The sequence below is a fragment of the Silurus meridionalis genome, chromosome 4 (assembly GCF_014805685.1).
Source record: "Silurus meridionalis isolate SWU-2019-XX chromosome 4, ASM1480568v1, whole genome shotgun sequence".
Taxonomy (NCBI): domain Eukaryota; kingdom Metazoa; phylum Chordata; class Actinopteri; order Siluriformes; family Siluridae; genus Silurus; species Silurus meridionalis.
The window spans coordinates 23013955-23302312 of record NC_060887.1 but is presented as its reverse complement, the minus strand read 5'-3'; the positions used below and the strand labels follow the sequence as shown (position 1 = coordinate 23302312).

Genomic DNA, 288358 nt, shown 5'->3' with positions numbered 1-288358 from the left:
ATTCTTACAACAAAAAGACAAGGAATTCTGTAAAAATGAGATGTTTTTTGTTTTAAAATATTGAATGCTTTAGAATATAGAATGCAGAGTAAAGTTTATAATATGTGCTTTAAATTGTACCTGCCACTAAAATAAGTGCTGCTTCATTCAAAAATGCATGTTAACAGAATGGAAATAATGCAACTCCACTACAATATGATTTTATTTTGGTATTTAAATGTGGCATTTGATGATAAAGACATTATTTACCTAGTGCCTCTGACTGATATCAAGGAATTTCCTGAAAATAAAGATTCTTGTCAGACTCTTTTCAAAGTAACAGAGTATTAATTTCATCATTATACTGTATTGTAATGATACAGAGACAAGGACATCTCCTGAAATAAAATCAATTCTGGTCCTAATTAATTTCTCATGGACACTAACGGGCTGCACAATGATAACGTATTGATATGTGCTGTGAGCTATAATGTGAAGGACTGTTGAAAAAGCCTGTGGCGAGGCCACTGAAGCACCTACTAGAGAGTCCACTTAATGGATTAGGGAGTGCCTTAAAACTGATGGAGTCGACTGTGTCAACATGGCAAGTGCCTCGCGAGACGTTGACTAAATCAATGCACTCGCACTCACTGAAATGCTTTAGAGGTTATGCAAATGAACAAGGCTGGTATGTGACATTTTGAAAGCTCAGAATAGATAACCCCCATTAGCAGAGCCTTTGTCAAATCATAAAAGGTACTTTCCCCTCCCGTGATAAAGGTTTACTTTGCACCTCTTTTTTTTACGCAGTGATTTGTAGAGGACTGGGTCAGTGAGCCTGTGAATAAAACAAAAGGGCCTCTCTCTTTTTCTGTGCAGAATAAAAGGACAGCATAGCGAACACATTTACTCTTCTGGCACCACAGCCAGCCACAGCCAGTACAATAGAGCCAGTAATTATCAGAGTTGACTTAACCTGATGTATGCCAGACAGCATACAAGCACAATTTAGCTGGATTTGTTGGTACTCTAAATTTCATCAGATAATTGGATACATGCAAATACTTAAAAATATGTCACTGACTCTCTAACTGTCACAGGTCTGAGGAATGAGATACGGCAGGAAAATACAATCCTGTATAAAATTGAACATTGAACAAACAGAAAAATTTATATAAAACCTGTCTTGAGTACATGCCTCGAATTGACTACAGGCTTGTGTCTAGCAGGTTTTTTTCTGTAGTGTTGATCAATAAGATAAATGGACCAAATAATAAATACATAATTCATTAATATAAAAAACTATGCATTTGACATCTCAAATATCTAGATGAATACATCACAATGGATTATTTGTTTCCTTTGGCAGATATTATTATTACCATAGTACTCTGGACTAGCATACACCTTAATTGGCTAATAATTCTAGCAAGCTAACACTAGATTTGAAATTAATAATTGTCTACATTTATGTCTTTTGTGATGGACTGCCACATTATTATACTATCATGATATATATCATGATTTTTAGTTAACTAAATTGTGTATTTAGTTCATATACAGTATACACCAAATATGTGGTGCTTAGAAAAAAAAGAAGTCATTTTGAATGAACATTTCAGTAAGAAGTGACAGTTTTAGAACTTCATATTCACCAGTGTCTAAACTGAATATTTGTGTATTATTTATACAGTGACATTGGTCAGTCTTTTGGGCTTAAGTTTCATCTTAAAACATCCATAATCCTTATAGACCAAAGGCAGACCAAATGCAAAACATCAGAGCCAAGCACAAAGTATCTGACATTCAAATAAATGCTTTTCTGCAACAGTCAGTTATCAAATAATGCAGTGATTTTCCTAATCCTAAAATGTATTATCTGATACAATGATAATGCAGGCAAAGAAAGCCTGCATAACAGCTGATTTCTGAAAATATATATATAATTACTGAAATCAACTGGGGGCCTGGGGCTGACAAATGTCCATCTCCTGATAAATGTCTTAGCAGCAGTCTTTCAATAACTGACAGCCTCACACTTTACAGCAAAGGGGACATTATGTCTGAATAGCTAAATAATCTCACACAATGAATAGGCTTCAAAAGAACAACAAGCTATTTAAATCGTACAGCTGTCATGTACAATTATGTTTTCATTAATGATGAGCTCTAGATGTAATTCATGCACATCCATCATACAACCTGATTTAAATGATTAATACTAAGGGATATTTTAAGTGAAGCAATTGCAGGCTAAGTGGTATGCTTCTGGGCTGGAGAAAAGACATTCCTCTGTGGTAATAGAAACAGCTAGCCATTGGCAACTTTCTTTTTCTGCCACAGGCAAAATTCTCCAGTTATTTATAATCTATGCAAAGGATTCCTGGGTCAAACAACAAAAGGGTCAATTTGCAGTATTTAGCTTTCTTGCACACATGAAATATTTTTCAATTGTTTTATCTGTGGCATTCCACAGAGCAAATGTTTAAAAATACTTACCAATTTCTGTGAAATATAGTCTCCTTGTGTAGACAGGATATATTTTGTGCCATAACAGATTAATGCACTAATGCATGAATTCATATTACATATTCATATTAATAGCTTACACAGGGACTTGTATAGTGGAAACAAATAACAAAAACATATTTAAGTAATCGGTTTAATTGTCGATTTCATGTGTTATTTCTATAATGAGATTTATGTATTACTGAAAGGAGAATTGTTAGCACAATCTTCATTACAGATTACCTTGTGCTTGCATCTTATTAACTAAATAGACAGAAAAAAGAGGGGATATATATTGGTTTGCATAATAACTATCAGGTGTTTGACTTAAATCTGTAACTTTTCAGTAAGACATGCACGTTTAAAATTGCTCCACAAATGGAATTCCTACTCAGAATCTCAGGAAGGTCTCCTTAACCAAGATTAGATAGTGATGTGAAATCAACATGGATGCTCACAGCATCAACAAACAATGTAGCCCTTCTTCACTTTAAAATGAGTTATGCTGTAAATAAATTTATTTTCTTCATACTGTTTATCATGCAGTCATTTTCATTATTAAATCTGTAGCTCTGAATATACAATTCACTGTTTTCAGTAAAAAAAAATCAAAAACACTCAATACAGTAACAGTGGGGGAAATAATTATTGCAAAAAATTTAACCGTATAGAATTTTTATGGTAGGTTTTTTTAACAGAAAGAGAAAAAATCCAGAAGACAAAAATTATGAATTAATATTATATATAAATTATTTTGTATTTGATCGAGTGAAATAATTATTTGATCCCCTACCAACCAGCAAGAATTCTGACTCCCACACACCCGAATTTAAGAAAGAACTCCTTATATCAACTCATTATGTGTATGAAATACACCCGTCACAGAATCAACCTCTTCTATTCAAACCTCTCCATCACAATAGGCAAATCAAAGAGCTGTCAAAGGATGTCAGGGACAAGATTATAAACCAGCACTAGGCTGGAATGGGCTATACAAGGCCATCAGCATGGTAAAAAACAAGACCATCAGCTTAGTGAAAAAGAGTCCACTGTTGGCACAATATTTCGAAAATGGAAGAAATACAAGATAAGTCAAACGCCCTTGCTCTGGAGCTCCATGCAAAATCTCAGCTCATGGGGTAAGGATGATTCTGAGAAAGGTGAAGGATCAGCCCAGAATTACATGGGAGAAGCTTGTTAATGATCTTAAGAGAGCCGGGTCCACAGTCACCAAGAAAACAATTGGTAACACATCAAGGTTTCTCTACTCAAAAATGTGCATTAACAGGCCCGTCTGAAGTTTGCCAGTGAACACCTAAATGATTCAGAGAAGGCTTGGGAGAATTTGTGTGGTCAAATGAGAATAAAATTGAGCTCTTTGACATCAGCTTGACTCACCGTATTTGGAAGCAGAGAAATGCAGAATATGACCCCAAGAACACCATCCCCACTGTCAAACATGGATAAGGAAACATTCTGCTTTGGGGCTTTTTCTTTGCTAAGGGTACTGGAATACTTAAACAGGGCCATCCAGAATCTTGGATAAAAACCTTCTGGCCTCAGCAAGAACACTGAAGACGGGTCGTGGATGGGTCTTCCAGCATGACACTGACCAAAAACATAAAGGCATGGTAAAAATCTGATGGACTTGTAACCCATTCAGGCCTTGTGCAGGTCTACAATCTTGTCCCTGACATCCTTTGACAGCTCTTTGGTATTGCCCATGGTAGTGGAGAGGTTTGAATAAAAGTAGTTGATTCTGTGACTGGTGTTTTTTATACAGAAGTTGATATTAGGAGGACTTTCCTAAAGGGACAGGACTAATTTGGGTCTGTGGGAGTCAGAAATCTTGCTAATTTCAAATGCTTATTTTACTTGATCAATTTCAAATTAATTTATAACCTTTCTTCAATGTTTTTTTCTAATGGATTTTTTCAAATTCTTTCTCTTTTTGTAAAAATATTATCTTAAAAATTGTAGACTGTTTATATCTATGTAAGGATCAGCTGGGGATCAAATAATTATTTCCCTTTCAGGAATTTGAGCTCCGGCGCAACGCTTTGGGAACATGTCAGCGTTGTCCACGCTCTGAATCACATGTATAATCTGTCCAATGGAAGGAGTCACCGGCGGGGTGATGTCACGACCAGGAAGCTATAAATATTCGAACATCATGGGACTCAGGGGACACAGTTATGGAGCCATGCCTCAGGTTGAAGAGATGCTTGCGAGCTATCTCTCCCGGGGCGTTGCCTCCTAACTTAAGGCCCTGACACTACCCACCAAGCCCTGCGTACTACGTCAGAGCTGTTGGGTAAGGCTTACACCTCGGCAGGTCAGGTCGCTGGATGCCTGCACACCAAGCCGACTGCTGTGAGAGCTTGATGTGGGAGACATCATGGGCAGCCAGGTGCAAGAGCTCCGCTATACAGAAGACCTGTCTCTTTGAGCCACCAAAGAGACTGCTAAGGCCATCGGCCGGTCCATAGTCACCCTAACCTCCACCGAGAGGCATCTGTGGCTCACCCTGTCAGAAATCTCTGAATGGGACAAGGCCGTGCTGCTCCCCTTTCCTTCTGGCCTATTCGGCGACTCCATTTACTTGGTAGTTGAAAGGTTTCAGGAGTCAAAGAAACAATAGGCCCTATCTCCCATGCCGCTCTCCGAGGGCTGCACCCAGAAAGAGAGTGTCTCCTTCTGTCAAGGATCCGGTGCGCTGCTCGGGTTCAAAGCCCCGAGAGGTCACAGATCTGAGGACTGTCCTCTTTAACAAGACGGGACATTCTGGGGTGGCACGGAGGGCTTGTAGCACTGCTTTCCTCAGTGCCCACCCCACTATGGCCCACTCAGGGACCTGGTCTGTTAACCCTGCCACTGAATGTTTGTTGCGGACCAGGAGAACTTGCCGCCTTTTTCAAGGCCACTAGAGCTGCACCACGGCGTTGCCCCGAGGGGAATCCCCTCTGTATATCAAGGTCACGCAGCGATGCCTACTATGGCTACTATGGCACATCAATTGCCTGAAGATGCTGGCTGTGCTTCTGGCTCTGAAGTATGTCCGGGAGGAAATGGAGCCAGTTAAATTAAGCAGCAGACACCTTTTTGTAACAGAGGTTGAGACCTGCGGAATGGCGGCTTCACCCTTATGTGGTGGAGCAAATCTGGGAGAGATTTGGCAAAAGCCCAGGTGGACCTGTTCGCATCTTGAGAGACAATGCACTGTCCTCTATGGTTCTCCCTGACCCCCCAGCCCTTCTAGGGCTGGATGCCATGGCACAGGCGATGCTGTGCTTGTACGCCTTTCCCCCCATTCTGCCGGAGTCTGTCTCCTCCTGGTGGCACCAAGGTGGCCGGGCAGACCATAGTTTGCAGACCTGCTCTCTCAGGCAGGAGGCGCAATTGTCCATCCCCGCCCAGAGTTATGGAGGTTGTGGCTGTGGTCCCTGAGGGGGTACAGCTCCGAAGGTCAGCCTCTTCTCCAAAGTGGTAGAGACCGTTCTCCATTCCAGAGCTCCCTCCACAAGGAGGTCATATGCTGCGAGTGTCGTCTGTTTACTGTGTTTTGCAATCAGCATAAATTTAATCCAGTCCCTTCGAGCCCCTGGCTCTGGCTTTATGGAGACATTTCACAGTCAAGACTGTGCTTCTGCTGGCTATCTGCTCTCTAGGAGAGCAGGTTTTTTGCATGCCCTCTCTGTGGCTCCCACTTTTCTGGAGTTTACTCCAGGCATGGCCAGTGCTTTTCTGCATCCTAGAGCGGGTTACGTGCCCAAGATGCCCTCGGTCGTCCCACACTTGTTGGGTTCCAGGCATTCTATTTCCAGGCCCCAGACCAGGAGAATCTGAACCAGCTCTGTCCGGTGTGAGTCCTTGGAGGAAGTCGGAACAATTGTTAATCTTTTACAGCCCTCCGAGGAAAGGCCACCCTGCTAATAAGCAGACTCTCAGCAGAACAATTGTTGACACTATCGTGTCCTCCTACAAGTCCTCTAGTCTCCCCGCTCCTTTCTGGGGCAGCTTCTAAGGCTTGGTCCTCTGGAGTGTCCCTCCAAGACCTTTCCAACGCTGTGGGCTGGTCCACCTCGCTTTATCAGGTTGTATACCTTTATCAGTTTTTATAACCTTGACCTCTGTGCCACTCCTGGCTCCTCTGTCCTTCGACATAGCTGTGCTTTTACACACTAGACTGGGACTAGTCAGTCTGGCGGTATTGGACTCTCGAGTTCCTGAAAGGGAACATCTCTTGTTTACGTATGTAACCCTTGTTCCCTGAGGGAAGGAGACGCTGCGTCTCCCTGCCACACTGTATTCGCAAAGCATTGAGACGCAGCATCTCCTTCCCGCAGAAAACAAGGGATAGATACATATGTTCCCACACTGTAGTAATCATTTTCTTAGACAAATAAAGAAGTTTTCTCTAAGAAAATAATTACTACAGTGCAGAGGTGGGAAGTAACGGAGTACAAATACTTCGTTACTGTACTTAAGTAGATTTTTCTGCTATCAGTACTTTACTCCACTATTTATTTTTCAGACAACTTTTTACTTTTACTCATTACATTGTTACACAAATATCTGTACTTGTTACTTCTTACATTTTCAAAACCGGCTCGTTACTATAGTTTTAATCCATTGATTTGGTGAAATATATTTTTTTTATTTTCACTGCGCACTGATTTCAGCCGAACAACCGATTTCCTGTTACTGCACGAGATTAAAACCTTCGGAAAAAAATACATTTATCCACGATGTCCTTTCTTTACTTAGATATAAAATAAATAAATAAACTCCAGATAAAAATATTTTTAATCAGTAAACTTTTGTTTTATTTATGCACCAAGTCTCAAATCAAACACAATTTTACACAATTAACCCTCTAGGTGGCGTTTTGTGGGTTTTTTCCCTCATAATGGCAACACAAACTACTTTTTACTTAAGTACGTCAGAACGAGTATCTGTACTTCTACTTAAGTAAAGGATGTGTGTACTTTTGCCACCTCTGCTACAGTGTGGGAATGTAGGTATGTAAACCTAGCTTTTTCCAATTATTTTGCTGCATGTAAACATTTTTTTTTTTTTGTTGCATGTAAACATTTTGTCTACAACTTAACTGAAAAATACAAGCCTGGTGGTTGCTGTATAAACCTGTTTATAAGTGCACTATGATCCATAAAAATACTATAATGAAAAAAGTCTTCGTTTTAACAATCTTTATAGTGTTCTTAGGGTGTTTTCACACCTAGTTCGTTTGTGCCCTCCAAACGCTCTCGGAGCGGTTCAGTGTGTATATGTGAACAAACCAAGTGATCTCAGACCCCTTAAAAGGACCCAGAAGCGAACCGTACTCAGACCACCTCCGGAGGTGGTCTGAGTACGGTTCGTTTGTGGGTCCGTTTGTGGTTCGATTTGTTTGTGACATGTGAAAGCAATGTGGTCCCGGTCCGCTTTGCATTTCGTTTCGCCAAATGTCCCTGGAGGCTTGCCATACCTGCAGCCGTGTTCCGTCACTGCTGAAACACAAAACTTTTTGACATGGCAGGTCGGAGTCGTGTGGTCTTATGAAGAGAGCTGTGCACTTATTAATATTTGTAAAGAGGATGGCATTAAATGCCAACTATTCACAATACATAAAAACATAAAAGTATTTCTTCTGTTTTCTCAAAAACTGAAGGAAAGGGGCTACAACAGAACAGCACCACAATGTCACGTACAAGTGAAAAAACTACGACAGAAGTACATAAACACACGTGATAAAATTTCACACAATTCTGGGTTCTGAGTTCTTATGAGGTTGAGGTGTGAACACGAAAGGGTCTGAGATCACTTCAATACTGAAGAGGACCAAAAAGAGAACTGGGTTCTCTTTTGAGTCTTTTTTATTGTGAACACGAAAGGGACTGAGTTCACATTTGCTTAGATCACTTTCTGGTTCACTTTAAGTGAACTGGGTTTGGTTCTTTTAAAACGAACTAGGTGTGAAAACACCCTAAGTGAACTGGGTTTGGTTCTTTTAAAACGAACTAGGTGTGAAAACACCCTTAAATACACCTCATACATTACCCATCATTCTAATCTATATAAAATTTATAAATAATGAATAAATTACTTGCCAGCAGACATTTAATTTTAGCAACAGGAAATAAGTGTGTCAGCTCCCTTAATAATATGAGTTTTGTTATTCTGTTTGTTTTGAATGAAGTCATGTAAAATAAGCCTCTAAATAAGCCCCCAATTCAATACACAGACATTTTCATCCGTATTTCCCATCCAGCAGATCATTACCTGTTGTCTGCTTTTAGTGTTTTCACCTCTGAGTCAATCTGTCATTTGAATTGCAAGTGACAAAGTCCCACTCGAGGCTGTCAGGAGGATCCTCCAGTGTTTATTAACATACTAGATGGAATAATTATCTGAGGTCACCACATAATTGAGTTGACCTTATAAAATAACAAGAAGGACTACTCTAATATGCCACCATGGACCATGAACACTTATTCAAGGGATCTACGATCCCTCTCCACCTTTGCCTTACTGTGGCTCAATAAGTCCAGGTTTATTAGGAAACGGCATGTCACTGTGTGTCTAAGGCCAGTTCTTATTAAATTTGTCATTTATAATTAAATAAATAACACAGAGCATCACAGCTAGCTGCATACCAGTCAGTGTGCCCATGCTGACCTCTTTCCACTGCCCAAACTGTGAAAAATGGGCATTCAAGACATCACATCTGACCATGGGGCAATAGAAGAAGGTTCTTTGATTGATCATGTGTTCCCTTTCAGGAACTCGAGCTGCACCAACAACACTCTGGGAATGCTTCCGCATTTTTCGCGGTCTGAATCACGTGTGTAATTGGTCTAACAGAAAAGTGTGAGGAAGCTATAAAAGCACATGCTCTGGAGACAAGGCTAGCTTCTGTTTGTTTAGGAAGCGCTCTGTGTGTATGTGTCTTTGGTAATCGGTAAAAGCAAAAATAAATAAAAAATGGGAAAGAAATATAAAGGCAAGCAGGGGGGAGCATGCTTGGTCAGCTCTCAAGGGAGCCAGCTGCACACATTGCGAGCGTATCCATGTCCATCTTCTAAGCAATATGGACGAATGTTTCCTGCAACAGACGTCACTGCCTCCACACCGGGGTCTATCATTTTTCCCACACCTCCACACTAATGTGATCAGGTTCTGGATGAATCCTTATTTTATCAGCCAAATTAGGAGTGCGGTTATTAAAATATATATCTTTATCCGAGTGCTGCATTGCCCTTTAAAGCCCCGGCACTGCCCACCAAGCCTCTGAGGACTACCTTGGCTTTGGTGGGCAAGGCTATACAGCAGCAGGTCAGGGCCATTGGCGGGTCTATGTCTGCCCTGGTCTCTACACAAAGACAGCTCTGGCTTTCAAAGCTATCGCCGTCTCCACGGCTGTCAGCCAGTGGCGCGCGCACTTCCGTTTCTTCCGCTCCCGCAGCTCCTGCAGCTCCCGCTCCTGGACTACTCAACCTGTTGTTTTCTCTGGGTTTTGCCTGAATTTGTTTTTTGTTAATAAAGACATTAATTATATACCTCGCTGCTGTCCTGCATTTGGGTCCAACTACCCGCTCCCTGACAACGGCATGTGATTTTATAGCTTCCTTCCATGCTTTTCCGGCTTGGCCGTAAAAATTCCCCAGCCCTCTGTATATGGCGTCTTCATCTATTTACTGAAATCAGAATGCTTTCATTAAGAGAACAAGTTTTCCCATCTTTTATAAACCAGAGAAAGACTTCTTCTTTCGGCTACTCCCATTAGGGGCTACCACAGTGAATCACCTGTCTCCATACTATCTGCCTCTTTTAAAACAACTACCTGCATGTAGTCCAAACCATCTTAGTTTAGTCTCCCTTACTTTCAATATGTCTCCAAAATATCCTACACGACTCTACCTCTAATAAACTCATTTCTAATCCTGTCCATACTCGTCACCCCAATGAAATCCTCAGCATCTTCAGCTCTGCCACATCAAGCTCCACCTCCTGTATTTTTTGTCTCTAAACCATACAACATAGCAGGTCTCACCACAGTCCTATAAACTTTGCCTTTCATACATTTGCAGTACAATACCACAACTCCTCTCTTGGCACCTTGTTGAACACTTTTTCTAAATCCACAAACACACAATCTCTATACCTCTCTATCAACATTCTCAAAGAAAATATTGCATCCATAGTGTTTTTGGCATAAAACCATACTGTTGCTCACAGATGGTCACCGCTTCTCTCAGCCTGGCTTCCACTACTCTTTCCCATAACTTTATGGTGTGGCTGGTCAACTTTATTCCCCTATAGTTACTGCATGTCTGCACATTTCCCTTATTCTTATAAATTGGTCCCAGCACACTCCTCCATTCCTTAGGCATCCTCTTACCTTCCAAAATCTTGTTAAACAATCTTGTTAAAATCTCCACTACCATCTATCCTAAACATCTCCATGTTTCTATTGGTATGTCATCTAGTCCAACCACTAATCTTATCCACTTCCTGCTTCAACTCCACATCATTCAACCTTCTCTCTCTGTCTTGTTTTCCTCATTCATCAGCTGCTCAAAATATTCAATCCATCTTTTCAACCTCCTCACTAGTCAACACATTTCCATCTGCATAAGGTTTTTACTCAAACTTGCAGCTCATTCTACCCAGCTCGGTCGCTTTGCCTCGCCAATTGGTATACATTTTTTTCCTCTTACTTAGTGTCCATCTTTTCATATATAAGCCTTTTCCATTGCTTTTGCCACATCCCTCTTCACCTATTGTCGCTCCTTGTACTCCTGACTACTTTTCTTATCTCTCTGTCGATCCCAATTCTGTTTCCCCAACCTCTTTTTTCCTTATGCTGTCCTGCACTTCCACATTCCACCACCACATCTCTTTGTCTTATTTTTTCTTTACAGATGTCACACCAAGTACTTTCCTAGCTTTCTCCCTTATCACTTCTGCAGTAGTTGCCCCTGTCTGACCTCTTGCCTCTATCTCACACTACAGTCTTCCTCCTTCAGTTTCCCCCATCTTATTCTTTTTTTCAGTCCTTACTCTCCTCCTCTTTTTTTTCACATCCAAATCCATCCTTTAGACCACCATCCGAATCTGTCTAGCTACACTGTCCCCTGTCAACACCTGACAGTCTCCAATCTCCTTCAGGTTGCATCTCCTACATAGAATATAGTCCACCTGTGTGCACCTTCCTCCCCTCTTATATGTAACCCTATGCTCCTCCTTTTTCTAAAAAAAAAAAGTATACACTCCTGCCATTTCCATACATTTTGCAAAATCTACCACCATATTCCCTTTCACATTGCTCTCTTTATGGCCATACCTACCCATCACCTCCTATTTCTCTTTCCATCCACACCATGGTAGAACAGTTTAAATCCCCTTTCAAAGTTCCTGGCTTTACTTCCTTTCCACTTGGTTTCTTAAACACATGTCTACCTTTCTCCACTCCATCATATCAGCTAACTCTCTCCCTTTACCAGTCATAGTGCTCACCCTTATGTCCACTCTCCTACACTTCTCCTCTCCCTGCTGTCTCTGTAGATGTCTTCCTCCTCTCCTTTTCCTTCTTCGGCCCACAGTAGCCTAATTTCCACCGGTCCCCTGTTAGGATGGGGTATAAACCAAAGAAAGACAGCTGACCAACAAAATCACCATGCAGCAAATAATTGCAGTTAGTTCCTAATTTAATCACATCTTGTCATAATTTGGGGTCAAACACCAGCTAGGACCCACCATGCCAAAATTAACTGTCGGAAAGAAAAAAATGTAGGTGAACACAGGTAGCTCAAACGCATTTTTTTAAATGGGCAGGATTTTTCCTTTTATTTCTGTCTGTTTCCTTTCATCTTCAATGTGAGATATTTTTTTCACTGTTATATTTTTTCTTTCTGGATAATTTAAGGCCTTTAGAGTGTCAGAAGCAAAGGTGGAGCATGGGAGCAAAACCTGTCATTTCAGAAACTAGCCAGGCTATAGTGGTATTACAGAGACTCTGCAAACCCGACCTCCAAACCTTACTGAGTGGCCAATAACTCCTAAACGCAAAAAGTTACAGGGAGTACCTGCAGCTGTCCATCTGGCTTTTGTAAAAGGGCTCTCTCTCTCTCTCTCTCTCTCTCTCTCTCTCTCTCTCCCTTCCTCCCTCCCTCTCTCTCTCAGTTGAGTTAAACATGCTCCTTCGGTACCAGTGGCCACTGTTCCTGCCCCTTTCCTCTCCTCGGATCTGCCTGCTTTGTCCCAGCCTGCCGCTGGACGGTGTTCTCTTCGATTGGAGGCAACACTGTGCAGCTGGGGAAGGATTCACATCAACGGCCTGGGATCCATAAAATTACAGAGTAAGAACAGGAGCTTTGAGGTTGGATTTGGACTGTTCTTAATGTCATCAGTCTGCTACACTGACACAGGACTACAGTTTTCATTTGATCACCATTACTGCACACCTCAACAAAGTTTAACTGTAATAAATGGACATTTGGTGCCACCCAGATGAGGATGGGTTCCCTCTTGAGTCTGGTTCATCTCAAGGTTTCTTACTTATGCCATATGCAAGTTTTTCCTTGCCACAGTCACCACCAGCTTGCTTATTAGGGACAAACACTAATAAAGAATCATTTTGTTCGTTTTTTATCAATACATTATCTGTGTAAAGCTGCTTTTAAACAATGTCCATTGATAAAAGTGCTATACAACTAAAAATTAATTGAATTTAATTTTTAAGAGACGGCACATATTTTAAATGCTTGACGTACAAGTAAAAAAAAAAGAAAAAGAAATGAACATAAAAAACGTATTAGTCATTTTATGCTGTCCTTCATATCACATCTCATCAAGCCTAATTCATAAGGGATCTGTTTGATATAACATAGCCTACTCACTTAGAAAGCTCTGTTTCCTGTTCAAGTGCTTCTTTCAATTACACTTTGGTTCATTTTGAGGCCTCTCCCTGGAGAATTTGGGTTGCACTGTCAATTCCACAGGTAATGAGGGCTGAGCCATTCCTGAAGAAATGCCTCTACAGGTGTCACAGTCAATGTCCTCTCACGTCTCCCTTTCCTGCTATAAATAATCAGTGTGGGAGAGACAGTTTGCAGTGTATGAGTGGAGCCGTCACTCTTAGGCACCAGAGAGCGGCAATTTCTCTAATCATATTTTCACAAACAGCACAGAGCTGTGGACTCAGAGCCCTGGGCAGGGCCATGCACACCCGACAGCATCATGGCAATGCCCTGACATGTCCCAAAACAATCAGGTGTAAACATGATTCTCTACTAAAACCTTACTTTCACTATTACAATATTTTATTAAATTGTATTAAGATGACAAAGAGAAAAGAGAGACAGATAAATGATGGGAAATGATCCATCTGTGATGCACATATGGATTATAAACATTCGTCATATTGTAAACATTAGGACCACATGCAGCTAGAAGTAAACTTTCCGATTACGTAGCATCTCTGGATGGTGTTTCTGTTTCAGCATGTACGGCTGTCAAAGACCTTGGTGTGATTATTGACCCGAGTCTTTCCTTTGAGTCTCACGTGAATAATATCACCAGAATCGCCTTCTTTCACCTTAGAAATATTGCTAAGATTAGAAATATGATGTCGTTACAGGATGCAGAAAAACTGGTTCATGCTTTTGTTACTTCTAGATTAGACTACTGTAACGCTTTACTGTCTGGGTGTGCGGTAAGTGCATCAATAAGCTTCAGTTAGTCCAGAATGCAGCAGCAAGGGTCCTCACTAGATCTAGGAAATATGACCACATCACCCCTGTTTTAATCAGTCTACACTGGCTCCCAATCAAATCTCGCATTGACTATAAAATATTACTACTGACGTATAAAGCACTCAATGGTCTCGCACCGCAGTATCTGAGTGAACTTCTGTACCAGTATGATCCTCCACGCCTACTTAGATCAAAAGGTGCTGGCTATCTGTTGGTTCCTCAAATAATGAAGACTACAGCAGGGGGCAGATCTTTCTCTTATAAAGCCCCACAGTTATGGAACAGCCTTCCAATCAGTGTTCGGGACTCAGACACAGTCTCAGTGTTCAAGTCGAGGTTGAAAACGTATTTATTTAGTCAAGCCTTTTATCAGTAGATTTCTCTTAGGTAAAGGCACAGATCTGGAGGGAACATGGATATAGAGTGTTTGGTGAACTGGTATATTTGTATGCTGTCGTCCCTCACATTCACACGTTCACTCAGGTTTGTTGACGGTGGTGTGGTGGGTCGTCTCTTATCCCAGAGATCCCTCATGTCTGTGTTACCTTCTGGTTCTCCCTTTTAGTTATGCTGCCATAGCGAGTCTTGCGAGTCCAAACTGCACAGTGACATTAACTTTCGTACACCAATAGTTACACTTAATAATCCATATCCTTCTCTTCCCGTCACCCTCTCTCTCTCTCTCTCTCTCTCTCTCTCTCTTTCGGTCGAGTTAAACATGCTCCTGAGGCTCCAGTGACCAGTGTTCCTGCCCCTCTCCCTCCTTGGATCTTCACACTTCTGTGCAGCTCGGGACGGTCTCTTAATTCGGAGTAGAGCGGGTGCTTTGAGGACGGATTGGACTGTAGTTGGTGTCGGCGGTCTGCTGCACTGACTCGGGAGTGCAGTTTGCTTCTGATCATCATCACTGTACCCCACAACATTGTATATCTGCTTCAAATGGACATTTGGTGCAACCCAGATGAGGATGGGTTCCCTCTTGAGTCTGGTTCCTCTCAAGGTTTCTTCCTTATGCCATCTCGGGGAGTTTTTCCTTGCCACAGTTGCTCATCAGGGACAAACATACTTACAAAGAACATATTTATGTTTAATCACCACATTATCTGTGTAAAGCTGCTTTGAGACAATGTTCATTGTTAAAAGCGCTATACAAATAAAAATGAATTGAATTGAATTGAATTCCTTTAAAAAATATTTTAAGATATGATGTGAGGATGCTCTAATTTATATAATAATAATATAATGAAATACATTATATAAAAATATAATTAGTAACAGTTTAATTATATTTATATACAGTATATATATCTTTATTATATACATAACAAAAAGTGAACTGAAAATATGTCATATTGTAGGTTCTTCAAAGTAGGCATTGTAGCAGCCCGGTTGAAATAAAGTTGACTCTTGCACTGATGTTGGCGTTTGACTCTTCCTGTTTTATTTTTCTTATAATGCACCGTATTACACTTTAAAACACCTTAGTTGCATCCACAATTCCCTTTTTATTTGAGTCCACAACAACACCGTAAGAGCTAGAACAAACAACAACATTCACAAATAATTCAGATACATGCAAAATGAAATAAAATAATATACTATAAAACAGCAAAACTATCAAATTTTAAAGATAACATCTAATATAAACAAGATAAAATTACTTGTATAACAAGCAAATACTTATAAGCTAGCACATAAACTATATTAACTACCTAAAAGTGCACAAATACACTTGACTGACCTTTGTGCCTCCTTCAACCAGGTACTAAAATAAAAGAAGGCCAAAAACACAAAAATAACCAAAATAAACCATATGCTACACTAATCAGGCAAATATAACTACTCTAAATTACTTTTTGCTGCTTTAACTTTATATTTAAACATTTTGACTCCGTAACCGTGTTGCTTCTTCTCTCCGTGCATGAGCGATCTCCACATGTGCCCGATTTTTCATGTATGCGTGATCTTCGCGGCAGTCCGTCTAGCGTCATTTCAAAATAAAAGTCTCTATAGGCTTAATAACTTTAATTGCCGATATTAAATTTGCAAACCAGAATAAACACATAATATTTAAAAAACTTAAACTTATGTTCAGTATAGTGCATGTAGAGAATATAGAGCGTATTTAAAACTACTCAAATAATTGTGGGTTATTTACACTCCCACCAAAATCACGAGTGACTATAATCTCAAACTTGAATCACGAGTGATTTTCAAATAAATTAACCATTACTTAGCCTAGATGAAAGTAAAACAAAGAACTAATCATCTATTATGAACTGCTTAGCTTAAAGGATACATGAAGTTGTTTAAGCTGCCTCTAGCAGCAGGACTAACTTCTGCACTGGGCGCTCGACTACTGATGGTTTGCTCAGACGTTTTCCATCCTTTCCCAGCCTTCTGTCTCCAAAGCGTATTTTTACTCTTCTCACTAGATTATCCTTGCTAACCACAGTCTCAATAACTTTTGCCATACGCCACACATTTCTAGGCAAGTCTTCTGCTTTCTCCAACACTATATCTCCAACTTGCATGTTCCTCTTGGGGGTTAGCCAGCATTGTCTGGTTGCGATGTTAGACAAGTACTCCTTTCTCCAACGGCTCCAGAACTGTTCCGCTAAGTACTGGATATAGCGCCATCTCTTGCGAGCATACAGGTCTTCTCTGACAAATTTGCCAGGGGGTGGTAAAGCTTGGGCAGATTTCAAAGTGAGCAGATGGTTTGGGGTTAGGGGTTCAGGACTTTTAGGATCATTTAGATTGTCTATTGTCAGCGGTCTGCTATTTACAATTGCCATAGCTTCGTAGAAGAAGGTCCGTAGACAGGAATCATCCAGTCTTCCAGAAGATAAGGACAGAGTAGAATGAAGGACGCTTCTTACGGTCCTAATCTGTCTCTCCCTATTTCCTATGGTGTGACTTGCATGAGGTGCGTTAAAGACAAAGTCACACTGCCTTTCTGCCAAGAATGCCACCAGACGGTTGTTGTCAATCTCCCTTAAAGCCTTTGCAAACTCGTTCTTGGCTCCAATAAAGTTACTTCCTTGGTCACACTTTATCTGACAAACCGCTCCTCTGATGGCGATGAAACATCTCAGACTATTAATAAAGGAGTCCGTGGACATATCATCCAGCATCTCAATGTGGATGGCTCTGCAACAGAAACAGGTGAGGAGAAGTCCGTACCTCTTGCATGATCTACGCCCTTGTTTTGTGAAGAACGGGCCAAAACAGTCCATTCCACAGTACGTGAATGGCGGGGATGGATCTATGCGCTCTGAGGGCAGATCTGCCATTTTTTGATGTTCTGTGGGTCTGCGGTGTTTACGACATTTTATACAATGTTGCACAAAAGAAGCTACAGTCCTGTTTACTCCTGGAATCCAGAATCCTCTTGATCTGATCTCATTGATAGTTAAGCCTTTACCTTGATGTCCAGTTTTTTTATGACAATCAGCAATTAGGAGTTTTGTTAGGTAATGTTCCTTTGGAAGGATCACCGGATGTTTGACAGAGTGTGAAACAGAAGCATTGCCGAGTCTTCCTCCCACCTTAAGCAATCCATCATGATCCACAAAGGCATCAAGATAGTGTAGCCTGTTACTGCAAGGTAGTGTCTTGCCCTTACTCAACAATGCTATCTCCTCTGGATATGTCTGACTCTGCAAGTCTTTGATAACAGTGCGCTTAGCATCCTCACGCTCCGCTACTGTACTGTGATCACTTGACTTGTCCTTTCTCACTCTACGAAGTAGGCGTGCCACTGCTTGGGTGACTTTGGACCATGAAGATAACCTTGTGAGTCGGTCAGATAAACAGGTGTCCCCTACTGTATAGGTATTCAGTGATGTAGCCTTTTTGACCTCTGGATCTCCAATTTGAAGTTGAGGGTTAACATCCACAGGAGGAGGTATATGTCTTTGCCATAAGATGTTGGGTCCAGTGAACCAGCAGGAAGTGACAAGATCATCAATACTTAGGCCTCGTGATGCATAATCGGCTGGATTCTCATCCGAGGGAATATACCGCCACTGTTGAGGAGCGGAACTGTGATGAATTCTCTGAACTCGATTCGCAACAAATGTGTGAAAGCGACGAGCTTCGTTACTGATGTAACCCAGTACCACTTGGGAGTCAGTCCAGAAATATACCTCTGCATCAGTAAGATTCATTTCTTCTTTCAGCACATCATTTACTGCAACTGACACAACTGCAGCAGTCAACTCTAACCGAGGAATTGTTGTGACTTTGAGTGGAGCTACCCTAGATTTAGCCATCAGCAAAGTACAATGAACATCACCTTGTTCGTTTTCGATTCGGAGGTATGAGCACTGGCCATACCCATTCGTACTGGCGTCCGAAAAGTTATGAATCTCTTTCCTTGTGATTTTTCCAAATCTAGCAGGTACAACACAACGAGGAACCTTGACCTTCACCAAGTTAGTGAGATCTGTCTTCCAGTGCTCCCACCTGGGCCGCAACACATCAGGTAAGGGATCGTCCCAGCCCATGTCATTTCTGCAGGTTTCTTGAAGAATAGCCTTTCCCTTCAGTACAAACGGCGAAAGAAACCCTAAGGGATCAAACAAGGAGGCCACAGTTGACAGTATACCTCTTCGAGTTGCTGGTTGGTCCTTAAAGTTAACACGAAATATGAAGTTGTCATCATCCGGATGCCAGTAAAGGCCTAAAGCTCTTTCCAAAGGCTCATTGGGGAGGGAAAGATCAACAGTCTTAACATCTGTTGCATGTTCAGAGGATGGTATGCTCTCTAAAACTGCCTTATTGTTAGAGACAAACTTATGCAGCCTCAAACCTCCCAGACTACAAAGATGACGTGCTTCTTGTGCCAACTGAATTCCTTTCTCTGCATTTTCAACACTGGAAACTCCATCATCCATGTAAAATCTCGCATAATGAATTGTGAGCCTAGGGAATGTGAATGCTCACCCTCCTTTGCCAGATGCTTCAATCCAAAGTTGGCACACCCAGGGATGACGAGGCACCAAAAGATGTACTCTCATTCAAAGGTTTGAGGTGGTAAGTTGACATCTCCATTTCTCCACCAAAGGAATCGTAAGTAGTCTCGATCTGCTTTGTTGACATGGAACTGGTGAAACATTCTTTCGATATCACACATCAAGGCAACTGGATGATGTCTGAACCTTAAAAGAATTCCAACCAGGCTATTCATCAGGTCAGGGCCTGTGAGCAAATGGTCATTTAGGCTGGCTCCCTTGTATTTGGCAGAACAGTCGAAGACTATGCGAATTTTCCCGGGCTTCTTTGAGTGATACACCCCGTGATGGGGGATGTACCATTTTTCTCCCTCCTTTCCTTCATCCAGGTCTCCTTCAGCATCTCCGTTTTCTATGATCTCCTCCATGAACTTCACATAATGTTCTTTATACACTTTATCCTTCTCTAATCTCCTTTTGAGATGTTGAAGTCTTACCACTGCAAGGGGTTTGTTATCTGGAAGGAAGGGTCTCTGCCTGAAAGGAAGTGGCATTTCTAAGTGATTGTCTTTGTTCATTTTGACGTTTTCTTCTAGTCTGTTCAGGAACACAATGTCCTCCTGAGACACTGCCTTTGTGTTTTCATTAGTGTCCTTGAAATCTGACTCTAGTAATTTAATAAGATCTGCTGGTGTAACAGAAGGAATTTCCTTGATAGATACTTTGTGACATATGTTAACACCACTTATTGACTCATGATTCTTCAACGAAGGGCCCACAATGCTCCATCCAAGATCCGTGCGAACAGCATATGGCTCGTTGTCTGCTCCAATGATCACTTCTCTGGGTGCTAGAGCTCTAGAACAGTTATATCCTATTAAGAGTCCAACCTCACAATCTTGAAGTGGGGGAATTTTATCTGTGAGAGCAGTGAGATGTTTCCAGTGTCTGGCAGTCTCATTGGTCGGGATGTGCGCACGGTCCACAGGGATACATTGCCTTGTGTATGCAGGAGGAAGGTCTAGAACGATTGTAGAATTAAAGCCTCTGACTCTGAGACCAGACACCATTTCACTTGATGTTAATGAATCTCTTCCAACCATAGTAGTGAGCCTAAGAGTAACTGGAAATGAGTTTACCTTTAGAGTTTGACTTACTGCCTCTTCAATGAAGACCGAGTCACTTTGTGTGTCTAGAAGAGCATAGACAAGTTTCTCAGAGACCGGGTCTCTTTGTGAAGACAACCACACAGGTACAATCATTGAGGTGATGGTGGATGTACAACCAGATTCTACACTCAAAGACGTTGTTACAACTCTCTCAGGTGCATTTTCTGAGGCATGACTAGGGGAAGACTTCGACCTCATAACAAAGGTGTCATCATGCAGGCATGTAGGATGTCGTCTTCTGCATGTATCACATGTATGTCTGTAGCGACACTCTCTGGCACTATGACCAGGCTTCAGACATCCGTAGCACAGCTTATTGTCCTTAATGAACTGCCTTCGCTCTTCAAGAGATCTTACAGAGAATTTAGAACAATCATGAATTTGATGCTCTTCGCTTTGACAGAATAGACATGGTTTAATGACCTTACTAGACAACCTTGGATTCTCATGCTGTGTAACCATCTTTGTATGGAAGACATTGGCCTTATTCTTGCCAAGCTTAGGGTCGTGTCTCTCCTTGTTAGCTTCAGAGGTATGGAGGGCAGAGTAGGAAGTAATAGGGTTGCAGGCTACTTCAGCCTCTACTGAAACAAATCGGGCAAAGTCGTGAAAGGTTGGGAAATTTTGAGTCTCACTCAACGTTTGTGTGGCTTGACGATTCCAACGGGCAGCCGCCCAATCTGGAAGTTTGCTGATGAGTTTTCTGTTCTCTTCACAATCATGCAATATATCCAGTCCCTTTACATAAGGCATAGCATCTGTACAAGCATTTAAGAAATCCGAGAAATTTCGGAGTCCTTCAGCATCCTTGCTTTGTATCCTGGGCCAGCTTGAGAGTTTTTCTCTGAATGCTCTTTGTATGATGAATGGCTGTCCATAACGATCTTGCAGTCTTTTCCATGCATCTCGGTAGGCTTCCTCATCGTTTCTGTAAAGGATGCCTTCTAAAGTCTTACGAGCAGGACCAGCGACATACCTTTTCAAGTAATACAATTTATCTGCTGAAGGGATGTGCCTTTTGTCAATGAGTGATTGGAATGAAGTTTTCCACTCAATGAAATGAATGGGGTCACCACTGAAGATAGTAGGCTATCACGAAGACGCCCCTTCACTGCTTCACTGTCAAAGTCTCCATCAACACCTGAGATCCTCTCATAAGCAATCTTTACAATGTCCCTTGTCACCGCATCGCAAGCATCAATCCGTCTTCTCATATCTGTGGAAGGAGTGACATCACTGCGGACCTTTATGTATGCATCCATTACATTGTCTCTTTCACTTTCCATTGTATCTACGAGCATTGCTAATTCACTCTCAGAGATGTCTGTTTTCATCTGCTCCCTTGCCTTTCGAGCCTCAGTCTTCCACTGCTCATATGTGCGGATAAGCCTGCTTTCTGCTTTTTGGGACTTCTCCATCTGATATGCAAGCATTTTTTCTGTTGGAATACGTTTGCGAACAGAACGGCGTATTTCATTTCCTTCTCCCTCTGAATGATCTTCTATCTCATCATCTACATCTTTACCTTGAGAAGGTTGCATTTTAACTGCTTTCATTTCCTTCACTGGAAAACATGGCTCTGATCCTTGGCTAGTCATCGTTTAAATCAGCATATAGAATCAATGAGGTAAAGCTCTTACTGTAGCAGCCCGGTTGAAATAAAGTTGACTCTTGCACTGATGTTGGCGTTTGACTCTTCCTGTTTTATTTTTCTTATAATGCACCGTATTACACTTTAAAACACCTTAGTTGCATCCACAATTCCCTTTTTATTTGAGTCCACAACAACACCGTAAGAGCTAGAACAAACAACAACATTCACAAATAATTCAGATACATGCAAAATGAAATAAAATAATATACTATAAAACAGCAAAACTATCAAATTTTAAAGATAACATCTAATATAAACAAGATAAAATTACTTGTATAACAAGCAAATACTTATAAGCTAGCACATAAACTATATTAACTACCTAAAAGTGCACAAATACACTTGACTGACCTTTGTGCCTCCTTCAACCAGGTACTAAAATAAAAGAAGGCCAAAAACACAAAAATAACCAAAATAAACCATATGCTACACTAATCAGGCAAATATAACTACTCTAAATTACTTTTTGCTGCTTTAACTTTATATTTAAACATTTTGACTCCATAACCGTGTTGCTTCTTCTCTCCGTGCATGAGCGATCTCCACATGTGCCCGATTTTTCATGTATGCGTGATCTTCGCGGCAGTCCGTCTAGCGTCATTTCAAAATAAAAGTCTCTATAGGCTTAATAACTTTAATTGCCGATATTAAATTTGCAAACTAGAATAAACACATAATATTTAAAAAACTTAAACTTATGTTCAGTATAGTGCATGTAGAGAATATAGAGCGTATTTAAAACTACTCAAATAATTGTGGGTTATTTACAGGCATCAAGAGAATGCCAAGAGTGTGCAAAGCAGTAATCTAAGCAAAAGGTGGCTACTTTGAAGAACCTACAATATGACATATTTTCAGTTGTTTCACACTTTTTTGTTATGTATATAATTCCACATGTGTTAATTCATAGTTTTGATGCCTTTAGTGTGACTCTACAATTTTCATAGTCATGAAAATAAAGAAAACTCTTTGAATGAGAAGGTGTGTCCAAACTTTTGGTCTGTACTGTATATATATATATATATATATATATATATATATATATATATATATATATATATATATATATATATATATATATATATATATATATATATATATATATATATATATATATATATATATATATATATATATATAATTGAACTGAGCTATAGTGACACATTTTACAATGTGAGTGAAGTTTTTTTGAAGCAAACTAAAAGGCAAAACAGACTGTTCTGGATGCTAAATTTATTAAAAGCTGTTTTCTTTAAAACCAGTAACACCCAAGCTGCCTTATTTGATCTTCAATCTGAGAAGCAGGTTAGTCAGTTCTTCCACTGTTGCTGGTAGTTTGGCCCATTCCTCCATGCAGATCTCCTCTAGAGCAGTGATGTTTTGGGGCTGTTGTGGGCAACACGGATTTTCAACTCCATTTAAAGATTGTCTATGGGGTTGAGATCTGGAGACTGGCTAGGCCACTACAGGACCTTGAAATGCTTCTTATGAAGCCACTTCTTCGTTGCCCGGGTGGTGTGTTTGGGATCATTGTCATGCTGAAAGACCCAGCCACGTTTCATCTTCAATGACCTTGCTGATGGAAAGAGGTTTTCACTAAAAATCTCACGATACATGGCCCCATTCATTCTTTCCTTTACACAGATCAGTCGTCCTGGTCCCTTTGCAGAAAAACAGCCCCAAAGCATGATGTTTCCACAGCCATGCTTTACAGTAGGTATGGTGTTCTTTGGATACAACTCAGCATTTATTCGCCTCCAAACACGACAAGTTGAGTTTTTACCAAGAGGTTCTATTTTGGTTTCATCTGACCATATGACATTCTCCCAATCCTCTTCTGGATCATCCAAATGCTCTCTAGCAAACTTCAGACGGGCCCGGACATGTACTGGCTTAAGCAGGGGGACACGTCTGGCACCGCAGGATTTGAGTCCCTGGCAGTGTAGTGTGTTACTGATTGTAGCCTTTGTTACTTTGATCCCAGCTCTCTGCAGGTCATTCACTAGGTCCCTCCATGTGGTTCTGGGATTTTTGCTCACCGTTCTTGTGATAATTTTGACCCCACGAGGTGAGATCTTGCATGGAGCCCCAGATCAAGGGAGATAATCAGTGGTCTTGTATGTCTTCCATTTTCTAATAATTGCTCCCACAGTTGATTTCTTCACCCCAAGCTGCTTACCTATTGCAGATTCAGTCTTCCCAGCCAGGTGCAGGTCTACAATTTTGTTTCTGGTGTTCTTTGACAGCTCTTTGGTCTTGGCCATAGTGGAGTTTGGTGTCTGACTGTTTGAGGTTGTGGACAGGTGTCTTTTATACTGATAACGAGTTCAAACAGGTGCAATTAATACAGATAACAAGTGGAGGACAGAGAAGCGTCTTAAAGAAGTTGTTACAGGTCTGTGAGAGCCAGAAATCTTGCTTTTTTGTAGGTCACCAAATACTTGTTTTCCACCATAATTTGCAAATAAATTCTTTAAATATCAGACCATGTGATTTTTGGGATTTTTCTCATTTTGTCTCTCATAGTTGAAGTGTACCTATGATGAAAATGATATGCCTCTCTCATCTTTTTAAGTGGGAGAACTTGCACAATTGGTGGCTGACTAAATACTTTTTTGCCCCACTGTCTGTGTTTTTTTCTTTTTAAATGTTGTCAGAACATATGCAAATCATTACTTACCATTCACATTTATCATACTTGCTATATGTTTGGTAACATGTTAATGGTTAATTGACCAACTCGTGCTTTTCCCATTTGGCACATGATTACAGCTTTTCCTGGCACCATGTGTTCAGAATCTCCAGACAATCATAAATCTGTTGGGTCTGAAGGTCAAAGGACAGACGAATGCCAGCATGAGATGTCACACCAAGAAATAACGTGGCAGCCATGCACAAAATTGCCTACACAGATCACAGACGTCCACCCATCTGTTGGAGGACAGGAAGGAGAGAGCCCAGTGTTATAGTAAATAGGTTTCAATGAACACACACCAGTCGCTTTGTAGTTTTAGCCAATTTGTAAATGAAACATTTACTCACCAATCTCTCTCAAATGATTTTCATGGTAGGGAGCAGTTCTAATCCTTATGTGATTAAATGTCATTAGAAAAGACAATATGGAATCAGTTGTTATGTGATTAAAGTCTTATAACTAGTTTAAAACTAGACAGTAAATATAGATAATGTTAAATATATTATATTTGCCATATTGTTATAGTGTTGTCTGAATTATCAGTAAAAAATTCAACTTACAAGTCAACAAGTACTTAAATTGCATTGTAAATCCATTGTACAACCAGTGTGCTAGTCAAGTCAAGTCAATCAAGTCAAGTCAAGTTTATTTCTTTAGCGCTTTTCACAACAGACATTGTCTCAAAGCAACTTTACAGAAATTAACAGTTAAGGTAAATGGTGTGCATTTATCCCTGATGAGCAGCCGTGGCAACTGTGGCAAGGAAAAACTCCCTTAGATGCTATGAAGAAGAAACCTTGAGAGGAACCAGACTCAAAAGGGGAACCCATCCTCTTTGGGTGACATCAAGAGTGTGATTATAGTCTTTAAACAATACAGAACACTGAGAGAGTGAGAACTAACATGAGCACTGGAGTGTAAGATTATGAGTAATGAAATAAAATAGCTCAACATTCATCACAGATCCAACACCAACTAATCCATGTCTGAGCTTTTAAACACTCAAGGAGGTCCAATGTCAAAAGTCCACATTAAGTGGGATCCAATTGTCACTGGTACGTCTCTAGATGTTTCGGATGTTTGCGGGGTCGGCGAGAAATTGAGATAAATCAGGCAGGTTATTTATGAATCTGTCCTTAGTGGTTAGAACAATAGTCCTACCAAGTTGATAACGTGGTAAAACACGGCTAATATGCTCTATTGGTAGTGTGTCAATATGAGGTAATGGTCTGTGATGTCATCATTTTGAGGTAAATTATCTATATCAGTGATGTCTGCTCCATGGGATATTATTAATTCAAGTGTGTGGTTAAAACGATGAGTTGGTCTGGTGATGTTTTGTTTAACCCCAAAAGAGTTTAATAAATCCACAAATGATAGTCCTAGGGCATTGTTTGCATCATCTACATGAATATTAAAATCTCCTACAAGCAGCAGGTTATCAAAATTGATCAAGAGGTCGGAAAAAAAAACGAGCAAACTCTTAGAGAAAATCAGAGTAGGGCTCTGGGGGTCTGTACACGGTGGCCAGAGCGAGAGACAGTAGGGGTTTCCTATGTATGTCTGAAAGTACAACTTCAAATGATTTAAACCTGAATCCTAATCTCTGACTAACATTTAGAAGGGCACTGTAAATGGTTGCTACACCACCCCCACGACCAGTCTGATGAGGCTAATGCTTATAAAAATATCCCAACGGTGTAGACTCGTTTAGACCCATATAATTATTAGGTTTAATCCAGGTCTCAGTGAGACAGAGTGCATCGAGATTAGTGCTACAATTCTAAAGCCAACTTGGATATTATCTGTTGAGTTTTAAGGGCAGCAGATAGATGTATTTAATACAGAAATGTACTATTATTATTATTATTTACTATGATTTTGGTTTGCAGCAAATAATCATAAATATGGGTAAGTACAAATGTATATTATTGTACAGTTGATATAATATAATGTACATTTAAAAATGTCATAACATTCACAACAGACGAGGTTGGGATGTTATCGCCAAACATTCTAATTTATCACTTATAGGCTTAACTACTGAGCCACCACTACCCTCAACTCACTTGCACTGATTAATTGATTTAACGTCTACTGTAGAAGATGCACAACAAAAAGAATACAAACCAAAATCATATTCACTTAAACTCAAACAAGGTTTATGTTCAACTGAAATAGTCCCTCCAAATGCAGGTCCACACAAGCAATCCAATAATGTTTCAGACAGTGAGAAATATTACGATTCTCACTTGTACCTAAAATACAAATAATATCCCAATATTGTTTAGATGCCCAATTGATTACATTGTCATCCTATAAAATAAATATAATAATAGGGCTGTAAAATAAATTTTACCTGCATGTGTCTGCTGAGCTTACTAGTTCATTATGTGGTGGTGGTAGCTCAGTGGTTAAGGCATTGGCCTTTTGATTGCAAGGTCACAGGTTCAAATCCTACTACTACCAAGCTGCTGGTCCCTTGAGCAAGGCCTTCTGGATAAGGGTGTCTGTCAAATGCCGTAAATAGTTTATAAATGATAGAGGTAACAATTTTAAGCATTAAATATGTTAATAAGAAAAATTTTTCCATGTTTTAAAGTGCCATCATTAAATTGTTACTATTTATAGGTTAGGAATTAGTGGCAGTAAGCAGTGAGGCAGTGAAGTATTTCTAATGCTTTGTAGTTCAGTTTCAGCTTCTCACACCTGATGTGTCGTCTCTCAAAGAAGTCAATCTTCTTCTCAAAGGAGAACCCTGAATTCCCCAGAGACATTGTTTATTCATGTAACAGATTTATTTTTGGCACTGCAGCCTCCCTGGAATCACCCTGCATTTATTACCGAGGGTAATGAAAATTGAATTTATATACAGCAGGCCTGTGTGTAAAGCTTGACTGGGGTAAACTGTAAACCAAACATCCCCACATGCTTATTCCTTTCACAGACCCTACACCTGCAATATATCCATGTATACACAGAACAGACAAATGCTCATGACTTGCAGAATATATATATATACTGTATATATATACAGTATATTTTAATCGATTTTGGGGTTTAAATACTTCTGGGAAGTATCATTGCATTCAAAATCACATATGAAATCGAATGTTGCTTTTAAATAAAAGTTAGTAAAACATTGCTGTGAAAGTTTTCACAGTGTAAGATTTTTTTCTTTATCAACAAAACATTTGCAGAACATAAGAAGAAATAACTATATGTAAATGCAAAATGTATACTTGTGAAGAGTTTTCTATATTTTAAACACTGTGTACTAAACATAAGATGTCACTAGGTTACGTATTGAACCCTAGTTTCCTGAGGGAACGAGAGCTGCGTTAAAACGCTTTGGGAACGCTGCCGCATTGTTCATACTCTGAATCATGATTAAAATCTACCCATTAGGCAGTCATTGGCGGGTGACGTCACGCAAACCAGGAAGCTACAAAATGGGAGCGCAATGGGAGCGACATCAGCTTGTTCCCCCTCAGGGAACTAGGGTTACATACATAACCTAATGACTTTCCCTTTCAGGAACTTGAGCTACGTCAAAACGCTTTTGGAACGAATGTCCAATCAGACACAAATTAGGGGGTAGTGGTAGGTCCAGTCTTTAAGGTGCTGGCTTACTGATTGGAAGGTCAGGGGTTCAAGCCCCCAGTATCACCAAGCTGCCACTCTTGGGCTCTTGAGCGAGGCCCTTAACCCTCTGTGCTCCAGGGGCGCCGTATCATGGCTGACCCTGCGCTCTGACCCCAGCTTCTGAGCAAGCTGGGATATGCAAAGAACAAATTTCACTGTGCTGTAATGTGTATGTGACAAATAAAGGCTATACTATTGTATTCTATGCCATACTGACCACTGTCTGTCTGAGCACACCCTGCATGCAGGACAGAGGAACCAGGAGTGACTCTGATGTTGAGGAACCTGACAAAGGTCAGCGGGGTGGACCAACCTGCAGCATTGCAGATGTTCTGGAGGGACACTCCAGCAGAACAGGCCGTAAAGGCCACCATACCCCGGGTGGAATCAGCCTTAACTCCAAAAGCAGTGGGAAGACCTGAGGACTCATAACACAGACAAATGGCATCCACAATCCATCTACTGAGTGGCTGCTTAGTGGCCAAGAAACCTTTCCTGTGAGGGCCATAGCAGACGAACAGCTGCTCCGACTTCCTCCACTGACTCGTCCTATTTGTCCAGTTTCCTGGTTAGGGGCTAGGAAAGGAGGAGGGCAGAATGCCTGTAAAACGACAGGTTGTGAGGGGGTCGCAGGCACCTTAGGCACATACCCCGGTCTGGGGTACAAGATAGCACTGGTCATGCCAGGGTCAAATTCCAGGAGAAATGGGGCCACAGAAAGAGCCTGTACGCTCGTCCAGCTTGCTGGGAATGTAATGCTTCCGCTTCTCACCAAGCCAAGCTATCTCTAGCTTAGTGATGGCCCGTGTCACTACCTTCAGGAGCTCCTTGAACAGCGCAGGCTGTGAGGAGTTGGTGGGCCTGCTAGCATCTAAAAGTTTTTTCATTCTTGGAGGAAGAGATGCAGTGCTCCGCCTCACGCGCAAATTAATAAAGGCCGGCCTCAGCAGGAGCGGGACCTGAGCCGCGAAAGTGATCACTCTCTTCAAAGAAGGAGCGGAGCGTGCGAATAGCCATGCAGCAACAGCACGGACGAGCACTGCTATGACTGCTCCACTCCCAAGCAAACTACACACAGTTCATGCTTGTCTCCCCCCGTAATGTAACAGGGACAAGGAGGAACACACATGCGGAAGCTTGCCTTAGCCATGTTGCACAGAATCACACACAAATCACTTACCTAAAAAACATAAGCTGATGTCACTCCCATCACACTCCCATTTTGTAGCTTCCTGGTTTGATGTCACTACTTCCGATTGGCCAGATTTTACACATGATTCACGTGTCGACGCTGCTCGAGTTCCTGAAAGGAAGTTTATTATAACTATAGCTCAAACTTGCAAGTATACCTGGAATAACGCAAAATGTTTTTCAATATTTCTAATGGAATTATTGTGTAATAAACATAAAAATAAAATAAAATAAAATAATTTTCGAGACATTTCATGCTTATAATTATCCTACTCAGCAGGCAGATATTTTGGAAAGCATTATATTGCCAAATTATTATACTAATTATATTCTAAAATCAAGCCAAAAATGAGTGAAAATGACTACACATATGCTTAACAATAATAAAAAAATGTAAAATTGTATTTTCAAATTCTGCTTCCTGAGCCTAGTAAACAGTCTACACAACACCACTGTGTTCATGCCATTGTCATTTTCTGCTAAGGTGAAGGTTATCATATGAATTCAGTTATTGGCTTCTATTTTGGTTTACATAGCTTGCTAAATTCCACTTAAGGTTCTTTTGATAAGTGAGCCCTATTGAATTTTAGATTGTTTCAGAAGACTTTACCTTGAACTGCTGCCTCATTTATGACCAGTGAACTCTGAGGAATCTGTCAGTGATGAACACTCAATACCGAAAAGTTGTAGTGAATGACAGTCATTTAAATCATGTAAATATATTTCTAGTTACAGTATGGCTTTATTCATTACTTTAACCTTTTCCTTTCACTCCTGTTCTTCCTTTTTTTCTTTTACTTCTTCTTCTTCTTTTCACTCCACCACCTGTCTATGTTTACTCTTTCCACTTTTCCTGAGGCAGATCTTTAATTTATCACTCTCCACAGCCTCTCACTCTCCGTCTTCTTGATGGACTTAGCTGCTCCAAACTAGAATTTATCATTTAAGTGTGGAAGACTGCTCTGTTACTTGAAGACTTTATGCCCAGTGATGGGGAAAAGAATAAGGCTAAATAAAGATATACTGTAACATAGAGAGAGAGAGAGAGAGAGAGAGAGAGAGAGAGAGAGAGAGAGAGAGAGAGAGAGAGAGAAAGAGAGACTATTAATAATTGTAAGCACTTAGGTAATGTGTTATTTATTATGTCATTATTTATGTACAGGACCATTTGTGGTTTTTTTTTTGATTAGTTATTATTAAATGTATTAATATAGACATATCTGAATAAAATCTGAATAGGATGTATAAGCAGCTGCATTTTTGTTAAGTCAGCACTAGGAAAATCTGATACTGGCAGCAAAAGTTATTGCACCTGTAAAATTCATTATGAAAAGTAACACAAATCACTGAAGTGTTTCTTAGTTACAACCAGTCCTATTACGTATGGCCTAATAAATACAGATGAGCAATATATTGGGTTAGTTAAAGAGCTGTAAACACATTAAGCATTAGACTATATGCTGCAGTTTCAGCATGACAGGGCCTCAACCTCACTCACTCCATAGATGTGTGCTAGATGATTATTTGAGCTTCATGTCTGACATCTAGCTTACACATATGTGTTCATATCTGAATGCTATAATTATATCTGTAATTGTTCAGGAAATATACTCTGCTTGTCACCATCAAATAGCCTGTACAAACTGAAAACTGGAAAAAAAAAATCATTCTGTTGTGAAATAGTAATACAATTGCAGGACAGTTTTGTACAGTGTAAGTTCTTGTTGGCCCAAGGGTGAATTTTTATATTACTAGTTCCACACTCATTTACTTACATAGATTTCATGTTAGATTTGCTGGTAATGAATGGTGCAGTAGTTGCATAGTAATATTATTTTCAGAATTTAAGTGACTGAATAATAAGCTTGCACTCAACGGACTAATATTTTATTGTAAAAGCATTTGCTCCACTGTACTTTTTTCAGTCTCCTCCCAATACTGTCAGTACCAATTTATTAGTGCCACACAGCATAAGCCCAAACTTATAATGTCAAGAGACATTATTTCCCATCTTCCCCAGTACTTACTGTATTTTCCCAAAGGTTATGGCTCTAGACACAATTAATGAGTTCTCCTTTCTTTACAAACCACTGAGACCTCGTGTAATTTTATCAACTGTCAAACTGATATGATGCATATTCATTTATTTCATCTAGCTACTCTGTTACTGAGTAAAATAACTACAACACATAATGGAGACTTCTTTGTGACTTTTTCAGTTAAACCAGATTTAATTTAGATTGTATTATATTTTAAATAAATACTTACTACACTCACATTGTCTATTTGCTGATGAGAGCTACTACTAATGAAACTTTGCTACTAATAGAAATCAAACAAGAAAGGTCACAAATAACCAAGGAGCTGTAAGAATTTAGTATCTTAAAAACTGTCTGGTTAAATTAGAATTGATTTTAGAATTATTCTACTAGTTTTATAAACCAAAAGTCCATCAAAACTACTGTTGAATAATTAAACTGGCTGATGTTCCAGTAAAGAAAACGTAACATAACGTAACAAACATAACATAACGTAAAGAAAAAAGGGGTTTATGTGTATGTTTGTTGTTGTTGCTTTTTGTTAAGTTCTCATTACAAAAATCAGGGTTGCACTTTTCTATGTAATTTGATGTAATTTGTAAGTGATGTAAGTTTAATTATTTTGAATACCATTTTAATGTTTTAAATGTAGTTACATTTACACAATTAGCCCACTTCATATAGCATATTGCAGATTAATTGAAACGTATTGTCAATTTTCATGCTTTGTTTTTGAATTGCACCAAACACTGCTGATCACTGTGACTAAAGTGATGTAATCAAAGCTGTTCCCCTTCAATTTACTCTCAACTGCCTGGCTTCATGCTTCTTTTTAGCATGATAATTAAATCAGATATGCTTCCTAATTACTCTAATTCATCAATTATAACTTGATTATGTCACATTACAACCAATAGATACAAAACCTCCATTTAGTTTACAAATGTAATGTATTATGTATATTTAAGTCAAAGCAGAATAAGAATGGAGAATGTGCCAATTTAATGGCATATACATGCATTATTTGTTTGTTTCAATCACTATAAATCCTGTCAAATACAGATCTAAACAAGAACCAGAGATTTCAGAGGATCCAGACTTATTTATTGATAAATTCTGTAGTCTAGTTTATACCCACACATAAACTACACTTCACAAAATGTGTAAAGCCAAACAGAATGTGCTTAATCTATTTATATGGTCAAGCCTCTAGCCCAAAAACATACACCTGATCACTCCTTTTGACTTCATTTGAACAAGCTGTATGAAACCTTCTGGATTATTTTGGTTGAATACCCTAAAGCTCTCTTAAATGAACCAGGAAAGCTCTATTTACTCTTCCAACAATGTTTATGAAAATTAATTTTCTCATGGCATTAAATTTAAATGCACTTCTGGGCATTTCCTGCTGCTGGCATTGCATGCTTTTTTCCACATTACACATAAAAACTCAATTACAAAGAAAAACAATAAACCTTTGCGTCAAACTGGCAAACAATAATTTAGTACCAGCAATTTGCAGGACTGTGTTAATATTTGAAAAAAAGTAACATGCTTACTTAACAAATATTAAAAAGCTTCCTTTTCCAACTAACACAGTGCAATCAGAACCTTAAATCAAATGCTCATTTGTTAAATAAGACGTGGTCAGTATTAATAATTTCACTGATGCTCATAGAAACATTCTGTGCCTACTTGATGTATGTCACCTATAACCTTTGAGCATTTTTAGACATAACACTTGACTTACAGTCTTGTTTATAAGTGTGTAGGCAGCTACGCTGAGAAGCTGCACAAATAAGACATAGAGATTAACCATGCCTTTATATGTTTTAGAGCAAAAAAAGGACAGTAGAGCAGAATCTCTACTGAGCTCTAATCTAATGGGGGGGGGGGGTCAGTGTCCATATGTTTAAGACGGTATAGAAGGCTAAGGGGACCTCATTATGTGGTAAATCGATGCTATGTGTTGTAGCAGTTCCTCTCTGGTGGAGCAGAGGAACCGGATGAGAGGTCATGCTGCAGTAGGATAAGGGTACAGGGTTAAGAGTGCATAGTGACCAACCTGGTAGTCTACTGCTAAAGTTCTTTCACCCAGACTCTTCTCCACAACCCACATGCATATAGAGATGACCAGACATCATCAGTGAGTGAGTGAGTGAGTGAGTGAGTGAGTGAGTGAGTGAGTGAGTGAGTAAGTGAGGTCACTCAATGAGGTCACAAATGGATAAAAGAGGAAAAAACAGCATGCCATAGGCTTTATGCACAGATTGTAAAAGCATTGTAAAAGCAGAATACAATAATTAATCATATTCTTGTACCTGACAATATCATTAGTAAGGTAAAATGTGAGTTGTTTAACTCTTGCTAATTTTCTAACCAATGATTTTGTGTTAATCCATTACGAGCTTACTATTTGCCATTTGGGCTTAACGTTTTTGCCCAAGAGTGTACATTTAAAAAACTCCCAAATATGCTCTGCTCCTGACTATAATATTACATTTCAATTCAATTTAATTCATTTTTATTTGTATAGCGCTTTTAACAATGAACATTGTCTCAAAGCAGCTTTATACAGATAATGTGGTGATAAAAATTAAAATGTTATTTATAAGTGTAAATTTGTAGCTGATGAGCAAGCCGGTGGCGACTGTGGCAAGGAGAAACTCCCTGAGATGGCATAAGGAAGAAACCTTGAGAGGAACCAGACTCAAGAGGGAACCCATCCTCATCTGGGTTGCACCGAATGTCCATTTATTACAGATATACGATGTTGCGGGGTGCAGTGATGGTGATCAGAAGCAAAGTGTAGTCCTGAGTCAATGTATCAGGCTGTTGACATCAACTACAGTCCAAATCCATCCTCAAAGCTCCCGTTCTTACTCTGGAATTTCATGGAACCACCCAAGGCGTTGATGAGAAACTATCCCCAGCTGCACAGAGTGGCCTCTAAATGAAGAGAACATTATCCAGAGGCAGGCCTGGATGAAGTGGGAAGATCCGCGGAGGGAAGAGGGGAGGGAACAGTGGTCACTGGAACCTCAGGAGCATGTTTAATGTTTATGCACAATTCACCAAGGATAAAGCACTCAGTTCTTTTTTATCTCTAATGAGTGTTAGATTTCAGTTCACTGAAGCGCATATTATTTTAAAACTGTATCTAAAATCAATGCACAATCACTGTAAGGGAAGAAAAATTAATACTGGAAGAATACTCTTGAATAGAAAACATTCGATTTGACTTACAGTGTGAAGTGTACCTGAAAACAAAGAATTGCCAGGAGCTATATTTAACAGGAGAAATGCTATAAAAGTGCTTAAGGTATAATTTTGTTTATAATTTATATATATATATATATATATATATATATATATATATATATATATATATATACTGGCGATCAAAATTAGAGAACAATTTATAAACAATTGAACAATTCTGAAATAATGTCATCTTCACTGCTCAACAGTTGAAGGAGTTTTTGTCCTGTCTATACCATGCTACCAGAACACCTTTTCCACAAATTAACTAAGGCATTTAAAAAAAAACATTCTTTTGCAGAAAACACACTGATCAAAATTAGAGAACACTTTCAGATACCTCCCAGTTATTGGTGTTAATCTGGTACCTGGTGCTAATTTCCTTGAATATCTGTCAACCCCTATTTAACTGGCAGCCTAACTTGCAGTTTTACTGACTCTACTGACCCTATCAGCCATAGCAAGACAAGTTGGTCGTTCCAAATCTGTGATTTCAAGAATATTGAATCTTTACAACATCACAAACTCATTCAAGTCCACCAAGAAGGCTGGTCGTCCACGGAAGACAAATACAAGAGAGGACAGGATACTGCAGAAGATCTCAATGGGCAATCGTTTCCACACTGCAGCTGGAATTGCTGACCAGTTTAGTGCTGAACAGGGTAAGGATCTGTCTCATCATACAGTGTCTCGACGTTTAAGAGCATTTGGACTGAAAGCCCACTTTGAAGTGACCAAACCTCTCATTAGCAGAAAGAATCAAAAGGCTAGACTAAGCATGTTGTGTGGACAGAGGAGAACTGGTCCAAAGTTCACTTCAGTGATGAAAGCAAGTTTAATTTATTTGGGTCCGATGGGAAACATTATGTTCGGCGACCAACTGGAGAAAGACTGAACCCAAAGTGTGTAAAGAAGTCAGTGAAAAGTGGAAGTGTTATGGTTTGGGGCATGTTTTCTGCAGCAGGAGTTGGGCCTCTTATACAGCTACATGGCAGAGTGAATGCAAATGTTTATCAGAACCTTCTTCAACAACATTTGGGTCCTTCCATGCGTTCATCACCCAATCAGCCCGCAGTGTTCATGCAGGACAACGCTCCATGTCACACAGCAAAACGGGTAAAGCAGTTCCTTGAAACTGAAAACATTGAAATAATGACATGGCCTGCCCAGAGTCCTGATCTCAACCCAATAGAGAACCTCTGGAAAATCCTTGGCGACAAAGTTATGGCCAAGAAACCCACTACAGTCACCGAACTGTGGAGGAGACTGGAAGAAGAGTGGACCAAAATCACACCAGAGCAGTGTGAGAGACTAGTGCTGTCCTGTGGCTGCAGATGTGCTGAAGTCATTCAGAGCAGAGGCCTGTACACTTCCTACTAATTGCTGACTGTTGTAACCTTCAGAAAATTTTGTTGTAATCTTTTTCCATGCTACAGTCATTGTTGTTCTCTAATTTTGATCAGTGTGTTTTCTGCAAAATAATGTTTTTTTTTTTTTTTATGTTTTTAAAAAGTTATTTTGTGGAAAAGGTGTTCTGGTAGCATGGTATAGACAGGACAAAAACTCCTTCAACTGTTGAGCAGTGAAGATGACATTATTTCAGAATTGTTCAATTGTTTATAAATTGTTCTCTAATTTTGATCGCCAGTGTACATATATATATATATATGTATGTATATATCCCTGTTACTAAAATAGTTAAATGATTAAAACATTTAAGTAATACATTTTTTTTTTTTTTTAAGAACAAAACAACAAGTGGAAGGTCTCCAGGTTACATATGTGTTCATGGTTCTCAGAGAAAATGAGACAACACTTTGGGAACCAGAATCCAATACCCCTATGCTGACCTAGTATAGAAGAGCACAGCTAGGTCAAAGGACAGAGGGGCCAGGAGTGGCACTAATGTCAAGGCAATAAAACATGACAAAGGTCGGTGGTATGGAACAGCCCGCAGCATTGCAGATGTCTTGAAGGGAACTCCAGAGGACAAAGCCTTAGAGGCTGCCACACTCCAAGTAGAGTGATCTCTGACCCCGAAAAAATTGGGGCGACCAGAAGACTTATAAGAGGAAGAAATAGCATCCACAATCCATCTGCTGAGCTTCTGCTTATTCGCAGGGAGATCTCTCCTGTGAGGGCCATAGCGGACTTCCTCCACAGCACTGGCCATGCCTGGAGTAAATTCCAGAAATAAGGGGGTGGCACAGAGAGGCGCTGGAACGTCAGCGACTTTTTGGCCTCCTGAAACGTGTCAAAGACTGTATTGACAGCGTCAGCACCAGAGAGGCGTCCAGCAGCAGGGCTCTATGCCTGTCGGAAAGGTCTGACAGGGTGAGCCACAGGTGCCTTTCAGTGGACACCACAGTGGACATAGACTGGCAAATGGCCCTAGCAGTCTCCTTTGTTGCTTTGAGAGCCAGGTCTGTAGCATGACGAAGAAATAGCCAGCCAGCGTCTCTTCAATTTGGGGCATCGTTCCAAAACCACACTCTCCTTTCAATCCCACTATATTGCAATAGGTAAGAAAGGCAGATCCCAGGATGGAGGCGGTGACACAAGTCTCTCAAGAACCAACCTAATGTACTCCACATGAAAGCCAAAAGAGTGTTTACTCTCTTCTTATTTTATATTTTTTTGGACATTAACACTTCCCGTATAGACAAACACACATAGAGTGCTTCCTGAACAAACAAAAGCTAGTGCACTCCATGTGCTTTTATAGCTTCCTGGTTGTTAACTCACCCCGCCGGTGATGCCATGCTATGCATGGGACTGATTACACACGTGATTCCTAAAGCGTTGTTGACGCTGCTTGAGTTCCTGAAGAGGAACCGAGTCTTCTCCCACACAAACACAGTGAACTTTGGAGCCCAGTTATACATTTTCAAGAAATTACAAAAATTGCCTTATTAAAAGCATAATATATTCCATGAAACCAGATGCTTTGAGATAATAGGGTTTAATAGACTGCTGAGAGAAGGTGATGAAAAAGCAGATGAAAAAGTGCATCCTGTTCAGAATTAAAAAGACTCAAATTCAGCAAAAGCATTTGTAAGAATCAAAATGCATAACAGCAAACATAAAAACAAATTCATGCAAATGTGAAGAGGAAACTATTTTTGTTTTTTTATTATAAAAAAGAAAAAAAAGAATATAGATTAATAAATGAAACTTAAAAGATATCATACAGCTGTATGTAGTTTAGTGATAGAAAAGTAACCACTTGGATCAATTTGTGTTATTTTGCATAGTGCATACACAGAAAAATAAACATATAGAAAAGAATAGAAAACCATCATTGAGTTTATAAATAGATGGCTCTACAGGCTAACTGGCGTGCAGGATAATGTAAGGTTGGCTGACACATTAAGCTGGTAAGGACACACTGAATTGGAAAGGTAAGGCGCATCAAGCCTGGGACCATAATAAGGGTGCTGAACTTCAAAGACAACGCAGTCTTTCTGTGAGAGAGATGGATGTGCTTGTGAACCATGACAAAGGCTCAATCTGGTCCTACCCAGATTTCTCTAGAGACATGGTAAAAAGAGGGAAATAATTCCACCCACTCCTCCATGTAGCTCTTATATTTCTCCTATATATGTCTCCTTTCCTGGGCAGGTAAGAGGAATTTATCTCTGACAGTCTGAAAGATATTGTTGAAATTGTGTCGAGACAGTCTAAGTTGGTGATGTAAAATTGTGATACTGTCAGTGGTGAGTGTTATTAGCCAATATGGTACAGTTTTCGGAGGGGGGTTCTTAAACACACACACACACACACACACACACACACACACACACACACACACACACACACACACACATACATACATATATATATCCTGTGAGATCCTGTGTGGACAAAGTTCCAGAAGGACAACCATCACTGCAGCCCTCCACTGATTTGGGCATTATGGCAGAGTTGCTAAAGGACTCTTGTGAAAGATTTCCAAAATGCCCAAAATCATCTCAACAGTTAAGCTTGATGGTGACAGCATCATAATTTCGAGGTGTTTTTCTGAAGCAGGGAGTGGGCAACTGGTCAAGATTGTGGGTGATTCAAGGAAAGTACATAGATGTCCTCAGACTGGGCCAAATGTTTACCTGACAACGACCCTAAGCACACAGCCAAGACAACACAGGAGTGCCTTAAGGCAACTCTGTGAATGTTCTAGAGTTCCCCAGTCAGAGCCCTGATTTGAACCCTATTAAACATCTCTGGAGAGACATGAAAGTGCCTGTCCACTGGCTTTCCCTTATCCAACCTGACCCATCTTGAACGGATTTGCCATGAAAAATGGAAGAAAATCTTCCAATCCAGGTTTGTAAAGCTTGTTGCACCATACCCAAAAAGACTCAAGGCTGTAATTGCTGTCAAAGGTGCTTCAACTAAGTACTGAGTAAAGGGTCTGAATAATTATGTACATGTGATATTTCAGTTGTTTTTTTTTTTTTATTTTACATTTTACACTTTAACCCAGCCATTATGGATGCACAAGCCAGTGCACTCTTAGTGCCGGTCCCAAGCACGGGTAAATGGGGATGGTTGCATTAGGAAGGGCATCCAGTGTAAAACATGTGCCAAATCAAATATGCGGATCACAAATGAGAATTTCATACCGGATCGGTCGAGGCCCGGGTTAACAACGACCGCCACAGGTATCGTTAGCCGACAGGGTACCGGAAATTGGAAAGTGGAAATTAGGCTACTGTTGGCCAAAGGAGGAGAAGGAGAGGAGGAAGACGTCTACAGAGACGGCAGGGAAAGGAGCAGTGTAGGAGAGTGGAGGTTCGGGTTGGTACTTCAAATGTTGGTACTATGACAGGGAAAGGGAGAGAGATAGCTGATATGATGGAAAGGAGAAAGGTAGATATGTTGTGTGTTCAGGAGACCAAGTGGAAAGGGAGTAAGGCCAGGAACATTGGAGGTGGGTTTAAACTGTTTTATCATGGTGTGGATGGAAAGAGAAATGGTGTAGGGGTGATTCTGAAGGAAGAGTACAGTAAGAGTGTAGTGGAGGTGAAGAGAGTTTCTGATAGAGTGATGATCGTGAAGGTGGAAGTTGAAGGGATGATGATAAATGTCATCAGTGCCTATGCTCCACAAGTTGGCTGTGAGATGGAGGAGAAGGAAAGATTCTGGAGTGAATTAGATGAAGTGGTAGATGGTGAATCTAGGAAAGAACGATTGGTGATTGGGGCAGACTTTAATGGGCATGTAGGTGAAGGGAACAGGGGTGATGAGGAGGTGATGGGTAGGTATGGTTGTAAGGGGAGGAATGTGAATGGGCAGATGGTGGTAGATTTTGCTAAAAGGATGGAAATGGCAGTGATGAACACTTATTTTAAGAAGAAGGAGGATCATAGGGTGACGTATAAGAGTGGAGGAAGGTGCACACAGGTGGACTATTTGCTATGCAGGAGATGCAACCTGAAGGAGATTTGAGACTGTAAGGTGTTGGCAGGGGACAGTGTAGCTAGACAGCATCGGATGGTGGTCTGTAGGATGGTTTTGGAGGCGAAGAAGAATAGGAGGAGAGTAAAGACTGAAAGAAGAATAAGATGGTGGAAACTGAAGGAGGAAGATTGTAGTGTGAGGTTCAGGGAAGAGGTCAGACAGGGGCTCAGTGGTGGTGAAGAGGTGCTGGATGATTGGGCAACTACTGCAGGAGTGATGAGGGAGGCAGCTAGAAAAGTACTTGGTGTGACTTCTGGAAATAGAAAGCAAGACAAGGAGACGTGGTGGTGGAATGAGGAAGTGCAGGAGAGCATAAGGAGAAAGAGGTTGGCAAAACAGAAGTGGGATAGACACATTGATGAGAAAAGTAGGCAGGAGTACAAGGAGATGCAGCGGCAGGTAAAGATGGATGTGGCAAAAGCCAAGGAAAAGGCATATGAGGAGCTGTATGAGAGGTTGGACACTAAGGAAGGAGAAAAGGATTTATACCGATTGGCCAGGCAGAGGGACTGAGCTGGGAAGGATGTGCTGCAAGTTAGAGCAATAAAGGGTGGAGAGGGAAATGTGTTGACTAGTGAGGAGAGTGTGTTGAGAAGGTGGAGGGAGTATTTTGAGCATCTGTGAGCAACAGTATGGTTTCATGCCGAGGAAGAGCACCACAGATGCCTTATTTGCTTTGAGGATGTTGATGGAGAAGTATAGAGAAGGACAGAAGGAATTGCATTGTGTATTTGTGGATTTAGAGAAAGCGTACAACAGGGTGCCCGAGAGAGGAGCTGTGGTACTGTATGAGGAAGTCACGTGTGTCAGAGAAGTATGTGAGGGTGGTGCAGGACATGTATGAGGACAGTGTGACAGCAGTGAAGTGTGCAGTAGGAACGACAGACTGGTTTAGGGTGCGGATTGGACTAGATCAAGGATCGGCCCTGAGCCCTTTCCTGTTTGCAGTGGTGATGGACAGGTTGACGGACGAGGTCAGGCAGGAGTCTCCCTGGACTATAATGTTTGCGGATGATATTGTGATTTGTGGTGAGAGTGGTGAGCAGGTTGAGAAGAGCCTGGAGAGGTGGAGATATGCGCTGGAGAGAAGGGGAATGAAAGTCAGTAGGAGTAAGACAGAGTACATGTGTGTGAATGAGAGGAAGGGCAGTGGAGTGGTGCGGTTGCAGGAAGAAGAGGTGGAGAAGGTGGAGGAGTTCAGGTACCTGGGGTCAACAGTGCAAAGTAATGGAGAGTGTGTTAGAGAAGTAAAGAAAAGAGTGCAGGCAGGGTGGAGTGGGTGGAGAAGAGTGACAGGAGTGATTTGTGATAGTAGGGTATCTGCAAGAATGAAAGGGAAAGTTTATAGGACTGTGGTGAGACCTGCAATGTTGTATGGATTAGAGACAGTGGCATTGAGTAGAAGACAGGAGGTGGAGCTGGATTTAGGAGAGCTGAAGATGTTAAGGTTTTCGTTGGGAGTGACGAGAATGGACAGGATTAGAAATGAGTTTATTAGAGGGACAGCGCATGTAGGATGTTTTGGTGACAAGGTGAGGAGGCGAGATTGAGATGGTTTGGAAATGTGCAGAGGAGGGACATGAATTATATTGGTAGAAGAATGCTGAGGATGGAGCCACCAGGTAGGAGGAAAAGAGGAAGGCCAAGGAGGAGGTTCATGGATGTGGTGAGGAAGACAATGCAGGTAGTTGGTGTAAAAGAGGCAGATGTAGAGGACAGGGTGGTATGGAGATGAAGAAGAAGATTTGCAATTTTACACTTTATATTTTAATTTACAGACATTTCTAGATTTCTGTTTTTTACTTTATCAATATGAGGTACTGCATAGATTAATGAGGTAAAAAACATCAATTTGAAAAATTGTAGTACCAGGCTGCATTGAAAAGGGTCTAAATACTTTCTGAATCAACTATCTGTCTGTCTATCTATCTATCTATCTATCTATCTATCTATCTATCTATCTATCTATCTATCTATCTATCTATATATATATATATATATATATATATATATAGACTTTGATACATAATATTTTTTATGACGTTATATGACATGCCTATCACAACACAGGGTCAAGATTTCACATTTTCTGAATGTTTTTTTTTAACAGGACATCCCATGACAAACAATTTCAATGCCAATCAACAATTAAGAATACAAAAAAAGATAGGCTTTCTAGCATTCTGTGTCATTAATTATGCTACATACAAACAGATTTTTTCATTTGACTGTTTACACAAAAATTATTAAAGAGCCTGTAAATTAAAAAATAAGTTGCATCATACTCCTGCTTCTAAGTGTATGTGTAAATATATCTATCAGACAACAATCATTTATATTCAGTCATGTGGCAGCAGTACAGTGCTTAAAATCATCAAAATTTAGGTCAAGATTTTTACTTAATGTTCACATCAAACATCAGAAAATGAAAAAATCTTTTAGAGTTAAATCATGCCATGGTTGTTGGTGCCAGACAGGCTGGTTTGAGAATTTCAGCAACTGTGATGGGCATGTGCTCACAGAAACTGGGCAGCTGAAGATTAGAAACAAAAATTCATTTGGCCTTTTCCCAATCTTCAATCATCCAGTTTCGGTGAGTCTGTGCCCAAGGTAGCTTCAAATTCTTGTTCTTGGCTGACATGAGTGGAACCAAATATGTCTGTGTTGTAGCCCATCCACCTCAATATGGAAAGTGTTTTGTGTTCTGGGATGCTTTTCTGTTTACCATTGTTGTAAAAACACTTATTTAATTACTATAGACTTTTTTGTTCAATTAAAAAAAATAAAAATAAGTTGTTTAATATGGATGACATGCCAGCATATTAAAAGGAAGCTGGTTATGGTGGTTGCTGTAATTGTCATTACTGGAAGAATTAACACATGATGCCTGTAGGAGGCAAAAAAATATTTAGAGACCAGTATGACTTTTGTTTTTTGTTTGTTTTGTTTTGTTTTCTAAGAGCATGAAATCTGACTTATAAGTCAATTCCATTTTACATAGCATCTTGTCCATTTTCTTTATTTCAAAGCTTTTTCATGGCCTACTCAGAAATAGCAAAGAAACTCGATTAGCAGTAATACTTTTTTACTCAATTTTTAGGTCAGACCATTTTCTTTTGACCTCACTTACATTGCACTGGATGGACTACACCAAATTCACCTTTGTTTTTTCTCTCCATGGTTTGACCTTTCCAGGAGCTGCAACCTTGCCATCTTACATGAACATACAACAATGCAAACACAAGCTTAACAAGCTTAATGAATTAGGTCTATTGTTATTTTGTTGTTTTTAGCACTATTTGCTAAAAGCTTTACCTGCTTATTAAATTCAATTATTATTACAGATGTTATATTATATAAACATATTTTATTGTGAAATTATTATATCTTGTGCAGTACCACCCACCTGCATTAGGGTTTTAGAAATTGGTTTTAAGATACAGTGAAAATATCCTGTGATGTGTCTGCCATAATTTCTCTGCTACTCCTCTAGGCTGCAATATGTGTGTTTCTCCTGTCTGTCTCAGACAAGTCGTTTGGCCTTGGGTGCTAGTCATACATGGTGTAATCCTTGAGGATTAAGAGAGAGCCTCTTCAGTGTGTGATTGCATGGTATTAAAAATAGAATACTTTGCTGAACACAGGCCATAAACAAAGCCCTCCTGTCCCCTCTTCAGTAAAGCAAACATGGATACCCTCCTGCTTCAGGCTACCTATGCCTTGGAATGATCAAACTGCTAAATAGAGACATGTTTTGGTAAGAGATGGTGATGCATGACTTCATATTGAGCCTATTGCATGCATCTTATAGTTTTAAATTAAGATCTATATTTTAGTATGTTAATTTGCATTAAACTGTCAATTCTGCATGCCAATGACCTTGATTATATGCATCAACACTGAAGTGGTAGCAATTTTCATAAAGTGCTGTATATTCTCTCATCTTCATCTACAAATTGTAATAATCTCTGATTTGTCACAGCAAATTCCTTTGGCTCACATATTAATGAGAAACAAACTGTATAGGTTACAAATGACTAGTCTGTGTTATGTTTTTTGTTTAGTTTTTTCTATATGTGTTAAACATTTCAGAGCTTAAAATGTGCCTCTGGCCTATTTAATTGTACATCCCTTTTCTAAATAACATAATTTAAATCTGCAAATAATAAATATTGATAAACCCAGCAGTTGGTCCCACTACTATATATATATATATATATATATATATATATATATATATATATATATATATATATATATATATATATATATATTTTTTTTTTTTTTTTTTTTAAATACATTTTGATAAAGGCTTGCAGTTCAAAACAGACAAAAAGAAACATTTTAAGTGAATGTAACTTACTTGTAAGTGGGTAAATTTGATATTTCCTCCACACAATTAGTTTTAATTTAGAATGCAGCCAGTGTGTTCTCCTATGGGACGTTCTATCATGAAAATGGTTGAGAAAATGCCAATAGTGTGCAAAGCTTCATTTGGAATATTATTTAGAACATATACACATGAAACTGTTTTTATTTCTTTAATGCTTTTTGCACAGTTTGCACAGTTTTCTTTTGCACCGGGTGTGGAGTCCAAACCTTTGACTGGTGTAGGTGTAGCATAATCTAAAGATTCTATATTAAAAAATTAAATAATGTATTTTGTACTTGAATGATTGGATATCTTTTTGAAAAACGGATTTAATTCTAATTATTTTCTACAATGAATTGATTTTATTCCGAAGGGACATGAACCTATGCATTTTGTTTATGTTGCTGGAAGATACTTTATCCAACACCCTCAAACATGTCAAGTAGATTTCTAGAGCAGAGAGAAAAAAGAGCCTAACCCCCTCTATCCCCAACCCAACAAACCCCCACATACCAGCTACGCAGGAATCCGTAAGTAGATTGATTAGGTTCCCAAAAGAGCAGCAAAACAAGTGGGTTTCAAAAGAAATAAAGAATCTGCTCTGAGGCAAGTCAGCTCTTTCAGATCCCACCTCGCCAGGCATCAGCACAAACTGAAGACGATGTCAAGGTCAGCAGAGATATTTTGACTTAAATTAATCATGAGAGGAGTCATCACTGGACAATCTCGAATGCGTTTCTGCATCATTGGGCAGCAGAACTTGAAGCACTTGCTTTTTTTTTTTTTTTTCATTTTTACGTATGCAGCTCACACAGGCATGCAGGCCTTTCTTTCTTCCTTGAATTCTTGATTATTATGATCAATTCAGTCATTCAGATTTGTGATTTCTGGTGTTTAGGGTACATTTGCTAAAAATTTTCACACATCCTTGGTTTTATTTATTAATGGTTTAGCAGCACCAGCACCAGTTTTAAAGAAAATTCTAAAATGAGTTGTTGTGTTATATATGTTATAATACGTTATGTGGTGATTTTGTTAATATTTTCATGTGATCTTTTTGCATGATTCCTTCATTTTCACATATATTTTTATATAATTCATTCTATTTATAACATCATTTACATGATGTCAAGTGAAAATGAATGCAGCTTCAAGGCCTAACATGTTAAAATGCATTTTCACATTTATATGAAAATCTAACTTATATGAAATATTACTCACATAATCACACGTGATGATAGATAGATAGATAGATAGATAGATAGATAGATAGATAGATAGAGAGATAGATAGATAGATAGATAGATAGATAGATAGATAGATAGATAGATAGATAGATAGATAGATAGATAGATAGATAGATAGATGTAACACATAGTTTTCCTTACATGCCATTTGTTTTATACATTACAGAAATTACAGATGTGGTGTTGAACCACCAAGAGAGCTACAGCAATGTAAGATATCACTGTTGTTCTTCTCATTAAATTGAGTGTCATCCTCTCAACTTTTCTCTCTAAAGGGAGACACTTAGAAAAGCAGGTACTCTTTGGTTAGCTCGATGTTGTTAAAGAATTCGAACTCATTGTGCAAGAAAGAGTCACTGGCAGGCATTGTGCAGCTGGGAAATGCTCTCCTGCAGTTTGTGCTGCCTTAACTGTGACTATACTCCTCATTAAATACAACTCGCACCCACGCAAACCTCTCTCCACCATCAAGCTTTCAGCAGCCTTTAATGGGTTATTGCCACTCACCAAGTCAGTTCCCTCCTCCATGGGATAATGGCAGTGTCAAATATTTTGGAAGATCATGTGAGTAATTATGATGAAAAACATTAATAAGACTGATGTATTCCTTGTGGAGGTTATTCTATCGTTAAAACTGGTAAATATGTTCAATGTGTCTAAACTGCATTTTTGTTCATTCGCCACAGCACAAATTGAACTGATTGCTGTGGACTTCCCACTGACAATTTCCAATGTGAGTGACCTAATTATATAGTCTAAGCTTTTTGGGTTGCTGAAAATTTGTTTGTTATTGATCCATCTCCCACCTCCCCTATTGCGATCTAAAATGCAGCTCTTTATTGATCCCAGTTTGGCATGCACAGTCTAGCAGCACTGTATTCTTTTACCCCAGTCATTAGGCATTGATCTAGCTAAACTTTTCATTTTCCAGTCAGATGAATTCAGTAGGCTGGATACCAACTTTCATTCCTACAGTCAAGAGGGAGTTGACTTTTTCAGATACAGCGCTACAAGCCATGAATTTAGACGCAATTAAACGATTCAGCCCTTGTAATCGTAAAATCAATAAGTCATATGCTGCAAACCAAGCGTGCATTTTCTTTGTTTGATTGTATATTTTCTGTGAAAGAGTTAAACAACTCCTTATTCGGTGTTCGCCTTCTAAATGTCATTAACAAGCTAACTTATGATCCATTCTTGTCAGAAGGCCGTAAAAAAATAACAGACTTCCAATTTTCAAAATGTGGAATAAACATCAAGGTAGAGCTTTTGTAGGTTTGATTTGCAAACCTTTTGTTGCTGCACTGAAGAAAATCAGAGATCAATAAAACAGGGTCTATTTTTGTATAACGAAAACACTCTGCAGTCTTGCTGTAAGATGTTAAATTTACAAGGCAAAGCCAGGCTGCACTGTGAAGGCTTGCTGAGATTCTCCTGACAGATGGGTGAGAAATGAAGGATGGCAAGTCAATAAGGAAAACACAAAGACCCCATAAGTTGAGTTAACACTTTGGGCAAGCTGCCTGCCATGAAAGTTAAATAACATTCTGTAATTTGTTGTTTTGTTGTTTTTATTAAGGTTGTCTGTATTTTTTAGTTACAATATCACATTTAAAAACATTGCATTGACCAAAATGACATGATAAGAGCTAAACAGGGCTAATATAATTTTTAAAATTTCAATTAAATATATGATTGAAAAGCCAGCATTGTGTCTAGTCTCACTATTCTTTCTCTTAATGTGTATACATTAGCTAAAGGGTTAAATTGTTTATTATTCTTTAAGGAAATTTTGCTAATATTTTGCAGACACGTGAAGATGAGGTGACTACCAAACAGCAAGAAAGTTTATTGTCGTCAATGTAGATTTTTTTTTTTTCAGTTCCAGCATTATTAGATGATAGTCTATCTCCTTTATGCTCATTGTAGTTGAAGTATAAATGTGATATTGCACTGATTCCAATGAGAACCATGATACTACAACAGAGTTAATACTGCTCTGAGATATGTATCTTCCCCAATGTCTGGTTTATTCAGAGACGTCCCTGAGTGTGAATAAATAATGCTATTCTCTCTCACTTTCACAGCTTACATAAATATTTTCAAAACTTGCTGTAAGTTAAGACTTCTGAATTCATTTCCGAATGATGCAATAGCTTGTGCAATTGATCTACAAAACTATCAATTCGATCGTCTATACAAATTTATGTGTGCAAGGACTTTCATGCCCTGAAGAGAGGCAATGAAGGTTCCCACAAACGTCTTTTTGTATATACATGCAAGTATATACATGCATTGTTAAATATGTCATTCTGAAGGGTTGAGAACATTTTTGTCATTGATAAAATGAGATCCTTATTAAAAAGATAATTTTCCTCATCCACATACAAAGTTTTTTTTGCAATGGCATAGCTATTATGGGCGATGGAGTGAAGGTTAATACACATCCATCTCTGGTTCCCAGGGGTAGAGGAGAGACCGGCATGTGGCTGCAACTCAAATGCAGGCCTCCATACTAGTGTGCCCATTGCTGCCTGAGCCTAATTAAAGCCTTTTTTATCAGCACTGCTGGCACTCTCAATGTGGGTGAGAGAACCTCTAGCATGGCAAATTAGAAAGATTTCTCTCCTTCTGTTAGCATGATGTTGGAGCAATGGAACAGCTTCCACTCTCACCCACCATGCAAACTGAGACAATTTTGCATGGCTGAGACAGAATCAATAGCCACATTCTCAGTTTGTCTCTATTCATATCTGGTTCAGTGTTTCAGTGATATAAACATACAATTTATTATCATACTCTAACCACAATTAATGAGCAAATACTATATAACCAATTTACATAATTATTAAATTAGTTTGGTATAGGCATAATCAAAAAGCTGGTATTGTAACTATAGAAAAAGGACAAGGATCATTTCAGCAGTTTAGTATAGTGTCATTTTGCATAATCAAGGTCATTCTAGTACTTCAAGATCACTGTAAAACACTGTTACAAAATAAGAGCAGGCAAAACTGTAAACATTTACAAACTTAAAAATATAATTTTAAATAAAACATGAAACAATATAAATTCTTCAGTATAAACCTTTGGTTTGTGTTCTTACTGAAAAAAAAATAAGTTGGTGTAAACTAAAGGAGGAAGACAGTAGAGTGAGATTCAGGGAAGAGGTCAGACAGGGGCTCGGTGGTGGTGAAGAGGTGCTGGATGATTGGGCAACTACTGCAAAAGCTAGAAAGGTACTTGATGTGACATCTGGAAAGAGAAAGGAAGACAAAGAGACATGGTGTTGGAATGAGGAAGTGCAGGAAAGCATAAAGAGAAAGAGGTTGGTGAAACAGAATTGGGATCGACAGAGAGATAAGAAAAGTAGGTAGAGGTACAAGGAGATGCGGAAGCAGGTGAAGAGAGATGTGGCAAAAGCCAAGGAAGATTGCATATGAGGAGCTGTATGTGAAGCTGAACACTAGGGAAGAAGAAAAAGGATTTATGCTGATTGGCGAGGCAGCAATAAACGATGCACATGGAAATGTGTTGTCTAGTGAGGAGAGTGTGCTGAGAAGGTGGAGGGAGAATTTTGAGCAGCTGATGAATAAGGAAAATGAGAGAGAGAGAGAGGGTTAGATGATGTGGAGATGGTGAAGCAGGAAGTGGATAGGATTAGTATGGAGGAAGTGAGAGCAGCTATTAAGACAATGAAGAGTGGAAAGTCGGTTGGACCAGATGACATACCAGTAGAAGAGTGGAGATGTTTAAGAAAGATGGCAGTGGCGTTTGTAACCAGATTGTTTAACAAGATTCTGGAAGGTGAGAGGATGCCTGAGGAATAGAGAAGGCATGTGCTGGTACCAATTTTTAAGAATAAAGGAGATGTGCAGACCTGCAGTAACTACAGGGGAATAAAGTTGATCATTTACACCATGATGTTGTGGGACAGAGTAGTTGAAGCCAGGCTGAGGGAAGAGGTGACCATCTGTGAGCAACAGTATGGTTTCATGATGAGGAAGAGCACCACAGACACATTATTTGCTTTGAGAATGTTGATGGAGAAGTATAGAGAAGGTCAGAAGGAGATGCATTGTGTTTGTGGATTTAGAGAAAGCGTACGACAGTGTGCCACAAGAAGAGTTGTGGTATTGTATGAGGAAGTCTGGTGTGGCAGAGAAGTATGTTAGCGTAGTGCAGGACATGTATGAGGACAGTGTGACAGCAGTGAAGTGTGCAGTAAGAACGACAGACTGGTTTAGGGTGGAGGTGGGATTGCAGCAAGGATCAGCTCTGAGCCCTTTCCTGTTTTTGGGGTTGATGGACAGGTTGACGGATGAGGTCAGACAGGAGTCTACATGGACTATCATGTTTGTGGGTGATATTGTTATTTGTTGTGAGAGTAGGGAACAGGTGGAAAAGAACCTGGAGAGGTGAAAGTACATGATGGAGAGAAGGAAAATGAAAGTCAGTAGTCTTCTTGCTATGTTGTATGTTTCAGAGACAGTGGCATTGACTAAAAGACAGAAGATGGAGCTGGAGGTAGCAGAGCTGAGGATGCTGAGATTTTCATTGGGCTTGATGAAGATGGACAGGTTTATAAATGAGTTTATTAGAGGGACCCAGATGTAGCCCTTTGGGGACGAGGTGAGGGAGGCTAGATTGAGATGGTTTGGAAATGTGCAGAGGTGGGACAAAGGGTATATTGGTAGGAGAATGCTGAGGATGGAGCCACCAGGAAGGAGGAAAAGAGGAAGGCCAAATAGGAGGTTTATGGATGTAGTGAGGGAAGACATGCAGGTAGTTGGTTTGAAGGAGGCAGATGTAGAGGAGAGGGTAGTATGGAGACGGATGAGCTGCTGTGGTGACCCCTAATGGGAGCAGCTGAAAGAAGAAGAAGATTTCGGTCTGTGTCCTTGCTGCTAAGGATGTATTAGTTTCTAATCAATCTAACCTTAACCAATATATCTTTGAGATATCACACTGAAATTCTTTCAGTCCACTATTGAGAATAACCTCAATAAGTTTGTGTTAGGTGAGTTAGGAAGGTGAGTCATCCGCATCACATGGACTATAGTAGAAGCGTATGAGTGCTGGAAGATATGAGAAAAGCCTGTCAGGGAAGCGCATTGCCTATGATTAGCTGGGAGTTCTGCAAGCTGATGCTGCATTGGGTTCTTAATCTGATTACTTTTGCCATGGGCAAAGGGGTCAGTCTTTTAGTCTGCAAGGAGAATCAGCTGAAGTGTTGAAATCAGAGATCTTTTTCAAATGTGCTAGATGACAGCATGTTCTTATTATACTTGATATACCAAGGGAGTACTTGACTTACTGATTATTAACTGCATCTAATCAATTTATTTAATAATAAATCCATTAAAAACACAAATTCCATATGAAAATATGCACAGTGTGCATAAAACCTCAATAAATACTTATTGATTATTATTCTTTAGCAATTATTTGCATGTCATCTGTATACTGAAATAGCAGTATAAAAATATATTATTTCTGTTCATTAGCATTTTTATCTTGCAAATAAATTTCCTGTAACTAATTTAATGGATAATAAATCCATAAAATTTCCAAGAAATCATGTGAAATGAAAAATTTGGTCTCAAGGGGAAAACCAGCAAAGAGATTAATTATTTATTTGTTCACCATGTAATAAAGCATGCATATATTTATCAAGCAGAAACTTTTGTCTGTCACTATTTTAACACATTTTAACAGTCACCATGTTGACCAAATCATATAGTGGATGTTTTCCTTGTTGCATTCTGCAAACTACTCAATAAAAGAATACTGAGATATGTCATTCAAAACAATAATAATTTCCAACTCACACACAATGTGACCTCAGACTTTTTAGAATTACTTTAGAATCACTAAAAATAATTTGTATAGTTTATAGTGAATTTTGTAAAGATTATTAATTTGTGTAAAAATGTATCTTTGAATAAAATAAAAATTCAATCTTGTGCTTATTTATATAAATATATCTCATTGCACAGCAAAATCTCCCATAGTCTTTCTCTCTCTCTCTCTCTCTCTCTCTCTCTCTCTCTCTCTCTCTCTCTCTCTCTCTTTCTTTCTTTCTTTTACTCTTTTTCTCTCTATTTAAATATGACCGCTACCATGCCGAGGTGATGAATTGGCAAGAGTGGATAAAGTACACAGCAATAACCTCCAGGCAACCCTCTGTATAACAAGGCTTGGGACCACAAATTTATCATTCAATTGTCAGAGGATTTTATCAACTATGCCTTCCATTGCATCTTTTGATTTATTTCACAATTTATTACTGTTATTCTGAGTCAGTGTTCACCAGCATTATGGATTGTCACTGGAGAATAGAATACATTAAATAACCCAACACAGTACATTTCAATGCACTGAGTAGTTTGAATGTTTTCCACAAAACAAATACAGCTCATCAAAAGCTGGTTTATACTGAAAAGCTCTTTGTGAATGTCATTTCAAATAAAACGTGCAAAGATCTTAAACACTGCTAGTCAGTACTCTATTTAAGCAAATAGACACAGGTTCTCTGATTGCATTAAAGCCCATGTGGTAGACAAACCAAATGCACATGCATTTATTTATTTATTGAAGTATTCAATGATTATTTTTGTTTTGAGCATATGTTTCACATAATCTCCTCACTAACTTGTTACTTTAAAGAGATCACACAGATGTGTAAGTGATTTTACAGTGTGAATATAAAAAGAACACTGCTTTTTTTTTGTTTGAGGGGTCATTAGTGCTATAAGAGCTATAAGTGTTTTTCCCTAGTGCTACGTTCTTCAAATTGGTGCTGGATTCACTTCTGGAAAAGTGTGATATAATTGTTTTTGTATGGTACTACATCAGTGTGGATAACTGCACTAAAACGTAGCAAATACAGTAGTTCCTTCTTAGGACTACTTTTGATAGATTCTGACCACTGCAGAACGGGAAGAGCCACAAGCTGCAGTTTTGGAGATGCTCTGACCCAATCGTCTAGCCATCACAATTTGGCCTTTGTCAAACTTGTTCAAATCCTTACACTTGCCCATTTTTCCTGCTTCTAACACATCAACTTTGAAGACAAAATGTTCACTTGTTTCATAATATATATCACGCACTAACAGGTGCCATGATGAAGAGATAATTATTGTTATTATTGTGTTATTCACTTCACTGGTCAGTGTTCCTAATGTTATTTTTGATATTTATTTATACTATTTAGAAAAGACGGTCTAATAAATGAGCCCTAAAACAATTATATATTTTTAAATGTATTCTTTAAAAAGGTATACATACTTCCTACTTCCGCAATACATGTATTTCATGGTTTAAGAAGGGTTTTGTGCATGATTAGTTAAGTAATGACAGCTAGTTTATTATGTATTAACAATGATAACCAATGTAAGCACTGCATGTCTACTGACTGGATGCTAGTGCTCTTCTCCCTGCCTGGTATTTAGAAGTGGGTGGTCATGAGTGGGAGGTAGAAATCATAGGAGAAAAAAATCCTGTAGGCTACAAGTATATCTGTAGCCCATTGAGTATGCTCTTCACATGCTTCACACTCTTAATAGAGGCAAACCACAACTAAGTTCCCGTATTTTCAATAATTACACATGAGGGGGTGATGCAAAAGTACAAGGGTTTTTTTTGTAATTTTTTTAATTCTTCGCTGTTTACAGTTTAAATGCACTGGCAGCAATTGTTTTGCGGCCAGTTTTAAGGGCTCTTTGTGTTTTTCAATTTTTATTCAATTATTTTGTTTTTTTGTTTTGCACAGCCAGTATTTGAAAGACCCATTTTACATTAAATGAAAGCTATTACATGAACTGAACAAATCATGTTCATATTATTATTATTAATAATATAATAATAATAATAATAATAATAATAATAATAATAATAATAATAATAAAAGAAGTATTAAAGTTAATTAAAAAAAGATAAATAAGTTAATATTAATATTTAAAGTTGGTTCCAAGAAAAACTTAATTGTTTATGGCAAGTCCAGATCCAAATACAACAGAACTAGGTGAAGGCCTCTGTTTAATGCAAAATATTTAATATGTTGAAGAAAATTAAGACTAAGGCTTGACTAGGCTTAATATACAAATGTAATCAGAAATACAAATTCATTGTATTTATTTCTGTAGACTGATAAGCAATAGTGAGGATGCAGCTGATGTCATTAGTCCTCATGTACCACTTGATGTCCCGAAAGCAGTCTAAGAATGACTTCTGTTTTAGTAAACAAATCACACAGACTTTCCATTCATCACAAAAGGCCATATTCTAAGTTAATTCAATACTGAAATTGTGCAAATTGATTATCAAACCTCAAACAATAGACTTAATTGCTATTTTGAAGTTACACATGAAATGTGCCACTGTTGCCAATGTGTGCCAATGTGATTCACAACCTTTTCTAACATATTAATGACTCAAAAATAAAAAATTGTCTATATCCCACACATTATAATTTCATAACTTCAGACTGGGTGTGCGCAAAATGACATATCTGTGATGATATAAAGTGCAATGTAATCGGAAATGCTGTTAATAATAAAGGAGAAAGTCATAAAAAAGATTTACCTTAATTTGCACTAAGTAATATAATAAATACAATTAGTATTATTCATGCAGCAATATATTGTATTTTTATTTCAATGCTTGCAACTTTTTCATTTATATATCACTAGATTGGTCTTTTTCATTAATTTGGTTTTAAACAGCATCTCGCTTAACACCAATTGAATTATATAGTAGATTGTAAAACAAAAGACAAGAACAAGAATAAAAAAGAGGTGTCAAGAACGACACAAAAATCAGAGGTGTGTTTGCAGTTTAAAATACAACCGAGACATTAATAAAAGAAGGTACAAAAAAATCCTGACATCCAGTGAAAAAAGGCAAAACATAAACTCAGGCACAGCGTTAAAACCAGTCATACAAAGTCAAAAAACAGTGATCAAAACCACAAACCAAAGATCACAAAAAAAGTATAAAATGCCTGAGCCTGAAAGTAAACGTTAAAGTAAACAGTGGTTAAACGAGAAAAGAAAAGGCTTCTAGCAAGTAAAGAAGACTTAGCAATGAATGATACAACCTAAAAGGTCTAGAAAAAAGTCTGATTAAACTGAATGAGATGTGTGGATAGATGTTTTTGCTGATAAATATTTAGATCTGATGACAGAGTCGATCAAATGTCTCCATTTTCTTAGTTAATCCTTCTTATCATTTTTTGTGACCTCACAGCATTTTTAAAGTTATTTAAAAATAAAGACATTATACTGTTAGACATAAGTTATCACACTCTGTGTGGTATCATGCATCATCAAAATTGGCAGAATGTACATGTTGATGCTGATATCATAAACCATAAATGGTTCAGATGTAAGGAGAGAATCTTTCTTCATGACCTCATTTGTATAAAATACAAAGGAAAATAGATTTATTTTGCGATACAGTTGGATAAACCATGAATCATTTAAATAATTGTAATTGGGGGACCCTGAGAGTGTTTATACAGTTACCCTGCCTGTTTGTGTGTGGGAGGATATCTGACAGTCGTGTGCTGTTCACTCTCACATTAAGTCTGGAGACATAGCCATTGAGCACAGCAGGAAAGAGATACCCTGCACCCCTGTACGGAACTCTTCTCTTGGGGCTGACATATTCATGCTGCTCCTCCTCCAAAACAAGGTTCCTGTCCTCCCTCCTCTGGATCTGCCATGGCTCCACACTTATGCCAGCACCCGTGTGTGAGGGAGGAAGGAGGGTGTTGATGGATGACAGGTCTGTGTTCTCCATGCTCTAGAAGCACAGCAGCAAGCATGGACCAGAGCAGCTGCATCGGCTGAGACAAAGAGTATTGCCACATAGACATGCCAGCTGAGCTTTTCAGCAATTCCTGAAATGTGAAATAAACATAAGACTCAAATATGTGTCAGTGTTGAACAGTGTTCCTCTTTTCCCACACTATTGATGTAGAACATTGATGATGTTCGTGAGGATGTCACATCTTTTTCTACTTTTTTCTTAACAGCATAATATGATCATTTTGGAAGCCATTTTATCATACAGCAGGCAGAATGATGTACAGCATTGTAGCTTCAAGCTGTGACCAATGGTGCATTATAGTGCAATGAGGTTTGTGGAGTTCCCCAATAGCTCAGGCTCAGTTGTGCCAGTTTAACGCAAACCTGGCAATTTACTCCATTTTAGAACATAAATGTGATTTTATAAGACAGTATGCAAGTGTCAGAATGATTGACTTAAATGTGTCAAAATACTTTTGATGTTGCAGGAAATGTGTGAGCAGAGAAAGTTCTTCAACGCACCGATGAAGTGGGAGGAAGTATCATCTAATTGGATTTTGATTCTTCCTGTTGTCATGGCAGCCAGATTCTGTCTTTTCATGTATATATTTTTTATTTATTTTTTGTAAGGGGGGGGGGGGGATTGCTTGGAAAGGGGTGATGTTTTTTTGGTGAAGCAGGCAGGAAATAAATAAGCTAGAAATGTTGAGGGAAATTATCGTTGTTGGATTCAGCATAACGAGTTCAGAAGTGACTAGATCATTTCTAGTCAATGAATCCGATTTTGTCACATTTTAAAATATCATGCCAGTGAAATCTGTCAACTCTGAACTTCTGATGCTGCTTAAATTAAAAGAGGTATACTGACCTTGCCATGTTTTTAATAATGTCAGTTCAAATCACAATGAGTCATGGATGACTTTCTAGAAATCAAAATCTACTGAGATCAAACTGAAGTTTAAGGAAGTGTAATGTTATACTGTTTTTTATGTCACAGTGTCTAACTTAACATTGATTTGCAACCAGATTCTGTCCAGGAGTCGCTTACTAATAGCACAGCTAGCAAGCAGTTAAGACAGGTTGAGAATAAAGGAAGAAACTGTGTCATGATTGTCTTCAGCTCGACTCTGGGTAATATGATATGATTCTAACTCATTCTGTCACAAAAAGGTCTTATTAAGCATTATACAGTACTACTGAGTGTTGAATGATGATCTTTGTCATGTGCTCTGGAGTGTAAAATGTCTTTGCTGGTACATGGTTTTGTTTCACCAGTTCACCTCTTCAGAGAGCTCAGCTGTCATTCCTGATTCAGTTATACCCCAGGGATGAGCAAGAGCAGGTATCAGCAAGCGTCTGGGATTAATTCCCATTCACACAAACTAATCCTAAAAATCCCTTGCTGAAGCAAAGGCTATTAGCAAATCATTTTCATTATTAATACATGTTGAAGTCATCTAATGTAGCAGTTTGTCAATAAGGCTGGCAGTATTCAGGAATATTAAGAAGGATACACAGCAGGATTAACAGTCAATCCTCTCAGCGAATAAACAAATTGAGTTATTGGCTGTGTATGTGTGCAAACTCTAATACTGTCACAGGCAGGACAGAATGCACAGCTGTCCACTTCCAGCTAAACTCTCTATTTATGAGATATGAGCTTGTCTATGCTGCCAAGAAAACACTAAAACACTGCCTTCCCTGTTTTATATATTGGGGTAGGCATCAAGGGCATAGGGTCAAGCTGAAGATATGGGATGTGATGGGTCAGAATTAAAAAAAAAAATTGTTATAGTTTAGTTTTTATATTATTTTATGGATGTATAATCATATTATACAAACTCTAAATTTCAATAGTTACACAAACCAGCGCTTAAACTGTGTGGTCTCTCTGGGAGGTCAAGATCTCCTAGTTCCAGAATTCATTATCTTGGGTTGCTGTGGGTCTAGAGCTCTTGGGGATGCTGGACTCACATGCACCCTGGAGGAGACACCACTTCATTACAGTGAACCATACTCACACATTAACAACTAGGAGCATTATCGTTGCATAGCTAAACAACCTACTGGTGTTTTTGGGAGGTGTCAAGAAACTAACAAACTCCAAGGAAACCTATGCAGACACATGGAGACAATAAAGAATACTCCAAATAGACAATAATTTTAAGCTCAGGATTAAACTGGATACCCAGAGCTATGAGGAGGCAACAATATGTGCTGCACAACTGTGCCCTCCATGTACAGTTCTAATATTTATTCCTTACACATCTTTTTTGTTTCTTGAAAATAAACAATTTAGTAACTACATTATGTTTTCAAGGCCACTATGTGTACACACATAGTCACACATTGAAATTATATTACATATAAAATGTCAACTGGTGGTGATTATACACACATACATACTTTGTTGTTGTTGTTGTTGTGTGTATGTTTTGTTTTGTTATTTTTTTATGAGTTATATAGCCACTATGCAGACTAAGATTTATGTGTAAGCTAAATAGATTTAAATTAATTATTAGTTCACCAATTCAGTCAACGTGTAACTTAATTGTAATGAGTATCTCTTTCGTGTAATAAAAAAATCAGGAAAACTAAGATTGTTAATTAAAAAAAAATAGAAACAAAAATAATTAACTATACAAACTATTTAGTTCAAACCAACTTTACTGTGAGCAAGCTTAGGAAAGAAAAGCAAGAAATTCCAAGATGAATTTCTGTAGGAATTGCATCTTTGTTGCCATGTTCATTGACCCAATGACTATTTTCTATGCATTTACCTATTAATATTAATAAGGACTATTGGTTTACAATCTCTCGGCTGGATTCCCTTCTCATTATGTGAGTTCATTGATGTTTGTCTTCATTTTATTAAGTACTATAGTACGTCTGCTTCTATTTGCATTGCATGATTCTTATTTTGGTTATAATCCAGCGATAAAGTATTCTGTATAACAAGTGTATCCCAATTACTAATAATGTAGTGAATCTGTTATAAAACATGGTGTAATTATATCTCTAACATAGTTCTAACAGAAGCTGTTGTGTCAGGTCAACTTAGACTGCAAAAAACACTAGGGAAAAAACACTCTATGGGACCCCATATAAGTTTAATCATTATTTATCACTAATTTTCCCTTATAGTAAAATATTCATCTAAAACTGACAACTTTAAAATATATAAAAATTGTATGCCTGTAAAGACAGAGAAATAAAAATGTGTTCTTTACTTGATGCTGTGATGATTTTTTTCTTTATGAGAACAAAGACACTAAAGAAAAAACTAGTTAAAGCCAAATCAGCATCTAAATTTAGCAGCAACACTCTGGAGTTAATTACATACCAGGACAGTCACACACAGGAAATGTTTGTCTAAAGAGAGAGTCAGTTAGAGCTTAAAACATGACAGGAATATGTTATTGAAAAAATTATGATCCCAGTCATTTTATATAAATTGTGGCTATGATAAGATCTTTTATATATGAATTAATAAATTGCATGTTAATTAATAAATTCATACTTACCGGTCTCATGATTCACTTATACTACAGAAAATTACAATGTGCTTTTTTCATATATCATTTAGAAATCAGAGTAACTGTTTTAGCATAGAAACAGCATTGATCATCGGAGCTGAATTTCATCACCAAGTATCCAGACACACTGAATCCGTGAGATCAAAATGCCTTTGTGGTCTTTGGGGATATTTGAGACCGAGATTATCTCTAACGTCTTTGGGTGAACCGAGAAGATGAGTATCTCCTAAAAGATAGAGATGGAAGTTTAGACTGTGTACACACTTCAAATGTCTAAACGTGCCTGCTGTACTGATTATCATGACTCACTCAGAAGTTTAGAAAGTCAAGATGAAATATTAACAGACGTTTAGGGGTTCTTCTGAAATTTAAATTTTATGTGAAGTCAATCAAGTAACTGATGGTAAAGGAAGAATGTTCTCTGGAGGCTGAAACTCAAGCATATTTGACTCCAAATTGTCTGCTATCTGAGCATCCATTCAAAAAGTTTGAAAAAACTTGACATAAGCTGACATTGGGTGGTAAATTGGCCTTTATCTTTAACACATTGCAATCTTTTACCAGGGATGGAAAGAATTATTGAAAAAACAATTATACTGTAAAAAGTGAAAGTATAGAGAATGTGTCAAAAAGTGGAGTCATGAAGACTCAAATAGTTATGAAGAATTGCTACTTTTAAATGTTTTTAACTGTATTAAAGTGTTTTTTTATTTTATTTTGAAGCATTGTTTTACTGATCAAATTATTTTAATGGTCTGTTTTCGTGTGAAACATTAGCACAGACATCAGGCTAAATTACTTGAATATAGCTAACATTAGAAACAGTTAACATTAGAAAATTGGCAAAATAAAAAGTGAATGAGTTAAGTTAAGTTTGTGTTGCCTTTTCATGTGATACTTAGCATTTACCATGCCAACATTTAAATATTACCAGTTAATATTAGAAATTTACCCAAACTGACCTCAATGTGTTTTTTTAAACAGAGTTAATGCCTTTTAAAAAAAATGTATATGAGCCTTTGCTTACCCCAGAATACTTAATCATTTATATCGAGGTAGGGCAAGGGGTGCTCTTCAAATGCAAAAGTGAATCCAATTGGCTGATCCATTTTCAAGTGAACACAGATAGCAATAGCACAAACCACATTGTGGTGCATGAGAAGGTCACAGCACATAATGAATAATTGGCATAATTTTTGATAGATTTTTCCACATTGATGAACCTAATTGGATGGTAAATTGAAATAATTGGATTACAAACTGAGCCCATTCTTTTGATATATAATACACAGTCATTGGCTGGATGAAAGAAGAGACCTTCATGATTTTTAAGAACTGCTGTAACGGTCTAAATAAAAATTTAATGAACAATTTTTTTCTTGAAAATTGCAATTAAATTGGAGTACAAGTATTACATTTTAACAATACAAGTAAAGTATAAATACAACAGAATAAATCTTTAGCATATTAATGAAGTACTATGACTCAAGGACTTCCACCCTGTCATTCACTGACTGGTTGTGAACAGAACAGAAAAGAAAAGAGTTCAGGTTTGAACAGTACTGAGAGGAGAAGGGCATCAACTGCCAGGGGCATATGGGGGTATTCTGAAAGATTGATGATGAGAAGATGTGGATGGCGAGATTGCCAGTGTAGATAATGGGACTAATCTATCCAGTTTTGCCTAATGGATCATTGCTGCCTCTTCCAAGTTGCTCAAGGTTTTATACCCTCTCATTAACCTGTTACACTAAATGACACAATGCCTCTGTAGATTTGCATATGCAGACAGTGGTCATTCCCACTGTCTCAGGACACTTCATCTTACTTCTCTTCTTGGGTAGTTTGAAGGGGACCTTTAGAAGAACCCATCGTGCATTTCACCGTTGTTTCTTTTCTATCTTCCTCTACCCCTTTTTTTAGGAGAACACATTTAAATACATAAAAATATGCTTTTTTCCCCTCACCCTATATTTCCTGTGTGATAAATACAAGCATTTTTAGGACTCAGAGTGCCCCCTGCTGGATCATAGCACCGAATCAAGTAACACGCATCACTGCTGTGTGTGAAACCAGCCATGAAATCAGTCTGGCACTGGTCTTGGTACACAGAGCCAACGGGCTTCTTATTTCCCACAAGTTCCATCTGAAGCCTCCAGGGAGTCGAGCACTGGACAGCAGGCCCAAATGGGCTGCATTTCCATCAGCAGAGCCCTGATCCATTGGGAGAGGACACAACAACTCCTGAAAGACTTCACATGATGCACCTCACGATCTCCTGTCTGCATTCGCGCAGACAGAGAGAGATGTTTGTCATGCTCCAACAACCTTGATCACCTTTATTTTTTACATCTAACATTGGATGACACATTTTGATTAAATGTAATTGTTGTGTTTTTTTTCTTGCCGTTTCATTAAAAATCTGTTTCTGCTTCTTGCATCATCTCATGTGCTATATGCTATCCTTGTGTTTTCCAATGTTTTGGAAAATTTGGGGAAATCTGTCAATTTTAGTCTATTGTTTTAGTCTCTTTAATACAAGCATGTCATCATTTCTGTTTGGATAACTGACATGGCTTCTAAATTCTTGCTAGCAAAAAGAAGTTAACTAACCAACTAAAAACTAAAAGTTAAATAAACATTTTACTAAAAATAAATTATTTAGTTATACTAAATTGCATACATCATGGTTTATATGAAACAATGAAAATAGTGTGTGTGTGTGTGTGTGTGTGTGTGTGTGTGTGTGTGTGTGTGTGTGTGTGTGTGTGAGAGAAAAGAGAGAGAGAGAGAGAGAGAGAGAGAGAGAGAATGTATACATGCATGTGCCCATTTTTGTGTTTATATATGATATTTGTATTAATTTAAATCTAAAAAAAGAATTAGACAATATTTCTCAAAGTGTGTTTACACATTCGATTTCTGTTTGTTTACAATTTTTATATAGCCGCACATTTATGAAACAGCCTTCTGTAATCTGTAATATATGTTCAGATCTCAGACCCAGACTCAGTGTTTGTGGTTGAAAAGGTCTAGGTTGAAAACCTATTTGTTTGGTCAAGCCTTTTGTTAATAGTGTTTTTTTTTTTTTTTTCAGGTGAAGGTACAGATCTGCTGTGTTCACCAGCATAGGGTGTTTGGTAACCTGGGATGCTGTCACTCCTCCACTTTCACATTTTGATAACAGGGATTGCTTGGCCTCTTTATGTTCTAGAGCACCAACATGTTTGTGTTACCTTCTGGCACTCCATTTTTGTTTTGCTGTTATAGCTGATCTTATCAGAGCCCCTGCTAGCACTGGCATAACTAATAATATGTATTAATTATTTCTTCCATCTTCCTTTTGCTCTCTCTCTCTCTCTCTCTCTCTCTCTCTCTCTCTCTCCAAGATAGCAATCAATTTATGATTTTGGAAGGTGGGAGGAAACTAGAGAACGCAAAAAAGCCGCACACAGACAGTGTGAGAATGTACAGAGACAGTAAACCAAACCAGTGACCCTTTTAAAGCAATAAAAAGCATTGAAAACATAACGTGACTAACAGTCAGTTTGTCAAACATTCTGCTATGAGGTAAAAAAATATTTAGATTCAGAATATTATATTCAACACATTAAAGATATTACAGTTATTATTATTATTATTATTATTATTATTATTATTATTATTATTTGTTATTATTAGTTGTTGTTAATATTATTATTTGTTCATGTCTGAAGGTCACTAATATTAATATGCAATATGAGTAAGGGAGAATAATTTTGTTCACATTTGCACTCGAAACCTGATGATATAAATACATGCAAAATTGTAAAACCCCATTTCCAAAATGTGTACACACAAGTGTATTCTACACATGCAGACACCCACGCAAAGAAAGAGAAACAGAGAGAGAGAGCTCTGAAAATCCTCATGTTAGTCAAGCACTCATGAATATAGTTCCACCCTGAGTAATTAGGTCCACACTAACTATTGCGGAAAAAGTGGGTGGTGGGTGGTGATTCAATCAGTATGCATGTTTGACATATAGTTAAGCTCTTGAGGCCTTTCAGCAGCAGTTTTGGAATAGGTTAAATGAAATGACGGCTGTTTTTTATTTGTTACTGCACATTTTTATTTCCATTGATTTGTCAGTTAGGTCAGAGAGTCCTTCATTTGTATTAATGTATTCTGCCATTGCTGTCTGTTTTGAGAAGTCTCTGGTGGAGGAGAGGGTGCTCACCTACCACAAAGATTTAACTGGGTCATGGCAATGCACCCCCCCAGGCCATGTTTTATATAACTCTTCATTTAGACGCAGTTTCAAAGCAGCAGTGATAGCAAAGTTCAATTTCACACCAGCCTATAAAAAGCATGTTGTTCCTTGCAGTAATACAGGCTCAGACTCCCACAGTCATTTGAATACTAGTTTGGAATCCAAATGTGGAAAAATTGCATAATGCTATAGAGCAAGGAGTACAAAATGGTAATGCATAGAAACATATGTATTTCTCCTCACACTCTGTTGAACTTTTTTATTTTTGTGTGTAGCGTGGATGTGAAATTATGGCACCTTATCATAACAAAAGGAATTCTGATAGGTGCTAATATGGCAATTTTGTATTCTCACATTTGGAGATAAAAGTGTATTTGCTAAACAAATGTATTCACACCACAGGGAAATATGACTGATATATGTGCTGTACTCATTTCACGCCTGATGAACTTCCACCTTTGATGAGGGTGGGGCTCGTGTTCTCCACTGTTTTCAGGTGCTACTATTCCAATAAAGCAATAATAGAGGTGTTCACTTTTTAATTGGACATTGTTAGACTGGCAAATCAATCTCTCTGCTGGAATGCATCTATCATGTAAATTGTAATTGAAACAGCCTTGGTTGCCATATGGGACAATAAGACTGCTTATGAATGGCACACACATCTGCATTACAGCCCAACATGCTTGTTGTAATATCAGTGTTTATTTCAAAAATAATTTAAATCAGTTCTTTTTAGTTTCTGACAATAATAAATGAGAGAGGTAGGCATGATTGCAGAGCAGTGAACAATGACACTTTAGGACCCCAGGGACCCCATTTTGATCCTGAGATCAGGCAACTGTCTGTGTGGAGGCCTGTGCAAGTTCTCTTAGTGTCCATGTAGGTTTCCTGTGGGTTTCAAATTCCCTTTGAAATTTACCTTCCATTTCCAAAAGCAGGCTAGTGGATTGGCTATGTGTCCCTGTTACTGTGACCAAGTACACTTTTTTGGTACTTGACAATGCTAATACAATACAAAAATAATGATCTTATTTATATAAAGTACAAGAGCTATTAAATTTTGAATGTTAACCTGTTTTATAAGGTTAATTGTATGTACACAGTTTCCAGTTTACTTTGCTTTTATTAAAATCATTTACTTTATAATATGTCCGGATTTATGTTTCTTCTTACAGTGTATCTTGAGTGATAATGGTCTTACATCATATATGAGTATGATCATAAGTAAATGATCACTGTATTGATCTAGTAGCAGTATTGGTATTGATGAATCCTTGTTAAAAATCATGTACAAATGTTGCAAGGCTAAGGCATATTGATTCAGTTTGACAAAACACTTAGTACATGCTATACCTCATGCTTAACTGATGATTAACTGTTAATCCTCAATAATGATATTTTATTAAAAATGACATTCAACCATGCCTTGTCCCATAGAGACAAAAAAAAATCTATTTACCAAGGAAGAATAAAGGCATCACAAATGTCATGTGGCAGATGAGAGATACGTACTACATTTCAACTGCACGTTTGCAGTAAGGCGATAAACGAGAGCCGTTTGCTTCTGTAGATTTCATATCAACAGTGAGGAAAGCGCACCCTAGAGCAATGTGGAGACCAGTAAATCAGGAGAATTGACAGGAAAATGGAACAACATCAGTCCCCTAGTGACTAGTGCCAAATTTTAGCTGAGAACTGTTTAGTACTAATAAATGATTTAGTGTAGAACATAGTGCTGTTACCTAAAACTAGCTAAACCCACATACTTCATGTAGGCATTTAACAGTTTATAATGCCTGAGAGGGGATATTATTTCTAACAAATGGCTTTAATCAAAAGGGTTGTCTGTCTTTCTCAAGAAAAGAGGGCACACATCCACATTTTTCTCTGTGGGGAGCTGTAATAGTAATGTCATGTTCACCTGTTCCAGTGATGTGTGATCTGAGAACAGGAGAGATTTTCAGAAATTTCTCATCACTCAAATCTGTATCCAGTATAGCAGCACTGGCTTCTTCATCAATGACAATACTCTTTGTAAGATTGTTAATTAGCATATTTTGTCAATATGACAAAAGCTAGAATAAAACTTTCTTTCGGCTTCTCCCATTAGGGGTCACTACAGCGGATCATCCGCATGTTTGATTTGGCACATGTTTTTACGCTGGATGCCCTTCCTAATGCAACCCTCCCCATTTATCCGGGCTTGGGACCGGCACTAAGAGTGGCTGGGGTTGGTTCCCTGACCGGGGATCGAACCAAGGTGAGAGCACCGCATCCTAACCACTAAACTACCAGGGACCCTTGTCAATATGGGGTAGAATAGAGGGTCATATGGAGCCAGGTGCTACTATTTAAGTAAAGTAGTGGCCCCCCACACACTGAAGTCAGTAAAACATCAAGAAATTACTCAAATCAATAACTCTTAAGCAGAGAAGTGAACTGAATGTTGGAGTGCTGATACTGGAAACACAAATCCCCTCCTTTGACTCGGATGAGAAAGAGCAGAAATTCTGCTGCAGGCTTACAAGTAGAAAAGCAGAGAGTCCAAGGTCTAATGGTTAAGTGCTGCAGTGAGGTTGTCCAGGCTAGAGGACTCTTAGACCCACTGCTCCTCTGGCATCTGGCACCAGAGATACTGTTTATATGTGTCTGGCACTCATTCATCTGAGAAAATATTCTTGCTGAGTGCTGGCAGAATAAGGCAGAGGTCAAGGGAAACAACACATGCCAACATACAGTCAAACCTACACAGTTCATTGCAGTAATTTATCATGTTTAGGCTTAGCTGCAATCTATCTGGTGTAAATTATTTTTATTATTATTATTATTATGTTGCTGTTGTTCTTGTTAGACATTACATAAAAACCTTCCTTTCTGATTACATTAAATGATTTATAATGGAGAATATTTGATGATTTTGTGCTTACAGATTACACCGTGAGATTTTATGGGTATTTTCAGCATTTGACACCAAATGTTATCACATCAAAATCTAACTACACAAACAACACCTTTACCATTTCAGGGAATACCATTTTGCTTCTCTGAACATATGAATCAATTCACGGGTTTGAGTATTATGCACACTACAACCCTATGACTGATATAGTACATATTGATTTTTTATTCAAGTGTAAGCAAGAAAATACAAAAAATAATAATGTCATGACAATTCTAATATGCCATTCTGATGATTTCATGTTGAAAGCTGAATGAGAAAATTCCCACCTTTTCATTTTATTTCAACCCTAGACCTGTTCATCCAGGTGCTTCTTTATTCTGTTATGTGTGATATTTGCATATTTAGTGACTAAGCTATGAGCAATCTGCTTTCATGCTGTTTTCATCATCGTCTGCAGATGAAGCATGGTGCCAAATTCTTGTGAAATATCAGAGCTCAGTGCTCCTACTGTGCTCCTCTCTCTCTCTCTCTCTCTCTCTCTCTCTCTCTCTCGCTCTCTCTTACACTTTCTCTTTTACTCTCAATAATCTCAATTGATGAGAGAATGTGAATCACTACATAGCCTACATCTTAAGGAGTAAAAATATCAGCTGCCACTCTCTTGCTGGGTGATAAAGTGCAGACAGTAGTGGAGGTTCAGTCAGGTGTACGCTCTGATATCAGCTTTAATGAACAACCTGGAGTGGTGCCACTGCCACAGAACACGGGCCACCGTCAGAGAGAATGTCTGTCTGTGTGTGTGTGTGTGTGTGTGTGTGTGTGTGTGTGTGTGTGTGTGTGTGTGTGTGTGAGTGCGTGCGTGCGTGTGCTGTTGTTGTTGGCCACCATGCTTATGTGACATGCAGAGAATCCAGGTAGGCCATTATGACCCATGGTCCACACAGACAGGCTTGATTAATTAGAATTCAACCAAGAGTCCTCACTGGCCTGTTTGCATGCTGTGCCATGCACCTGCTGTGGCTTAGGAAACATCTGCAAGGCTTCTTACTTGGCTTAGAACTCACCAAAAACCAACTGTAAGCAGTCTGTCATTCAGCCTGGCCAATACGATAGTGTGTGCATGTGTGTGTGTGTGTGTGTGTGTGTGTGTGTGTGTGTGTGTGTGTGTGTGCATGTGTGTGTGTGTGTGTGTGTGTGTGTGTGTGTGTGTGTGTGTGTGTGTGTGTATTTATGAATCACATTCTAAAACAACTACATTTATCCAAAGTGATATACCTAGTTTTAATATAGCATAAAACTGTGCATGTTTCTGGACAATACATTATTATGGCTTAAAATTACATTTTTATTGACCAAAATCGAAAAGTCATTTCAGGTGCCTCTTTTTAAATAAATAAGCCTATAATCAAAATTGTCTACTGGTTGAGTACTGCATTGAGCTTAGACCTATTGCTCTTTTGACATCTGGCACCAAGATACTGTTTATATGTGGCTGACACACAGTCAGGTTTTGTGCTGGCAGATTCAGGCATATTATGAACAATGATAATTACAAAATACATTTGATACATAAGCACATCTACTTGAGTGTTTTTTTTTTTCATGTCATGTGCTTTAAAACTGAAAGCTAAATGAAAAGCTCTTTGGATCATTTGAGCTCCATTCCAGACCTGTTACTCCAGGTGCTTCTTTATTCTGTTAAGTGTGATATTTGCATATTAGTGGTTACACTATAAGCAATCTTTTTTCATGCTGTTCTCAATGCAGTCTGCAGATGAAGCATGGTTTCCTTGTAAAACAACGGAGCTCAGTGCTCGTAGAGTAATAAAGCATAGTGTTTTGAAAGTGGAATTAAGAGGCATTGTTTGAGAGGAAACCACTTCACATAACTAGTAGTGTTTATTTTATTAAATAGATTGAGTTAATCAAACAAAAGCAAAATGCCTAGATTTTGCAAATGCAATTTCATTATACAAAAATTGCAGATGTGGATCCATTGGTGATTTTTTTTCATTGTTTTTCTGACATATTCACACAGACAAAAACACACACATGCAATTGTTTCCCTTTACTCTAAAATGAATTTATTTTAAATTAAATTTCCTAATCGGTGCTGTGAGGTTTTGCTGACTGGTTGCAGTCTGTCCTGCATGTTGTGCTTCTCCTGATTGGAACAGGTTCACTTTTCTGGTTTGTTTGTGGAGGAAAGATACCTTGAAGGTTAATAACAAAGCAAAGTGAATTGTGGTATGCAGGGTGCAACAGAAGTATACTTCAACATGTAAAATATTAATTAAATATTTTCTTAGGCCTTTTTAGAATTTATGTCCTTATTTGTTACTGTTTAAAAAAGGATAGTTATTTCACAATTAGAGGCTAACACTTTGAAATTTGTATCCACTCAATCAGATGTGGAAAGGTTCAGTCACTCTGTGTGATTTATTGCTCTTCTCTATGGTGTGAATAACATAAGTGTTGAAGTCTGCCAAGAGAACATGGCAGACCCAGGTTGAGCTGAAAGCTGAGTGGTTTTATAGGTTAATGGTGCCCTTTGGCATGTATAGAGCTCTCTATACAAAACAATGGGAAAATACTAAAATACGAACACATAGCGACTTCTTTTCACAGTGCCTTTGTCACCTTAGCATGGCAGCTTCTCAGCATTGGAGCACATCTATATACAGTATATACACACACACACACACACACACACACACACACACACACACACACACACACACACACACACACCAGTCACTACCAAGAAAAAGAAGGTAGCTCTAATGGCAAAGTCAGGAATTAATTTTGTTGAGGAAATAAGGAAATTTGTATTAGAGCAGATATGAATGATCTGTATTTACTGATTATTATATAGATAAGTGTGCACATACATATTGGGTGGATGCCAGATAGTAGTAGAAGTGGTTATAGCACAAATTTGTTATTTAAGCACTTAAGGCATGATCTACCATCAGCCATTCTTTTTCATTTTTATAGCGTTGCAGTTAATTACTCTTATGGGAATTCCACTGAAAGTGATTAAAATAACATGTCAGTAATAAGCAAAACTGGTATTTTATCTTACAAAACCATATCTACTCTCCTTTTACCTCCTCCTGCAGTAAACCTTCACACTCCATTGCTTCAATATTTCAGAGTGTAACTATCTGGTTAAAAATGCATAAAAATGCTCATTCTTCTATTTTAAGTAAATGTTTTAGACTAATCAGAGTCATGGGGGATCTGTAGCCCATCTCAGGAACACTGGATGCTGGCAGGAATAAACTGTGGAAAGAAGGCACCATGTGCATACACATTTATACACATTCACAAAAAGGGGTAATTTAGAGCTACCAGTTTAAGAAACAGAATGTTTTCAGGGGATTGGTGAAAATTGGAAAGAAAATTGTAGAAAATCAAATGACTATTTTTTTCCTTTAAATTTGCATCATAATTTTGGCTTTTGTGAAAGATAATCCATCCAGTATACACACACTTCCTCCAAATAGGAACATCACTGCAGAACAATGTTTCTGTCAGATTGATTAAAATACAAGGCACAGGTTTGGCAATAGGATTGACAGGCAGTCATAGAGGAGGAAACCTGTAGTAACAAATTGTTGAAGACCCATTGTAGCAATTTAAAAATAAAGAGCCATCCAATTTGGTCTGGTGAGCTGCAGTTATGCTGAAACAGAATTGAGAATAAATTGGAACATTTGAGGATAATCTTAAACAGGTTCCAAAAGGAATAGAAAAAGTGGAAACAATGTTTCATATGGGCATAAGGTGTCATATTCTGTGATAAGACATTAGTAAGGCAAATCATAAACAAAAAAATTTGTAGTATAGAATACCAACCTAAGTGATTATTCGTTCATTCATTATTCTTCAGTAGGCACAAATCTCATGATGTTTCCAATCTGGAACATATTCCACAGTGAAACATCAATAATTAGACATTATGCATTATACATATTATTTATTTATTTAAACAGACTATTATGAATGAATGAATGAATGAATGAGTTTATTTATACTTAATCAGGGACAATGCACAAAAAACATTAATCTAAAAAAAAAAGAGATGTCATGTGCCAGGTTATAGCAAAAAAATGCTAATTTCCACCTGCAGTCCCTAGACAGATGTTACATTTACAATAGGTCATAAAATACATACAGTATCATGCATGAAAGCATTTTTTCACTCACATCATTAAAAACATTCTCCACTTCATGAATCTTGTACTCACTCACTCACAGTCTACATTGTTCATATCACTGTTATTCAGTGCTTACAACTTTGCTTTGTTAATAGCCACTGTTTGTCATGTGTGTAAATGTGCTATAGTTTGTTAATAAAATAATTTCATTTGGAAGAGTGTTCCAAAGGCTCCCTGCTTTATAAAAGAATGAATGTTGACCATAAGTGGTTCAGCATCTTGGAACGCTGGACTCTCCTCTGTACTTCATAGACTAAAGTATGTAGATACCTGACTAACACGATAACATGTGGGCTTTCCCTAAACAGTATCCACAAAATTGGAAACACACAATTTTATAGGATGTCCTTGTAGGCTGTAGCATTGCATTGGTTTTTTTTAGCAGTGGAACTAAGAGGCCAAGTCCAAATGTGTTTCAGCATGTGCACAAAGAGAGGTCCATTAAGACATGGTTTGCTAAGATGTTGTAGAAAATTTCAAATGGCCTGCACAGAGCGCTGATTCCAAACATTTAGGTATTGTACAAGTGTGTAAAATGTATTTTAAATTCAATTTGGATAATGATTGAGAGAATATTGGATTAGGTTTTAATATGATTTAAAAAGCAAATGCTGAGTTGGTGAGTCATTTTTTATATGGATCTCATTCTATTATATACTGTACTCAATATACTGTATTACTCTGCACACCGATTATTTTCAAAAGCTTCCCGCAAAGTCTGTCTCAGATTTTCATGCAGTGTGTCTAATCTCCTCAGAAACATTTTTATGTCACATTCATTTACTGTCCTTCTGCAAACAAGGTATCTTTTATAAAAGAAATCGCTTGCAGCACCAAAATTGGTTCTTTCTAAAGACTTATCACATATGAACAGTGCAGGGACGCTTAGGAGAAACTGTTTGAGTTTGACAAACAGTGATGACAAACAGGTTGTGTCATCATTGTCAGAATCCATTACTATCAATTCTTTGTATTGCAGTGCCACCAAAATTGAACTATATCCACAACACTAGTAGAAAAAAAAACATTTAGATTTTAGTCTATACTGGTCTGTTATCAAATGGAGTGAGGAATCCCTTATTGAAATACAATAAATACTGAAAGATGAAAGTCATTTTGAGACAATAGAAAAAGAAGAGAAGACTCTATGCTAGGAGAGTAATTCAGCACATGTTGGTGTTTTTTTTTTTACCTTGCTTACAAGATATTGATAGTAATAAACTTAGAAAGTCTGTTAAATGACCAAGATTAATGTCATGTTTTCAATTAAAAGCTCAGACAATGTGTGTGAAAGAATCAGGAATCATTGTGGGAGCTTGGTGTAAAAACTCTTGTTTTCCATATTTTTCTTTTTTTGTTACATTTTTTGTTGGTCATCAGATAATTATTTTCTCAATAGCATAATAGCCATGAATAAAAGGAACTGCACATTTGATTCCATGTTGTACTTATGGAATCAAGAACATCAGTCCCCTCACATCATCACATGCTGTGTTTAATGCGCGATTGTGTGCATCTCCATTTGAATTCTTAAACAATTCGATTATTTGGAGCACAATTATTTTATTACTGTATCACCTGTCTTTACACTGTCCAGCTGGTGTGTTAGCCAGATGTAAGGATAATTAAAGATCTTAAGTATGAAATAAGAAATGGAACTGTGGAATAAATGGCAACTGTGAGAAAAACTACTGTGGCAAGTTAAGTAGCGCAGGTCACACCGAACTTCTGCTTGGAAGAAAATGGTTTCTTCACATCCGGCTCCCCTCTGTAAATTCTTAGAGCCTCAAGGAGGGTTTCCATGGTAGCTAAATGTAGGAAAGATGGAAGGAGGCAGAGAGGGGAAGTCAGAGAAAGGAACTCATCGTTGTTTGCTCTAGCTCATTGCCCTGCAGCAATATCAGCGCAGCAGACACCTGGGACCATGGACACCAGAGCTCAGAGGGTGCAGTGGACTGGCAACCTTTGCTGATTAGTTTCTTCAGGATCTGGAACTTCACTCTGTACACACCATTAACCTGCAGCCCAGTGAGCAGGACATATTAGTGATCTCACCCATACTCACCTGTGCAGAACTACGCAAAAATTGCACATGCCCATTACTGCATACACGCTGATTTTAACATTAACCTACTGTGTGGATTAAAAGTTTCATACTGAGATTTTGATATCAGGTTCAAATTGCCTGACAGTCTATCCATATACTCAGACAGCTAATGAAACAAAAGAATGGCTGTGAACAGCGGGAGTGGGTCTGATCTCATTTAGAAAACACAGACAAGATTGGGGTAATGCAACTCTAATGGTAGCTATTTTCCGCTTTCCCTTTGACCAGAACTTTTTGCAATAGTACGACAGACCAAAACAAAAAAGAGCATCTTCGTACATGAGCTACTAGGCCTCAGTGGAACCATACAGACACAGCTGGACGCAGCGACCTCTTGTGTCTGGTGAGAGGAAGCACGCACGCTCCTCGCTCATGCATTATTTATCAAATCTATAGTAAATCGTTGTTTTTTATGTTTTACGTCGGATAATGAAATTATCGTATTAATATGTAAAATACATGAATTAACTAATTTAAAAAAAATACATAAGAATGAAAAATAACAATCCGTGATAATGGGTGGGATTTGTTTAGCCCACACCGTCGCGTCAGGTCACACAGGTAGGCCATCCTGAGCTTCCGGGAGGAGGTGTAGGTTATATAGAGAGCAATGTCTTTACCAGGAAGGGAATGCGAAGAAATGTCTTGTTGAGCGACTCTTGCTGTTGAGACTGCCTTACATTCAGCGTTTCTCACTGGTTTTACTTGGTGTATACTAATACACTGTCGAAGACACGATTAAAAATGGGCGGTTTATGAAATCAGCAACACGGTAGGTGTACAGAATTACTGCCTTCGGTGTTTGTGTACTGTATTTCTGTTTGCCTAACGCATAGGACAGATAAAGTCACACTCCGTTTTTCTACATACTTCCTTTCTAACTAAGCGTTTAGTCACGTAAAGTTAACGTAAAACCCATAAATATTTGTATATGTTTATTTAGTTCTCACGAGTTGTCTTCTTGTAATACAGTTATCACTGACATGTATTTCCTGTCGGGAATTCATGACCCTGGTCTTCATGAAAGCTCTCATGTTTTCCTCTTGGCTTTTAGACATGAACTAAGAACGTAAGAACTTAATAAGAAATGTGTTATAGTATGTACTTATGGTAACTTTTTTAGTACAGAAGAAGATTTTAGGGGAAATCTGATCGTTTCAATGTGACTTCAAACATTCCACAATTTTTTGACCCTTGTGCCCTGCTGGTTTCCGTCACAGACGCTGATACAAACGAGATCTACTCGTATACAATGAGGCTGACCTTGCAGTTTTCTTGACGTGCTGCTCTTGCTGAAGTCCTTTTAAAGAATGCAGCCTGCTTGCCATCATGGCATCTCGGAGCTCCAGCTGAAGGTGGACTTTTTCCGTAAGCTGGGATATTCACCGCAGGAGGTACAAGCAGCCCTGCTGAAACTAGGCTTGGACACTGATACGAATGCCGTACTTGGAGAACTGGTGCGCTCCGGAGCCAGAGACTCACCGACAGCAAACCAGGAGAGTGAAGATGGAAGCTCTGGATTTAGCCACCGTGGAGGAGGTGGATCCAGCAGTAAAGATCTCTTCAGGGATATTCAGAGATCCCCAGCATTAGAAGAGTTTGACAGCAATCTCAAACCCATTGTGATTGATGGAAGCAATGTGGCTATGAGGTAGTGTGGAAAAAGTTGGTTTAGTCCATTTTACTGAATTAGTTTATTCAATCAAAGGACAATTGTTGTATTGATTTATTTTTAAAATAAGTAACAAACATTTGTAATTAAGCTTCATGCTGAATCAATAAGCAATAATGTTTAATAAGAATAAAAAAAAAAGAGATGTCTTAAAGTTCCCACTATGGATCATATTCATAATATCATATCAATATGAATCATAATATAAAACTTAATGGCGTCAGTCAGGTTATTGAACATTTCTCAGTATGTATAAATGTTGTGCAACTTTTTTTTCCATCCTTCTTTACTGAGGCAAGTTTTTACTGTGATCTCACCTTTATTCACCTAGTATTCAAATCATGTGGCAAGTAATCATATATATGACAAGCCATGAAACATAACTACACTGAAGTCCAAAGTTTGATATTTTAGAAATGTATTTTTGTTTCCAGAGTTATTTCAAATGTATGGCCCACAAAAACCCAGGAGTGTCATGTAGGCCATTGAGAGTTGTGCAAGTCATTTTAGCCGGCTTTCAAGAAACATTGTGCTTCAACAGATAAATGACTGTATTTGGCAGTACAGTGCAGTTAATTAGCTTTTATGATATTTTGCATATATGTAAATAAGTCCCGTGAATGTATTTCTGCTTTCAAATCCTATCTCTCTTTCTCTTTCTGGTTTCTCTGTAAGTCATGGGAACAAGGAAGTTTTTTCATGTCATGGAATTGAGCTGGCAGTTAACTACTTCCTTGAGAGAGGACACAGGAACATTACTGTTTTTGTGCCCTCATGGCGAAAAGAGCAACCCAGACCAGATGTCCCAATTTCAGGTAAGGACACTCCCTTCTCAGAAAAATGAGTCATCGAAGAATGATGCATGTAAACATCTAATCTTAACCATTTGCTGCATAAATTCATGCCACATTTTCTACCAAATGCAAATGCTGACGTATTGAATGGTCTGATTTTGCATGATAAAGACTTGCATTTAAAGAATGCATTGAGCAGTCTCTGAATTATGCATGTAAATGTGTTTTAGTATGTTGTATTGTTCTTTATGAAGACTGACATTCACAGAGTGATTGAGAAATGTTTTAAATATCTGTTTGTCATACTGGCTTGGTTTTAAATAGAATAATATATTATGCCTTTGTTATTAAGCCAAAGGTGATTAAATAATTGAGTCACAGTATGCTTCTCTAATCCATTCCAAGTCTGTTGTTCTCGCTACTTAAGTACTTTGTAATAATTGGATTTATTATTATGCTGCATTATAAAAATGGCAATTCATATTTTAGCCAAAGAATTTTTAAATGAACTCCTCCTATGAATTCACATTAAAACACCAGTAGTGTTTTAATAATTCAAACACTAAGTATTGTAAGCACTGCAATTTTGTTTTGTAAAAGTAATGAGTCCAGCTATCATTTAGATCTTTGGGTACAAAGAAAATGAATTTCATTCCGAGAACAAAATATTTACTTCCTTATAGAAGTCAATTTGTTCTATCAGGAAGAATAAACCTCCCTTAAGGCTGCTTCGGGAATTCCCCAAACCAGGAAGTTCAACAATATTTTTGTACTTCCTTCTGTCATTCTGCTCGTCCCATTCATTAATTTTCCTTCAGTCATTTACTAGGTGTGGCTTCTTGTTGTTGTAGAGAATGTCATATCACCTCAAATATATTTTTGCTGGTCTCTAATTATTGTTGTATTCTATATAAATAGATTAGTATTACTAATGTTTGTGTTTATTCTGTTAGATGAAATAATAACCTTGTTTGGCAAAGGTTCAGAATGAGAAGCTTTATAAATACAAACAAACAGAAATACATTAGGGTAAGAATGAGAATAATATCGGAACTGCATTTTGGTAATGTAGTTGGTCATACGATAAAATGAATTAATCATAATATGGGATACAGATATTAGAGGGTGATAATTGTATCCTCTAAATCTTGAGCTATTTTTCATATTGTGCAATTTGTTCTCTTTCTGGTGATTTGTGGTTATTACACAATAAATATAATAACATTTCATATTTTATTCATGCCAAAATAACTTATTTGTCAATTCTTCCTCATTAAGACTGTATTGAGACATTATTGAGAGTTTATTGAGACATTTTATATAAGGCAGCACTTTATATAAAGCAGTGTTTTGGTTTTGTAATGGATAACCAATTAGTTGTCTCCTGCTGTTTTTGTTTTGCCACCTGTTAAGGTGTCTGGATTTATGATGTACAAAAAAAGTCTACATACCACTGTTAAAAGTGCTTCGTTTCTTTGACATCAAAATCATAAAACCAGGATTAATTGTCACATTAACATTCTTAATGCTTTTTTTTACCTTTTTTATAATAACAAAATAAAGTGGAAAAACAAATAAAGGAAGAAAAAACGTTTTAATTATAAACCTGTACATTAATATGCCCAGAGGAAACAAACACAGAAACAGTGATCATTGGCCATTAAAGAGGATGAAGAAAACATAATTGATTTAAATATTTTGATTGTTGAATTATTGACCTGTTTGATTCTGGTTTCAGATCAGCACATTCTTGCAGAGCTCGAAAAGAGAAAGATAGTTGTATTCACTCCATCCAGGCGGGTAGGAGGAAAGCGAGTGGTCTGCTATGATGATCGATTCATCGTTAAACTTGCTTATGAACTGGATGGCATTATTGTATCTAACGACACATACCGTGACCTTCAGAGTGAACGGCCTGAATGGAAGCACTGCATTGAGGAGGGGCTACTCATGTACTCCTTTGTCAATGACAAGTATGTGATCAAATGTTGTGTTTGTACATAGACCTAAATGTAATTTGTATTTATAAATATTACATGTATTCAGGTTTGCTAAAAAAAAATTGCTTATACATTATTGTTGTTGTTAATGTCTTATTTACAATTAAAATGTGCCTAATTATCTTTGTTCTCTCGCAACTATGCACAGGTTTATGCCACCAGATGACCCTCTTGGTCGCCATGGCCCATACCTGGATAATTTCCTTAGAAAGAAACCTCTGCTACCAGACACCAAGCGCCAGCTTTGTCCTTATGGTAAACATCTCCTTTTTGACAGTATAAATTTTTCTTATTACAGTTATGTTACTGTACGTTGAAATCAATAACTTAGTGAATTGTGTGATAACTAACATTGGCTTCATGCTTAGAAATACATTAATGGGGAGATTTATAATGTTGTCCATGATGACTGAGTTTATGACTTTTTGTTTTTTCTTTGTTTTTTTTTTTGTTTTTTTGTCTCTCTCAGGAAAGAAATGCACATACGGAATCAAATGCAAGTTTTATCACCCTGAACGTACAAGCCAGTCACAACGTTCTCTTGCAGATGAACTAAGGGACAATGCCCGTCTGTCCAGTTCTGTCCACTACTGTTCAGAAGAGAGACGAAGATCAGGAGTTTCCCAGAGAGGGTCCAGCCACACAGAGTCTGGCTTCAGTTCATACTTTCCCTCATTAGAGCGAGAGCTGGAGTACAAGCTAACTTTGGAACCTTCTGTTCGTATACCAAGAGACCAACTCACTGAAAGCCTGCACCACTACTGGGATGATGTCCCTACCAAGTACCCAGCCTGTAACACTCCTCTGGACTGGCAAAGTCTGTACAACCCATACCTCACTAATCCTTTATCTAGCTCAGATTCTGGCCTTGGCTCCTATGAGAGTCAGTTTTCAGATGCATCTCGAGGACATGATGATTCCTACAAGATTAGTTCTAGGCATAATAATAGGTTTTATGAGCAGCCAGATGTGCCTTTTGCTTGCACTTGCTCTTCTGAGCCAGTTGTCCAACCAAGCATCCATCAGTACCCTCTTTCCCAGCACCCTCACAACTGCTTTGATTATGGTGCACTCCAGTTCCGTAGGCCCTCTAGCAATCAACCCTACAGCCTTCCTAATTACGCACAGCCTAATGGGCTTCATCACAGCCAACCAAAAGCATGTTCTGACACAGTGTGGCTCCCTCAGACTCGCACAGCTGTTAGTTTACCCAACCCTCTCCATTCTGTTGGACCCCACAGATCTAATGATGGTTATGGGGGCAGCCAGGGAGGGGTCCATCCAAGCACTGTCCCATTTGAAGTAGAGCGAGAAGAGACAAGGAAGAAACTCCATGCAATTTTTAATCCCTATCATGTGGATAAGGTTATGGGAATGTTCCCAAAGCTGAAAGATGCCCAAAAACTTGCAGCAGAGATTCTCAAACTCAAGTCCAAAGGAGAGTTGTTCTAATTCTTCTATGCTATATAGTGATAAAGACATAGTTTCATACGAGCAAAGGATTTTTTTTCTCGTGAAAAAGTACACAGGTAAATGAGTTCGAATTTTAGAACATGCATTATTATTACTGCTATATTTCTTGACAATGTTTGTATTCTTTTGTTGTTTTGGCTTTGGCCAGAATTATGATGATATCTGAATGTCACATCACATAGTAAATGTGATGAATTTGTATGACAAGAAAGTCAAGTTATATCTACAGAGTGTCTAAACAAATTTCCATTCCATGGAAAAAATTTTATTATTTTTGTGTCTTTCCAAAATTTGTTTATATTAATTATTAATGGGAGAAGTTTGTGTATTTAAAATTTAAATGGCAACCATGTATTGTAAATAAAGTTACATATTGCAAAGAATAAAATTAAATAAATTCTACATATGGAGACTTTTGGGACACCAGTACAAAAGTTGTTCATATTTGAGTAAAGCATGTATATCATGCTGTATTGATAAAGATTTGTGTAATTATTGTTAAATGTCTGTCATTGATGCACATTGCATCTTTATCATATTATTAATTTGGTATGTTAAGATGCAGTATTGTGGCCTACACGTGTTTTAATATTGCTTGCTGTGTCTGGCACTTGTTCAGATGACTTTTAAAAATATGAAATTACAATGACTGTATTAAACCAGCCTTTTTTTCTTTCACATTAATATTTCAGTTTGATTACTAGTAGCTGGTGCTGCATTGTTGTTTAACCAGTGTAAGAAAAAACTATTTACTAAGGTATCATTTCACTGTTAGTTATGATACTTGTATTAGTAATTTTAGTTCTTTCATTTTGCATTGTGTATTTGACATTTTGCACTATTACTTATATCAAATGTATACAGGAACACACTGGCATTAGTTTGCATATTATGGATGTTTGTTCTTATGTCAGTTCCACTGTACTATTTTCTAAGCTGTCTGCTTTATAGAATTATTACACTTCATAAAAAAATAAGAAAATGATTGAAATGATTTTTTGTTTGTTTGTTCAACAAAATATACATATTATTGATACCCATTCCTCCTCCCCATTTACTCTCATTTCTTAGGAATTTTATTGTCATTAATCTTGTTATGATGTTTCCCTCAGGTGTAAAAATAAGGGAGCACACTAGTAAAATTCATTTCTCATACAATGAATACAATGACTAAACAGTAATCAACAGTCATATTTGTTAGCATGTACAGATCAGGTAAAGGATATAAAACATGTCTAGTGTTGGGCTCCAGATCGAAATAAGAGGAACACCACATATGGCCAAGTACATGGCAAGACATGGCAAATTTAGATGTTTGTTTTATTGTAGTGGTATTATTCTGGGAATTTTATAAAGTTATCAGTTAACTATGTTTTATTATTTTGTACTTGCACATCTAGGATAAAACCTATTCTTCTAGCAAGTGCATATTTTACATCACTGGATTGGGGTAAGGGAGAATGTGTGTGATAAATAAAATGGGTTTTCCATAAACTAAAACAAATTCAAAATTTTTAAGAAATGCAATAACGTGTAAACATTTGCAAATCAAAGCCCATTTCCTTAAATTTAAGTACAGAGCTAGTAGATGAAATGCAATTAAAAACTAATCAGCATTACAAGTACTTGTGGTATGATAAAGTTAGGGGAAATGGCTGTGGGAAAATGTTCATTACAAATAGTGCTTTACACTTTAATTTGACATTGCTGAAATGTCTCAGCATGTATGTGTATCCCCACAAAAAGATGTTCCTTAACAGCCTTGACAGTTTGATGGGGTTAAAAAAAGAATTTATGTGTCTACTCCCAGGCCAGTAGTAGCTTGTTGAATGCCACAAATGCACCATGTCCAGGCTTGCTAGCGAGAAAGAGAAAGACAGGGTCATGTTATAAATAATAAATACTTGTAAGTATTTTTGTTCATTCTCTAATCATTTGTATGTCCAAGAGATATTTTTTTTGCAGCAAGGCCTATTACCAGTCAAAGTAGCACTGTCCCTCATAGGTGCCTGCTTGCTGTGTATTCTCAGACAGCTCCAGCTCCACACCCAAACAGAAATCAGCTGAGCCATGTGGTTGTCCCAGATAGCGCAGGGTTCCAGTGCTGATTCGTCCTGTAGGCAGCAAAATCCGAACCCTGTGGCCAATCTGCAAGTCCATTGGGGAATGTGGCACAAAGGCTCTTTGGTGACATGTGGCACTTCTTTGTAAGCCCACACTGAATAAAGAAAAAATCAATTGAGTTTGAGAAAATCATTGTATGAGATTATGTGACTGTACACACTTCACTAAATAACAAACATACATCTTACAATCAAACCACATTTTTTTTTATCTTGTGAGTGTATAATGAGAAGTGAGATTAAGAGAGCTTCCTTGTACCTTGTGCTGACAGACATGGCAGATGTAGATCTGGAGTCAGGAGTAGTACAAAAGGAGCCCTGTTTGAAACTGTTTGAGTAAGCCACATCGTGCAGAATTTTCACATCCAGTTGGTGTATTTTTTTCAAGCCACCTTACAGAAACCAGCAAATAACAGTAATCAAGAGCTTCCTGCTAAGAGTATTGCCAAATGTAGCTAATCTACTACTTCTCGAAGAAAAACTTACTGGTCCAGCCATGTTTCTTTTTCTCAAAACTGTGTCTTTTCTCCATTTCAGATTCTCTGAACCTTTCATTCATTTCTGTGAAATCACTTGTTTTGTGTAAAGCCAATGACCTTGTGACAATCTCAAAGTTCAGCTGAAAAGGATGCATTTACAAAAATGTCATTTCCAATGTGAGTTCATCACTTGTCAATTTTAACAAATGGATATGGTAACTACAACATAAATCTGCGCATACCCGATCCCTTAGATCATGCTGTTTCGTCTGCAGCTCCGAGAGCCTCGTTTCCCTCGATGCCCTTTGATAGGCAATCTGAGCTTTCAGATCCTGAATCTCTCCCTCAGCTTTCAATAGCCTCTTGTGTAAGGTACAGCTGTGCTCATGGTGATGTGACTTCTCCCAGGTGTCTTTTCTCTCAGATTCTTTAAGAAATTATTTGTTTTAATTTGTAATGTGCAATGTGTTGTTTTTCATGCAAGAAGCATTTGTAATGTAGTCATCCTGCCACCTCATGTTGAGGTTGAAGCATTGCATACAGTTACATATTTATATTTCTAACTACATTTATGTAAACACAGTAAATGTGCATTGCCTGTTTGGTTAAAAAAACAATATTATATATGTATACATACAGTATATATATCAATCAAGAAAACCTGTTAAGTGTTTTTCATGGGTACAACAATGATGTTCAGGTTCATGCGATATCCATGGCGTAGAGTTTATGGCACAGTATGGGTTTACCTATAATGCAACCAAATTAGCATATTATGTAAGCAATATATATATATATATATATATATATATATATATATATATATATATATATATATATATATATACACACACACACACACAATATGGACAAAAGTATTGGAACACCTCACCCTACATCTGTACTTCACTTTACTAATGTCCTTTTGGGTGAATGAGCACAAATATCTACAGCCACAATCCAAAAACTAGTAATAAATCTTTGCAGAAGAGTAAAGTTTATTATACCAGCAAATGGGTATTAAATGTGGAATGGGGTGCCCAAAAACACATAAGAATCATATGATCAGTTTTCACAACATTTATTTCCATATAGTCTATATTTAATAAGTACAAGTAGCAATATCAGACTTACAAGTATTATAGTAAAAATGTATCAAGCAAGACAAGCCATGCTCACCCAGAAAAACCTCCAACAGCTCAACAGGCCTTTCAGAGTCCAGACGACTGCTGACCACATGACACATGTCACCATATTGAGGTACTTTTACAGGCACATGGTTGCCAGTTGTCTGTAAAAAACGTTGCCAAACAGAGCTGACCTAGTGAATGTTCACTACAAGGAATAATGTTAGATGTATGAATGTGATACATGAATTCTCCACATATCACCTTACAATTAAAGATGACAGCACTTAAAACATAACACAATTACCAGGTTAATCACAAGAATAAATACAACAAATAGAAAAAATTATTCAAACCTTGCTGTTGTAAATCCTAATGTTGTAAGCTGTTAAGAATTCCTACAGATTGAAAACTGCTTGTTCGTTTATCAAACGCATAATGGTCATTTGCACAGGATAATGTGCTGCTCCGACTGAGACTGTTAATGCCAAAACGACCATGCCTGTAAATCCTGTATAATCTTCTTAGGCACTGAGCTGCATGGTGGAGTTGTGTCCCTCATATGCTAATTTTGGTCTCTGATCCTATTTACACAAATCCAAATAATTGTCCATTGTGGAGAAGTGAAAGGGAGCACATCTAAACATTTTTTAAATTAATCTATTTAAAATACATTGATAACATTTTCTTTGACTGACAGTTTGCCCAAAATTGTCTTCTTGATAAAAGGCTCTTGTTGTTCAACAGGACTGCCACAAGAGGGCAAAATATCACTTTCTGACCTGGAAAACAATAATAAAATAAACTATTTTGTAGGCAGCTTAATCATCCATTAGTGGACTCATGGGAATTCAATAATTGATTTTCCAAATAAGCTCACATTTTATCTCTTTTAGTGAAATGCTGCTGCTCGGATTGTTTATGTATAATCTAATAATCTCGAGTGAATTAATAGAATCATTTTTGGAGGCTTCTCAGCCAGTATTGGCTGTTTAGTAATCATTATTAGTATGTCAAACAACAAGCACTGTTTACCTTAGTGGCCAACCAATTGTAATGCTCTCACATTACCCTATAGCAAATATCTTATTATCTACTGTTAGGAAATTTAGCATGGAAAGTTGATTATTATTATTAGTAGTAGTATTATCATCATCATGGACATCCTCAGGCAATAATATTTGCTTTGATTATACTGTTTGCACAGCATTGTGCTGTTTGCCATGAGAATATCATCAGCGAGGCAGGCAAATAATGTTGGACTTCATATTAAATAAACCCTTAACACAAAGGAGTAGCCTGGCATTTAGTGATTACATTAATCAGACACAACACTAAAACAAGCTGCATAATATTGTGTACGTCTCTCTTGTGTTGTGGAAACAGCTCTGACCTGGACAATGAGGCATGGACTCCACAAGACCTTTACATGTGTGCTGTGGTATCTGGCACTAGGACATTATTAGCAGTTCTGTATGTTGAATAGTGGGTCCTCAATAAACACTTATTTGTTCAGCACATACCATATTCATATTAAGATCTGAATTTGAAGGTCAGGTGAAACAGGCCACTGCCATTAGGGAATATTTGAAATAAAGGAGTGTACCTTTCTGCAACAATATTTAGGTGGGTGGTATGTGTCAAAGTAACATTCACATAAATGCCAAGTCCCTAAGGTTTTAAAAAAGAACAGTGTCCAAAGCATCACTCTGCCTCTGCTGGCTTGGTTTCTTCCTATAGTGCATCCTGGTTCTATCTCTTCCCCAGGTAAGAAACACACATGTACCTGGCCAAACAAATGATGTAAAAGGAAACATGATAAATCACACCAGGGCACCTTTTCCACTGCTCCAAGGTTCAGTTCTCATCCATCCATGTCCATTGTAGAGTCTTTCAGCATGGGCACTCTGCATTAACATTCTCAGCATGAACTTTGTGTTACAACAGCTTTTTTGTGTTTGAACCAGACAGGCTAGCTGTTTTATCAGTTGTCCTTACTTGGACATATAAAAAAATAAAAAATAAAATAAGACACCGTGTAAAATGTAAATAAATACACGAATGCAGTGATTTGCAAATCTCATTAATCCATACGTAGTTTACAATATTAAAAACACATAAAATGTTTTAAACATTGTACCAAATGAGGAAATGTACCATTTTAAGAAAGAGTAGGTCATTTTCAATTTGATGGCTGCAACAAATTAGGATAGTGGAACAAAAAAAGAATAAAGTAAATGTTATTAAAATTAATAGTTGAGAAAACGTATTTGCAACTAATTAGGTAAATTGACAACAGGTAAGTAAGATAAAAAGGTTTATCTGCCTTTTTAGGTGTCTCTTTGAGAAGTAAAGATAGTAAAGAAAGGCAGAGATTCACCAATCTGTGAAAGACTGTCAAGTCAAGTCAAGTTTATTTGTATAGCGCTTTTCACAACAGACATTGTCTCAAAGCAGCTTTACAGAAATCAACAGTGAAGGTGAATGGTGTGCATTTGTCCCTGATGAGCAGCCGTGGCGACTGTGGCAAGGAAAAACTCCCTTAGATGTTATGAGGAAGAAACCTTGAGAGGAACCAGACTCAAAAGGGGAACCCATCCTCATTTGGGTGACATCAAGTGTGTGATCATAAATCTTTCAACAATACAGAACACTGGAGAGAGAGAACTAACATGAGTACTGGAGTATAAGATTATAAGTGATGTTCTTTCTGCAGTCTTATACAGTCTATATGGTTAGTAGCTCTGACTGTCTACAAATTGTGGAAATTTAGAATAATTTAATTTCAGGATAATAATAATTCCTCAACATAAAATTGCAAAACAGTCGAATATCTCTTTATTTACAGGAAATTATATTATCAAAATGTTTGAAGAATCTGGAGGAATCTCTGTGCACAAAGGACACGTGCGAAAATCACTATTGGATGCCCTTGATCTTCGGGCCCTCAGGTGACACTACATTTAAAACAGTCATGATTCTGTAATGGAAATCACTGCATGGGCTCATTAACATCTCCGGATATCATTGTCTGTGAATACCCTTTGTCATGTAATCCACAAATGCAAATCTCTTAAATCTCTATCATGCAACGAAGAAAACATGAGTGAACATGATCCAGAAACACTGCCATTCTCTCTGGGCCAAAGCTCATTTAAACTGTAATGAGTGAAAGTGGAAAACTGTTCTGTTGTAAGATGAATCAAAATGTTAATATCTATTTGGAAACCATGAACACCATGTCCTCTGGACTAAAGAGGAGAGGAATCATCTGGCTTGTTATCAGCACTCAATTCATTATAGTGCCTGTGGAATGGCAGCTTGCACATTTGGAAAGGCTCCATCAATGCTAAACAGTATATAGAGGTTTTAGAGAAACAAATGCGACCATCCAGAAAACATCTTTTTTTAGAGAAGGCATATTTGAGCAAGACAATGCTAACTGCATACTGCATCTATTACAATAGTATGACTTCAGTGTAGAGGAGTGCAGGTGCTGAATTGGCCTGCCTGCAGTCTAGACCTTTCACTATTTGGCTCATCATTAAAATTAAAATTAAAAATAAAAACACCCAGTACTGTTGAGCAGATCAGAACCTGTATCAGACACATTTAAGGCAACATTCCTCTCCCAAAACTTCAGCAACTTATCTCCTCAGTTCCCAGATGTATAGGGACAGAAGAGGTGATGCCACACAGTGGTAAACATGGCCCTGTCCCAACTTTTTTGAGACCTGTTGCAGTCATCAATTTCAAAATAAAATTTTATTCCATGTGCTATCAAGTATCAAGCCACAATATAAGTGTAGCATGCAATGCATTACAAGATTTTAGCTGAATAATGTTAATAATTAGCTTAATAAATTAGGTGATGGACACTACAAATACATTTCCGTATGTTTCAGTGAGACAGGGTGCCTGATAACTGCTCCAAATGCGGTGCGGATAAATGAGCTTATATGAGTCTAAAAGCTTATGAATAAATAAATAACCACAATGCTTGTTACTGTGCTGTTTAGAAAAACCAACGTCATCTTCTGAACAAGAGTGTAAATACACTCTTCTGCAGCACCTTTCTCAGGGGCTTCATTAGTCTCCACCAGCCACGTAGAGGTACAGTAGATGCCGTTGCCTGTTTGCGCTGCTTCTCCTGGGAAAAAGGCAAGAGAAAGCCACTGTCTCACCCCCTCTCTATAATGTATGCCTTTGGGATATAGCCATCATATTCCATTCATTGTATTCACACAATAGAAACAAAGATTAATATTTGTTATGTCCTGCCACCTGCTCCAAGCTGCTATTTTTATAGAGGCCGAGCTGGTATGTGTTAAGCCTGTGATTTTTTTGCCTCTTAACCACGTACATGCTCAAATTATTTAGATCTCCATAGAGTGGCATTTGCTTTGTCATTCTAAACTCTTTCAGTGTACCTTCACTCAGATTTACATGAAAAGTAAGCAGCTGTCAGGTTAGCACAGATAGCAGCAACCAAGCTTGACTACAGCAGACATCAGCACCTGCACTTCATGTTCATATTGTGCACAAGATCAAACCTAAAGCAGACTTATGTACTCTGAGCACCATTATTTTTGTGTAGTGTAAACAGTGTTCGTGTACTGTCTATTCCAGTACTGATTTTGCTTGTATTTGTCACATAGTCCGAGTCATTGTTCTTCGTGTTTTGCTCTTATAATAAAATGTCCCACCTGTATCCATCTCCAAATCAAACCTTCCAACAACATCACTACATTTGCTTATAGCCAGCATTGCTTATGGAAATGAGAGAAATGGAGCAGAATAGCATGAAAATTACAACCAAATATTATGAAAGCAAATTTTACCCAACAGATGTTATTGTTTTTGACGTGTGATTTTCTCCTGATATTTTTGCTTTCAATGCCGTGCAATCACAATAGTTTTTATAAGCATTTTATACAGTTCAAGCTTTTGTAATTTCAGCCACAAATAAAAAAAAAAAATACAGATTAGCTGAATGTGATCTGTAATGTGGGATTTTTATTACCTGAGCCACTTGTATTCTTTCTATCTGAGAGAGGGTTCATTCTTTGCATTCCATAACCCATAATTACAAAGGAATGACTGTACTTATGAGGTACACATATGGAACATTTAAAGAAACTGATTTTTAATTTTTAATTGTTATGGTTAGCTTTATGATCTAAACAAAACATTTATATTCCCTTGACTTTTTTAAAGATTTTTATTAATTCCTCTTAATATTTATTAATAGGAATAAATATACATTTTGAGTAAGTAGGAGTGTATACATATATATACTTTCACACTTTCATATATATAATATCATATATATATATATATATATATATATATATATATATATATATATATATATATATATATACAGTACAGACCAAAAGTTTATATATATTATATATACAGTACAGACCAAAAGTTTGGACACACCTGCTCATTCAAAGAGTTTTCTTTATTTTCATGACTATGAAAATTGTAGAGTCACACTGAAGGCATCAAAACTATGAATTAACACATGTGGAATTATATACATAACAAAAAGTGAACTGAAAATATGTCATATTGTAGGTTTTTCAAAGTAGGCATCAAGAGAATGCCAAGAGTGTGGAAAGCAGTAATCTAAGCAAAAGGTGGCTACTTTGAAGAACCTAGAATATGACATTTTTCAGTTGTTTCACACTTTTTTGTTATGTATATAATTCCACGTGTTAATTCATAGTTTTGATGCCTTCACTGTGACTCTACAATTTTCATAGTCATAAAAATAAAGAGCACTCTTTGAATAAGAAGGTGTGTCCAAACTTTTGGTCTGTACTGTATATATATATATATATATATATATATATATATATATATATATATATGAAAGTGTGAAAGTGAATATTTCATGTAAGATCATTGGGTGATCACCAGTGATCAGTGGCCATATTATATATATATATATATATATATATATATATATATATATATATATATATATATATATATATATATATATATATATATATATATATGTGTGTGTTTGCAACTAAAGCAGGCCTCAAAAAAATAGTAAAGGTATGCTTCTTAAATTGATCTTATTGGCTTACAGAGAGAAATCAAGAGATTGCATTAAAATTATAGAGTGTAGTATGGTGATTAACTGTTTCATTACATTTAAAATTCTCATTTTTGTTTCAGGTGCAAAAGATAACAACACAAAAAATAGTATGTTTTCAAAAGTCACTGCTGTTTTCATTGTGGCATGAGTGTATGCAAATGGAAGGTGTGATGAGGTGTAATCAACTAGTTTCAATTAAAGCCTTTAGGTTCACTTAAAGCCTTTAGGTTCTATTATCATTTGAGTTTTACTAGCAAAAGGAGACATTTCTAAATTATTGGATAAGCTTAGGATGGGTCAAATATAAACCTGTAATAAGCAACGTAATAAGTGCATGTGAATGAGCGCATTTATACGATTTTAGCATTTAATTGGGATATATCACTGATCCATGCTAATGTGTGTTATTCCAGAGTACAGCCTGCTGTTTCATTAACATTGTCCTTATTTTAGTCAATAAAATAGTTAATGTTTAAGAGTGCCTTCTTTTCCACTGAATGGACTGATTCTTCTGGCACATCTGTCCAAATTCTGTCCCTCCCCTCCTGTTTGGAAATGCAATTAGGACACCAGGCCGCAAAAACAGTTTCCACTCATTAGGCTACCTCTCGTGTGATGTCAGCAGAAAGGTAGCAACCGAAGTGGGGAGAGGGAGGGAGAAAGGAGGGCAACGAGAAAGAGAACGGTAGAGCGTAGGCACTTGACTTCAACCACAGCTGCCATCCCCAGGCAAAACATTACTATCCTTCCTTCTCAACAAAAGTAAGTACAATTTTACCCTAGCTTTTGACTTTCTAAAGATTACTTTGCGAAATGTTGGATGCCTTCCGATTTCCAGGGATTCCCCTGAAGATGCCAAAATGCCAACTGCACTATGTTGCTATGGTTGCAGACTGGTGCTAGTGCAGGCACAGGAATAACACAGAGCCAGGAATATTTTGATGTGCTTGCTGTAGACTTAAAATAATGTAAACCCAGATTGTTTATATAATTATATATTACTTTTTCAAAAACTGTTTCAAAGTAAATGTTTAACAGAATGGAATAATGAAATATATTTAAATATATATATATTTTTTTTTATTATTGCAAGGAATGCTTATTCAGAACTTTTCCATCAGCCATGTAGTTGTGGTAGTTTGTGAGATAAAAAGAAGAAAATGTTTCATTAGCCATCCTGTTTATATTGTAATCAGTAATAAATATTTATAATTTATTGATTGCATATAATGGAATTTGTGATGCACTATCGCAGTGTAAGTACATCCATCTTGTACATTTGCATGTTAGGCAAATTAAATCGCATGCAGACTAAATGAACATTGAACAAAATCTAAAGGTTTTGCATTTTTTCCTACCCACACTTTGGTAGTGTATTATATGTTTTTCTTTCTTTCTGATGCAAATCCCCACAATTAATTGGTTTATTCCAAAAAAGTTTTCTTATTTTCTTTGCTGAAGTAAAGTCAAATTATCCCCTACTCCCTTACAAAACAGTGATATGAAAAGAAAGAAAGAGTTCAATTTTGGAGAACCTGTTGACATATAGAGTGGTTTCCAAAGCGGTTTCCTGAAGGAGATTATGCAATTTCATCTGGGGATGAATAACAAGCTGTGCTCATGTACCCATGGGATTTTCAATGAACAAACAAGTTGTTAATTGTGTGTGAGCAACAGGTCCCAATGAAAGTGAGTGATTTTGTAACTAAGGACTATGAGGTATCTTCCAGTACATTTCCATGTACAAACTGATGAGTGACTTCTTATTAGAGTTACTGAGTAATAAAAGAGCATTATTATTAATAATTAAAAATCAAGCAGCATGATGTTTCCAGATCAATTGCATTCATAATAGCATAGCTATAGCTCTACAAAAGGTTAACCTGCATGAAGAATGAGAAAACTTTGGTAGAATGATTAGAGTTGCACAACACAGAGTTTATTCATTGGACGTTTCTGCAACTAAAAAGCTTTAATTAATTGATTGGTCTGTCATTTTCCAAGTACCAGATTGTACTGGCTAAAAATAATCGTGTAATAGGTGAAAACATTTGTGAAAACAAATTAGAGATGTGGTTAAGTTGTGAATAAACTACCATGTCATTGCATCAACAGGTGAAACCAGGTCACAGCTAAAAAAAATGAAGAGCTCTGTAGTAATACCCTATACCCTGTCTAAAGGTAAATATTTAATACATATTCTGTACTAAAAATAAACCAAAATAAAATAAAGGATGGCATAAAATATTCCTTTAATTTTTTACATGACATACTTTATCTCAGCACTCACTAGAATTAGTTTTCAAACCTTAGCTCAACTGGTCTGTGTAAATAGATTGCATAGTGCTTAGTGGACTTTGACTCTGTCTTTCTATTTCTTGCAGTTTTCCTTGTTTATGTTTTCCTACAAACAAGTTTGTTTTTGCGTGGAAGTGCAGGCCAAAATTCCACAGACAACTCAACAACCATACCTATCACTGTAAGCCCACTTAATGGGACTTTAAATTCTACAATGGCTCCCTCAGGTAACAGTGTGAACACTACTGGTAAGTAATCACTGAAAGATAATATTGTAGTTATATTATGTGTTGTCTATCTTACAGACAAAGTGCTAACGAAACGTATTGATTAAAGCTCCTGTTTTGCTGTATTTTCTTGTAGGCACAAATAGCACAAACACTACACTGGTGAGTAATATAAGGAACAAGTTAGCTTTAGATGTAATAAACAGACTGGAGTGTTATCTGAGATTTGTTTTTTATTCAGTTCTTGTCCGATTTTCAATAGGTGTCCTGTCAGATGTTCTCTTGTAATTACTCTGCATGCTACAATACGTTCTTAAGCACCAACATCACCACCTGCTCAGCGACTGAAAATTATTGTGAGGTATAACAGCTCACTGCATGTACTAAACATATTTTTGATGGTCTGTCAAATGTTGCAGATTTAATATAAATCTAATATATAATATATAATATAATATTCTCAACACCATACCGCACAATGGATAGTGTGTGCTTTTCAAATGAGATGTTTTGCAATCCCAATGAACAATCTGATTGATATTCTGTGTTGTATTAGCTGAGAAGAGATGGAGATATGTTGTATTCAGTGAGGTGCACAAGCTCGTGCCTCAGTGCCTGTACAAACACTTCTCAGAACAACTGCTCCATTAGTTGTTGCACTGACAATTGTCTCAACACCACTCTCAACAACCTACTCAACTCTTCCCTCATAAGTACTCTTACTTCTTTTTTATCTTTTTGTAATCTTAATAGATTTGCATAAGGTGCAAAGTTACATAAACACTGAGTAGTTGGATAGACGTGGTACTATTTTGTTTTCTAATCACAGTGACGACAACAACTGCCCCCACCACCACTGCCACCACTGCTAAGGTTTCTACTGTTGCCACCACCACCACCATGGCAACCAATGTAAGAATGTAGAGAAACTTCATTGGTTCACAGAAGATAAATAATTTAATTTGTTCAATTTTTTTTACACTCCATTGTTTTTATCACTGTCAACAGGGCAAGAAGTGCCATAAGTTAAGCTGTAATGGAGACACCTGTTATCAAGGCAATACCAATGTTGTACTATGTTCTCCTGGTCAGAACTTTTGTATGGTAAAAACTCTTCCCATATCTTTCTATGCACTTTCTTATAGATTAAACTAAAACTGTTTAAGTAAAATTATAAAATGTGTGAAAAAAGGATAGTTATTTTAGTTATATCATCTTATTAAACATTGACACTGGCTCTAGTCAACCACTTGTGACTGAGAAATTATTAATAACTCTATTTTCCTTCCTTATAGCTGAAAAAGACGCCAACTGTAACCTGGACAGCAAGCTGTATAGAGGACTGCAGCAAGGAAATAGTGTGCACCTCCAGCAATAACAACTGCATCCTAGAGTGTTGTAATGCTACGACCACAGCTTCCTGCCTCAAGCTAAACGGCCAAGTAAACGTTGTTGGTTCTGGTGCTATGACTCCATGCTTTTACATGCCACTTGTGGTGTCTTCATTTTTCCTCTGGTTGCTCATGATGGGCAAAACTGCAGGTTAGATTACTGGTGTGCATTGAAATTGAGCACTAGGTGTTGATTACTGATCGGTGTGTGTGTGTGTGTGTGTGTGTGTGCATGAGGAATTGTATGCTATTTATTTAACTGCATGTCAACTAAATCTTATGAGCGAAGTTATGTTCTATAAAGAGAGACATTATGAATTATGAAGAATTTCTATAATTTAACAATGTATAATCTATACATCATGATACAAGCAGCATAGTGAGAGCAATTGCATTTAGTTCTAGCATACATATTAATTGTCTATTTTAGTTTAGCCTGTTTTCTTTACCGTTTGCATATGACAGCATGACTTGTTTTGAGGCAAACAGTCCAATCATTTAGGGCCTTTTGGATTGGTGTCTATTATTTTAAGATGTTTGTGTAACGTGAATCATATTACCTGTTAAGCATTCATTCTTTCTCCTGCCAAAGCAGATAATCCAAACCTAACATTTAAACAAAATGTTTAAAGGCCTTCCAACTAAGGCTGTTTCACAGAATATTGAGCATGTCATTAAAGTAAAGAAATGACAACCAAACAAAAAGAAAAATATTTATGCACTTTATACTTATACTAGTCTAAATATCAGTAGTCATAAGATTAGTCAACATTTGCATATGAGAACTATCTGTATGGCAGGTGAGTTTTAGCTAAAACTCAAAACCTGAATGGTTTATTTTTAAACACACATCTATTGCACTATAAGATTGTATAAACCTGTCTAAATTTTATTGTACAAATTAAATCATTACTAATAACATCTGGTTTTGCATGTTTGATTTTTAAGGATGCTTGTATAATTAGAATTAAACTAAGAGAAGAACAACAAAATGACCTTGTCAGACTTATTCGGATGATTTTCAGAGATATTTTAAGAAAGAGAAAAAGACAAAAATGAAAACAAAATGAAATAAAACTAACTTAAAACTGTCCCACACAGGGTGTTTTTGTGCTAAGCTTCAGATTAATGCAACCCTGAGCAGAATAAAGCAGCTGCTAAAGATGAATGAATAATTAAACATGAATAATTTACTACGTACCACACCTTCAACTTGTTTGTACAGCTTTTCTGAGGTCTCCTGTGTCCCTTGTTCCTCTCTATTAGTTAAAGGAATTCTAATAACCCTCTAAAGCTCACAAACACTCCATTTCATTGCTCATGATCTAATTGAACATAACAGAGGTTTGAAATTGAAAATTAAAAGGTTATATATTATATGATCACTGATCATTAGTGATCTCCCAATCTTACAAAAAATTTTCACTTTTACACTTAATTAAAGTTTATCGATTCTAAATGAATATATAATATCTATCTATCTATCTATCTATCTATCTATCTATCTATCTATCTATCTATCTATCTATCTATCTATATATATATATATATATATATATATATATAGTGTGTGTGTGTGTGTGTGTGTGTGTGTGTGTGTGTATAATTTATAAAATAAAAAAGGAGAAAAAAGGTAAAGCAGGAACACAGTCTACGGCTGTATCCCACTGCTTATATAAGTGCACCAATTGGCGCAGGGAAATTAGAGGACACTATACCCTATGTAGTGCATTCTGTTAGTAACGGTGAGCCGTTTGGGATACGACTAAGGCACTGTGGAGGCGTGACGTCATCGCCAGCTTGTACAGCCTCTGCGTGGCAGAACAGCGCGCGAGAGAGAGAGAGAGAGAGAGAGACGGGCAACAGCTGGATTAAGAAAAATCAGAGACATGTCTAAGTGTGGAGTGAGATAGTATTTGAAAGGCTTCAGCGTTATCAAGCCGTATAAAGACTGATAGAGTTTGCTCATGCTGCGTCTTACGTGCTCTCCTAAGTTTCTGCGCTGTGCGCGTGCTAGCCGCGGTGAGCTAACGGTCCAAAATTAATGTCGGCTGAGCGAAATGGATCAGTCCGTGGCGATTCAGGAGACTCTGGAGGTCGGGGAGAACTGCCTTATTGTATCCTAGATTTGTTTTATTTTAACTTGTATTTGCTGTACGAATTGATAATACTACGATTTTTTTAAAGTTACATTTTTGTAAAGAAAATCAACTAGTTACAACTTCTATTAATAGTTCCGCAGTAATGGTACACGGGAGCGCTTCATCGGCATGCAGGCCGAGGCTTCAACTCGTTTACTCATAACACATGTCCCATACATGTACATTTGTGCGTAGGAATACTTTACTCTATAATACGTTGCATACTGCATACGGTTGGCGAGGCGCGTGATGTAACATATTTGAAGAGAACAAGTTGCAACACTTTGGTATTTTTCAACCACAGCTGGATGAATAGCTGTCAAATAGCTGATGTTTTACTGCAATCAACCTCACGGGGGCGCTCGTGTTAATGATTGATCATTTATGTATATCAGTGGCGGGCCTTTTCTGCTGGCCTAAAAGTTAGTCACTGTTTTTGTACATTAATATGCTTCAAATGTGCAGTCTATTTTCTTAAATTCATATTTTTTTATCGGTTTTACTTGTGTATATTTATGTTGGAGTTTATGTCTATCAGATAACTAATTTATCAGATTTCAGCCATCACATTACTTGTTGCCAGGGTCAATGGAATCTGCTTTTAGGCCTTCAGAAAAAATACAGGTTTCTAGAAGCTGTTGCCTCAACCAGCCAAATTTTAAATTGATGGTACTGGGGCCTTCTAGCAGGCATACAATGATGTGGGCATTTTAATGGCCTTTGATTGGATGGTCAGAGAACGCACTAGTCAGAGCTCACAAACTGCATCTGCGCAAACTGCACAAGCTCAAATATATGCGTGTGGATCAATAGCTGCTTTTTTATTCCACAATGTCTGACAGTGGAGAAGAAATTGATTTTAGAGATACTTACAATGAAAATGTTCATGGTGGACTTTTCAAGAAAAGCTGGACATCTTGAGGAAAGGTCAGCCAAAAGAGTTCAAAACAGTAGTTAAGTTTTTCATGAAACATTTATACTTTTGTGCTTTCTTTCCTGTTGAATTTCAACAAAAACACAACTTGCCTTCATTTCAAATCTCATGCAGCATGCAGCAAAAGGAGACTTTTTAAATTGTGTTAATTGACTTTCCTGCTTTAGTAATTGCATTCGTTCTTGCTGCATGAGATCATGCTCTTTGTGATGCAACTCTCTGTTACACTGGGTTTCTATATAATATTGATGGTTTCCATAGATGTGGTGTAATAATGATGGTATTAAGAGGTGGATTCATTTAGGTAGAACACCACAGAAGGCCTAGGTGTGAAATGTATGGCTTGCCACTGATGTAAATATAGGGCTGTAAATAACTATTATTTTGATAATTCAGACGATAATGTTTCCAAATAATTTGTATTTTTTATTTTTTATAAAGCCACATATTGAGTTTAACTATCTTTAATTTTGACATTTTATAAAGCTTATAGTGGCTGCTTGTTGGAGTGCATGGGGGATTTCTCCTTAAACAAATGTACTGATGCTGTGTTTTTTCTTTCTGTTAAAAAACAAAACAAAAAAAACAGCATTTGAGTATGCAAAGTGAAGCAATTTCCGTAAATCAACATTTGTATTCTTTTTAATGATAATTGCATACGGCAAGTTCACAACCATGCTTAAAAAAATCTATGTAAAATATAATACAACATGGTTTTGTTCATTTTTGTATAAAGATATAAGATATAAGCATCTAGAATATATAATAAATAAAATTGTGTATAATAATTAAATGGTATCTGCATAAATTAAATATACAAACATTAAAAACAAGCATTTAAATGTAGTCAGGCGGTAAAGCACGTTTAAAAACAGATAAGGTACTGTTGTAGTAGACAAACGCTATAAAAAGAGAACGGAACAGAGAAACGCAGCGAGCTAACAGGCCTGATTAAAGAAAGGAAAAATGCATTGGTGTACAAATGCATTACCATTTGCTGAAAACCACAACAGTAAATACTGCTGCTGTTATTGACTGTTTTTAGATTTAGTGTTTGTTCGTAGCGTCTGAATCGAATCCATCACTATGTCGCGAGTTAGCTGAGTCACGACAGAACAGATCCTGTGCGACTGTCCTGAAGTTACCAAACAAAAGTTTACACAATAGCACTTCATTAAACTACACCAATTTCACATGATGAGGATTATACAGTGTTTACTTACCGTACTGATGTTTCATTTTCATCCGTGACAACAGTGTGTTTCCTTTTCCTGCTGCTGGTTTACCCTGAACTTTCCGCCATTTCGCAGCGGCTGTGCTATTTTACCATCACGCTAAACCGTAACCTAAGCAGCCCAACTAATCAATAACGCCATTCGTTGACAATAAATCTCATTATCGATTATTATCGAGTTAGTTGTTGCAGCCCTATATATATATATATATATATATATATATATATATATATATATATATATATATATATATATATATTTTAGAGTAGTCAATGTGCAGCTTGTATAGTAGTACAGATTTAATGTCCTCTGAGAATAACTCACCATACAGCTATTATTCTCAAAATAGCTGGCAACAAAGTTTAAGTATTATGTGGCTCCTCATGGCAAAGAAACTAAGTTATAGTACAGTGATCAGGGTCATACAGAGGTTTTCCATGACGGGTTCCACTCCAAACAAGCTTCACATGGGTAGATCAAAAAAGTTGAGTTTTGTGCATCAGATGCAGAAGCTGGCTCCAAAAAAAAGACGCATGAGTGTGAGACCATACGCCGCACACTGCAATAAGTCAGTTTGCATGGTCGTCATTATAGAAGGAAGCCTCTCCTGAAGCTGGCTCACAAGAACGCCCGCAAACAGTTTGCTGAAGACCACCAATTTTTTTGGCTTAGAGGGTGTCCAGCATGTGTGGTGACCTCCTGTTGAGGAGTACCAAGAAAACTGTGTTTTGCTTACAGTCAAACATGATGGTGGTGGCATCATGGTCTGGGGCTGCATGAGTGCTGCTGGTACTGGGGAACTGCAGTTCATTGAGAGAAACATGGATTCCAAAATGTACTGTGATATTCTGAAGCAGAACATGATGCTCTCCTGTCAGAAACTGAACCGAACAGCAGTTCTGATGACAGCTGCCTGAAAAAGTATATCTCCAGACCTGAAGTAAGTCTGTACTGCTATACTAGCTGCACATTGACTACTCTAAAGTTTATGCAATTTTCATTACTATAGAATATGGTTGCTGAAATGTAGGAGGTGTACTCACTTTATATATATATATATATATATATATATATATATATATATATATATATATATATATATATATACAGCAGGTAAAATAAGTATTGAACTCCACCATTTTCTTCAGTAAATATATTTCTAAAGGTGCTATTGACATTAAATCTTTACCAGATGTTGGTAACAACCCATGCAATCCAGACATACAAAGCCATAGATGTCTATAAATGAAGTTATGTGTAATAATGTGAACTGACACAGGGGAAAAAGTATTGAACACTTGAAGAAAGGGAAGTAAAAAAAAAAAAAAGCCATGAAAAGCCAAGACACCAGCTGAAATCAATCAGAAATTAAAAAGCAATCATGCCCCTCGTCACTGCAAATTAATATCAGCTGCTTCAGTCTCAACTAATGGCCTAAATAAAGGTGTTCCATTATCAAGGTGTTATGCAAGAAACATCTCATGATGGGTAAAAGCAAAGAGCTCCCCTGAGCCCTTCGCAACCTTATTGCTGCAAAATATACTAATGCCATTGGTTCCAGAAGGAGTTCTAAACTTCTGAATGTTCCAGTGAGCACTGTTGGGGCCATGATCCAGAAGTGGAAAGAACATTTCACCATAAACCGGCCATGACCAGGTGCTCCTCACAAGATTTCTGACAGAGGAGTGAAAAGAATATCAGAAAAGTTGTCCAAGAACCAAGGACCACTTGTGGAGAGCTTCAGAAAGACCTGGAATAAGCAGGTACAATTGTTTCAAAGAAAATTAGAATATTATTTAAGACCAATAAAAAAAATAAAGATTTTTTTTTACTGAAAAGTATGAACATGTAAAGAACTTAATACACGGTCGGGGGAATTCCTTTGCATTAATTGCTGCAGTAGCATGTGAGGCGAACAGTCTGTGACTCTGCTGACGTGTTATGGAAGCCCAGGTTGCTCTGATAACGGCCTTCATCTCTTCTACATTGTTGGGTCTGGTGTCTCATATCTTCCTCTTTACAATACCCCATAGATTCTCCATGGGGTTTAGGTCAGGCGAGTTTGCTGGCAATCAAGCACATGAATACAATGGTCCTTGAACCAGGTATTAGTACTTTTGGCAGTGTGGGCAGGTGCCAAGTCCTGTTGGAAATTGAAATCAGCATCTGCATAAAGCTGGTCAGCAGAGGGAAGCATTAAGTGCTCTAAAACTTCCTGGTAGATGGATGTGCTGACCCTGGACTTGATAAAACACAGAGGACCAACAACAGCAGATGACATGTCTTCCCAAACCACCACTGACTGTGCAAACTTTACACTGGACTTAAAAAAAAAACTTGGATTCTGTGCCTTTCTCTTTCTCCAGACTCTGGGACCTTGATTTCTAAATGAAGTGACAACATTTTCCTTCATCTGAAAAGACGATTTTGGCCCACAGAGCAACAGTCCAGTCCTTTTTGTCCCTTGCCCAGGTAAGACACCTCTGACGGTGTCTCTGTATTATGAGTGGCTTGACACAAGGAATGCGTCAGTTGTAGCCCATGGATACGTCTGTGTGTGGTGGCTCTTGAAACACTGAGTTCAGCTGCAGTCCACATTTTGTGAAACCACATTTTTTCCCTTCTATTCAACTTTCCATTAATGTGCTTGGATACAGCACTCTGTGAACAGCAGCTTCTTTAGTGATGACCTTTTGTGTCTTACACAGTCGCCAAAGCTTGCTCATCAGGGATAAAAGCACACCATTCACCCTGACTGTTGATTAATGTAAAGCTACTTTGAGACAATGTCTGTTGTGAAACACGCTATAGAAATAAACTTGACTTGACTTGACCCTTCATGTGCAGGGTGTCAGTGATCATCTTCTGGACAAGTGTCAGGTCAGAGGTCTTCCCCATGATTGTGTAGCCTGAACCAGACACCATTTAAAGGCTCAGGAAACCTTTAATGGTGTTTTGATTTACTGTAATTAGCTGGTGAGATTGTGACACCACGAGTCTCCAATATTGAACTTTTTCACAATAATCACATTTTCTGAGGTTATTAGCTGTAAGCCATAATTTTTAGAATTAAAAGAAATAAACACTTGTTCATAATCTAATTTATTGAGATGCACCTGTAGTCTGGTCAGATGAGACCAAAATTTAACTCTTTGGATGCCATAATCACACCATGTTTGGAAGACAAATGGCACTGCACTTCACCCCAAAAACACCATACCAACAGTAAAGTTTGGAGGTGGGAACGTCATGTTGTGGGGCTGTTTTTCAGCATACAGTATTGGCAAACTTCATATAATTAAAGGAACGATGAATAAAAAAAAATGTACAGAGACATTCTTAAAAAAAATCTGCTGCCATTGACCAGGATGATGAAGATGAAACGAGGGTGGACATTTCAGCAAGATAATGATCCCAAACACACTGGTTTCAGAGAAAGAAAATAAAGCTGCTAGAATGGTTCAGCCAATCACCTGACTTGAATCCAATAAAAAAATCTATGGAAAGGACTAAAGATTTCAGAATTCAAGAGGCCACAGAACTTTCGAGAGTTGATGAATGTTTGTGTAGAAGAATCCGCCAAAATCACACCTGAGCAATGCGTGCAACTAGTTTCTCCATACAGGAGACGTTTTGAAGCCGTCATTACCAACAAGGCTTTTGTACGATGTATTAAATACATCATGTTCAATACTTTTTTTCAGTGTCATTTCACATTATTACACATAACTTCATGTATGGACATACAGTATATGGTTTGATTTCTGAATCGCATGGGTTGTAACCAACGTCTGGTAAAAATTTCATGCAATAGCACCTCAAATATATTTACTAAGAAAAATGTTGCTGTTCAAAAATAGGATAAATAAATAGGTCTCTGTTAAATAGGGAAATAAGTATTTTGAATGTAATTTAGGGATTATTGGCCCAAGATTTATTTTAAATTCTGTTGTACTTAACTTTTAAATACAGATTAGTAAAGAATGTTCACAATTCATTGCTTAAGCTGTGTTGACGAGAATGAATCAATGCATTTTCAATAAGCTTCAGTGACCAGATGTGGGTGTGTCCGGGGATGTAACAGAGTGTAACTTTATGCAAATATGGAGCGGCTTTGGTGCAGCATTAACCAATGGGTATGAAGACAGTAGAGCACACATGACCCATCTCCTGATATTAAGTGGATTGCTGTCTAATAATAGTTACTATAGGAACCAGTAGTAGGAACGCCCCTGCGGATTCATAGTACAGCAGCTGGTGTTTTGCACTGATGCAATCACTGCATGTCTGAACATAACATCAGGGTTTGTTATAATCTAAAGTGATAATCCAATATGTCCACATAAAGTAGCTCAACTGAAATTACTGTCTTCTTTAATTATGTAGAAAATGTAGAACTCTGGGTGTAAATATTAGTGGAGTTTTATTATTATTTTTTTTATTAATTTTGTCATTTTGTTCACTAATTCTATGAACACTGGTCTCGACTGTTCTTTTATTTTTTCTTATACTGCTGGAGCCAGTTTTAAATTCTCCTGTGTTGTATGACTGATGACCTTAACCAGCTATTTATTCAGGCTGTTCAGTGTCTGTTACTGCTGAAAGATTGTACAGAAAGCCGACTCCTGGGGCTCGTGGAGCACAGCAAAGAGCATGCGTAAGACTCTACATCACATTTAGAACACATTCCTACACTTACTAACATAACTTTCACTGAGGACGTGTCCCTATAACTTTTTTAATATCAAGTAAAGTTTTTATGTAATAGGTTGTTGTAGAAACTTACAAATCCAAATGCTTTTTGACATTATTTGTATTAGGAACCCTAACCCTAACCCCATATATATATATAGATTTTTGTTGCCTGTTAAGACTTTTGAAAAATAGGAAGATTATATTTTCTGTGAAATGGATGACTCAACTGAATTATTTCATGTCCATTTTTACTTTCAACATTTTTGTCTCTATTTTAAAAACCTAAAGTTATACCCATGCAAACACTGTTACAGACAGTAATTTATAACCATTTTTAGAAGTACGTGTATTAAGTCCACATTTATTCCACATTTATTTTGAGACTAAAGAACCAGTGGTTATAGAAAATTATCTTGTGATATCATCTTATGATGATCTGATCTTATCTTATCTCCTGCATATAAGCAATCCACACTGAGATCTAATGTACACTGCTCTGTCCAGTGTATCTTTTTTGCACTATAGTATTATATTTGCAGTGCTAGCCGAGCTAAGTATATATGTTGTATATATTTGTTTTTATGCAGTTTATAACAGAGGTGTCACATCTTATCAGCAAAGGGCCAGTGTGTGTGGGTGCGTGTGTGTGTGTGTGTGTGTGTGTGTGGCGTGTGTGTGTGCAGGTTTTCATTTTAATCAAGCAGGAGCTATGCTGGATTGCACTTGTTTAATCAGTTGTTCTTGCCTTTCAATAACCAGGTGTGGCTTCTGCTTGGTCAGAATGAAATTCTACACGCATACTGGCTCATTGTCAATAATATTGGGTGTCCTTGTTTTTTCCCTATTCTTTTTCAGATTATTTATATTCACCCATAGAAGAATGGCAATCACTGGCAATGATGTAACACTGCAGAAAATCCTTCCAATTTCATATGACTTTTCAGTTGTTGAGGGTAAGCCTCCTCTCAGTCTTAACACATTTTCTCTCATTTCTGATGTTTGTCATTTTGGCATTTCTGGCACTACATTTCTGACAGTTTATTCAGTTTTTCAGTTTAAATAAAAATGCTGATGCTTTTATATACATTTAATTCTTCACATTTCAAGCAGTGCAATTGAAATCTAATGCAAATACTGATTTCTAATAAGAAAACAACATTTATCTCTTGTTCACTGCATGAGTTAAGGATATAAGCGCTCATATTTGACCAACATTTTTGCACTTCTGGCACCTGCTGGTGAGTGCTAGCATCAGCACTGACAAAGATATTCTACAATAAATTTTTTCTTTAAGACAATCATTAACATTTATTATTAGTGCCACTGTAACAAGTTAGGTGGTGCTGTCTGTGGTTTATGATTGCAGGATTGTTTCACTGCAAGCTGTAGCATCTTTCCTTTATCTGTTTTTTTTTTTTTCCAGTTTCGTCTCCTGATGAACTTTCTGTAGTTGGTAAGTACTCGGGTTCGTTGTATATTACACTCAAAAACATTTCATCTGTCACTTTAAATCAAGTCCAGCCCAGTCAGATCATACTTGAAGAATGTACTTTGTCATTCTATTTCCTCGTACTCTGTAAGGTGCCGATACTCGAGTTAGAGTAACATTCCTAAATGAAGAGATGGAGCTCAAGCTGCCTTTCGGTTCCCACACACGTCTCTTCCTCACTGAAGTCAACAGAGCCTGGTGTGGTAAGACATCCTATTTTCATCAGACATCTCTGGATAGATGGGACAGTCTTTTAGCTTAGTCACTTACCAGCTCTTTGATAAAAATCAGCCCTAGCATTTTTTTCAGAATGCATATTTTATTATTATAATAAATGTTCGGCTGTTACAGCATGTAGCTTTGCCATTGCATGATTACTGTCATTGGAGCGTTTAATTCAGGTTTTCTGGTGTATTGCCTGGTCTAAATTATACTTGATGTGAATGAGTGTACAGCTGTGTGTGCACTGATGTCTGATCCAGAGTTTATTTTCAGCCGGGCTTCAAGAACTACCACCTTCTGACTAAGTGGCTACTGACGAATTGTGTTGCTGAAGGCCAAAGAAGTTCAAACTGGATTTTTACAGGGTTTAGCAATTAGTGTGTAATATCAAGGTCTTAAAGTAACCACTGTTCCTGTAATTGTTGTTTCCTGGTACTGAAGACATAATGCACTATCCTACTATACAAGTGGTTTGGAACTGTACAAAAAAGTTGAATTGATTTAACTTTACATGTACAGTTTGTTTTTAAACTCACCAGACTATAAAAGTGTATTTAGTATTCCTTGTTCAGTGTGACGTCGGCAATAAAATTGTAGTTTAAATATATTAATATTGACATTATTTATTTAACATTTCCTATCTTAATACAGTATGGAGGATTCTGCTGCTTAAAGCTTTTAGTAAATGAATGTATGAATTCAATGTGAGTTCAGTTCTTTTTTGTTGAATTGCACATGAACATATATAAGTTGAGGAAATGTTATATTTCCTTTGAGAAAGGACTTGGCACAATGGCACTTGGTCTGTTTTTTTTCATCATGGTTAAACAGTTTTTAGTAAAGTGAGGCATGAGATTTATCTGATACTTTTTTCTGAGTAGTTAATGGTACAAGCCAGTTTGTTTATAAATGTGGTCAGGAAACGCTTACTCTCAGCCAGCAGCTGAATGTAGCACACACACATCAAGACGGATGTGTCAGAGAGTTGAGGCGGGGTAAAACACAGAGTGAAACTAAACAAGGGTGAGGAGTTTTTCTTTTAGTTTGATGGTTTATATCTGCTGCATGTGAGTACAGAAGTGAAATGTTTATTTCCTGTTAAGAACATAAAGCTGCTTGTTGTTTATCTCTTTGGTTTTTTTTCTATTTGCATTTGCAGCAGCCCGGATTAAATGATTGCTTAATATATAGGAAGTTATTTGTAGTTAAAGAGAAACTAATTTTTTCCTGATATTAATTAGAAAAGGCTGGGATATAAATACTTATATAGTCACTGAGCTATCACTAATGTCCACAGAAGATATTTTTGTTGCCAATTAGATCATGAGAAAAATGCTAATTAAGAATGTGTGGTGTTTTAGATGTTTGTGGTTGAACTGAAACACCAGGAAGGTTTTCTAGAAACGGAAGTACATGTCTTCTGTGCATGAGAGAATGAAAAGAAATAAGAGAATGTTAAGTTCCTAAATTCTTTACTGGACTGAGTTACTTAATTTGTTTAAAATACACATGTTGCTTTGTCTTCATGTTTGAAGCACATAAAAGGCTGATGCACAGCGCTACCACATTTTGACAGATTTTGAAATTTCAGAGCCTTCCCTTATAGCATCACATCACAGCATCACATTTTCCAAGACAATTTTAGTGTTAAATTGTTTAGATGAGAACGATGCTTGATCTTTTAACTGGTTTGCTTACAGTAATTAAGAACGATTAGATCAACTTAACACATTTTTAGAGTGGCCCTTTTCTGCAAGAGCTTTAATGATTGCACACTGACTGCAAAAACGTGTAATCGTGTGTGGTAATGTTGAGTATTTCTAAATCATTTGTTTAATGGTGAAAGAAATGGGAATTAGCAATGTGTAGCTGCATCTAAATAACTGGTAGGGTAAAAGATAGCCAGGCTGCACTTTTGGGTTAATTAACTAATTTTAAATACTCATTGTAAATGCTTGGACAGAAGTCACTTTCTGACTGTGCTCTTTTTATGAAATAATCTCATGAAGTTATAAGAAAAATGCAACAAAATTAATCTGATCTTGTAACGTTTCATCACCAAAACTTATTACCCAAATAATAAATAAGGGGGTTCAGTCTAGCTAAAGAAATGATAGTGATATATTTGTTGTTGTTTTAGGACTCCTTTAACCTCAAACGCTTTCACAATTGGGCGTATTTGCCGTTTCCTTAGCAGTTTGCCGTTTTGTAGCTAGTCCAACGTCCACTCTCCTTCTTTCATAACCGGGCTTGGGACCATTCATGGTAGAGTATTTTATCCCCCTTTGCACCACTGAGCACCCATGGCGGATTAAGGGCCTTTCACAGGGGCCCAAGAATGGCAGCATGCTTTTTTGGCCTGGACTTGAACCCACAACCACCGGATCTACTAGGTTGCTACCCCAATTACTGTTCATAGTTTAATGTTACAGAATGTCTGCGAGACTTGAGAGGAATTAGCACTTTCTGGTTTCTTTGTAACATGACAAGCAGTCATTTTTGCCTTATTCGCTTCAAGAAGTAGAACCAAGAGGCTGGTTGTAAATAGCTCCTATAATATAACCGTAAGCGGGAACTAACATGCCTACATTTATAGCAATGATATTTTGTCCATACTGTCTGCTGATAGAAGAAGATGAATTAACACATGTGGAATTATATACATAACATAAAAGTGTGAAACAACTGAAAATATGTCATATTGTAGGTTCTTCAAAGTAGCCACCTTTTGCTTAGATTACTGCTTTGCACACTCTTGGCATTCTCTTGATGCCTACTTTGAAGAACCTACAATATGACATATTTTCAGTTCACTTTTTTGTTATGTATATAATTCCACATGTGTTAATTCATAGTTTTGATGCCTTCAGTGTGAATCTACAATTTTCATAGTCATGAAAATAAAGAAAACTCTTTGAATGATTAGGTGTGTCCAAACTTTTGGTCTGTACTGTATATATATATATATATATATATATATATATATATATATATATATATATATATATATATATATATCTCAATCACATTATTTTTATTAATTTATTATTCGGCTTAGATTACGTGGATGAGGTGTTACAGTGTAAATATTCTACGCTCTACGTCCCCATTACATTTGTATAGATCTGTTGAGGAGGTCACACTTACTCCAGCTTTTGCAGCAGCCTCATGCTTCTTAACGTTTCTGTGTTTTTGACTCTTTACCGAGCAGTCTTCGGACTCATCAGTTGCAGCAGCATAGATCTATTTTGCCAAACCCGCTATCTTCATCTCAAGAGTTGTCATGATTGAAATATTGTAATCAACAATCATAATGTAGTTTAAAATGAAAGTTATTCCACTATTCATTCAGGTGTGTCATAGTTCACTTCACATGTATGCTGCTTAACAATCAGCACCCCTAAATATAAAACACCTTCCCACATCCATGTTCTCTCATACTGTGCTGTCATAGCAGTACATTGTCACACAGCTGAAAGTTAATTGTGTATAGATGTTTGTTTCATTTCCTGTTTTCTATCTTTTTATTTTTAGATGTCTGTGAGCAATACCCAGCAAGTCCAAAATTTACCTGGCTTACTAAATACCAGAAAACCTCTAAAGAGCCTGGTTTATTGACACCCAGTGCAACACGGAAGCTTAAAAAAAAAGGCAAGTAATACTGTCCATTTGTTTTACTTATTCTGTTTGATTTAGTCTTTATATTGCACAAAAATAAAACATTTTACTGTATTTCTCTTCATGTGTAAAAAAATATGTACATACATATTGATGTTTGTTTATATAGATTTATATTTTGAGGGAGATTACATTTATTGTAATGTTTCATTATTATATTAACATCAGTCCTTTTAACCACAGTCATGCTGAATTTAGAAAAGAAATTAATTTAAAGCTTTAGCTGCATTGATATTTCTCATTTTAGGGATTATTTGGGATTTTTTTGCAAAGCTTGTTTGTACTAAAATTAGGATGTTTAAAATAGCCAAAAACTCTGCACTGGGAAATGAGTAGTTTTAAGTCGTGTTTTGGAAGCCAACAGTTGTTGCCAATTGTTAAAATAATAAATTCATTTGACCAAATTCAAAATGCTGTAGAAAGCCTGTCAAGAGAACCACCTTCAAGAAATACAATACCTCAAATTTTAAGGTAGGGCAAGAACATTAGCAACATCACGTAAGCATCATGTGATGGCAATATTATTACCAAGCTGATTATTGTCAAGCTTCACTCCACAATTTCAGGCATACACAGACAAGGCTGTGTGTTTTAAGAAAGCTGTGTGAGTGACATCATTCTGTGAAGTCAGACTTGTGGTATGTCTCCTGACTATGCTAACTGTGCATAGTATACCTTGAGGCTGTTACTAAACCAAAAATAGTTGCAAGAATAGTCATGTTTGTTTTTAATTGACAGTAGGCTCAGGCGTTTAGCAATTCTTGTTAACTTCACCTGGCCAGCAGAGGATTTCTTTAGAAAGACTATGCTAGTTCTTTGACCAATTGGCAAACTTCTCATTAAAAAACAAAACAAAACAAAAAAAAAACATACCAGTCTGTCTGCATACCACATTACACAGTCGTGTGTCTTTTCACTCTGAATGAACAATGGCCTTCACATGGTGTCTCTGGCATCAGTGTGATCTGAGTGACCTTGGTACAAGTAAATTCATATTTGAGAGATCTGAACAAAGCTGGTTGGTCTAACAAAAAAAGAAAACAAATCAACAAAAAGATCGTAGTAGTATAAAGCTAATTATCTTGTGTGTTTAAAGATTGTAGTAGATAATCACAGATCACAGTCCTTTTTTTCATTTCACATCAACATATGCTATAACTTTTTGTTAAATTTATGTCACCTCATAAAAGAATGATTTGGTTGTGATTCAAGGTCAGCAGTTTTAGAACACATAATGGGTTGTGCTCAACCACAGCTGATTTAAGTGCCGTTACAGCCAATGGAAAACACAAGGTTCTGTTTCAGTGTAAGAATTTTTTTAAATAATCTTGTGACAGCTACTGTGATATTCTCTGTGATATTCACAAAAGAGCATTGATACTTATAAGACATCTACTGTAATGGTAATAGGGAATTAAAAAAAATTTCATATTTTTCTGTCCATAATACCAGTGTTCGAATTGAGTGGACCCCCATGACAAGTAAAAAATAGACTGAATTACACCACAACTCTGGACCCTCCATAAGACTTGACTCAATTCGAGCACTGCTTAATACCCAAAGCACACTGAAGAATGAGCACCTTTAAGTGTAAACCTTATCGCAGGTTTAGTTTCATATTATTGTAATTTATAGTATCGCACAGTCAAGGATGTGGAGTGGATTATCTGGTATAAATGATGATTATAAAATACGGCGGTAATCGTACACTGAAAATCCCTGGTTTTAACTTAATCTGGCAGCGGAAGTTGTAGTTTGTGAGCTCGGACGCTCTGAAGATCGATTGCTCGCGTCTGGATGTGCTGAGCGCGCACTCATGCCTGCGGCTGCAGCTCTGTAGCAGTGCGTGCTGAGGTTTCTGTTCTACTCTATGGCTGAAGCAGGTCTTGTGTTTTTGGTCTTCACCGTCCACAGGATGCCCGCGGAAATAGAAGAACATGTCTAGTGCTGGCGGATACTTTGGTGAGGAAAGAGTCTTAATGTTGTACTCTTTAACGAACTACATAACCTAAAGAGCACTTGTGTTACATAATCCTGTTCTCTAGATAATCTGTTTTTGCTTTAAGACCATTGTCGTCGCCGGTCTATCGATGCTTTTACATAAACGGGTTAGCAATGTCGAGAACTAGCTTCTCATCTAGTGTCCTAATGCGACGAGTTGAATGCTAGGTTACTGTTGAGATTTACTGTAAACTAGGTTACCTTTGAGATTATTAATAGTGCCAGTCTGATCTTATTTAGTGCTAGTGAATGAGAGAGATAGTTAATCACACTTGACCTAACACGCATACGCAGCGCTTCATACTCAAAGTGCATAGTGGTGGTGGTGGTGGTGTTTTTTCTGCGCATCTCATTCTAGCACCTAAACAAAGTGTTTGCAGAACAAGTAGGTTTGAAACTGGGTTATAAATAACAATGCCTTTGTGCGCTAGTTTCACATGTCACTCGTATCACGTCAAGTGGCGCGGATGGCGGAGTGAGCGCGAGAGTACAGTAATTAGTGCAGCAGAGTTTATGTGCACTTTGTCTTGTAGATAAATCTCTCTAATCTCCTCCATGGTGTTGGGTTTTTATTTTCTTTGCCCCTGGAATTCCAGGGAGTGAGAGTGCATAGGATGAGATGCAAAAAAATGTAAATTAAAACAAGAATTTCCCCTTTTTTTCTTTTCTTGACATTATTCAAGAGCATGCACTACAATTTCAAGTGAGGATTTGTTTCATTGTATGAACGAATAATAAACATTCGGTTGTGTGTTTTGTTAGGATTTGTGTGTCCTATCTGTTGTGTATGTATTTGATCTAGCTCATGATAAATATCACTGCTGGTGGTGTACTAGACTGTAGACTGTTGCTCTGTATTTGTGTAACCAGTTAACCAGTGTTTGTGAAGCAGGAGTGTATGTGAGCAGATTTTGTTTCTTATTAGGTTATTGGTCTGTTTCATTTCAATTGCATTTGATTTTTATACCACTCTTGAGTATGGACATTATTACAAAGCAGCTACATAGAAAGACATAGATAAGGGATATTCACTTTTAAGTGACTTAAACATCCCTATTTTTCTCTATCCCTATTTATTTGATTATTATTTGAATGAAATGGGTTTTATTGCGCACTTTATTAAAGTTAAAGCGCATTGGCTTATACTTAATGACAGTGTGGATTTACAAATATAAAGTGACTAAAAAATGTGATTAAACTGTATTGTGCACATTAGCAGAATGAGCCTGATATTTAAAAAGTTAAATTAATATAGAAGACTGTACTGTTTATTGTTTAATAACTTTTTGTTAACTTTGTTTTATCTAAAGTGGTTTGTGGCTGCAAAAAACAAGAAACCCTACTGTACATTGTTTGACTGATGCTTTCCTTAGACTCAATAATGTGTCTGATCAGTGATAATTCCCCGTCCTTCTTGCAGACAGATCCCACACAACCCACACAGACAACAAACACACAAGTACCAGCACTGAGACAACCAAAGGAAACAGACTTAATGAGAGGTGAGCAATTTAAAATAATAAGTAATTAATTACACATGCAGTGATTAATAAATGACTTGCACATATAATTGTGTATTTCATGCATATATTTACGGTTGGTTTATGGTCTGTTCTATTTTTTCTTATGCCACGACAATCTGCCAGTTATCATTTTTTTAATAAATAAAGAGGGACATTTGTATTTTTGTCTGGTTATAGTTATTTAATATATAGTAGTTGAACAACTATAGAACAACTTTGCACCTTTTAAGAAATATAAACAATTATTGCGTAACTAAAGACTAAAACAAAAATATATATTTTACACAGAAACCTAAACCTGATTTTCCTTAAGCTCTGACACTGGAGCAGTATGTATTTTTATTTGCAAAATAAGAACCCTTTTTTTTTAAGTCTGTGTATAGTTAATAACAGTAATAATCTAGCTGTGCTGTTTAGAAATCATAATATTAACTTCACAATTAACCACAAAGGTGATAAATGTTAACAGTAATACATTGTGGGTAGCAACATTGCCTATGACTGAAATAAAAGATATTCATAAAAATTTTAAATATTGGCCAATAATACATGTACCTGATCTAAAAAGAGAGCTACTTTTTGGTCAATGTTTTTTAGAATAGGACTGGTCTGGTGCTTAGGCACTACATGAGCTGAGCCCATTAGTACAGGAAGTACTACCCCACCCTGAAGCATACCAACATAATACGTCATCATATTGCCCAACCCTCGTTCCAATGTTTGTGTTTGCCAAGCATTGAAGTACCTGTAGGCTGAAGGCCATGTGTGTAGACTGATTGTATAGATGAGTTTTACTGCTGAAATATGATCCCTTTCCAGTGTTTCAGTATATAATTAAGTTTAGATTTATTTTACATTTGACAGTAAAGATGGTTGATAGTAAGAGTGTAACGACAAATTGCAGCCACATTACAATTCTTAAATCAGGTTGCAGTTTAAATCTCAGGATATTTTTTAACAAAATGTAACTAAATACTAATAATGAGTGAAAATCTTTTTTTTTCCTGTATTTAAAACAATGCAGAACTGCATTTTTGTCTGTATAGAAATAGAAGTAAAACACAAAATAACAGGTTTCAGAGTGTGACGCCTGTGTTGAACAAATACAATTTCTGAAAAAAAGATTGGATGAGCAGAATTGTGAAGTTGAAAATTGAAAAGTAATTGCTTAACTAGGAATGAAATGAGTCGTCGAGTAACTCTAGTAATTCAAATACAAAAATACGGGGAATAAACAGTGAGAGGAGTAAGATTCAAGCCAAAGAACACAACAGAAAGTTTCCTAAGTTTGGGATCATGTCAAACTAAAACATCTAGAAAAGCACAAACAGTGTGTTTAACTTTTAAAAATATTTTTTAATTAATTTTAATATTTATATTTATGATTTTTTTATTTATATATTTGTATTTGCATTTTTATGTAATATAGCAATTAAATGCACTAAATGGGTTTAGTTTTCACAGATTGCATTTTCAGCAATAGAAATAGACATTTTTCTGTAAAGGAAACAAATCACTTAAATTTAAGAATGATTGTATATCGTTATGAGGTGGGACACAACTACTGTATATTTAGTATTGTACTTTTTGTCAATTTTGTGGACTATTCAAAGGAGCAGGACAGAAAAACCCTTGTAGATATTAAGGTCCATATTCATACTGGACATGGATACTGGCTTTGATGTAAGCTTGACCTTTGACAATAAATGTAAAAGTATGTGTAGTTTTCAGAGTTTCTCTTTTTTACATTTAAAAAGTATATATATATTTTTTTGAAGATTTAATATATTGATTTAATAATAGTTTAATAGAAACAATTTTTTCTTAGGGGAAAAACATTTATAATGCAGAGTTGTGACTTTCCACGATTATTTTCAGTTGTAAAATCTGAATTTATTGTTAAAAAATTGAAAAGTAAAAGATGTTCTAAATGCTGCAGTAAATTTACTGCCTCTAACACAAACGAATTATCTGTCCTACAAAACGTATTACTAAAATATAAAATAAAAACATTTTAGCATCTTTGATTCTGACTGCATTGCTCACATTTGTTCTACATTTATGTGCAGTTTTACCATGTGAAACGAGCTAAATATTTCAATATACATGCTTTCACAGGATTTGTTTTCATTTCTGTCTGTTTTTTTATTTTTGTCTTATACCTACTTAGTCTGGCAAGTTGCACCAGGGAAATTAATAAACTGTGAATTCTGCTTGAATTTTAGGTCACTTTGGATAAAAATGTCTGGCAGATAAATAGATAAATAAATGTACATTTCTATTTATGGTTCAGGCCCTGTTATGTTTAGGGTCATTATTGATGAATGCATATTTCTGAATATTTCAGCAGCCACGGGAGAGAGAAGGTGGAAGTGAGGAATGAGCTGGTTCGCTCATCTCAACACACTGTATCCAACAAAGCCCAGATGCTCACCATGCCCCAGTTTGGTCTACGTGATAACCTCGTCAAGTGTGAACTCCTGAAGAAAGAGGAAACCTATACCTACATTGAAAACTTCACGTAGGGGCTTGATTTGCTTCACAATTTCCCATTTAAAAATATTTTAAGTGTATATGTAAATATAAATATACTTAAGCAGTTATTTATATGCTTACTTGCTTGTTTGCTATTTCTTCAGCTTCTTCCTGGGTACGTACAACGTAAATGGGCAGACACCGAAGGAGTCCTTGCAAACATGGTTGGCTTCCACTTCTCAGCCTCCGGATCTCTACTGTGTAGGGTAGGCATTCTGTTGAATTGTTTGCCTGTTTGCATGTTTCCATGTACCATGCTGAAATTTTAATGCAGGCAAAACAAAGAACAAGTTCTACATAAGATAAGGCTTTGGCATATTTGCAATAAAATCAAAAGTGCTTATTTTACTGGGTTTTCTCACTAGGTTCCAAGAGCTTGATCTAAGTAAGGAAGCATTTATCTTCAATGACACACCCAAAGAGCAAGAATGGATGAAGGCTGTGTTGGATGGCCTTCACCCCGATGCCAAGTACGCCTTAGTAAGGACTTTAGAATCTTCATGACAAATATCTGACTTTTTTCCAGTGAATTTTGCTCTTTTTGAATTCCTCGCAAAGCATCACATACATATGTACTATTTTGTTTACAAAATACACAGCGTGGAAAAAAAAATACTATTTTAAGTGAGTACAGTTTAGTGAATCCAGATTAAATGTTTTGTGTTTTTATTGCAGCTTTTGTGAGAGGATAGCTGTTAAGTATCTGCTCTGTCTTACAGATTAAACTGGTACGGCTAGTGGGGATCATGCTGCTGTTTTATGTAAAGAAGGAACATGCTGAGTTCATCTCTGATGTGGAGGCAGAGACTGTGGGCACAGGCATCATGGGAAGAATGGTGAGGTTACCCAAACTGTTTTTCAGAGTTTGCCTGCTTGCCTATGAACCAGCTATAAGCTATTGCAGTGTCTAAACTTCCTGTGAATTTTATTTATTATCCATTTGATGGTCTGGTGTTTAGGAAGTTAGAACATTCATATAATTGATATTACTAATTTATTTTCATATGTATTTACAACCCCAATTTCAAAAAAATTTTGGACACTGTAAAATGTAAATAAATGCAATGATTTGCAAATCTCATAATCCTATTTTTATTCACAATAGAACCTATCAAATGTTTAAACTAAGAAAATGTACAATTTCAAGGAAATAAATAGTCATTTATTAGCCCCAATAAAATGGTATATTTTCTGTTTAAATATTTGATATGTTTTTTGTTTTATTGTGAATTGAATGTGGATTTATGAGATTCGCAAATCATTGCATTCTGTTTTTATTTACGTTTGGCACAGTGTCCCAAGTGTTTTTGGAATTGCTTTTGTAATTTAAGCATAATAGGAATTTGCATGTATAAACACAACAGAATAGCATAACTCTAAATTACATTTGTTTATTGTTTGTTTTGTTGTAATTAGTTTGTATTTATCTCTGCTTTAAGGGAAATAAAGGGGCTGTAGCAGTTAGCTTCAAATTCCACAATTCCGACATTTGCATGGTGAACTCCCATCTAGCAGCCCATATAGAGGAGTATGAGAGAAGAAATCAGGACTACAGGGACATCTGCAGCAGGATGCTGTTCAAACAGCTTGATCCGACACTTCCTCCACTCACCATCATGAAGCACAAGTAACTTTCACTGGAACCAAGTAGGGATGCACCGAAATGAAAATTCCGGGCTGAAACTGAAAACCGAAAAAGAGGAAAGCAAGACCGAAAACCGAAACACCGAAAGAAATTATGCCAATTATTATTACCATCGCATTTATGGCTATGACTGTGCACTAACCTTACTAAAATCAAGGCATTTCAATTGCATAAATTAATATTAAAGTTTTAATGAATAAATCAATTACAAATTATGAAAATATTTATTTAATAGCACATTGCAACAATGCACAGGATCAAATAAATTAAAATTCAAACTTAAATGTTTAACTTAAATGCACTCATGTGTACATTAAATAATAATGTACAGGCCCTCTGGCCTGCTGAAAGGTTGTAAAATTAAATATGTTCTTTCATAAAAACAAAGTGCATTCAGAACAAGTGCAACTGCTTAAAGATACAACACTACAACAATATCACTGGGAAACTTCCTGCCTTTTCAAAAACGTCCGCCACAGATGGAGTGCGCATGCTCGGAGGGGTTTTGCTTTTCTGTGCCGCGTTCCTCTCGTATTCAGCATAGCGATCGGGATGTTTGGATTTCAGGTGATAAATTAAACCCGACGTGGAGAAAGTCTTTGCAGACGAAATTTCGGCATTACATGTTTTGCAAATCGCTATCCGTGGGTCTTTCTCAGATATACTGAAATACGTCCACACCGCAGACGTTTCAGACATGCACGTGCAGGCCGCGGTTTCTGTTTGCGTCATCACAACAAACTGTTTCGGCCGTGTTTTTTCGGTGATCAAAGTCTTTCGGCCGAAAACCGAAAATGCACTTTTGGGCCATTTTCGGCCGAAAATTGTCGGTGGCCGAATATTCGGTGCATCCCTAGAACCAAGTTTCAGCATAGTTCTATAGATTGAATACAGACTAAGGTTTCCTTAAGCACATCTGAATCTAAATCCAATTTTATTTCTGCAGTGTTGTCCTTTGGATTGGTGATTTAAATTATCGAATAAGTGACCTCGAGGTCGACCATGTGAAAAATCTGATATTGAAAGAGGATTTTGAAACACTCTACAATCATGATCAGGTAGACCTTAATGAATAAAACGTATTTTGTGCATACAACAATTTCAGTGTTTACAGTCTGTTTGTGTGCTGTAGCTGAAGAGGCAAATGGAAGAAGAAGCAGTGTTTGTTGGCTTTGTGGAAGGTGAGATCAATTTCCAGCCAACATACAAGTATGACACTGGCTCAGATGAATGGGACTCCAGGTAAGACTACACTTGTTTCAGATTTGATCAGATGCTGTTTTTTTGTTGTTGTTGTCTTTGTAATAACATTTGTCAAGAGTAACAGTTTTGGGTGCACATGTCTGTGTCTGTCGGTGTACAATCAGCGAGAAGTGTCGAGTTCCAGCCTGGTGTGATCGTATTCTGTGGCGAGGGAAGAACATAACCCAGCTGAGTTATCAGAGTCACATGACTGTGAGAAACAGTGACCACAAGCCTGTCAGCTCCCTGCTGGAAATAGGGGTGAGAGAGACAGCTTTAGCCTTTACTTTAGCCTGTCTTCTATGGACATGAATGGTTTTGCATGATATTTCCTATTGCTTTTTACAGATCAAAGTGGTGAATGAGGCGATCTATAAAAAGACATTTGAGGATATAGTGCGGACTCTGGACAAACTGGAGAATGAGTGCATTCCATCAGTTTCTCTGTCAGAGCGAGAGGTGAGAGTACTGCATGTAAACTAGAGCATGAAAATTAATTAGGTTTATGCCTGTATTCCCATTTTTTTTCTTTTTCTAATGTTTCCTTTAGTTCCACTTTAACAATGTGAAGTTCATGCAGCATCAAGCACACACTCTGACCCTTTACAATGATGGGCAGGTACCATGTCAGTTTGAGTTCATACAGAAGCTGGATGAACCAGCCTATTGCAAGCCCTGGCTCACAGCCAATCCATCCAAGGGCTTTGTGGCCCAAGGTAGGCACGCTCCTCTGATGTGGTTCGTAATTCATACGAGCAAATTCAGAATTTGCAATGATGATGATTTAAAATGTAATGATGGCAAATTTTGTTGTTGCTTAACACGACACCTCTCTCTGTTTAACACTGATGAGCATTTCTGTCAAGACTCTAGCTTAAACAACTTTTTTTTTTTTTTACTATTTTTCAAGCAAATTAAGAGTGAAGCACTCAACCACCTGGCTACATGAATTGCACTGGGTGCACTTACATACACTAACAGAACATACTGCCAATTATAAGTTTTTTTTTTTTGTTATTATTTATTTTTTATTTTTTCGATTTTGAATTCATCTTTTTAAAACTTTGATGTTAAATATATTAACCTTCAATAGAAACACAAAAAAAAATGGTTTGTTTTGATTTGTCATCTTTACCAAAGTCCTGCCCAAAATGTTCTGTGCAGAAGAAACAAAGTTAAATAAAAACACATATGAAAACAGCAAAGAACTAACATGAACAGGGCTATAATGTTTTAATATATAATTCATTGCATCTGATTGTGACTTTTTTTCTTCTACAGCAGTAGTCTGCTAAAGTAGGCGAGCTGAATTTCTGGCTTGTACATAACATAAGTTGTGACTTCAAGAATTTTAGAGCTTCTTTTCTTAATGCAGGGGCCAGTGTGGACATTGAACTGGAGGTGTTTGTGAATCGCTCCACTGCTCCAGAGTTGAACTCGGGCCAACAGCAGCTTGAGGACATTCTGGTGCTGCATCTGGAAAGGGGCAAAGATTACTTTGTTTCCATCACAGGCTCCTACTTGCCCAGCTGTTTCGGCTCATCCATTCACATGCTCTGCCAGCTTAGGGAGCCAATCCAGGAAATGCCTCTGGAGACCATCCACAAACTAGTGAGTTACACTGGACACATAATAAGTTATGAAAATCCTAAACTAAACTGTTAACTATTAAATTGAGTAAAAAAAAAAAATTATATATATATAGAAATTATGAAAGAAGAGCTGGTGGTGCTTGTAAAAGCACTCCTGCCCTTGCCATTCTGCAATATGTGAACAGTGATAGTGTTTTATTGTGTGTGACTATCGATTGCTAATTTTCTGTTTTCTATGAAAGAGCTTGTTACCCAGTGAACCAAACAACACAGACACTGAAAAGGCTTTAGACATTCCGAAAGAAATATGGATGATGGTCGACCATCTCTACCGTAATGGCTGCAAGCAGGTCAGGATGCCACCCTTATTGTCTGCATGTGTTTGTATGTGCATTTTTGAGGGACAGAGAGAGTGAGGGAGACAGAGCTTGTATGTCTGTCCTTTAAGAATATCAGAGACATTTTTTCAAACTGTAAAGAAACAAATTTCCAACTTTTTTATATATATATATATATATATATATATATATATATATATATATATATATATATATATATAAAATTACCACTTCTCCGGTTGTTTTTTAGCTGTGCCACAACTAAAAGAAGGCATTTGCATAGAATATTATTAAGCCTTTAGCTAACAGAGCCACATAGACAAGGGGGGGAAGAGACATTTTTTGCCAGTGAATCAAACTAAAGTCAGCCTTTTTATGATTTGAGTAGATTTTAACTTGTTGCTATTTCTTTTCACAAAAGGAAGACCTCTTTCAGCAGCCAGGACTACGCAGTGAATTTGAGGAGATCAGGGACTGCTTGGACACAGGCTCACTTGACACTCTCCGTATCCTTTATACACTTGTATTCTTGTATTATTCTTTTATCATATTCTGTGTAAATGCTACTAGTTCTATTTGGTACATACCCTTGACTAAATGTCCAGCTGGAAATAACCACTCTGTGGCTGAAGCTCTGCTTCTGTTCCTTGATGCCCTTCCTGAACCAGTGGTTCCTTTCTCTCTGTACCAACAATGCCTGGACTACAGCTACAACAGCAGCCAGTGTAAACAGGTTAGTGTTTCTGTACTTATTTAAAGGTTTGAAAACACCTAGTCTTTTATTGTTTTTGAGAGACACCTGCATTTTTACTTTGTTTACATTCTTAAGATATATTTTTTCTACAAATGTTAAACTTTATTTTGATTGAAAAATCCTTCCTTAACATGAAAACAGCCTTACACACTCTTAGCATCTTGACAGTTAGTTTCTCTAATCATTCAGCTGAAATATTTTGCAACGGCCTGCCAGAGGTGTCCATGAGAATTTTTCTTCCTGACATTTTAGTGCAGTACACTGGAATTTAGGTGCAGTGAATGGGGAGGTCCGTTCATGATAGATATTGTTCCAGCTCAGTGTTTGCTTCTAACTAAAGAGTTCTAAATAACTCTTAAAGAGCTTGAATGCTTCATCTCATTGTTTTGTTGTTTGTTGAAGTTGATTCCAATTAGATGCAGATAGAAATGCATGGCATTGAAGTATGGAATTGTAGCCATGTTGGTTCAGTATTTGGTTTTACCAGGAATAAGTGTCCAACTTTCCATGTTCCAAAACAACCCCAAACAATGAAACCTCTACCTCCATGTTTGACCTGTGGGTGTGGGGCAGTTTGGTTACATCTTTCCTGTTTGCCATCTTACATAGATTTTTCAGTTTGAGCCAAAAATTGTCAGATTTGTTTATAGAACTTTCTTCCAGTTACTTACTGTCCTATTCCTTTTTTTTTTTTTTGGCTTTTTACATATTTTGTTGCATATAAGCGAAAGTAAAAACATGCATGTGTCTCAAAAACAATAAACGGCACAGGCACTTATGTGTATTTGTTACTACTATGATTTTTATTGATTTTGTTTTTTTATATTTCTGTTTCTAGATCATTTCTTTGTTACCTCATTGGCATAAAAACATTTTTAACTATTTAACGGCATTTCTACGGGAACTGTTGAAGAATTCTGATCACAATCGGCTAGACGTCAACATTTTAGGTAAAAAGATGCTTTCACTTCCAGTTTTCTGCATATTTTTAAATATTTGGATTTTGTGAACGTGGGCATTTTGAAGAAAAGCAGAACTTAAATATTATTTCCACTACACATGATTTCATTTTAAGTATATTGCTTAGTGTTCCTTTTTTTTTTTTTTTTTTTTTTTTTAAAACATATATACAGCTATTTGTAGTTTTTAAAACTAGACTTTTAAAGTCTAAACCTAGTTTAGGTTTTGTCTGTTGTGTGTGTATATACTGTACAATATATGTAATCGTTTACCTACAAATGGTTGAATTCAAAACTCTGTTCTAACCAACTGAGAGTAACATTAACTAACTTTTCACTGTTTAGTTTAATGCAGAATGCTAATTTAAAAGTATATTATAATGGTTTCTAAATTATTTACAGTCAAGTGTTTTAACAATGATTAGCGTGAGGCTACTCAGTTATGGGTCTCATTGAGCTTATGATTAATGATCACACATTTGGCAAATTATAATGCTACTAAGAAGCAATGCACCAAAACTAGAGAATAATCTGGTTATCTAGCTACGTTAAGTATCAGGCCGTTCTGTAAATATTAATGAATTATGTTGATTGAGCAGAGTTTCTATAGACAGTATTTGCTTATTCACACCATGTACACTGTGTATTACAAATTCGGAAATTTTGGAATATTTTGAGCAGTTTTGATTTTCATAGTTTCAGTCTGATGTTTTTAGATCATGTGAAAATGCATGAGCTGTATTCATTGTTAACTCTGTTTTGTTCACAGCCACAATATTTTCTGCCTTAATGCTAAGGCCCCCCACAAAGCAAGACATTTTGGAGAAAAGAAAAGCAAAGGAGTTCTTTCAGCATTTCTTGGTCCAAGAATCCCACTGATCATCACATCACTGTCTTCCTATTTTGCTGCACAGTATTTGACAATTTTTGTAGCTATAATTTGTGCCTAACTTGTTTATCATTTATTTTATCATTTTGTCTTAAACTGCTACCAGTTGAAGTCAATAATTTTAAAGTAGCTTATTAAAGAACAGCATTGTTTTATAATAAAAGGAATGATTTGGGGGAAATAGATTTTATGCACATTTTCCAATTAAGTCAAAATTACATGATCAGCCAAGAGATGTTTTGGGGTCCAGATTTTGGTGCTTAAAGTGTGACGCTAAAATATCTAGTGATGACATCTTTTACTGGTGTACAAAGCGTTCATATACTTCGAGATCACGTCAAATTTGTAGTAATTGAAAGTGACGGACGGTTCATCAATGTAAATATATTTTTCTACTCATCAACTCATCAATAAAATTGTAACTGAACTCATGTACTAAATAGACCAATATCCCTTACCTGCTATAATTGGAAATTGACTTTAAACAATTTACCAAATTTGTTGCATTAAGTCAAATTAACTATTGTTTCCTACATATTCTTCAGCCACTACAAAACACTATATAACAGCATTGTGATAGCTGCACTGCAATATTGCCAAACATTTTGGCTGACCTGCTAAATTTGAGTGGAAAACTTGTGCAGATTTCATCCTTGTAAGGCAGCTGGATCATATAGAGGTTTATTATTTAAAGAGCAAATGTGTTTGTATTTTGATGTAAATACAAAACATTTTTATATTAAAAAAAAAAGGAAGTACTGAATTACAGGTGTCTTACTCTTTTTTGAAATAATTATATTTTGTAAGTTGAACACTTGATCAGTGCACTTGCGAAGGTTTTAGAGTTATATTTTGGTAGATTTATTTATTTACTTGGACACAAAATGTATCAATCCTGCAGAAGAAGAGAGACTTTGTGCAAACACCGGGCTGTGGATCATTTGGTACCGCACAGAAAGGCTAAAAATTTGAATGATTATTTTATTTCCTTTTTATTGACAATTGCGGTCTGAGGCATTTTATTTTATTTTTTTAAGGAATCCATTTAAGACGAGGCTAATTTTTTGTGATAGATTGTCACAGTTTTTTTTTTTTTTTTTTAAATAAATAAATAAATGAAATTTGCAATGATGATGGATAACTATATAGACACATAGATACTGACCACTGCAAACTGGGGAAACCCCACAAGAGCTGCAGTTTTGGAGACACTCTAACCAGTCGTCTATCCATCACAATTTGTTCCTTGTCAAACTCATTTAGATCTTTATGCTTGTGCATTTTTCCTGCTTCTAACACATCAACTTTGAGGACAAAATGTTCACTAGTTGCCTATTATATCCTACATACTAAAAGGCGACATGAGTAGATCATCAGTGACATCTGTGTGTGTGTGTGTGTGTGTATATATATATATATATATATATATATATATATATATATATTTATTGTGTGTGTGTGTGTGTTTTCTTCTGCACAGAACATTTTGGGCAGGACTTTGGTAAAAATGACGAATCAAAACAAACCAGTTTTGCATATATCTATGATGGTTATATAAAATACGTTATTGTGTTTAGTTATTCCCGCCTGGTCCGTGGGAAAAAAAAACATGTCTTGCGTAAACCTGGTCCGTGGCAGTGTGGATGTCCTGTGTGAGTTTTGAGACTGCGCTAAGGAAACTGAGCAGTGAACCGAACGCCCACATACACGCCCCCCCTCACACACACACACACACACACACACACACTTCCCAAGATGCTTCAGGATGAGGAACTGGAATTTGACGTTCAATCATGGTGGGGAGGGGAAGCCAAGAAAGTGCCAGTGATCACAATTATACAAGCATCTGGCGTCTACTTATAACAAGTAAGCGTGTGTAGCTCTTCGTGCTGTGTGTGTGTTGTGTATGTAATGGCTGCAAGTGTGTGTTGTGTGTGCTGATGGTCTGGTTCTCGTGGACTTTACCGTGTTGACCAGTCGCTAGCCGCTCACCCAGCTGCCTACATTCTAACTAGCGTTAGCCGCTTAGCTAGCCTTTAATAATAATTCATGTTAGGACTGCTCACATCTTTTTAGCTCGTTTTATTAGATTGTTTGTTTGTTTCTTCCCCCAAATTGTAGCCAGGGTAATTTGGATGGGTAGCGGTCCTAATGCTCACACCCACTGTCAAAACAAGCTAGCTGGCTATCTCATTCTGAATGAGCCTAAGAGTTAGCAAACAGCTAGCTTGCTAATATTTCACCAGAGGTTTTCGCGTAATACGTAAAATATTTCAGTTTGTCACTCGTATGCGTCGTGTCTAAATACTGTGTGTGTTATGATTTTTTTTATTATTTAATTGTACTATTATGTAACTAGACAACATTGCTATTCAAGATAGCTTAGCTACCAGGTTAGCTAGGGCTAAACCACTGGCTATAGCGCCGACCTAGAACGTAATTGGGTGACAGTAAAGTCCCAGTCAGTCCTGTTTTTTCATGATTGTGTAGCACTAAATATTAAGATTGAAAATTTTTGAACAGAAATGTTTCAGTGGTTCAGCCTTTCATTGCAGCGTTGTGCTGGAGCTGTCACCGACCTGAGGATCTCAGAAAGTTCCAGAAACCACTGAACCTGTTAGAAAAGTGTGTGAAATTTCAGTTTCAAAAATATATTTGTACGGATTAAATACTAATCAACTATGAAATAAATTGTTATACAACCTAGAGCACTTCTACATAGAGTAGAGCAGAATGAGGAAAATGACCTGAAGCATAAACATGCTTATGTTGTACTGTGTTGCTCTTTAGCTGTCAGTCTCCTGCAGGTGAAACATGAGGGGATGTCCAATGTCATGTCCATGTCCCTGGTTTCTTATTTCGCTGATACATTCACCCTGTTTGTTTCAGAGGAATTTGTGGCTGCTTAGTAACAACAGTGCAAATGTTATAATCTTTCTGGCTGATCAGATTTTATAAAACGCTGACAAGTGGCTATGGTGTCTGTGTTTTCTGAAAAAAGCCCAGTTGCCTAGTTTAATAAATCACGGATTAATTTACGAGCTTTTCCCATAAAGTATGTATTAAAGGGTCCAGATCTGTGTTGTGTTACACTGAACCCTGTTTCTTTTGATTATTTATTCATCTGTGAACTTCTCTATGGTTCATAGGCAACATAAACACTTGGACGGGTGTGTAGGACAAAGCGGCCTTTTTGGGATCATGGGCGAGAATGGCCCTCAAACTGATACAGCTATGTTTTTTGAAGAGGACGAGGAGGAATATGACGAATGCAAAGTGGCCGGTTTGGATAAAGAGGACATGTTGATTTCCAAACCCTCGTCGTCGTCGGGACGGGTGTACGACCGCACCACAGTACTCATCGAACAGGATCCTATTCATCTGGACGAGGAAGGAGAAGAGGATGGTCACTGTGGGCCAGATGATGATGGCGTGGCATTTTTGGCTAGCAGCGATGGAGACGAGGAAGGGACGCTTACCTTTATGGCGGACCCGGACAGCATGGCACATGGTTATGTCCATCACACCATCTCGCCTGATCAGATCCAGTTCATCATTAATCCCGGGTCCACCCCCATGCCCCGCAACATAGAAGGAGCTACTCTTACACTGCACTCCGAGTGCCCAGAGACCAAGCAGAGAGAGGTTTGAATCTTTTTATTTTTTTTTTTTTTTTATTTATTATTATTATTTTGGAAATTATATTAGTGTGCTTAGTAGAGCTGCAGCTATAGATTATTTTAGTAATCGCGTATTCTACCGATTATTCCATTGATAACTTGTACTTTTTCTTTATTAAAAAGCAATAATAAATATACAAGAGAAGATAAGACAGGTCTCTTAAAATGACCAAGTTATTTGTTTCATATAAAAATATCTATGAAAAATAAACCTGTTCAGTGCAATTAATTGCCATGTTACATAAAAAATTTAAATACATATTTAAATTAAAAAAATCATAAATAAAAAATAAAACAAAATTTTACATTACTTTAAAAAAAAAAAGGTAACTCTACTGTACTTTTTTATTAACTTTTTATTTATTTTTTATTTTTTAATGATTTGAAATGATCCCGAACCTTTTGGAAACTTTCTGTCGTTTACTTTGGCCTGAATCTTCTCCTCGCCCCTCGCTGTTTTCTCCCCGTTCCTCCATTTTTTTATTCTGCAGCGTCTTCTGTGTTACCTGTCCCGAGCGCTTCAGAGTTTAGCGGGAGGCACGTCAGTAATAATGGTCCATGGAAAAACACAGTGCTCCGTGTGTAGTTAAATGGACTAAACGAAGCATCGAGGTAAATAGTTTGCCTCAATGCATTTTTGTTTTTGAATTAATCGAGTTACTCGAGGAATCGTTTTAGCCCTAATGCATTGCATTCACATTAATCATCAGAAATTGTTGTATTATAGGCTGAGCATAGCTATGTGTTAAGCGTGCCCATCTGCCTGGCCATTCCAGAAATGATCATCTTTAGCAGTACTAGTGTCAGTATCCTAAATCATGCCATATGATGTGAAAGTGAAAGACGAGTAAATCTCACTGCTTTATTTAGGAACTCTTACAACTACAAGTTTGAGAGGAACAAGCAAGTTTATCTAGCTAACACAGATGTTTATTCTGCTTCATATTGCCACCCCAATATTCACTGCCTCTAACATAGCCATCCCAGTTCTAAGGGTCTGACTACACCCTTGATTATATTAATGGCAAAAGCACCCTAGAAAATTTGCTCTTGGGTCTTCAGAGACATCCGAGGGACAGATTTCTGTGCTGGGAGCCATAACAGCATCATAACAGGAAGTAGATGGCAAAGGGAATATAAGATTATTCACATATGTAAGTACAGCTTTAATAGCCATTCTGAAACATGGTTAGGAAACTAACCCTGAATGCAATCTACACATCTGTTACTGCCCCTCAATACATAATTTAGACTAGTGTGAATTCTTTGCTAAACAAATCAAGCTTAAGGCAGTGCCCTGAGTTGTCCTGGGTTTTGCAACATAGAGTTAACTGTTAACTGTTATTGATTACCCTGTTATAATTAATTGGCCTGTTTGGTAACATGTGCAGAGAAAGTTAAGAATGAGGGATTCGTTCACACATGGTCTCTCTTCCCTGTGGCTGCATGTGACAGATTGTTTTCCTAACATCTCTTGCTCCCACAGCTGGTGCCTCCATATAAACCCTCTTGTCTCTCAGAGTCAGCTAAAATCTATTCGAGCGAGATTGCAGCACTGTACAAAGCAATTAATTCAAAAGCACCCACCAGCCAAAAACTGGACAAAGCCATAATATAAAGCACGTGTAAAGGTTAAGTGCACTGATTTTTAACAAATACCTTAAATGGCCTAGAGGTGCAAATTCATAAGGTTAAACATATATTTTTATTTCGAGACGTTTTTCTAGTTTTTGTCCTTTAAAAAAATACCGGATATAAAGTTCTATATACTGTTGAACTTTTCTGAAGTAAAATTGTTATTTAAATGGGTAACTGGCAACCATATTCTTTACTTGCACCATGTCTTTATTAGTCATTTCACATATATACATTATCCATTTTATATACAGTTGCCAAGTTGGCTAAAAATTTTATATTACACTAAAAATCTATTTAAAGAATAAAAAAACTAATTATCTGGATCAGATTGTATAAAGGTGTAGTTGCATTTCCAGGTAGGCCATATTTTTGGTTTAATTAATAATATTGTTTAAGAAAATGTTGATGGTAGTGTGTGATTTGGATTTATTTATTTATTTATTTATTTATTTTTTAACATTTATATTAACACCCTCTTACCGAAAGCAATTTACAATATTTTCTTTATACAACTAAGTAGTTGAGAGTTAATGGCTTTGCTCAAACTTGATGGTGCTCAGATTTAAACTCGCAACCTTTTAATCAAAACTCCAATGTCTTATACTCTAAGCTACCACTTTCGTAGAGTTACCTAGAACCTTTATTTTAAAGAACTTTAACAACTTCTCTGAAGCTTGTGGCATATGCAGGATTTTTTTTTATCTGTAGCTGTTGAAGATGTTGATTATACCTACCATGTTTGAGTATTTTTAGCATTATCTGATTCCGTGTTGATGTCGTCAGCACCTACCTTTATTTGCATCATAGGGACATGCAAATTGTCTGTTGCATTGTGCTCCTAACCCATGGCACATTTGTGTTACAAACAGACCGCTCTGCTCAGTCTGCTAATGCGTAGGCCGAGAGGAGCTGCACCTCACCACCTATTTAGAAATCATACAAAGCCTGATCCAGACAAAATCAGATTCTGTGTGCTGAAGCTTTCGATTTGGTATCAGGATCTGATTACTTAAGCAGAAATGTTGTTACAGTGTAGAAAGTTTTTTTCTTTTTAAACAGTTGTAAATGAAAACTCTAGATAGATTAACCAGTGATCAATGATGAAAAGAAGTTCAGGTTAATCCCATTACAGTTTGTGTTTAGTGCAGATAGCAGGCTATGAATATGGAGGGAAATTTGCATGTAGTCATAGTTATAAACATTTAGCAGTTTTAATTTTGATTTGCCAAGCATGCTCACCTTGTTCTTTAAGCTCTTAACTGTTTTTTGGTTTTATGGTTTGTTTTTGTTTTTTTAATTATGCATTTTTGTTTGTAGAAATTGCGAGTTTATATAAAACAACTGCAACACGCAAAATTATGGGAATTGGATTTCTGATTGTCTCTTTTTCTGGGATCATAAATCCCTCTGCCAGTCCACACAAACGTGACTATTGTGAAGTTTACGTATCCATTGCAGGTAACTAAATTCCAGCAATACAACCCAGCTGTTGCTTGATTAAGAGCAACAATTTACATGCAAATAGCATGCATATGAAATATTGGAACTCCATGTTGACAAGACAGAACATACGCTAATGTGCACATGCCTCAAAGTCATTTTGATTGAAAGCACTGGCACATGTAAACACAATATCAGATTAAATAACTACTTCTACTTCTTTTTTTCAGCTGCTCCCATTAGTGGTTGCCACAGCGGATTATCCATCTCCATACTACTCTGTCCTCTACATCTGCCTCTTTCACACCAACTACCCGCATGTCTTCCCTCACCAACCTCCTCCTTGGCCTTCCTCTTTTCCTGCCACACTGCCTGCACTCTTTTCTTCATTTCTCTAACACACTCTATTACTTTGCACTGTTGACCCCAGTACTTACTCCTACTGACTTTCATTCCCTTTCACTCCAGCACAAACCTCCACCCCACAATATCACAATATCATCCGCAAACATCATAGTCCATGGAGACTCCTGTATGACCTCGTCGGTCAACCAGTCCATCACCACTGCAAACAGGAAAGGGCTCAGAGCCGATCCTTGATGCAGTTCCACCTCCACCTTGAACCAGTCTGTCATTCCTACTGCACACTTCACTGCTGTCACACTGCCCACATACATGTCCTGCACCACCACACCTGACTTCCACATACAATACCACAGCTCCTCTCTCGGCACCCTGTCGTTCGCTTTCTCTAAATCTACAAACACACAATGCAACTCCTTCTGACCTTCTCTATACTTCTCCATCATTCTCAAAGCAAATAAGGTGTCTGTGGTGCTCTTTCTCATCATGAAAGCATACTGTTGCTTACAGATGGTCACCTCTTCTCTCAGCTTGGCCTCCACTACTCTTTCCCATAACTTCATGGTGTGACTGATCTACTTTAATCCCCTGTAGTTACTGCAAGTCTGCACATCTCCTTTATTCTTAAAGATCGGCACCAGCACACTCCTTCTTCATTCCTCAGGCATCCTCTCACCTTCCAAAATCTTGTTAAAAACTTTACTGCCGTCTCTCCTAAACATCTCCATGCTTCTACTGGTGTCAGCTGGTCCGATTAAATAACGTCTTGTGTAAACAGTCCACTGAATTTTCAGTCGGAATGACAAAAAAGTGTACATGTAAACGTGGTTAGTGTAGCTTGGCATTATTTTAAGTGAGTGAGAAGCTTTTTTTTTTCCCCCGCTCGAGCATTTACTTTGTTTCAGCAATGTATGCTGAGCATTGCTGGACACTCAGTATGGCAGTTAAAAGGGGAGGTTGGTAACCATATACTTGGTGTGCATTCTGTTCTCTTGTACTGACTAGGTTTGTTTCCCAGCCTAATTTTAGGTAGTTGAAAGAGTGTTATGTATTCCATTCATCATTCCATTATATTAATGATAGTGTCACTTCTTATTTTTAGATAACCACTGAGTTATTGCACTATGAAATAAAACACACCTCATTTAGCCCATCAGATCAGTAGTTTAGTTCTTTAATACACTGAAAAAATCACCAGTGTAAATCCTGAGCTTATAATGAGTGCAGACTAGGGGTGTTTGACATTTTCACAAGGTAATAACATCAGTTAGAAATATTAAGCAACCATTTAAAAACACTCTTAATTTAACATATCAGCATTCTGTTTGAACAATAGGCTTGTCTGCTTTATTCAATCATTTTTTTTTTAGCTATTAAGAAACATAATCTTACTGCCTTTGCCTAGTAATCATATTATACACAAATGACGATATGAAGTTTAAGTAAAGTCTCTGCTACATAGGCAATATATAACATGAACACAGGCAAAAGGAAGGCCAGGCAGGATGTGTTGGTTAAATATGTGTGAGCGTAATTATTTTTAGATCTGGTGACACATTGCAAATAACAATTAATGTTTTTTTTATTTTGTTGTTGTTGTTGTTTTTCTTTAAATGTTACGTGTGCTCACATATCCACATTAGTAGTCGTGATAACAGTGGATGCCTCCACTATCACCATAACCACGAGTGCACACTTATTACTGTAGAATTGTGTCCAACATGGAGATTCTGCTGTGGCTAGAGCTGGCAAAAGCCTTAAGAAATGTTAATTTTATTTCGTGAAATGTTTAGTGGAAACAGTCATAGTGAGTCATTGGAGTAGTGTTACACTATACACACTTACCTACTATATATTATATTTTTTATATATAACATTTACCACATTTGCAAACTGTGTTTATCCATTGAGAGACAAAATGGAGGAATTGTTATATAGTTTATTTATATAGTATAAGTTTACGTATTCAGCTGGATTTTACATCGACATGATATATTAACTTTTAGTAGGTGACTTAAAATCTTTGAATCCCAAAAAATAAAAAATGTCTAACAGTGTGTTTACGTTTCGTGTTTTTTAATATATTAATATATGAACATTTGAGTCGCATTGGAACATTGACATTTTCTCACAGCCCTATTGTGGATCATGACATCAATGTGGTGTAATCATTTGTTTGCATTAAGCAAATTCATTGACTAAAGTGGTTTGTATAGGCCATGTTGCTGCTGTTACTGCAAGCGCTTGGCATGCTTTCATCTGATTTATGGCAGTAGGGGAGTTCTTTCCAATGAACGGAAGGAAGTTTCAGGGAGTTCCATAAAGAGGAAATCTGATTTATATTAAGATAAATATTTAGCTTTTAGTCACCGAGAGGTTCAAATGAGTTTACTTGTTATAGTTTCTGTCTAATAAATATTTTATTTACTTATTTTATCGGATGAACTTTATTGAAAACATGATTACAGCGAGTGCTGTTCTCATCCACTTCTTTTGAAAGCATGAACTGCCAGTGCTTTATCACTCACAGTTTTCATCCCGGTGTCTGTGCAGGTAAAGAGGTACCAGTGCACTTTTGAGGGCTGCACTCGCACATACAGCACGGCAGGAAACCTGCGCACACACCAGAAAACGCACCGTGGTGAATACACCTTTGTTTGCAACCAGCAGGGTTGTGGCAAAGCCTTCCTGACCTCCTACAGCCTAAAGATCCATGTTCGAGTGCATACAAAAGAAAAACCATTTGAGTGTGATGTACAAGGTTGTGAAAAAGCCTTCAACACACTGTACAGGTGAGGATAATTTTAGGAGAAAGATCCTGGTCTTTTGAGTTAAATGCACTACTTGACATACAGCTACAGAGAAGTGTGATTTAAACAGTGCTTTTAATTATATTTAATTAACTGCATTGATTATACATATAAAAATTTGCTCACATTTTCTCGGACCTCTTTCTCGGATCCATAAAGAAATTACCTATAATCACATTGTGGCACCCTAAATCAAATTCAGATCTTATTGCCCTTTATAATTGTTTTGCCCTGAGCATTGTTCCTTGTGTCCTTGCCCTATTCTGTAGATAGGATGTTTGCTGTAGGACAGCTGCAGGTCATAACTCTTGTAGTACACTTAGACATGGGAGGTGTCATGGCTCTGGTGGCCTCATAGTGTCAGAGAGAATACTTATGTAACACCAAGTCCAAGGTCATAAAAGAGGATGTAGACAGCTGTGGCTAAAGAAGTGTTGTTAAGCGGTCTTCACACCAGCAAGTTACAGGAATTGGGCCAGTTACGGTTATAGTGACTAGCCCACTGTGTAAAAATGACACGGCTCTTCAGAAAAAGCCTAGACGATTTTGATTTTGTTTTTATATTTATATAATCCAAAGTAGTTCTCCAAACTCACCGGCTAATGTGAAAAGGAGTCCAATTTCTTTAATCGAGTATTTAATATCTGAACTCTTTTCACGTTATTTGAAACTGTGTCTAATATTTACGTTTCATTTTGGTGAACATCTTATGTCTCCTCTCGCCAGGCTGAAAGCACATCAGCGTCTACACACAGGAAAAACATTTAACTGTGAATCAGAAGGATGCACAAAGTACTTTACCACTCTCAGTGACCTGAGGAAGCACATTCGTACTCACACAGGAGAGAAGCCGTTTCGGTGGGTGACTCCTGCCTCCTCGTTTCTCTTTTGCAAATAAATGTCTATCAGATTTCTCTGCAAAATCCTTTCAGATTAAATGTCTGTGTGAATTGCTTTCTAAGAAAATCAGTATTTGAATTCTTAATTTAATGATAATGTTGCTTAAAAAGAATGTGGAAATAAACAATGCTCATGCAACTATGCATCATTTAGACAAGAGATTTGCATGTTTATATTTAGTCATTTTGGTGTTACTATAGGTGTGACCATGATGGCTGTGGTAAAGCTTTCGCTGCTAGTCACCACCTGAAAACACACGTGCGGACACACACTGGTAAGATACACTGTTTCCTTATTTGACTATGAATAAGGGAACTGGGCTGCCACTCATCAAACCACTAACTATTTTATGTTTTTGTGGTCCTTTGGCCAGTCGGTCACAGTCATAATATAAGGATACATATTCTTATAACACTAATTTAGCATAAAATGCACATGTTGTGTAGTTAATACTTTGTATTAATCTCTGTCTCTTATTCCCAATCAGGAGAAAAGCCTTTTTTCTGCCCTAGTGATGGCTGTGAGAAGACTTTTAGTTCACAGTACAGCCTAAAGAGTCACATTCGGGGCCATGATAAGGGCACTTCATACCCAATTAGCTTCAGCCATCCTCTGTCAGAGGTGGGTCACTTTATTATGTTGCACAGTCAGCAAATTTCCAGTTTCCTTCTTAACCAAAATATCTTGATTAGTATTGATGTTTTAGTAACTTTAGTAACTAGAAGGCACACTGGACAAAATGATAATGTTTATCAGATTATCAGTTTATTCATATCGCACGCTGTGTTGCCTGAATGCATGCGCTAAAAATACTTATGTTGCAGAAATGCAGAATTGGATATCAATTGTATATCTCTTTATTCACTAACAATTGATCCTTCGGCCATTGCTGGACAAAAAGAGAATAAAAGTCAAAAACATTTGTATAAGTGTTTTGGGTTGTTATACATAATAATCTCACCAAGGTGCAGGAGGTTTCTTTATTGATTAAAAATACAAATATAAAAAGTACAAATTTAGTCAGCAATCTATTTTATCATAAGAATTCTGTTGACAGGGTCAGTGTTTATCACTGCTTAATAAGCTTAATGAACACTCTTTTACAGGATGCAAATCATTCTCTGTGCCTCAGTGATTTGAGCCTCATTTCCACAGATTCTGAGCTTCGAGAACATATCAACAATGTGAGTTCTGTTCAGTTCTATTAAAGTAAATCTTTTATTTTCTTCTATTAATGACAATTAACACAATTGTAAATTATACTTCAAAGAATGATAGCAAGTGGAATTATCTTTGAATATTAGTCATTTTAGACACTTTCTTATTATAAGTAAAAAATATAAATCAAGTATAACAGTATACAGCTTGTCTGTACTCTTTATTTTATGCATTTCTTATTCTTTCTGCATATAAATGCTTAAAATTTTAAGAATATCTCAAAATTGACAAGTGCTTTCTATGACTGTTTTGTTACATAAACCTAAAAGGGTAAAAAAAAAAAAAAAAAAAGAATAAAACCAGACTAGAGGAATAAAATAGAATCTACAATATAATAGCTCAGAATTAAATTCATTAAATAGAATATCTGCCAGTAGAACAGTATGTTAAAGCTCGAATATCCAGCCTGCATGCAGTAATTCCAGCATAGGTTTTGGATCCACTGTTACCTTGACCAGCAAAAAGTAGTTACTAAAAACTTCCCTTTACAGTTTTTGTCCACTGGTTGCCACTGCAATCAGTATGAATTTAGAAATACAGTAAATCAGTGTTTCTGAGCAGCTTAATCATTTTTTAAATCTTGTTTGTGTCAGTATTTATCATGTTCTATAAATAATATTTGTAAAACATATTACACCTAATAATCAATATCTAAAAGCTGAATCTGTAATAATGTCCTATTATATCTAACTTTGTATTTTAGTGTTTTGTGGTTGTCACTCACTCCACTTTATGTACATGTTGCAGTCTCAAAACTTGGATCTGAATAATATCACTCCTGTGAAGATATTTGAGTTGATGTTACAGAGCCCTGATAACAATGCTAGTCAAGATGACCCACATCTGGCTGGCAAGTATTTCTCAAAATGAATTAGACTGTATATTATACACGGGTATTAAGCATTGCAACACAGTCTTACTTCATGTTTCTGCTCTTTTAGACAACCTAGTGGAGGCTTTCGGCTTGGAGACTCCACCACGGGCAGCAGGGACTGATTCATCCACTCTTCTCCCTTTCTCTCAGATGCCTTCATCCTCCTCTTCTTCTAGCTCTCTTAACACCCCTGTCCTAGAGAACTCCACACAGCCTGGATCTTCCTGCTGCCAGGCATCATCCACCAATAGCTCCACACACACCTCTCCACAGTGTGCCACTTTTCCTTCTTTCCTTCATACCTCACTACAAACACCAGAAGTGCCCACCCTAGCTGCGCCCGCTGCCACCCAACACTACACACCAGTGGTGCCTACAGCACCTGCCAGCCCCCTACCAGTCTCTGTCCCTACAGTGGCCAGCGTCTCAAGTCCTGCATCAGCTTTAAGCACAGGAGCAGCTGCAGTAGTAACGCACACAGTGCCTTTAGCAGGCAGTGCCGGTATGGCGCACACACCCACCATCACCATCGCTCCCACGCAGAGCCTCTTGCAGCCCAGCCTTGTCATGTCTGACCAGAATCTGCAGTGGATACTCAGCAGTGCTGCCAATGCACAACACAATCCTGAACAGCAGGTGAGAATCAAATCAAATCTGTGAATAATTACATTTTCCTGTACTGAAAGAAGGGAACATATTTACATGTAACACAATTTGGAATTACCGTGCATTTAAAATACATGACTGTGTGACAGTTCACAACCTGAAAATAAGGATTTTGAAATGGGAAGGACATATCCAATGATATATCCAATTTTCTACACTGGAGCAATTAAAAAAAACCTAATCAGATTACTTGGACTTTCCAAGCTTTTGTGGTTTCCATGCACATACAACCAAGGTGTGCACTGATGCAGTTTAGGTAACAGGTGTCACATACTTTAAAGCCCTGTAGGTGTACAAGGGAGAAAAGTGCAATAATAAGATCTGACTGAAACTCTACCTACCCCAGGACAAAATAATAAAATGTACAAAAAAAAACCTACTGCTTTTCTATTATTTCCTATTTAAAGAATTTTTTTTGCCTTCTGTTATTCAGGGTCCAAAAGTGGAAAAGGTCTTCTTCACAACAGCCATACCTGTAGGAGGACATTCAGGTATGATTCATTGTGCATCCAAAGTTGATATTTCATTTGTGCATGGCAGTGTTATCCAAAACACACTTTATTTTTTTTATTTATTTATTTATTTTTTTGTAAGGTTGAAAATGCATTCTTGCAGAAGAGCAGTAGGCTCCCTGTGTGTATGTGATGAGTCAGTTGTTTGTTCTGCCTCAGGGAACCCTGTGCAGCAGATTGGCCTTAGTCTCCCTGTCATCATCATTAAGCAGGAGGAGGCATGCCAGTGTCAATGTGCCTGCAGGGATTCAGCTAAAGAAAGGAGCTCCAGTCAGAGTGCTGCCTCTTCACAGCAGGAGCCTAAAGACATTTCTCCACCACCTCCAGCTCCTTTAGCCACAGACACTGTTCCAGAGTGCTGTTCCCCCAAGGTGAGCAGTCCTCTTTCCTCTGGCTCCATTCAGACTTTCCATAGCGAGGCACTGGTTTCCAGCACGCCCTCAGATGGCTTGACCAACGTGGATGTAGTGGACCTACTCAGCCCTGAAACCACCGCCAACATTGAGGCACTGTTGATGGTCGCTGATGAGTTCTCCCTGGGTGACAGCAACAGCAACACCACCACCTAGGGGAAGTTGAGGGTCGAACCCCCTCGAGTCATTTCTTTGCATTTCATTTCTTTTAATGGGCACCATTATTTCTAATGTTATGCAGTTTCATTCTGATTCATAAGGGTATCTTGTGTAAACCATGGCTCATGTGTTTGAGTTCCCAATGTAAGAAGGCTATTGTCAGCTTTAGTCTTTCCTATTCTATAAAACATGATCTTCCAGACATGGGCTGCTTAATACATGTGAATCTTTAGCTAGGATTTTACTCACAGTGCCCTCTGATTCATTCAGATCTGTGCTATTTGTGCACTTTCAGACTGTAGAAATGTTCCCACTGATATGAGGTTTGTAAGTAGCCATTTGTTTGAAGTTGCTTCACCTTTTTGCACTGCATTATAATAATAGTCCTTCCAGAAGTTCTCTTGATGTGCTATGGTCTGTTCAGACTACCCTAACTCCTGTAGCATATCTGAGAAATTGATGACAAAAAACAAAATAATTTGGGGGCTGGGATAAAAGGCAATGAACTATAATCTCACTGTCTACTAACACAGATTTTACAAAATTCAAGCAATATTAGAAATATTAATAATTCAGATGGCAACGTATTGTTTGTATGAATTGAGTTACTTAGTCTAGTTTGGAGTAGAATAGGAAATTCTATAAAGTACAGGGCAGGTGGGGGATAAGAACTTAATTCACTGAGAACTACGTATACATCAAGACAAAGTTTGGCCAGTCACTGAAATTAACATCATGAATTGTTCACATGTGATTCATCAGAATCTACTGCATGTTTGGCATATTGGAAAACCTGAAAGTATAATAAAGCCCTTTCAGATTGTGGTCATCCAAATCCAGAACATGCCGTGTGATACGAAAAGTATTTTACATGTAAATTATTAAGGAAGACTATAGTAGCCCAAGAAATGTGATTCTAATATTGTCTTGAAGCAGTTTCTGTCAACAGAAATTATTTCTTATAAGTGTAAATGATGATTATTTGTGGTTGGCTGCCTGTAACATTTATTTAATTTTTAGATGTTAATTTATTAAAATAATTTCTATCATTAGGTAAATGCAGTACATATTTTCCAAAAAAAAAAAAAAGGCCTTTTTTTTTTTTTTTTTAAACTTGGTGGACCAAGTTATCTTCTCCTTCTTTATTTTTTGTGGAGTCAGCCACTAAAGGTAAAGATTTTTTTCTTCTTTTTGCCTTAGGGTTGCAGGTAAGGGTAATGCAGCTGGAGTTGCTCAGCCTTGTTGCTGCTTTGTTGTTACTGAATCGATTTCAGCCTCTGGCCTTCCTTCCTTTATTTAGACCCATTTAAGTCTCACTGTTGTGGCCTGCTCAGGGATGTATAAAAAAAATCAAAGCAGAGGTAAACAGTGTGTATCTGAAAGTACATACAAATGGCAGCAGAACTGTAAAAACTCGAGCTGGTGTGTAATGCATGCTTGTTGTGCATTACCAAGTCAAGGTTGAGATAATCAAGAGAATGTCTAGTTAACTTCCCTGCACCAGTAAGCCAGTTTTTACACCACTGCTGTAGAGGTTTTAATGAGTTTATTATAATGTAAATGTTGTGTATTTGAAATGACAAATGTTTAAGCCCTTAGATTGTATTTGTATTTTTGTATAGAACTATGTGGGATATCACACTTTGGGTTTGACATGGAGGACATGACACTGCACTGCCCATTTTTTTTGCAACTCACCCACCACCACTTCACAATGTAGTAGATTTTGGAATGTAATGTTTTTTTTTTGTTGTTGTTTTCTTTTTTTTTTTTTTATTAAGGCAGGAAGGGGCACCTGGTTTAGTACAGGAAATACACAAACATGTGCACTGTGGCATGGAATGGCTTCTGTATTTCTATTTCCCATGTTCAGGAAACTGCCTTACAGTTTTGATACTGAGTAGCTTTTGAGCTACTAAATCATTAAATGTGAAATACTTGCTTCCCATGAAACTTAAGTCCTCGCAAATTGTGACAAAATATTTTCTTTACATGACATTGAGGAGGAGAAATTTGGCTAGATGCCAGTTAATTTGATTTATATAAGGACATTTTGTCGGGCAGTGATTTAGTCGCAATTTTAGTCCGCTTGAGATGGTCGAGATGGTTCCTTTTATAAATTTATTAAGAGTATACAGCAATTGATGCAAATTAAAATCTTTGCATGTCAGTGTGCCGGTCTATTAAACAGTCTTTAGTGTATTGTATTTGGAACAATCAAAACGGTCAGTATCATAAAAGGCTGCTTTTGACACTATTCACTGGCACTCATCTAAAAAAAAAAAAAGGGTCCAATAACAAACAGATGAAATCATTAGTTTTTGTGTTGTAAATATTATAAATAATTTTGTTTACATTGATGTCAAGCCAGATTGAGCACTTATTTTGGCCAAACCATTGTAGAATCTATGCAACAAAAAAAAACAACAAAAAAAAGTGTTTGTGTATTTTATGAACCCAGATCCCTCAACAGAGCCTCAGCTCCCTTTGTAAATACTGAGTGAAATAAGACCTTGCTTCAGTATTTAGTTTTTATGCAAGTTACCACTAGCGCAAATCAACTCTGTCAAATTGCAATTTCACATGTAAATATACTACACAAGCCTTGCTACTGGGAGCTGTTATATCTGGTCTCTAAAGGAGACGATATGGTAGTCAACAGCTATGTTCAGTTAAAATCTTTTATTTAATATATGTGTATGGGCATTGTAATCTTTTAATAGTTGTCCTTCCACTAAAAGTTAAAGTGCCCCAACATTAATGCATGTTATCAAAGGGGAAATGTCAATTTCCAGAGTAATACAATTCTGTTGTAGGAATTGTAATGGTCTAGATTTCCTCCTTTTTTTTCCTACATTTTGTTTAGTGTTTGAACAGGTTTCTTCCTCCACACTGGAATCCAGTGAGTCAACAAATCTTGCTCACTCTACTCCATTTATACTAAATTATTTAACTGTGAAATCAGTTATTAAACACAAACAGGTCAGTTATAATAAACTGCCAAGTTCATCTTTCATTTCACACAGTAGTTAATTCGGACTGCTGTTTATTTTTGCAGACACATTTTCTCCCCGAATCTCAATTCGCTCCGATTGAGAGATTTGTTTTCCAGTCTAAAGCAGAACATTGTAGCATGCAGTGGTTTGTAAATAAAAATCAGACCAAAATTGCAAGGGTGACAAAGTTGGGGAGACAAATGCTTCCAAACACACTGCTTTTGATACCCAAAGTGTGAGGACATACTATAAAAGGATCTGTATTTTTAAGGAATGTATAATGTGAAAAATGCTCTCATATGCGTGTTTTGTATAAAGTATTATGGCAAAAGTACTAACTTTTTGAACTAAATTAAGCAATATATCAGTGAAATCTTCACAGGCTCATGTCTTATTTTTTTATTATTTATTTATTTATACATACACAAGTCTCAGGTTTAAAAAAAAAAAAAAAAAAACCCAACATGATTATTCTGTAGAATCAGCTTGATTGGTTTGTTTCTGGAAAAGTGCATCACACAGTCTTTTTTCCTGCAAATAGAAACAATACTCAGGCTGGACAATTACATGGTATACTTATAGATTCGGGAATGATTTACCTTTATAATTCTCTGAACTGATAACAGATCTTGAAGTACCCTCTCACACAGAGCCATCTTCTCGTCTAGGGACTCCATCATCTCACTTAGAGCTTCAGCATTGTCCTCAAATTGAAGCATAGATTTAATTAGATTAAGACAAGTCCAGAGGAAAAGGTCTGAGCTCTTGATAGGAACTCACCTGCACTTCAGGAGAGTGCGTCAGTTCCCTGGATTCATCTGTAATAATTCGTTAGCAGTCGATACATATACATTTTGTAAATGCTTTTCTTTAAGTAACACATCATTTCTCACCTGCACCAGACTCCATCAGTACTTCTGAGTGATCTGTTACTCTTGACTTACTTTCATTTGGCTTCTCTAAGTAGTTTAGTTGATCGGCTACAGGTGTGCGTCTCTCACTGATTGCCTTTTCCCCGTAGTTCCTAAAACCTGAACTTGTCTACCAGCAGCCTGAGCAGGACTGCTGATCTCTTCAAAAGGTTTAATGTAATTTCCCTGGTCTGAAAGAGAAAATGCTCTAATGTAATTATATAATAAACACCAATAGTAACGATTTATTAAAGAAATACATACAGATATATGGTGGTGAACAGAATCAAACCATTTTTCAAGAATCTATACTTTATCAGAATATTTTCATCTTGAGCAAACTTTACTGATATATATATATATATATATATATATATATATATATATATATATATATATATATATATATATATATATATATATATATATATATATATATATATATATATATATATATGATTGATATATATATATATATATATATATATATATATATATATATATATTTTATATATGATTGATATATATATATATATATATATATATATATATATATATATATATATATATATATTTTATATATGATTGATATATATATATATATATATATATATATATATATATATATATATATATATATAAATTGCGCACCTATCAGACTACAGCCAGAACTCCACATGTCTCGCGAGAGTTTCCGCGAAGTGACAGGTCCAAACGAAGCAGCAGTAAAACACTGAGTAGCGTCATTTATTAAAACTCTTCGATCAGTAAGCAAAAGTAAAAACGTTGTACAGTATTTTTTAGTCTGGTTGCCTACTACCTATTTGTTATTATTTCTGCTTCTCCCGTTAGGGGTCGCCACAGTGAATCTTATGTCTCCATATCACTCTGTTCTCTACATCTGTCTCTTCCAAAAGCTTTACTTCCCACATTCATAAAGCAAAGCTCCTCCTTGGCCTTCCTCTTTCCCTCTGATCTATCTCTCTATCTCTCCAGCTATCTATCTATCTATCTATCTATCTATCTATCTATCTATCTATCTATCTATCTATCTATCTATCTATGTATATAATAGATCTATCTATCTATCTATCTATCTAGATAATAGATCTATCTATCTATCTATCTATCTATCTATCTATCTATCTATCTATCTATCTATCTATCTATCTATGTATATAATAGATCTATCTATCTATCTATCTATCTATCTATCTATCTATCTATCTATCTATCTAGATAATAGATCTATCTATCTATCTATCTATCTATCTATCTATCTATCTATCTATCTATCTATGTATATAATAGATCTATCTATCTATCTATCTATCTATCTATCTATCTATCTATCTATCTATCTATCTATCTATCTATCTATCTATCTATGTATATAATAGATCTATCTATCTATGTATATAATAGATCTATCTATCTATCTATCTATCTATCTATCTATCTATCTATCTATCAAGAATCTATACTTTATCAGAATATTTTCATCTTGAGGAAACTTAACTAATGTTTTTATTTATTTTTTATTGCGCACCTGTCAGACTACAGCCAGAACGAAAGAGAGAGAAATAGAGAGAGAGAGGGAGAGAGATGTGTTCTTCCAGTGCACATGTCCAAACCATCTCAATCTAGCCTCCCTCACCTTGCTTTCAACACGCAATGCCTGCAGAGTTCCTCTAATAAACTCATTTCTAATCTTGTCCATCATCACTCCTAATGAAAATCGCAGCATTTCCAGCTCCGCTTCCTGTCTGTTTTGTCAAACCTGCACTGTTTCTTTAGCAAAAAAAAAAAAGTTTAGATTAGGTAATGCTATTTAATGTTTTATAATCAGCACTCGGCTCTCGCACACCCCCAAGCGGCAGAAGTGATGGCTGCTTCTCATGCTAGTTTTTTTTTATTATTAGTTTTATCGACAGCAACAAACCTCTGCAAATCCGCCATTTGGACAACAAAAACGTTCAAAATAAAGAGGAAAATGCACTTAAAACACAAATCCGAGAGAAGGGCTTTGTTAAAAACAAATTTATTTTTTTACATTTCATTATGTGTATATATATTTTTTTAACTGTCTCATCACTGCATGGGTGTAAATTTCATTTAACAGTAGGGGGGACAATAAATATAAAAATTTCTCATGAGCTATTTCTGAAGGGGACACAAATAATACAGTCAAATTGTACTTATAAAGATATGGTTTAGATGCACTGAAAAATGATCTTATGTCCATTTTCCTTTTCTCCGTCATTTTATCTAGTCTATGACACTGCAAGACAAGTTTATTTATACTGTAGCACATTTCATACACAATGGTAATTCAAAGTGCTTTACTAAAAGAAAGTAAAACTATCATAAAAAACAATCACAACAATAAAAACAAGGAATTCAAAAAAATGTTTAAAATTGTATTTAAAATTAATGAAGACACAAGAACAGAATAGAAATTGATTATACAAAATAATACAGTGGGGTCAGTTCAGTAGCACGGTGCTCATTTAGTAAATGCACAGATAAACAATATGCTCATTGTGTGTTAATGTTAAGTTAGCATAATGCCAAGTCGTCCCAAATAAAACACTGCATGTGAAACGGCTTTGGCGTGTTAGTGTCAGTGCACTATGCTACAAGCTATTGTACACAAGCTAACGTTCACTAGATAAGTGATATTTTAATCGCTAATAGAGCAGATTCATGGAAAATTACATCCGTAATCAGCATTTTTGCCGCAACTAATTTATGAATAAGTCTGCATCAACTACATTAAAGAGAATCGCTTTATTTAAAGTGAATAAAATCCCCTAGTTAAAGGAGTTGAACATTAATTGAGCCGCAGACACACACCTGACTCGTGTGTGTAGAGAAGGTGAGATGAACTGGGAAAGCAGGCAGTGGGTCAAACCACTGTGAGGAAGGGGAGGGGGGAACTCAACTGTTTCTAAATGCATTTTTTGCGTTTGTTTTTTTTTCTACTTACACAATTATTTAGGTATACATAGATATATTTTTACAATAGAGAGTGCAATATTTAAAAAAAAATTTGGGGGGGGACAATCCTCGGATGGGGGGGACATGTCCCCTCCGTCCCCTCCCTTTACGCCCATGCATCACTGCTCATCACTGCCTCACCTGACAGCATGTCTGTTATTTTTGCCGAAGATTTTATAATATAGCTAATTTTATTTATGACCTTCATTTTAGAGGAAGAAATTAAAACCTTGTTAAACTCGTTAAAAATATTTTTGTTAATAATTGATAAAATACATGTTTACAAATATTTCCCATACATATATTTACATACGACATTTTGTATCTTAAAATAGTTTATACGTGTATGTACGATAACGCTGAGGAGGTTTTTTCAAAAACCTTTCGTTAAAGTTACAACTTTTAATTTGTCTAGGACATTTGTTTTGAAATGTCAGCTCTAGTTCACGCTTCCGGGTTGGGCTGCGCACGGGGACCATGTGAGCCACTGTGAGGTTTAAAGCAGTGTGTGTGTATGAGTGTGTGGTCACTTGCTCGTGGTTTGATCTTGTCCAGGCAGCGCTCTCCTCATTCCCCGGTGAGAATCAGAGCCATGTGTAAAGAGATGAAGACATCAGTGCTGCGCTTATTTCCGCCCGACAAAAACGGACCTCTGAACAGAGACTCCCCAGGTGAGTTCCGCTGCTGTCGGGTAGCATGATGCAACTTACTTACTGTATAACCAGGAGACTATCGATACATCTATAGGAGTAAAACTTGTTCTTTTATATCCTAGCTTAAAATGTGAGTGTTAAGTATATAATGAAACTCATCATGTAAACGGTAAGTTGTTCAGGCAGCTCTAGAACATAATGAAAGGTCTGCGCTGTGTTCACTCACCTTCAGGTTAGTGTTTCTTTGTCGTTATTACTTGGAGAAAGAAGTGGAGATAATAGGAGAAAGATGGGCAAGTCAAACACAAGTCATGAGCTCATTTCCTCACATACTGTTTTCAAATACATAACACTGTCAGCCTATTTTCCCTAAAGCAAACGATGACGCAAACGTAGGACTCCAAGTTCCAGAATGCAGTGCTACAAGGCTTAATGATGACACTGAGATACAGAAAAGACGAGGTTTAGCTTCACTTTACTGATCAGCCAGGACATTTACAACCAGTGTTTAAATGAAAGGGGTCCTTCCATAAGCATAATGTGTGTGTGGGGGTCTAGGGTGACCCCTCAAGAGCTTTGGAACAATTCAAACACTGATTACAATCTCTGAAGGGTGAAATGAATAAGGTTGATTATCTTATGACATCTGTCGTGGTTTGGGATATTTTAGGCGGCAAGTGAACATACGGTTTTCAATGGTGATTTATCAGAAGCAGGAAAAATGGGCAAGTGTCAGGATCTAAGTGAATTTGACAAATTTAATCGTGATGGTGAGAAAATTGGCTCCGAGCTCTCAGAGAAGGCAGGTTTTGTGGAGTCCATGCCTCAACTATTCAAGGAAACAAGTGGGAACAATATTTTTCAATTGTATGGGATGTCTTTGTACAATATATTGTACTGTATATTTAATCCAGAAACTATTTCAATGAAACTTACGAAGTTGGAATGAGGTCATTGAAGAGGTGGTTTGCCAAGTTTGGAAACATTTCAAAGTTTTGACCTTAACCTCATGGAACACCTTACTTTATGCCACTTATTATTATTATTATTATTATTATTATTATTATTATTATTTTATTATTCCTTGGTAATAAGCTGTTTAAAATGTTGTTCGTGGCCAAATAGTGTAATTAGTGAACTGCAACGTGCAGAGTAATTTGTAGCCGTTTGAACCATGTCTATGGTACAGAGGTGTATAGAGGTGAGAGCGAAACAAAGAAAAGAGTTAAAGCCGATAATTATAACATGGAATTGAATCATACAATTAAGCTTTAAAACCTTATGTAGATTTCCAATACCGATTTAAAAATATTTGGGATGTTCAAGGTGCATGTCTTCCTTAATATTGTTTGCAAGTCACATTGTTTTATAGTAGATTCAGATTATGTCAGAATACTAAACAAAATGGCATGTTTTGCATTACACAACTAGGTTATCAGATGACCACCGAACACCTCATTTATAATGTCAGATGCATGTGAGAAAAAGAGTGATCTTTCTGACAATCATAAATTATATGACTGTTATGGGCTGTTCATTTTTGTGAAAAACAACACACATTGTGAAAGCTTTTTTTGTTCTGGAATCAATAATTATATATATTTTTTTAATTTTTATTTTGTTCTTGTAACACAGATGGAGCTCAAATCCTCCACTCTACACTAAAGGCTCTAAAAGACGGTCAGGTCATCGCTGTTCCCACTGACACGATCTATGGCCTGGCTTGCTTGGCTCAGAATTCAGAAGCTATCAAGAGGGTGTATAATATCAAGGGCAGAAATGGCAACAAGCCTTTAGCTATTTGTGTTGGAGAAGTACAAGACATATACAAGTATGTTTTCTGTGATTAATTTATTTGTTTATTTTTTGTTATAACCCTTATGTTAGTCAGTGCAACATTCTAAGTTTGTTTCATTTTAAGGTATTGTAAAGTGACTGTTAAAGAAGATCTTCTGAAAGATCTCCTTCCTGGACCAGTCACTCTGGTTCTTGAAAGGTCTGAAACTCTGAATGCAGACCTCAATCCGTTCACTAGGGTGAGTCTGCCAGTAGAGTTATGGGTATAATAAACATTAGCAAGTATATGTGGTGATGTTTTTGTTTCTGATGTGTCCCTTCGTGTATTGGTGACTGACCTGTAGCTTGTTGGTGTCCGCATCCCAGACCATCCCTTCATGAGACGTTTGTGTCAGTTATGTGATGAGCCCCTTGCTTTGACTAGTGCTAACATCAGTACACAGTCCAGCACTCTTGCAGTTCACGTGAGTACAGCTGTATTTAGTTTTGCTCTCAAAGAGTATCACACATGGGTATACCTTTTGATGATTTTGCTTTATAGGAGTTTGAGGAGCTGTGGCCAAGAGTAGCTGTGGTCGTGGACGGTGGTCCGATAGCAGATCAAAGTCGACTGGGCTCAACAGTTGTGGATCTCTCCGTGCCTGGTAGATATCGCATCATAAGGCCTGGCTGGTAAGCATTCTGCTGTAAAACATCTAGTGAAACTTTTACTGTTAACAAAAACAGGGTCAGGATTGGAGTTTCTGTCTGGCCTATTATTTTGTACCTTTATTTATAGTTGCCTGGTGGAGATTCAACTCTGAGACAAAACAAACTTTTTATTGTTGTGTTCAACTTGAAACAAACCGTACTTTGTTACTCTAACTTTACTGACACTACTCAGAATTCAGCCTGCTGCACTGCACACATCATAAGAGATGCGAACTGCTTGACCACAGAATGATTTTACTAAACAGATTAAATACACAGATGTGAGACATTTGATTTAGAATCATAAACACAAATACATGTGGAAACCCTGATAAAACTAAGCACAAACAATATTCTCAGCTCAGTGCTGATATTAATCTGTTTACTGCTCAAGAATTACCTCATAATTTAATGTACTGAGGAAGTAAAGGAAGACAGCAGACAGTCTACCAAAACTCATAGCTGAAATCATGAATACTTTTCTGTTAATGAGATTTAGAGAATGAGAATTTAATACACATCCAAGTAGTTCATGAAACATTATTACATTTCACTCGCTACAACTTGATCAATTCGATTGTTGAGAAATTAAAAATACAAATACATAATTTGTCCTTCCTACTTGTAACTTTTGTTATTTATACTCTCTTAGTACACATCACTTCATTTAAAAAGATTGCTTTTGTTTATTTATGAACTTTCTCCTTAAATCTTTTTCTTACAGTGCCTGTTCAGCCACAGTTGCTATACTTGAGAAGAAATACACATTATTGGAGGATTCTTCCAGTTAATGAAGGTTTGGCTTTCTACTGTAATCCCGCTGAAGTGCACAAACGAAGAACTGTTCGCCAGCCATTTGGACCCTAAATTATTGGACTGATATTTCACTACAATGTAGCTGTGAATGGGTCAGGAAATTAGAAAAGTCTTATCCATGGCAATCTTTGTTTGGAATTTTCTATTGCCTGATTTTATGGTTTATTAACAAGATCTTTTTATGCCACTTTTTCTAAATAATTAACATTGGCATCACTCTTCATTGGTCCGAAATAGTGATGTAGCAGAGCATGATGTATACGTCTTTTTATTTATTTTTAAGACAGAGTTTTGGGTTTTGCTTGGATTTTTAGGATTATTCTCTCGGACATCAAATATAGGCCATCGAACACTCCGGGGGAAAAAACGTATCAGTAATGGGCTAACTTTAAATTGCTTTACATATGTTATTTGTATATTTGACTTATTGATCATTTTATTTATTATCATCAAGAGCTACTCATTGGATTTATATTTTGGATACAAATGCAAGTTCATTATAAGGTCAATGGTGCAGTAAATATTGCACTGAGGGTACATTAGGGACCAAAGTTGATCATAATAATAATATGCATTAATAAACAAATACTATGCATATTTTTGTGCTCTTTCACCCAACACTATAAATAAAAATGAATACAATATCACTTTTTTTTTTATTCTTCTATGAATGAGGTTATATAAAAAAAAATTTAAAAAGTTGCACCATTGGTTCCATTCCAAATCGCTCTCCCTTTTTATTATTGGTCTAAGCTGTGCTCTGTGAAAACCGATGGTTAAACACCTAACAGAGGTACAAAGACTAAGTAGACAAAGTAGTAACCTCATGACCTTAATGGCATATGGGTAATTGTAAAGCTCCCATTAGCACACAAATTCAATGGAATAGATTTAAAAGATAATTGAATATATTAATACTCCATGCAAAAGAGTAGAATAATGTATCTGGTCTTCTTTGAAATTCCACTTCCAGCTTTTGGAATTTATTTTCTTAATTTCTGATAAACTATGAGTGTTTTAGGGCACAATGAAGAAAATCCTATACATCATCTATACTAAACAGTCCTTACTGAACCATTTCAAAAGATCTTTATTTTAGTTTGATGTAAGAAGGTTTGGATTGAATGTCACTTTCGCAAGAATATTGTTTTCTCATTTTGTTTGTTGATTTTGAATGTAAACCAGCTGTGATACTTAAACAGCGCTACTATGTAAAAAAAAAAAAAAAAAGGAACTGTTTGGCTTGTTTTTGAGTGTTTATTTTCTGGCTTGCATGGTGGGATCAGTTCAGACAAAAAGATATCTAGCTATAATATTCTTAAGAAAACACCAATTTAGTCAGGGCTGTATATAACGGGTACTTTGGGAATTTCCCATAGGGCCACTCCAGTTTTCTCTGTGTCAGCAGTCTTTTTTTCTTTTTTTTTACTCAATGCACAATGGGACACTCAGAGACCTTAATTGTTATTGTTTCAGTCCAGTCTTCCCACAAGCAGAAAGCTATGGAGAGAAAGTGTATGGGGGGGGCTTTATTGGTAGATCCAACAAAGTATTCAAAATAAATGTGAGGTTTGAGAAAGAGGTGCTGTCGCCTAAATATCTTTAGTTCTTTCCTAATGTGTTTTTTTTTTTTCTTTTTTCCCCTCTAATGGTTTTCGTGGCTCACAAATGTTGTTCAGTTGGCAAAATAAGTCCGGATGACCCTATGATACTCCAGTGTTTTTAATGCAGAGCAAGATATTTATTAAATAACACATTTAAATGAAAGAACAAGGAGTTGCTGGAAGAATATTTTTATATAAGCCATGTTTAGGATGTGCAGTGTTAATATATGCAACATTCTGGGAAAATACTATTTATCATTTACGATGTAAGATCTCTGAGCTGTAACATACTTTTTTTTAAACTTTGCCATTCTTTTAATCAAGACATTGACATTCTAGTCAAGCAGAAGAATGGCTTTTTTTTTTTAATCTGTTGCAGATACATATGAGTAAGTGATTTTTTTTTTTTAACCAAACAACGAGTTCAAGTCTCCCATATACCATGCCTATATACAGCCTCCTGTAAATGCACACAAAGAGAACAGGTCTGCTCCCGACTTGAAAAACAACTCCACGTCAAACAAGCCATTGCTCTTTCTCTTTACGATACTGATCAATCCATGTCCTGGTTAGTTCTAAATAGAGCTCGGGTTCGTGTGGCTGGTAGTCCAGGTATACTCGCCTGATTGTCTTTTTAGGTACTGCTCTCTCAATCTGTGTGCCCTCATGCCACTCGTTGAAGGACGTGATGGAAACGATCTCAGGCTGTACGTTCAGTGCCGCTTGCAGACCAGTTTCATAATATCTGCCGTTCACTCTGTTGCGAGTATTGTGGTTGTTCCAGGGCCGTATACTGGTGTCAATATATCCAGGGCCCACACTCGGCACAAAGAGCAGGCTGTTGCCATCACAAAAGGACTTAAGGCCCTTCCAGTTCTGATGAGAGGAGCCATAGGAGAATCCGTTGGATGCAAAATACGTATACATCCCATCAAATCCTCCAGCAAGGATATCATGCTTGTGTTTCTCATCCACAATGAGTGCAATGAAGACACTGTCATATGAGGTTCCACGCAGACTGTGAGAGCCTGTGGAGGTTAGCAACTCTGCCCAAGCTTCAGTAGGAGTCAGGTAGGAGTCATAGATATAAAAAAGAGGCAGCACTTTCCCATTCCTGATGCTGATGCGGTAAAATGCCCCATGATCTCCATACCTAAATGCATATACTACACTTAATATATCCCAGTGACCAATAAGAGTGTAACATTTCATATCATATATTTGTATAATACATTCACTGAGCTGCATCAGTTAAACAAAATGAGGGCAAAATAGGCAAAAATGTGTGCAAGGATTTTAAATGGCAAAATATAAAACCAACCTGTCGATGATGTATTTGATGTTGTTATGTAAGCTATGATCAGTCCTTCCTTTATAGGCCTGGATATGAAACGCCACCTGAAAAGTACACAGTGGCAAGCTAGTTCCTTTTGTAATGTACTGCAAGACCTCCTTAATCATCTGAATTACTCTCCCTTTTCAGTTAATAAGCAACAAAGAGCAAATGGAATATGCTTAGATTTGCAACAGGCTACATGTCCTTGATGAATGCAGTAACATTCAAAAAGGCATTCACAAATCACCAAGGTAACCAAACCATAAAAAGGTAAAATACCTTACATCTGACATGTTCATGACTAGCTGTACAAAATGATCAGAATTAACAAAGATTTGTCTTTTTGTCTTGACTGTGGCAGCCTTAATCTCTTTACATTTTGATTACAAGCAGAGGCTTTTCTACACAATTTGCTGTTTGAGAATATCATGCATTGTATGAGCTGTTATAGTTTAACAAGAACTATTCTGGATTAAATGATAGTCAGTGATGTGTTAGACAGACACACACGCAGATATGAATATGAGGTGTCCTACTGCTGCTGTTTTTGTTTTTAGAAGGTTTACCAAAAAGGTTAAGCAGGTCTAGAGGTGTGTATAAGGATGTGTGATCCCACAGACAACAACAAAAAATCGCTTTATTCAACAATTAAATTAAGATCAAATTAGCATGAGAATTGCAACAGTCTTTAGTAACTATGTGGTCACCAAGTTGAATAGAAAAGGAACATATTCATTGGAAACTATTGTAGCCAGTTACACAAAAATATATTAAGCTATGAGCAGGTTTTCAGTCATGCACATGTTTGCTGAGTGATGTAGCTGAGGCTGAGGTACTGCTTGGATTTCCCATAACCTTGCACATGCAAATGTCCTGTTCTGACACATTCTAAAGGTTTTCTACTGAATTCAGATTCTATAAATGGGAATGTAACTGTATAGACTGAAACAATAGTCTCATAGGCATAAAGATGATTGGTATTAACTGGCCCAAGACAACATTGTGTTCTAGGACAACATTCCCCACACCATTACACCAGATCCACCAGCTAGGACTGTTGACACAAGGCAGGTTAGGCCTATGGATTCATGCTGTTGGTTTTGAATTCTGGCCCTACATTCGGTGTGCATCAGTGAGATCTATCACACAGGTCAATAAATTAGATGAGGAATGAGCATAGATTCAGACCAAGGTTTCTGATATTATCTTAAAAGGACCAGTGTTGCTGCAGAAGCCACCAGTGATTCCACCTGACTAACCTATTCATGTTTGCCTACAATCACTCTCAGGTGTGCTACAATTTTGTATGGAGTAAGTCCTGCAACTTTATGAAGATATCCATTAGCATAATGAACATTTCACAACATCAGTTTGACTTTTCCTTCTCACAGTCTCAAAGATTAATTATTCTCACAATTCATCCTGACTGATTTTACTTTCTGCCAAATGTTTCCATCTAAAATTGCCATGATATTTATTAGCTGTTAAAAGTATTTCATTGCAGATAACAGATTAACCAAAAGAATATTCCACAATAAAGTGTCTATTTTAATGCTTCATTTTCTATGCAGCCAGTGAATAGGTGATACTGAAATATTAGTTTTAATGCAGGTAATAGATGTTCTGTGGCTGTGCAGACATGAGGAATGGATTATGATCTACAGTCCCTGTAGTATTACAGATTAGACATAAAGTCCCTTATGTCATCATAAAACTGCATCAGAAAGGTACTAATGGATTAAGGTGATGCAGGCCACAACAATTTTCAGTATGACGCTTTCAATAAATGAGCGTGCCGCTTTGGAGGGGTGGAACTCCACTTACCTTGGGATGAATCATTAGATAATGGCAAATGATAACATCCATAATAAGTTTTAAAGACATTGTTACGTATATTCAGACATTCTACATTTATTAGCATGTCTTTGTGCTGTGGCAATATTCTCAGCTAAATTCAATGAGTGCTCAAATCTTGTTGAAATCTCAAAGCAGAAAATAGTCCAAGCAGAGTAAAAACACTGTCGAAAGTAATGAAAGTATTGTGTACATAGATTTGTTTTTCAGGTATAAGAGAACTGTGGAAGGCAGCGGAGGTATAGCTTTTCAATCAAAATGGAATGTTCTATTTTTTTTTTGCATGCTTTATGCTGAGAGTGGTCTCTGTTACATGTCTAAAAGAAAGAGCCAGTATAATTTCTTCTCATATGGCTGAACCTAGCGAATGAGCAATTTTATATTCTAATAAAAAGCTAATGGGTGATCAGTGAAAGGTGAATCACATGTAACATTTTATATAATATAATAGCAAAGCCTGTTCTTTTATTTTTGCTTTATATTTGAAGCATTTTGGTTATAAAACTATAGACATTAGACAATAGTCTGAATTTTAGCTTCTTCTAACAATAGTAATAAAAAAATCATGCTTTATGAAACAAGGCCTTGATTCTCTTAATTGCAGCAAATGTTTTGATCTGTTAGAACAGACTGTGTTGAGTGAACAAAAACTGCACAATTTCGTGCACAAAAAGAGCCACACATTATACTATATGTTAGAATAAGAGTAGACTACAAAACAATTGAACATCTAACATAGCATTTTATTTTATATTTTATTAGCTATTTTTTTTACCTTATGATTCTATCACAATACTTCACACTGGACTATTGGCATGCGCACAGCCTTTTACAGGAATTAGATCAATTTACTTTTTAATGAAAGACCAAACACATCTTAACAAGTTATTGGAAAGTGCTGAAATGAGCACTGAGCAAACACACATATTGCGTATTATTGATGTGGCTTGGTTGGAGAGCACTGGCCTTTACACACATCTCACTAATTACATACTCCTGTGTAACTGTCCTGTGTAACTCTTACTCTATGTAATTAAGCACATAATTACATTGATGTTTTATATACATGCAGTACACCTTTGCTGTTTAAGAAGTGAATGCGCCCAGACTACAACTGCTAACTAAAATGCACATGAATCATCTTTTCATCTAGGCTTAGACAAATTAGATATGAAATAACCTATCACATACCTGTTTTTGCCCAATTTGTAATATTTTAGTGAACTTTTGGACATTATATCTGATGAAGGACCAAAAATACTACAGCTATACATCATCTACTCTTTCTAAAAGCCTCTCCTTCAGCCACTCTTAATTAGCAGGAGAATTCTTAAGTTACATGGGTTGGATTACAAAGGAGCGTAATCCAACCCACAGACCACACAAGGTTAAAGTTTGATGACGGGCTTTATATAATATCAGGGGAAAATGGAGAACATCCGCTCTCTTAAAACTGCTGCTATGAGAGTCAACTGCAGCAGTTTCTCATTTTCTATACAACTCATGATGCCACTAATGCGAATACACAATACACAGAACATTTAGTAACTTTCTGCAGTATTTTCTAATGTGTACAGTATTAAGGAGTGAACAAATCAGTTATATTCAAAATGGCATGCTTACCTTTAAATTGTGCCTAAGTGCAGCATCCAGGAGCGATGGTACCAAATCTTCAGAGGGCTCCCCGTGATCATCAGCCAAACCCATAGGATACCAGGACAGCACCACCACACCTTAGAGAAACAATACAAATTCACTGTTTAAAACACATATCAATATGCATGTCAGTGCAATTCATTTAGTTAAAATTGATTTTATTCATTCTAAATATTTTGCCGTATTTCATGTGTCACATGACCCACAAGTACCATCACACACCATGTGCAGACGCTGAAACATTACCCATGAACTCTATGAATTAAACAACAAGTACTTAAATACAATTATTACAACCATAACACTACACCAGTGATGATTGTGACTTGACCATATGACCACCTTGTGATCAATGGTCTGATATTAATGGTCTTAAATATATATAAAATAAAATACAGTTTACCTGTATTTCTATTGGCAGACTGCTTTAAAAAAAAAAGGGTAACTAAATATTCAGTTGTGTTGTGAGACTGATCACAGTTTTGAAGAAATATAGTGGAGAAATATATTGAAGCTGACACAATGGAGCTGTTCCCTACTCAGTGCTGAATGCTGCACTGGTTTTGATACTTGCTTATGAGTGTAAATTGAGTTTTATAGTTTATTTATGCTCTCTGAAGTTTAAAAAAGAAGAAATATATTTGCTATTTCAATATAACTGTCTATAAGACTTTAATGTAAACATGTTATAGTCTATCATTTCTTGTAAGGCAAACTTAAATTGGTTTGGCAATCTGGAAAAAAATGTTTACTTCTAAATAACAAAGTTCAGTCTAGTCAAGTCGCTGCCTCATTACTAAAAAAAACACCGAGCTTCCGGTCTCGAAGCTGTATACCATAACTTACCTTGAAGATGCTCACACAAAGATCATTAGGAATGGAGAGATAAATAACGTAATAACTAGTACCTGCCCCTGCCGTGCTAATTTGCTCCATGTGAGATTCCAGCACTTCCGGATCTCTCGAGCTGTACGGCCCCAGTTCGGGATAAAAACTCGAGCCGATGTCTTCAGGGGGGACATGCCTTCCTCTCGGATAACTGGCGGCGATTTTTGGGTCCCAGTGAGGAACCAGAATGTGATCCCAATGCAAATATCTCTCATCGGTCTGCGGGTTTCCGTACCAGGTGTAGTAAAATATATGGACATTGTAGGACACTCCTCTGTAAGCACTGGGGTCTGAGCCGGATGGTTTTGCATTACTTGCTACAATGCGTTTCTGACCGGCTGATGACAGGACCTCACTGAAAACACCGCGCCTGTCAACTTTCTCCTCTTTGATGGGCAAAACGTCCAGATCCGAAAATTCATCACTCGGCTTCAGACCCCTCAATCCAATCAGAGTACCAAGCACGAAGAGGGCGAGGAGAAAAAGAAGCATGCAAGATCTTCTCCGTAGACGAGCCATGTCTTCAAAACCGCTCGTGGAAAAAAATCAGCAGATGAGCAGGAAACAGTTTTCTCCGAGAATAAGAACCACACCGATCTTCTCACCGTAATGAAAGTTGTTCAACCGAACAGTACTTTACCATCTGGGTTAGAGGCAATAGCACTGCATAATGACAACCTCTACATGATTGCGCATTATAGTTGATCCATACTTGAGATTAATAAACTCTGTTGGAGCCACTTCCACAGGATAAACAGCTCAATATGACCAGAAACAAAAAACACTAACTGACGAGTATTAATGCCACAGTGTCTCTACAATGTAGTCCCATATCCGGTAACAATCCTGCAGTCATAGCTCAGCATGAAGAATAAAACTGCACCAATGAGGCGGAACGGCTGTGTATATAGAGCTTTCCCATCCTGTTCATTATATCCGAGCAGTCTGCACCAGCACCAGCAGCTGGACAGCATTTCAGTGTGACTGGATATTCCGTGCGCGCTCAAGTTTCCCGACAAGTGGCTGAGCGCTAGGGGGCGCCGTTTCCTTCGCTTTAGTTAGCCTATAGAACAGTGCAATGTACATGTGCAGGAAACGGTTTTATTCCTTACTCTTTTCTATTTATGAAAACACTGTGAAATCTTGTAAAGAGGTTGAGTTGATGTTAATGTGTTAGAGTTGTGTCAACGAAGCAATGCATTATACAGGATAGAATACCGCAAGATCAAGACAATGAAAGCAGTTCCGGTTGTAGCACAATACACCATTAATCTGATCAGGATAAAGCATTAACAGAAGATAAATGAATGCATTAATGAATGATTTCTTTATAACCCATAATATATTACAAAATGCTCAAAAAGCATTTTGTAGTAGAGTTTAATATGTTCTTGTCTTGTTCTCTCCTTTCTTCCCATTGCCCAGAAATATGCTTTTTCCAATAGCTATTAATGTGTATGCATGGTTCTCTGCAATGGAGTAGTTCCATCCAGGCCATGCATCACACTCTGTATCCACTATGACTGTGGCCAGAATAATGCTGTCAATAAAAATTGATAAATAAAAATGCACAAAAAAAGCACTTACACAAAACCATTGTCTTTCTTTGAATATTCCGTATCATGTCACTAGTTACATTTCTACATTGTTAATGATATTCTTGGCTAATTAAAGTATCATAAACACCAATATGTTCCAATACTCTTCTTTTTTCCTCAACACATTTTAAACTTTTTATAATATTTTATAGTGTTTTAGCAAAGTGATTCTACAGGATTAAATTTTTCTCACGTTTGTTTGAATAAACATAAAAAGGCTCCAGGGTTTGTCATTCTGCTTCAACATCTTCATTAGGCACTGCAGATGCCCAGAGTAACAGCAGTGAGACTGTAAGCCGGAGCCTTTCATGAAAAATGAAAAGTGCTTAAAATGAGCCCACTTATCAGATTGGGACTACATAATGTGGATAAGTGTTCCCATTAACCTGACAGCATTATAGGAAAGAGAATGATAACAATATAACTCAATCAAGATCTTAAAACACACTGCTATAACTGTAGGCAAATAAAATGCCAGCCATTTATTTAGCTACATCACTTTGCTTGCAGATGTGCAGAGTTAACGCTGCACTTTGTGACTGATTACAGTTCTTGCTGTATAGGAGAGATTTAATAACATTAGAAAGAATGGTTAACTAACTCTCTGAGGAACACTGTTAGGCATTCTACCCAGTATGGGGAAATTGACACATAAGGCCATATTTATTGATGCCTTTTCAATGTTTCTAGTGAATTTTCTTTTCTTCCCTCATGTTTTACATATTATAATGTGCGATATGTTTTAAAGTTTCAATATAAATGCAAACCAAGAAGCCACACTGCGACGTTTGCTTTGGAGATAAAGGAAACCTTGTTAAATTTTCCACTAAATCCATATTTGATCCATCTAAAGTCCTTTGCCCATTGGTTTTTGCAGTTAATCTGAGCTTATTTATTCAAGTTATTTCAATGAAATTGAATTAAATTTGTATAGTACTTTAACATTGGACATTGTCCCAAAGACATTTTCACAAAATAGATTGCAAATATAAATTATAATGAGTAAGCTAGTGTTGTCAGTGGCAGGAAAGAACCCTGAAAAGAACCAGATTGAAAAGTAAACCCATCCTCATCCAGGTGAGTCATCTGGTTATGGTTGAGTTGCTAAGACACCAACATATGCTAACACTGGAATCATTTAGAGCAACAATTTCATTCCCTTTAGATTTAGGATTTCTAATATAAAACAAACACAATCACTGAGTAGTTGTCAAGGGTCCTACTCTTTGGTTTATTAGCTTTGAAAGTTCTACATTCAATATAATCCATTTATCAAAATACTTACATTTACAAAGGTTGTTACTTGTTGCATTTATGTACATTGGAATAACTTTGCACATATGAGATAGTGTTTACCATGCTGTTTGTATCATTTAAGTTTCTAATTTCATGGATAGCCCTTAAGCCACACCGTCTTCATATAAATTTGCTCTTGTACATTTTTACAAAGAACTGAATTTTTCCTTGAAAATCTATACAGTTACATTAAAGATTTTACAAGTAAGAAACTATTATTTAACCTTATAATGAGTGTTTATCAGAATGTTTCTGCTGGAACGCTGGGGGAGGGGACGCAGGGACCAAGGCAGCTCTTCTCTCATAATCTGATCATGATTACATTAAACAAGTCTCTATCTGTATCTCTATATATTTGTAAGCAGTTTCTGTAACTACCAAATAATTTAATGATGATACACTAAAACTTGGAAATGACACTGACATGCAGTTTAAGTACTGAAAAAGCCCAAATCACTGTAATGACAATGTTTTTTTAAAATGTCATCTTTGTTTATTTAAAGGGGCTGTAACCTAAAATGAATCTAGTTTGGCGGCTGTCATTACAAAGACACTAAAACCTGTGTGTGTGTGTGTGTGTGTGTGTGTGTGTGTGTGTGCACGCTTTAGAGCTAGGGCTTATTGATTGCTGTTTCTTTGCATCACCTTGGAAACAAAGGCTTGATGAATTGACATGCAGATGAAATCAGGTTTAATATTGATGATCTAGTTTGGAAAGGGGAAGGGTTGGGGACTTTTCATCTACAGCTTATCACTGCTTTAGGAAATGAGGTCTGGTATATTTAAGATTAAAATAAATAAAAGAAAATACAACTATTCATTTTATATTTGCAGGAATGTTTGGGCATCCAAAGAAATGTCACACATAATGAAATAAATATTTCTACCATTATTTGAAAAGGAGTTTTTTGGTTGCAAGTTATGTTCTATTTGCCAACAGTTATTTAGAAGAATTTGGCATGGTAATAAAATCCATTTTTCAATACAAAAAGAGCAAGTAAACGAATTTGTACTGATCATTTTCCAGTTACACTTTTTACTATTCCTATTATATTATCCTATAATATTATACATTATTATTATTATTAATTATTATAATTATAAATAATTATTATCATTGTTGATGTTATTATTTATTGTTATTATTATTATTATTATTATTATTATTATTGTTATTATTATTATTTTGTTGTTGTTGCTATGATTAATTGAGGTTGTTGTGATAATTATCTTGTAAAAGTGAGCCAACACTCCTTTATTTCACTGTATACTGTATTTTAAGTTCATATATTATTGCAATGTTGCAAAGAATAGTTTATACTGTACTGCATGTCAATGAATTTCAAAACAAAAATAAAATCTTAAAGAAATTCCCTTATATCCCCTATAAAATTGTGCTGCATAGGTTTCCTGAACCATTTGGGCATTATCTGTTATTACAATGGGAATTTAATTAATTCATTCATTAAAAAATTATAAAATAACTTGCCATTTGGTCATTATTTAATACATGTGTAAAGGACCTTCGAGGAAAAGCTAAAACCTATTTACTAAATGTATATTTATTAAAAGTCTATTTACTAAAATGTTACTAAATAAAGTTCTTTTTTTTAAGTAAATTACAAATAATTTAATACAAATTAATTCACATTGAATAAAAAGTGGTCCTGACAACCGCATGATAATCACAGCTTCACAGCTAAACAGCAGGAGTTTATACATAAAAAATGAACCAAGTTCAGAAAAGCGGATTTTCTCTGTTTGTAGTGTTCACATTTACAAGGTTTATTCGTGTGTCCTGAACTAAGAAGCGCTTCATTTAAACAACTCCATGTAACTAATCCTACACGATTTATGTAAATTCATGTGATTTCAGAATTCATATTTAAAATGTATTATAATAAATGTTAGATATGTAGATTATTTTGCTTGTTTAATCTAATCTGTGCTTAAAGACCGACAGCACAATGGCAATGGTATAATACTAGTAATAAGTTATTCTAGCAGATCATTATAGTGTATATTTTACATATAAATTATTTGATTATTGACCTTAAGCGACATGCATCTGTGATTGTTCGAATATATTTCACTTTTGGAACACAGTCGATGCCCAGCTATTTAAAATACATAACCAAATCATAAACACGGCTGCTGTATAACAGTATATTAAAATAATTTACATTTATTAAAAGTCAATTTAGGTCTTTTTCAGCACATGAAACATCCCTCTGTAATGCTCATACGCATTTGGATTAAAAAAGAAAACTGTTCTACTCAACAGCGAATTGTGTGTTGTAAACTCAACCCTATTATTAAAATACTATGCATGTACAAATAATATAATCTGTAGCCTTTTGCAGCGTTTGAGAGATCTCTGTCTATCCAGTAAAAAAACAAGGATAAAATACGAATTCACGGTTCTGTGGGTGAGCACTTACCAAACTCGTCCACAAGAGGGCGAAATCCCGTCATCTTATTGGAAACCCTCCTGCCCTACATGTATGAGACTTTTCCCTTCTCCCACACATTCAGTAAATCAACTAATTAACACCCCTGCTGAGATGAATTGGAGAAAAAGGAAACAATAAGCAGAACGGAGGCTACTCCGGGACCAAGGCTGGGAATCTGTGTGTGTGTTTAGATATTATAGGTTATTTAAGGCTATAACAGGCCATGCCATAATATCCTTCCCAAGGCTGCTTTGTTTGTTTTAAACCAGCAAATATCCAAAAATGGCCAGATTTTTTTGGATATTTGAAAAGATCTATTTTCAAACAATACAAATGGAATTGAATTCAGTAAAAGCGTTCAGGAAATGTAAAATAAACCTAGAGGCTTACATCCGGATGTAGCATGTGAATCATCTTTTTGCACTCTCGTTTGTCATAACACGAATGTATGCAATATTCCCAAGTGCGATTTCAGCACATCATAAATGTGTCTTGTTTTAATTATGAGATTGAATCATTGTTGAAAGCGTTTCATTGTTAGTGTGAACATTGAAATCCCTGGTTTCCCCTGTACCACACACCTGATTCAACTCACCACTTGATTACCAGCATAAGTGCAGGAAACTCCAAACATGGGTGAGAAGGATGAAAAGATAACAAAAAAGCAGAAATTCCTAAAGTGAAGCAGGATTTCTACCAATAGGTGTTTTACTGCGTATTTTACCAAGTAGTATGGTGGGGGTGCTGTGCACTGGCCCCCATTTGTGATTGGCCCCTCCTTCGAGTAGAGAGGGGCCAGTCACTCATTCACTGTGGTATGCAGAGTTTACCGCGAAGGGAAGAGGAATACATGTGGACTTGACCGAATCAGACCCTCGTTTAGATGCAGAGGGATCATAGAGTGACAACAGGAGCTTGCAATCACCTGAGGAGAAGATCTTAAACATCGGTTCGTTTTTTTTTTTTATATAACACTGAGACTAAAAGGAAAGGAATCCCTGCGACTGGAGCCGGGAGAAGCCATGGCTGAGGGTACGTGGAGATGGTGATGGGTGGTTGTGATGGAGGTCTATCAAGGTAGCGGGCACATAGGACTAGGGTGGATGGGGGGGTTGGGTTTTCTTACATTGTGCCAGGTTTTTAGGGTTTCTTCCCTAAATATTTCGCCCTGACACTCCCACTTTTTTTACGACTAAATGGTCAAGCTTCCCTTTTGTTTTCTTCACCCTTTGGCTCAAGATAAGGGTTTTTTTTTTTTATCGTGAAGGGCCACGTTGGTCTGGGGGGAAAAAGGACCCAAGCAACGAAAGGTTTTATATCACTGAAGATGGGTTCGATTTCACATCGCCATTTTCAAGGTGAAATTCATGTCATTTTTTCGACCTTATAATTAATTGTAAATGTTACTTCAGAAATAAAAAATGAGCAGAAAGCGTTAGGGGCCCAAAGCCCGACTGTGCAGGTATAAACGTATGGAAACGTATAAAACAAAATCTACATTATTTATTTATTTATTTATTTTTTGGGGGATGTGAACATGTATAACTTTTAGACTCACAAATACAAATTGTCTTTGCAGAAATGAAACTTGTTTCCCAAATCAAAATTTTTTACAGGAATTCGTTTAAATTGCAATTTATTTTTAATGCAACTAGTAAAGTGTTGCAATGTTTTTAATTCCAGATATTTCTAGACTGGAAATTAACAAAACTTTACACCTATGGAAAATATTTCATTTTATTTTTAATTCCTAGACCGTGCCGCATTTTCCCCAAATGTAGTCTCACAGTTAATGTTTGAATGAGTTTTGGTTATAAAATATGCCGCTAAAAAGAGCTGTTTTTAAACGAATTTAATGCACAAATCCTTAAATACACTGTGTTATCATTCCTAGTTATCTTTTTATCAACTAGAAATGGATTTATTTTCATTTCATTTAGTTATGGTATTTCTCTAATTGCAGGAGGTTGCACTAAAACCGAGGAAGAGGAAGGACATGGCATTGAGGAAGATACACAGTCGTTCCACGGTGTCGGTGTGTGTAAATGGTTCAATGTGCGGATGGGTTTTGGCTTCTTGTCCATGAACAGTCGAGAGGGAGAGCCACTTGAAGCTCCAGTCGACGTGTTTGTCCACCAGGTAGAATTTTTTTTAATGTCAATTTCCATCTGCCAAAATCTTTGTGTGTGTGTTTGGACAGTGCTGCAACTGATAACGTTTGTGATAGGATCGATAACAATTATATTCATGGCAACATTTTTAGCCTAGTAAAACCAGGATGTCCTGAAATGACCCAAGCATGTTGGGGTACTTAGCTTTGCTGAGCAGTTTCCTTTGCAACAAGTAAATTCAGAAGTGTGGTGTCTTGTTGCACCTTTTTATCCTGGTTTCCTCTCAGCAGGTTTCTGCTGAAAAGTCATTAAAGGCTATCTGTGATCTTTGTAAGACCCATCCCCCTGCCCCTTAAGCTACAGTATGCTAATAGCTGATAGACATGGGTGATTGTGCTTTTATTTCTCTCGGAGTCATTAAGACCCAGTGCAGAGCTGCCATATTTCTTGCAGGAGCCAATTGGAAATCCAAGTCCATTAATATGTTCAGGATGTTTCCATATTTTGTAGATTTAAAATAAGTGACTAAATGTAGATATTTCTAGAGAATATTAAGATGAATATATGTAAAGATATATGTAGATGTGTGTGTGTGTGTGTGTGTGTGTGTGTGTGTGATATATATATATATATATATATAACACACACAGTAAGTATTTGATGTAGCATGCTCTTATAATATGAAAGCAAGTAGAATTCTTTTTTTTTAACAAATCCAAAAACCAGTCAACTTTAGTACAAAAACTAGTCAGACATAATTATCAGTACTTGGTAGCCTGTGTTCTGGCTGGAAAACCAATTAGCAAAAGGGTGGTCTAGAAGTTGAGCCTGTTGGAATAGCAGTTGTTGTGGTCCAAAATTAGGAGCAGTATGCCAGAGAACATTAACTGCTGGGATCCGCTAGCCTTTGTACAGATGGACAAAGGAAGCTGTATCCCAATAAAAAGTGCTTTTCTCACCCATGACCGACCCCCCACTTTATCTAGAAAGCCATCCCCTCCATTGTCCTCTGATGTCTTCCTCTACTCCTCCCCTACTTCTCAAAGTCACTCTGTATGACTGGGCTACAAATTAATATCTTTTACATTTAGAAAACAATTAAATGTATTTAATAATTTTATCATACTGGTTTTACAACAAAATATTTCGTTAAAAAAATCCTATTTACAGGGTCTCAAGTTAATTGTGAAATAATATTTAATTGTTAATCTTTTCTTTTTTTTTTTTTTTTACACTACCTATATAATATAAAACAAAATATGGAAATTTTTGCAAAAGAAAAAAACAAAAAAAACCTTTACCTTAAAATAATTGAAGTATTCAGAGGCATATACACAATAATCCTTTTATGGATACATGTTATTCCTCACGTCAGTCCTCATTATGGTCAAGATCATCATGATTATTTTCGAATGTGTATTTACAGAAAAAAAAAAAATCTCATGACATTAAAACATTTAATAACTGCCTAAAGAACTTTATACTCAATGCTAATTTATTATTATTAATATTATCATTATTACTATTTTAAATTAAGCAGATAGCATAGAAATCATTATTTTAGGTCAAATATCTCTCACTCCACATTTACCTACAAATTAGTCATGTCACAGTTACATCATTTTGTTTTTCTCAGCTTTCTTAATATGAACAGACAGCATTTATTATTTTTTATTAAATATAGCCCATCTACAGCCTTACCTCACTTTTTTGGATAGCTACCAGTCATCTCAGACTCATCACTTATAGATTTCTTCAGAGTTTGATAATATATTTGACATTGTCTCATTCTTCCTTTGGTCCACTCCAGTTGTTTCAAAGACTATAAGCTCCATTCTATGGGTGAAAATGTTTTCTCAATCACTTCAAAGTGTTAACCATTATATTTTAGCATTTGGTTTGTGGATACATTGGACTTGCTTCAAACTCTTCTTTAATCAACCAATTTAGACATTTACATTTTAATTTATTGTATAATAATAATAATAATAATAATAATAATAATAATAATAATTATTATTTTATTTTTATTACTGAGACTTGCATGCTCTTCAAAATAATCTATTGAGACATTTAACCCATATCTCTATCTAGCTTACAATAATACCATTTTTATTTGTTTATTGTAAAAAAAAAAAACTATTACTGGGCAGTGTGAACCTATTACAGATTGTGCTAATTTCATAATCAAGCAGTTCGGGGGACTTGCATATATTTTTGTTTACACTGGGCAGTCATCAAACACTGACTATTACCACTTTGTCCATTTGCTTTTAAAACCATGCAGATGCATATGAGAGTATTTTCTAGGTTTTTCACTACCAATATCTTCCAGCACAGTTTCAAGTGTTTAATACTCTTAACTCAAGTAACTTGATCCAACATGATTAGTTAATGAACTGGTAGTGTAGAAAGCAGGTAAAACATGTCCTGCACAGGTTCAATGGGGTCTCCAGGACTAGAGGTGTGAACTCCCGCTCGAGGCTAATTCTATGTGCTTCTTTACTGAAGAACCATTTGAGGAATTTTTCTGGGTCCCAACCCCATCCAATTTAGTGGTCAGTGTCAGTGAGACCGGAATTAAGGCATTGGTGTGTGGTATTGGGGGAGGGTATGTGTGAGAGAGAGACTACTACAGGGTGTGTGGAATGCAGAATCTCCAGGAAACGCAGACATTAATACACATTCTGCCCCATACACTGAGGCTGTAACCCCTCTAAATACAGCAGAGGTGTAGTTGTGGAAAGTTGGTACACATTTTGTCTTATTTTTATGCAGATGACTACAAAGGAAATAGTGCATGTATGTGGTATAGATTATAATATACATAGGTTTAAAATGAAGCAAAATATATTCAGAACATTTTTTAAGCTTGAACAAAATATGTGCATCAATGCTAAAATAAAATAAAAACATAATTTTGTGTTTTATGTATTGGGATTTTATTTGCTTCCATTCTCCAAAGTATATACTGATTAATAATATTTTTTTTCTCAGAGTAAGTTACACATGGAAGGGTTTAGGAGTCTGAAGGAAGGCGAGGAGGTTGAGTTCAGTTTTAAAAAGTCTTCCAAGGGCCTGGAGTCTGTGCGTGTGACAGGACCTGGAGGAGCACACTGTATAGGCAGTGAAAAGAGACCCAAAGGCAAGAGCGCCCAGAAACGTCGCTCCAAAGGAGACCGGTAAATATATACTACCAAAGTAGAAATCTGTTGGTGTCTAGTGAACATTGTCTATGCAACTGTACATAAGGAATTAACCTCTACCTTAAATTTATATAAAGTTTGTAATCTTGCATAACAATTTAGATTTATTCATTGCTAGAGACTCAAAGCACTTTTGTACGTCGCTCTGGACAAGGGCGTCTGCTAAATGCCGCAAATGTAAAATTGAAGTTTGTGTCCTTGTTGTACAGAATTGTATGTGGAGATCCTAAACTCTTAAGCTTTAATTTTATTTGTAATGTGATTTGGTTATCTCCTTTGCCCCCACTCACTACCCTCAACTTGTATCATGGTCGGGGTCAAACAGACTGGCTTGACATGTGACCTGGATCAATAACTGTTTAAAATTTCTGGCCACTCTTGCATTTCTCCTCAATAGATTTACCCTAAGACCCACCCCCATTCCTGTGGCCGTCCCTTAAGATATTAAACCACTGCTTTGCATCTGTAAGCAGGCTCTGGTTTAAAAAAAAAAAATATGCCATTCATTCATAATTGACAAAGTCCTAATCATGTTTGTGGAATTTTAGAATTTTAAACCACAACGACAACATATGTGATACCTCCATCTAGATTATCAATATGGACAGATGTTAGAGGTGTATTATTGACCTCTTGGTCAGTCAGTTCTGGTTATGGTAAAGAAAAAATGTAGATGAATTTGAGTAGGGATTGTTACAGCCCCAAATAGTCCCAAGTGGCTTTTCTTTGATACAACTGCCTTAGACGGAGTTGGTCCTTTAAGAGGTGCCACAGCTGTCTAACGTGATTACTCATCCATGTCAATGACAAACGGTTCATTTTAACAAGTTGTTTTTATTAGAGCAGCATTGTCCATATGCTTCATTTTTGTAACATGGACATGAAGCAAAATAAAAGCTATACAAAGAATGGTGCAATAGATTTTGTATCCAGTGGGATCTGTGTGCTGTGAAATATTGTAAAGATAAGAACATAACAATCCTGTGTATATAGCACCAAAATGTAAGAAATTGTTGTTCTGAAGAGCATGTTTATGAAATCTTTTTCTTAACACAGAATCTGTTTGGAGTTGCAAAATATATATATGTATGCACACGCACACACATCATATGCTACTGTTCAGGACCCTTGATTCATTGAGGAAGAGAAACAACAGCTCATTTAATTGATAACAGATGTAGGTGCCTGAAAGTGGTCAGGGGTCATTGTTACCATGGAAACTGCATAAGTTTAGGGCTTGGGGTGAAGTTGGAGGAGAAAGAGGTCATAGTTCATAGGTTAACATTGCAGTTTTTCTGACAAAGGGCTCTATAGACTTTCTGCACACGCTTTCTGTGATCGATCCACACCCCCAAGCTGCTGCAATGGTGGACCCATGTGGACTCTTGGTTCATTGCTTATAAACCACCAGCAGCATCACTGCACTCCCCAGTGTCCCCACACGACCTCATCTGCATACGCATCAATGCACTAGTGACAGAGCGCACCCACCACCCATCTGTTATTCGTGTTGCCACGCGCAGCCATGATCTGAACGACTTTTCAATTCGGCCTTCTCTGACACTATATAAAGGCTACCGATGGTTAAAAATAAACTAGGAGTTTGATTAAAAATTCTGATTACAGGCCAAATATCATTCAGAAATCTAGTCAGGGCTCATGATGTTATGTTTGGTATTCATCTGTTTAGTTTCTGAAATTAATATATAGCATTCAAAAATTATGCATGTAAGCTTTTATTCAATTTTTTGATTAGTCATATTTTTTGGGGGGGGATAAACAATTATAATTAGCCAATCCAAATGTTATTAATTACTACTAAATCTAAATAAAAGTAAATTGAACAATAAATAATGTTCTGTGGGTACACAGGTTTCCTTTGTGTTTTCTGGTTTCCTCACATATAACATTTTTTTTAATTATAGAAAATATGCATTATTAAGAGGCACTAATATTAAGGAGTAATGTCTCAGTTCCTGGATTCGAGGATCTATATTACCTTTTGTGTGAATAAATGTAATGCAGTATTTTCTATAGATAAGAGTATTAGTATCTAATGTTTCAGTGTTTCAATATTTGTTTCTCAGGTGCTACAATTGTGGAGGTTTAGACCACCATGCAAAAGAGTGCAAGCTGCCTCCTCAGCCAAAAAAGTGTCATTTCTGCCAGAGCGTCTCGCACATGGTTGCCAACTGCCCAGTTAAAGTCCAGCAGTCTTCACCAGGTTCTCAGGAAACACCTTTGAAGGGAGAGGAAGAGGTACAGAATTATTCCCCTCCACCCACGGAGATCACCAAATGAGACGAGTGCACAGAGGAGGTTGGGATGGAGCTGACAAGCCAATCATGCCACTACATATAAAAATAATCAGTTCCTACTTATGCTGCTCTAGAACTACCTCTGATTAAAAGAGAAATGTACGGTTTTGTTTTTGGTGTACCCCTCAGGTATAGAATTCTTATACTCAGGAATTTTCACAGTGCTTTATTGTATCTCTGTGATTAGTTTTCTACATGCTTTGATAATGAGAATGTGACATTTGACTGTATGACAAAGAGCAGAGGCTGTGGAGACACTACTCTGTCAAGAATGTGTATTTCAGGGATATTTATGGTGAGGTTTAGTAACTGAGTTGAAGTATGTTTACAATCAACTGACCTCACCACCTGGGGCCAAATGAATGTTACGTTGGCATGGCTTGCCAGTGATGCTTGTTTCTTTTATCCCTGTTAAGTTATAGTTTATTATTTTGATTAATTTCATTGATTGCTTAAAAAATAGTACAAATTCAAATTAAGTTGGCATCAACTGCTACTTCTCTTCTACTGTCTGTGCTATCAATGTTTTCTTGACAGTTTATTTTCTAAGAGTTTATTCATTTGATGAAGTGTGTCTAATTCATTACAGACATTGCCGCATTTCTTCAGTTGCCAGACTACTTTAGGAAGAAGAGGTACAAGCAGATCTAGCCTTAATAGTCTTTAAATGTAGAAGGTAGAACACTTTCTTATACATTTAATATATACTATATATGTTAAACTATAAGAAGCCATATTAAAATTACTCCTAAATATTTATTACTATGGCTTCTCCTCAAATATCTTTACCTTTGCATTGTTTTTTATTATACACATTCACAGTCTTATTTATGAAATTTAATGTTTAATTTACAGACTGATAATTCTACTATGCACATTTATGTTAGATTGGGGCAATGAGTTTTGTGAACTTTATTTACTGATATCAGTGCAAGTCTGCACTAATCAGACGGGTTATATTTACCATGTTATGGTTATTTTACTGTTGCTGTTATTTTAACATTGTTTTTATTATTATTTTACTGATTTGCGAGCAATAACCAATGGTATTTGTTAATCAACCATAAACCTGAAAATCTCAGGGACTGCATAAGATTGTCAGATGTTTAAGTACATTTAGTAGTAGAGGAATCCAGTGATGCATGCTAGAGAATCACATTAGCTTTATTGAATTGTAACATAACAATCATCATATAACCCTATGTTGATACAATTTTTTGTTACTATTTTTTACGCAAATTCTTTTGAATATGGGTTTACCAACAATCATTCTATTATAAAAACATTTAAGTAAACAAATTTTATTTTGTAAAAGTCTTTTCTGTTTTGTTGTGTTAGTCCATTTTCAGTCCCAAAGGCATGAGGTAATTTGTGTGCACACATTTGTAGAAAGATGGAGAGTAATTATAGCACATATTGCTGGATAGTTTTCCATATGCGGGATACATTTCTGATTGGCTTTTTTTTTTAATACTTTTTGGAAATATTTGTTTCTATTCCAGTAAAAGAATTCAGATGATTCAGGCGACTATCATCTTCCAGATTAGCGCTATGAAGTTCAATCGCAAGCAGCAAAACCGCACTCACCTGCCTACCTCATGTGTGTGGCTAGGTTTACAAATTACTTTTTATATATGCTATATATTTTGAAATTATTTTATTTTATAACAGTCTATCAGTTGTTTTGTTTGGGCTAATTTGGTTAATACTGACAATTAAATTAATATTCTTTAAAAAACATTAAAAGCTTTCTGAATATTTCTCAAAACGCTTAGGTCAATAAAAGAATTGTCATTGTAACTTATATTGATTATGAATTATGCATTGAGGCATGGCTGTCTCTAAAGCAATTCCAGAAAACTTCTGTTTATACTTAAGTCTATTAATTCTTATAAGCAATATGTTATAATTCAGCTGGTTTTCTGAACAAGATTCAAATAACTGCCTGAATAAATGCCTGACTGCTGATTTATAACCTACTTAAATAACCAAATTTTGGATTGCTTGTAGCTCTTAAATAGTTGAAGAATAATAATAATAATAATTATTATTATTATTATTATTATTATTATTATAATTATAATTATAATTATAATAATAATCTTTTGTGATCTCATTATGGAGGAGTGGAAGCTAGATAACAATGGTGCTCATACAAAATATTGACACTTTGGATACAGTTTTGACAAGTTCACTTGTCAGTGAGGGTGTACTCACTTGTTACTGCCTATTTTGACAATAATGGCTGTATGTTTAATTTTTTAAGGGACAGTAAATCTGTACTGCTATACAAGCTTTACATTGACTACTTTCAAATATATCCAAGTTTAGTTTCTATAGTATTGTCCCTTGAATAAATACACTAAAATGGCTGCTGAAATGTGAGGGGTGTTTTTACGTTTGTAAGATACTCTATATCGAAAGGTTTGTGTGCAAATCTTCTGGATTTTCTATATGAATAAATATTTCCGGATAATAGAGGAATTATTGGAGGATGTATTTTAATACAATAGGAATATATTTTAATACAATCGGAAGAAGTAGACTAAAGTTTACTTCTTCCTATTATATGTAATGGGAAATATTTAAAACAATTAATTATGGCTCAGGTGCCAAAACATCGATAAAAAATTTGAATGGCATCCAACCATGCGTTCTGCAGTGCTCTCGTGGTGCCTAAAGCAATATAAGACACTACCTATTGGGCCAGATTACATTATTATTAAAAGGATCCTCCAACATGCAATAAAGCAGGAATACAATAGTTTAGATTGGACTACAGGCACTGTTGCATGGAAATGGGTATTTTAAACAAAAAGGATGTGACATTTAATGTTCTACCAACATTAGTTTTGGTTATAATAAGAGTGAGATGTAGATATAACACCTACTGTCTGAAGGTCATGAACGGTATGACAGTGTGAACAAAAATAGCAGCTAAACTGCCTATTTATACAGGTGGATCTAAATATAGAAAGTCAGGAAAGGTATTTGCGTCACATGCAGTTCCAGGTAAGGAACAAAATATACAAGATGGTAAACAGATAATCTGTAATTTCCTTTTAGTTGGTACCAATAACTATGATGTGTAGAATGGAATGTGTAAAGCTGGTCAAATTAATAGAAAAAAACATTATAAATATTAGAGCTCTGAGCTCAGATTTTTGCTCAGTGCTGTGTAATCTACAATCAGACAGATCAAAATAGATTATATCTTTAATTTGAAGTTAAAAATTATTGAAAATCTGTACTTTAATAATGTGCAAACTGATGTGTGTGAATGATCAAATCTAAGGCTCTGGATAAGGGTGTCTGCCAAATGTCAAAAATGTTAAATGCAGACAAGGGGAACCCAACTAAAAAAAAAAGAGCAAGAAGAGTGGAATAGGAAACCAGATGATGCGATATCTGTAAAATAAACCCAATTGTGGGTGTTTTTTCCAGGATGTGTTTATTGTAAACATATAAATTAATATTTTATAACCTATTTATCTTTGTAATGCTGTTGTAAGACAATGTCCACTTCTGTACATCACTCTGGATAAGTCTGCCAAATACCATAAATGTAAGTGCAAATACAAATGTGAAGCGTGGAGTAGGAAAAAGAGGGTTTAGGTTTTGTTTGTTTACATAATATGGTTTATTTTAAATAAATCTGTTTAACTATGAAGAATGCTGAGTAAAGGAAATTGTAAACAACAATAGTAATGTGTGCAACAATCTAAACAATAAATAAATCTAACAATAAAGGCAAATGCTGAGGATGAGCCTAAGGTAGAGTCATATGAGTACAATTAAAGAAATTCAGTCACATTTTAAGAAGCCTGATTTTGTAATTTATTTATTTATTTTATTTTATTTTATTTTAAAATAAATTAAATTGCCTGGTGTATGTTATTGTAAGCACGACTCCAGACCAGCAGATGGCGGTAAAGCACATGAATTCATTTGCCATTCACCGTTAAAGTCTACAGAGGAGGAGGAATTGCGCAACAACATGGCCGCCTAGTGTCCATATTTTTTGTTGCTCAGGTGTTTCGACTGGACAGAGTTCAGATAACATGCAAACATGCAAATCTAGAAAGTGATGTAGTTTGAAAGCCCAGCAGTAAAGATGGGAGTCTGGCGCGTTGTGCGGGTTTTGTCCCAGAGATTGCCGCTTCATAGTGCGGCTTGTGGAAGAGCTATATCTACTAAATCCCGGAGTCGGTCCTGTAATGCACCCGGTTTCCTACCAGCACCATCTCTCACTCTTACTTCTCAACACGGGCACCAGTCACTGAGACCACTGCGCTAGTCTACAGGAGTCACGGAGATCCCATACAAGCTGTTCAGTAAGCACGGTGTACATCAACTAAATATTTGTTTTCTACTCCTAGAAACTTGCCACCAGTTGTGTTGCTTTTTGTCATCGACAGATTGGAGACCCTGCAGCTTCCAGCCCTGGAAGCTAAAAGTGTCCTTGTGAAAATGCTTGCAGCTCCCATCAACCCTTCAGATATAAACATGATCCAAGGCAAGAACACAGTGACCATTAAGTCTTTATTATTTTTATATGTAAGCTTTTACATTTATTTAACTTGAATGCAGTGGCAGGACATGCATTTCACACCTTGACCTTAAGTAGTGTTCTACCTGATTCTACCCACCTCTTAATATCGTCATTGTGACACGACGGCTATAGGCTACTTCAATGCTATGCAGAAATGCAGTATAACAGAGCATCACAGACAGCTATCGCATACAGCGCCCTTACTAAACCCTTACTAAAGCAAGAAACCCATTGAGAACAATTAAAAAATACCCCAAGAGCACAGCAATGACTCATCCAAGAGGTCACAAAAGACCCCACAACACCATGATTGCAGTTGTTGCTGCTAAGGGTGGCCCAACCAGTTATTTGGTTTAGAGGCAAATACTTTTTCACACAGGGCCATATAGTTTTGGATTTAGTTTTTCCTCAGTAATAAAAACCTTTATTTTAAAACTGCATGTTGTGTTCACTTGTGTTATCTTTTACTAATATTTAAACTAGTTTGATGAGCTGAAACAAAAAAGTGGGACAAACACGCACATAAATAAGAAATCAGGAAGGGGGCAAACACTTTTTCACACCACTGTATGTGGTGCAGCTGTGACTATGATAGACAGCTGTGATAATGTTTATCCCTGATGGCCTGCCACAGTTTAAATGAATGATGAGCTGAGAAAACGTGCCTGATAAGTATACAAAAATATCCATCAAATTACAATTAAAAACAAAAGAAACAAAATATGCTTGAACTTATTCTGACCTGCTTCTGAAATATTTATTGTCTGAAATATTTATTGATCAGTTTAGAAAAGCAATAAGGAAGCTTGAAAATAACTGGAAAAGGTGGTCTACCAGTTTGATCAGATTGGTTTGTGTTTTGCCAGCTGGTAACAGGTCAGACCAAGCTCGAATTCTTTTAAACCATGAGATTGGTTAAATTGTAATAAAATAATGAACACACTTGTATTAGTGTACTGTATCAAACTATGTTAAATATGTACAAGCAAATAGTTTAGCCACTTGATAAATCTAAAGATGTGTATCACAGATAATTGCATTAATTTAACCAACTGCTATTTACGCACTTTGCTTTAATAGGAAGCTATGCAATACTGCCTGATCTTCCAGCTGTAGGTGGGAATGAGGGAGTGGGTCAGGTCTTAGAAGTGGGCAGCCAGGTCCACATGGTCAAAGTGGGTGACTGGGTCATTCCTAGAGATGCTGGCTTAGGTGAGTTTTTGCATCTTAAAGTTGGTCTTGTAACTTTAACATGCTTAGTTTCATGGGGTCTTTTTGTTTATTTAAATGTTACTGTATAGGCACATGGAGGACTGCTGCTGTTTTTAGTGAGAGTGATTTGGTGACCGTGCCCAGTGATATCTCCCTCATTTCGGCAGCCACTCTAGGAGTCAACCCTTGCACTGCATACCGAATGCTCTCTGATTTTGAGAATCTGGTGCCTGGTAATTTATGCTTTAATGTTAATGCAAAAAGCTTTGGCATAGTCTTGGTCTCATGTTAAAAATGTAATTGTTTTGACTCTGATTCTGACATCATAATTTAAACAGATCATGGCTTTGCATAATTTGTGATCTTAGGAGACACTGTCATCCAGAATGCAGCTAACAGTGGAGTTGGACAGGCTGTGATCCAGATAGCTGCAGCAAAGGGTGTTCATACAATTAATGTAGTCAGAGACAGGTAACATTATCTATTTAAGGTATAGTGCACATATTAATTGTATTTACAAGTTAAGTGCAAATTAATGTGTTTGATTTGCTAGACCAGACCTGCAACAGCTGACTGACAGACTTAAAGCGATGGGAGCCACTTATGTGATTAAAGAGGAGGCGTTAAGAAAGCCAGAAATGAAGGACATCTTTAAGGCTGGTTTCCTCTAAAAGAAAAGTCTCAGAGATTTACATTTATTATACACTGTATTGCCAAAAGTTTGCCGACACCTGGTCATTAAGTATGGCATGTGCTTTCTGAGCATCGCATTCCACATTTAGTCCCAATTTGCTCTCATAATTTCCTCCACTCTTCTGGAAAGATGTTGCACTAGATTTTGGAGTGTGCTTGTGGAGATTTGTGCTCATTCAGACACTAGGGTGTTAGTAAAGTCAGGTACTGATGTAGGTGATAAGGCCTGTGGTGAAGTCAGCGTTTTAATTAATCACAATGGTGTTCAGTAGGGTTAAGGTCAGAGCTGTAAAACATTCAGCTCAAAATCTTAAACTTCAAAAAATGTAACCCATTTCCTTATGGAGTTGGTTTTGTACACAGGGGCATTGTCATGCTGGAACAGGTTTGGGTCTCCTAGTTCAAATGAAAGGTAAAGTTAACGTTACCGCAGCCAAAGACATCAAATACAATTGTGTGCCTCCAACGTTGTGGTAAAAGTTTTTAATGAAGAACCACGTATGGCAGGAAAAGCCAGGTGTCCCAATACTTTTGCCGATATAGTGTACCTTTTGTGATTTGATTATTTCATAATAAACAAGAAAATGTGTTGAACATGCAGAATATTCATACTCAATGTTTATCTAATACAGGTTTGTTCTCGGCCTAAACTGGCTCTTAATGGTGTGGGAGGAAAAAGTGCCACAGAGCTTCTTCGCATTTACAGTAAGTTGCATTGCTGAGAAAAGAAAGTGGGTTTGGTGTAACAGAATAATGAAATGTTTCTTAAGTAAAACAAAACCTGATAAAGGATTAGTTTTGCTTGTGGTGCTATGTTCTGTGCAGGACTGGTGGCACTATGGTGACCTATGGAGGGATGGCTAAGCAGCCAGTGACTGTGCCTGTGGTAAACAAACATTTGTTATTGTTTAAAAACTACGTATATGGCATAGCTGTATATGCGTTGAATGCTTTTTACAGGGTTAAAAGTTCTTATTATTTTTTTAAGAGTGCTCTCATCTTCAAGGACGTAAAAGTACGAGGATTTTGGGTTACTCAGTGGAAAAGAGATAATAAACAAGGTAAGCCAAGGCTTTTATAAATTTAACACTCTCATTCTCTCATGTGTGCATGGAAGTGTATTATTTATACATATATTATTGACATGTGGCATGGAAGGAAGTTTTGTCTGTATTTGTGATTTTCACAGATGATAAGGCGTTGCATGTCATGTTGGAAGAGCTATGTACCCTTATCCGTGCTGGAAAACTCGCAGCCCCATTCTGCTCTGAAGTGACCATGAAGGACTTCCACAAAGCTTTGGACAATGCAATGAAGCCTTACATCTCTGCTAAACAAATTCTGGTCATGTGATCCCACACAAAATCAGGTTTTAACAATAGTATTTAACAAGTAATTATTGTACTTAGTCAATGTGCTTTAAACAATAAAATCCCAAAAAAATTTCATATTAGTCTCAGTTACATTATTATTATTTAATTTTAACATGTACATCGATAAATGAAGATATGATGTTGGAATATAAATTAACAAGGTTTTCAAACATCTCCAGTTTCTGACTCTATAATTGCAAAGGAAGGCAATATTTAATAATTTTGCTTTTATAGATAGAGTGCATCCGGAAAGTAGTTACAGCACTTTTTCCACATTATGTTACAGCCTTATTCCAAAATGGATTAAATTCATTATTTTTTTAAATAATGTACAAAGAATACCGCACAATGATACAGTGAAAGAAGTTCTTTGCAAATTTATTAAAAAAAAAAAACACGTACATATGTATTCACAGCCTTTGCCATGACACTAAAAAATAAGCTCAGGTGCATCCTGTTTCTACTGATCATCTTTGAGATGTTTCTACAACTTGAGTGGAGTCCACCTGTGGTAAGTTCAGTTGATTGAAAAGGCACACACCTGTCTATATAATGTCCCACGGACATATAATGTCCGTGGGACATTATATGTCCCATGTCAGAGCACAAACCAAGCCACGAATTGCGGGAGAAGGGCCTTAGTCAGGGAGGTGACCAAGAACCCGATGGTCACTCTGAAAGGGCTCCAGCATTTCTCTGAGAAAACCAGGCTCATCACCTGACCAATACCATCCTGAGAGTGAAGTATGGTGGTGGCAGCATCATGCTGTGGGGATGTTCTTTAGCGGCAGGAACTGGGAGAGTAGTCAGGATTGACGGAAAGATGAATGCAGCAATGTGCAGAGACATCATTGATGAAAATCTGCTCCAGAGTGCTCTAGACCTCAGACTGGGGTGACGGTTCATCTTCTAAAAGGACAATGTCCATAATCACACAGACAAGATAACAAAGGAGTGGTTATGGGATGACTGTTAAAGCTCCTGAGTGGCCCAGGCAGAGCCCAGACTTGAACCCGATTTGACATCTCTGGAGCGATATGAAAATGGCTGTGCACCGACGCTCCCCATCCAACCTGATGGAGCTTGAGCTGTTCTGCCAAGAAGAATGGAAGAAACTGCCCAGAAATAGGTCTGCCAAGCTTGTAGCAACATGCTCAAAAAGACTTGAGGCTGTGACTGATGCTAAAGATGCTTCAACAATGTATTGAGCAAAGGCTGTGAATACTTATGTACATGAGATTTTATTTATTTTTATTTATTTTTAATTTGCAAAAGATTTCAAACAAACATCTTTTATGTTGTCATTATGGGATATTATTTTTAGAATTTTGAGGAAAATAATGAATTAAATCCATTTTGGAATAAGGCTGTAACATAACATAAAATGTGTAAAAAAAAATGAAGCGCTGTGCTTTCCAGATGCACTGTATAACATGCAGTAAAGAAAAAAATCATGTCATAAAATCTAAAATATATGTATGTGTATTTTTAACAGTTTTTATACAATTATAAACAATCTTAAAATGCCATTTTAATAGAAATGTAGTAAATATAGTGCAGGTCTAAATAAGATAAGGAAATAGTCTGCGCTAATGATAAACAAAAAGAAACCCATTGTTCTAATTTGTCTTTGCTTCTTCCTCCAGATAATTTAAAACAATATGAGATTGTATGGCAAAAATATGGCTTGGTGTAGTAAATGAGAAGAAACAAAGTCAAAGATTTGCTTGTAAAAGGATGGCTTCTTAAAGGATTATTAGCTGCCCCACAGACTTACAGAAAGTGCAAAAACTATGGTCAGTATTGCTGGGACAGTAGAAGAAGCTTCCTCCTTCTGCACACAATGCTCATAAGCCTCAAAGCCTACCTCTCTCATAGCACACACATGGTCAATACGGCAATCTGCATTGCATTCTGACAGGTCATAATTTACTGAGTTGAAGCCATAATACTTCTGCAGGTAGCAGTTCTGATGTGCAATTTGATCCAACACCCGGTGCATGGAGACAGGGGAGGCATCTGGGACTCTGAATGCTTCAGTCAGACGATACTCCTTCTCCCAGCGGGCATGTGCAATGTTTGCATAGGTCAGGTTCAAATAGTAGGTCACTATGTCCTGAAATATTATATGGAAAAGACACAGACAAGTCTTCAAAAAATGTGGGAACAAATAGTAACGTTTTATTACTATTATTATTATTAAGTGGGTATTTTTTTCATTGTATTTTAATACCAGTCAAGAAAAAAACAATCTGGCATAATTCAAGATGGAAACCTTTTCCATACCTCAACCAAAAGTGTTTTGTTGTTATACTCAAACACCCGAATGGCAGGATTATTTGCTCCATCTACCACTCCAGGAAGTGTTGTTTTCCAAGGTGTAACCCCCGGAGTCAGGAACATTGCACTAATTGGAGATCCTGTACAAATGCATTTAGTAATTTTCAATTGAAAATATGAAAATCAATATTTGAATATTTAAATTCTACACTTCAAATGGCAACATAATTTGTACCAATAATTTACATGTTCTAATTTATGACATTTTATAATTTTTAACACTACATATGTTCACAATCAATATAACTGAAGATACCTGATGTACTGTAAAACATTCGAAAGCTGTCAGTGTGGTGATGTCCAAAGAACTGGCCGATTATAATCTCATGATGTTTCTGTATAAGTTCTATATATTGATTGTTGAACTCGGACCTAAACCATGGCTTATGTCGCTTCTTCTCAAAAAAACCAGGAGGAACATGACCGACAATGTACACCTGATTAAGTAAAATAGCCAGTATTATTCATATGAACTTTACACACACAAACTCACATTATTTACACATTGTTCACATGTTAACAACTTGGAATGTGTCACGGATGAATTGAAAAGAACCTTTTCATTGTTTTTGGAAGCTTCACTGAGCACTTGGTCAGCCCATTTAAACTGGTCTGCAGGATCTTTCATGTTTTCTGTGATTTTGTTCTGGTCATAATACAGATTAGTATTTAGGACTAGAACTCTTAAACCAGTTTGGTTTAGCAGCTTTTCTGTATAATATCCACCTGAAAACAAAATTAATTCATCTTAAATGTAATTGAACATTTCAGTCAAATCAGTGGTTACATTTTTGACTTTGGAGAACTCTTCAATATCTTAAGTTGTCAAGAATGCCAGCCTGTTTGACCTTTTTTAAAAGTATTCCTCGATGCTGGATCCAGCCAGTCTTCCCAAAGCTTTTGTATTTGCTCATACATGTTGTTTTCTGTTGGTGGCAACTGACTCTTTGGATGGTAATCATGATTGCCTAGGGCTGAGTAGACTTTGTTTCTGAGAAAACAAGAACAGACTTATCTAAGTAATAAAAAAAAATAATTTATTATAAAAACTTTTGTATTTAGTGGTACATACTAGGAAACAGTGTTTTTATGATGTTGGTGAGATTTCCAATGATTCTCAGTACTGCCTCTTCTCCCAGATTTTCATTAGGAACATGAGGTGTATCATCTCTGTTGAAGTTTTTGTATTAAATTTGTAATAAATGACACTACAACATGTTTTCAATGCCAATAATTATCACTGTTAAATAAAATAACTAGTTTGCAGTGTTGAAAATAGAATATGTATATAATATGTATTTGTACATTTGGATTTTTTAAATTAGCTCAAAGAAAATGCTTATCAAATATGAAAATTAATACCCAGTCCAAAGAATGAAGTCTGGTTCAGGCAGGATATTCTTCATGGCATGCACAGAGGAACTGATGAGGTCCCATGGTGAATCACAAACATAGTCTCCAAATGTACCCGCATGTGTGGTCGGACGATTTCCACTTGAATTACAAACTGATCCTGAGTTTCCATCAACTAATCTATATGTAGGGTCCCAGTGGAGGTCTGTGATATGCCAAAAACTACCTAAATTGGCACAAAGGTGAAACCATAGATAAAATACAGATTAAAAATGTGTATAATTTCAGCCTACACTGAGTCACATTCATCCCATTACTCCTCTTCAATTCCTTACAGTCTCACCATTCATTGCAGCTTATGACTTTATCTTAACTTACCACGGTTACACAGTTTATTGTTACCTTCTAACTTGGTTCTAAAGCCACTGGCTATTTTTCAAATACATTTTCATCTGTAGTTTAATATTCTGATAAATATTATCATTAATTCTATTTATGGTGTATTGTAGACTATCAAGTTACATACTCTGCTAAGAATAAACATTGATAATCCCATTTAATTTTAACATGTATATATTAAAGATATTTTTTTTCTACAGACTCACCTGTTAACAGCTTGCCATGACAATTGCCACTTAAAATAGCAAGAATAAGAACTTTCAGCATGCAGTCCATAGTGAGTTTTCTATAGTTATAGCTGAAGGGGAAAGTAGTTGGCCCAACTATTAAATATTATCCAGCAGCAAAGGCATGCACATGCCAACTGACAGTAAAATGGCAGATAAGATAGAGCAGCTGGAGAAAAAAAAAAAACGACTCAGATTATTGGCTCACCCCTTGTAACACAAATATCAGAAGATTTCTAATCTAAACCAAAACCTGTTTGTGATTATTCTTGGACGCCTCCATTTCTTTAACACTGTCTGTTTGTTAAAACTGTTAAAAAAAAAAAAAAAAAAAGCTTTCATAAATCAACTCGAATCCACATTCTTTCGACAGCATGAAAGTAGAAGTGAGATGAGGACTTTGTCCTTTTTATGAAATTGCAATAGCTGCACTAAAGCTAAAGGCACATTGTTGTTACCCATAGGTTGGAAATGTTTGTTGAGTTTATGGTAAAATAGCTTCAAAGAATGATAACAAGAACCTGTTTTGTATACAACATATTTCTATATGCTTGCTAATGGAGGTTTAATGTAAATAAGTTTTCTTTAGTTTGTGTGTGTGTGTGTGTGTGTGTGGGTGTGTGTGTGTTCTTTAACATTGCTTTTAAATTCAAATTCACAAAGTACTGTTCACTCGCCTACCAGAATCAGGATTGCTGTATTCATACAGCCCCACACCATGATAATATCACCACCATGCTTGACTGTAGACAAGAGACAATTTTCTTGGTTCTCCTCACCAGGGTGTCACCCTTAGTCTTAGTCTTATCAAACCACAGGACATGGTTCCAGTAATTCATGCTCTTGGACAGGTTATCTTCAGCAAACTGTTTGCGAGCTTTCTTTTGAGCCTGCTTCAGTAGAGGTCTCTTTCTGGGATGACCTATGCAAATAGACTTCCACTTCTGCAACCTCTAAAGCAATGCTGGCATTGTACCATTATACCATTATACCATTAACTTATGTTTGATTATGTTCCCCCACGCCTGATTAGATCAAAGGGTGCAGACTATTTGTTGGTACCTCAAATAATGAAGACTACAGCATGGGCAGAGCTTTCTCTTATAAAGCCCCACAGTTATGGAACAGCCTTCCAATTTGTGTTCGGGACTCAGACACAGTCTCAGTGTTCAAGTCGAGGCTGAAAACATATTTATTTAATCAAGTCTTTTATCAGTAGATTTTTCTTAGGTAAAGGAGCAGATCTGGATGGATCATGGATACAGTGTTCAGTGAACTGGGATATTTGTATGCTGTTGTCCTCTCACTCCTACACATTCATTTAGTTTAATTGACGGTGGTGTGGTGGGGCATCTCTTATCCCAGAGATCCCTCATGTCTGTTACCTTCTGACTTTCCCTTTTAGTTATGCTGCCACAGCGAGGCTTGCTGGAGTCCCCAACTTCACAGTGACTAACTTTTATGCAACAATAAGGTTATTTAATAATAAATCCCCCTCTCTCTCTTGGTTGGTGTTCTTGCCCAGCCTGCCTCTAAATGGGGTTCCCTCTTGAGTCTTGAGTTCCTCTTAAGGTTTCTTTTTTATACTTTTTTATACCATCTCCTTTTTTCTCCACCAGTTTCAACACATCTCAGCTCTTTTACTTGCTTAATGATTGAACTGAAGAATGAAGGACTAATGTTCCTTTTCAATTCAATATTTTGAATCAAAGATTTTTATTTGTCACAATCATGGTCATACAAGATATACAGGACACAATCTGCAGTGAAATGAAAAACTGATCGGCTGTTTAAAACATTTGCACTAAAAAGACACTATAAATATTATATAAAATAAATTAGATACGAAAATATATATTTTTACATGTGCAAAAGGGAAGTACACGTTTGTGTACGCGTATGTTCGTGTAAGGACACGGGAAATCAGGACGTAAGCAATGTTAATAAACGGGTAAATATCCAATTATAAGAAACATTCATGCGATTTGGTAGTTTCTTACAAAGTAAACACACACGCGCGCACACAATAAAGATAACAACAGTAATCCGTTGCAATCATACACTCCATCTTTATTCCGAAAAATGAATACATTACACAACTATTGCACACTGCACCACGTACTGTCCTATAAACCGTTCAATCGGCAAAGCCAGCGAATATATAATAGTCATTAGATAATTGGTAACAAATCAGATCCATGAAAAGCACGTGCTCTCTACTTATCAGAAGTTGTTCTGCATTAATCAGTCAATAAAGTTATTTATGTTCAAACAGTGGTTTTTCCCGGCAGTTTTTTAACGCATGCGCGAAGTAAGCGTTAGCTTCCAAATTGCCCTCTACTTCCCTAACGGAGTGCCCTTTTGTGCAGCTCACAGTCAGGGCTCGTGCGACCTATGTAGTGCGCTTAGAGCCAATTGTAATACAGCCTCGTTGAATATCCTGCGCGCGCGGAATCCAGGCACTAAACGCGGTACAGAAAACATCCTGTGTCTGGAGGCTGTTCATTTCCCCTCACAGTGTGGACGATTTCTAGTTCGTAGTGATGCAAATGTGGAACCAAGGTACGGGCTTTAATCGTCTGAATACATGTAACTTTCTTCCGATAGCTTGAGGTACACTAGCTCAGCCTCGAAACGGACCTGCTGTGAAGAGAAAATACCACGCTAGGATACAATCACCTGTTTACCAACTTACTTTATAAAGCCTCTATAAACAGTCTGGCTTTATTTTAGAGAGATGTAGTCATATTTTGTGTTGTATGTTAGAGTTGGTTTTACTGTGCTTTGCTCTGAAATACATCAAACCCAGTTACATCTGTAGCTGTTAAAGAGTTCGCGCATATAATCAGCGTCTTATGTGTAACTGATAGATGACTTAAAAAGCCGCCGAAAGTCGCGGAATGATGACGTAAACACACCCGTCCGCATCTTTAACAGATTCGTCATTCATATTGCTGTTTTATACAGAACATGAACATTTGAATTGTGAACAACAACAACATATACACTTGTTAATTTTATTGAGAAAATTCCACATTCATAGGAAAAGGTGGGTTCAATGTAGACCAAACTTATCCCATTTTATTAATGACTTTAAATTGTATGTAAATCTCTTGGAACAAACAAAAAAGCTCTGAAATCATTGAAATGTATGTAATTTTTGTTTTCTTTTTGTTTGTTTGTCTCTGGAGGTTAGTGTTAATTTAACATGCTATAACGTTATGTAATTCATCTTTTGGCATTTAATAAAAATTCTATTAAAAAAATGAAAATGATTAGTCATTTATATGACATTGTCATAACATTTAACATTAGGGAAGAGCACAAAGAAAACAAATTATATTAAGCTCGAAAATATATATGAGAGAGTGAGAGTGTATATGTATATGTATGTGTGTGTGTGTGTGTGTGTGTGTGTGTGTGTGTGTGTGTGTCAGTAAATCCTAAGAAACAAGTAATTTCTGGTTGCGGTATCAAAGTAAATGTAAAAATGTAAGTATTTAAAAGCCACAGTAGTAATAAGTAGGTGAGATATTGACATGAAGGAAATGAATGGAATATTTCACCTTTATAACTTGTGGGAAAAGCTGAGATGAGAGTGAAATGGGATTGAAAGAGACAGTTGTGAGGATTAAAAATGGACCCGGTGCTTTGCAGGTAATTTAGTGTGTAACTGCTGCTGGTGAGGCAACTACACCTGCTCTGTCAACCCGCATAACCAGCAGTATTAATGTGAGCTGGGGAGCTGCATCATGTGGTGTACTGAACACCAACATCTGCTCAAAACCTCACTAGATTTTTGCTAGGCTTGTTAGATTTTTTAATAAAATCGCAACATGTTCATATGTATAGCCACTTTTTTTAGAATCCAAGTTTCTGAGTGACTCATTGTGGTCTAGTGAGATCATTCCTGTTGCACCAAATTATTTTACATCGTTCTGGAAGAAATATGTGCTTTCTTCTGTTGTCTCAGGGTCATATGGAGAGGCAAGCATGGCTGGTGGATACACACAGTCACCAGGGGGCTTTGGCTCACCTGCTGCTTCCCAGGGAGGAGAGAAAAAAGGGGTCAGTCTTAATTCTTGTTTTATTTATTTTTTCTCTTTTTTTTGTGAAAGCAAAGACAGACCATTGACATTTCAGACAGACAAGCAGCATGTTTTTCTTTAATGGGCTGTAGTGTCAGTAACCTTTGTGCTGTTTTGTAGAGGGCACGGGCACAGCAGATAGTCCCCTGTACAGTGTCGCAGCTGATGTCTGCTACCCAAGCGGAGGACGTCTTCAGAGTAGGGGAGGTGGAAATTGCACAAGTGAGTTTCATTTCTCATACGTACATTCCTATTAAAGCAATGTAATATATGACGTGTTTCTCATGTGACATGTTGAACTCTACCAAAACTTCCATCACACAAACATTTGCACAATGTATCAGTTTTAATCAACAATGCATTGGTTTGTGCATCATAGGTTACTATCGTGGGAATCATCAGAAGCACCGATAAGTCCATGACTAACATTCAGTACAAAGTGGACGACATGACAATGGCCCCATGGATGTGAAGCAGTGGGTAGATACAGAGGTAGGGCACAAGAAATGTGCTTCTCCACTTGGTGTGGCAAATGTCTATACATTACAAACACTGATAAAGTATCATCATTGGAAATTTGCAAGAACACATCAATATTCATAATCAATGAATAATAATAATAATTCAAAGTTCAACAGAGCATTGATTTTTTTTTTTTCCCCATTTGTGTTTCTGTTTGCTGTTATCTATATGGCAAACTTTCAGAGTGATGTGATGGTAGTAAGACCGCTCATATCTTAATGATCAGTGTTAATGTTTTAATGGTCTGGTGGTTAAGTTCACATTCCAAAGCTATTCGTAGATTTGTTCAGTAAGCAAATTTAGAATTTTTTTTCCCCCAGTGCCTCTCTGTTTATAAAAGTATGTTTTATTTTGAATTAATTACATTCTTTCAAAAGTTTCTTCCTCTTTTATCCTCTCAATGAGGCTGAGATGTGAGCCAAGGTTGAGAGTCTTTCATAGTTTGGTTCCAAATTGGTTACAGGTGCAACAGTAAACCATGATTTCGGAGAAGGACTGTTCCAGACTATTATGTTTCAATTTGTGCATATATGCGCTCTTTACAAAGCTTTAAATGTTTATTCTGTCATTGTTGCTAAACACGTCCTGACACCACAGTACACAGGAAGTCTGAAATCGAAAATCAAGTAAATGTGTTGATGATATACAACATGGCTGCATTCTCAAGAGGTGTCGATTAATTTTCTATAATGCACAAATCTGCATATTTATGTCTAATCTAAATGACATAAGATTTTATATTAATTATAATGTTACTATATCATAGTTTGCAGGAAGGTTTATGATATGTGGCCAGTGTAATCTAATAATAAACAGATTAAATCATGGTGTTAAACAGATACTCCTTATTCAGTCTGAGGCATTTACTTAACTTTTGTAGAAGTAATATTTTAAGTGTCAGCCCTTTTGTAATAGTTGTCATGTTTCCTGACATTGGAGTAGTTCCTGTTATCACTTTTTTCCGGAATGTTTTTTTTATTTATGTATGTATGTATGTATAGCACTTTCTTTTCAGCCTTCTCTTATTTCCTGTTCTTAAAGGCTTCTCTAATTTTGAATGCAACTAGGAACAATTGTTATAGGTTGTATACAAATTATATTTGTTGCCATATTGTATAAAAGGAAAATAAATTTTTGATATTCAAATAAAAAAAAAAAATGATTCAAAACAGGGCTCCAGACAAAAAAAATAAATGAAAGCCATTGGCTCCTATGAGAAAATCAACAGGCGGCAAAAATTATATTTTTAAGTGCCACACAAGAATGAACTTTAAAAAAATGTAAAACACTTACTTTGAGTCATCCTGTCGTGTGTACATCTGACATCATTTTACAGCATGGCCTGGGACCTGAAGTGATCAAATAGGCGGTGTTGAATTTTATTTTTAGCTCTTTCAGCACGCAGTCCACATGCACGAGACACCGAGAGCGCTGACAGTGTTTTCTGTGGCACACTTTTCACGAATATGTGATCACAAGCATTTTTATGCTTTTGACTATTGCCGTGTTTTTGCACCGTCTCTTTTCTTAAATGATCTGTTCGGGTAATGAAATCTGTTTTCCCCGATTTTAGGCAGAAGTCGCAGAACATTTTCTGCATTTCGTGATCAAAACCTCAACCATAAAAACTCTTGAATCCAAGAATATGTTCCCAAATGTCTTTTGGCACTTTTATTTATGTTTTAATTGACTGACATAGAAAGATGGTCCTCAGTGCCTCTGTTGTTCTCCCTCTCTCTAACACTGGCACAACTGCAGCCTGCCTTTTTACTACAGGTGTGTCATCAGCGGAAGAGTTGGACAGAGATGGAGACTGTTTAGAAAAAAGTCTGATATTTTTAGTTCCGACATGTTTTTTCTGATGAGGAAAGGTGAGATTTGATTTAACTGTCCGGTTATTTTAGTGCTTTAACTCAAGTGTAGGCCGCACATGCGTCTCCGCTTATTACGTCAACAAATTGTGATTGAACATGCACATACATATTCATAACATGCAGATTATCTAACATATACATAACGTGTCTATTTATATAGTCGCAGGTGGCGATCTAGGCAAAAATATTATTATATTATATTATTAATTTATTATTTTTGGTCGCAAATACGACCATTTTAGTCGCAGTCTGGAGCCCTGCAAAAGTAGTCAGAGTTTAATTTAAATGTAAAACCAGATTTTATACTTGATTTAGCCCATTTGTTTATTCATATGTCATTGTTATTTTGTAGTTAAGGGGATTCTAAAGGTCAGGGCTGCTGCAGCAACCTCAGTACCACTACTTCCTGTGTCTTCAAACCTTCCATTAATCATGAGAAGAAGGAAAAAAAAGATTTTTGTTTTCGTTTTTTTTAACATGACTTTTAAGTAGTCTGTTAAACATGGAAAGAAACCATTATAGCCTCCAGCCTGCTGTACCTACATTGTGAAAAACCCAATAGCTCAGGCTCCATGCATGATCCTGTGAATACCATATAAATAACTGTTGTTTGTTGAATGATGTACAAGAAATGTATATTAATACAGTAGTACTGAAATTTAAATTTTCAGCAGTAGTGACCAGTAACAGAGTATTTTTACTTCATTATTGAAGTACATTTTTCAAGAATATACATTTTAAAGAGTATTTTAACTTTTTTTAAACTTTTATTTACTTCTTTAAAATTTGAGAGTGTAATATTTCACTTTTAAATTTTCTACGTTCAGAAAATAAATGCTTTTGATTGCTACATTCTTTGTTAAAAACAAACAAAACAAAAAAAACGGTTTCTTTAAGTTTGACACTTTAGTATTTTTGCAAGCATTTTTGTACGTGTACTGAAGAAATGTAAAAGGTACTTATACTGGAGTAATATTTAAGCAGGGTATTTGTAATTTACTCGGTGGCAGGAATTGTACACTCTCCACCACTGGTGTTCAGAATTTGACCAAGATGTTGCTAAAAATTTGACCATGGACACACATTTTTATTTTGTTGCATTGTTATGTATAAACACTAAATGTGTCAATTCTTAAAAGCACAACTTGTTACTTTTAGGATCCCACTGTGGACAGCACTGTTATTCCTCCAGATACATATGTCAAGGTCTCTGGAAACCTGCGTTCTTTTCAGGTAAAACTCACTCCTTTTTTTTTTTTTTACAATTTACCTTCAAGTTAGTCTGAATGAGTTCTGAAATCAAATAGTGGTATGCAACATGGAATTTAGGATTATACCACAGTGCATGTAATGCCTGTGCAGATGCGGTACTGATGGATATTATTTTCTTACACTCAGCCCCAACTTTCTGAATGAAAAATTACTTTTATAATAGTTATAAATCGTTAGAAGGTTATAGCATGTACTAGGATCAATTTTTGGTGGCTTGATTAGTACTTGTTCCCTCCGTTTATTTACTTTTGCTAGTATTTTGATTACTAGAATTATGATTGATGTAAATCCGATAAGAAAACAAACATCATTACTTTAGACCTGCCAATCTTTACACATTTTGAATATAAACTAAGTTTTAATGTTGGCTTATACTGTTGGAATATGCAGCACATTTGCACAGATGTTTTAAACTCTGAACATCTTGGAAGCCCTGCCTTAGTAAAGTATGTAGATCTCTTAACAATATAAATTAAGGAAAATATAAACTAATTAAAACTATATAAAATGTAATTTTGAAACTGATTAGAAATGCGCTTGACCCAGTTATCACAGGTTTTTTCAAAGCTATACAGAATTGTATTGTTCACCAGGCACGTAGCAACTCCTTACCTTTGCTACAACAATTCCTTGTGTTACCTCTACATATTTATTTCTTTCCTTCATTTTTTTAAAAGTGTTGTCTATTGTCTTTATTTTTATTTATTTCATTTTATAGATACTTCACAAAGCCCCTCATCTAAAACTATTCTTTTTATACATCAGAATAATAGGTCTTTAGTGGCATTCAGTGTCCGCCCATTAGAGGATATGAATGAGATCACTTCTCATATGCTGGAGGTTGTGCAGGCTCATATGCTGCTGAGCAAACCACAGACCATGGTGAGAAGTCTTCTACTCATCCGCAAAACCTGTTGTGCTTCCTGTTTAATAATAGAACTGAAGATAATAGACAGCTTGAATATACCACTCATGTCTTTTAGTTTTGAACATGCACATATAAGTAGTATAGTATAATGTAGTATAAACTAACAGTGTTAAGCTTTTTCAAACTTTGTATTATAACAGTGCATTATATGGATCGTTTGCGAAATGTTAAAACTCTGTGGGGGTTTTTCTTTTTTTCCTTGCCTTTTTTAAGGGAGGAGGAGGAGGCGGGAGCATGAACAGCAGCATAGTGTCACGTCCTGGACTGGGTGGCATGGGCATGAGTGGGGGCTACTCTGGTGCCAGCTCCATGGCTAATAATGGATTAAACCCTAATCAAAATCAGGTAAATCTTATGACAAAGGCACAATCATTGGTACAGATTCTCTTATTTTATTTTATTCATTTTTGTTTGTATTGTGCTTTTAGGAATGAACATTGTCTCGAAGCAGCTTTTACACAAATAATGTGGTGATAAAGAATGAATGTTTCATTTCAGTAATTTCATTGGAAATGAGACGCTAATTCTCTTGTTATAACTCACTTAAAAGGGTTGTGGTGTCGTGAGAATGTGTTCTGACTGGCTTCATTCTGTATTTACTTTTTGAGTGGTTAATGTGGTCATTTCCAAAACTAACTGGCAATACACTCTATAAGTAATGAGAAATAAAAGAACTAATAACTTTTTCTTCTTTTTCTCTTCTTCTGGTCTCTCTTTTGTAGGTTTTGTGTCTGATAAAAAGCTGCCCAGAACCTCAGGGTATCAGCATTCAGGAGCTAAAACAAAGACTAAGTGGCATGAACATGTCTATAATCAGGTACCGGTCCCTTTTTGTTTTGGTCTCTTTGCATACTTATACCTACATAAAACACAACTGAAACTTCTTTTGTCATTTGGTCAGAATTATGGGTTGGAGAATGATTCATTGGTAAATATTTGCAAAATTTGGGCCATCCAACCTTTTGAAGATTTTGAACACTCATTGATGTTTTTCAATTACATATCCAAATACTGTTTATTTGAAGCACCTGGTTATTAACAATACATGTTATATAACCAGATGTTTTGAAATGTGGTCTGTGATGTTTAATTATGGCACTTTAATTAATTGGCTACATCAGGGAAACGTTTTCTTGCCAACGGACTCCTTTAACTTTAAATCACTTCCACAGGCTCTGACTGATTTCTTGAACATTATTTTAAAAAAATTTAGATAATTTTTGACTGACCTCAGATTACCGTAATTTTCGAACTATTAAGCGCACCCAAATATAAGACGCACCCACTGAATTTGACAGATTTTTTTCATGCCCGGTTGTTTTCAGCGTGACGAATGATTCGCATTTCCTGTTGACAGTCCGAGTGAGCAGCAGGTCAAACTTCAGAGGAACCTCATCCATATTTATGATGTGGTGCGGCCCGATTCAGTGGGAGCACATCTGATTTAATATAAAGAGTTTCATTGGTTCACCTGAACCCGTTCAGCAATTTCATTGGTCTAATGTTATGGGGTTCAGTTTTTTGTCTTGAAGTTTGTGAAACCGGGAAAAACCCAGGAAAAATCCATAAATTTGCCGCTTTGTCGTTTAAGCCGCGGGGTTCAAAGCGTGGGGAAAATATGGTAGGTTCAATTTGACTTTGTTTATTTTATATATCTATTTGGATTAAACATATTCAAAGGATCAGTCAAATCAGCTAATGCATACAAGGGGCTTTATCATAATTGTGATAGGTTTGATTATTGTGGATTGTGATTTACCTGCCTAATAATATTAAAATCATAGATCCCTAACTTTATTTCACAGTCTCCACAGGGGTCCCTATGTGCACTTTGAGAACCACTGCAGTAGACTACTAGAGTAAATTCTCTAAACACTTGAGTAAATGCCCTCTATTGTATTCACAGGCAAGTTGTGGACTTTCTCAGCAATGAGGGACACATTTTCTCTACAATTGATGAAGACCACTTCAGATCAACAGATCAAGAAGCCTAATGACCATCTGTCACCCTTTAACACTGCTGCAGTAAACCTTTCTGAACATCCTACTTAATATAAAGCTTAGAGTTATCTGTACTAGTACATTATACACACTGCAGCAATAAGTTACATATTCAGTTCTAGGCATATCTTATTGCCAGAAAATGATGGACCTGATGGCTGTTAACAGAGCAACATTTATTGAGACGTTATTCATGCAGGTCATTCAACAGTTTGTTCAGTTTGTGACTGGAAAATACAAAAAGCAGTTAAAAACAAAAATTGATAAAAGGTTTTAATGTATACATTGTTCTTTATAAACATTTCTATGTTTCTGTAATCGTTTTTTCCTTTACATGTAACTTTTTTTCTACTGCTTAATAAAAAAGAATAAAATCCATTATGTACAGTACATATATTTTACACCACATTGATTTTTATCTTCTGCGTTTTTTTGTGTGTGAGTGTCAAGCTTATAGTGGACTAGTATGACATGATATGATCAAAAGCATTTAGCATGTCTTCCACAGGTTCATAGTCATGATCACTGTCTGAGGATTTTCTTTCTGTGTAGGGTTAGAAAAGAAAAAAATAAAGGTTGGGGGGGGGGTCACAATTAGCAATATTTCTTTGTTGGATTTAAAATGGATGACATCAAATAATGCATAGTATATTTATTATAAAATTTTCACATTGTTAAGTGAGTACTGACCTGATTTATGCTTCTGTGCATTCTTTTTTTTCGGGGCCTTCACATACGTATTATTAATGGCCAAACATGTTGAGAGAGATTTTCTAGGAATCAACGGAGGGGGTACATCCTCTATCTAAATTTGAATAAAGAAGGCAGAAATAGCAGAATTAGCAAACTGTAGTCATTCAGGTAGAGAAAAGAGGAAGCACTTTTCTTTAGTATTTACAACACTTGTTTGGTCGATGTTTCAAGTAAAGCCAAAATCACACATTGCTATTTTTTAAACTGAAAAAACCCTTCCAGTAAACAGTGAAAAATGGTATCTGGCTCTACCTCAAAATACATTTCTTATTTGAAATAATTATAAGTAAAAGTTGGAAGTGATAAATGCTGATGTGCATGTGAAAAATGCTTACTTCATCTGGTGGTGGAGGAGGATTGCGTTTTGTTTGGCCCCGAGGTTTATCCGGTTTTTTGATGGGATGGCTACTTTTGACGGTGACATCTTTAGTCTTAGCACTCGCTTTCATTGATTGTACTGTCAATGATTTGCGCTTAGGTGGACGTGGGGGAGGGGTCAGTATAGGTTTCTCATAAAGCCTCTGATATTCATGATAGAAGTTTTCTGTAACCTCTGTGACGGTCTGTATGTTAATCCCTGGGATTTCAGAATCAGGCCAGGGTAAAGGGTCTGAGATGAAGGAAAGTGATAATTGCATCCAGCGAACAGGCAATTCAAAACATTGCTCTGGAGTATCAGGAAAGCTGGCAAGCACTGTGGTTTCTTCCAGAACATCTTCTAATCTTAGAGCTGCTAAACCTGCCAGTGGATCTTTTTCCATTGTTTTATCGTGTTTCACTACTTTGAGATCGAGAGGAAGTGAGAAATACTTGCACAGTTCCAATAAGCTATACTTTTTCTTGTCTGTAATTTTCTCAGCAAAGTTGGCTGGAGTGAATAGAGGAAGGCAGACCTCACTGTCTTTTTCACTGCAATTTCCTCGTCGTCATCGTCATCATCGTCGTCATCCTCAATCCTTTTGAATATCAAATTGTCCACACCCTCAGGAGCACCGAACTCACTTTTTGACGTGTTTGTTGTCTGTAATCTCAGAACCTCCAACTGTTCTCCACTGCTGAGAGCAGGCACTCCTTCCTCCTCAACTGCCTCACAGTGCTTCATCACAGTTACTGTCAATCCTGGGCATTTAGAGAATGCCAAATACACTTCATATACTGAGCTAAACTCTCTTGCTCTTCTTCGTAATTGCCCACCATAGTCCTGAGAGAGCAGGAAGTACTGCTGGGTTTTTCTCCCCTTTGGGGTAGATGCTAACACCATACGTGTTTTATTGCACCTGTGCAGCACAAGATGTTTGCCATTTTGTAGCGCTTTCAACCAGCTGCAGCAAAAGAAGGTATTGGCCACAGGTCCCTCCAAGATCTCTGCCATAGTTGGAAAGGCCTCATTTGGTTGGGCAGCTACCTCAACTAGCGATAGTGGAGTTACAAATGTTAAATGTTTACATTCTTCAGTCACATCAATTATATCCACTTCCAGGGTGGAGGGAAACTTCACTATGTTCTTTCTCACTGTGAAAACAATAATAACCATGCTTTAAATACTAAAGAGGTTTAGTGACATACATGAAATAATTTTTAAAAGTAACAAATATGCGATTGATGAATAATACATACTGTGCATGATGCCGAGGATTTGATAAATTGGGCTAAAATACAGGATGCTGTCACATTTTTTGGTTTTGTTTGACAGAAGCGTCTCTTGCACAGCCTGGTTGAGTACATTATCTCATAAAGGGAGTAGCCACGTTCATTTTGACATTCATAGAAATCTCCATGACAGGAGAAGGGAATAAGCACTTCTGCCGAGGCTTCCTGTTGACCCATCACCCGGCAACGAGCAAAGCCCTTCTCGTTCTTAATGTGCTCCACAGATAGAATGGTCATCTCTGTCCCAGCTGGGACTGTGAGGTTTTCAATGACAAGGTCACTGTTGCTGAAGAAGGTGAATGAGCCAAAGGCATCCTTACCAACAGGTAGCAGGCCTACTATCTCCTCTATTGTGCTGTAAGGAAGATCTTCAGGAACCAGTGTGTACAGACCTAGAGATAAACATGAACAATAAGGAAAAGGCATCCCTAAATCATTTAAGCCTACATACAAATGTAATGCTATTATTTCATGCATTACTATTTTTTTTTACTATTTCAGAAAACAACATTTACCTATAACTTCATTCCAATGCCCTCTGCTTAGAGATATTATTAATTAGAGTTCTTATTATTTCTACTGTATTTACAATAGCAAGGAATGATTTTGGCTTAATGATTTCTTGAATGACTTCTTCACGTTTTTATTCAGTCTTTTTAAACAATGCGAATTGCTGCAGATGAATAACTGTAAGACACTGCTAAATAACTTCCTGTTTCAAAACCTACCTGAGTGATCGAGTGGTAGCTCAAATGTGGTGTTGTTGGTAATGTCCAGACAAGAGACAGACAACAGCTCAAAACTTGTAATCTTCACCAAGTCACCAGTAGACAGACAAACCTCACTCCCTGAGATTTCATACACTGAGCCTGCAAAACAATGCCCCATTCACAGCTTATTAAGCATAATAGACACACCAATAAATAACTGTGTATCTGTACGAAAGCTGTTGTGTGCAAAATTAGACAGGTGTGAAAAAATGCTGTTAATTAACTGTTAAACATTTCTTTTTTTTTGAAGACTCAGCAGTCTTTTCACAGCCCCTGAAGCTTTTGCACAGCAGCACAAAGTGTTACAAAATTGTAATATCTTCAAATGCTCAAGTGGACTAAGAACTGTAGAATCTGAAGGCCATGATCACAACATTCTTGAAAGCATATCTGAACAATTTATGCAGTTGGTCTGGAAGCATTATCAAGCTAAAAGAGACCACTGCTGTTAGAGAACACTGATTCCATTTGAGGTGTGTAATTATATTTAGGTGAGTGTTACAAAGGAACACGCACATTCATGCGAGATCACAAGGCCTTTCTTCCTCACAGCTGATCTTTGTGCAATCTTGTCCCAGGTATAAAATGCACATGCACCCTCAACATCAAGGTGATGTAAAAAAGTGACAAAAAAAACAAGCCTTACAGATGCTACAGGTGTTGTATTGTATACTGGTGAATCTCTGCTGTTAGTTAGTGCTAGTGTTCGTAGTGTTAGTAGGAGCGCGGCGCGGCTTTGGGAAGAAAAGAGCAGCCGCTGAGAGAGTGCCGGTGGGAAGACACGTACCGGGAAACGCATGCGCGATAACAACGACCGCCGTGAAGCAACATATACCGAAAATAACAGACAGTGAGAGTGTGGAAGTTTAAATAGGAGCTGGTGATGATGCTAAACGAGCACCATATGTGCGCGATTGAAGCCGGAGCTTCAGAGAAAGCACCTGACACGCTGAAGGGGGCCGAAAGGGGGCGTGGCAGGTGGATTCCTGACAGATAAACATGTACTGTATGTATTTTTATAGCATGCCTTCATCAAACAAATCGCGGCAACGCTGTTGTGTAAGAAAACCCTTCAAAAACACGTGCATGCACATTCTCATTTATTAACGCACATCATGTACATAAAGAAATTTCAAGCACGTTAATATATTGCCGCCATTTTGATTTTCGTTTATCTCGATCATCGGTTACCTCAATGCTTTTTGGCGAACCCCTAGGACATCGACATAACCGGGTTCCACTGTATATATAATTCATCAGTCCAGGCCACTGTCATTCATTATATTATATAATATTTGATACCCATCGTAAGGATTTCTGGCATTGATCAGGGGGTCAGCATGGGCAGCATGAGCACTCTGAACGATCTTTAATCAGTTAGAAATTAATTTGCAAAAATAGTCACTAGGGCACTATTCAATGTCTAGCTGCATTTTACTGCCTACTTGTTAATTATTTGCCCTGCAGTGGGTTTTATTTATTATAAATTTCCTGGTAGTGTTCTCATATTCGCAAGTCTGCAAACAAGTTCCGGAGGTCAGTTTGTTGTTAGGGAACATCTCTCTCTCTCTCTCTCTCTCTCTCTCTCTCTCTCTCTCTCTCTCTCTCTCTCTCTCTCTCTCTCTCTCTCTCACACACACACACACACACACACACACACACACACACACACACACACACACACACACACACACACACAATTTTTCTTAATCTCTCTCACACATTCACACAAATGATTTTTGCATTTAATTACTAGTTACCAAATTATTTCCTAATGTATTTCCTGGTAGAGATATCTCTTCCCCTTTCTCACTTCCTCTTTCTCTCTCTCACATACACACACAAGCTGCTGAAGTTGGAAAAATACAGATATACTGGGAAACGTTCTGAATTTTCTGAAATATGCTTCTTACTATCTTCTAGTGGAGGGAAAATGTTTATATCACGGCTTAACTTTTGCCCAGACTAAGTGAAAGCCATTTAAAGGGTGTTTGATAACTTGGTGCATGTGTTAATAACGGTACCGGTACAGGCATATGTTAAATACACTGGTTATTATCATATATTATTATTATTATTATTATTATTATTATTATTATTGTTATTATTATTATTATTACATTTGTATCATTGTATGTTTTATTTATACTTGTTCATGCCATCAAAAAAATCAAAGTTTTGGAACAGGAAAAGTAGTAGAAATATATATATATATATATATATATATAGTAGGTGGTTCTTTGCTGAAAAATATTGCGTAAAGTTATGTTACGCACTTGTACCCCTTACTTACACCACATCTACTACATCTCTGGGAATTGTTCAAATGCTTTCTTTCAATACATTTGCCTCTGTTGCTAATGTTAGTGAGTAACTATAACACTAGTAATGGAGTCTTTAGCCAGTAAAATGAGAGAGAGAGAGAGAGAGAGAGAGAGAGAGAGAGAGAGAGAGAGAGAAAGCAAATGTGACTGCAATAATGAGAAAAAGGCCTGTGTACAATCATCGATATTTTTTCATATATTTGCTTTTTGGATTAATAAATAATTAAACAAAATCTACACGGTCGTTCTATTTTTTTTGGTTTGTTTGTTTGTTTGTTTAACCTTCGTCTTATGTTAGCTTTCTTTTACTATCTCTTATGTTAACGGGTCGGTTTTGACCCGTGTCTTAAAACAGTCATAAAATACCCTTTAAACTATTATTTATCATCCAATCTGTTTCCTACCTCTTGGTTACCTTGTTAGGTTTCCTTACCTATAAAAATACTGCTTTTAATATTTTTGGTGTGGCCCCCTGGGCCTTTCATTTGATAGCATACCTCTCGTTTTCAATTTAAAAAAAGTGTAAAATGAACCTCAAGAGAATTATATAAATAAATTAAAGATTGTTATGTTGCCTGACTATTACTGAGGGGTATTAGAAAATATCTCTAAATTAAAAAAAATAAAAAATAAAAATTATTTTAATACTATTAACTATAGTAACATCTATGGTGTTCGGGTCAATTTTGACCCATATATTTTTACTCCAAAAAAAAAGGCAAAAAAAGTTGGGTTTTTTTTGTTTTTAAATAGAGCTATAATAGAAATACTAAATTAAAATTAGAACTAGTAATAATAAAAATATATAGATTTGCAGTCAAACAAACAACCAATCAAGCAAATCAAGTACTACCCCCAAAAAAAGTCTTTGTTTGCAAAAACATACGTCTATGTGTGTGTTTAGATGCATGTGTGGCAAAAACTTGCAGAGATATTTTTTTCAGTAGAAGCACAATATGTTTGTCTTTCTGTCCTTATTGCTAGGGCAGACCTGACACCTCTTTCTTTTAGAATCAGGTGGCTTCAGTGGGGTTGTGGCTGTTGCTGTGCTGGTTGATGTTGAGGAGGTTGCTGGTGCTGATGCTCCTTGAGTTGCTGATGGCATGGATAGAGTGTTAGGTGAACTCTGCAGCTGTCTAACCATGGCTGGGTCTCAGCTTCGCTCAATAGGTGTCTTGACTAAGGAACTTCCTAGCTCCTCAAGAAACATTCTTCACTTGTTTTTTTTGGTTGAGGTCCACCCTAGCTGGATGTGGTGCCACAACACAAATGCATTGTATGCAGACACATCTAGGATGTTATAAAACACAACCACTGGCCATCTCCTGGTCATTCCCTGGCAAGTGTAGGTGACAGTCAGCTTATCCAGGTTGTCCACTCCTCCTTTGTTTTTATTATAGTCCAGGATAAGTATGGGCTTTGTCTCACTTCCTGATGACACATCTGCATCTTTGTGCCCCACCCACACACACACACACACACACACTTTTTTTTGGACAATAAAAAAACAATGGTGGTGTTGTCTGTAAAAGCAAATTTTGAAGAAAGTGGAGTCTTGATGTCACTTACTCTCATCACAGCAAACCTAGTGATCCCAGGGGTCATTTTGATGACAATTGCAGCAGTTACCCTGCCATGTAATTCAGGAGGTACTGAGGTCCAACAAATGTTACCACTTTTGGATTTTAATGTTTCAGAAGGAGCAGAAGCAGCTTCAGCACCAGCGACCTCTTCATCAGACTCTTCATCGCGATGCTGTTCTGTGTCCTCTGTCTCATTTTCAGCGAAGAGATGATCTCAATCTTCTCATTTTTTGCATGCTGCAAACTGGATATATGCACTCTGCAAGTCACCAACTCTAAACTGAATTGGTCTTATGCATGTCTTACATGTCCATTTTTGTTTGTTTGTTTTGCTTGTTCATGGAAGGTGACAAACAGGCAAAGAGAGAAGCCCCTAAGTAAAGCTTACAGGGTTAGGAGAGGAGCTGACTGTCAGTGAGCTGTTGTCTGACTGTGTTAGTGAGCTGACAGTGTGTTTATGATTTTAGATTTACAACGAATTATTGTTTTAAAATGTTATATTATAACTCGGTCGAAACCGACCCTAACACCACAAAGGTTATAATTTTAATCAGAGAAATTTATAATTTAGTTAAAGAGATTTTTTTTTGTTTTATTTTGTTTAAATAGAGGTTCCTGACATAGTAAAAAAACCTTGATGCAATAAACAAATTTATGTGGTACTTCTGTGCATTTAAACCTACAAACGGGTCGGTGCCGACCCTAACACAAGAGGAAGGTTAATTTGTGCGCTGTATCGTGTCGTCTCTATCTTCCGCATTTCCCCTCCACAATGTATTACAGTAAAGGAAAACGCTGAATAATCAGAAAAAAAAAACAATACTGAGGAAGGTGTGTGTGTGTGTGTGTGTGTGTGTGTGTGTGTGTGTGTGTGTGTAAGAAGGGTGTCTAAGAAAAGTTTTAATAGTGCAAATATACGTTTATGTGAAACGTGTAGATATGATAAAATGACAATAAAGCACTGAACAATGCACGCAGGAGAGAAGTAGAGATGAGACGCGCCCAGTGTAGGCTTCAGAATGGTGCTCCAAAATAATCCAGTATTATGAAGATAAGTGTGTGATTAAGATATAAGAGGTAAACCGCCTTCTTACCTTGGAAATAAACTCCGGAGCAGACCTGCAGAATGCGGGGTAAGGATGACTGCTCCACAGAGCTGATGTACTCCTGCAGAGACAGAACTCCACCAGTGTCCCCCATCACTGCTGTCTACAAATGCAGCCTACACGCGCACAGTCGTGGTCGAAAAAAGCATGCGAGATGTCGGGTGGTTCCGCTTCAGGATAGTACACTGAGATCACTGGCCACTTCCTCCTAACATTCGAGTTTCATTTTAACTGTCGCCAAGTTAAAACTCTCAAGTGTCTGTGAAAACGTGAAAAGGTTTATCACTGAGAAAACGTCTCTAAATGACACTGAATGACACCTCCCTCAAACCACTATCTCAGATACTTTCGACAGAAGAGGGAAGCTTCTCTCTCTCTCTCTCTCTCTCTCTCTCTCTCTCTCCCTCACACACAAATGTGTCAGTTAACACTTGTTAGAAAAAAATTGTCCTTATATATTCTCTCTCTCTCTCTCTCTCTCTCTCTCTCCCTCACACACAAATGTGTCAGTTAACACTTGTCAGAAAAAATTGTCCTTATATATTCTCTCTCTCTCTCTCTCTCTCTCTCTCTCTCTCTCTCACACTCTCTCTCTCACACTCTCTCACACACACACCCCTTCACACACACCAACATTAGTAATTTGTCTTTAGCTGCGGAAGTAGGATAAATACAGTCAAATATGCTGATGACTATCCTCTAGTGAAGGGCAAATGTTTATATTATGGAGCCTGACTGAAAACCATTTAAATGTTTTATTTTGTATATAACTTGAAGTATGTGTTTTTAAAGATATAGGTTTTCATTATGATTATTATTATTATTACCATTATTATTATTATTATTATTATTATTATTATTAGTAGTAGTAGTAGTAATCATCATTTTTATTGTTTTTGTTCTTGTTCTTCTTGTTCCTCTTATAATAACAATAATAATAATAATAACAATAACAATAACAATAATAATAATAATATTATTATTATTATTATTGTTATTGTTATTATTATTATTATTGTTATTAGCTAATATTGTTATTAGCATTATATGTTTATTTCTACTTGCTCATGTCATCAAATATCTAATATTCTAATATTTTATATAAAAATAAAAGTAGACTAAGCAGACTTTACTACATATTAAGATGGTGTCCAAGAAACACATTTTACGTTTCATGTCTGGTTGACAACATTTAATTTTTTTTTTATTCGAAATCAATATGTATTTTTTTAAGTTTAATATAATTACATTTAGATCAAATACACCCAAGGTTTACTGATTGGAATACATCAAAGAATGCAAAATAGCATTTTATCCTTTTATTTTTTGTGGTACAGTGGGGGACAGTAACAAAGTAAATGTATTTCTTTACTGAACCTTTTCACGTATCTGTTCTTTCCTAAAGTATTTCCATTTGGGAAGATTTTTACTTTAACTTCAATATATTTTAAAGTTAAATATCTTACTGTTTACTCAACTACATGTTGCGAAATTCTTTGTATTTATGAGCGAATTTCTGTTTGCTGCTTGGTGTATCTACTCATCACCAACATGCAGTTCAACATCAGTTCAACAGAAAGCAGAACATTTCGAGAAAAATAACTAACTAACTTGTTACAACACGCGTGGCTTTATTTATTTGCGGTGGAAAAATGATGATTGATAGATATCAATCAGTGTTTGATTTATTAATATAATTGTATTAATAGATTGCTTTGCTAAGAGTAGCATAAGAGTCTCTTCACATAATCTAAGTTGTGAAAGAAATAGGACATTGTAGCCATATCTTAAATCATAATACTGTGGATACTTAAGTACATTTAAAGACAAATGAGTTTGTACTTTTACTTAAGTGAAAGTTTGAAGGGAGCACTTTTACTGGAGTAATATTTGACTTACTGTATCTCTACTTTAACTCAAGTACATGGTTTGTGTACTTTGTCCACCGATGTTGTGGTAGCAGAATTAGGCAGGATTTAAAACTTCCTAACCAACATACATTAATATCTCTAAAATGATATAAATGAGTACATTAAGGTCAATATCTATATATAAAAACAAGTACTTCTTTTTCTTTCAGCTGCTCCCATTAAGGGTCTCCACAGCGGATCATTCGTCTCCATACCCCTGTGCTCTACATCTGCCTCTTTCAGAACAACTACCTGCATGTCTTCCCTCACCATATCCATAAACCTCCTCCATGGTCTTCCTCTTTTCCTCCTTCCTTATGGCTCCATCCTCAGCATTCTCCTACCGATATACCCCATATCCCTCCTCTGCACATGTCCAAACATCTCCCTCACATTGTCTCCAAAACGTCCTACATGCCCTGTTCCTCTAATAAACTCGTTTCATAATCCTGTCTATCCTCATTACTCCCAACAAAAACCTCAACATCTTCAGCTCTGCTACCTCCAGCTCCACCTCCTGTCTTTTACTCAATGCCACTGTCTCTAAACCATACATCACAGGTCTCACCACAGTCCTATAAACTGAAAACAAGTTATTATAAATTTTATTTTCTTTGTATAATGTGAACTGACATTGTGTTTAGTTTACAATTTAAATCACACACATAAAATGAAGCAGGCAGAAACCTGACCAGTTAACTCTGTAAACTAATGTATTAACTCTCTAATCTGTAAAGGCTTTTCAAGAATATTCTTGGGAGTATTCCGCCCACACAACCTGAAGTCCCGACACGACAGGTAGGGGGCGCTACAAATAGCCTTAATCTCACAATCCGCCTGGAATTAAAGAGCAGAAGAAGAAAAAGTCATGTTAGGAAAATCTACCCATAGTGCCATGCAGCTTTAGGAATGAATGATGGCAAACAATATACTTGCAAATATTCCAAATTTTGAGTGTCCCTCGTGGTAAGGGGTATTATTAGTTATAAAATAGTAATGAAAAATGTAGACAGGGTCGTTAATTATTTGCACGGTTTGTCGAGCGATTACTTTAGCATGTTAGCCTTCGAAGTATTTTGCAAACCTAGTTAGCATGATGCTATTTGAGGTTAGCAAGTTAGCAAAGATGTCTATGTTTGTGGGTGATTTTAAAGGCGTGCACTAAAAGACGCCTCGGGACAAACTGTTCTGCGTGGATAATAATAATGCATGAGATTGCAGACATGATCCTGTTTCTGAGAGCTGGTTTTATTGAGCATTTCGGTTTGGATCGCTGTTTATCTGCTCATTCTGCTCTGTCTAGTCGACACCCATTTGTTAATGTGAAAATCAAAACTGTATGATTTATTTACAAAGTTGTGAAAACTGTATTTATATACATTATGCACATAGTTGTAAATATTCATATATTTGCAGATCAACAGCAAAAACCACGGATTTAGTTTGATTTTAAATTGATTACAATTAAATTTTGTGTGTGTGTGTGTAGGGCAGGTAAACCTCCACCTGGGCTGCATTTGGACGTGGTAAAAGGAGACAAACTGATTGAGGTGGGCAACGTGTTTTGTGTGTGTAAAGAGTTCACTGCATTTCTGCTGATGATAAAACTGCACTAGATACTAACCTGACTGTCTGCTGCCCAGTAGTATTTTAGTACTGGTGCACTTTCATGGCCGTCGGGTCCAGAATGGTGCTATAAAAACAAACAACAAGCCCTGTGATTTAAGCACTGAGAGGGAAGTCATTACCTCAGCTGTTATTACTCAGGGATACACAATTGTGACATTGTGTTTAAAACTTCTTCAGAATTTTTTTCTTTTCTGTACGTTTTGTTTAGGTGCTGATAAACATAACCGACCAGCATCAATGTTGTTATATTTAATATTGAGTTCTTATAGTCGTTATCCCATGTGACTTGAATTGTGTGCAATTCAAAGCTCAGTATCTGGAAAAAGCAACAAAATAGTCAAATTGCATTTCAGAAATTTTAGGAGAAAAAGATTCTGGCTCTAAAAAAATATGTAAAACTTAGTGACACGTGTTAGTAATAATCTTAATATTTGAGTAGTTGGATTGAATTCAGGGGAGTCTGTGAAATGTACTTTACAGAAAAATATGGAGATCCACTGGTTTATTGAGTCATTTATGTTCAAGAATATTTCAAGCTGTGATGTTTGGGTTCTACTTATTATAAAAACAAAAACACCAGATTGGATTAGATTGAGCTCGTTTTCTGAGCATGTACGTGAACAGCAGACAAATGAACCTTTATGCCACCTTCACGTTTGTGACATATACACAAGTGTGCAGAGCGTTATAGATATTATACTGAAGATGTCAGTGCTGGATGAGAGTCACATGCTGAATATTGGCTGTTTTAAAGCAGTATTTATTTTAGAACTTAGTCATTTGTCTCAACTTGAGTACTTGAAAACATGCTACCTACAGATTTGGTTGCTTTGCAGAAACTGATCATCGATGAAAAAAAGTTCTACTTGTTTGGGAGAAACCCAGACCTTTGTGACTTCACAATTGATCACCAGTCATGTTCTCGTGTCCATGCTGCACTGGTCTACCACAAACACCTAAAGAGGCTTTTTCTCATTGACCTCAACAGCAGTAAGTCTTAACAGAAAAATATAGGAATTAATCCATGACCTGGCTTAAATTAGCATGACATTTTAACACTGTACATGTGATGCTTTGTTTGCCTCCACACCCAACAGCACATGGCACGTTTCTTGGACACATTCGCCTTGAGCCCCACAAGCCTCAGCAGGTTCCTATTGACTCCACTATGTCTTTTGGTGCCTCCACACGTGTGTACACCATCCGAGAGAAACCGCAAAGCCAGGCTAATGTAAGTGCAGGAGACAAAACAGGAGACGACGAGGAACTGAAGGGGCTGCTGGGACTTCCTGAGGAGGAAACTGAGCTAGAGGTACACATAGTGACGTGGTTTTTATTTTCAAAAAGCAGTATTTAGTGTGTTTTCCCGTTTTTATTTCAGCTTTTATTATTTGGTTTTCTTAACGGTGTTCATATGTCTTTTGTACGTCCGTGAATCATGGAAGAATTTGACCGAGTTCAACACTGCACACAATAAGCGCATCTCCACTCTGACCATAGAGGAGGGCAATCTGGATATCCAGAGGCCCAAGAGGAGAAGGAAAAGTTCCAGAGTGAGCTTTAATGAAGATGAGGAGATTATCAATCCAGGCAAGCACAATTTCCCCCCATATGCATTCATGTTATTATTGGAAATGTTTTAAAAAAATCATAATTTTTTTTTTTAATTGAACAGAGGATGTTGACCCGTCTGTTGGACGCTTTCGAAACATGGTGCAGACTGCTGTTGTTCCTTTAAAGGTATTTTGCCTGTCGTGGTTTTGTTCAATGATGGGTCAGGATTAAAACATTAGAGCATGCATTTATAAGAAAATAATAGCAAAAGCATTAAAAAATTGATTCAGAAATAGTTTTAATCACCATGATGGTACAGTCATCGCTGTCAGCCAAATGCTATAGCAGAGCTATAAAAAGGCAAAACTGGCTAAGGGAGGGATAGCGTACTCTCTCAGCCTTTACTCACTAGTGACACTATGTGCTAGTAACTGGGAATCTATGACCTCATGCATGCTGTTTTCACAAGAATAGCAGAATACAGAGGAGTGCTGGCTGTGTGGTAATGATGGGTGTTAATAGCTTTTAATGACTGTAACAGCAGTGAGTGAGAATTGACCATGATTAAAAATCTTCAGAGAAAATAAGAAAAAAAGTAATTACATTACATAATGGCATGCTGTTGAGAAGCTGAAAATGTAAGGTTAACCGCAGCACTGTTTGTCCAACTTAATTATAAAAGAAACCCTTTGCTTCTATCTGCTTCAATTTTTCTCCTCTTGCTCTATTAACAGAAGAAAAAAATGGAGAGTGGAAATGTTTTAGGGATTGAGGACACAGTCGCACATCATGTACACAGTTTCCCCATGAAAGGTGGGCTCTATGGAGATCTTCCACCTGCCGGCCATGAGGCTCATGCTGCAGGTGGCACCATGCTGGGTGGACTCCCACTACCAAACCCTGCTCCAGAGGTGGACTTGGCCCCAGGGCCTCCTCTGCCACCTGTTACACTCAATCCCACTCCTGTCTCAGGCCCTTATGCTCCAGAAGGGCTCAGCGAACCCCGCAAGAAGAAGTATGCCAAGGAGGCCTGGCCTGGAAAAAAGCCCACTCCATCTTTACTTCTCTAGCTGCTGGTTAATCTGGACAATGGCGGTCTCTTGACAGTGTGGAGTTTTTATGGATAGATTGTGATTTTTACTTATATTTTCCTCTTTATATGAGTCCCTTAAAAGGCATTCCGTTGAGGCTTTAGAAAGTAAAAACATTGGGAAAGTCTGAGATATGAAATGTTTATTTAACGCATGACCTAGGAAGTGATTTTTCAAACAAATGTTAGACGCTAGATGGCAGAAGGCCCGTATGAGACATAATGGTTCTTAAAGAGCTTTACAATAATGTCCCCTCCTACTGAACGTCAAAATCATTTTTACAAAAAACCTTGCAGAGATCTCGTTTGTTTTACATACGTAATGTTTTCTGGTATTTTTTTGCTTTTGTATCTAAAAAACAGTCAGTAAACCTTAATTATTTTTATCTTGTGTTCCTGGTTTTCCTGATGTGCAGCATAAACCATGCTGCGCAATTTATATCCATGTATTAAACGTTACAGTGATACCCTGCTGTCTAATAACTGACACCATATATTTTGCTAAATGGATCATTCTGGGTGAAAAAGATACAATATAATGTGGCTGCAATGTAATACAAATTACTCCATGTATAAACCACAAATTAAGGAATGTAGCAATACTTTCACAGTACTTTAAACTTAACAATACAAGTGCTTTCAAAATGGAGTTAAAATCTGTAATAACTTTTTCTTCCTTATTAGACAAATTATTTAAAAGCAGTGATTAGTAGTTTTATGAATATTGTTATTTCCAGAACGTTTTCCATTAACATAGTCTTAAGAATAAGATTTAGATGTATAATTATAAATTCATGAATGCCAATTAAAACAGTATTCATATTATTAGTACTGTAAATCAACAACATTTTCTACTAATTTGATCTTGAGGTGAATGCCATTGAGAGATCTGAGCACTAGTCGAGGGATCATCTTTGGAGTATGATCTGGATCTTTAATGAGAACATACTTCCTCAGTGTCAGAGCCACGACCACTTTCATCTCATTCAAAGCAAAGTTCTGGCCAATGCAGTTCCTGTATATAATATGAAAAAATGTAATCAACAAATGTCAATGTGGCAATAAATATATCTCTCTCTCCCCATATACAGTACAGACCAAAAGTTTGGACACACCTTCTCATTCAAAGCGTTCTCTTTATTTTCATGACTATGAAAATTGTAGAGTCACACTGAAGGCATCAAAACTATGAATTAACACGTGGAATTATATACATAACAAAAAAGTGTGAAACAACTGAAAATGTCATATTCTAGGTTCTTCAAAGTAGCCACCTTTTGCTTAGATTACTGCTTTGCACACTCTTGGCATTCTCTTGATGCCTACGTTGAAGAACCTACAATATGACATTTTCAGTTCACTTTTTTGTTATGTATATAATTCCACGTGTTAATTCATAGTTTTGATGCCTTCAGTGTGAATCTACAATTTTCATAGTCATGAAAATAAAGAAAACTCTTTGAATGAGCAGGTGTGTCCAAACTTTTGGTCTGTACTGTATATATATTTATAAAACGTTTCACTTTTAATATCTGAACATACCTCACAGCCAAGATTGTCAAGTCATTCCTTGGATTCTAATTGTGTTTTTTTTTAGCAATTAAATAGAATTCAGAATTTTTAAGGGCATTACATTATTTTATTTACAAAGGCTTGTGTCAGTGCCACACATATCGTGTTGCAAAACGAGAAGTTTATTACAGGACACCTGTGGTGGACTGAAATGGACACATTTGTTTATACAAAAAAAATATATATAATTTAATCTGGAATAATTTGAAACTAAGTATGAAAGTATGTCGCAACCTATATTGTTAATTTACTATCAAAAGACTTATAAACTTTATTTTTTATTTTATTAATATTTTGAATAATAAAAATAATGAAAATCGCATAGACAAATAATGGGACACTTAACCAAATATTTTGTTGCACAACCTTTAGAGAAAATAACTGCAAACAAATGCTTTTAATAGCTCCACTAGAGTCTGCTGCACCTGTCAATTGGTAGTTTGGTCCACTTCCTGAGCAAACTCCTCAATCTGTTTGAGGTCTGTAGGGTGCCCCCTTCCATGTTCCATTTTTTTTCCATTGATGTTCAATATGATTCAGATCAGGATCCACTAAAGACTACTTCAGAATAGTCCAGTTTTCTGTTCTTAGCTGCTTTTGGGGCTTTAAGTTGAATGTTTTGGGTTATTATTCTGTTGGGGGACTCCAATTATTTTTATTTTTGTTCTAGAGGTACCAACGTATTTGTTCATTTGTAAATAGCTTTCTGTGGTTACTGGTTAAAGCGAATGTTCTTTGTTCTGTTACAATGCCTATTTTGTCTTATGTGGATACAAACCTTGGTCCAGCTGAGAAAGGCACAAAGGCATGGGGTGATCTCTTAGCAGTGTTCTCTGGCAGAAATCTCAGTGGGTCAAACACCTGTAAAACATAATCACACTTAATTCTATGGGGTAAAGTAATAAAGACATACAATAAAGAAAATGGTTTATCTAGGTTTACAAATGGAAAAGAAAAAGACATGAAGGCCTTTAGTAAAATTTATAGTAAATAAAATAGTAATAAAAGCTGAACCTAAAGACTGCTTGTGCATAAATAAGGCTATGAGATTATACCTTTGGATTCTCCCAAACTGTAGGGTTGTGATGAATTCCATAAATGCTGATTCCAATAAGCAGTCCTATTGAAGAAAAAAAAAACACTTTATGAGTCAACTAACACATTCTTTAGGATTGTAACTGATTTAGGGTATTTCCATGGTGTATGCAGCAGGTCACAGTAAAGCAAACAAAGTGGTTAATGTTTTACCAGATTACCTCTAAGATAAAGGTAATACACAGTGGTAGTGGGAGACTTTATTGCTCTGTTAATTTCACCATAGAGGTTTGCATTATAATGTTTCATAAAATTTGTTTAGCTTATTGAGATCAATCAGGCAACAATACCAAGTCAAAGATATGACCTCTATAAGAATGATTGCTCATTTGAGCTGACAGGATGTCTATAATACAATGATGTCTTTACAACCAATGTGAGTGGAAAAGTACATTAGAATGCACAACAAAATCAAGTTTGAGTGTGTCATGGACACAAACTCACCCAAACTCGACAGCTGAAAACTGAAAAAAGCTAAGACTATTTTCCCTATTCTTTAACTGTTCAGTTTGAATGAGTCTTTGCCTCACATTTGTGTTCATGGCTGCTGAGTTGAACTTGATTTCGTATTCTGCTGTTGTAAGTCATCCACCTCAAGGGTCAATGTTTTCTGCATGAAGAGATGTTTTATTTCTGCCCACCAGAGATGTTGAGTGATTATTTGATTTACCATCTACTTCCTGTCTTAAATGTAAACCAATCTATTCTTTTAACTCTGACCGCTCTTATTAACAATGGACTAACAATAGATGAAAATCCCAGGAGTTTATTTTTTCACTTTTACTCAAATCAGCCCATTGAGCATCAACAACCAACGGTTAAAGTCCCAGTAATCACACTCTGCCCTATTCTAATGTTTGATGTGAAAACTTTTGACCTGCATTATTGTATGTGCTTTGCTACTGCTTGAGGATTGGCTGATCAAATTACTGCATAAATAAGCACATGTTTATATTAAAGAGGATGGTGTATTGTCCATATGTTTACATCCTTATTTTTGAGTAAAGTAATGGAAAACCTGAAGTAATATTAGTATGGGGCTAAATCATAGCCACTGGCAAACTCTTTTTTTAATATGTGAAAATGTCTGTGAAGCTACAATTCCCTGTGTTTTGAACTAGAGATACACTAGTTAAACTATTACTCCAGTAAAAATAAAAGTACTCTCTTTAAACTTTTGATTGAGTAAAAGTACAGAAGTAGTTTAAGTAGTTCCTCCTAGCACAGCAATATATTAATAGTATGATATTAATGAATTAAACACTGATTGATATCCATTAAAATTATCATGAGTCTTTTCAATTACTTAAAAAAAAGTAGACACGTTAACTGGCAATTGCATTTCTAGGCCCTAGGTGAACCACGCCATGACCCGTCATCTTCCCCACTGATTAGTTTAAACTTTTAAAAGCTCCTTTTTGCTCCAGTTACCACCACTGGATGTCACCCCAAATGCATTTACCGCACAATTAAATACACATATCATTGTACAAAATTTATCAAACTCAGAACCAAGAACCATACAATTCTTTGGCTAATTGTAGCCATAAGATACATACAACATCTATATCCTTATAATATATGCTTTTTAAATAAACCTTTTAAGCTGCACTGGAGATTCTCCCTTACTGAAATCAGTTCAGAACCTTTTCAATACAATCACAGAAAACCTTTATGACATCATCTTAATTAAAGGTAACCAGATTAAAGGTGGCTAAATAAAATATTATTGCTCTATGCATAAAAGCATCATAGCAGGCAACACAGCATAACTGATTTACAGTTATTTGCTTTGGACAAAAGATGCCACCCTGGTCGCCTGCACAGGTCACCTAAATCCACCACTGCACTCTACCCTGATTGGTGACTTACTGTGTGTCTGACAAGTTAAGTTTTAATCTGCTCATAAAAAAAAGGAATGACTTATTTTGCAAAATGTAGTTAAGTAAAAAGATATTTGACTTTTAAATGTAGTGACCCTAAAGTTAAAGTCTCACCAAACAGAAATACTTGAATAAAGTATGAATTACATTTACTTTGTTACTGTCCACCACTGTTAGAATGACCTTAGCTCTGGGATGGCATATAATCCTAAAATATTTATTCATGAGAAACATTTTACCAGCAGGAGCTGTTCTTCCATCAAAAAAGGTAATTGGCTGGGACAACTTCCGTCCCATTCCTGGAACAGGAGGGTACATACGCAGGGATTCCTTAATGCACATTGTGGTGTAAGGTATTTTACTGAGGTCCTCCCTACAATCCACACAGCTGGTTAGAGACTTAAATAAAAATAACAATAAAAATGAAGCAGAAGTTCTGGGATTTATAAAGTTTGAAATAGAATTAGAAAATATATAACTATAAGCACTTTGCTTATAAAAATTAGTGTCTAGTGTCTTAATAACATCATAATCCAAATGATAACTGTACCACTCGAAAGTATCCTTTCCCATCAGCACTTCTTGGATCTCCTCTCTGCACTTCTGCTGATGTTCAGGATTGCAGGCCATGCTGTAGAAGATCCAGGAGATACCACTGGCAGTAGTATCATGACCCTCAAACATAAAAGTGTCCACCTCTTCACGAATGGCTTCAACAGACAAACCCTGTTGCTGCTCATCCTACACAAGAAAAAACAATTTATCCAGGTTTTTATTTTTCACCATATGTTATACCATGAGTAAAAAACCTCAAAGTGATTTACATAAAAAGGTTAGAAGTATTTAAATAAGGCACAATAATGGACAATCTACAACCACTATATTTAAGATACAATTCTCCAAAACAAACATATTCTCTTAAATTTCAGTCAACAAAACCATTTAAACTTTTACTTTAAATTATTTAAAACAACTGAAACTGGGAGCAAATTCTTAAATATTAAATTTAATGACTAATCAATATAAACCATTATTCTGTCTTTAAATTCCTAAGGTCAAACTACAAATGTGTTGAGGTCTAAACAGTGGCCCACTCCTAACCATATGATACTCCCCAACTAGAGCACACGGGTCAACATTGGCCTGTGGTGACCTTTGTTTTGGCCTACCATGCCATATATGAAAAAAGGAAAAAAAAAAAAAAGGGGCAAAAAAATGCCTTTTGGAAAAACTTATGAATAATAAGGAACAGAAGCATGTCTCTCATGAGAGTTGAGAGAGACTGAATAACTGTATATATAGTTTGGATTGTTTCTCATAGTACTATAAGTTTCATTGAACTACAACATTGAACATATAATTGCATTAGTTTTCTTTCTATGTATAATTTTTTTTTCTAATAATATGAAATCATAAATGAGAGAAACCCTGGCAACTTTCATTTCAATATAATACAGTTATAGTATAATGCTAGGCATAATGCCCATAATGCATAATTTGAGTCTACTGGGCCTGAACACCTCCCTCTGGAACTGGATCCTGGACTTCCTGACTGGGAGACCTCAGTCAATCCGGATCGGAAACAGCATCTCCAGCACCACCACACTGAACACTGGAGCCCCTCAGGGCTGTGTGCTCAGTCCACTGCTGTTCACTCTGCTGACTCACGACTGTGTAGCAATGCACAGCTCGAATCATTTCATCAAGTTCGCCAATGACACGACTGTGGTGGGTCTCATCAGCAGGAACAACGAGTCAGCTTACAGAGAGAGGTGCAACGGTTAACAGCCTGGTGTGGAGCCAACAACCTGTCTCTGAACGTCGACAAAACTAAAGAGATGGTTGTTGACTTCAGGAGAGCACAGAGCGACCATTCTCCACTGATCATCGGTGGTTCCTCAGTGGAGATCGTCAAGAGCACCAAATTCCTTGGTGTTCACTTGGCGGATAACCTCACCTGGTCACTCAACACCAGCTCCATCACCAAAAAATCCCAGCAGCGTCTTTACTTTCTGAGAAGGCTGAGGAAAGCTCATCTCCCTACCCCCATTCAGACCATGTTCTACAGAGGGACCATTGAGAGCATCCAGAGCAGCTGCATCACTGCCTGGTCTCGGATCGCAAGACCCTACAGAGGATAGTGAGGGCAGCTGAGAAGATCATCGGAGTCTCTCTCCCCTCTATCATGGACATTTACACCACACGCTGCATCCGCAAAGCAAACAGCATTGTTTACGACCCCACACACCCCTCACACACACTCTTCACTCTCCTACCATCAGGGAAGCAGTTCCGAAGCATTCGGGCCGCCACATCCAGACTGTGCAATAGTTTCTTTCCTCAAGCCTTCAGGCTTGACTTGACTTGACTCAATCAAGTTTGATCTTTGGGCCTTCATAGAAAAAATTTGGGCACCTCTGACCTAGAGCAATTTGTGTGAGTGAGGGTCACATTACATGGTGCAGAACATGAATGCTTTCAGCTACAATTTCCAGAAGTACTGTTTTCAGAGCCAGTCACCGATTTATCAAAAAAAGGACATCATCCAATTGAAGTGTTTTAATTAAAAAGTAGCCAGTCAGTTTTAGTAAAACATACTATAGCATACTCATCTGTGTTGATAAAAGAAAAAAAGAAGGCAGTGGCTATAACATACACGAGCACACAATAGAATATCCAGGAAGTCTAAATATCTCTTCTCCATAGAATCTCCATGTTTCCTCTTATTATTTAAAATTTCTCTTCTCTGTCTTATGACTTCATCTGCAAATAGAAAATGCCAGATTTGAATAGGTTACATTGATAAAGGCCTCCAACAGTACAACCAATTCCAGTCACATATACCTGTATGGTCATGTGCAATGTTGCATGCTTTTCTGTATCTGTAGCCATGTGGACTCATGTGAAAGATGATGTCATTTTGATATGGAAAGACACGAAACCGTAGATTCACCAGGTCACAGAGTTCATACACTGCTTTTATGTATGGGTTGGACCTGCAGAAAGAAGAAGAATGTAATTATTACTGCTTGCCATAAGTATGTTCAGTCAGGTTTTAACTCACCTCTCTGTCTGACAGCTGCTTTGGCAGCTAAATGCACACTTCATTATGCTGTCCAGTGTCATCAGACTAACATGCTCAAAAAGTTCAAAGGTCTGTCCTGTTCTTGCATATACTTCCCACTTGTCCTTTTGGAGTGAGAGATTATTAGAAAACACTAGTTGTACACACCACACACTTGAAAAATGTACATTTCCTGTCCCAAAAATAACTCACCAGCATAAGATTGGCTGAATCTGTCATTAGGTTCACATAAGGCTTTAGGATATCATAATGAAAGCCTGGTGTGAGCAGTCGTCTGTGGCGAAACCATTTCTGTCCAGCAGTAACAAGTAAACCTTCTCCTGGAAAAAATATAGTTTAGATGTCTGAAGTACAAATGCTAATTTTGATAATGATTACTTAAATAGTTATATGTTCATGGTGTAAAAGATTTATGTCTTTGTGCATCTTTCCAAAATTCTTGTTAGTTACACCTTATATAAGTGAATAAGTGGTAGAACTTTGTAGGATTTTTGTTAAATTAGCATACAAACAGACAAATAAACTGATTTAATTAATCTAAAGATCAAGGTCATTTTTTTGATTTCTTCTCATTTCTCATACAGATATGTTGATGGGAATGTTCATTTTTAGGGACTCAAGGACCTTGTGTACATTTGATACTACTGTTTTTGCAAATGGTCAATTCATGTGTCCATTTGTATATCTTTATTTCCATTTGTGCATCTTTCTTAGAGTCTCATTAATGAAATATAATGAGAGGTCATTAAGAGGATTTATATGGAATCCTTATTTATTTTGAAAATGAACAAATTGATCCAAACGAGGTAAAGGACACAGAAAAAGTAAAAAGTTTAAAATGCTTTTTCCTCAATAGCTTCCTTCACATTTGGAAGTACACTGTAATAGTATGTCAGTCAAACAAATAAATGACAAGAAGGACTAGACTTGTTTGTATTGAATGCACCCCATTTAGCAGCATTAATTTTGGATCAACATTTTAGTAAAGGTACAGTACCTGTTAATAGCAGTAACACTGTTAAAAATTTACTAGTAGTATTGAATTGCCTAGTAATCCAATAATTGAGTGACTCCTGTACAATCTAATCCCGCACCATATCAATATTGTAACTATAACTGACAACAAATCTTGTATAAAACATTACCTATCCACGGAATAAGAAATCTATACGCAAAGTCATCCTTTGGTCCTGTGAAACAAAAAAGCAATAAAGAATATCAGAGTATAACAATATAATAAAGTAATATTGCAGAAACAAAAGTGCTGTTATAATAAAAATGAGCATGGCTGTGATCCAGTTGCAGGTAATAACAGCCATGCTGATATTCATTATAACAGCGTAATTGCGAGTGTGATATTGCTTTTCTTGAACTTAAGCATAACATAACTGGATAGAGTATTGTGCGAATTTGAATATTGTAATCATAAATCACAAACTCAGGCAAGTAAAGGGATACAAACAATAAACTGTCCCAGTGCTGTTCTAATAAATATCAGCACTTTCTTCAAATCCAGGTAGGTAAATGGAACTAACTATTCAATAATAAAATATATAGTTTATTATAATTAAAGGCAAACAATATTTGTACCTGTTGTTGCAAGAATGGGCTTGACATAAGATGGGTGATGGACAAAAAGATATATACGGTCTGGGCTAAACTGCATCGGAAATGCAAAGGGATATTCCTCTCCCCAGTCAGGTATCTTCTGCAAATCTGTTCCATCCTGCTTAAACTGCAAAAAAACACAGCCAATCTTAAACAAATATCAATGGCAAGAAATTTCAAGCATGTTGTCTTTATATCCCTTCAAAAACTATACAAAAAATAACCTTGCTGCCTATAGAATTGTACATAAAACCTTTTTTAAGAGGGAATAACTTAAGAATAGTGTAGCACAGCAGATTTCACTTGTCAGAATGCACACACTGCAATTTGTGCACAATTTGCTATTGTGTATATATGACATGCTTAACAATACAAAGGCCTAACATTCAGTTTATTACACAATGTGTTGTTTGTGAGATCATGCAAACATTTAGGTGAAATACTAGTTGTAACTCAATAAACTGAATAGACAAAAGCTTGTATTTTTCACCATGAATCTCTGGAAAAGAGAAGTGGGTAAGTAATTGATTTCTGTAATTTTAGGCTAGAGCTCATTGTGCAGCTTTTCAGTTCGCACATAATTCAGTGAAGTAAAATAATCTATAGTGTGCATGTGTGAAATCTGCATGATTGAACTTTGGCATGTTAGAAATAGTGGATTTTGTTACACTCTGTTTACCAAAGTGACATTAAAACTTCTGATCATCATTTTATACTGAAAGAAAACGCTTTATATTTACTCCTACCTGTGTAACGTGTCCAAGAAGCCAGTGACCAGGAGGCCCAGGAAACTGCTGTAAAGCTCTCATCCACCGTTTTCTCTTTACAGACCATTTAATCAGTAATGACGAAATGTAGACTACGCACACGACTGTAAAGAAATGATAGAAGCGAAATCCTTCCAAGTTTAACTGTGTTAGTTTAGAAAAAAAGCTCTGGAGCTCCATCTTTACCCCCGTCTTAGTCTACAGACACTCTACTGTTGTTAATGTGAGTGAGCTCCAAACATATATATGAGAGAGAGAGAGAGAGAGAGAGAGAGAGAGAGAGAGACAGCTGTTCCCTACAACAACAAAATGAACTCTGGAACTTATACAAACATGCGAATATAAAAAAGATTACAATTGGAACCTTCAAGAGCACTGTGACTTGTCACTGTATGGGAACTCTACATGTTTATCTGTAGAACCTCAAATACAGGGTTTCACTTTTGGGTATAAAGTCTAATGGAACTCTAAAGTTTTATTAAACATGACAAAATCATAGTAGAATTACTGTTCAAGTACAGCAAAATTCTTAAAACATGTAAACATGAAAATGTAAAGCTTATATTTGTAAATAAGAATATCTCCCTGAAGGGGCAAAAAGACAAAGGTGGCAATTAATGGGGCCTTCAGACAAACACTTTATGAAAGTAAACTTTAGATATAATATACATAATCAAACAACATAATTAAAACAACAGAAACTCATAACAAAAACAATGCAAATTTGATGGAAAAGATTTTAGTTTCCCAACCAATAATCCTTCGTACAAAAATGGTCTTCAATTGTCCATTGTCCATTGTCCATTGTTTGTATGATTGTGAAGAAACACATTACAAGCAAATGTCTGGTAATGAATGAACCCAGAGGATAGCCACAATGCTAATTAGTTAACCGAGCAAGTTAGTTAGTTCATTTTAGCTATTAGCTATGCTTTTGCTAAGTGCACTGATTATTGAGTATGATTATGGAGCTCTTGGAAGTAGTTGGGATTTAATGCATTTACTGGCCCCAGCATTAATATAGAGGAACAAAAATATAAAAATAGTAATCATGAAATAAATTAGTACAAAAACAAGTAAGTGAATGAGTAATGATAAAATGTTATCTTTGTGTTCCACACCACATGACGAGATCCAGATCCAAATAACATATCCAGTGCTTTTTCCAGTTAGGGTCACATCAAAGTAAACCTGCAAATAGCAGTATAACTGCCAGAAATGCTCTCAATGAATCAGTTTAGTATTAACAAAGTTAATTCTTCTTCTTCTTCTTTCGGCTGCTCCCATTAGGGGTCGCCACAGTGGATCATCTGTCTCCATACCACCCTGTCCTCTACATCTGCCTCTTTCACACCATCTACCTGCATGTCTTCTCTCACCACATCCATAAACCTCCTCCTTGGCCTTCCTCTTTTCAGTATTAACAAAGTTAATTAAAGCAGCTTATTGCAACACTGATTTGCCAGTGTATGATTAGGTTTACTACATATAGTGTTAACTGTGGTAAGTGCTCTTTTAGTGAGTCTGTGTCCATAACAGTCACAGATTCTTGTTGATGAATGACAGGAGTGCTACATCATGTATTGTTTTTTTTATAACAATAACACCATTTTATTGTGTTTCTGATTTTGTGCCTGATGTGCAGACAAAAACAACAATACACGTAACATTACACCACATGTTGCTATTACAGACAAGCAATTTCAAAATGAAACATTTGAAATGATCAACAATTATTTTTATGCAACCTTTTTTATCATTAATTGTAGAAAAAGATGCATAAAATCTTAATAGTAATTAGAATTATTACCGCTTACTATTTGTATGATACATTTTTATATAACTTTAATTTGTTTATTATTGTATATTGTGAAAAATATAATATGTTTTTTAAATACTATTTATATCTTCTCAAAGTTAATTTTCCACTAATTTGATCTTGAGGTGAATGCCATTGAGAGATCTGAGCACTAGTCGAGGGATCATCTTTGGAGTATGATCTGGATCTTTGATGAGAACATACTTCCTCAGTGTCAGAGCCACGACCACTTTCATCTCATTCAAAGCAAAGTTTTGACCAATGCAGTTCCTACATTGAACAAAGATGATATTATAAACAGAATATAAGCAATGGAAATAAACAGTTTACTGAATTGGTTTGGTATAAAGTATAAAATAATGTATACATTTGTATAAGAGTGTTTAAATATCCTAAAGTTAATGATTGTTTAAAAGGCAATGTTAAACTGTAAAGAGTAGCAGAAGGTGGCAGCATGGAGACCGAGACAACATGTTCCAACGCACACTCTGGCTGGAAAATATTTACTGATTATGATGTAACATTTGTAAAGATATACAAGTTACATTTTGTCTTTTGTAACTGCCACAAGTGATATTTTTTATGCCAACCCCCCAGAAAACATCCCGAATTATCTGCCAGCACCAGTTGGATCCCACTTTATGTAGAGTTTTGACATTGGACTCATTTGAACATTTAAAGGTTTTGGCATGGAGGAGTTGGTGTTGGGTCTAAAATGATCTCAGATGTTAAGCTATTTATGAGTTGCTCTGTAGTTACTAGTTCCACAACATTAACTGACTGTATAAGACTGTAGAAAAAACATTACTCGTAATTTCACACTCCGGTGCTTATGGTAGTTTTTACTCTACAGCGTTTTGTATTGTTTAAGATTTATAATCACACTCTTGATATCACCCAAATGAGGATGGGTTCCCCTTTTGAGTCTCGTTTCTCTCAAGGTTTCTTCCTCATAACATCTAAGGGAGTTTTTTCTTGCCACAGTCGGCCGTGGCTGCTCATCAGAGATAAATACACATGATTCCCTTAAATTCTTAAGTTCTGTAAAGCTGCTTTGAGACAATGTCCATTGTTAAAAGCTATAAACTTGAACTTGTATATGCCAAACTGGATCATGTGCAGCTTGTAAACATTATTATTTCAGATCATCAATTTTAATATACAAGGTCAGGTGGAATTTACATCTGAAGAAACAGGATTAAACTTTGAAGATGGCCCTTATATACAGAGAAGCTGTAAATTGTTTTCATTAGTAAAAGTCAAGTCAATTTTATTTCTATAGCACTTTTCACAACAGACTTTGTCTCAAAGCAGCTTTACAGGATTTTAAGGGTTAAGGTGAATGGTGTGTATTTATCCCTGATGAGCAGCCATGGCAACTGTGGCAAGGAAAAACTCCCTTAGATGTTATGAGGAAGAAACCTTGAGAGGAACCAAACTCAAAAGGGAAACCCATCCTCATTTGGGTGATATCAAGAGTGTGATTATAAAAAAAAAGTGTCATTATAACTAACTTATTAACTTATCAACTATGACAGTCATTTTGTGTAACCCATGGAACATGACTATTCATCTTGGTGATTATAATGATTTACATATAGGATGAACTGATACACTTTGCCAGAGTTGATGTTGGATGTAAAACTAGAATTCTTTATCAGAAGTGTTTAAATGCTGAACTTAAAAAACAATCACACGAATTCAATGAAAACTCCAAGAAATACAAACCTTGGTCCAGCTGAGAAAGGCACGAAGGCATGTGGGGATCTCTTAGCAGTGTTCTCTGGTAAAAATCTCAGTGGATCAAACACCTGTAAAACATTTTTGTGGTAAAGTAGTGAAGACTGAAATCATTTATCTAATTTTAAAATTGGAAGATGAACATGAAGGCTAGATATTTTTCTAACACCCTTCTTGTGCAGGGACAGATTTTATACATGTCAAGCTGAGATTTTATACCTTTGGATTCTTCCAAACTGTAGGATTGTAATGAATTCCATAAATACTGATTCCAATAGTCAGACCTATAGAAGAGATCAAACAAAATATTCGATCAGCTAGAACTTTCTCACAAATGTACTACAAACACTTAGGACTGAATTCTCATAAAAAAAAAAAATAAATAACAGTTAATATTTTTTGCAGATTACCTCTTACATAAAGGACATATAAAGTGATTACAACTTTATTGCTAAAAAGGATTGTATAATTAAGTGTGATATCATTTTTGTTGAACTGGATCAACAAAAATTATGTTGCAGTAACAGGAAAGAATATGACAACTGACAGTTTTTAAAATTGTAAAAAGTCTTTATAATAATTAAATCCTATTTAGAAAATATTATTTACAAACCGTTTCACATTAAATACAACTTTCAAAAATCTTTTAATTTTAACTTGTGAAAAAAATTTAAATACACAGTATATATTGTGAATATGCTTACGATTTGTGAATCTACATGCATGAATTTAAAGCAATTATAACCATGATGTAATTATTGTTAAATGATGTAAGATCATTGTCATCTGCAAACTCAGTCTAATCTGCAAAACATGTCTACAAAGCTGCATTTCTCTTGTTTTAGCTCTAGGAGGCCAACTTATCATGACCAGAAAAAGCTTACCTGCAGGAGCTGTTCTTCCATCAAAAAAAGTAATAGGTTTGCTCAACATTCGTCCAATTCCTGGAACAGGAGGGTACATACGGAGGGATTCCTTTATGCACATTGTGGTGTAAGGTATTTTACTGAGGTCCTCCCTACAATCCACACAGCTGGTTAGAGACTCAAATAAGCAAACAAAGAATTTGATTGATCAGCTCAGTAAGAGGAACAACTCATTCCAGACTATCTATATCATCTATAAATATTACGTATTCCCTGTTTATCAGCTTAACACTATCATAATTATAATAACTGTACCACTCGATAGTATCCTTGCCCATCAGCACTTGCTGAATCTCCTCTCTGCACTTCTGCTGATGTTCTGGATTGCAGGCCATGCTGTAGAAGATCCAGGAGATACCACTGGCAGTAGTGTCATGTCCCTCAAACATAAAAGTGTCCACCTCTGCACGAATGCCTTCATCTGACAAACCCTGATGCTGCTCATCCTAAAGTTTACATACAACATATATTTACTATTTATGATAAAGCACATGAATAAAACATGCTAAAATCATTAACCACATTTATTACAGAGGTATAAAAATAACTGGGAAAAGATTTTTGTGACTACAAAAAGCTAGGAAAAGATTCTATATTACCAAGCATTCAAAATAACTGAGTACTGTCAGAAAACAGCTGAGTACATACTAACGGCTTGATCATCAGTGGTAAGTGAATCAAAATGGTCTTATTAATATCATACACGAGCACATAGAAGAATATCCAGAAAGTCCAAATATCTCTTCTTTCGAGCTTCACCCTGTTTCTTCTTAATATTTAAAATTTCTCTTCTCTGTCTTATGACTTCATCTGCAAGGACAAAAATGTGAGATTTAAATAAGTTACATTCAGAATGGCCTTCAACAGTCCACCCAATTCCAGTCACATATACCTGTATGGTCATGTGCAATTTTGCATGCTTTTCTGTATCTGTAGCCATGTGGACTCATGTGAAAGATGATGTCATTGTGATATGGAAAGACGCGAAACCGTAGATTCACCAGGTTGCACAGTTCATACACTGCTTTTATGTATGGGTTCAACCTGCAGAAAGATGATTGGTGTTTTTGTACTACTTGACCTACATACACATTAAGAATGCTCAGTCAGGATTTCTGCATGTAACTCACCTCACTGTCTGACAGTTGCTCTGGCAACTAAACGCACACTTCATTATGCTGTCCAGTGTCATCAGACTAACATGTTCAAAAAGTTCAAAGGTCTGTCCTGTTCTTGCATACACTTCCCACTTGTCCTTTGGGAAAGAGAGATTATTAGAAAACACTGGTTGCACACATCAGGCAGGGTAAAAGTCTAAACTAGAATGAACTCACCAGCATTACTTTGGCTGAATCTGACATTAGGCTCACATAAGGCTTTAGGATATCATAATGGAAGCCTGGTGTGAGGAGTCGTCTGTGGCGAAACCATTTGTCTCCAGCAGTAACAAGTAAACCTTCTCCTGAAAAAAAACAACAAAAAAAACAGTTTAGCTGTCCGAAGTACAAATGCCAAATTTCATAACTGCAGGATTACAATGTTATGGCTCTGTTTTCACTGCAAACTTTAAAGGACACACATATTTCCATCAGAATTTTATCCCAATGTCTGTTCTGTGCAATTACCGTAATTTCCGGACTATTAAGCGCACCCATATTTAAGATGCACCCACTGAATTTGACAAAGATTTTTATTTTGAACATAAATAAGTCTATCTATAAGCCACAGGTGTCTACACTGAAACTAATGAACTTTACACAGGCTTTAACGAAAGACAGTGTCTGTTACACGGTGTAACGGGTGAAATATGTTGTGGCTCATTTAAGAGCAGAGTGGCATTTTGGGAATAGCATGCCGCCGCATTTTTTCCAGTATTACTGCATGTGTGCAAGACCAAGGAATATGTGCTTATTATTTTCTGATGCTCATTTCTAAGTTTCTTTGACTAAACCATAATGCTGTTGCCAAGAAAAATAAAAAAGCACGAGTTTTGGAAACCTGTCTGTGCTTTTATGATTTCTGTTGCAACTGGAGTTAGCGAGCTATCTCTTAACCCTGACTCAACACATTACAACGGCTTGTATATAAACAGTAGCCGACCAAGAAAGTCATTGTTCACTGTCTTCCTCCTTCCTTTCACAACTATTTATCTCGGGAGTTTTTCTTTTGGCATCGTCGTGCGCTTAAAAATCACCACCAGTGGAAGTTTTTTCTCCCGATGCCGTGCAGTTTAGAACACAGGTGAGGCGAGGTTTTTCGTTTCCTTTCGGAAATTTCATTGGTCTAATGTTATGTCGCTCAGTTTTTTGTCTTGAAGTTTGTGAAACCGGGAAAAATCCATAAATTAGCCGCTTAATTGTTTAAGACGTCGGGTTCAAAACGTGGGAAAAAAAGAAGCGGCTTATAGTCCGAAAAATACGATAGTAATTCTCCTATACATAAATGTAAATCTCTTCTAAAACTTTACCTATCCAAGGGATAAGAAATCTATATCCAAACTCATCCTTTGGTCCTGTGAGACAAGAAAGAAACAGCTAAGACTTCTGTGAACATAAAGATTTATATATGATTATTAATATGTAGGATTTAGTTTGATTAAATTATAGACAAAACACATTTTTACCTGTTGTTGCCAGAATGGGCTTGACATAAGACGGGTGATGAACAAACAGAAATATATTGTCTGGGCTAAACTGCACTGGAAAAGCAAAGGGATATTCCTCTCCCCATTTGGGTATTTTCTGCAAATCTGTTCCATCCTGCTTAAACTGCAAAATAACAGACAATGTTAAATATCTAAAGCAATAAAGTACAATGTATAATTTTTTTTCTAACACTCATATAATCAAAGGATTCCCCCACGATTCTTTTGATTCTTCAAAAGGTACATGCTTAGTGGACTAAAGCCCTACACAGAACCTTTAAGGATTAACATACACAACTATGGAATAACAATTGTCAGATTCATGTCCAAAAACTAATGCAATGCCATTTACAATGTTCTAGTTATAAATCATTGACTTTAAATACTTATGAATTTTACTGCACATTATATGTCTACACACAGGCTACTGTTGTCCACAACTATATTTTTCACATGCATGCTTGAACTTTGGCATGTTAGTAAAAGTGGAATAATTTACACTCTGTTTACCAAACTGGCAATAAATCTTCTTGAACATTTTATACTGAAAGGAAACGCTTTATATTTACTCCTACCTGTGTAACGTGTCCAAGAAGCCAGTGACCAGGAGGCCCAGGAAACTGCTGTAAAGCTCTCATCCACCGCTTTCGCTTTATAGACCATTTAATCAGTAACGCCGAAATGTAGACTACACACACAACTGAGAAGAAATGATAGAAGCGAAATCCTTCCAAGTTTAACTGTGTTAGATTTAAAAAATAGCCCTGGAACTCCATCTTAAGTTTCCACTATAGCCTGCCAACACCCTGCTGTTGTGACTGTGACACACACACACACACACACACACACACACACACACACACAGAGAGAGAGAGAGAGAGAGAGAGAGAGAGAGAGAGAGAGAGAGAGAGAGAGAGAGAAAACAGTTGTTCCCTAAAACAACAAACTGAACTCTTGTCATGAAAATATGAGAACATGAGACTTAGTCTGAGTAGAAAAAGAACCTGGAACCTTCAAGAGCAACGTGAACCTTCCAACACGTTTAGGTATAAGAAACAATGATTTATATACAAAGTATCATGGAACTCTAAAGTCTTATTAATTTCAAATAAAAATTTTATTTGTCACATACACATACATACAGAGTACGACATGCAGTGAAATGCTTTTTATGACTGTCCAACGTTTAAACATGAAAAAAGAAATAGAAATATAAGGATAAAAAAATGTAATAAAATAAAGTATAAAAAGTATAAAGTATAGAATCATGACAAAAGTTTAATATCATTACTGTACAGCAGGATTAATAAAAAAAAAAAACCATCTCAACATCTTCAGGTTTTCGTTGGGAGTGATGAGGATGGACAGGATTAGAAATGAGTTTATTAGAGGGACAGCGCATGTAGGACGTTTTGGAGACAAAGTGAGAGAGGCATGATTGAGATGGTTTGGACATGGTAGGAGATATTTTTTAGGAGAATGCGGAGGATGGAGCCATCAGGAAGGAGGACAAGATGAAGACCAAGGAGGAGGTTTATAAATGTGGTGAAGGAACATGCAGGAAGTTCATTTGAAAGAGGCAGATGTAAAGGACAGGGGGTATGGAGACGAATGATCCGCTGTGGCGACCCCTAATGGGAGAAGCCGAATTAAGAAGACAAACTTGTTTTTAATGTGGCAGAAACGGGCTTCCATAAAAATATGATTTCTAAAGTAACACCAAAACGCAAAGTGGTAATAAATGAGCCCAGGGGATAAACACTAATAGTTGGCTAAGTCATTTTAGCTATTAGCAATAAGAGCTAATTACACTAAAATATTTGGGATTTGATGTATATTGTTAAAAATCATTATATAAATAAAATGTAAGTAAATTGATACATTTATTAGCTCTTACACTAATACAGAGAAACATAAATATACAACAAGTAATAATGAAGTAAATGAGTAAATGAACAAAGTAAATGATTAATGATATAAAGATTTATATTTATTTATGTCTCACAGAACAGTAATAGATACAGATACAAAGAACATATCCAGTGCTGTTTCCAGTAAAGGAAGTTTCCAAGTTTCCAAGTAAAACTACATATAGCAATAAAACTGGCACACATGCACTCAACAAGTCAATTTAATACTAATAAATCAAACAAGGTCATTGCAGCACTGATTTGGCAGTGTATGATTAGGTTTACTAGCACACTTTTAGCCCATTCTTATGTTTGATTTGAACATTAACATGAATTCTCTGGTGTACAGGTATTCCTATTCAATCCTAGTTAGGTGTTTTACCTTATTTAGCAATGTTAATTATAAAATAAACCAACATATTTCTCATTTTATTGTCCTCTTGCTCATCTGTCAAAAAAAAGGATCATAGCAATATATTAAGCATTCTAGAAGAGATATAGTTTTACATGTCATACATAAATACATGTTTACATGTCATACATAAATAAATAAAAAGTCTTAGAAATTACACTTGTTTTATAAACATTATTTTATATATCTTTTACTAGCATTAAGTACATTTTACTGAAAAAATCAAAAGTTAAATTAGAAGCTTATTAATATTGATTATGTATGCAATATAATAAAAACAAGTTTTTTAATACTATTTATATCTTCTCAAAGTAAATTTTCCACTAATTTGATCTTGAGGTAAATGTCATTAATAGATCTGAGCACTAGTCGAGGAATCATCTTTAGATTATGATGTGGATTTCTGATGAGAACATACTATTCCTCAGAATAAAAGCAATGGAAATAAACAGAATACTGTGTTGGACATTTATAAAGTATAACATAATGTATACATTTGTATGAGTATTCAAATAGGCTAAAGTTTATGATTGTTTAAAAGGTGATTTAAAACTGTAAAGAGGTGGCAGAAGGAGGCAGTATGGAGACAGAGATGACATGTTCCAACACAACTGGCTGAAAAATATTTACTGATTGTGATGTATCAATCAAATGTTCTGTTCTATTTTTTCTAACTGTCACAGGTGATATTTTGAGAAAGTTCAGAGGTGACAGTCATGTTGTATTTGCAATATATAATTTTTGCAATATGCAAAATTATTATTTTTTAAAAATAACATCATGTATTTTTGTCTATGCCAAACTGCATCATGTGCAGCTTATAACCATTATTACAGATGTGGACAAAATTATTGGTACCCTTCACTAAACAAAGAAAAGCCCACAATGGTCACTAAAATAACTTGAAACTAATGAAAATTTACTGAAAATTAACTAATGAAATCCAGACTTTGCTTTTGAATTGTGGTTCAACAGAAGCATTAAAAAGTGTTTTTATATTTGTATTTATTATTATTATTGTCTGTTCAAGTTATTTTAGTGACCATTTAAATTATTATTAAATTATTATTTTTTTCATTATTGGAAGGGTACCAACAATTTTGACCAAGTCTGTATCTCAGCAAATCAATTTAAAGCCAGTCTATTCATTATCTTTTTTCCCAGCACTTTGGATAATAAGCTAAAGGGGGTATATAGAGGGTCCGGTGGAATTCACATTTGAACAGGATGAAGGTTTGAAGATGGCCTTTATATACAGAGAAGCTGTAAATGGTTATCACCAGAAAGGTGTCATAATTTATGTATAGGATAAACTGATACACTATGCCAGATATACTATTGGATGTTAAACTATTATTAGGAGTCCCTCCCAGAAAGTGTCTAAATGCTAATTTAAACTGTTAAAAACAATCTGACAAAAAAAAAAACTCCCATAGATACGAACCTTGGTCCAGATGACAAAAGCATGTGGTGATCTATTAGCAGTGTTCTCTGATAGAAATGTACAGAAACACAGAACATTTCAAACCCATATTTTATGTGGTAAAATAGTGAAGACTGAAAGAGTTCATCTAAATTTAGGAATGTAAATATGTCACAAGTGTAGAACGATTCTCGAGTAATTCGATTACAAAAAATGATCTTAATCTTCTTCAGATGCTTCGTCTAGTTCATTTAACTGAACATGGATTACTGTGTTTCCCGCGGACCATTATTACTGACACACCTTCGGGAGAATAAAATCATTCGCTGGACTCCCGCAAAATAGTCTGACAAATATATATATATATATATATATATATATATATATATATATATATATATATATATATATATATATATATATTAAAAAACAATAATAATGTGACTTCGCGTTCGTGCATAGTTCACCCAAACGTTTGTAAGAAAATAAAACATTAACGAGGGCATCCAAACTTTACCGTCGACACTCTAGTGCCCCCAGTGTGGGTGCCCCTTTCTACGGCAAGCCCCGAGGGGGATTTTGTTTGCGTTTGTTTGGGATTTTGTGCGTGGAACAATTTCAAGCAGCTTTTCGGGAGACAAGAAAACCAATAATGATTCATTAAACGTATAAAAAAACAAACAAATGACATTCATTTTAAGTAAACTGTCTATTTTCTCTCTCTTATTTAGAACTGTTTTTTTTAGAAAGAAAAACTACTTCTTATCTGATTACTTGATTAATCGATGGAATAATCGTTAGAATACTCGATTTCTAAAATAATCGATAGCAGTAGCCCTACATGTATGAACGTAAAGCCATGACATCATGATGTAATTATTATTATTATTATTATTATTATTATTATTATTATTATTATTATTATTATTATTATTTAAGATCATTGGCATTTGCAAACTCAGTGTAATCTGTAGACATGTCTATAAAGTCTTTCCTTGATTTAGAATTAATTTAGCAAAGAATAGTATCTTTGCCCATCAGCACTTCCTGAATCTCCTCTATGCACTTCTGCTGATGTACAGGATTGCAGGCCATGCTGTAGAAGATCCAAGAAATACCATTGGCAGTAACAAGTTTTGCTGTTGGAAGTACAAATGCCAAATTTCTTAACTGCTGGATCATAATTGTTATTATCTCACAAACTTCAAAAAACACAAATAAAGTTAGCCTTTTTTTATCTGAAATGTTTGTTCTGTGCAATTAGTTTTCTCAAATTCTCCTAAATATAAGTGTAAATCTCTTCTAAAACTGTAACTATCCAAAGGGTGATTATACTATATACAAAGTCATTCTTAACAAGAAAGCAACACCTAAGACTTCTGTGAACATGATGTTCAAATTATTATTTTTAATGTGTAGGCTTTAGTTTGATTTTAGTGTGAAACAAGAAAGAGAGAGAGAGAGAGAGAGAGAGAGAGAGAGAGAGAGAGAGAGAGAGAGAGAGAGAAAGAAAAACAAACATCTTCATTATATACAAAGTCTCATGGAATTCTAAAGTATGAAAAGAGCATAATATCATTACTGTACAAGTACAGCAAGATTAATACAAAAGAACATAATAATAATGTTCTAATCATAATAAACATTTGCTCCTTCCACTAAAGGAGCAAAAAGAGAAAGGTTGTAATTATTGGGTCCTCCAGCTAAACAGTTTCTATAGACTTTCTGTAAGTGAGCTGTACACATAATACACTATAATAATAAGGTACTGTGGACTATAATACACATAACACAATAACATAATTACAACAAAAACCCACAACAAAATCATGCAAAATTTGTGGTATGAGGTTTTATTTTTCCAGTCATTTATATTTACTGCATTTAGCAGATTGAGAGTGAAGTACAAAAGTGAACACTGGTTCACTATGTTGCAAACTTAGGATCCCATCACCCTAAACTATATTAAGAGGAATTACAGCAAACCTTTAAAACATAGACATAATACAAACAGGAAAAATTAGTGCTAGTTCAAATGTTACAGAAAAAGGTAGGTCAATAACCCCAGGTTAAAAAAATGTCTCATTTAGTCCACTGTCCATGGTTTGTGTGTTTGCGATTAGACTGGCTCAAGTGACACTTTATTAGCAAACATCTGGGGGAAACAAAGGGTTTGAAAAACAACAACAAATATTAAAGTGTTATTGAATGGGCCAAAAGGATAACCACTATGCTAGTTAGTGAACAGAAATGTACAATAAGTAATAATGAAGTAAATAAGTACCGTATTTTCCCGACTATAAGCCGCTACTTTTTCCCCCACGCTTTGAACCCTGTGGCTTAAACAACGAAGCGGCTAATTTATGGATTTTTCTTGGGTTTCCCGGTTTCACAAGCTTCATGCCAAAAAACTGAGCCCCATAACATTAGACCAATGAATTGCCGAACGGGTTCAGGTGAACCAATGAAACTCTTTATATTAAATCGCGCTCCCACTGAATCGGGGCCGCACCACATCATAAATATGGATAAATATGGATGAGGTTCCTCTGACGTTTGACCTGCCACTCACTCGGACCGACAACAGGAAATGGGAATCATTCGTCACGCTGAAAACAACCGGGCATGAAAAAACCCACTTCACCTGTGTTCTGAGCTGCACAGCATCAGGAGAAAAGCTTCAACGATGGTGATTTTTAAACGCATGACGATGCCAAAAGAAAAACTCTCGAGAGAAATCGTTGTAAAGGAAGGAGGAAGACAGTGAACAATGACTTTCTTGGTAGGCTACTGTTTAGATACAAGCCGTGTAACAGTCACTGTCTTTCATTAAAGCCTGTGTAAAGTTCATTAGTTTCAATTTAGGAACCTGCGGCTTATAGACAGGTGTGGCGTATTTATGTTTAAAATAAAAATCTTAATAGTCCGGAAATTACAATAAGTGAACAATAAGTAAAATAATTAATTTTATCTGTATTTGTGTAGCAAATAGCAGTGAAACTGACACAAATACACTCAACAAGCCAATTTAAAACTAATATATTAAAAGCTGGTTTTTGCAACACTGATTTGACAGTGTATGATTAGGTTTAATTCACATTATTAACTGTTAACATTGTATTGTGTTAGACAAAATGTGTTCGTTCTTCTGTGAATTCATGCCCTTAACATTCACAGATTCTTGTTGACTGGAGTGAAACATCATGTAGTCTTCTGCTGTTGTAGCACATCAACTTAAAATTTTGATGTGTTGTGTATTCTGAGATGCTTTTGTGATCGGTACAGTTGTAAACAGTGCTTTAGCTATAATCACACTTTTTCCAATTCTTATATCTGATATGAACATTAACAAAAACATGCTGGTGTACAGGTATTCCTATTCATTCCTAGCTTGGTGTTTTAGCTTATTTAGCAATGTTCATTATAAAATAAACCAACACATTTGTCTTATTTCATTAGCTACATGCTCCATTACAAGAACATAAAGATCATATAGCAATATTATAAACATTCTTGCAGAGATATAGTCTGTTTTACACATGTTGCTTTTTTATTACAATAACGCAGCACATTTTATCTTGTGTTCCTGACTGTGTGCCTTATGTGCAGCATGAAACACATTTCATTTTTACATCCATGTATTAAACATAGCAATAAAATACTCATTGCTATTTCAGACAAAATAAAGTATTAGAAAATGTTATACAATAATATTTATACATCTTATTTTATAATTAAATATGATACTTTAGTAAGTAGGTAAAAGTAAGTAAGTATTTTAGTAATTGAAATTAAATTGAACGCTAAATAATATCACTATTTGTATAATGAGTTTTTAAATACAACATATCAATATAATAGAAAGTTTTTTCAGTACTATTTATATCTTCTCAAAGTTAATTTTCCACTAATTTGATCTTGAGGTGAATGCCATTGAGAGATCTGAGCACTAGTCGAGGGATCATCTTTGGAGTATGATCTGGATCTTTGATGAGAACATACTTCCTCAGTGTCAGAGCCACGACCACTTTCATCTCATTCAAAGCAAAGTTCTGACCAATGCAGTTCCTACATTGAACAAAGATGATATTATAAACAGAATATATACAATGGAAATAAACAGTTTACTCATCTGGACAGGTATAAAGTATAAAATAATATATAAAGGTTCTTAAAAGTATTTAAATAGGCTAAAGTTTATGATTGTTTAAAAGAGAATTTTAAACTGTAAAGTGTAGCAGAAGGAGGCAGTATGGAGACAGAGACGACATGTTCCAACGCACAACCTGGCTGCAAAATATTTACTGATTATGATGTAAAATTTGTAAAGATATACCAGATCAATCATAGGTTGTGTTCTATTTTTTCTTTTCGAATTGCCACAGGTGATGTTTGAGAATATTAAAAGGTGACAGTCATGTAACATTTGCAATATAAACCTTTACCTTACTCCTTTAAGTAACATCATCTCCTTTTGTCCATTCACCCTTGTACTGTATATGCCAAACTGGATCGTGTGCAGCTTATAACCATTTTTATCTCAGCTAATCAATTTAAAGCCAGTCTACTCATTATCCTATCTTGAATCCAGCACCTTGAATAAAAAGCTAAAAGGGGTATATACATGGGCCAGTGGAATTTTCATTTGAACACGATATAGCTTTGAAGATGGCCCTTTATACAGAATGTAAATGGTTGTTATATACACAATATAATATACACAAAGTTTATATACATAATGTGAATGGTTGTCATTATTAGAAGTGTCATTATGACTAACATTACTGTGGAATAGTAATTTTATTTAACTCATGAAACATAGATATTTCTGTTGTTAATGATAACAATAATTTATGTATAGGATAAACTGCTACACATTGCCAGCTATGCTTTAGAAAGACTATTATTAGGAGTCCTTCCCAGAAGTGTCTAAATGCTAATTCAAACTGGTAAAAACAACAAGATAAAATCAATGAAAACTCCCATAGATATGAACCTTGGTCCAGCTGAGAAAGGCACAAAAGCATGTGGTGATCTCTTAGCAGTGTTCTCTGGTAGAAATCTTAGTGGATCAAACACCTGTAAAATACAGAAAATTTCAAATCAATATTTTTTGTGGTAAAGTAGTGAAGACTGAAAAAGTTTATCTAAATTTAGGAATGGAAATATGTTACAATTGGAAGATGTAAATAAAGGCTAGAAAATCTTTTAACACATTGCTTGTGCAACAACAGATTTAGAAATGTTATACTTTTGGATTCTCCCAAACTGTAGGATTGTGATGAATTCCATAAATACTGATACCACAAGTCAGACCTATTGAAAAGATAAAACAACAATGTTAGATCAGCTAGAACTTACTCAAAGATTACTCATTTACCACTCATGGTGCTGGTCACAGAAAAACAGATAACCTGGTTAATGTTTCTTTAGATTACCTTTTACATAAAGGACATATACAATGAAGGAGCTTTATTACAAAAGAGTAATAAAAAACAAAGTGTGATATAATTTTAGTCGAGCTGGACCATGGTCGATCAAATGACAGTAACAAGTGCAAAAACAACTGACCAAATTGCAGAAGAGTAATTAAATACTTTTCTTTTTTTTAATTTAATTTAATTTTTTATTATGTTAGCTTTCCCTACCACTTTTGGGACTCACAGCTGAAAATGACCTTCCCAACTTTAAATGTTAACAGTTCCTGACAAAAGTGTGCTACATACACAATTTAGATATCTTTGGAAAGAAGACACTGAGCTTTACTGTCCATTATTCAAAGTTAATATTGCTAACAATACGTTATAGATGATGAACTGCAATGTGTATACATTTCCTGCATTAAACATTTTATTATTTCATATATAAATACTTGAAATCAGTCCTGGAGCAATCCAGAGAAGTACTGGGTTGAAAGCCATATATATATATATATATATATATATATATATATATATATATATATATATATATATATACAGTGAGAAAATAAGTATTTGAACACCCTGCTATTTTGCAAGTTCTCCCACTTAGAAATCATGGAGGGGTCTGAAATTGTCATTGTAGGTGCATGTTCACTGTGAGAGACATAATCTAAAAAAATTAAATCCAGAAATCACAATATATGATTTTTAAACTATTTATTTGTATGATACAGCTGCAAATTAGTATTTGAACACCTGTCTATCAGCTTGAATTTTAAACCTCAAAATCCCTTCTGCAGTGTATGCAAACCTGGTGAAAAACTACAGGAAACCTGTAATTGCAAACAAAGGCTACTGTACCAAATATTAACATTGACTTTCTCAGGTGTTCAAATACTTATTTGCAGCTGTATCATACAAATAAATAGTTAAAAAATCATACATTGTATATTCTGGATTTTTTTTTTTAGATTATGTCTCTTACAGTGGACATGCACCAACGATGACAATTTCAGACCCCTCCATGATTTCTAAGTGGAAGAACCTGCAAAATAGCAGGGTGTTCAAATACTTATTTTCCTCACTATATATATATATATATATATATATATATATATATATATATATATATATATATATATATATATATATATACAGTGAGAAAATAAGTATTTGAACACCCTGCTATTTTGCAGTTCTCCCACTTAGAAATCATGGAGGTCTGAAATTGTCATTGTAGGTGCATGTTCACTGTGAGAGACATAATCTAAAATTAAATCCAGAAATCACAATATATGATTTTTAAACTATTTATTTGTATGATACAGCTGCAAATTAGTATTTGAACACCTGTCTATCAGCTTGAATTTTAAACCTCAAAATCCCTTCTGCAGTGTATGCAAACCTGGTGAAAAACTACAGGAAACCTGTAATTGCAAACAAAGGCTACTGTACCAAATATTAACATTGACTTTCTCAGGTGTTCAAATACTTATTTGCAGCTGTATCATACAAATAAATAGTTAAAAAATCATACATTGTATATTCTGGATTTTTTTTTTTAGATTATGTCTCTTACAGTGGACATGCACCAACGATGACAATTTCAGACCCCTCCATGATTTCTAAGTGGAAGAACCTGCAAAATAGCAGGGTGTTCAAATACTTATTTTCCTCACTATATATATATATATATATATATATATATGTGTGTGTGTGTGTGTGTGTGTGTGTGTGTGTGTGTGTGTGTGTGTGTGTGTGTGTGTGTGTATTTTTGCAATGTGAGTTTGTATAGGAGAAAGTTAGTACAAAGCTACAGTTCTAGAAGGCCACATGATCATGAACAGAAAAAGCTTACCAGCAGGAGCTGTTCTTCCATCAAAAAAAGTAATGGGCTTGTCCAACATTCGTCCAATTTCTGGAACAGGAGGGTACATACGCAGGGATTCCTTTATGCACATTGTGGTGTAAGGTATTTCACTGAGGTCCTCCCTACAATCCACACAGCTGGTTAGAGACTCAAATAAATACACAAAAAAGATTTTGATTGATCAGCTCAGTTAAAGGAACAACTAATTCCAAACTACTATCTAAATTATCTGTAAATATTGTTTATTCTATGTCCAATAGCTTAACACTATCATAATTATAATACTGTAAGTGTACCACTCAATAGTATCCTTGCCCATTAGCACTTGCTGAATCTCCTCTCTGCACTTCTGCTGATGTTCAGGATTGCAGGCCATGCTGTAGAAGATCCAGGAGATACCACTGGCAGTAGTGTCATGTCCCTCAAACATAAAAGTGTCCACCTCTGCACGAATGCCTTCATCTGACAAACCCTGATGCTGCTTATCCTACCCATGAGTAAAAAAATCCCAGTTACTATCCCACATAATATCCTACAATACTATAACTGTTACTAAAAAAGAATACAAATTTGTTTTGTTAAAAAAAAAACTTTACAAGCTTTATATAAAGTTTTCTATTTAAAATATATTAACTATTTATCATAAAGCACATGAATAACACAACCTTCAATTATTTACCACAGGTTTTACAATTGTGTTTAAAAGCTAACTAGGAAAAGATTTTGTTTTTAATGTGGTCTTTTAGTTAATACACTTACTTTCACGGCTAAGCTGCTAAGCACATACTAATGGGTTACTAATCAGTGATAAAAACAAAAAAGATGTAAAACAAAATGGTCTTATTAATAACATACATTAGCACATAGAAGAATATCCAGAAAATCGAAATATCTCTTTTCAAGAGCTTCACCCTGTTTCTTCTTAATATTTAAAATTTCTCTTCTCTGTCTTATGACTTCATCTGCAAGGACAAAAATGTGAGATTTGAATAAGTTACATTCAGAATGGCCTTCAACAGTCTACCCAATTCCAGTCACATATACCTGTATGGTCATGTGCAATTTTGCATGCTTTTCTGTATCTGTAGCCATGTGGACTCATGTGAAAGATGATGTCATTGTGATATGGAAAGACACGAAACCGTAGATTCACCAGATTGCACAGTTCATACACTGCTTTTATGTATGGGTTCAACCTGCAGAAAGATGATTGGTGTTTTTGTACTACTTGACCTACATACACATTAAGAATGCTTAGTCAGGATTTCTGCATGTAACTCACCTCACTGTCTGACAGTTGCTCTGGCAACTAAACGCACATTTCATTATGCTGTCCAGTGTCATCAGACTAACATGTTCAAAAAGTTCAAAGTTCTGTCCTGTTCTTGCATACACTTCCCACTTGTCCTTTGGGAAAGAGAGATTATTAGAAAACACTGGTTGCACACATCAGGCAGGGTAAAAGTCTAAACTAGAATGAACTCACCAGCATTACTTTGGCTGAATCTGACATTAGGTTCACATAAGGCTTTAGGATATCATAATGGAAGCCTGGTGTGAGGAGTCGTCTGTGGCGAAACCATTTGTCTCCAGCAGTAACAAGTAAACCTTCTCCTGAAAAAAACAACAAATAAAAAATAAATAAAACAGTTTAGCTGTCAGAAGTACAAATGCCAAATTTCATAACTGCAGGATTACAATGTTATGGCCCTGTTTATACTGCAAACTTCAAAGGACACGAATATTTCCATCTGAATGTTATCCTGTGTCTGTTCTGTGCAATTAATAATTCTCCCATACATAAATGTAAATCTCTTCTAAAACTTTACCTATCCAAGGGATAAGAAATCTATATCCAAACTCATCCTTTGGTCCTGTGAGACAAGAAAGAAACAGCTAAGACTACTGTGAACATGAAGTCAATCAAAATATTATTTTTAATATGTAGGTTTTAGTTTGATTAAATTATAGACAAAACACATTTTTACCTGTTGTTGCCAGAATGGGCTTTACATAAGACGGGTGATGAACAAACAGAAATATATTGTCTGGGCTAAACTGCATTGGAAAAGCAAAGGGATATTCCTCTCCCCATTTGGGTATTTTCTGCAAATCTGTTCCATCCTGCTTAAACTGCAAAATAACAGACAATGTTAAATATCCAAAGCAATAAAGTACAATGTATATATTTTCGCTAATACTCATTTAATAAAATGATTCCCTCAGGATTCTACATGGAAACTTATCTGAAACAGCAACAGTGTTGTAGAGCTCTACACAGAACCCTTCAAAAATGTCCATACACAACTAGAGAATAACAAATGTCGGATTCTTTTCCAAATATTTTTGCATTTACATCTACATTTATGGCATTTGGCAGATGCTTTTTCAAGAGCGATTTACAACCGAACAGTTGAGTGTTAAAGACCATGCTCAATTGCCAGCTTGGTGGAGCTGTGAGATTTGAACTTGTGACCTTCTGTTCCAGAGTCCAATGCCTTAACAATGCAAAGCAAAAATTCTAGTTTAAAACTTTTGTCATTGTTTAAATACTAATTGCTTGCCTTGAACAATATATGTCTATACACAGGCTTCTGTTAATCAGAGCTTTCTTTTCAGATGCATGCTTGAACTTTGGCACATTATTACTAGTGGATTAAGTTACACTCTGTTTACCAAACTGACATTAAATCTTCTTAAACATTTAATACTGAATGGAAGCGTTTCATATTTCCTCCTACCTGTGTAACGTGTCCAAGAAGCCAGTGACCAGGAGGCCCAGGAAACTGCTGTAAAGCTTTCATCCACCGCTTTCTCTTTACAGACCATTTAATCAGTACCGCCGAAATGTAGACTACACACACAACTGTAAAGAAATAAAAGAAGCGAAATCCTTCCAAGTTTAACTGTGTTAGATTTAAAAAATAGCCCTGAAGCTCCATCTTAAGCTCCTGTTGCAGCCTGCCAACACCCTACTATTGTTAATGTGTTACACACACACACACACACACACACACACACACACACACAGAGAGAGAGAGAGAGAGAGAGAGAGAGAGAGAGAGAGAGAGAGAGAGAGAGAGAGAGAGAGAGAGAGAGAGAGAGAGAGAAAGAGAGAGAGGAGCTGTTTCATCCAGCAAACTGCACTATGAGAAAGTCATATATACATTATGTATATATGCCTTAAGTTTTAAGTAACTCTAAAGGAAAATTTACATAACCATATCCAAGTTTAATGTTTTAGATGAGAATGCCAAAAGATTGCAGTGTTAAATCAATGCCTTACAATTAAAGGAGGTCAATGTTGCTTGAGTCTCTTTGAACAATGTTTATTTATTGCTGGACATTTTAGTGGGTGCATAAGACAAAAAATTTGTTGATTGATAACAATACATTGACAGTTAGTGCCAGTTCATGCCAGTCTATTCAGAAGCTCTTGGCCTGTGCCACATCCTTATATTAAGTATTAACTATTGTACTACTTTGGCTGCATATGGTCTTGGGTTGAAGAGTAAACTTTGATTTGTGACATACAAACCATGTAAGGGCTCTTTGAAAATCAGACTATATTGTGAACTATGTCAGACAGTGCCCCAACACACAATGTGAGGGCATGTGGCGTGTGGCGTCCATAAAGTCATGATTTGCCAAGGCTGGTATCTAACAAATCGAGTGGCCGGCACAGAGCCCTATTTCAACTTCAGTGAACATGTATAACCTTGCCTTTCTGTGTTCATTAAATAATATTTAATGAGTTATGCAAGAAGAATTGTGGAAATATTCTAATAGTGCCATCAATCATCCCACAAATCAACACCTCACTTAATTACACTAATTTGCTCCAGCAAAGTTACACCACCGACTCTAGTTAGATTGTTAATACCTAGATTTGGTAAACAGTTTCTTTTGTTCTTCTGACCTCATTAAATGACCTCATAAATGAATAGTTTTATGAAAATTACATTTTGGTTTTGGTTTTTCTTTTACAAACGATCCTTTTAAGTGGATGGATAAAAGTGTAAAAATATATAGTGAGAGATTTACTAATCGGCTTTGCCATTGTCAAATGTGATGTGACTCACATGTAGATGTGACTAGAGAGTAAAGCTTATTGTGCAGAGTGGGTTGAGGAAAACATTTCGAAATGTGGGTTGAGGGACATTTTTTACACATTCTTCCACTTCACCCCCAGAGGAAACTGATGATTTATGATTTTTAACAACATACAATTCTAATTTACAATTGTTCTTGAGCTCTTGACTAAAAATTTTATTTAGTCTGAGAACATTGACACTGAGGATACAAGATAATATCATTGTAAGCCTGTTACATTGACAAAGTAAATAAATTAATTAATCTGTATATGGATCTAAGATGTAAGTAGTAGATATGAATATAGTAAAGCTGATGTTTGCACATCACAGCAGACCACTGCTAACCTATTTAGTTTCACAATGTGTAGTTGATGATGTTTAGAGGACGTGCATGTGGAAAATGCATTTGTTTCACCATTTCTTATGTATAACAGAAATCCACATCAAACACATAAATTATAAACATGTTTTTTATATTTTTGACAGGTTTAAACTTTGGATGATTATAACAGAATCAACCATGCATAAGTTGTAATACATTTTTATGACCATGCAAAATATCTATATAAAATGTATATATATTTATAAAATTGTATAAAATAAAATTACAAGGGAATAATTATAACAGATTTATTATAATAACAAGGGAAGATATTTACTCATTATTCAAATGAATCTACTTTTCATTATGTTCTGTTCTCACGTTTCCTCCAAATGCTAAAAGTAAATGCGTATGGATTGGATACTTTAAGAAAAGGTGTGAATAAGTGTGTGTATGTGTTTAGTGTGTGTATTAGTGTTTGTATGTGTTTCCAAGGTGCTCTGGGAGGTAATTTCTTCTGTTTTGTGCTCAATTTTGCTCAGATATCATCTAGTTTCAGAGAGACCCTAAAGAATAGAAAAGATACAGCAGTTACTGAAAGTGAGTTAAAATACATTGTGTTTTGGGATTGTGAAAATGTCTGTTTGACCTCCAATTAAGTATCTTACACTTATAGTAACAACAAAAATTAGATGCACAAATGAATACTCTTATTTGCTCAAAGCTCCTTTATCACACATCATTTTTCTCTTTGCATAAGTGTTTTTCATCTGAAATCAAATCTTCTGTGGTGACTGGTTTAGTTCTTGGTAAATAGGATCAATCACACAAGAGGTTGCAGTATGAAACTCAGATCTGGGGTGCAGTCTTACAGCATCGACCTTTGAAAAAACCCACTCATATCTATAGACAACGTTCATGGCAAAAGGGAGATCAACAAACAGTCCCATCTATTTTAAATAGTATGATGTACTTACTAATATTTTATTTTTTTATTTTTTATCTTTCTGAATTCTAATTTCAAATTGCTATATTCTAATAATGGAGTTGTCCCATTTTATTTTCTATTTCAGCCTGCTTGTTTGCATTTCAACATGAGAAGAATTCTTTGTATTATCTTGTGTGCTATTCATTTGCCTATTTTAACTTATGGTAAGTAACTCTACAGCATTGTGACAGCTACCATTTAAATTTTTTATGATGAAGTTGAAACAGGGTTTAAAGATTTTTGAACATAACATGCATTATTTTACTGCACATTCTTTATATATTGAGAAAATTATATAATAAGACTGTCTTTTAATCAAAAAGTATTTTACTTAAATACTTTTGAGTACAATAAACCAAGACATACACAGAGTCTTGGTTTATTGTACTCAAAAGTATTTTTGAGTATTTTTATTGTGCACAAAAGTATTTAAGGTATTTAAGGTCTTTAAAATATACTCAAAGTCTTTATTTTTTTTTTTTCCCTGATTTGGAAGTTATATTTTGTAAGTAATAACAATTATCCAGAATTAACCAAAGAATTAATTAAAGGTTCTTGTCCCCGAGTTTGTGTCTCATGAAACTGCAAAGTTTTAAAATAGTTTATATAATTGTTTTGTAATTTAAAAGATTTAAGATTTTTATTTAACATTATACTGTTAATATTTTACTCATAGTAACTTCTACAGTACACTTTTGTGTAGAGGTGCAATTAAATGTAATAACTAATAAAATGTCTAGGCGCAAAAGTTATAAAGAATATTAGTTTTGCTAGGTTTTGATTCTAAGATTATGAATACATGCTTCACAGTTTGTTAACATGTGTTTTCTTATACTTGCACAGTAAATATGTGGATGTCTGATTTTTTACCAAGAAACAAATTACTCCTGTTTTGCTTTATGCTCTCTTAGCCTCTGTCCAGTATGTGCCACTGGGCAACAAAGTAACATTACCATGTGACGTTTATGGTGACCAAAGAACCTTGAAGTGGTTGCACAGAAACAAAGACAATGAGTTAAACACTATTTTTTCTATAATTTCGGGCTACACTTTCCATAACAAACTTCTGTCAGTCAGAAAAAAAATTACCAGGAACCTTTCTTTAGAAATCAGTCCTTTCACTGAGATGGACACGGGGACATATGTTTGCCAAGTGTGCATACTTAAAAATAAATGCACTGATGGCAAACCAGTAAACTTATTACCCCAGTTTGGTAAGTGGAAGTCAACCCCTATATAGTTACATAATATTGCCAATTTAAAGTTTGTTAAAGGAAGCACTGATCACAAACTTTATGTTTTTTACAGCATTAAAGGCAATGTTTATTATAGAAGGTGATCAATTCAGTTATAGCTGCCGCTACAATTTAAACCCAAAAGCGGACTGGAGATTTGAAGCTCTTGGAGAAAACATTACCATTTCTGTAAACCACAAATGGACAAATGAAGGTGTATTGTTCATTCCGGATGTTCATCCAGCTAATGCAGGCAAATACAGCTACTGGGGAGAAACATCAACTGGACAGCAAAGAATGTGTTCTGTGTCTCTGTGTGTACTTACAGGTAAGTTTATTCAAAATAATCATTTAGTTTTATAAAATATCTTAGATTTATCTTGCATACTGAATAACTGAAATCAGTATGGATAAAAAAGCTTGTACAATAGCTCAATTGCTTGCGTATATTATCTCTCAGAAAATCTTATAATTCAATAATCAATTATAATAATCAATATAATAATCAATATCATTTACTAGAATGTTCAAAGCTCTCAAAAAACAACCAACCAACCAAACAAATAAATAACTTTCATAAAAACATAAATTAAATGTTTGTTTTATCAAATTCAATTATTCTAACATGATGTGAATATGAGTTTATCAGCACTAATGGTTATAAATTATGTTTTATTTAAAAAATATATTAAATTGTCAATTAAATAGTCAATTTTGGCATATATACTAAACTCCATTTACGTTCTATATAAAGCAGCAACAAGACTTTTTTCAATATAAGATTTTAATGTTTAATGTATGAATTTTAGTGTAGTGTTTGTATGGCTGGTTTTATTACATGTGTAGTGTATTACAGTTATATAATACACAATGCACTTTGACTGGGGTGTGATTTTGTTAATAAACTTACAGAGTGGTTCCATTGTACAGTGTAAGATTCTGATGCATGATCATTTTTTATGTTCACACTTTTCACAGTCAGAGCCATAAATCTGACTGATTCTCCACAGAATTGTACCCTGTACTGTGATGTAGATGTGGATGCAGATGAAGATGACTTGGCAGATGTATTAGCAGATAAATGGAATATCTCAATTACTGGGAGAGTAAACAAGCCAAGGAGTTTTTTGAGCTGTAGGCTGCTGAGAAATGTGTTAGAGACAAACAAATTCAGCCTTGTAGATGTCACTGCCACTCCTCACTCCTGTAAATAATCTTGAAATTTACAACAATAAATTTTATAATTAAGATAAATAATAGAGAATGGAAAAGTCTGTACTGATAATCGTTGCAGCTTAGGTAAAAGATGTGTTAGCCCTAAGTTCTGCAATACTTCTTTAGGCAGTTTAAAATGTTTTTTCTTTTGAATTAGTCTATTTATATTTGTTGGATTATTTATTAGACTGTTTTAATTATAAATTGCATATAAAATATAATATAATTTGAAGCAATTCTTGTTTTACCTTGTTAAAATATGATGTCTTGACTTAATTTGCATGTAAAGCAAATTACAACAATAATTATTTTTATAATTATAATGATAAAAAATAATGGTTTAAAGGAAAGTGGCCATACATTCTAATATTTTTATTTTTTCAAACTGAATTAATTTTCAGATGCTAGTCCATCTGATGCTATTCCATCCAGTACAGCAGACAGACGGTACAGCAGCCGTCCCCCAGTAGCTGTATTAATAAGCATGTCTGCTCTTTTTTTCATCATCATCGCTCTTGTAATATTTTTATTTGTTTTACGACAAAGGGCAGGTAAGAAACAAAATATTTACATAAACAAGATCACAAAAAAATGTATGTGGGAGATTTGTCTTTAATAAATCATCTGTTTTATCATGCAGACAGAGGCTCTAGAGGTGCACACAGACATTCAGAGGTAACTGGCATGACCCTTTATTATTTCAGTTTGTTGAAATGCATGTCATATATTTTTCTTTTACATTTAAAACTAACATACCTATGATTTTCTTATTTATTTATTTATTTATTAATTAATTAATTTATTTATTTATTTCTAAAGCCGGAAAATGAGTCTCAAGTGATTTATTCTACACTCCAGCTTGGTAGATGTCAACATGTGTGTAAAACATGTACAGTGAATAAATATAAAGTCTATAGCAGTGAAGAGATGTGTTGAAAAATTCAAAAGTACAAGTAAATAGTTATACGGCTATGGCAGTGAAAAAGTGCAGACACTGTTGTAAAGGTACAACAAGTAGAAGGTTATAAGACTATGGCATTGAATAAAATGTGCAAAAGTTGAATAAACAAGGCAGGATGTACAATAAGGTATATATAGATACACATAAAGTAGTAGTGCAGATGTACAGTGCCCTCCACAATTATTGGCACCCCTGTTTAAGATGTGGTCGTGGACTTCAAAAAATTCTCCTTTTTTTTAAAACAACATAGAACCCAAATGCAAAAAAAGAGAAAAATCCAACCTTTTATTTAAGTACATTACTTTGGTGGTAAAAAAATCACACATTTAGAAAAAAAAAAAACTTGAAATCATGTGTGCCACAATTATTGGCACCCCTGATGTTAATACTTTGTACAACCTCCTTTTGCCAACAAGACAGCACTTAATCTCCTCCTATAACATTTCACAAGATTGGAGAACACAGAGAGAGGATTTTGACCATTCTTCTTTGCACAATCTTTCTAGATCATCCAGTGTCCTGGGTCCTCTCTTATGCACTCTTCTCTTTAGCTCGCCCCACAGGTTTTCGATTGGGTTGAGGTCTGGGGACTGAGATGGCCATGGGAGGACCTTGAGTTTGTGACTGCTGAACCACTTTTGTGTAGATTTTGCCACATGTTTTGGATCATTATCCTGCTGAAAGACCCAATGACGACCCATCTTCAGCTTTCTGGCAGAGGCCATCAGGTTTTTATTTAAAATATCCTGGTACTTCAAAGCGTTCATAATGCCATGCACCCTAACAAGGTTCCCAGGGCCTTTGGAAGAGAAACAGGCCCACAGCATCACAGATCCTCCACCATACTTCACAGTGGGCATGAGGTGCTTTTCGGCATACTCATCTTTTGTTTTACGCCAGACCCACTTAGAGTGTTTGTTGCCAAAAAGCTCAATCTTAGTCTCATCTGACCAAAGCACACGATCCCAGTTGAGGTCCCAGTACCGCTTAGCAAACTCCAGACGTTTACGTTTGTGAATGTTAGTGAGAAAAGTCTTTTTCCTTGCATGCCTCCCAGACAGCTTGTTGGCATGTAGAGAGCGTCTGATGGTTGTTTTGGAGACTCTGTGACCCCAAGATGCCACTCTTTGATGCAATTCTGTGACGGTGAGCTTGGGAAATTTTTTTACTTCTCTTACCATCCTCCTCACTGTGCGTTGTGGCAAGATAAACTTGGGACCTCTTCCAGCCTTGTTTGTCACTGTTCCAGTTGTTTTAAACTTCTTAATGATTCCTCTGACTGTAGATACCGGCAAGTTAAAGCGAGTGGCTATTTTCTTGTAGCTATTGCCTGACTTATGAAGGTCGACACACATCTGCCTTACTTGAATGGTGTGTTCTCTTGTCTTTGCCATGTTGACAAATGGGTAAGAGAATTAGGCCTCTGTGTCACGTCATATTTATACCCCAGGGAAACAGGAAATCATGAATTACTAATTAAAAGTCCCTAGATACCCTGACCAACCTTAGCAACTACAGAAAAATATATTAAAAAAAAAAATTAATTTTTCAGAGGAATTGTTAGGGGTGCCAATAATTGTGGGACACATGATTTCAAGTTTTTTTTTTTTTTTCTAAATGTATGATTTTTTTTACCACCAAAGTTATGTACTTAAATGAAAGGTTGGATTTTTCTCTTTTTTTGCATTTGGGTTCTATGTTGTTTTAAAAAAAAGGAGAATTTTTAGAAGTCCACGACCACATCTTAAACAGGGGTGCCAATAATTGTGGAGGGCACTGTATGTACAGCACAATATGTGTAGAGAATTAGGGGTATAAAAATCACAATATGTACATTGTATGTACAATTGGCTGTATACAGTGTTTATACAGTGATCTAACAGTGTAGTGTTCAGTAGTGTGATGGTGTGGTTCTGGTGTGTATGTTCATGCATCTCCTTTTTGATGAAAGGAGGTTAAACAGTTTGTGACTGGGATGTGAGGAGTCCTTGATGATGATGTGAGCCATGTGTAGACATCTGCTGCAGTGTAGGTGCTCAATGGCAGGTAGTTGGGTGGCAGAGATGTGCTGGGTGATTTTGACCACCCTTTGCAGGGCTTTATGTTCACAAACAGTGGAGCCTCCGTACCATACAGTGATGGAGTTGATCAAGATGCTCTCAATGATGCAGCGGTAAAAACTTAAATATATACTGTATGTAATGTATATGCAACTTAGTTTAGTACTGTTTTAACATCAGTTGTTTATCAGACTAACATGTTCACTATTTATTAAAACGGTATTTGTAACATGGTGGTGCTAGCTTAATATAGAACTGTATATTGCATATAGTTTAATTAACTATGAATATGTACATGTCAGTGCTAAGAAAGTAGCAGATTACATTAATGTCAATACTACTATTGCAGTACTAATAATTCAACTGTAATACTGGTCTGAACGACTGCCATGTTTACTGAACTGTTTTTATTCTGATTAATTTTATAGATACCCTGAACTTTTCATTAAACCCTAAATTTTATAATATTTTGTACTGTACCAATTTTAATTACTCACTTTTTGCATTGCGTAAGAACAGATTTGTGAATGTGTGTGTACAATGAATGGCAATTAAATAATGAACTCTAAATGTTTGTGGAACTTATAAACTACTTGCTTTCAGAACCAACTGGTCAGGCAGCACACTTTAATCCTAAACTGTGTTTATTAATTGTGCTGAGATTCTGTACACGTTCTGCCATGAACTGTAATGTTTTCTGCCACCCAAAAATCTAAACCGATGTATCTGAATAATATCAAATTCGTCGACATGTGTGTATGTTGCATTCTGATGGACGGTTGTATGATTCACGCTATTTTTGCACTTTGCTCTGTATGTTTCCTAGATGGGCTTTGGATTATTGTGGTGACAGTGACCAGGATAAAGAGTTTACTGAGAATGATGAAGAATTCTGTCTTATCTTATTAGATTTTATTTAGACTGTTTTAATAAAATAATGTTAACTTTATCATAGCACTAAACATTTAATAATAACATTCTGTTTCTTATACTCTAGATATACATAAGTCTCAAGGACAAAAGCAACTATTCGGGCAAAGTGAAGCTGTTGGAGGTGGTTTAGCTCGACTTTAATATGCTGAGGTTTTACACATTTTGCAGCTACATCTTGGTAGGAGTAATATTACACTCCTGTTATTATTCATATCATGTGCAGTCAACACATTGATTAGCAGGAGGTGAGTGTGTTATAGCCCTTTAAAGCTAGTGTTATTATTCACGCACTTCACACTTTGCACCCAAGTGGCTTTGGATAGCAAATGATAAATAATCTATAGAATAAAAAATCTATAGCACAAGATTATGGGCAATTCCCCACATTCTCATTCCCCAACCTTCTCATTCTGATTTTACTGTTTATGAACAATACATTTAAATATAAGTCAGCAGATACAGTGCACACTTAATTATTAAAGTAACTAATTGTTTAGAAAAAGGTTGTCAAACTAACTATAAGATATGCCTATTCAAATTGATTTCATTTTAGATGGCACTTCAAACATTACTGGAAGCACATTAGTCATTACTTTTTGCTACCACTCTTTTTTCATCACCACTATTGCTTTTGTATACTGTTGCATGAGAAGCAAAAAAGCATCACTTTATACAAGATAATGGAAATGTTTTGTGAGGTGACTTGTGTATTAAAACACTGCTATATTTATTTTATTGTACCAACATAAACTCAAACAGGTCTTGAGATGTATCTGTAAGCACAGTATGTGCCTCATTTTCTACATATTTGTATTATCCCATCAAATTTCTATGTTTAAAATCTAGAAAATTAGGTTAATTATCTCAGGATATTTTTATAAATGGTTCAAATTCCGTATATAATATTTTACTGTATTATGTGTTTATTATTTGCTCCATTGTAGATTGTAAAAAAGCAGATTATGGTTAGATTGTAATTTTCTTGACATTGAGCAGTCAAGTTCAAGTATAATTAAAAGTGTAATACTGCAACCACCATTAAGTTTGAAGCACATAAAGACACAGTGAAGTAGGAAGCCAATAGTGCAAAGTAACATGCAGATGGCATGGTATCAAAACAGTGCATCACGTATAGTTGTGACAATGCACAGTGTGGGGTGAACATATTATAGCACTTTAATCAGTGTAGATATTACTCACATACTCACACCTTCAGTTCAAGGGACTTCAGTAAAGAATTGTTAAAGGATATAGAGCATGTGACTATGGGTAATCCCCCCACAACTCACTCTTTACACCTCCCCCAAGTCACATAGCGTTTGTTTTCTGCTACGTGATATAAAAACCACAATGTTTTTTGACCCTCTATCTAGAAACATTAGTCACGTGCAGGGAAACTTTATTTAAGTACTACGACACTGAAACGCTCTCAAAAGTATGTGAACCTATCAGTGTTATTTATTTCTAATGTTATATTAACTTTGTTACAGGTTATTAGAAAATGCACCATTTATTATACCAATTCATATTTGCTTTATTATAATGTTGTGTTTGAATCTACATCCATAAAAAACACAGGAAACATGTTATAATGCTTTTTCCCTGAACTTTGGGCAAAGCACCGAATGTGTGTAGGCACCATTTAGTGTGTGCATGCTGTCTTTTTCTTTTTATTATACTTCCTATGGCAGCCCATAGAATGCTTTATACACCCTTTTAAATGACCAAGTAATATATCGCAGTCAAGAAAGAAAAAAACAAACAAAAATGAACCCCTAAATTTTACATTCTATGCAAGTAGCGAGAACTAATGAATTTAGGAAGTGAGGTTATATATAAGTGACAGTTCGACTTTTTCCATAACATTTCTTTGTGGCTTTTTTCTTTCTCAAAAAATGCTTGGCCCACTTGCAGGTATATCTAATTTATTTTAAATTATAAATTTATTGTACACACAACACATCAAGAACTATAAGGATGGATTTTGACTGTAATTCATATAAACCCTGAACAGTTCAAATGGCCTGAACAGTTCTGTATTTATTCACTCATCACTGAAAAGTTCACCGAACAGCACACCTCAATGATAAAACTATAATGAATGGACATTCGATAGCACCCAGATGAGGATGGGTCAGGTTCCTCTCAAGCTTTTTCTCTATTAACTTCTCAGGGAGTTTTTCCTTGTCACCATTGGCTCGCTCATTATGAATAAACTTTAGGTACTAAACATATAAATGTATATCTCTGATCTGATCTATATCTATGTAAAGCTGCTTTGGGACAATGTCTAGTTTTAATTATTTATTAAAAAAACTGAAGATATTGTTGAACTTCAAATAAGAAAAGAAAACAATGTTTTAAAAAACGATCCACACACAAATTAATAATGTGTTAGTATTGTAATACGTGTTTTAATATAGTGTCTAGGGCTGGGCGATATGGCCTAAACAAAAAATCCCTGATTTTTTCACAAAAAATCCGATTTGCGATTTAAATCGATTTTTTCCTGCCTGCTTAAAATCAATCTGCATATGACAATTTTTTTTTTCTTAAGTTTTAACTTTATTAAATAAAGTTTATTTACCCTTCTGGCAATCAGAAACAACAAGCCAAAAATACAAGATGGAGACCCTGCTATTGTAAATTGTAAAAATAGAACGTAACAACATAAAATAAGCAAACCTACAAAGTAAAATGTTTTATGAGTGTTTAAATGTGGAACATGATTGAAAATGCACCTGAGGTTTTGAGTGATTTTGCCTTTACTTTTCTCCAAAACTCCACAGTAAAATAGACAGGGACACTGTTAATAAAAATAATTTGAAAGATTGAGCAAACCTCTAAAGAAAAATGTTTTATGAGTGTTTGAATGTGGAACATGGTTAAACATGCAGTGATGCTTGGAGTGATTTTGCCTTTACTTTTCTTAAAAACTCCACAGTAAAACGACTGTTTATGAGTGTTTGAATATGGCGATTTAAATGATCTGATTTTTCTGTTTCTTAACGGAAACGCCGTGCTGAAGCGTCTTTATATGTATTTTGGTCGCTTCCACCACCCGTACCGTAAGTGTACGATTGGACGCGCAACCCTAAACAAAGTGCGGCTGCTTAACCGTGTATTTTCAACATGCGGCTGCTTAACTTTTCTTGGGAACGAGTTCTTCTCTGCTCGCTGCCATGTTGTTTGTGTATCTCTATGGCAAACGCGCGGGGCGGGGCTGAGTTCGTTCGAAACTATGGGAGCCCAGAGGGAGCGTCGGCGGACATTAAAGAGAAACCGATTTTATTAAAACAGATCGATGTAAACTACATTCGAGTTAATCGATAAAATCGATTTATCGCCCAGCCCTAATAGTGTCGCATTACGGGAGGCTGCAAAACTTTTCCAAAACTTTTTGCTCATCTCAAAGGGTTTAATTTCTTATCGCACCTTGAATCGATTACTAATTTATCATAATACATTTCAAACAAAAGAAAAAAATGCATGATTTTGTTAACGCATAACGTCAACAATAAAAGTCCGACCATAAATTGTGTATTTTGCTGGACCTGGCAACCTCGATGAACGTCAACTGAGCATGCGCATCATAAAGGCCGCTAAAATTAACAGGCTAGGTTCTGATCATATAAAAATGCATCATTTTAAGTAGGTAAGTGTAAGTTTAAACCTATAGATGTCTTTATACCTGAATTCCGTCAAATTGTACAGAAATCTATAATCAGTAAAAAGTGCTCGATAGTGGGTTGGTAGTTATGGTTGCCATGTCTCACTTTATTGCAGGCAGTGCGGCCTTCTCCTCCTCGGTGGGTATTTGAGCTGTTGGCGGCTCAGAGCGCCGTAACGCTGCAAGATACTGCGCTGAGGTTCTGCCACACGACTCTTCCGTAATAGATAAATAATAAATAAAACAGCCACGTCTTTCTTTTATATCTAAAACTCATTTATAAGCTTTGTTGTCTGTCTGTAAACGGCTAGCCAGAGTCGGACCACATTTGCTTCCTCTCCGTGCTGTGTGTTTTCCTACTCTGAATAGTTGAGCGATGGAAACTCCACAAGTTACTGTCATGCCTGTTACAGGGGGCACAATTAATATGATGGAGTATTTGTTACAAGGTAAGTAAAAGTGAAGATTGTTATTGTCATGTATTAGGATTGCTGTGGTTGTTACCAGTGTCCGTCGTTAGAGGGCGCTGGAACAGGGGAGAATAAAGTGTGAGAAAATAATGGAAGTTAAAAGGTGCTTGGAAAATGCACAGGTGTGTGTTTTTTTAATATAGGCAGAGATGTTACTTTTTAAATTTATTTTATTTAAGCATTCATAGAGTTTATTACAGAAAATAAGCATATGTGAGAAGCAATCATTTTTCAAGTATAGTTCACTATAGTAAGACCACTAATTGTAAGTGCAAGACAGCGAGGGAAAGACAACTTTCAGTGCTTAAAAATGTGAAGAATGAACACCTTCAGCCTTCAGGGCCCATGTGTCAGGTAACATTGAAATAACAGAATATGTGTATAACAGGAGGGAGAAAAGAAGAGATTGTCGTCATGTAATAACAGACATCATCGTACAACAGAGTAATAGTAGGACAGTCCACATGTCGTACAGATGTGCTTGAATATCATTATCCAGATGAGTCCAGTGGAAGTGCATGTCGACTTGTAAACCGCATACTCTCTCTCCGGTTTGGTGTCGGAACTTCCCTCGTTTGTACCTCAGACCCTCGAGTAGAGTTGAGTCGAATTGAATCACCTTCACCTTCCACTACAGGGTAAAGAGTCTTATAACCGTCACGCGTACAGGAAAGAGCGACCAGCTGCAGCGGCATTTCGGGGATTTCATTTTTTTTTTCAGATTTTAATGTTGTAAACAAAAATGCTTCAAAAAAATGTAGTGGCTGAGAAGTGTCTAATGCCTCAGGGTGAACATGATCATGATTGGTTTCTGTCTTTTTAGTCACCCAGTTCTTTTAACAAAAAAAAAAATCACACCGTTCTTTTGCATGCTCAAATGAGCTTTCCCCATTTAGACTTTCTTTTAGGTAGCGTATGATCACGTAATACTGTGGTTGAATGGATGTAATTTTGAAGTGTATATAAGGTTAGATTTTTATTGTGAAGGAGCATTTGCTAAAATTCTCTCAGCAGAGTTCACCTGTAAAGGGAAAGCAACCCCAAGCTAAAAGAACCATCCTGTCCTGCATCTTTTACAAAAACCCTGTATTGGTTTTTCCATCAGTTACAATTTGTTTCTATTGATGATTCATTTGAAATTTAGAAATGTGCTTTTTAAAAAAAAGTGGTGTAAAACCATATGAAAAAATATTGCTTCAGCTTTAAAATGTATTTAATTGTATGTGTTTTTTTCACAGGCAGTGTACTGGACCAGTCCTTGGACAGTCTCCTCCATCGGCTTAGAGGTTTATGTGACAATATCGAGCCAGAAAGCTTTGCTGATCATGAGCTTGTTTACCTTCTAAAAGGTCAGCAGGGAAATCCATTCATTTTAAGAGCCAGACGGTCGCTTGCTCACCCCACTGCTCCATGGCATCTACGCTACCTCGGGCAGCCAGAGGTGGGCGATAAGAGTCGTCATGCCTTGGTACGGAACTGTGTGGACGTCGCAGCCTCGCACAGCCTTCCTGACTTCCTCAATGAGATGGGCTTCCGAATGGATCACGAGTTTGTGGCTAAAGGTCATATTTTCCGCAGAGGGGCTCTCAAGGTGGTTGTGAGCAAACTGTCTCGAGTGCTTGTGCCGGGCAACACAGACAACACTGAACCTCTGTCTCTGTCTTACCTAGTGGAACTTAGTGTGTTGGCACCAGCAGGACAGGACACGGTGTCTGAAGACATGCGTAGCTTTGCTGAACAGCTTAAACCACTGGTTCACTTGGAGAAAATTGACCCCAAGCGACTCATGTAAAAGCCGCCCTGGCTGTACTGACTGAAGTGGAAACAGAATTATTTGGAATTATTTAATAAAGTTTTAACTTTATTAAATAAAGTTTATTTACCCTTCTGGCAATCAGAAACAACAAGCCAAAAATACAAGATGGAGACCCTGCTATTGTAAATTGTAAAAATAGAACGTAACAACATAAAATAAGCAAACCTACAAAGTAAAATGTTTTATGAGTGTTTAAATGTGGAACATGATTGAAAATGCACCTGAGGTTTTGAGTGATTTTGCCTTTACTTTTCTCCAAAACTCCACAGTAAAATAGACAGGGACACTGTTAATAAAAATAATTTGAAAGATTGAGCAAACCTCTAAAGAAAAATGTTTTATGAGTGTTTGAATGTGGAACATGGTTAAACATGCAGTGATGCTTGGAGTGATTTTGCCTTTACTTTTCTTAAAAACTCCACAGTAAAACGACTGTTTATGAGTGTTTGAATATGGCGATTTAAATGATCTGATTTTTCTGTTTCTTAACGGAAACGCCGTGCTGAAGCGTCTTTATATGTATTTTGGTCGCTTCCACCACCCGTACCGTAAGTGTACGATTGGACGCGCAACCCTAAACAAAGTGCGGCTGCTTAACCGTGTATTTTCAACATGCGGCTGCTTAACTTTTCTTGGGAACGAGTTCTTCTCTGCTCGCTGCCATGTTGTTTGTGTATCTCTATGGCAAACGCGCGGGGGGCGGGGGCTGAGTTCGTTCGAAACTATGGGAGCCCAGAGGGGAGCGTCGGCGGACATTAAAGAGAAAACCGATTTTTATTAAAACAGATCGATGTAAACTACACATTCGAGTTAATCGATAAAATCGATTTATCGCCCAGCCCTAATAGTGTCGCATTACGGGAGGCTGCAAAAACTTTTCCAAAACTTTTTTTGCTCATCTCAAAGGGTTTAATTTCTTATCGCACCTTGAATCGATTACTAATTTATCATAATACATTTCAAACAAAAAGAAAAAAAAATGCATGATTTTGTTAACGCATAACGTCAACAATAAAAGTCCGACCATAAATTGTGTATTTTTGCTGGACCTGGCAACCTCGATGAACGTCAACTGAGCATGCGCATCATAAAGGCCGCTAAAATTAACAGGCTAGGTTCTGATCATATAAAAATGCATCATTTTAAGTAGGTAAGTGTAAGTTTAAACCTATAGATGTCTTTATACCTGAATTCCGTCAAATTGTACAGAAATCTATAATCAGTAAAAAGTGCTCGATAGTGGGTTGGTAGTTATGGTTGCCATGTCTCACTTTATTGCAGGCAGTGCGGCCTTCTCCTCCTCGGTGGGTATTTGAGCTGTTGGCGGCTCAGAGCGCCGTAACGCTGCAAGATACTGCGCTGAGGTTCTGCCACACGACTCTTCCGTAATAGATAAATAATAAATAAAACAGCCACGTCTTTCTTTTATATCTAAAACTCATTTATAAGCTTTGTTGTCTGTCTGTAAACGGCTAGCCAGAGTCGGACCACATTTGCTTCCTCTCCGTGCTGTGTGTTTTCCTACTCTGAATAGTTGAGCGATGGAAACTCCACAAGTTACTGTCATGCCTGTTACAGGGGGCACAATTAATATGATGGAGTATTTGTTACAAGGTAAGTAAAAGTGAAGATTGTTATTGTCATGTATTAGGATTGCTGTGGTTGTTACCAGTGTCCGTCGTTAGAGGGCGCTGGAACAGGGGAGAATAAAGTGTGAGAAAATAATGGAAGTTAAAGGTGCTTGGAAAATGCACAGGTGTGTGTTTTTTTAATATAGGCAGAGATGTTACTTTTTAAATTTATTTTTATTTAAGCATTCATAGAGTTTATTACAGAAAATAAGCATATGTGAGAAGCAATCATTTTTCAAGTATAGTTCACTATAGTAAGACCACTAATTGTAAGTGCAAGACAGCGAGGGAAAGACAACTTTCAGTGCTTAAAAATGTGAAGAATGAACACCTTCAGCCTTCAGGGCCCATGTGTCAGGTAACATTGAAATAACAGAATATGTGTATAACAGGAGGGAGAAAAGAAGAGATTGTCGTCATGTAATAACAGACATCATCGTACAACAGAGTAATAGTAGGACAGTCCACATGTCGTACAGATGTGCTTGAATATCATTATCCAGATGAGTCCAGTGGAAGTGCATGTCGACTTGTAAACCGCATACTCTCTCTCCGGTTTGGTGTCGGAACTTCCCTCGTTTGTACCTCAGACCCTCGAGTAGAGTTGAGTCGAATTGAATCACCTTCACCTTCCACTACAGGGTAAAGAGTCTTATAACCGTCACGCGTACAGGAAAGAGCGACCAGCTGCAGCGGCATTTCGGCGATTTCAGTTTTTTTTCAGATTTTAATGTTGTAAACAAAAATGCTTCAAAAAAATGTAGTGGCTGAGAAGTGTCTAATGCCTCAGGGTGAACATGATCATGATTGGTTTCTGTCTTTTTAGTCACCCAGTTCTTTTAACAAATAAAACTCCGGAAAAATATCACACCGTTCTTTTGCATGCTCAAATGAGCTTTCCCCATTTAGACTTTCTTTTAGGTAGCGTATGATCACGTAATACTGTGGTTGAATGGATGTAATTTTGAAGTGTATATAAGGTTAGATTTTTATTGTGAAGGAGCATTTGCTAAAATTCTCTCAGCAGAGTTCACCTGTAAAGGGAAAGCAACCCCAAGCTAAAAGAACCATCCTGTCCTGCATCTTTTACTAAAACCCTGTATTGGTTTTTCCATCAGTTACAATTTGTTTCTATTGATGATTCATTTGAAATTTAGAAATGTGCTTTTTAAAAAAAAGTGGTGTAAAACCATATGAAAAAATATTGCTTCAGCTTTAAAATGTATTTAATTGTATGTGTTTTTTTCACAGGCAGTGTACTGGACCAGTCCTTGGACAGTCTCCTCCATCGGCTTAGAGGTTTATGTGACAATATCGAGCCAGAAAGCTTTGCTGATCATGAGCTTGTCTACCTTCTAAAAGGTCAGCAGGGAAATCCATTCATTTTAAGAGCCAGACGGTCGCTTGCTCACCCCACTGCTCCATGGCATCTACGCTACCTCGGGCAGCCAGAGGTGGGCGATAAGAGTCGTCATGCCTTGGTACGGAACTGTGTGGACGTCGCAGCCTCGCACAGCCTTCCTGACTTCCTCAATGAGATGGGCTTCCGAATGGATCACGAGTTTGTGGCTAAAGGTCATATTTTCCGCAGAGGGGCTCTCAAGGTGGTTGTGAGCAAACTGTCTCGAGTGCTTGTGCCGGGCAACACAGACAACACTGAACCTCTGTCTCTGTCTTACCTAGTGGAACTTAGTGTGTTGGCACCAGCAGGACAGGACACGGTGTCTGAAGACATGCGTAGCTTTGCTGAACAGCTTAAACCACTGGTTCACTTGGAGAAAATTGACCCCAAGCGACTCATGTAAAAGCCGCCCTGGCTGTACTGACTGAAGTGGAAACAGAATTATTTGGAAGAAGGTGGCATCAACCTGAAACATCAAACCGTGAAATTAATGCAAATGTGTTGAATTTGCAGCTGAATCATTTATTCATGCCAGCAGAGCCCTGTTTTTAAAAAATATTTTGCTTTTCACAGATATAACATTTGTTTTGTATACCAGTGTCCTACTTAGTTTTGCCAGTGGTTGGACTACTAAAGAGTGTAAATTTTCTTTTCCATAATAATAATAATAATAATAATTAAAAAAAAAATCCTTATCTACCATTGCATGATTTTTCTTTAATCAATGTCCTTTTTGCACCGAGTCTTTCTTTTGCACTGATTTTGCACTAGGTGGCTCTCTTAGCTTGTTTGATGCTTTTCCTGTTTTCTCACTGAGTGGCATGTCTTTTATACCTCACAAGTGAGAGATGCAGTTGCTATGGCAATAATTAGACGTGAGAGCTGCACCCCCCACCTCCACCACCAGTATCTCTAATTAGCTTTCTCAATTGCTTAATGATACATGGACCTGTGAAAGCTCTCCTTTCTTTCCTGACAGAAAAGTGCAGATTTTTTTTCTCTCCCTTATCTGCTCTCATCTCCACTATTAACTCATAAGAGCTGACACCAGAGATGGCAGCTAGAGATGAGGCCATTACTCTTCCGGTGCTCCAACTGGGATCCCACTATTTAAAATGTATGAGAGAATTTACCATTAATTTCTGTTTTAGTATATACACTCATTTGAATGGAGATAGAAATTACTGAAGTGCTCATGTTTGTCTTGGATGAATTGAATTGATGTTGGCTTCCTATCATAAAGAGGTAGATCGGGTATGTAGTATGTATGGTATTGAAAAATCTCATCGGCCCTGTGATGTCACGCTAGGCAGGTTTCCAGCACCTTGTGAATTGAGTACTTTCTCGAAGGTTGTAAAGCAATAGGTTGGTTTGAATAAAAAAAAGCCACGTTTAAATGTATTATAAATTCTATATCTAGATAGAGAGATAGATAACGCTTGAAACTAATTTGATTTAATAACTTGGTCTATGCAATCATAAAAAAATAAAATAAATCAATGATTGCTATGGATCTTCCTGGTAATTTTGCCAAAATGGCAATTTATACAGCACCGGAAGCTGAATTACTTTATTGCTTAATAAAGGCAGCTAAAAATTTACTTCTGATCTATGAACATTTGCGAAAATATTATTCAATATCATTCCAAATGTTCTTCCTTTGGAAGCTGTTATTTTTGTGAATCTGATAAGAGGTGTATCATGTTAGTTAAACTCTTTCAGTGCCTCACGTGTAAAAAGGTGTTATTTTTTTAAAGCAGGCATCTATTTTCAAACTTGTCATCATGTCTTAATTGAACCCCCTTCTGGCATACCTTTAATCTCTAAGGTCTTTGTGAATTTTGGGTGTAATCAATGCTGTATCGCTGCAGTATCACTTTAGGTAGATTTAATTAGCTGTGTTTTTGTGAGAGAACTTTTCATAACAAGAAACCGATGTGCAAAATCAATGCCTACTTTAATACCGTTTTATATGTATGTTGATAGTCTGCTATCTGCAAGATAGCGATGATATTCACACCCAAGTCAGTAAAGAGTGTGTAAAGCAGTATTTCTGGTAATGCTGTGATGCTCACACTTATCTCTGGACTGGTCTCCACAAAGCATGCTTTTAAATGTATTTATTTATTTTTTATTTTATTTATTTATTTATCTTAAAAAAATATTCACTGTATTTTATTGCACATAGTTTATTCTTATATCTGAGTAACTTAACCAGGTCTACTCCTAAAAGACTACGTAACTAAATAATAACTATAATATACAAATGCCTTTTTAATTAGCACCAACTAACTTTCTTTTGGCCTGTTGGTTGATGCGAAATGCAGATTGTTGTGTGCTAAATTCTTGGTACCCAAATCCCAACAGAGTGTTGAACTCCAGGTTGCATATGACTCATCAGAACACCTCATACCTGTTCTATGTTTAGCATGTGCCACAACACAATTGTAATTTTTGAAGTAAATGGCAACACACATTGAAGAATCAGTGGGTGTATTGTGCAAATGAGTGTATCTAAATTGCAGGTGTGATGGTCGGGGATCAGTAAGTATTCGTGCATGTGTATGGATGTGGTTTGTGGATTTAGGAAGTGGTAACATTTGTCACTTGTGGAATATCCAAGTGCATTATGTTTTATCCTCAAAAGACAGATCATGCATTATATCTTAAGGAAACCTATTTTTAATTCCCAATTCCAAAAATGATTAATATCAAATAGTATAAAATTTGAAAACTGCTGCAAGATGAATTTCTTTCCCCCCTAGTTTTATTTGTATTTAATAGTATGTTTAAACAGTGCATTGTGTGATGGGCATGCAGCTCATACACACGTGCATAGTCATTTATTCATAATTATATAATGAATTGGTTTTAATGATTGTATTTATTTGCCGCATATGGAAACAACTAATCAAAAATCATCTTGATTGTATTATGGTGCCAGAATAAAAAACAAAAAAATACAAGGAAAACTGAACAAATCACCTGTTTAAAATTAGTTGTATTACTTGTGTTAATGTTAAGTTTAAACTTTTTTGAGAACTGAAAAATGAACAGGTGTCTGTGCACTAGTGTTTAGATCAAGTATTCATATGGATTATGGAGAGAGATTAAAATGAAGTAAGATGTAAATTTGAATACAGTGTGGACCAAAACTAAGTTTATCCCAAGTGGCAGTGAAATAAAGCAGGCTACAACTGTGGTATTTGGAGACTGTAGACCTCTGTCTGTTTTTTAGCAGTTTCTGTAATATTAAATGTTTGGTGATAGTATTGTTTCTCTGAAATAGGGCCATTACCACATCAATATATTTTATAAACGTTTTCAAATATAGATTGGAGCAATTCAACCTGACACTTCTTATATCAGATCAGACACTGGATATAACTGATCCATGATGATCTTACTTACATTTGTTTATTGACAAACTGTAGCCTATGTATCCAGGTGAAATCTCCAGTGTGAAGGTGAACTCACTCTACCCTATTCACACCAGTGCAGAGCGTTAGCCAATGTGTTGAATAAACTTAGTTTCATTGGTCTACTTTTTCAGATTGACTCAAATAAAATTACTTTTTTTCTATGTGGTGGATAGTTATCTGGCCCAGGCACTGTTTGATCCTACAGAATATACACCTATAGTCATTGCAATAGTGGTGTAATTTCCTCTATACACACTCAGGAAAAAGGGTACCAAGCTGTGTCTTTCGTTATCAGTGTAGTAGGTCCCTCAAGGGCACACCTATAGAACATGTGCACCTAAAAACTAAATTATAGTCTATGTATATGCCTTAATCTAGGTAAAATATTAAAAGTACAAATATATACAAGGGCAACACTCCAGGGGCAAAGAAAGCTGTTTTTCAGTAAGTGCAGGCATATAACGTGAATGTGACGTAACTATATGACGCGTGCTCTGTTCCATACGATTGCATGCAATATGAGTTTGAGAGGAAGCCTTTAAGTCCTCTCAGTGCAGACACTCGGGGCATGCATTATTTTCTTGGTGTAATTGTAAAGACCGTGGGTGAGACGTCTGTGGAAACATCCCTCATCCACAGCTCATGAGTGTAAATCTGGGATTTGTTTGACGAAGATGGACAGATCAGCATCGATCGAAACATTTTAAAGCGTTTGTACAACGTTAATCTCCTTCATCGCAATAGGTGGGCATGGCCTCGCACCCTCCTCACTGGCCAATTATGGGCGAGCTGCGTTTCTTCAACTCCACACCGCCGGTGCGTCATCCTTTTACAACCGCCGAAAGGGCCGAGCGTAACGGCGCGTGATCGGGGATCTCAGCGGACCGAAAGTGATACAGCGAGAGGAAGACCAGCTCAGGTGATGAAGAGCAAAACCCTGAGCTCTTAAAGTAAGAGGAGCCTGGACTGGATCTGAGCCACGCAGTTGTGTAGTAATGAATGCATGCTTGCGCACACTCCAATGAAGGGATTTCGCTCTCTTCATTGACCATGCCATACTGAATCATCGAGGACTTCTCCACCCTTGACCTCCTTTAAAGAAAGTCAAGATGCAACTTTTCAGAGCGCTTAGGATAAACCACCGTCTGGTCGCATCCTAAAGATCATCTGTTGCTGCAGCCGGTTCAAATAAAAGCCTAAGCAGAAAACAAAAAAAAGATCTTCAAATCAGTAAACTAAGTGCATTTAATCTGGACTGAGAGTAGCGTGAATGTGCATGGTGGATTTCTTTGATTGTATGTCTTGTCATTTCAACGGGATAAAAAAAAAAACATGGCATGTCTAATATTGTCTACTCGAAGATTGTTTTACGTGTCGGTTTCTGAGAGCTGTCAATTCGAGATGCCGTGTTTCTTCGCTTGCCGGTTCACTGTCCTCCCTCTGAAGTAGACATTTCGGCTCAGGTGACGGATAGTGTGGACGGCGCGGAGTCACGCTTCCATCTAATTTACTACTGTGGACCATGATGGTGGAGGACGAGGAGCTGGATGCGCGTGCACTTGACCTGGACGCGGACCTGGAGCCGCGCAGCCGGCCGCGCTCGTGCACCTGGCCGCCGCCTTGTCCCGAGGACTTCCCGGTGGCCGCAGAGCTCAACGCAGCCCCTTGTCCAGTGCTGAAGACGGAAGCCGAGATCGGCCCGCCGTGCAGATCCGGGAGGAAGAGTGTGAACCCAGCGGAGGTTAAGCGCGAACCCGGTGCGCCGCCGTTGCCATGTCTGAGCGGCGCTGCACTCGATGTCGCCGGGCAGCTGCGCAAAGCCAAGTCCTCACGACGCAACGCGTGGGGGAACCTGTCATACGCGGACCTGATCACCCGCGCCATCGAGAGCACGCCAGAGAAAAGGCTCACACTGTCGCAGATTTACGATTGGATGGTGCGATATGTACCTTATTTCAAGGATAAAGGAGACAGTAACAGCTCGGCTGGATGGAAGGTAAGACGCACGTGCACGCAGATTTTGCAAGGCTGAAAGCACCAAACTCAATAAATAATAGGTACACATTTTTATGAAGTTTTTGACATGCATCTGTGTTGCATTTTGTTCCTTATTATTTCTGTCTATTAGGATACTTTTTTTTTTTTTAAAGGCTACTCAAACATCAACCAAAAAGAACAGTAGAAGTTTGTCTGTTGCTTGTTCTCCATGACCACTAGTCCGATGCTCAAGGAGCCAAAATATTTTGTATAGACATACATCACATTATGGTGTCAGAAGTACTTGGGACACCTGCCATAGTCTACTCACTGTATTGTGTAGCATCATTAGCAGTCATTCCACACCTAACACTACCCTAACCCAAACACATCTGACTAATTGTTTAATACATTCTGGATCAAACTGTGGCATCAGACCACTTTGTCTATTTATAAAGCATTCTGAGCATTGGATAAGAAATTGTATGTAGCCTTTTGTCTCATTAATTAGTTTCCATGGTCCAGCTCTACACTACACATCACACTCATCAATAATACTACTATTATTCTTTAGCACAAAGAAGCATATAAAATGGAATCACCTGGCAGCACATCATATGTTAATACATTTTATTCCCCACATTCATCAATAGCAGGTGTCTTACTATCTAAAAATTGTCATCCATTCATTCAACAACAAAGATCACAGTAAAATATCTTCTCAAACTCTACTTTAATCATTTAACTTAAACCATCATCTAGTTATCTAACCACTCTGCAACTTAATTTAAAATAGCAATTTAAATAGCAATTTAAATAGCAATAAGCATGTTGTTCCTAATCCCATCCTTATTTTTTTTTTTTATCATATATTTAATATTTATACTATACTTTGAGGCATTGCTGAACACTTCCTTGTCTTGATGTAAATATGATTAAGGAAGTTCAGTGATACCTAGGTCACGAACGAACTCGATCCCTAATGTGGGCCAGGATTGCTCATGTAGATTCACTTTGTCTTGCAGCTTAGTCATGCTGACAAGATTCTATTTGTTTACCGCCCGATTAAGGACATTGATAAGACATGATAATCATTTGGTGTAAAATATAAAGATATTACATTTCGGTGGCTGTTACTTCCAAAAAGCACAATATTTGCTCCATTACTTTAGTTGAGACATTCAGCCAGAATTATATTTAGTCTATTTACTTCCTCTCAGCACCAATAGGTTGACTGTTCTGGAAATGTCCACTGATGGGAGACAAATGTGCATTGAAGATCCAACCATGACCACAGCACTGTGGCTCACCACTCTGTGGGCAGTGGGAAGAAAACAAAAAGAAAAGAGCGTAAATCCAAATCCATAAATGTTCAATGGATTCATCATTTCCCCAGGCATAGGCACCTGGGTCTGATGTAAGGTTATCTAATTTAAACAATATGTGCTGAGGTGTGTCTACAGGTGTCTGAGCTCCATTATCCCTTCCTTGTGACAAGACACTGTGCTAGTCAACCACATAGTAGCCACCATATCTTTAGCACTACTGTCCCAGTGCAGACTTGCGTAAGAGCAAATTAAAGGGTTTACCACAAGCACTACTACTGCAGCAGTTTTTAGAGCTTGTCCAGACATAGCCCGTGCCTAGGTAATGAAGGTGATTAGGCAAGCTTTTTAAAGTATGCTTGTGCCCAGTTATAGATGTGACCCTGTTTCCGGTAGAAACAATATAAATAGTGTTCTAAAAATAAACAATAGAAACACAGTCATATAGGTTATATTTTGTATAGGGACCTTTTAAACTGCTATTTCCTAAGTAGTGTTGACTAACACATTCCCTTTTTGTAACAAGTACATCATTGGTGATTTATCAATGATAATATATCTTAGTTAAATAGCACCAAATTAGCACCCAAACTCCTTCTATTGCAGCTTATTTATAATTAGCATTTGAGAGGCAGTGAAACATATTCACTGTATGAAGAACACTTCAAAATGTCTTTAAAAGCAGCATGCAAATAGCAGAATAATAAGCCATTTTGAGAAAAGGAAGTCTAATTAGGCTCCATATTCGTTTATTTGACAGTGTGGACTGTCTGAGTGAACAAGTTTAGATTAGTGCATTGATTCTATGAAAGAAGAAGAAGAATTTTTGTTAATGTTAAATAAGTTCATCATGCAGGATGACCTTTGTCCCTGTGTTCTTGTTTAGGAGGTCGGGTGTATTATTGTGTATAAGTACCAGTAATCAGTTCTCATTAAATTTGCATGTGTCTATTTGTTTAACATCTATGCCGTTTAAAACAGTGCAAATATACAGGTTATTAATGCTCTCTCAACAGCAAAAGACTGCCCTGTGGAATTCCTACCATTTAATGAACCTTGGAGCACTGGTTCAGACCCTTAACCACCGAGCCACTGTTCTGTTTCTGGTGGTATAATTATGTTGACCATGTGTTGGTTAAGTCTTACTGACACTGCTGAGGAAGTGGTGTCGTATTCTGTAGACGTGTGTAGGGGGATCCTTTGATCAGTATGACAGCATGCCATCGCTGTGGATTATGTGCTGCTCAGATGTTTTTATTTTTGTATACAAGGGCATGTGTAAAATAAAGTATTTAAAAGAAAAAATGTGTATATCATGATTTTCATGGATATTTGCAAGAATACAAGCTAATAGCTTTTTCTGAATTGTACTGTGGTTTCTTTTCAAATTTATCTGAAATTATCGCCTTAAGCATATGTATAATTGAGAGAGAGAGAGAGAGAGAGAGAGAGAGAGAGAGAGAGAGAGAGAGAAAGAAAGAAAGAGGGAGAGTGCAAGTGATGGAGTGTACAAGTGTCTGACCGCTGGTGTTCTGGTGCCAGGAGATTGCAAGTCAGGTCAGAGCGTGTGCCAAGCAGTCAGTCAGACACTCTAATCTGAAGTGACGAGAGCGTTATTTATAACGTGTCTTTAGGTACGAGCACAAGCCAGCAGTGCAAAGGGTCAGCAGCCTGCCACTGCATGCAAACTGTCAAAATGAGAGCAAGTAAGTCAGTGTGAAGAGTAAGACTGTGAGTGAAAGAGAAGGAAACACTGACACACTAAGGGCACTACGGTGTCTATTCTAGATATTCTAATCATTTTATTATTAATTAAGTTGTATGCATTAATTGGTGCCGTTATGAATCTAAATAAAACACAATGCAGAAAAAAATGGTACATAAACATATATATAGTATCTACATGATTGTTTTTTTGGTTTGTGTTTGGGCAGATTTAGCTTTTGCCATTGTGGTTTACCATAACCTGAAGTCCATGCTTTTTATGGTGTAGTATTTACGAGTCATATATAAAAAAGTCCTCGAAAATTGACTCTTAACATTCTGAAGTGGGTACACTGTGTGCATGAGTGAAACTATAAGCATTTGAGCTCATTCTTATGGGCAGAAATCAAAGATTAAAGATAAAAATCACCCTGAGGTCTTAGCCATATATTTTATTGGTTCTAGTGTGTTGTAAAATAATGGCGATGAGGCAACACAGTGAGAAACAGAAATATATTTACTGGTGAGATTATGTCATCTACTGAGGTTATGTACCTTGCTCAAAGGGGAGCATCAGTTGGCTGCACCGGACTCATCCAAGTCATGACACATAGCCTTTGGCTTCACGTGGCTTCTTACTAGTCTTCAAAGCCACACATGGTGCACAGATTACACAGGATGTTTCAGAGCCAGAGCAGAACTCTCAATCCCTGTTCTATGTAGTCATAGAATGTTTGAGTTACTCATGCATATTTCATCTGTGAGTAATTTGACTGGATTAGTGTAGATTCGATTAGTCTCTACAAGATACATCATTTTCTTGTTAGGCTTAGCTTATTAGCTTTTTTAGTTAAAGAGTTAAATTTTACTGCAACATTTAGATCTGCAGAGTAAAAAAGGTTATCCAAGATCAGAATTTTCAGATTGTCTAGAAGAGCTCGCCTCCTTGATTGCTGCTTTATTATTGCTGCTTCTTCTTTTTTCAATTAATGCTGTGTGTTGCAGAGTTTTGAGGTGTCTCCTCAGATTTGCCATTTTGGATTGGAATGGTGCACCAAGACTTTATGAGCACAAAGTGAACAGATTATCACTTGTCCATGCCAAGATTAGACCTCAGCCATACTAGTAAGCGGGAAATGGAATGCAGGCAGACATAGAAGGCTGCCTTTGGAGGGGGTGCTTAAGTTGGAATGATTGTTTTGGTCATGGTTTTCTTTGTACACTTGCTGTATATGAAGTGTTATAATGTGTGTGGAGACTAAACTGCATTCTGCACAAATTCCAAGAGACCAACAAACAGAAGAATGTGTGGGCGCATGCCAACCAGATGGTTCTACACAGACCCCTGAGGTACACCGGACCCACAGAGCCATAAGTGTAGGCCTTGAGTGTGGCTTGCATCTTTGAGCCTAACACTATTTTTCCCAAGCTCTCCTCTTTACCCTGCTCACATGCAGCCAGGAGTGTGCCAGCTGTCATAGGGAGGAAATTATGTAGTGCTTCATACTAGTTTGGAAAAATCTGTCCTGTTATCCAAACCAATCAGACACTGATGACTGCAAACTTGTTATATAAAGGCTGTGTGCTTTTTACCTCCTGACTTTTGTTAACTTGGTGGAATGAGGCGGTAAGAATATATTTTTAACTGGTTTGATACTAATGAAAGCTATTTTATCTATGAAGGTGGATGATTGTAATAAAGCCTTAATTTGCAACTCAATATGTTTGCTAACTAGCTAACATATTGTGTAAAAGTATAGAAGGAAAAATAGGTACTGATGCATAATGATTCCCTATATTGGTGTTGCGTCAATAGTCACGAAATGTTATCTATTGATTCGTGTTCATAGACATAAACTTCCGCTGTTTTGGTGTCACTGAGGATGACTTTCTATATAGTGTATTTTTTGGTGCCTCCGTCAAACTTTCTGCCACTGGATACCACAGCAGCTGTATTGTTTTTTTCTCGTTTGTTATTGATTTTTAAAATTCAAGCACTACTTATTAACATTTAAGCAGGAGAATTTTATCCTTTTTTTTTATTGCTTTATATTTGTTAATCTACTCGCTATTATAAACCATTGCCAGTGGTTTCTTCCAGTCAAAATACCGTAAATATATTCTCATGGTTAATAATTGGAGACTGCGTTAATTAGAGACACACATTTATTATAGTATAAACCTAACCCTTACCCTAACCATATATCTTCTGCCTTATTCTCTGATAAAAGCCGGAAATAAAATTACCTTTGGTATTTCTGTATTTCAGCAGTACCCATGATCCTCTGCCTCCGTTGCTATGGCGACAGAGCCAGACAGATGCAGTCGTGCTGAGTGCCACGAAAAAAGAGGGAAATTTGCGTCCATAAACACGAATCAATATATGAAAGTTCGTGACTATATCACGAAATGCCGCGAGACTGTGTTGGTATGTTACATGTAAAAATCTCTGTGAACCATTCAAACTATTTTTTATGACCTTTCACATAATGGGTCTAAAAGGTTCCTTTAGTGTGTGAGCAGATCTAAAATAATGTGGATATTAAAGGTTTTGTGTTTGTGTTTGTGTGTGTGTGTGTGTGTGTGTGTGTATGTGTGTGTGTGTGTGTGTGTGTGTCTTTTGGGTATGCTGTGTTGCGTACCTCTCTGTGTGTTAGAGAGAGCGGTACTGTGTGTGTGTGTGTGTGTGTGTGTGTGTGTGTGTGTTTGTGTGTGTGTGTGTGTGTGTGTGTGTGTGTGTGTGTGTGTGTGTGTGTGTGTGTGCACTTGCATTTATGTGAACGTCTATGTGTTTGTGAGTATGTGTGTGTGTGCGCATGTGCGTGTGTGTTGATGGGCTCAGTGGGAGACTGGGTCCTGGGGGAATAACTCTCGTTAATAATTCAGACGAGGCTCATTATCAAGGCAGTGCAGATTTCTCCCTGATTTCACCTTAATTGCAGGCAGCCTGCTCCACTCAGGCAGTCTGTAGTCACGCTGCGCTCACTCACTTTCTCTCCCTTGCTCTTTCTAGCTCTCTCTCTACCTCTTTCTTACTGAACACATTCAAATTTATATACATATATGCAGATTTGGAATAGAAGTCTATGAGGATAAAATGAACAGTGATGTCTTTAATTGGATGGTATCTTATATTATTATACATCCATACATACATAAAAAAGTCTGAGTCCTTTTAACACACATTGCCTATTTTTGCAATGTCTTTATTAATGAACACATTTGCATTAAATACAATTGTTGTGTTTAATAATTGTTTATAACTAATCAATAATTGCTTAAAATCTGTGACCTGTAAGGAATAACAGATGCTTAGTACCTTTTCTGATATTCCCCACCAACACTGGGTTCCTGATTATGGCAGAGCAGAACACATACAGTATGAAATTCTGAACATTTTAGGTGATTTTGTACACTTGACAATTCATGCTGCTGTTTTTGGCAGTCACAAGTGAGACTATTTTATTTGCAATCATAGATACCTGTGTCACCAAGCTTTTGGGAAACTTTCTCTTTTGGCTATGTTTATGATTTTTCAGCCACATGATTGTCTGCAGGAAATTTTTTTTTTTGCAGAGAGTAAACAGCATGAGTTACATATAAATCCATCATTCAGAATCAATGTCAGAACTTTTGTTTGCTCTCATGGACATGAAATAATGATGGATTGACACACTGCTTACCAAATAAAAGACTGAGCAGCCAACTGTGTAATTAGTATAAAGTCTTTAGAAATTAGAAGATCCATGAGAATCTATCTATCTATCTATCTATCTATCTATCTATCTATCTATCTATCTATCTATCTATCTATCTATCTATCTATCTATCTATCTATCTATCTATCTATCTATCTATCTATCTATCTATCTATCTATCTATCTATCTATCTATCTATCGTCCGCAATTTCCGGACAATAAAGGGCACCCTTATATAAGCCTGAATTTGACAAAGATTTTTATTTTTAACATAAATAAGCCGCACCTGTCTATAAGCTGCAGGTGTCTACACTGAAACTAATGAACTTTACACAGGCTTTAACGAAAGACACTAAATGCAATATGTTGCGCTTCTATTAGGAGCATAGCGGTATTTTGGGAATAGCCTGCCACTGCATTCTTCCGCTATTACTGCGTGTGTGTAAGACTGAGGATTATGTCCTTATTATTTTCTGATGCTCATTTCTAAGTTTCTTTGACTAACCCATAAGGCTGTTGCCAAGAAAAATAAAAAAAGCACGAGTTTTGGAAACCTGTCTGTGCTTTTATGATTTCTGTAGCAACTGGAGTTTTAGTTAGTTAGTTTAGTTTAGTTAGAGCTCTCCCGTCACCCAGACTCTACACGTTACAACGGCTTGTATCTAAACAGTAGCCGACCAAGTAAGTCATTGTTCACTGTCTTCCTCCTTCCTTTCACAACTACAGTGGTACCTTGACCTACGAGTGCATTAATGTACAAGTTTTTTCCGAGGTACGAGCGGTCACTTGGTCGATATTTTTGCTGTTTGCGAATTTTTTGTTACGCAAGCAAAAAATTGAGGTACGAGCTCGAGACGCCGCTGCTAGATGGCGAATCGAAGCCAGAAAGCGAAGATTGTGACGAAAATGAAGATAAGCAAAGTAAAAAGTAAAAGTAAAAATTTTAAAGTTTAGGGATACGTAGTGTACAGGAGTGATAGTAAAAAAATGAGTTTTGCCTCCGCTTATCGCCTCTACCCCCCCTCCACACACACACACACACACACACACACACACACACCAGCGCCGTTTTCATTAGTTCAAGTCGTCTCATCTCCAAGGAAAACACACTGAATAAAACCTTATTATATCTTTACATACTCTTTCTATTATGTTTTTATACAAGATTTGTTATTTAGAAATGTATTTTCCAATTTAATAACGAAAAATAAAAATGGGGTGTAATTTTGAGGGTTGTATCGGATTAATGCCATTTTAAGTATTTTCAATATGGAAAACTGATTTGATGTGCGAGCAAATTGAGATACGAGCTCGTCCACGGAACGAATTAAACTCGTAGGTCAAGGTACCACTGTATTTCTCTGGGGAGTTTAGCTTTTGTCATCGTTGTGCGCCACCGGTGGAAGTTTTTCTCCCGATGCCGTGCAGCTCAGTACACAGGTGAGGTGCGTTTTTTCGTTTCTGTTCAGAAATTTCATTGGTCTAATGTTATGTCGCTCAGTTTTTTGGCTTGAAGTTTGTGAAACCGGTAAAAACCCAGGAAAAATCAATAAATTAGCCGCTTCGTTGTTTAAGCCACGGGTTTATATATATATATATACTATTAATAGCCAAAAACATTCAATGGTTGTATCTTGAGGCAACTTACATAATATACATTCAGTTTAATTGATTAATGTGAATTATAATACATAGCTAAGTACTCATTGATTCACTGGGTATGTGGGTACAACAAACTTAGCAATCAAAATGGCATACATGATAAATGGACAGCAGTTAATTACCATAACCAGCATTTTAACAAAACACATTTTCATAAACATACTTAATTTTCACAGGCATGTCTAATATTTACATTTAACAATTAACCTATATTGTCTAGTAATACTACTGATTTAGGTCCCCTGGTGGTCTAGTGGTTAGGATGCGGTGCTCTCACTGCTGCGGCCCAGGTTCGATCCCCGGTCAGGGAACCAACCCCAGCCACTCTTAGTGCCGGTCCCAAGCCCGGATAAATGGGGAGGGTTGCGTTAGGAAGGGCATCCAGTGTAAAACGTGCCAAATCAAACATGCGAATGTTCCGCTGTGGCGACCCCTAATGGAAGAAGCCAAAAGAAAGTCTAGTAAACCTACTGATTGTTTAGGTGGTGAGGGTAGATGAGTTTAAGTACCTGGGGATAACAAAGTGCAAAGTAATGGAGAGTGTGGTCCCCAACCCCCGAGCCGTGGACTCGTTTTATTTCTAACTTTCCGTTTTATTTATTATCTGATTCTAAACGATGTTTTATTTCGGAAAATTAATTCCGCCACATCTGTCTAAGATTCATTCTTGATGCATGTCAAGATGCTTGCCTCGGTCACAGGTTTTACCTACATCCGCTACCAGTGTTGGGCAGTAACTAATACTGTAACGCGTTACTTTTAAAAATAAAGTAACTTTGTTACCATTACCATATGGTGCATTACCCGTTACTTTTTTAAATGAATGAATTTTGGCTGAAGTGTAGAATACAGTCTAACCTGTTTACAGCAGAGACGCATTGTAGGATTGGTGGATAACCCTCAGTATACGCGAAGAAGACGCACTGTGGGCGTGTCTCCGTTTATTCAGGTCTGTGCGGCAGTAATGGCGAGTCCAGGCGAGAGCAAGACGAGTTTCTCAAAGTGGAAATATGCTCATTATTTCACTTTAGTTAAGTATAAAGACAAAAAATTTTAAGTCAAATGTAAGCTGTGTCTTTCTGGTTCGAAGTTCGTATCTACTGCGATAGCAGCACCTCCAATCTGTTGAAGATCCTCCAGGACCTCCATGCCTAAGGAGCTAGAAGCTAGAAGCTAACCCAGTGTTCTGTTCTACATTGTTGATAGTTTTCATACTTAAGCTGTGAAATGAACATTTTTAAGAGCTCAACACAACAGCTTTTATGATGCAGAAGCCACTTTAGTTTTTGATTCTGAATATATTATTCAGCTTGTTTTGTTATTTATTTCAGAAATCCTTGTGATATATTCAGTTTGTGCTGGTCTGACTTAAATAAAATAGTGTTTAAAAATTGCTTTGTGTTTAAGTCAGTTTTGTGTTTGTAGACCATAAAAGGGCATTAATAGAAACATTAAAGAACGTTCTTTAAAAAAGTAACTAAAAAGTTACTTTTAACAGTAACACATTACATTTTGGTGTAAGTAATCAACAAAGTAACTAAGTTACTTTTTGAATGAAGTAACGAGTAACTGTAACTAGTTACTACTTTTTAGTAACTAGCACAACACTGTCCGCTACCTTCTTAAAGGGGCTGCTGCGGCCGGTTACACATAATACATTACCGCTAAATTGAAACCCCCAAGCTAGCAAAATGAACAAAAAACAACACAGTGGATTTACGTTTATTGTTATATTTCGAAAATACCAGTTTTTATGCTGGTCGTATCATTTTATTTTGTTGTATTTATCCGCCACACCTTCAAGGCCAGTCCATGAATATTGTCTTACATTAAACAGGTCCGTGGCGCAAAAAAAGTTGGGGACCACTGTGTTAGAGAAGTGAAGAAAAGAGTGCAGGCAGGGTGGAGTGGGTGGAGAAGAGTGGAGTGATTTGTGATAAAAGAGTATCTGCAAGAGTGAAAGGGAAAGTTTATAGGACTGTGGTGAGACCTGCGATGTTGTACGGTTTAGAGACAGTGGCATTGAGTAAAAAACAGAAGGCGGAGCTGGAGGTAGCAGAGCTGATGATGTTGAGATTTTCATTGGGAGTGACGAGGATGGACAGGATAAGAAGCCGGTTTATTAGAGGGACCACACATGTACAGTAGGACATTTTGGAAACAAGGTAAAGGAGGCGCGATTGAGATGGTTTATTCATGTGCAGAGGAGGGACATGGGGTATATCGGTAGAAGAATGCTGAGGATGGAGCCACCAGAAAGGAGGAAAAGAGGAAGACCAAAGAGGAGGTTGATGGATGTGGTGAGGGAAGACATGCAGGTAGTTGGTTTGAAAAAGGCAGATGTAGAGGACAGGGGGTATGGAGAAGGAGGATCAACTGTGGCAACCCCTAACGGGAGAAGCCGAAAGAAGAAGAAGTACTACTAATTGTTTGAATCTGAATATTAAAAAACCTAAATTAGTTTAAGTTGTAAAAGGCCCAACATGTACACGGTTACTCTTTTAAAAAGCGTGTAAAGCTTTAAAAAATGAGGTTTATTCTTGAGAAATACTGTTTTTTAGTCATCCAGTCATATATCATTTAAATCGTAGCCAAGTTTTAACAGTATAAATATTTTGCCTAAAATCAAATATCATAATTTATGTCCAAATTTTTACAATATGTTGATGAACACAGTGCCTCACATATGTAACCTGCCTATTTTTGTGTACATATGTCCTTTTTTTGAGACCTGAGGTAAACACAGCTTGTTCCTCCCTCAGAGACAGAATGAGGGAGTAACTCCAAATCTTCCCAGACTTCCATTAAATGCTAATCAGTCCAAATCTTCATGTAGTTGAGAAATAAAAAATCCAAGCGCATCCCAAGTTCAGTCACAAGGGTTCAGATTCTACCAAAGCTCAGATTCCATGTACAACAGTATTGAGCTTCTCTGTGCCCGTTGCCAGCTAGGGTCTAATTATCAGCAAGTTAGTACTCACATGAACTCTCGTGTATCAGGGAAAGAATGTGGAAATCTGAGAAAGTGTGAAATGATCGTAGCAGCTTGACAGCATGCTTTTGGGAGTGCGCTGAGATGTGTGGATTGATTCAGACCCAGCGACATGGCTTTCGCTCGTAGGCTGCTGCTGAGTGCTGATTGATGGCTATTAATGTGTCTTGTGAGGTACCCGAGGTGATTTATGCCTTAGAGTGCCATATCTCATGCTGCTCTCCTCTCTAGCTGAAGCACACTGACAAGCTTAGGAAGGCTAAGCATTCTCGCCAAGGTGATATGCAGCTCTTGTATGTTATGTGAAGTTATGAGTCTGGGTTCATCAGAATGCTTGAACCTCTGAACTACGATCAGCTATGTCTCTGTCTGTTCAGGCATCATTTATTATGGGCACAGTAGCTTAACTGGAGCAGAAATAGTGCATCAGTACAGATCCTGTACTCCAGTTGCAAAAGTGGGAGAGGAATATGAAGCGTGACATCTCAATGTCTATCTCTACAGTAGAGTACAGGCCAAGAGAGGGCATGTTGGCTGTGGTTAATATGTGAACTGCTTACCCTTGTCATTAACTGAGTTTGTGTTCATGTTGCTTTTTCTCCTGGGTTGATAATAATATCTGCATAGAAGGACACAAGAACTAGAAGAAAATCTTAGACCTGTTCTAGTTAAAAAAACGTTCAAAGTCCCTAATTGCTGTATAGATGCAGATTTGTACTCTGTTTTAAGTAAGCATATGACTAAAAATGGTTGACCAGGAACACATTTGGAATAACCAAAATAGTGTGTCTTTTGCACGTCTCTGGCCCACAAACTATTCCCTTTCCTGGAAAATTAGTTCAAGCATTTGTTAAAATTTCAGTTAATGTTTATTATTGCTCTTATGTAGTCATATATTTAATGCTCCCAATAAACTAAAGTAATAAACACAAGGCTCCACATATCTTTAGCAAGATTTGCAATTTTGGTGAGATCTTTTTTACTATTTTCAAAACCCCCCAGAATGGTTATTTCCAAAGTCTGCTCTATTCTGTGTAGCAAGCAGTTTGATTTTGTTTTATGGATGTGTAGGAGCAATATTTAGCAGGACTAGTGGGTTGTGGATGTGGCATGTGGTCAGACTTTGGTAAGGGAGCATAGTAGGAGCCAATGTCAGACCTATTATAAGTGGGACAGCTTTTGGCGTAGGAGGTGTAAGACATTGGAAGTGACTCAACTGTGGTTTCACTATTTTACAGGGTTTGCTCCTTATGGATTTAATGTGGTCACTAGGTAGCAGAAGTGTGTTGCTTTGGCAGTAGGTCACTATTTGCCCAGAATGATGGTGGAGTTATTGAGGGGGGGGTTGGTGGTGAGTCAGATGGCTGAGACGTGGCAGTCCTATGTGGATTTGTGTGTCAGTGTAGATAAAAGTAGGTCGGGTTTAGAGCATATGTTTAATATTCTGACCATGTGAATGTTAAACTTTAAGAAAGCAGATAGCCCTTCATGAACCCAGCCTGTTCTTTCCCTCTCTCTATTCATCCTTCTGTTCCATCTCTCCCTCACATTCTTAGTCTTGTAGTCTCCTGTGTTTTTCCCCTCACACTTTTCAGTCTTCAAATCTTCATCTGTGTTTGTTTACCCCTCTTGTTTAGCATTCCTCTCGCCATTTCTGCGCACTCTAAGAATCTATAAATCCCTGAGTCATCCATCTACTTCATTCCCTCCAGTTCTCGCTCTGTTTCTCTCAGTCTCACTCCACTGCTCTTTGTGTCTTCTCGCTGTCTGCTGGTTAGTGTGCAACCCCGAGACCCCTGCACCTACTGTGCTGCAACTGTCTCGCTATGCCTACTCCTCTTTTCATGAGTGACACTTATGGACAGCTTCTAAAAGAGTGCAGAGTCTTCAATGCTCTCACTCTCTCTCTCTCTCTCTCTCTCTCTCTCTCTCTCTCTCTCCCTCCCTCTCCCCCCCGAGATTCACCTCTGTTTATGTCTATATAGTGAATGTTGGTGACCTGGTAGAGTACAATAAAAGAGAGCAGGCATGTGTTGCAGGCTCAGGGATTTTGGCTGTAGCCTGCTACCTCCTCAGGTTTTCAATGATTGAGAAAGGTCACGGCTAGGGTTGTCTTAACCTCCACTCTGCCAGGAGGTGACTGTAGATTTGAAGCGGAATTCTAGCCTAGGCATCCAAATTGCCCCCACCTCTTTTTTGCTGTTGAGAGAAAAGTGGAGTGAGAAGAAATTGAAGGAGAGAGCGGTGGATAGAGTTGCAGGTAAGGTAGAAGGAGGGAAATAGCACACTTTGAATAAAGTGTGTATCCATTAGTGCACATACACAACCACACACACATTATGGCACCATCTACACACTTGCTCCCATCAGGCACTCACCCACTGGCTGAAATGTGCATGGTTTGTACACCAGACAACCAGATTGCTATGCTTCCGGTATAAATCAATAATTAGATGAATGCAATAACAGCTCATAAGAGGAAGGCCTCTCGATTAAGCACAAAATGGGTGATTGGCGTGAAGTGATGGAGCTGTAAGGAAGAGTCTTCCCTAAGCAATCGGGTTAGTGATGTAATTCTCCAGATTCACACAAGCGATAAACACAAAAAGGCTGATAAGAAAAGAAATCTCAAAATAGTTCTCAGAAAAAAAGGGTTGTGAATTGGCAGATAGGAGATCGTTAAATTGTGTACATGCTTTGTGTGTTTCTGTGTGTGCTTTTTTAAGAGAGCATGAAAAAAATAAGAAAAATAATGATGGCATGTAGCACAATAGGGCATGAAATAGGGACAGGGTCACTATTGTGCTGCATAAAGGAGTACGAGTTGAAGGTGTTGTACATATAAGTTAACTTGGAAGCTGTGTGAGTTTGTATATATATATATATATATATATATATATATATATATATATATATATATATATATATATATATATATGTGTGTGTGTGTGTGTGTGTGTGTGTGTGTGTGTGTGTGTGTGTGTGTGTGTGTGTGTGTTAGATGGTACTACAGTTGCTTTTCCTCTGGTACCTGCCATGGAATGCTAAAGTCATATGATGCTGGTTAAGATGAAGAATGAGTGCATGTTATTTCCCAATTCTACTTCTATTATCACTTATCAGCTGAGCCCTCAGTGCATTTTTAAGTATTTGCCTCCCCTTTTAGAAAATTTTTTTTTAAACATACTATAGTCTGTATGACACATTATATAGTCATGCTATCTTTATGTGCGGTATACAATGTCTTTCCAGCACTACAAAAAGTAAAAGGAAGACAAGGGGTGTGAGAAGAAGAAAACATATGGCAAAGAAGAAAAGGCAGAGGGGAAAAAAGCAGTAAAGAGAGGAGCAGAGGGAGAAGAGGAGAGTCACAGGAAGCTGTGATTTGGTGTTTGCTTAGAATGGCGATATATGACAGGATAAAGGGATGAAGAGAAATTGGTTGTGGAGACAGGCTAGTATAAAGTGAAAGGGGAGGAGAGTGATGATTGTGTGACAGAGAGGAAAGTGCATAGCTCTGTGTGTAATGCTCTCAAGTTAGATATTAAGAGGAGCTTCCCTCCTCTCCACACCTTTTCCTCCTCCTCTCCGAATGTGTCTCCCCCTTTTCTCCCTCCCTCTACCCCTCTTTGCTCCCTATCCATCTGCACTAATGATCCACACTCCCTGCCACACGGCCAGGCTGAGTGATGCCCACTGACAGTATCACTCAAGCGGAAACATTGCAGTCTTTGGCCAGGAGATATTTCTCTCTCTCTCTCTCTCTCTCTCTCTCTCTCTCTCTCTCTCTCTCTCTCACACACACACACACACACACACACACACACACACACACACACACACACACACAGTTACTGTCAAAATTCACACACATTGACCACTTCCTCAATGACAATACTGTATTAGAGAATGCTCGATACTGTGATATACTGGACAACATACTGGAAGAGGTGATTTATGTCTGTAGAGAGAAGCATCTCTATCTCTATACCCATAAAATTGGGTAAGTCAGTTTATGTTTGAACAGTTTAAAAAAAATACAACCTTTATTAAAAAATAACTATAAAACTGAATAATACATTATTCATAAGAATGTTGTAAAGTCAAATAGTACTCATGTATAGATGTGTAAATGCTTTTACAAAAATTTTAATTATAAATTGAACAATTAAAAAAAGTTGTTGTTGCTAAATACTTGTGTAAAATGAGACACACATTGTTAGATGTTTCATCTGTGAAAAGTTCTTTTTTTTTTTTTATGAACTGTTCTCCGAGTTGAAGTTTAAGGTCCTCACTCAAGCAATGCCGGATTGTCGTTGCTAGGATTTAAACTCACAACCGATCAGTATTCCAACGTCACATTAAAATATTATAACACCAGTGTTACCTAACAACACATTACCACGTATAGCCCAAACCTATGTCTAGAAGCATGCCTCATAACATCAGTTCTCATGATGTTATTCATCTTGTTGTTGAAGTACATTTATAACCAAGAGTTGGTAATGGCTTCCACCTGTTCCCTGTCTGTGGCACAGCAAGGCTCTTGGTTCCTGCTGAACTGCATGACAGTTAAGGAGATAAGCAGAAGCTTTGGATTTAGGTCGTGGCAGCCTTTTTCTCAAGCATGTATTTGTGGGTCGACCCTGCATCCACTGGCTACTGTGGCCTAATCCTGATTTGGCCTGTATGCTAATTGAGAGATGCAATAAAGATAAAATACCCCTTGTTTCCATGGACATGTTCATGTGCATATTCATAATCCAGAGCTGTCCATCTTCAACACATGTCCCAGCTTAGCTGCTGCCCTTGTCTGCGCAGTTATGACCAGATGTATCAGAGGCCTCCTACGCGTTTGCTTCTGGGAAATTGGAAGTATGTCATTCTTCACTAAGCTTCCTTTAGACTTGCTTTATTGTGCCATCTGTCAAACTGTACCATGCATAGGGAAAGTTATATGCCCCATATCATAGCACCACATATTTATACAATAATGTATTCACAGATAGTAAAAGTATATACATGCTCACATGAGATAGTGGTTCAAAATTCAAAAATTCATGTCAAGTCACGCTTTATTTTCATAGCACAATTAAAGACAACAGGTTTTGACCAAACAAGGGCATGTATGAGGACAGTGTGACAGCAGTGAAGTGTTCAGTAATAATGACAGCCTGGTTCAAGGTTGGACTGCATCAAGGATCGGCTCTGAGCCCTTTCCTGTTTGCAGTGGTGATGGACAGGTTGACGGATGAGGTCAGACAGGAGTCTCCGTGGACTATGATGTTTGCAGATGATATTGTTATTTGTGGTGAGAGATTTGGAGGTACGAGCTGAAGAGAAGGGGAAAGAAAGTCAGTAGGAGTAGAGGTTGCAGGGAGAAGAGGTGGAGAAGGTGGAGGAGTTCAGGTACCTGGGGTCAACAGTGCAAAGTAATAGAGAGTGTGTTAGAGAAGTGAAGAATTATATTATATTTTGTAACCTCCAACCTTAACCTAGTCTGTCATAGATTGTGCATTGTTTTCTAACACTTTACATCATCTATCATGCTTTATTATAGGGAGATAATTGATGATACAAGAGTAGCACCCAGATACATGCAATTATTATGTCGTGAATTGACTTTTACACATATAAAGTCCTTATATAGTTCTGTGTGGTTGTTCATCACATTAAAACATCCATATGTAACATTGCCTTACTGAAAATACTCATCACACAGTGTAAGACAAATTAACATGTATTAACAATGACATTGAATATGAGATCAGAAATCTATGGTGTTAAGTTACTTAACTTATCCATGAACTCTGAAATAAATAACACAAGAGCAGTGATTCAAATCGAAGAAACTTTATGTCCTTGTAATTCTTAAAATCTACGCATATTTCAACTTTTATAAATGTTTTTCTACTGCTTCCCTGATAAAGGTCAGGGACTGTGTTCAGGAAATAGTAGGAGAGCTGATGTAAGACCAGATGTCCCTCTGTCTGTACTGCAAGATAAACATTTTGCACTAATTCTGGAGCAATATTATTTTATATTCAAGCTCTATGAATACAGTGTGCAATGTTGTAATAGAGACAGGAGTAGGGAGGTTGGGGTATAAGGGGTTACTGAGCATACAATGACAGGACTAAAGACTGTCCTTATTAAGTTTTCAAGAGACTGTAAAAGGTTGGAGCATGCCCCAACCTCCATATCCTGCCTTCTGAAAGCACCACCCAAATCTTCTTACCTCTACATCAGGCGCTCCTGTGGGGCCATTAGCCATTCACGTTCCCACTCATTAGAGCAAGAGTTTTACTTAAGCCATTGGACTCAGCAGTCTGCAGCCGCAGCACACATTAATATTTTAGTAGCTCCTGTTGAGGAGCTGAGAGCCAATTGCCCCTTTTTGAGTATAGAGCATCTACTCACTTACCTTTTTTTTTTTCTCTTATTCTATGACTATTGTACTTTTCCCATCTTCTATCTATGTTCTCAATATTATACAGGCCCCTTTTTACTGGTCCCACACTCTTTTGCCCCTTTTCCTTTCTTCTCCCTTATTCCGCTCCCACCAAAAGACTGTAGAACAAAGTACCTTAATCAGGCTTATTTGTGTCTAGAAATAGCTCTTAATTTCCCCACTTTTTGTCTTTAAAGAAAAGGAGTAAAATTGCTTTCTTTCCTTCCTTCTCCCTGTCCCTACATGTTTATGTCTTCTTACAGCTCCCACTAACTCTGAACCCAGCTGGTTAGAATCTGAAATTTGATCTAATCATAATCATTTAACAGCCAAGTCTGCCATTATCATTACAAGCTGATTAGGCCATACTTATTGAACATTTGAGAATATGAGATTTATCAATAAGACCAAAATGTGAAAATGACAACTCAACTGACCACTACACACTATCACACACTACAAAAGTCTAATAGAAAGTGGGAGCGATGTCACCCTTAAAATTTGTAACATAAAACAATGGACATTTGCCAAGTTTTTAGTAGAAAATTATTTCAGATTAGAGTAATTTTTTTTTGCTTGAACACAAGTATGCTTGAGCACACAAAGACTTTGACTTCGGTTCCCTATATTAATATAAATCTGACTTCCATACAAAATTAAAACATGGAAACATGTGCCAGACGAGGGTTTCTTTTACATGTAGTGTAGATGATATGTATAAAGATAATTTGTTGCAGAGTACAAGGTGAAAAAGAAAAGAAGGTGTTACAGGACTGTTGGTGATTACATGATTCTCTACTAGAGTTGAAAAATGTTCCCATGTCCATTGATGAGTTTGAACACCCACTAAAAAGATACTCTTCTCATGTTTTGTAGCTCCTACCTGAAGGAAGTTTAAATAAGGATAATTTTTAACCATTTTGATTACATTTGCTACAATGTGATTACAATGTATTATAATCTTAGATTTTATAATGTCATTGCCCTAGATCATTTAGAGAAGCCCTGTTTTCCAAAGAACCAGGAATGGAAACAAGATCTCTTATGAGTATAGTCTGCACGGAGACAAGACCAACCCGAATTGTCTCTCAGTGTGAGCCATATGTGCGTGGAAAAGAACCAGATTATTACAGTGTCTGAAATTAATTGATATTGATGGAAGAATTCCATCACCTTCTTTTTTCTTTATTGGCTCATTTTTATTTTTAGTTCACAAATATAATACTTTTATAATTTGTTTATAATTTGTTTGCAGTTAAATTATTAATATTTGTGAGGTTTATACAGTATATTGTTATAGATTAAACATGTAGTTGAAGGTTCACAATACAGTTCACCTCACCAATTAACCCCCCCACCCTGTACTTTACTTGAGTAAACTCCCCTGGTCTTCTTCCCTTCCCCCAAATTCCCCCATGTCATTCTCTTGGGGAGGGATAGTTGGCTGGGAGAGAAAAGGCTGCTATGGCAACAAGAGCCCTCCCTTTCCCATGGGTCTCCTTAGCAACTGGTCGCTTGGTACTTCTGTTTTAAGAGTGCCCCATGTGCCAGGCTTGTGTGTGCACGTATATGTTGAGTATGTTGCAAGAGGTTGCTGCTCACCAATGCATGACTTGGTCATCAGCTGCATGTGTGAGCATGCCTCTGAGCTGCTCCTTAAGCTCCTAGGCTTGCTCGATTTCTAAGGAGGTGATTTTGAAAGTATTCAAGTCTGCTTGACCAATTCATCAGAATGAATTGCACGAGCGCATTCATGAGTTGAGTTCATCGAACTACCTGAGCCTTTGACTATAGAGTGAAGGTGTATGTGTGTGTGTAAGTGTAGGGGTCTAAGCATCTGATTGCACCAGCATATTCCCAAGCTCTGAAACTGAAACAATTAAATCAGTGATTGTATAAATTTTGCATGCTGAACACATGTCTTGCAAATGAGTTTCCTGCTCTGGTGAAATTAAATTAAACCCAGAGAATGATCTGTATTAAAGTCTGATCAGAGGTGTGTGCTGACCTTTAGAATGTGGGAAATGAAATTCTTATGACTATGAATGAGATTATGATGAGAGAGAAGAAAAAAGGGCTGCCTGCATTTGTCCTATTGTTGCTTGTCCATTTTTTTTGTATGTGGCAGATGAAGGTTGCAATATAATCAAATCCTTGCACTCTGCCTGTGGGCTATTAAATAGACCAACCTTACAGACACTTGTGCACACGCACACGCACACACACACACACACACACACACACAAAGCTGTGCACTGATTTACACTTACTTACAGCTATTCCTTGTAAAATCCTGCAGTTAAAACCTGTTCAGAATGTGCACGACTTAACAAGGTATATGGCAAGCACTGTGGAAAATGTGAGTCGAGTTCACAAAGAAGGTGTGTAGGCGTGTGTATGTGTGTGCACATGGTTGGAGCAATCAAGAGCTCCCACAGGTGTACCACTCCTGCACCTGTTGTGTGAATACTCCCTGGGGGGTGGAGGGAAGGTCTGGCATGATCTGGCAGACCAGTGCTGGAAAAGCTGCCCTCATGCTGCGCTTGTGACGCACTCCCAGCTGCTTTTGACTGAACTGGAGGATGCGAGAATCCCAGGTCGCTTCTTGGCCTGTTCTACAGATAAAGCATGGCTACTCTTGTGCTGGGTGGGGGATTTTCCGATCCCCTGTCCAGCTCTCAGATGCTCGGCTAAGCTGGCACTGCTATTTTTATCTACTCAGCCCACACAAGCCTGTATCCACACCCAGCCACCCGCTATCCACCCAGCCTGCAGGAAACACAGCCTGGGCTCTGCAATTATCACACAGCCAGGCAGGAATCACCCACCAACCCCATTACCCTCGCAGCAGAGTGGCTGTCAGTTTCTGGCCACAGAGCTGGTAGACATGTGCACCTCCACTTTCGTTTCTGCTTTTAAATACACCATATTCACCCAGAATTCTGTGGACATTGTGAAGATGTGATTGTATTTATTTTAAAGACAATTCATTTCATGTTCTGTTATTCACATATCAATAATTAATAATACATTGTAAATTGTTATTAGCAGATTAATTAAACAATTTAATCTCTTCATCATAGATCAATTTTTACATATGTGTTCTGTGTTTATTTTATGTTGTGGGTTGGAATATTCTTTTTTTCGGCTGTTTCTGTGCTAACCGCATTAGCTGAAGTCTGAATTTCTATGCTCCTTTTCAGAATCCCCCCTCCTTGTGAGAAATGTGTGAACACATTTACCCCCCCAGTTTTCATTAATCTGTGTGCCTCTGCATTCTTTATTTTCCTTCAAAGGGACAAGCCCAGCCGTGACATCAATCACAGGATGTGAATATTTATCCGCTGCTAATTTCCATCAATAGCCTAGAGACGGGCTTTGCTGACAAAACTCATTCCTGTGCCGAACAAAACCTCTTGCATCAAGTTGCCCCCCACCCCAACCCTCCTCTTTGCTGTTAAAAGAAAACATTTCACAGTAAATGCAGTTAATACTACCCTCACCCCCACAACATATATACACACACACACACACACACACACACACACACACACACACACACACACACACACTTGCTTATCAAACTAATGGGTTGTATAGAGAGACAGTATGTAATGGCTGCTGACATATGAAATGGCTTAATAATGACTGGTTGAAGATTCCTGGTCTTGTCTGGCAGATGCTGCTCTGTGTGCCATGGTATATAGTCTTTCTTTTGTGTGATAATGTTATCTGAACTGGTTGAGTGGTTTCTTTCCTTTGCTACATGCTTCAGCCTCAATCTCATCAGGCTGTTCTTTTAGTTGTGATTATACACCCAACAAGTTGGGCCTTAATAGTTTGACCTGTTTCATGGGCCCACTTGAGTTAACAGTGGGCGGTAGCAGATTGAAGCGGGAGGGAGCGGTATTTTTGGATGGGAGCTCCATTGTGCTACTTAGATGGTTCTCACAGTGGGCCCCAGGCTGCACCCTCACATTCCCACCCCATCCTCCACGCAGCTGCCCTCTATGCCAGTCTGAAGGGGCTGAGTGCCTGCCTAGAAGCAATGACATTGGGCAGATGGCACACAGCCAAGCTTGTGAACTGGGCGCTGTCACAAATCTCATGCAAATTTTCAATGCTGTCTGATAGACTAGCCATGATCATCATTAAAAGGTTCTTGTAAATACAAGAAAGGGAAATGGTAACTGAAAGGAAATTTCCTTTCATACTGTCGTAAATCTTACAACATGAATTTCACTTTCTTGCATAGGTTTTTTTGTTTCCTTTTGGGGTTGTATTATCAAAATCAGCAGCTAATGCTGAAGCTCTTGAGTATGTGGGCAAGGTATGTTAGGGAAACCTTTAAATAGCACAGGACAGTGGGCCTCCTTCAGTAAAGCCATTGAAAACTCTTTCCATTTTGTTGTCATGGTGTCTCCTGTTGATTATTTTGTGTTGACCCTGAGCTCTCAAAAACTGGGATTCTTTGTCAAATTGGTTCAATCCATTCTCAATGTGGATGCTCCCATTCTGAATATTAGATGAATCTGGGTGGGAGTGTGGCATTGAGCAGAAATCGATTTGAATAGGGGGTACATAATAGGTGAAAAGAAGGACAAGAGGAAGACAGGGAGAGATTAATTCTCTTTTTTGATAATGGGTACAAAGCGAGGCTTCTTGAAACAGGAAGTCTGGACCTTTGGCTCCAATCAAAAGCATGCTCTTGGAAAAGCCCATTTAGTGCCAAGGCCACCTGTGCTTTGGAAAAAAGTGCAAACTTGTCAGACTGGGAGGTTAGTAGGTCTTAAGCTCTTAATCTTAGGACAATGACAACTTGGGTAAGGAGGTGTGGAGGTAGTAGAACTATCAGGATTGTAGTCCTTAATGAGAGCTGAGTTCAAACACTTTTAGAAAGGGGCAACTGGGATGTTGGACTCTTTTTCAATTGAACAAGAGCTGTCCTCAAGTCTCTTTGTTTCCTTGTTGTGTTGTCAGGCATCGGTGTATGCAGAATAGTGTGTGTATGTGTGTATCCAGTTAATTAACAGTGTCTGAAAGTGTTTTATTGGTGGGAAAGAAGGTGAGGTCTTTGATTTTATGGCCCTTGACATAGGCTCTGAGCTCTCTTCTAATAGCAGTAGGCAGCATTACTTCTATTTAGCTTACACCTGCTCCCTAGGGATGTAAATGAAGTGTGTGAGCCTTTGCACAAAAACTGTGCAAAGTGATATATCTGGTTTCATTTATGCTATACATACTGTATTAAATTAAATCAATATATTATACTAAGCAATATAGTGACATTCAATATCTTGCAAATATCTTTTAAAAAAATAGGAACAATAAGAAGTTAGATTATCACCAGATCATTCATTCAACACTTTATGGTTTCTTCTCTGCAATAGGCTAGAGTCACAGAGGGAGCAGATCCTGCCCAAACAAGGGATCCACCTATCTGGGAGTGCCCATGAGTCAACTAGAATTAGACTATGATTGTCTGGGATTATGTGGAATGAAGCAGGGATTTGTGCTAATTGGCAGTTTCTGGGGTGTGAGAGGACTGGGATGCCCAAACAGCCCCTGACTCATCTTCTGATTCAGGCCCATTCAGACCTGCACACAGAAAGAAGCGTTCATGAAGAATTCAAAATGAATTAGAAATAGCAAAAATAACAGACATGTGTGACAGTCAACAAAAGGAACTTAACTGTCTCAGTACAAGAGGCACAACATATAATCATAACTATAATAATAATCATTAATTTCATTATTGTCAATCAATCAACCAATAAATAAATAATTAACTAAATAAAAATATATAAACTTAACCCAGTGAAGTGGACTCTTGGACTTTAATTTGTAGTGATGCAGTAATGACATATTTTGACATACCCAGCAAGTTCTACCACAGGCCTGGTGGCTTGATGAAAGGCTATGAGGAGCTCAGCTGCAGCTTCAAAAAGCAACTCTTTCCTCCTCCCTCCTCATAAGCGATCCCCACAACAGATTCAAGCTTTATTTTGTGTTCACGTTTACACTGTTGCCATGGTTACCCTTCTCAGTTAGAGGTGCTACCTTGAGGAGCCATTCTTCGATCACCTGACAGGAGATGCTGATTTATTTATTTATTTGTCTTTTTCTTCATTCAACCTCATCTTTATAGTACATACATCCATTAACTATAAAAACATTGATGTTGTTAAAAAAATATGGAAATACATTTCATATACTATACATAGAGACAGATTTAATACCATCATTCATTCACTTTTTGAAAAGAACATGTTATTAAATGTATCTTTCAGAATACAAAATGGGTTGCTTCATGATTGAATGATTAGCAGTTAAGAGTATAATTTTGTAACAACTATAAATAATCAGTGGAAGGTGCTCCACTAGGTAAATGTTGGACACACGCAGTATATTCCATTTTTTCCCCTGCCAGACTTGTGCGGTTAATGTATCATTAAATTAAAAGGAATTGGGCAATGTATTATTTACAAAATACACCCAGAAATGTACTTAGGTTGGTAAATTTGATGTCTAGCCCCATATCTAGCAAATGACAATATTATACAAGATTCAAGATTTTTATTTGTCACAAACACAAGTTATATACAGAATACAGCTTGCAGTCAAATGTAAACCTGATTGGCTGCTCACAGATTTTGCATCAGAATAAAGAGACTATTATATAATAATAAGAGAAATGAGAAGATGGGAGAAAATATATTAGATAATGATAAAGTAGCATTTAAAAATAGTGCAAATATATTTATTGTGCAAAAGGGAATTACAAAATATAATGAGTTATAACATACCAAAAACAGTAACAATGACAATAAGTAAGTGCAAATGCAAAATGAACATAAGAATGATGAAGAGAGAACTGAGCAAAGGAGACTTACCGTATTTTTCGGACTATATTTTTCCCACGTTTTGAACCCCGCGGCTTAAACGGTGGGGGTAGAAGCGATAAGCGGAGGTGAAAGGAAAACTTGTTTTTACTATCACTCCTGTACACTACGTATCCCTAAACTTTAAAATTTTCTTTACAGTCTTCGCTTTCTGGCTTCGCTTCGCCATCTAGCAGCGGCGTCACAAGCTCGTACCTCAATTTTTTGATCGCGTAACAAAGCAAAAAAATTGACAGAGTGACCGCTCATACCTCGGAAAACTCATACATTAATGCACTCGTAGGTCAAGGTACCACTGTAGTTGTGAAAGGAAGGAGGAAGACAGTGAACAATGACTTACTTGGTCGGCTACTGTTTAGATACAAGCCGTTGTAACGTGTTGAGTCTGGATCAAGGGAGAGCTCTAACTAAACTAAACTAACTAACTAAAACTCCAGTTGCTACAGAAATCACATAAGCACAGACAGGTTTCCAAAACTCATGCTTTTTTATTTTTCTTGGCAACAGCGTTATGGGTTAGTCAAAGAAACGAAATGAGCATCAGAAAATAAAAAGGACATAATCCTCAGTCTTACACACACGCAGTAATAGCGGAAGAATGCAGTGGCAGGCTATTCCCAAAATACCGCTATGCTCCTAATAGAAGCGCAACATATTGCATTTAGTGTCTTTCGTTAAAGCCTGTGTAAAGTTCATTAGTTTCAGTGTGTGGCTCATAGACAGGTGCGGCTTATTTATGTTAAAAAATAAAAATCTTTGTCAAATTCAGTGGGTGCGGCTTATATATGGGTGCGCTTTACAGTTTATGGAATTTACAGTATGTCATATTTTGATGGGCATGCTCACAGTAAGAAGTCTGATAGATAGATTATTTTATTCTATTAGTACATACAGACAGGGTGTTAATAAATGCACTGCAATGATTTCCCTAGATATAGCAGAGCAGTGTTTTCCTTGTGCAACCTATAGCTAAGAATCTGAGTGATTATTAAAGTGCAAGACAGGAAACCTGATTCAAACATCAGACACTTGAGACCTGAGGTACATATGTGATGTGACCTGTCAGCATGTACATTCCTTTTATTTGAGTTGTATTTGGATAAATAATTAATAAAATAGAATGTAGTCAATTAAATGTAAGAGAACAAGGAGCCTCTCTGGAGCATTTGTATGTTAGATGAGTAAAGACAGGGTGAGATGCAGAAGCAAATCTAGCCAGAGTGGGAGGCTGATTTGTCAGATTTGTTTGCATTCACCACTGGCTCAACTCAACATATTTCCTTTCTCAGACTGGGAAAGAAGACTGGCAAAGGGCCAGGCTGGCACAAGCTTCAAACATAACCCAAGCCAAGCACAATGAACCATAGATTAGCTGACATCCACACCAGTCTGAGAAAGGAATCCCCTTGTCACAGACAAAACAACAGAATACATGTCATAAAAAAAATACATGTCTGCCATTTATTAATAGCTAGCTACATTGCAAAGAAACCAAGCAATGAATCCCTTGCAGGATAACTGCTTTAATGAAATTAGGGTACAGTGTTTAAAATGAATAAAAAACAATTTCACTATTTTCTATATATTTCTATTTCTTTTAAAATGTAATAGTTTGTTCTTTCTTTCTTTGTCTCTTCACATGCAGAACTCCATACGTCATAATCTTTCACTCCACACCCGCTTCATCCGGGTGCAGAACGAAGGCACAGGGAAGAGCTCCTGGTGGATGCTGAACCCAGAAGGGAGTAAGGCTGGGAAAGCTCCCCGGCGACGGGCAGTCTCCATGGACAACAGCACCAAGTACCTGAAGTGCAAAGGCCGTGTAAACCGCAAAAAAGGGGTAGGCAGATCGGTGGTGGCCACTGTGGGGCAAGGATTTCATGGTTCCCCAGAGCAGACTAGCCCAACAGGGAAGCCTGTGACAGGAGCAACAGGTGTTGGGGAGGAGTTTGAGGCATGGACTGATCTCCACTCTCGGACTAGCTCTGCAGCCTCCACACTGAGTCTGTCACCTATTATGGCAGAGGAGGAGTTAGAAAACCCAGAGGAGGGTAGATTGTCCTGCTCCACTTCCCCACACATCTACCCCAGTCCCTCCAGTACTCGCTCACCTGTGGCACATTGCCCACCTGTGGAACTGCCACAGCTAGCAGACCTCACTGGAGCTATCAGTTTAGAAGAAGGTTACCACCACCAACAAACCCCATGCCACAAACGGCCTCCATATCACTACAGCAGTGGGTCAAAAATTCAGAGCTCCTACAGTAGCCCAGCCTATGGACAAGCAAGCATGAGCATTTTGTGCCACCAAACACCATTGCAGACCATCCAGGAAAATAAGGCCTCTAGCTTTTCTGGCAGCATGCAGACTTACTCAGGCACAAACACACTGCAGAGTCTACTTACTGGAGGCTCTCAGTACTGTGCTAAGGACATGATGCTTGGCCAGGAGCATGAGCCCATGATGGCACCTTCCAGCAGTAGGATGGGGAACTGTCATAGCCATAACTCTGGGCACACCCACAATGGCACACATGATCATAACTCTGCTCACAGCCACAGCAGCACCCATAGTCTCAACCAATCACACAGCCATAGCTCTGGTTCAAGTATTGCCAATAACCCCACTCATAGCCACAGCATGAATCACAGCATGAGTCACAGCCTGAGCCAGAACCATCAGAATCAAAGCCATGCTGTTCATACTCAACCCATCAGTGGCCACATGCAAACATACAGTAATAAAGCTCCATACCTGTACAGTCCTCCAGCCCATGCACACCTTCCTGCCTCAACCACACTGCCCCCAAACCCTGCTGGCATGCAGGGCATCTCTCAGGACTCTTGCCACCTAGCCACTGCACCACACCCTCACCCCCGTTACAGTGCGACATACCCAGGCCCACACCAGCAGGCAATGGCTGATGGACCATACCATCAAGCTCAGGGAATGGGGGGAGGGGGTAGTGTTTACCAAGGCTACCACCACCATCATCATGGCTACCCTCATGAGCGGCTACCAGCAGACTTAGATCTGGATATATTCCATGGCAGCCTGGACTGTGATGTTGAGTCTGTTCTCCTCCATGACATGATGGACTCAACAGAGGAGATGGACTTTAACTTTGACTGCTCTCTGGCACAGGGAATGGGTGTTGGAATGGGCATGGGCATGAGTATGGGACTCACAGGCCCACAACAGAGCCACGGTAACCAGAGTTGGGTGCCTGGCTAAGATGCCATGCTTTCCTATGTACAATATGAGATCCAACTACCTTTAGACCTGCTTAGAGTGGGGCGCACCGCTTCCTTTCCAGGAAGATGCACTGTGCGTAACGAAAATCAAGCTGAAATACCATAGTTTCAGTTTCTAAGTTCTGTCTTACTCAGCCTGCTCATTTCTCTGTATTGTTTTCTGAAATGGTCCTATGTTCGATTATTTTTACTTGATGTTAACCCTTTGCTCTTGCAGAACGAACCGTGATGACAATCTCAACTGTGTTACCTAACATTGCCTTCTTCTCCAGTCAAAACTAAATGCTTGAGCACTTTAACTGCGTAAAACAAATCCATTTCTTACTTACACAATGGTGAGCTGGCCCCTGGAAGGTAGGAGCTGTATCTGTCATGTTTCATATCCATTAAACCAATATGCCGAAAAATTAAACACTTTGTTGATTCAAAGTGAAGTTATTCAGCTTGCATAAAAAATGCTACCTTTTCACTGGGTAGAAAGATAGTTACATTTCTGAACAACCTAATGTAGATCACTTCTGCTGAAATAAAAAAAACAAGCAAGCAGTGGTTCTTATTTTCTCTCCTCTCTCTCACTCTTTCTCTTTCAGTGAGAGATTATGTTAGAACATACTCACCTTCTTCTCTCACCGATAGGTTCAGCTCCCCTGCCAGCCCAGACTGGCCCATCATCCTTCATTGGCCCATTAACGACTTGATTGAAATTCAGCGTCTTGTTTTTAATCTCCAAAGTGATGCTGCAGTGATGCATCATTATTGCAGATTGAATACACCCCCCACATCAAAAGGCCTCTTTTCCCTCTCTCACATATGTTGAGTGATGGGCATGATTAACACAGTCATCCAGCACACAGCAAGTTAGTAGAACTGTCGGTTTGTCCAGGAAAGGAAATGCATTTACACAGAAAATAATTTCAATTGAAAGAGCAAGGCATTAGTTTCTTATTAATTTCATTTATGAACTGTTAGAATCCCATAATAGCAGTTTGGTCTCTCTTGTGTGTGGCAAAAACGGGAAGTGTTGTATTGTAAATTCATGTGCTGTTTAATTTTGAGGTGCTATGAAATAGACATGCATACATTTTTTAGCTTTATTTAGATTTTATATGTCAGTAATCAGAGATGAAAAAGACAAAAATAAATAAATCAGGTAAACATCAACATAGCCTAGGCCTTATTTTCTGTGTTGTAAAAAAAAATGGAAAAAATGGATAAGGGCTTGCAGTGATTTGTGGCAGTGGCTACGTCCAGTGAAAGAACCATTCTCTTTATAACAACTCCTCTTTCCCTCTCTCATTCTGTTTGTGTGTATGAGCTCTTTATAGATACAGCCCCATGCTTCTAAACTCGCTCCTTTACTCCTTAAGCACGGCTGTGCTCCATAAAGCAGCCGGGAGGGAAATGGGCCGCGTCATTATGGCAAAAGGTCAAGGATAACTTACTTCATCAAATTTTGCACTCAAATAAAGCTACTAAACTGGCCCGGTTTTGTGACGCTAATCCATAACCCAGTGGGATATCCTTAGTACAATTTTTGTTGTCATTATTTTATATTTGCCCCAGTCCTCTGATATGTCAGACTGCACATTGCTTTCTCTGTTTGCCTATTAACCATAATCTTGTGCAAGCTGTCAGTGCAGTACCAGCCACCTTGACTCATCAGACATGCTTTAAAGAAGCCGTGTTAATGCAGATATCAGAATAGTAAGCTCTAATATTAAATATTTAATATATAACAGCAGTCTTATAATGTTATTGTATGGAAGTGACGAACTACGTGTCTTCTTCCATCATTTTGTGTGTTCAAAGGATTGCGCTTTCTTTACTGTTCCATGACCTTTTATTTTGTATAAAAATCTATATATTGAGAATATTGTATTATACGTTTTTAAGATGAAAAAAAAAGATATCTCTTTCATTGTTTCTTTTTTTAAGAGAATGTATCTCATCATTTGGTGACTGACAAATAAATGAAATCAAATGTTAATTCTGTACATGCCTGGTGTGTGTTTTCAATTTCATATTATATATGGCTATATATGGAAGATATTATAAGTAATTATAGGATAGCTTGCATGAGCAACATATAAAAGAACACTAGTACACAACCTGCATAAGGATACTAAATGCAAGTAATGCATAACAGTACATGCAAGTGGGTCTTACATGCAGCTCTGCATGCTAGTTCATGGAGGAACAGCAGAATATCGAAAATTAGGTCTGCATTATATGGAACAGGTTGTATTGTGTACCGGTGTGGATAGGTGGGGGTATGGGCAGGATGGAAGTGAGAGTCTAAGAGTCTAATAAGGCTTGTTATCGCCTCTGAAGCTGTAGGTTGGTCACAGCTGTCATAGTCCCATCTGAGGCGTTTTCACAGAGGGAGAGTGCTTCTCTGCACAGCCATACTGTCTGCCCCCTAGGGAGTCTCCCTCCTCCCACTCTGGCTGAGATGCACGCTTTTAATTGACTCAACTTCGGCAGTACCTCACTAGGGAGAGGGAGAGAGAGAGAGAGAGAGAGAGAGAGAGAGAGCAAAGTGTGGAGATGAATACAAAGACAAGATTGTAGGAAAACAATAACTAAAAAAAAGCAC

General features: G+C 36.9%; 20 protein-coding genes, 2 long non-coding RNA genes and 1 other non-coding gene across 34 annotated transcripts; 13 read left to right on the top strand and 10 right to left on the bottom strand.

Moving 5' to 3' along the window:
- Positions 1–15661: 15661 nt before the first annotated feature.
- Positions 15662–19083, bottom strand: LOC124384936. Its single transcript, XM_046847946.1, has 2 exons — positions 15985–19083; positions 15662–15778 (listed from the first exon to the last, which is right to left on the bottom strand). Exon 1 carries the CDS (start codon positions 18752–18754, stop codon positions 16553–16555), a length of 2202 nt encoding a protein of 733 aa, XP_046703902.1. The 5' UTR covers positions 18755–19083; the 3' UTR covers positions 15662–15778; positions 15985–16552.
- A 54279-nt stretch (positions 19084–73362) lies between these two features.
- On the top strand, positions 73363–79693 carry LOC124385203 (ribonuclease ZC3H12A). 2 transcript variants are annotated; one of them, XM_046848380.1, is made up of 6 exons: positions 73363–73541; positions 74068–74420; positions 75117–75256; positions 76974–77208; positions 77384–77490; positions 77705–79693. In XM_046848380.1, the coding sequence occupies exons 2-6, from the start codon at positions 74080–74082 to the stop codon at positions 78685–78687; spliced, it is 1806 nt and encodes a 601-aa protein (XP_046704336.1). In that variant the 5' UTR covers positions 73363–73541; positions 74068–74079; the 3' UTR covers positions 78688–79693. The 2 variants fall into 2 exon arrangements, with proteins under 2 accessions (XP_046704336.1, XP_046704335.1); XM_046848379.1 differs by having other exon boundaries at positions 73364–73541; positions 73990–74420.
- A 65-nt stretch (positions 79694–79758) lies between these two features.
- On the bottom strand, positions 79759–83058 carry LOC124385204. Of its 2 annotated transcripts, XM_046848381.1 has the most exons (8): positions 82794–83052; positions 82490–82601; positions 81972–82059; positions 81553–81737; positions 81318–81450; positions 81091–81223; positions 80687–80926; positions 79760–80566 (listed from the first exon to the last, which is right to left on the bottom strand). In XM_046848381.1, the coding sequence occupies exons 2-8, from the start codon at positions 82562–82564 to the stop codon at positions 80509–80511; spliced, it is 912 nt and encodes a 303-aa protein (XP_046704337.1). In that variant the 5' UTR covers positions 82565–82601; positions 82794–83052; the 3' UTR covers positions 79760–80508. The 2 variants fall into 2 exon arrangements, with proteins under 2 accessions (XP_046704338.1, XP_046704337.1); XM_046848382.1 differs by lacking the exon at positions 81972–82059 and having other exon boundaries at positions 79759–80566; positions 82794–83058.
- Positions 83059–89154: 6096 nt separating this feature from the next.
- Positions 89155–94070, top strand: LOC124383942. 2 transcript variants are annotated; one of them, XR_006925306.1, is made up of 10 exons: positions 89155–89314; positions 90668–90733; positions 90937–91098; positions 91214–91239; positions 91340–91438; positions 91634–91790; positions 91907–91989; positions 92086–92181; positions 92373–92698; positions 94035–94070. XR_006925306.1 is itself a non-coding variant. In XM_046846329.1 (9 exons), the coding sequence occupies exons 2-9, from the start codon at positions 90694–90696 to the stop codon at positions 92622–92624; spliced, it is 915 nt and encodes a 304-aa protein (XP_046702285.1). In that variant the 5' UTR covers positions 89155–89314; positions 90668–90693; the 3' UTR covers positions 92625–93680. The 2 variants fall into 2 exon arrangements, 1 of the variants encoding a protein (XP_046702285.1); XM_046846329.1 differs by lacking the exon at positions 94035–94070 and having other exon boundaries at positions 92373–93680.
- Positions 94071–94288: 218 nt separating this feature from the next.
- Positions 94289–120780, top strand: inpp5b (inositol polyphosphate-5-phosphatase B). 4 transcript variants are annotated; one of them, XM_046847314.1, is made up of 23 exons: positions 94289–94585; positions 101356–101435; positions 102329–102426; positions 102897–102926; positions 103055–103165; positions 106719–106835; positions 110284–110365; positions 112737–112907; positions 113026–113127; positions 113287–113401; positions 113641–113757; positions 114361–114548; positions 115513–115624; positions 115699–115808; positions 115934–116069; positions 116157–116267; positions 116359–116524; positions 117184–117419; positions 117643–117750; positions 118160–118244; positions 118344–118471; positions 119331–119442; positions 120221–120780. In XM_046847314.1, the coding sequence occupies exons 1-23, from the start codon at positions 94529–94531 to the stop codon at positions 120328–120330; spliced, it is 2682 nt and encodes an 893-aa protein (XP_046703270.1). In that variant the 5' UTR covers positions 94289–94528; the 3' UTR covers positions 120331–120780. The 4 variants fall into 4 exon arrangements, with proteins under 4 accessions (XP_046703270.1, XP_046703269.1, XP_046703272.1 ...); XM_046847313.1 differs by having other exon boundaries at positions 94290–94585; positions 112734–112907; XM_046847316.1 differs by lacking the exons at positions 94289–94585; positions 101356–101435; positions 102329–102426; ... (1 more) ...; positions 103055–103165; positions 106719–106835 and adding an exon at positions 108553–108824.
- Positions 120781–122077: 1297 nt separating this feature from the next.
- On the top strand, positions 122078–135855 carry mtf1 (metal-regulatory transcription factor 1). The gene is made up of 11 exons (XM_046846865.1): positions 122078–122206; positions 123490–123985; positions 130015–130253; positions 130998–131129; positions 131372–131445; positions 131659–131792; positions 132278–132355; positions 133137–133239; positions 133331–133899; positions 134363–134420; positions 134601–135855. Exons 2-11 carry the CDS (start codon positions 123542–123544, stop codon positions 135008–135010), a joined length of 2241 nt encoding a protein of 746 aa, XP_046702821.1. The 5' UTR covers positions 122078–122206; positions 123490–123541; the 3' UTR covers positions 135011–135855.
- A 2538-nt stretch (positions 135856–138393) lies between these two features.
- Positions 138394–139586, bottom strand: LOC124384206. The gene is made up of 5 exons (XR_006925361.1): positions 139572–139586; positions 138903–139111; positions 138790–138827; positions 138609–138713; positions 138394–138540 (listed from the first exon to the last, which is right to left on the bottom strand). It is a non-coding gene; the product is annotated as an uncharacterized LOC124384206 (long non-coding RNA).
- Positions 139587–142361: 2775 nt separating this feature from the next.
- Positions 142362–146523, top strand: yrdc (yrdC N(6)-threonylcarbamoyltransferase domain containing). Its single transcript, XM_046846868.1, has 6 exons — positions 142362–142591; positions 144209–144404; positions 144495–144609; positions 144715–144834; positions 144912–145042; positions 145785–146523. The coding sequence occupies exons 1-6, from the start codon at positions 142435–142437 to the stop codon at positions 145849–145851; spliced, it is 786 nt and encodes a 261-aa protein (XP_046702824.1). The 5' UTR covers positions 142362–142434; the 3' UTR covers positions 145852–146523.
- Positions 146524–147119: 596 nt separating this feature from the next.
- LOC124384203 (glycoprotein endo-alpha-1,2-mannosidase-like protein) lies at positions 147120–154258 on the bottom strand. The gene is made up of 4 exons (XM_046846867.1): positions 153235–154258; positions 152294–152403; positions 148802–148878; positions 147120–148633 (listed from the first exon to the last, which is right to left on the bottom strand). Exons 1-4 carry the CDS (start codon positions 153731–153733, stop codon positions 147997–147999), a joined length of 1323 nt encoding a protein of 440 aa, XP_046702823.1. The 5' UTR covers positions 153734–154258; the 3' UTR covers positions 147120–147996.
- A 4886-nt stretch (positions 154259–159144) lies between these two features.
- Positions 159145–167510, top strand: lin28aa (lin-28 homolog Aa). 2 transcript variants are annotated; one of them, XM_046846869.1, is made up of 5 exons: positions 159145–159593; positions 159829–159919; positions 160525–160700; positions 163670–163854; positions 165966–167510. In XM_046846869.1, exons 2-5 carry the CDS (start codon positions 159889–159891, stop codon positions 166177–166179), a joined length of 606 nt encoding a protein of 201 aa, XP_046702825.1. In that variant the 5' UTR covers positions 159145–159593; positions 159829–159888; the 3' UTR covers positions 166180–167510. The 2 variants fall into 2 exon arrangements, with proteins under 2 accessions (XP_046702825.1, XP_046702826.1); XM_046846870.1 differs by lacking the exon at positions 159829–159919 and having other exon boundaries at positions 159146–159593.
- A 2909-nt stretch (positions 167511–170419) lies between these two features.
- On the top strand, positions 170420–174101 carry mecr (mitochondrial trans-2-enoyl-CoA reductase). The gene is made up of 10 exons (XM_046846065.1): positions 170420–170530; positions 170615–170712; positions 171829–171960; positions 172050–172193; positions 172329–172431; positions 172514–172616; positions 173286–173362; positions 173479–173539; positions 173642–173714; positions 173843–174101. The coding sequence occupies exons 2-10, from the start codon at positions 170667–170669 to the stop codon at positions 174004–174006; spliced, it is 903 nt and encodes a 300-aa protein (XP_046702021.1). The 5' UTR covers positions 170420–170530; positions 170615–170666; the 3' UTR covers positions 174007–174101.
- Positions 174102–175447: 1346 nt separating this feature from the next.
- On the bottom strand, positions 175448–178621 carry smpdl3b (sphingomyelin phosphodiesterase acid like 3B). Its single transcript, XM_046847864.1, has 8 exons — positions 178325–178621; positions 177729–177945; positions 177435–177536; positions 177215–177357; positions 176923–177092; positions 176623–176803; positions 176313–176446; positions 175448–176142 (listed from the first exon to the last, which is right to left on the bottom strand). Exons 1-8 carry the CDS (start codon positions 178392–178394, stop codon positions 175783–175785), a joined length of 1377 nt encoding a protein of 458 aa, XP_046703820.1. The 5' UTR covers positions 178395–178621; the 3' UTR covers positions 175448–175782.
- Positions 178622–180692: 2071 nt separating this feature from the next.
- Positions 180693–189408, top strand: rpa2 (replication protein A2). Its single transcript, XM_046848017.1, is given in 10 exon segments — positions 180693–180907; positions 182319–182413; positions 182554–182655; positions 182813–182885; positions 182888–182925; positions 185988–186062; positions 186867–186983; positions 187243–187374; positions 187752–187846; positions 188936–189408. Coding segments are annotated over 10 exon segments (834 nt in total). The 5' UTR covers positions 180693–180888; the 3' UTR covers positions 189024–189408.
- Positions 189409–189467: 59 nt separating this feature from the next.
- themis2 (thymocyte selection associated family member 2) lies at positions 189468–197667 on the bottom strand. The gene is given in 8 exon segments (XM_046848016.1): positions 189468–189574; positions 189721–189835; positions 190119–190696; positions 190699–191295; positions 191401–191475; positions 191478–191825; positions 192162–192302; positions 197205–197667. Coding segments are annotated over 8 exon segments (2043 nt in total). The 5' UTR covers positions 197311–197667; the 3' UTR covers positions 189468–189491.
- Positions 197668–199963: 2296 nt separating this feature from the next.
- On the top strand, positions 199964–203785 carry ppp1r8b (protein phosphatase 1, regulatory subunit 8b). Its single transcript, XM_046846859.1, has 7 exons — positions 199964–200092; positions 200616–200676; positions 201592–201745; positions 201853–202067; positions 202201–202345; positions 202431–202495; positions 203044–203785. Exons 1-7 carry the CDS (start codon positions 200040–200042, stop codon positions 203377–203379), a joined length of 1029 nt encoding a protein of 342 aa, XP_046702815.1. The 5' UTR covers positions 199964–200039; the 3' UTR covers positions 203380–203785.
- LOC124385350 lies at positions 200734–200903 on the top strand. Its single transcript, XR_006925729.1, has one exon. It is a non-coding gene; the product is annotated as a small Cajal body-specific RNA 1 (non-coding RNA).
- Positions 203528–213677, bottom strand: LOC124384194 (cytochrome P450 4A7-like). The gene is made up of 12 exons (XM_046846855.1): positions 213389–213677; positions 212625–212769; positions 212180–212224; positions 211227–211354; positions 211014–211138; positions 210794–210945; positions 210606–210712; positions 208500–208690; positions 208189–208322; positions 206027–206091; positions 205750–205832; positions 203528–204414 (listed from the first exon to the last, which is right to left on the bottom strand). Exons 1-12 carry the CDS (start codon positions 213587–213589, stop codon positions 204225–204227), a joined length of 1566 nt encoding a protein of 521 aa, XP_046702811.1. The 5' UTR covers positions 213590–213677; the 3' UTR covers positions 203528–204224.
- A 1319-nt stretch (positions 213678–214996) lies between these two features.
- Positions 214997–234571, bottom strand: LOC124384195 (cytochrome P450 4A6-like). Of its 2 annotated transcripts, XM_046846857.1 has the most exons (13): positions 234318–234571; positions 233565–233709; positions 233406–233450; positions 233063–233190; positions 232859–232983; positions 232621–232772; positions 232432–232538; positions 231873–232063; positions 231565–231698; positions 229535–229599; positions 229280–229362; positions 228149–228351; positions 214997–215296 (listed from the first exon to the last, which is right to left on the bottom strand). In XM_046846857.1, exons 1-12 carry the CDS (start codon positions 234516–234518, stop codon positions 228180–228182), a joined length of 1548 nt encoding a protein of 515 aa, XP_046702813.1. In that variant the 5' UTR covers positions 234519–234571; the 3' UTR covers positions 214997–215296; positions 228149–228179. The 2 variants fall into 2 exon arrangements, with proteins under 2 accessions (XP_046702813.1, XP_046702812.1); XM_046846856.1 differs by lacking the exon at positions 214997–215296 and having other exon boundaries at positions 227811–228351.
- LOC124384196 (cytochrome P450 4A7) lies at positions 215281–221378 on the bottom strand. Its single transcript, XM_046846858.1, has 12 exons — positions 221114–221378; positions 220518–220662; positions 220362–220406; positions 219229–219356; positions 219025–219149; positions 218787–218938; positions 218598–218704; positions 218150–218340; positions 217853–217986; positions 217188–217252; positions 216957–217039; positions 215281–215498 (listed from the first exon to the last, which is right to left on the bottom strand). The coding sequence occupies exons 1-12, from the start codon at positions 221312–221314 to the stop codon at positions 215327–215329; spliced, it is 1548 nt and encodes a 515-aa protein (XP_046702814.1). The 5' UTR covers positions 221315–221378; the 3' UTR covers positions 215281–215326.
- Positions 234572–236860: 2289 nt separating the features above from the next.
- LOC124383798 lies at positions 236861–243514 on the top strand. Its single transcript, XM_046846103.1, has 8 exons — positions 236861–236954; positions 237066–237144; positions 237892–238194; positions 238289–238543; positions 239194–239421; positions 239832–239981; positions 240071–240105; positions 243449–243514. Exons 2-8 carry the CDS (start codon positions 237087–237089, stop codon positions 243512–243514), a joined length of 1095 nt encoding a protein of 364 aa, XP_046702059.1. The 5' UTR covers positions 236861–236954; positions 237066–237086.
- Positions 243515–250040: 6526 nt separating this feature from the next.
- On the top strand, positions 250041–253068 carry med18 (mediator of RNA polymerase II transcription, subunit 18 homolog (yeast)). Of its 4 annotated transcripts, none has more exons than XM_046848340.1 (4): positions 250041–250486; positions 250622–250704; positions 250817–250954; positions 252223–253068. In XM_046848340.1, exons 3-4 carry the CDS (start codon positions 250882–250884, stop codon positions 252774–252776), a joined length of 627 nt encoding a protein of 208 aa, XP_046704296.1. In that variant the 5' UTR covers positions 250041–250486; positions 250622–250704; positions 250817–250881; the 3' UTR covers positions 252777–253068. The 4 variants fall into 4 exon arrangements, with proteins under 4 accessions (XP_046704296.1, XP_046704295.1, XP_046704294.1 ...); XM_046848339.1 differs by having other exon boundaries at positions 250041–250490; XM_046848338.1 differs by having other exon boundaries at positions 250044–250486; positions 250622–250954.
- A 3288-nt stretch (positions 253069–256356) lies between these two features.
- Positions 256357–287710, top strand: foxo6a (forkhead box O6 a). The gene is made up of 2 exons (XM_046846277.1): positions 256357–257791; positions 284153–287710. Exons 1-2 carry the CDS (start codon positions 257318–257320, stop codon positions 285740–285742), a joined length of 2064 nt encoding a protein of 687 aa, XP_046702233.1. The 5' UTR covers positions 256357–257317; the 3' UTR covers positions 285743–287710.
- Positions 280960–281583, bottom strand: LOC124383903. Its single transcript, XR_006925297.1, has 2 exons — positions 281483–281583; positions 280960–281203 (listed from the first exon to the last, which is right to left on the bottom strand). It is a non-coding gene; the product is annotated as an uncharacterized LOC124383903 (long non-coding RNA).
- Positions 287711–288358: the final 648 nt, after the last annotated feature.

Excerpts from the sequence above, each read along its gene's own strand:
- yrdc (XM_046846868.1), top strand. The coding sequence starts at position 142,435 with ATGAGTGTGTGGTCACTTGCTCGTGGTTTGATCTTGTCCAGGCAGCGC. Across the intron at positions 144,405-144,494 it reads GAAGTACAAGACATATACAA|GTATTGTAAAGTGACTGTTA; the intron begins GTATGTTTTCTG and ends TTTCATTTTAAG. Across the intron at positions 144,610-144,714 it reads ACCTCAATCCGTTCACTAGG|CTTGTTGGTGTCCGCATCCC; the intron begins GTGAGTCTGCCA and ends ACTGACCTGTAG.
- lin28aa (XM_046846869.1), top strand. The coding sequence starts at position 159,889 with ATGGGTTCGATTTCACATCGCCATTTTCAAG. Across the intron at positions 160,701-163,669 it reads TCGACGTGTTTGTCCACCAG|AGTAAGTTACACATGGAAGG; the intron begins GTAGAATTTTTT and ends TTTTTTTCTCAG. Across the intron at positions 163,855-165,965 it reads CGTCGCTCCAAAGGAGACCG|GTGCTACAATTGTGGAGGTT; the intron begins GTAAATATATAC and ends TTTGTTTCTCAG.
- LOC124385203 (XM_046848380.1), top strand. The coding sequence starts at position 74,080 with ATGCAGCCTGCTTGCCATCATGGCATCTCGGAGCTCCAGCTGAAGGTG. Across the intron at positions 75,257-76,973 it reads ACCAGATGTCCCAATTTCAG|ATCAGCACATTCTTGCAGAG; the intron begins GTAAGGACACTC and ends TTCTGGTTTCAG. Across the intron at positions 77,209-77,383 it reads TACTCCTTTGTCAATGACAA|GTTTATGCCACCAGATGACC; the intron begins GTATGTGATCAA and ends AACTATGCACAG.
- LOC124384203 (XM_046846867.1), bottom strand. The coding sequence starts at position 153,733 with ATGGCTCGTCTACGGAGAAGATCTTGCATGCTTCTTTTTCTCCTCGCC. Across the intron at positions 148,879-152,293 it reads CACTTAGGCACAATTTAAAG|GTGGCGTTTCATATCCAGGC; the intron begins GTAAGCATGCCA and ends TGTACTTTTCAG. Across the intron at positions 148,634-148,801 it reads ATCAAATACATCATCGACAG|GTATGGAGATCATGGGGCAT; the intron begins GTTGGTTTTATA and ends ATATGCATTTAG.
- LOC124383798 (XM_046846103.1), top strand. The coding sequence starts at position 237,087 with ATGAGAAGAATTCTTTGTATTATCTTGTGTGCTATTCATTTGCCTATT. Across the intron at positions 237,145-237,891 it reads TTTGCCTATTTTAACTTATG|CCTCTGTCCAGTATGTGCCA; the intron begins GTAAGTAACTCT and ends ATGCTCTCTTAG. Across the intron at positions 239,422-239,831 it reads CACTGCCACTCCTCACTCCT|ATGCTAGTCCATCTGATGCT; the intron begins GTAAATAATCTT and ends ATTAATTTTCAG.
- LOC124384936 (XM_046847946.1), bottom strand. The coding sequence starts at position 18,754 with ATGGGCTGGGACGATCCCTTACCTGATGTGTTGCGGCCCAGGTGGGAG.
- LOC124383942 (XM_046846329.1), top strand. The coding sequence starts at position 90,694 with ATGAAGAGCTCTGTAGTAATACCCTATACCCTGTCTAAAG. Across the intron at positions 90,734-90,936 it reads ACCCTATACCCTGTCTAAAG|TTTTCCTTGTTTATGTTTTC; the intron begins GTAAATATTTAA and ends TATTTCTTGCAG. Across the intron at positions 92,182-92,372 it reads CTGGTCAGAACTTTTGTATG|CTGAAAAAGACGCCAACTGT; the intron begins GTAAAAACTCTT and ends CCTTCCTTATAG.
- LOC124384195 (XM_046846857.1), bottom strand. The coding sequence starts at position 234,518 with ATGGAGCTTCAGGGCTATTTTTTAAATCTAACACAGTTAAACTTGGAA. Across the intron at positions 232,773-232,858 it reads AGCAACTGTCAGACAGTGAG|GTTGAACCCATACATAAAAG; the intron begins GTGAGTTACATG and ends ATCTTTCTGCAG. Across the intron at positions 228,352-229,279 it reads CCTTTCTCAGCTGGACCAAG|GAACTGCATTGGTCAGAACT; the intron begins GTTCATATCTAT and ends TGTTCAATGTAG.
- med18 (XM_046848340.1), top strand. The coding sequence starts at position 250,882 with ATGGAAACTCCACAAGTTACTGTCATGCCTGTTACAGGGGGCACAATT. Across the intron at positions 250,955-252,222 it reads GATGGAGTATTTGTTACAAG|GCAGTGTACTGGACCAGTCC; the intron begins GTAAGTAAAAGT and ends TTTTTTTCACAG.
- LOC124384194 (XM_046846855.1), bottom strand. The coding sequence starts at position 213,589 with ATGGAGCTCCAGAGCTTTTTTTCTAAACTAACACAGTTAAACTTGGAA. Across the intron at positions 208,691-210,605 it reads ATATTCTATTGTGTGCTCGT|GATGAGCAGCAACAGGGTTT; the intron begins GTATGTTATAGC and ends TTTCTTGTGTAG. Across the intron at positions 206,092-208,188 it reads TGGAAGAACAGCTCCTGCTG|GACTGCTTATTGGAATCAGC; the intron begins GTAAAATGTTTC and ends TTTCTTCAATAG.
- LOC124384196 (XM_046846858.1), bottom strand. The coding sequence starts at position 221,314 with ATGGAGTTCCAGGGCTATTTTTTAAATCTAACACAGTTAAACTTGGAA. Across the intron at positions 220,407-220,517 it reads GCCCATTCTGGCAACAACAG|GACCAAAGGATGAGTTTGGA; the intron begins GTAAAAATGTGT and ends CTTGTCTCACAG. Across the intron at positions 217,253-217,852 it reads TGGAAGAACAGCTCCTGCAG|GTCTGACTATTGGAATCAGT; the intron begins GTAAGCTTTTTC and ends TCTCTTCTATAG.
- mtf1 (XM_046846865.1), top strand. The coding sequence starts at position 123,542 with ATGGGCGAGAATGGCCCTCAAACTGATACAGCTATGTTTTTTGAAGAG. Across the intron at positions 130,254-130,997 it reads GCCTTCAACACACTGTACAG|GCTGAAAGCACATCAGCGTC; the intron begins GTGAGGATAATT and ends TCCTCTCGCCAG. Across the intron at positions 133,240-133,330 it reads AGATGACCCACATCTGGCTG|ACAACCTAGTGGAGGCTTTC; the intron begins GCAAGTATTTCT and ends CTGCTCTTTTAG.
- ppp1r8b (XM_046846859.1), top strand. The coding sequence starts at position 200,040 with ATGATGGCAAACAATATACTTGCAAATATTCCAAATTTTGAGTGTCCC. Across the intron at positions 200,677-201,591 it reads AAGGAGACAAACTGATTGAG|AAACTGATCATCGATGAAAA; the intron begins GTGGGCAACGTG and ends GTTGCTTTGCAG. Across the intron at positions 201,746-201,852 it reads TCTCATTGACCTCAACAGCA|CACATGGCACGTTTCTTGGA; the intron begins GTAAGTCTTAAC and ends CACACCCAACAG.
- LOC124385204 (XM_046848381.1), bottom strand. The coding sequence starts at position 82,564 with ATGGTGACATGTGTCATGTGGTCAGCAGTCGTCTGGACTCTGAAAGGC. Across the intron at positions 81,738-81,971 it reads CCATGAAAAACACTTAACAG|AATCTGAGAGAAAAGACACC; the intron begins GTTTTCTTGATT and ends AATTTCTTAAAG. Across the intron at positions 81,224-81,317 it reads AAAGAAACATGGCTGGACCA|GTGGCTTGAAAAAAATACAC; the intron begins GTAAGTTTTTCT and ends GGTTTCTGTAAG.
- foxo6a (XM_046846277.1), top strand. The coding sequence starts at position 257,318 with ATGATGGTGGAGGACGAGGAGCTGGATGCGCGTGCACTTGACCTGGAC. Across the intron at positions 257,792-284,152 it reads ACAGCTCGGCTGGATGGAAG|AACTCCATACGTCATAATCT; the intron begins GTAAGACGCACG and ends CTTCACATGCAG.
- mecr (XM_046846065.1), top strand. The coding sequence starts at position 170,667 with ATGCTTGCAGCTCCCATCAACCCTTCAGATATAAACATGATCCAAG. Across the intron at positions 170,713-171,828 it reads AGATATAAACATGATCCAAG|GAAGCTATGCAATACTGCCT; the intron begins GCAAGAACACAG and ends TTGCTTTAATAG. Across the intron at positions 172,617-173,285 it reads AAATGAAGGACATCTTTAAG|GTTTGTTCTCGGCCTAAACT; the intron begins GCTGGTTTCCTC and ends TATCTAATACAG.
- inpp5b (XM_046847313.1), top strand. The coding sequence starts at position 94,529 with ATGGATCAGTCCGTGGCGATTCAGGAGACTCTGGAGGTCGGGGAGAAC. Across the intron at positions 106,836-110,283 it reads ACGGAAGCTTAAAAAAAAAG|ACAGATCCCACACAACCCAC; the intron begins GCAAGTAATACT and ends TCCTTCTTGCAG. Across the intron at positions 114,549-115,512 it reads CTCACCATCATGAAGCACAA|TGTTGTCCTTTGGATTGGTG; the intron begins GTAACTTTCACT and ends TTATTTCTGCAG.
- smpdl3b (XM_046847864.1), bottom strand. The coding sequence starts at position 178,394 with ATGGACTGCATGCTGAAAGTTCTTATTCTTGCTATTTTAAGTGGCAAT. Across the intron at positions 177,358-177,434 it reads AAAACACTGTTTCCTAGTAT|AAACAAAGTCTACTCAGCCC; the intron begins GTACCACTAAAT and ends TTGTTTTCTCAG. Across the intron at positions 176,447-176,622 it reads AATGTTTTACAGTACATCAG|GATCTCCAATTAGTGCAATG; the intron begins GTATCTTCAGTT and ends GCATTTGTACAG.